Below are 288,358 nucleotides of genomic sequence, written 5' to 3' on the forward strand. Positions count from 1 at the left end.
TATCCTTACAGTTATACACTGTGAAGGTGTGTAATTTACTTTAAAAAGCACTGCAGTAGACATTTTATAAGAATCTTACCAAGGACATGGCTGCAGTCAGTAGTGGTGGTGAAGCTGAAAACTTCAGATAATCCTTGAGACGTGTACACACTGCCAGGATGAGGTTTCTGAGCCCAGGCGTTTAGATTTAGACTGAGACAAATGAAGACCAGGATGAGGTTTCTGAGACCTGGAGTTCAGATCCAGACTGAGACAAATGGAGACCAGGATGAGGGATCAAATGGAGACACAGGTGAAGGAAGACCCAGACTAGAAGAAGCGAAGAGTTCTCTGACACCTGGTGCTCAGAACTCTGCCTTTTATACCTGTTCACAGGTCAGCCACCTGATCTAAAGTGATGCATTTACTGCAGTATTCCAAAAACATTGAGGTTTATTGAAAAGCACCTCTTTAAATGAGCATACATAAATTATTATACATAAATGAGCATACATAAATGATTATACATAAATGAGCATACATAAATGATTATACATAAATGAGCATACATAAATGAGCATACATAAATGATTATACATAAATGAGCATACATAAATGAGCATACATAAATGATTATACATAAATGAGCATACATAAATTATTATACATAAATGAGCATACATAAATGATTATACATAAATGAGCATACATAAATGATTATACATAAATGAGCATACATAAATGATTATACATAAATGAGCATACATAAATGAGCATACATAAATGATTATACATAAATGAGCATACATAAATGATTATACATAAATGAGCATACATAAATGATTATACATAAATGAGCATACATAAATGATTATACATAAATGAGCATACATAAATGATTATACATAAATGAGCATACATAAATGATTATACATAAATGAGCATACATAAATGATTATACATAAATGAGCATACATAAATGATTATACATAAATGAGCATACATAAATGATTATACATAAATGAGCATACATAAATGATTATACATAAATGAGCATACATAAATGAGCATACATAAATGATTATACATAAATGAGCATACATAAATGATTATACATAAATGAGCATACATAAATGAGCATACATAAATGAGCATACATAAATGAGCATACATAAATGATTATACATAAATGAGCATACATAAATGATTATACATAAATGAGCATACATAAATGATTATACATAAATGAGCATACATAAATGAGCATACATAAATGATTATACATAAATGAGCATACATAAATGATTATACATAAATGATTATACATAAATGAGCATACATAAATGAGCATACATAAATGATTATACATAAATGAGCATACATAAATGAGCATACATAAATGAGCATACATAAATGATTATACATAAATGAGCATACATAAATGATTATACATAAATGAGCATACATAAATGAGCATACATAAATGAGCATACATAAATGATTATACATAAATGAGCATACATAAATGAGCATACATAAATGAGCATACATAAATGATTATACATAAATGAGCATACATAAATGATTATACATAAATGAGCATACATAAATGAGCATACATAAATGATTATACATAAATGAGCATACATAAATGATTATACATAAATGAGCATACATAAATGATTATACATAAATGATTATACATAAATGAGCATACATAAATGATTATACATAAATGAGCATACATAAATGAGCATACATAAATGAGCATACATAAATGATTATACATAAATGAGCATACATAAATGATTATACATAAATGAGCATACATAAATGATTATACATAAATGAGCATACATAAATGATTATACATAAATGATTATACATAAATGAGCATACATAAATGATTATACATAAATGAGCATACATAAATGAGCATACATAAATGAGCATACATAAATGATTATACATAAATGAGCATACATAAATGATTATACATAAATGAGCATACATAAATGATTATACATAAATGAGCATACATAAATGAGCATACATAAATGATTATACATAAATGAGCATACATAAATGATTATACATAAATGAGCATACATAAATGATTATACATAAATGAGCATACATAAATGATTATACATAAATGAGCATACATAAATGATTATACATAAATGAGCATACATAAATGATTATACATAAATGATTATACATAAATGAGCATACATAAATGAGCATACATAAATGATTATACATAAATGAGCATACATAAATGATTATACATAAATGAGCATACATAAATGATTATACATAAATGAGCATACATAAATGAGCATACATAAATGAGCATACATAAATGATTATACATAAATGATTATACATAAATGAGCATACATAAATGATTATACATAAATGAGCATACATAAATGAGCATACATAAATGATTATACATAAATGAGCATACATAAATGAGCATACATAAATGATTATACATAAATGATTATACATAAATGAGCATACATAAATGATTATACATAAATGAGCATACATAAATGAGCATACATAAATGAGCATACATAAATGAGCATACATAAATGATTATACATAAATGAGCATACATAAATGATTATACATAAATGAGCATACATAAATGATTATACATAAATGAGCATACATAAATGATTATACATAAATGATTATACATAAATGAGCATACATAAATGAGCATACATAAATTATTATACATAAATGAGCATACATAAATTATTATACATAAATGAGCATACATAAATTATTATACATAAATGAGCATACGTAAATGATTATACATAAATGATTATACATAAATGAGCATACATAAATGATTATACATAAATGAGCATACATAAATGAGCATACATAAATGATTATACATAAATGAGCATACATAAATGATTATACATAAATGAGCATACATAAATGATTATACATAAATTATTATACATAAATGAGCATACATAAATGATTATACATAAATGAGCATACATAAATGATTATACATAAATGAGCATACATAAATGATTATACATAAATGATTATACATAAATGAGCATACATAAATGATTATACATAAATGAGCATACATAAATGAGCATACATAAATGAGCATACATAAATGATTATACATAAATGAGCATACATAAATGAGCATACATAAATGATTATACATAAATGAGCATACATAAATGATTATACATAAATGAGCATACATAAATGAGCATACATAAATGAGCATACATAAATGATTATACATAAATGATTATACATAAATGAGCATACATAAATGATTATACATAAATGAGCATACATAAATGAGCATACATAAATGAGCATACATAAATGATTATACATAAATGAGCATACATAAATGATTATACATAAATGAGCATACATAAATGATTATACATAAATTATTATACATAAATGAGCATACATAAATGAGCATACATAAATGAGCATATATAAATGAGCATACATAAATGAGCATACATAAATGAGCATACATAAATGAGCATACATAAATGAGCATACATAAATGAGCATACATAAATGATTATACATAAATGATTATACATAAATGAGCATACATAAATGAGCATACATAAATGATTATACATAAATGATTATACATAAATGATTATACATAAATGAGCATACATAAATGAGCATACATAAATGATTATACATAAATGAGCATACATAAATTATTATACATAAATGAGCATACGTAAATGATTATACATAAATGATTATACATAAATGAGCATACATAAATGATTATACATAAATGAGCATACATAAATGAGCATACATAAATGATTATACATAAATGAGCATACATAAATGATTATACATAAATGAGCATACATAAATGATTATACATAAATTATTATACATAAATGAGCATACATAAATGATTATACATAAATGAGCATACATAAATGATTATACATAAATGAGCATACATAAATGATTATACATAAATGATTATACATAAATGAGCATACATAAATGATTATACATAAATGAGCATACATAAATGAGCATACATAAATGAGCATACATAAATGATTATACATAAATGAGCATACATAAATGATTATACATAAATGATTATACATAAATTATTATACATAAATGAGCATGCATAAATGAGCATACATAAATGAGCATACATAAATGAGCATATATAAATGAGCATACATAAATGAGCATGCATAAATGAGCATACATAAATGAGCATACATAAATGAGCATACATAAATGAGCATACATAAATGATTATACATAAATGATTATACATAAATGAGCATACATAAATGAGCATACATAAATGATTATACATAAATGATTATACATAAATGATTATACATAAATGATTATACATAAATGAGCATACATAAATGAGCATACATAAATGATTATACATAAATGAGCATACATAAATGAGCATACATAAATGATTATACATAAATGAGCATACATAAATGATTATACATAAATGAGCATACATAAATGAGCATACATAAATGAGCATACATAAATGAGCATACATAAATGATTATACATAAGTGAGCATACATAAATGATTATACATAAATGAGCATACATAAATGATTATACATAAATGAGCATACATAAATGAGCATACATAAATGAGCATACATAAATGATTATACATAAATGATTATACATAAATGAGCATACATAAATGATTATACATAAATGAGCATACATAACTGAGCATACATAAATGAGCATACATAAATGATTATACATAAATGATTATACATAAATGAGCATACATAAATGATTATACATAAATGATTATACATAAAAATGAGCATACATAAATGATTATATTATACATAAATGAGCATACATAAATGAGATTATACATAAATGAGCATACATAAATGATTATACATAAATGAGCATACATAAATGATTATACATAAATGAGCATACATAAATGATGATTATACATAAATGAGCATACATAAATGATTATACATAAATGATTATACATAAATGAGCATACATAAATGATTATACATAAATGAGCATACATAAATGATTATACATAAATGAGCATACATAAATGATTATACATAAATGAGCATACATAAATGATTATACATAAATGATTATACATAAATGAGCATACATAAATGATTATACATAAATGAGCATACATAAATGAGCATACATAAATGAGCATACATAAATGATTATACATAAATGAGCATACATAAATGATTATACATAAATGAGCATACATAAATGATTATACATAAATGAGCATACATAAATGATTATACATAAATGAGCATACATAAATGATTATACATAAATGATTATACATAAATGAGCATACATAAATGAGCATACATAAATGATTATACATAAATGATTATACATAAATGATTATACATAAATGAGCATACATAAATGAGCATACATAAATGATTATACATAAATGAGCATACATAAATGAGCATACATAAATGATTATACATAAAAATGAGCATACATAAATGATTATACATAAATGAGCATACATAAATGAGCATACATAAATGAGCATACATAAATGAGCATACATAAATGATTATACATAAGTGAGCATACATAAATGATTATACATAAATGAGCATACATAAATGATTATACATAAATGAGCATACATAAATGAGCATACATAAATGAGCATACATAAATGATTATACATAAATGATTATACATAAATGAGCATACATAAATGATTATACATAAATGAGCATACATAACTGAGCATACATAAATGAGCATACATAAATGATTATACATAAATGATTATACATAAATGAGCATACATAAATGATTATACATAAATGATTATACATAAATGAGCATACATAAATGATTATACATAAATGAGCATACATAAATGAGCATACATAAATGAGCATACATAAATGATTATACATAAATGAGCATACATAAATGATTATACATAAATGAGCATACATAAATGATTATACATAAATGAGCATACATAAATGATTATACATAAATGATTATACATAAATGAGCATACATAAATGATTATACATAAATGAGCATACATAAATGAGCATACATAAATGAGCATACATAAATGATTATACATAAATGAGCATACATAAATGATTATACATAAATGATTATACATAAATGAGCATACATAAATGATTATACATAAATGAGCATACATAAATGAGCATACATAAATGAGCATACATAAATGAGCATACATAAATGATTATACATAAGTGAGCATACATAAATGATTATACATAAATGAGCATACATAAATGATTATACATAAATGAGCATACATAAATGAGCATACATAAATGAGCATACATAAATGATTATACATAAATGATTATACATAAATGAGCATACATAAATTATTATACATAAATGAGCATACATAAATGAGCATACATAAATGAGCATACATAAATGATTATACATAAATTATTATACATAAATGAGCATACATAAATGATTATACATAAATGAGCATACATAAATGATTATACATAAATGAGCATACATAAATGAGCATACATAAATGATTATACATAAATGAGCATACATAAATGATTATACATAAATGAGCATACATAAATGATTATACATAAATGAGCATACATAAATGAGCATACATAAATGTTTATACATAAATGAGCATACATAAATGATTATACATAAATTATTATACATAAATGAGCATACATAAATGATTATACATAAATGAGCATACATAAATGAGCATACATAAATGAGCATACATAAATGATTATACATAAATGAGCATACATAAATGTTTATACATAAATGAGCATACATAAATGATTATACATAAATTATTATACATAAATGAGCATGCATAAATGAGCATACATAAATGAGCATACATAAATGAGCATATATAAATGAGCATACATAAATGAGCATACATAAATGAGCATACATAAATGAGCATACATAAATGAGCATACATAAATTATTATACATAAATGATTATACATAAATGAGCATACATAAATGAGCATACATAAATTATTATACATAAATGAGCATACATAAATGAGCATACATAAATGATTATACATAAATGAGCATACATAAATGATTATACATAAATGAGCATACATAAATGATTATACATAAATGAGCATACATAAATGAGCATACATAAATGATTATACATAAATGAGCATACATAAATGATTATACATAAATGAGCATACATAAATGATTATACATAAATGAGCATACATAAATGAGCATACATAAATGAGCATACATAAATGATTATACATAAATGATTATACATAAATGAGCATACATAAATGATTATACATAAATGAGCATACATAAATGAGCATACATAAATGATTATACATAAATGAGCATACATAAATGAGCATACATAAATGATTATACATAAATGATTATACATAAATGAGCATACATAAATGATTATACATAAATGAGCATACATAAATGAGCATACATAAATGATTATACATAAATGAGCATACATAAATGATTATACATAAATGAGCATACATAAATGATTATACATAAATGAGCATACATAAATGATTATACATAAATGATTATACATAAATGAGCATACATAAATGATTATACATAAATGAGCATACATAAATGAGCATACATAAATGAGCATACATAAATGATTATACATAAATGAGCATACATAAATGATTATACATAAATGAGCATACATAAATGATTATACATAAATGATTATACATAAATGAGCATGCATAAATGAGCATACATAAATGAGCATACATAAATGAGCATATATAAATGAGCATACATAAATGAGCATACATAAATGAGCATACATAAATGAGCATACATAAATGAGCATACATAAATGAGCATACATAAATGATTATACATAAATGAGCATACATAAATGAGCATACATAAATGATTATACATAAATGATTATACATAAATGATTATACATAAATGAGCATACATTAATGATTATACATAAATGAGCATACATAAATGAGCATACATAAATGATTATACATAAATGAGCATACATAAATGATTATACATAAATGAGCATACATAAATGATTATACATAAATGAGCATACATAAATGAGCATACATAAATGATTATACATAAATGAGCATACATAAATGATTATACATAAATGAGCATACATAAATGATTATACATAAATGAGCATACATAAATGATTATACATAAATGAGCATACATAAATGATTATACATAAATGAGCATACATAAATGAGCATACATAAATGATTATACATAAATGAGCATACATAAATGATTATACATAAATGAGCATACATAAATGATTATACATAAATGAGCATACATAAATGATTATACATAAATGAGCATACATAAATGATTATACATAAATGAGCATACATAAATGATTATACATAAATGAGCATACATAAATGATTATACATAAATGAGCATACATAAATGATTATACATAAATGAGCATACATAAATGATTATACATAAATGAGCATACATAAATTATTATACATAAATGAGCATACATAAATGAGCATACATAAATGATTATACATAAATGAGCATACATAAATGATTATACATAAATGAGCATACATAAATTATTATACATAAATGAGCATACATAAATGATTATACATAAATGAGCATACATAAATGATTATACATAAATGAGCATACATAAATGATTATACATAAATTATTATACATAAATGAGCATGCATAAATGAGCATACATAAATGAGCATACATAAATGAGCATATATAAATGAGCATACATAAATGAGCATACATAAATGAGCATACATAAATGAGCATACATAAATGAGCATACATAAATGAGCATACATAAATGAGCATACATAAATGATTATACATAAATGATTATACATAAATGAGCATACATAAATGAGCATACATAAATTATTATACATAAATGAGCATACATAAATGAGCATACATAAATTATTATACATAAATGAGCATACATAAATGATTATACATAAATGAGCATACATAAATGATTATACATAAATGAGCATACATAAATGATTATACATAAATGAGCATACATAAATGATTATACATAAATTATTATACATAAATGAGCATACATAAATGAGCATACATAAATGAGCATACATAAATGAGCATACATAAATGAGCATACATAAATGATTATACATAAATGAGCATACATAAATGAGCATACATAAATGATTATACATAAATGATTATACATAAATGATTATACATAAATGAGCATACATAAATGAGCATACATAAATGATTATACATAAATGAGCATACATAAATGAGCATACATAAATGATTATACATAAATGAGCATACATAAATGATTATACATAAATGAGCATACATAAATGATTATACATAAATGAGCATACATAAATGAGCATACATAAATGATTATACATAAATGAGCATACATAAATGATTATACATAAATGAGCATACATAAATGATTATACATAAATGAGCATACATAAATGATTATACATAAATGAGCATACATAAATGAGCATACATAAATGAGCATACATAAATGATTATACATAAATGAGCATACATAAATTATTATACATAAATGAGCATACATAAATTATTATACATAAATGAGCATACATAAATGAGCATACATAAATGATTATACATAAATGAGCATACATAAATGATTATACATAAATGAGCATACATAAATGATTATACATAAATGAGCATACATAAATGATTATACATAAATGAGCATACATAAATGATTATACATAAATGAGCATACATAAATGATTATACATAAATGAGCATACATAAATGATTATACATAAATGAGCATACATAAATGATTATACATAAATGAGCATACATAAATTATTATACATAAATGAGCATACATAAATGATTATACATAAATGAGCATACATAAATGATTATACATAAATGAGCATACATAAATTATTATACATAAATGAGCATACATAAATGAGCATACATAAATGATTATACATAAATGATTATACATAAATGAGCATACATAAATGATTATACATAAATTATTATACATAAATGAGCATGCATAAATGAGCATACATAAATGAGCATACATAAATGAGCATATATAAATGAGCATACATAAATGAGCATACATAAATGAGCATACATAAATGAGCATACATAAATGAGCATACATAAATGAGCATACATAAATGAGCATACATAAATGATTATACATAAATGATTATACATAAATGAGCATACATAAATGAGCATACATAAATTATTATACATAAATGAGCATACATAAATGAGCATACATAAATTATTATACATAAATTATTATACATAAATGAGCATAAATGAGCATAAAAATGATTATACATAAATGAGCATACATAAATGATTATACATAAATTATGAGCATACATAAATGATTATACATAAATGAGCATACATAAATGAGCATACATAAATGATTATACATAAATGAGCATATAAATATACATAAATGAGCATGCATAAATGATTATACATAAATGAGCATACATAAATGAGCATACATAAATGAGCATACATAAATGAGCATAAATGATTATACATAAATGAGCATACATAAATGATTATACATAAATGAGCATACATAAATGAGCATACATAAATGATTATACATAAATGATTATACATAAATGATTATACATAAATGAGCATACATAAATGAGCATACATAAATGATTATACATAAATGAGCATACATAAATGAGCATAAATGAGCATAAATGATTATACATAAATGAGCATACATAAATGATTATACATAAATGAGCATACATAAATGATTATACATAAATGAGCATACATAAATGATTATACATAAATGCATACATAAATGATTATACATAAATGAGCATACATAAATGATTATAAATGAAACATAAATGATTATACATAAATGAGCATACATAAATGATTATACATAAATACATAAATGATTATACATACATAAATGATTATACATAAATGAGCATACATAAATGATTATACATAAATGAGCATACATAAATGATTATACATAAATGAGCATACATAAATGATACATATTATATACATAAATGAGCATACATAAATTATTATACATAAATGAGCATACATAAATGAGCATACATAAATGATTATACATAAATGATTATACATAAATGAGCATACATAAATGAGCATACATAAATTATTATACATAAATGAGCATACATAAATGAGCATACATAAATTATTATACATAAATGAGCATACATAAATGATTATACATAAATGAGCATACATAAATGATTATACATAAATGAGCATACATAAATGATTATACATAAATGAGCATACATAAATGATTATACATAAATTATTATACATAAATGAGCATGCATAAATGAGCATACATAAATGAGCATACATAAATGAGCATACATAAATGAGCATACATAAATGAGCATACATAAATGAGCATACATAAATGAGCATACATAAATGATTATACATAAATGAGCATACATAAATGAGCATACATAAATGATTATACATAAATGATTATACATAAATGATTATACATAAATGAGCATACATAAATGAGCATACATAAATGATTATACATAAATGAGCATACATAAATGATTATACATAAATGAGCATACATAAATGATTATACATAAATGAGCATACATAAATGATTATACATAAATGAGCATACATAAATGATTATACATAAATGAGCATACATAAATGATTATACATAAATGAGCATACATAAATGAGCATACATAAATGAGCATACATAAATGATTATACATAAATGAGCATACATAAATTATTATACATAAATGAGCATACATAAATTATTATACATAAATGAGCATACATAAATGAGCATACATAAATGATTATACATAAATGAGCATACATAAATGAGCATACATAAATTATTATACATAAATGAGCATACATAAATGAGCATACATAAATTATTATACATAAATGAGCATACATAAATGATTATACATAAATGAGCATACATAAATGATTATACATAAATGAGCATACATAAATGATTATACATAAATGAGCATACATAAATGATTATACATAAATTATTATACATAAATGAGCATGCATAAATGAGCATACATAAATGAGCATACATAAATGAGCATATATAAATGAGCATACATAAATGAGCATACATAAATGAGCATACATAAATGAGCATACATAAATGATTATACATAAATGCATACATAAATGAGCATACATAAATGATTATACATAAATGATTATACATAAATGATTATACATAAATGAGCATATTAATAAATGAGCATTATACATAAATGATTATACATAAATGAGCATTAAATGATTATACATAAATGAGCATACATAAATGATTATACATAAATGCATACATAAATTATTATACATAAATGAGCATACATAAATGAGCATACATAAATTATTATACATAAATGAGCATACATAAATGATTATACATAAATGAGCATACATAAATGATTATACATAAATGAGCATACATAAATGATTATACATAAATGAGCATACATAAATGATTATACATAAATTATTAAATGATTATACATAAATTATAAATGAGCATGCATAAATGAGCATACATAAATGAGCATACATAAATGAGCATACATAAATGAGCATAAATGAGCATAAATGAGCATACATAAATGAGCATACATAAATGATTATACATAAATGAGCATAAATGAGCATACATAAATGATTATACATAAATGAGCATACATAAATAATTATACATAAATGATTATACATAAATGATTATACATAAAAATGAGCATACATAAATGAGCATACATAAATGATTATACATAAAAATGAGCATACATAAATGAGCATACATAAATGATTATACATAAATGAGCATACATAAATGATTATACATAAATGAGCATACATAAATGATTATACATAAATGAGCATAAATGATTATACATAAATGAGCATACATAAATGAGCATAAATGATTATACATAAATGAGCATGAGCATACATAAATGATTATACATAAATGAGCATACATAAATGATTATACATAAATGAGCATACATAAATGATTATACATAAATGAGCATACATAAATGAGCATACATAAATGATTATACATAAATGAGAGCATACATAAATGATTATACATAAATGAGCATACATAAATGATTATACATAAATGAGCATACATAAATGATTATATTATACATAAATGAGCATACATAAATGATTATACATAAATGAGCATACATAAATGATTATACATAAATGAGCATACATAAATGATTATACATAAATGAGCATACATAAATGATTATACATAAATGAGCATACATAAATGATTATACATAAATGAGCATACATAAATGATTATACATAAATGAGCATACATAAATGAGCATACATAAATGATTATACATAAATGAGCATACATAAATGAGCATATGAATACGATTATACATAAATGAGCATACATAAATGATTATACATAAATGAGCATACATAAATGATTATACATAAATGAGCATACATAAATGATTATACATAAATGAGCATACATAAATGATTATACATAAATTATTATACATAAATGAGCATGCATAAATGAGCATACATAAATGAGCATACATAAATGAGCATATATAAATGAGCATACATAAATGAGCATACATAAATGAGCATACATAAATGAGCATACATAAATGAGCATACATAAATGAGCATACATAAATGAGCATACATAAATGATTATACATAAATGATTATACATAAATGAGCATACATAAATGAGCATACATAAATTATTATACATAAATGAGCATACATAAATGAGCATACATAAATTATTATACATAAATGAGCATACATAAATGATTATACATAAATGAGCATACATAAATGATTATACATAAATGAGCATACATAAATGAGCATACATACGAAATTAAGATTGTAATTAAAGGGATAATTAGGAGCAAATGGTTACTTTTTTCTCTTCAAGTTAACAACAATTGCATGATTTAATTTGTCCTAGAAAAAAAAATATATGAAAGAAAAATCTAGATATCAAAGAAACACAGTAAAATATTTAGGCTACTTTTCTAAACTGTCTTGGAAAATAACTGAGCATTGAACATGATTTTTCATTGAGATAAAGTGGATTTAAAGGGCAATTCCACCCCTTTCAATCTCATATTCATGAGTGTATCGGTGAACACGGCACATTTCTACATTCTGTGCTTATTTTGAAAAGGAGAAAGATCCTAAAAAGTCATTATGTCATAAGATTAAAAGTAATTTAAAAAAAAAATGTTATTTCCAAAACCAGCAACAAGTTTTTAGGAAGGCATTTTCATGTTTCTCTCCTCAATGAGAATCGCAAAGTTTGTAAATCACTGTTTTGTCCTTTTTTACTACAAAACATAGGAATGTGTAGTTTTAACATAATATAGAAACTGGTACCATGCTGAAGATAATGAATATGAGGTTGAAAAGTGGTGGAACTGACCTTTAAGGAAGAGGTACAATTTAAAGTGATTACCTTAATCCTTATAGAAAGGTCATGTGTTTTAACACAAATTAATGTCTATGTGTGGATATTTCATTGTTGTAAGATCATCATTAGAAACCAAGGTGCATAGGGTAGACAGGTGTGGACGGACACTGTGAAAAAGTTCAAATCCAAAAGCAAGGACATTTTATGTAGCTTTTCTGGGTAGTGGATAACATCTTGGTTATACTGGGCATTATCTCTATCCTATAAGTATAGGGAAAAAATGACCGCACAGTGATATCTTACTCCTTACTGTCTGCTTTGTAGGTGGATGAAGCACTATTTTCCAAACGATTATTAGGTTTATTATGTATCTTTTATGTTATACAACAAACAGATGTAGTTGACCCACAATAAAAACTATGCCACTTTTACCTCAGTAAACATATAAATGATAAAACAGGAGTGAAAGTAGAATTCATTTCTTCCCGGTACGGGACCTCCTATATATGCACCACAGGGGTCCGGAGAACGGGCTTGTGGTAATGACTGGAGCGGAATCAGTGGAATGGATTCAAATACATCAAACACATGGTTTCCAGGTGTTTGACACCATTCCATTTGGTTTCCAGGTGTTTGACTCCATTCCATTTGGTTTCCAGGTGTTTGACACCATTCCATTTGGTTTCCAGGTGTTTGACACCATTCCATTTGGTTTCCAGGTGTTTGACACCATTCCATTTGGTTTCCAGGTGTTTGACACCATTCCATTTGGTTTCCAGGTGTTTGACACCATTCCATTTGGTTTCCAGGTGTTTGACACCATTCCATTTGGTTTGTTTGACCATTTGGTTTCCAGGTGTTTGACACCATTCCATTTGGTTTCCAGGTGTTTGACACCATTCCATTTGGTTTCCAGGTGTTTGACACCATTCCATTTGGTTTCCAGGTGTTTGACACCATTCCATTTGGTTTCCAGGTGTTTGACACCATTCCATTTGGTTTCCAGGTGTTTGACTCCATTCCATTTGGTTTCCAGGTGTTTGACTCCATTCCATTTGGTTTCCAGGTGTTTGACACCATTCCATTTGGTTTCCAGGTGTTTGACACCATTCCATTTGGTTTCCAGGTGTTTGACACCATTCCATTTGGTTTCCAGGTGTTTGACACCATTCCATTTGGTTTCCAGGTGTTTGACACCATTCCATTTGGTTTCCAGGTGTTTGACACCATTCCATTTGGTTTCCAGGTGTTTGACACCATTCCATTTGGTTTCCAGGTGTTTGACACCATTCCATTTGGTTTCCAGGTGTTTGACACCATTCCATTTGGTTTTTTTGAGGTGTTTGACACCATGCCATTTGGTTTCCAGGTGTTTGACACCATTCCATTTGGTTTCCAGGTGTTTGACACCATTCCATTTGGTTTCCAGGTGTTTGACACCATTCCATTTGTTTGACACCATTCCATGGTTTCCAGGTGTTTGACTCCATTCCATTTGGTTTCCAGGTGTTTGACACCATTCCATTTTTGGTTTCCAGGTGTTTGACACCATTCCATTTGGTTTCCAGGTGTTTGACACCATTCCATTTGGTTTCCAGGTGTTTGACACCATTCCATTTGGTTTCCAGGTGTTTGACACCATTCCATTTGGTTTCCAGGTGTTTGACACCATTCCATTTGGTTTCCAGGTGTTTGACACCATTCCATTTGGTTTCCAGGTGTTTGACTCCATTCCATTTGGTTTCCAGGTGTTTGACTCCATTCCATTTGGTTTCCAGGTGTTTGACACCATTCCATTTGGTTTCCAGGTGTTTGACTCCATTCCATTTGGTTTCCAGGTGTTTGACACCATTCCATTTGGTTTCCAGGTGTTTGACACCATTCCATTTGGTTTCCAGGTGTTTGACACCATTCCATTTGGTTTCCAGGTGTTTGACACCATTCCATTTGGTTTCCAGGTGTTTGACACCATTCCATTTGACACCATTCCATTTGGTTTCCAGGTGTTTGACACCATTCCATTTGTTTCCAGGTGTTTGACACCATTCCATTTGGTTTCCAGGTGTTTGACACCATTCCATTTGGTTTCCAGGTGTTTGACACCATTCCATTTGGTTTCCAGGTGTTTGACACCATTCCATTTGGTTTCCAGGTGTTTGACACCATTCCATTTGGTTTCCAGGTGTTTGACTCCATTCCATTTGGTTTCCAGGTGTTTGACACCATTCCATTTGGTTTCCAGGTGTTTGACACCATTCCATTTGGTTTCCAGGTGTTTGACACCATTCCATTTGGTTTCCAGGTGTTTGACACCATTCCATTTGGTTTCCAGGTGTTTGACACCATTCCATTTGGTTTCCAGGTGTTTGACACCATTCCATTTGGTTTCCAGGTGTTTGACACCATTCCATTTGGTTTCCAGGTGTTTGACACCATTCCATTTGGTTTCCAGGTGTTTGACACCATTCCATTTGGTTTCCAGGTGTTTGACACCATTCCATTTGGTTTCCAGGTGTTTGACACCATTCCATTTGGTTTCCAGGTGTTTGACACCATTCCATTTGGTTTCCAGGTGTTTGACACCATTCCATTTGGTTTCCAGGTGTTTGACACCATTCCATTTGGTTTCCAGGTGTTTGACACCATTCCATTTGGTTTCCAGGTGTTTGACACCATTCCATTTGGTTTCCAGGTGTTTGACACCATTCCATTTGGTTTCCAGGTGTTTGACACCATTCCATTTGGTTTCCAGGTGTTTGACACCATTCCATTTGGTTTCCAGGTGTTTGACTCCATTCCATTTGGTTTCCAGGTGTTTGACTCCATTCCATTTGGTTTCCAGGTGTTTGACACCATTCCATTTGGTTTCCAGGTGTTTGACACCATTCCATTTGGTTTCCAGGTGTTTGACACCATTCCATTTGGTTTCCAGGTGTTTGACACCATTCCATTTGGTTTCCAGGTGTTTGACTCCATTCCATTTGGTTTCCAGGTGTTTGACTCCATTCCATTTTGACTTCCATTCGGTTTCCAGGTGTTTGACACCATTCCATTTGGTTTCCAGGTGTTTGACACCATTCCATTTGGTTTCCAGGTGTTTGACTCCATTCCATTTGGTTTCCAGGTGTTTGACACCATTCCATTTGGTTTCCAGGTGTTTGACACCATTCCATTTGGTTTCCAGGTGTTTGACACCATTCCATTTGGTTTCCAGGTGTTTGACACCATTCCATTTGGTTTCCAGGTGTTTGACACCATTCCATTTGGTTTCCAGGTGTTTGACACCATTCCATTTGGTTTCCAGGTGTTTGACACCATTCCATTTGGTTTCCAGGTGTTTGACACCATTCCATTTGGTTTCCAGGTGTTTGACACCATTCCATTTGGTTTCCAGGTGTTTGACTCCATTCCATTTGGTTTCCAGGTGTTTGACTCCATTCCATTTGGTTTCCAGGTGTTTGACACCATTCCATTTGGTTTCCAGGTGTTTGACACCATTCCATTTGGTTTCCAGGTGTTTGACTCCATTCCATTTGGTTTCAAAGGTGTTTGACACCATTCCATTGGGTTTGACACCATTCCATTTGGTTTCAGGTGTTTGACACCATTCCATTTGGTTTCCAGGTGTTTGACACCATTCCATTTGGTTTCCAGGTGTTTGACACCATTCTATTTGGTTTCCAGGTGTTTGACACCATTCCATTTGGTTTACCGGTGTTTGACTCCATTCCATTTGGTTTCCAGGTGTTTGACTCCATTCCATTTGGTTTCCAGGTGTTTGACACCATTCCATTTGGTTTCCAGGTGTTTGACACCATTCCATTTGGTTTCCAGGTGTTTGACTCCATTCCATTTGGTTTCCAGGTGTTTGACTCCATTCCATTTGGTTTCCAGGTGTTTGACACCATTCCATTTGGTTTCCAGGTGTTTGACACCATTCCATTTGGTTTCCAGGTGTTTGACACCATTCCATTTGGTTTCCAGGTGTTTGACTCCATTCCATTTGGTTTCCAGGTGTTTGACACCATTCCATTTGGTTTCCAGGTGTTTGACACCATTCCATTTGGTTTCCAGGTGTTTGACACCATTCCATTTGGTTTCCAGGTGTTTGACACCATTCCATTTGGTTTCCAGGTGTTTGACACCATTCCATTTGGTTTCCAGGTGTTTGACTCCATTCCATTTGGTTTCCAGGTGTTTGACACCATTCCATTTGGTTTCCAGGTGTTTGACACCATTCCATTTGGTTTCCAGGTGTTTGACACCATTCCATTTGGTTTCCAGGTGTTTGACTCCATTCCATTTGGTTTCCAGGTGTTTGACACCATTCCATTTGGTTTCCAGGTGTTTGACACCATTCCATTTGGTTTCCAGGTGTTTGACACCATTCCATTTGGTTTCCAGGTGTTTGACATTCCATTTGGTTTCAGGTGTTTGACACCATTCCATTTGGTTTCCAGGTGTTTGACACCATTCCATTTGGTTTCCAGGTGTTTGACACCATTCCATTCCATTTGGTTTCCAGGTGTTTGACACCATTCCATTTGGTTTCCAGGTGTTTGACACCATTCCATGGTTGGTTTCCAGGTGTTTGACACCATTCCATTTGGTTTCCAGGTGTTTGACTCCATTCCATTTGGTTTCCAGGTGTTTGACACCATTCCATTTGGTTTCCAGGTGTTTGACTCCATTCCATTTGGTTTCCAGGTGTTTGACACCATTCCATTTGGTTTCCAGGTGTTTGACTCCATTCCATTTGGTTTCCAGGTGTTTGACACCATTCCATTTGGTTTCCAGGTGTTTGACTCCATTCCATTTGGTTTCCAGGTGTTTGACACCATTCCATTTGGTTTCCAGGTGTTTGACACCATTCCATTTGGTTTCCAGGTGTTTGACACCATTCCATTTGGTTTCCAGGTGTTTGACTCCATTCCATTTGGTTTCCAGGTGTTTGACACCATTCCATTTGGTTTCCAGGTGTTTGACACCATTCCATTTGGTTTCCAGGTGTTTGACTCCATTCCATTTGGTTTCCAGGTGTTTGACTCCATTCCATTTGGTTTCCAGGTGTTTGACACCATTCCATTTGGTTTCCAGGTGTTTGACTCCATTCCATTTGGTTTCCAGGTGTTTGACACCATTCCATTTGGTTTCCAGGTGTTTGACTCCATTCCATTTGGTTTCCAGGTGTTTGACACCATTCCATTTGGTTTCCAGGTGTTTGACTCCATTCCATTTGGTTTCCAGGTTTTTGACTCCATTCCATTTGGTTTCCAGGTGTTTGACTCCATTCCATTTGGTTTCCAGGTGTTTGACTCCATTCCATTTGGTTTCCAGGTGTTTGACACCATTCCATTTGGTTTCCAGGTGTTTGACTCCATTCCATTTGTTTTCCAGGTGTTTGACGACATTTATCAGCCGTTCTCCTCTCAACAGCCTCCACTGATGTGCATGCATTTGCACGTGCATCACTTTCTTTTATGGGACCGATCACATGTATAATCTCTATTAATTCAATAGGATCTCTGTGGACCAAGTCGTAAAGATTTGTGATTTAACATTTAAAATGTATTACCTTTTAAACACAACCAGTCTTGATGTTTTAATCTAATTGTCAAACAATCATTTCAAAGGGCTCCTTTACTAGGCAATACTCACACTTTCATCCACTCACAACTTATTACCAGCCTCCAAACAGGGGTGAATGGAAAGAGACAATTGTTACACAAAACACCAGAAAGTGTAAAGACATTTGTCATTAGGCCAGAATGTATGCGTCCACTGCTGTCCGCTCATGTCTCGGTTTCGGCCACTCATCTCTGCCTTGGCAAAATGTCTGTGTTTTCATCTAACCACATCACATTTTGGAGTGTAGGTTGTACCACCCGTTTTCAAGTCCATTCGCACATGTTTCATGCCTCTGACATACGTTAATGATAAAAAGTGGTGAAATAGCCTACAGTTTTCTTGACATTTCGTTTTAAATATTGTGATAGGCTCATGTTTTCTAATGTTGAGTTGCACCACCTTTTGCCATCAGAACAGCCTTAATTCGTCAGAGAATGGACTCTACAAGGTGTTGAAAGCGTTCCATAGGGATGCTGGCCCATGTTGACTCCAATGCTTCCCACAGTTGTATAACGTTGGCTGGATGTCCTTTGGGTGGTGGACCATTCTTGATACACACTGGAAACTGTTGAGAATGAAAAACCCAGCAGCGTTGCAGTTCTTGAAATACTCAAACCTGTGTGCCTGGCATATATACACACACACACACACGCACGCACGCACGCACGCACGCACGCACACACACACACACACACACACACACACACACTGTAGTAATACATTTGTGGTAAACTTGAAAAGCTATAACCCCTTATTTTTGGCACTAACACTCTTAGGTTGTGTTAGGCAAAAGGGAAATGTTCTAAAACAAATTATGAGCCTTTCTTAATCTACTGGAGAACCATTTTGGGTTTAAGTATACATTTTGTTTGAGTGAAGCTTTTAGTGAGAGGTTCAATGCTGAGGTCAAAGTCGGTGCCTCCGCTGAAATCACATTAACATAATACAAAAATATGGATCAAAATCTGTCCGTTTAAGCAAGAGAACTGTTATTTTTGCACCGCATCCACCTATGCTGCACCTCCGCATGTGTGGTGAAGGTGACAGAGGTCTTCTCACAAAATCACCTGTAGCATCCAAACGTCCAGACTTTTATGACCCATCTGTGGAAAGATGAGACTCTCACAAACACCTAGACATTGGTTGTTCAGCTCTAGGACGCCCACAGACCTCACAAAACTTGTCTGATGATCCCCTGGGACCAGTTGAAAAATTTATTAAAGTATACAGTACCAGTCAAAAATTTGGACACACCTACTCATTCAAGAGTTTTCTTTATTCTACATTGTAGAATAATATTGAAGACATAAACTATGAAATAACACATATGGAATCATGTAGTAACCAAAAAAGTGTTAAACAAATCAAAATATATTTTATATTTGAGATTCTTCAAAGTAGCCACCCTTTGCCTTGATGACAGCTTTGCACACTCTTGGCATTCTCTCAACCAGTTTCACCTGGAATGCTTTTCCAACAGTATTGAAGGAGTTCCCACATGTATGCTGAGCACTTGTTGACTGCTTTTCCTTCACTCTGCAGTCCAACTTATCCCAAACCATCTCAATTGGGTTGAGATCAGGTGATTGTGGAGGCCAAGTCATCTGATGCAGCACTCCATCAGTCTCCTTCTTGCTCAAATAGCCCTTACACAGACTGGAGGCGCGTTGGGTCATTATCATGCTGAAAAACAAATGATAGTCCCACTAAGTGCAAACCAGATATCATTGCAGAATGCTGTGGTAGCCATGCTGGTTAAGTGTGCCTTGAATTCTAAATAAATCACATACAGTGTCACCAGCAAAGCACACCCATACCATCACACCTCCTCCTCCATGCTTCACGGTGGGAACCACACATGTGGAGATTATTTTTTCAACTGGTACCGGGGGATCTGTGAGGCCTGTGGGCATCCTAGAGCAGAACAACCAATATCTAGGTATTCGTTAGAGTCCAATCTTTCCACAGAGGGGTCATATTAATGTGTATCCCAAACTATTCAGACACTACAGACAGAAGTTGGCAAAAAATACATTTGTGGGGGTCGTAGAGAAAAAATGTCTCATCAAGGGGTCAGAATAGTCTGGATGCTACAGACGATTTTGTGAGAAGACCGATTTTCGGGACGTTTCATGGTCTGACAAACACCGCTCTAGCTCTGTCACCGTTCACCTGAGGAAATGCAGCATAGGCAGATGCGGTGGATTGAGACGCATTCATTGCAACAAAAAACAGTACTATCTATCTTAAACTGACAGATTTATATGCATATTTTTGTATTATGCTAATTATATTTCCGCGGGGGCGGCGACATTGACCTCAGCATTGAACCCCTCACTAAAAGCTCCACACACACAAAATGTATACTTAAACCCAAAATGGTTCCCCAGTAGATTAAGAAAGGCTCACCTTTTGTTCAAAAATGACCTTTTTAGCTAAAACAACCTAACATTTAGTTAATTGAAAATGAAGCCTTTGTCAAAGTATCTCACTTTCTCCAACAAGCCATACAAAGTGGCTGATGAGTGAGGAAGTTAGACACACACACGTCATACCCCCCTAAAAACACGAACCTCTCCTGTTATTGTAATAGTGAGAAGTTAGTATGTCTTGGGGGTATGATATTTGTGCGTCTAACGTTGTCACTCATCATTATTCACGATTCTTTCAGGATTATCCCTAATCATGGTAGCATCCACATTAATGTAGAAGTGTTTAGAAACATGTTTTATTCTTATTTACAATAAAAGTGATCCCAAAATGACACAATACATTATTTACCATTCATTTCTATTGGACACAAAATAATCTGAAATACAACCAGCAAATCCATCCAACAATTTTGTAGAGTCACAAGCTCTATGTAATCATTGTGTACTAGGAATATGGGACCAAATACGAAACGTTTGACTACTTTAATACACAGTAGTGAATTTGTCCCAATAATTTTGGTCCCCTAAAATCTGGGGATTATGTACAAAAAGTGCTGTAATTTCTAAACGGTTCACCTGATATGGATTAAAATACCCTCCATTTGAACCTGACAGTCTGCACTAACCTCATAGTCGTTGTGTCATTTCAAATCCAAATTGCAGGAGTACAGAACCACAACAACAACAAATGTGTCACTGCCCCACTTTTGGAGCTCCCTGTGTATTTTTTCAGTCACAACATTTACAGATGAATAACTATTACAGATTAAATCCACCCATCAACTTCTCTCAGCCCATCCCACCTATCTACAAAGACCACCATTTCTTGATTTCCTTGTGCAGGATATTTTTCAACTGTGCTGTGATGACTAACAATCTGAATCTTTCTAATCGCATGTTATCAACAGGAACATTTTTGCTAAGAGTGTTATTATGTTGTTGATTGATTGACTACAGCCAACAGTCTGTAGGGTTCATTTTAGAACAAGGTTAGCACTTTTCTTTTGCCTCTCCTGAACCTGTGACCAGAAACCAGCTACAAGGGGTGCAATACCAAAATAAATGATTCACTAATTCTCTCTTTACAGCAAAATCTACACACTGTAGCTGACATGGTTGTATGCCCCACGTTTATTTACCCTTGATATAACTAGGCAAGGCTACCGGTATGCCATCAAGCCCCAGGGGTTTTCCAGACTGAAAGTGTTTAATTGGCTCAAGAAGTTCCTCCTCTGTAATTTGGCCTTCACACAGGTCTTTCTGTACAGTTGTCAATTTTACATTGTTATTATAAGGAAAAAGACCTTTACAGAAAGCATCCTTTAGCGAACATGGAGGAGACTAAAAATAAAACATACAGTAACTTTGGAAAGTATTCAGACCCCTTGACTTTTTCCACATTTTGTTACGTTACAGCCTTATTCTAAAATGTATTAAATTGTTTTGTTTTCCTTATCAGACTATGCACAATACCCCATAATGACGAAGCAAAAACAGTTTTTTTGACATTTTAGGTAATTTATTACAAATAAAAAACTGAAATATCACATTTCTGTAAGTATTCAGAACCTTTACTACTTTGCTTTGTTGAAGCACCTTTGGCAGCGATTACAGCATTGAGTCTTCTTGGGTCTGATGCTACAAGATTGGAACACCTGTATTTGGGGAGTTTCTCCCATTCTTTTCTGCAGATCCTCTCAAGCTCTGTCAGGTTGAATGGGGAGCGTTGCTGCACAGCTATTTTCAGGTCACTACAGAGATGTTCGATCGTGTTCAAGTCCGGGCTCTGGCTGGAACACTCATGGACATTCATAGACTTGTCCCAAAGCCACTCCTGCGTTGTCTTGGCTGTGTTCTTATGGTCGTTGTCCTGTGGGAAGGTGAACCTTCGCCCCAGCATGAGGTCCTGAGTGCTCTGGAGAAGGTTTTCATCAAGGATCTCTCTGTACTTTGCTCCGTTCATCTTTCCCTCAATCCTGACTAGTCATCCAGTCTCTGCCACTGAAAAACATCCCCAAAACATGATGCTGCCACCACCATGCTTCACAGTTGGGATGGTGCCAGGTTTCTTCCAAACATGGTGCTTGGCATTCAGGCCAAAGAGTTAAGTCTTGGTTTCATCAGACCAGAGAATCTTGTTTCTCATGGTCTGAGAGTCTTTATGTGCCTTTTGGCAATCTCCGAGCAGACTGTCATGTGCCTTTTACTTAGGAGTGGCTTCCGTCTGGCCACTCTACCATAAAGGCCTGATTGGTGGAGTGCTGCAGAGATGTTTGTCCTGGAAGGTTCCCCCATCTCGGGGCGGCAGGGTAGCCTAGTGGTTAGCCTAGTGGTTAGAGCGTTGGACTAGTAACCGGAAGGTTGGAAGTTCAAACCCCCGAGCTGACAAGGTCTGTCGTTCTGCGCCTGAACAGGCAGTTAACCCACTGTTCCTAAGCCGTCATTGAAAATAAGAATTTGTTCTTAACTGACTTGCCTGGTTAAATAAAGGTAAAATAAAAAAATAAAAATCTCCACAGAGGAACTCTAGAGCTCTTTCAGAGTGACCATCAGGTTCTTGGTCACCTCCCTCATGGCATACAAGTTTGGCCAGGTAGCCAGCTCTAGGAAGAGTCTTGGTGGTTCCAAACTTCTTCCATTTAGGAATGATGGAGGCCACTGTGTTCTTGTGGATCTTCAATGCTGCAGACATTTTTTGGTACCCTTCCCAAGATCTGTGCCTCGGCACAATCCTGTCTCGGAGCTCTACGGACAACTCCTTCGACCTCGTGGCTTGATTTTTGCTCTGACATGCTTTGTCAACCGTGGGACCTTATATAGACAGGTGTGTGCCTTTCCAAATAATTTCCAATCAATTGAATTGACCACAGGTGGACTCCAATCAACTTGTATTTTTAAGTAATTAATTTGCATTTTATTGCATGACATAAGTATTTGATCACCTACCAACCAGTAAGAATTCCGGCTCTCACAGACCTGTTAGTTTTTCTTTAAGACACCCTCCTGTTCTCCACTCATTACCTGTATTAACTGCACCTGTTTGAACTCGTGACCTGTATAAAAGACACCTGTCCACACACTCAATCAAATAGACTCCAACCTCTCCACAATGGCCAAGACCAGAGAGCTGTGTAAGGACATCAGGGATAAAATTGTAGACCTGCACAAGGCTGGGATGGGCTACAGGACACTAGGTGAGAAGGCAACAAAGGTTGGCGCAATTATTCAAAAATGGAAGAAGTTCAAGATGATGGTCAATCACCCTCGGTCTGGGGCTCCATGCAAGTTCTCACCTCGTGGGGCATCAATGATCATGAGGAAGGTGAGGGATCAGCCCAGAACTACACGGCAGAACCTGGTCAATGACCTGAAGAGAGCTGGGACCACAGGCTCAAAGAAAACCATTAGTAAAACACTACGCCATCATGGATTAAAATCCTGCAGCACACGCAAGGTCCCCCTGCTCAAGCCAGCGCATGTCCAGGCCCATCTGAAGTTTGCCAGTTACCATCTGGATGACCCAGAGGAGGAATGGGAGAAGGTTGTGTGGTCTGATGAGAAAAAAATAGAGCTTTTTGGTCTAAACTCCACTCGCCGTTTTTGGAGGAAGAAGAAGGATGAGTACAACTCCAAGAACACCATCCCAACCATGAAGCATGGAGGTGGAAACATCCTTCTTTGGGTATGCTTTTCTACAAAGGGGACAGGATGACTGCACCGTATTGAGAGGAGGATGGATGGGGCCATGTATCGCGAGATGTTGGCCAACAACCTCCTTCCCTCAGTAAGAGCATTGAAGATGGGTCGTGGCTGGGTCTTCCAGCATGACAACGACCCGAAACACACAGCCAATGCAACTAAGGAGTGTCTCCATAACAAGCATCTCAAGGTCCTGGAGTGGCCTAGCCAGTCTCCAGACCTAAACCTAATAGAAAATCTTTGGAGGGAGCTGAAAGTCCGTATTGCCCAGCGACAGCCCCGAAACCTGAAGGATCTGGAGAAGGTTTGTATGGAGGAGTGGGCCAAAATCCCTGCTGCAGTGTGTGCAAACCTGGTCAAGAACTACAGGAAACGTATGATCTCTGTAATTGCAAACAAAGGTTTCTGTACCAAATATTAAGTTCTGCTTTTCTGATGTATCAAATACTTATGTCATGCAATAAAATGCAATTTAATTACTTAAAAATCATACAATGTGATTTTCTGGATTTTTGTTTTAGATTCCGTCTCTCACAGTTGAAGTGTACCTATGATAAAATCACAAACCTCTACATGCTTTGTAAGTAGGAAAACCTGCAAAATTGGCAGTGTATCAAATACTTGTTCTCCCCACTGTATGTAAATAAGATTTTTCTGTTTTCGCATTCTCATTATTGGGTATTTTAGTAGCAGGCAGTTTACTCTGGGCACGTTATTCATCCAGGCTACTCAATACTGCTCCCAACCATAAGAAGATGTATTAAGTTAATTTCTGAAAATCGCTATTTAGCTAGTTTTTTCCCAGTCATATCCAATACCAGGTGCATCAAACTCCATTATTTGAATGATGCTGTGTCTGTCTGTATGTATTACAGGACAGCCTACTCCTTCCTCCCTGTTGGGGGATTGAACCCCGGTTTCCCGTCCGCACGACACAGGGATTCTCTAGCAAAATAGCCCAGTAGTGTACTGCCGACCGTCATGTTGTACAGCGCCATTTTTCCATTCCACTCTAACAGAAACCCATAGGGTTTTTCATGGAAGAGAAACACCATAATATTAATCAAATTAATTAAGCAAGTACCAGTCAAAATTTGGACACACCTACTCATTCCATGATTTTTCTTTATTTGTACCATTTTTTTACATTGTATAATAATAGTGAAGACATCAAAACTGTAGCAGGTGTAGCTCATCATGCAAATGTTTCCTATTAGCAGGACAATAGACTTTTTACAAACCGGCTACTGTAGTGAAAATTCCTCAACTTGAAATGTATTCAATGCTTAAGTACTCTAAAGTGTTACATTTCTAACTCAAAACAGCAGTACAGTATTTATTCAGCAACATCTTTATGCTTTCGTTAATAAAATAAAATAACGAGAAAAAATACATTCAAATGCGGATGTTTATATAAACTACATTTTAGTTGCACTTCCGCCCAGCTCCACGACCACAGGTAAAACCTTGCTGAGATGATCAATGTATTTGTTGCATCAATGTATCGTCAATTTCTCAAGACAAAACATCTTGATGGTCTTGACCAATTAATCTGTGCTTGTCGGCTTGGCAGAGTTACGGATGAATGTTTTCAATTGTTCCACACAAGTTTAAACAAGGAGACTAGTATATCAAAAAACATTTTTAGGTATACTGTAGGCCTGCCGAAGGTGTTGTAGTTCTTTTATTTATTTTCATTTAACCTTTATTTTACTACATGCCTTTTGCTTTGTAAATAGCCAAACTTACCATTAAAAATCAAATATGGGCCTGGTCCCTGGCGAGAAATTGCCCCCCACACATGGAGTTTGAGCGGATGCTTGAGACTAGGCTTGCTTGATCTTCTTCCTTTACTTCTGTGGCAATGTTGAGCAAATTGCTCAAGGGCCACGGTTGATTCGTCTGTGAAGATGACATTATTTAATGTCTCGCCAGCTTTGATCCATGCCTGGGCCTGCAGGACGCAAAGTTCTTTGTTTGTCAGACTAATCATTGGGTCAAATCTGCAGAACGCTACAAAACAAACGAACACACATGGTTAATGTTCTGATAATTAAAAAAGAATACTATACAGTTGAAGTCAGAGGTTTACATACCTTTGCCAAACACATTAAAACTCAGTTTTTTCACAATTCCTGACATGCAATCCTAGTAAAAATTCCCTGTCTTAGGTCAGTTAGGATCACCACTTTATTTATAGAATGTGAAATGTCAGAATAATAGTGGAGAGAATTATTTATTTCAGCTTTAATTTCTTTCATCACATTCCCAGTGGGTCAGAAGTTTACATACACTCAATTAGTATTTGGTAGCATTGCTTTAAATTGTTTAACTTGGGTCAAATGTTTTGGGTAGTCTTCCACAAGCTTCCCACAATAAGTTGGGTGAATTTTGGCCCACTCCCCCTGACATAGCTGGTGTAACTGAGTCAGGTTTGCAGGCCTCCTTGCTCGCACACACTTTTTCAGTTCTGCCCACAAATTTTCTATAGTATTGAGGTCAGGACTTTGGGATAGCCACTCCAATACCTTGTGAAATAATTATAAGTGAAATAATCTGTCTGTAAATAATTGTTGTAAAAATGACATGTGTCATGCACAAAGTAGATGTCCTAACCGACTTACAAAACTATAGTTTGTTAACAAGAAATGTGTGTAGTGGTTGAAAAACAAGTTTTAATGACTCCAACCTAAGTGTATGTAAACTTCCAACTTCAACTGTATGTATGCTCATTTATGTATGCTCATTTATGTATGCTCATTTATATATGCTCATTTATGTATGCTCATTTATGTATGCTCATTTATGTATGCTCATTTATATATGCTCATTTATGTATGTTCATTTATGTATGCTCATTTATGTATGCTCATTTATGTATAATCATTTATATATGCTCATTTATGTATAATCATTTATATATGCTCATTTATGTATGCTCATTTATGTATGCTCATTTATATATGCTCATTTATATATGCTCATTTATGTATGCTCATTTATGTATGCTCATTTATGTATGCTCATTTATGTATGCTCATTTATATATGCTCATTTATGTATGTTCATTTATGTATGCTCATTTATGTATGCTCATTTATGTATGCTCATTTATGTATGCTCATTTATGTATGCTCATTTATGTATGCTCATTTATGTATGCTCATTTAAAGAGGTGCTTTTCAATAAACCTCAATGTTTTTGGAATACTGCAGTAAATGCATCACTTTAGATCAGGTGGCTGACCTGTGAACAGGTATAAAAGGCAGAGTTCTGAGCACCAGGTGTCAGAGAACTCTTCGCTTCTTCTAGTCTGGGTCTTCCTTCACCTGTGTCTCCATTTGATCCCTCATCCTGGTCTCCATTTGTCTCAGTCTGGATCTGAACTCCAGGTCTCAGAAACCTCATCCTGGTCTCCATTTGTCTTAGTCTGAATCTGAACGCCTGGGCTCAGAAACCTTGTCCTTGCAGTGAGTACACGTCTCAGTGATGATCAATGATTATCTGAAAGACCCAAATCAATAATTATGAATTGAAAAGTTCGCGGAGACAAATCCTGAATTATTGATTGAATACTGTATGTTGTGTACCTTGTATGACAACTTTGAACTTTCCATGAACTGAATGTAATTGAACTTTCTGTTGACTTCTGATACGTTTTCAGCTTCACCACCACTACTGACTGCAGCCATGTCCTTGGTAAGATTCTTATAAAATGTCTACTGCAGTGCTTTTTAAAGTAAATTACACACCTTCACAGTGGATAACTGTAAGGATCATTTCTCTACAAAGCATAACAACTCAGAGATACTGAATATGTTATGAAACTATCTTAAAGGGGCAATCTGCAGTTGCTACATATATTTTTGGACATAAAAACGAATGATATGTACCAACTGATTCCTGAAAAATATAACTTAGAAATCAGAACCCAACATTTAAGCTTGTTCTACTACAATATTTCTAAACGAAAAATGTTTTAAAAAAACACCATATAGCCTCAAAACATGGTTAAAACTATAATTTTGATATCAAGGACAGTCAGCCCTTGCATCCAGAGCAATGTCTATGAATTTGAGTGGTTACATTTTTCCAGTCCCATTCCTCAGCTTTTAACTAAACATGGGCGGGGATGGGCTTTGTTATTGTTTGAATTAAGGATTGCCGCTTTATGAAACTCTTCCTCAGACTGCTAATAAAGGGTCTATAATGACCAATGGAAGGTTCACGTATGGCTCTCTTGAACAGAAAGTGCATTCCAGAAACTATGGGATGCATGGCAACGAGGCATGTCTTAACTATAACTTATTGGTCAGTGCAAAGCAAATGAAAAGGGCTACTTAATATATGCCATTTAGCAGACGCTTTTATCCAAAGCGACTTACAGTCATGTGTGCATACATTCTACGTATGGGTGGTCCCGGGGATCGAACCCACTACCCTGGCGTTACAAGCGCCATGCTCTACCAACTGAGCTACAGAAGGACCATACTTGTCAGCTCTAAAAATCCATTGGTTATTCATTTAACTTGAACATATATTTATATTGTAACAATGGTTTTATTGGCAAATCTAGTAGCTTCCAGGTCCAGGGTTGCTTAGAAAGCCGATAATTAATTTGCCTGGCTAACAATTTAAACTCTGCAGCCATATTGCTATCTTAGCCTGGTGTGCCAGACCATATGGTAAGACTAAATAGCTCTGAATTAGGTCTGGCACACCAGGCTAAAAATAAGCTTTTTGAGAATGTTTTCATCTTTCTAGAAGAGAATTTACCTCTTACTTGCTAAAAAGATCTGTAATCTCAATGAGACTAACCTGGTAAAATAAAGCTTACATTTTTTTTTACAGTGCTTATGGATGGCTAGAAATAACCTCAAAAGCAAACTGACTTTGAATGCAATGTATTTCTGACATAATAGCTTCGCCACTTGTAACATCCTCTCATGTCCAGGCCAGTACATGAGCACCTTCACTGAATTAGGCTGCCTACCTACTTCTCACCATGATGGTCCACGAAGCAGATGTACTGTAGTCAGGTCAGTGAAAACAAGTCACACCTACATTAGGTCTTATAAGCACTGATCTAGTATCAGCTTACCCTCCCCATATCATTACCTAACCATTTGAGGGGAAAACCCCAAAACTGATCTTAGATCAGTCTCTAGGTCAACTTCATCCCACTTCTCTATCAATGCGTGTAACCCTATACAGTATGTGGAGACTCAAACGTTAAAACTGGTGACTTTCATATAACTCTGTGTTACAGAACATTGTTGTACTGTTTGAAAGTATTGTGCAGATTGTTTTGTGTAATGTGTGATGGATTATTGTGAATTTGTCTATAGGAGCCACATGGAAAATAAACCCAGCCTGTTGAACATCCTCCTGGGCATCAAGGACCCGATGGACTTTGTCCCTCCTTTCTCCTGCAAGAGGAGACTGGAGAGGCAGGTGACTTCTTCAGTACACTACAGTCCCTGGCCAAGTAGCTTCAGTAACAAACACCAAGAGAGCGCTTCAAATCACTGATCACATCAGTGTCCATCTTGTCTACAGTCTGGCAGTGGCACTTGAGTTTTCTCCATATAAGTCTAAATAAAGTAGAGATGATTTTAAACTAAAGCGTTAGTGGATCAATGTGGGTTGTCGTGAGTTAACGCTACTATCCTAGCCTGGACCCGTTTACACAAAGTGTTTCAGTGTAGGAGAGCTAGGATCAGTTTTGCCTTTTAAATCATAATGAATAAGGGGGGGTGGGGGAACTCGTAGATCAGCACTCCTACTCAGGGACGCTTTGTGAATAATGGCCCTTATGTGTGTCCTTTGGTTGTCGTGGTCATCACATGCAGATCTGGAATAAGCTTACTGAAGTATATAGCAATAGATTTAAAAAATACACTGAACAAAAATATAAAACGCAACATGCAACAATTTCAAAGATTTTACTGAGTTACAGTTCATATGAGGAAATCAGTCAATTGAAATCAATTCATTGGGCACTATTCTATGGATTTCAAATGGCTAGGCAGTGCCATGGGTGGGCCTGGGAGGGCATAGGCCCACCCACTGGGGAGCCAGCCAATCGGATAAAAATGTTCCCCACAAAGGGGCTTTATTACAGACACCTGGTCTGAGGTTGTGAGGCCAGTTGGACATACTGCCAAATTCTCTAAAATTACATTGTAGGCAGTATATGGTAGAGCATTGAACATGAAATTCCCTGGCAGCAGCTCTGGTGGACATTCCGGCAGTCAGCATACCAATTGCACACTCTCTCAAAACTTGAGACAACTGTGGCATTTTGTTGCGTGACAAAACTGCATTTCAAAGTGGCCTTTTATTGTCCCCTGCACAAGGTGCACCTGTGTAATGATCATGCTGTTTCATCAGCTTCTTGATATGCCACACCTGTCAGGTGGATGGATAAGCTTGACAAAGGATAAAATGTAAAATGCTACTAACAGGGATGTAAACAAATTTGTATACAACATTTGAGAGAAATACACTTTTTTGTGCATATGGAACATTTCTGGGATCTTTTATTTCAGCTCACGAAACATGGGACCAACACTTCACGTGTTGTGTTTATATTTTTTGTTCAATATTGGTATTCATGTACGACTGGAAGTGGAGACAGGAGAGGAAAGGAGCATTCAGAGAGAATCTAATAAATATTACATTATTAGAATTAATTCTCACTGTATTTACTGTCACCCTTGTTTTTCATGCTCTTACACTGCCAATAAAATACAACTGGAAAGGATGAAATATAACTGGTCTTTTCACTTATTTCTTGCTCTCTTATGGAGCGGTCACATGCTGTCAGAGATATCGGACGTTTTGAACGACCCTCCAAGTGGGAAACTGATCCTTTTATTACCCGAGTTTCACCACTTACCTTTCACCTTTTCAACCAAATGACAACATAACCATTTTTTTTTTACAATCACAAATGTATCAATTTATGTTGATAACGTAGATAGTTTGACCAGAATGTCAATGTTAAGCAAGCTAGCTAACCTTATTATTAGCAACTTAAGCCATCTTATCAAGCTAGCTAAAACCTTATTGGTTGAAGAATTGGTCTGCCTTCAAAAGCACTTGAACACAATAATGTCAGACTTATCACATATGCCCCATTACTCACAATATCATTTTTCTCCCAGTCACCAAAGAGCTATTATAAACCCCCTTGGGTTCCCATTCAAACTATGATTTTGCCTGCGAGAGGAGCCACTTCCTGCGAGTGGAGCCACTTCTGTTGCCCTTTCAAAAGTTCACCAGTCCTTACTTGCGATACAGTTCTGCAAACTTTTGGAATGTTACTTTAATATTGATAAAGAATTTTGCAAAAAAGTTACAATACTTATTTTCCACCATAATTTGCAAGTAAATTCATTAAAAATCCTACAATGTGATTTTCTGGACTTTTTTCCCCTCACTTTTTCTTTCATAGTTGAAGTGTACATATGATGAAAAAAAGATGAGAGAGGCCTGTAATTAAGTGGGAGAACTTGCACAATTGGTGGCTGACTAAATACTTTTTTGCCCCACTGCATACTAAAAGAGAAACTTCCTTTAAACAGTTTTAAACACAGATTTCCCTGCAGGCAAAGTCATAGTTGAAATATGCTGTTCCTGGTATGTTCAAACTCAACACGCCATTGGGCTTTAACAAATATGTAAATTATTTGAGAAGAAAACAAATCCATTTTTTATTATTATTTTGACCAAACTACCAGAATTTTTTTCAGATTTTGTGTAAACACAGCCTCACTCTTTCTACCACCACTCAGGTTGCCCCAATCATGTAGATAAACCCAAACCCTAGATGACTGACAGGACGCTGTTTGGATGCCGCTACAGACATTTTCATACTCCTCCACCATTGTAAAGAGATTGGTCTACATTCCTACATTTTCGCAAGTATATTCCATTAGACACCTTAATGCATACTTTTGAAATATATTATGTGAGAAACATTAAAATACAAAATATATTAAAACATTTTCCTTAAAGTTGAATTTTTCATTGAGTACTAATGTTACGGTCCCCACTCTACAATAAATAAATAAATGTAACATTGCCCTTTTAATTGAAACACTAGAATTCATTCCTGTTGAGGGCTGTTCATTCTGAGGAGTACCAATATGGCAGCAGGTGGCTTCAAAGCCTCTCACTGGCCAATACATAGCATCAGTAATCCCGGTATTATATAGATCATTGGTTGGCAGTCAGGTCGGTAAGATGCATCAAAGTTAATTATTATATTTCTCTGTGACAAAGTCTATACCTACACATCCTTTTTAAACATGACAGATTTATTTACATATCATAATCATAAAGCACTACTTGTTTAGAACTGAACGCAGTCTTGACACTAGCATCAGTTTCTCAGAAATGACATTGTTGTTTACTAATGCTACGAGTGGAAAATCTTACACCTGAAAATCTCACATAAGGAACAGAATAGACAATGCAACATAACAAAATAATGATAGAGGATCCACTTCTGCTGGATTTTCTGTTCTATAATAGCTAGAAACACATTATAGAGAATAGCTAAGGCTTATGTGAAACGCATATACGACACTCGTAATGATCTTCCCACATTCACCGTCGAGTTACTTGGTGTTCAACGGTACCGCGAACAACAATTGCATCTGTCCCATTGTCAATGCACACTCTCCCTCCTCTCTACCCATTCTGAAAGGGTTTCCAATCACTTCGCTGACAAGTAGGAGAGCCATTTAGCAGACTGTAGTGTATTTCAAATCTACCTTCAGTGGTCCTGTGTGGATCAGTTGGTAGAGCATGGCGCTTGCAGGGTTGTGGGTTCGATTCCCGGGGCCACCCATATGTCAAATGTATGCACGGATGACAATAAGTCAAATTGGCATATATGCTAAACGGCATATATTATTATATAAAAAGTATGTCTGTTTAGAAACCATTGAACCATAACCACCTCATAGCAGTCTCTTATTACCAAACAGCAGCTTTCCTAATTCAGGTAATGTCTGTTGTCGTCATGACATGTAGTGGTCATATCCTTTTTATGGACCGAATCATTCTAAATGTCATGATTCTTTTCTAAGGAGTACGACGAGCCTGTCCTAATATGGACACTATAACAGGCTGACTACACCGCTTGCGCGAGCGTTGCAAAATTAATTTAGAAATCTATATTATTCAATTATCGTGCCAACGAGCGTCTGCGTTGCCAAGGGCTAAAATAGAAGTCAGTTCTATTTGTGACACAGATCGCGCTGCAAGTCCTGCCTCTCCCATCTCCTCATTGGTTTATAGAAGCAGGTACCCACTCACGTGCAGTCTCCTTATTGGTTATACCCACGTGGGTGACTGAAAGACGAACAAGGTCAGTGGCATTTGTGCATTTCAGGTAAAATAACTCAATGTTAATATCCCAGGACAAATGATCTATCAACAGTAAGCTAGCTAAATAGGACAAATTAGCTAGCAAGTGAAAGCTAGCTAGCTAAATTGCCATGAATGTTTAATGCTTTTCAACCTGTCCCCAAATAAATGTAATTGGTTCAGAGTTTGTTTTGATATTTTAACCTGCGTGTCACGATCGCGTTTGATGTGGGGGTACAAAATAATTTTGTGTGCACGATGGCGGACGCAGACGGTTTGGGTTCCGTGTTAAGGAGATTCGACGAAATCTTTCTTGTCCAGCCATGCAGCCCCAATTCTAATATGTAAACCGTAAAGGAGATTCAACTAAACCTTATTTGTTCAGCCATGCAGCCCAAATTCTAATATGTAAACCGTAAAGGAGATTCAACTAAACCTTATTTGTTCAGCCATGCAGCCCAAATTCTTTAAAAGAAACAGAAAGACATGCTCTCCCTGACTCGAACGCACGCATGCGCACACAATAAACATTTTTTTCTGGACAAGTGAGCCGTATGTTTTAATATGGAATGTATACCGTCTCTAGGCAACACAAACATTTCTGTACAACCGTCAAGATACAAGACAACATACACACACACATATATATCTATATATACACACATATATATATATAAATATATATATGTATCTATATATACACATATATATACACATACATACACACTCACAAATATATAAAGACAAGACAAGTAATGTTCATAAATTGACGTTGGCTTAATAAATAAGAGGTAAATGTAGATAGTGAAGAAAAGGAATGACCCTCGGAGTAGTGAGCAGTGACAGTAACACTTTTTAGCAGTAGAAGACCTGGACCCTTTTGACTAGGGTCCCCTGGATCTATACGTGTACACTAGATCTCACTCTTTCAAGTTTTACGTCCACTCATTTCAATGACCTGTTGCTGAGAATGAAGTTCCTTTGGGCAGCCGAAGCAGAGAACACATACAAAGTGCACATCATTAGCCAATTAACTGAACAATGATATATATATAATCAAGGTAAGAAGTTGACTAACTAGAAAAGAGCAACACTTCATACAGGGTCTTTGATTCTCAATCCATTTGATAATTCAATGATTATATAAAATTACAAGACAATCCTTGAGCTATCACCACTTCAGGTGGGATTTATAAAGTGGTCACAGGGCAATTAACAAACCATTATATCCCAGTATGGCCATGACTCTCTCATGTGTATTTTAGTGGTCAGGCCATGTGCAGTGAAAGTTAAGTCTAGTGCAGGGTGAGAGTTCAAGGAAAGATGGTAAAAACAGCAAATTATGCAATGCTCTCAAGTTTCAGACTCATTCCCTTAATTTTCTGGTCAGCATTTCCCCCGAAAACTATTGTCGTCAGACAATATCATATATTTCTGTGCTTTCCAGTAAACAGTAGTGCTGCTATGATGTTGAGGGGCTTTCATTTCATGTCAGAGACACAGTAGCCACTGGGCACAAACTGGTTGAATCAATGTTGTTTCCATATCATTTCAACAAAACAATTACATTTGAAGACATTGAATCAACATGGTCATTGACGTAAAGGAATTTAGGTAATTTGTCTTTTTTTCACCCAACTTTGAACCTAAATCCAATGATGGTGAAAATGTTTGTTGGTTTTACCTTGAATTTACGTTAGTTGACAAGTCAATCAAATGTAAATCAAAACTAGACGTTGAAGTGACATCTGTGCCCAGTGGGTAGCCACCCTAGAAAGAAAACGAAATACATTCCACTCCCTCAAAAATATTGCTCTCTTCAATTGTGCAATACAATTGCCTTATGATGGAACAACACAAGCTATACAAAAGGTGCTTTAGACCGACATCATTTCAGGATCAAGAGAGGGTTCTCTTGAGTATTGTACATAGATATTTAAACATTTCTATGCATCATTTGAGACAAAACAACTACATTTTCCCTGGGCTGTCACAATAACCGCTTCTATGTACACAGAAAGTTTGACAGCAAAGCTTAAACCATTAAATTGCAGTACAAGACTGACCAACACGCACACCGAATCCTAACTTGAGATCAACATACCTAACTTAAACCCCTTAGTTGATGAAAAATATGAACAGAATAAAAGGTTACTTAAAAAGTTTACTGGTGCTATTCACCTCAAGTTAAGGAATTTTTGTCTCAAGTTTTTCACCACGTTCTGTTGACTAGCATCTGTCTTTTTGACCAAGTTCATGGCAGTTTTCTGGGCATCTTCAAGCTTTTCATTTGAGGGTGAACCCTTGTCAAGTTCCTTGCCCCTCCCACTTAAGGGTACTGACTCTGCCTTAGCCCCGCCCTCCTCCCTTTGCCTATACTCATCTGACTCCTGATAGGCCCGGCAGCGGTCGATTACAGCCATGATGGAGATTTTCTCTCTAGTGGTCGGTGAACGGATCTGGACATAGCTATCATCTATGTCCTCTACCACCTCTACTCTCCTTGCCCTGAGTACCATCTCCAGTGGTTCTGCAGAGCTGGATTCTGTCTCAGGCTCCGGAACCTTCTCCACAACAACGACCCTGTGGTCATTGGGCATGGTGGCCTGTGCCGAGATGTAGTAACTGTCATTAGGGACTTCATCCTGGAGGTTCTGTAGCTCACTCAGATGCAGCCCACTCAGTCTCTGGTCCAATGACCCGGCCCTGTGGAGTCTAGCCAACCCCTCTCCAGGGCCAGGGTCCCTGCTGAGGTGGGGTCTGTAGGCCGGAGCCTCGACCGTACCAGAAGCAGTGACTAAGCTGGAGCAGAAGCTTGAGCGCCTTTTGGGGCCGCTGTCCATCCTCTCAGGAACTGAACGGCTTCGGTTAACTGGCGGCAGCTGGGACTGATCTTTGTCCGAGCTGGCATACTTGCAGCGAAGTGTCCGCACGTCGGGCCAGTTAAAAGCCTCGGTAGGCGTAGGATTGAGTGGGCTCTTGGCGGACATGCGGCCGGGTGAAAGGACTCGGGGACTGCCCAAAGAGCTAGGCATGTGAGCAGGGTTGGGAGATATGGGACTCAACTCCTGGAGATTGCTCACACGATCAAACGGGAGCAGGGGCAGCGTCAAGTTGGGTTTACCTGTAAAACACACCACATAAACAAGACTTAACAGGAAGTATCTGAGCGTCAGAGTATCAGAATAAGTTGAAAGTTCTGTTTTTATTTTGGGCATTCTCGTGTGGTATACTGTAATGCTCCGAAGGGACACTGCGGTCTATATTGCTTAGTAGTTTTGGTATCTTCAGGTATGTTTACATGCACACAATATTCACGATTATTGTGAATACTCTGAGTAAAACAATATTCTCAGTAATGACAAATCTACAATGCACTACAAAACATCACATTCGTGTTCTGTCAGCATAGTTTTTTGACTGCTACTCAGGCAGCATATTACGAAGGCAGCGCAATACATTTCTTCCAGTTTCCAGAAGCTCAGCGACTTGTGTCGGTTTCAGGAAAATAGAGTCAAAATGCGTGCTTTAAGTGCTGCTGTACTGCTCACGCTGCCAATGTAGTAGGCTGCATTGACAACAGTGGGAGCTTATCGTGAGCTCAGTCTCATGTCCGTCACGACCGCTAATATACCCACGACAACGACATACCAATGACACAATTTAGCAAACAAGCTAAATTGGCTGGAGAATACTAATTAGCATTGCTAAAACCAGCTACTCATCATCCTACCTTGACTCACCCAATGCCTTCTCTTCTGGAGTAAGTTGCTTTCCTGTGCGCTTGTTTGCCGAAAAGTTTTCAGAGAAAGAGTAATACTCCGATTAAGGCGATTACTTGTCCTAATAATCTTATAATAATGTGGAAAATAGCTCGATAGTCAACCTATTTTACTCAGAGTATGCTTACTCTAATTAAGACCTTACTCTGCCTTACTCAGAGTATTGCCATAGTCGAAGTAATACTGGTTTAGTGTGCATGTAAACTACATAGGCCGCATAAATAAAAACTGTATGATTTGCTAAGCAATCTATTAGTAAACCTTTCCATCAAATCTTCCCCCCCAATGTGGGCAGCCCTATCAGTCACTTGAAACCGATATTTGCCAGGCTAATAGGAGAGCACCTCCTAGCGAGGCTAAGACTAATTCAAACCCTACTTGGTAAAAAGAATAACACAGCACTTCTTGAGGCACAACACTTAGGGACAAACAAAGCTCTTCCCTACCCGAGTGCACATCATTTAGAAAAACACAACACTCTTCCATATCTTCCGTACCTGAGCTCTCTGGCTTCTCCTCGATCACACAGGGCAGATTCTTCTTTCCAAACAGGACATCTCGCTGTCTAGGAGCTGGTGTGGTGCACTTGATACGCTGGCTGTACTGCCGGGCCAACTGGAAAACTTTGTTCTTAGCCATCTCCGCATCGTCTGGCGACTGAGGCTCCTTGCTGGCCTCCTCCCCTTCCTCAGCCCTCAACTGGATGACCCTGGGCATAGGAGCTCTGGAAAGCCTACCCTCGTCAACCCTGGATCTGCGGGGATCCCTCACACTCGCTGTACGGCCAAGCCCCAACACCTTGCTCTTAATGGGCGAAGGGCTCATGGATTCTTCAGTGATGGTGCTCAGGTCAGCTTCCTCCAGTATCATAAAGGAATCGTCAGGCTCCGATTCAGAGTTCTTCTTTGGAGTCTGGCTCCTTCTGCTCAGGCTTGGACCAGCGACTCTAGAGGTCTTCTGTTGAGCCTCGGTGTCTTTCACAGGGCCTCTGGCCTCTCCCTGGGATCTACTCCCCTTTTTCTCCATGTCCTGCCAAACCTTGATCATCTCAGATGAAGGTCGGAACTCATCGTCCTGGATGTGCCTCTCCTGTAAACCCAGAGGCCGGTCCTTTCTCTCTGCCTCTGAACCCACCACCTCAGGCTTCTTACTTCTTTCCAACTCCAGTGAGTCAAATGATCCACCGGAGGTCATGCAGTCCCAGACGCCTGGAGCCTTGGATGAATCAGGTTCTGAAGTGGAAGGGTGGGGTGCAGAGGAAGTGGCCAAGGCTGATGTATCACTTTTCTCTGCGCCAGGGCTCTCGTCCGAACTGTTGAACCAGCTGACAGAGTTCTTGACAAGGCCAGTAGGGATGTAGGTCAGGCTCTCCCTGCGCCTGAGGCTGAAGTTGGCATCCTGGTGCTCGGCAGTCTCGTAGTAGCTTTTGATTTTGTCAATGAGCAACTGGTCCTGCTTGGATAGGGTAGAGTCTCTCCTCCTGTGGATCTCAAAGAGGCTGTCATCCCTCGGAGAAAGCATAGTCAGATCCGTTCCGCCAAAGTTGTCCTGGGTCGGTTCGAAGCAGGAGCTGTTCAGCCAGTGGGGGCGTTCATTGCCTTCGCCGCCAAGGCTGAGGGTGCTGCCAGTCCGGCTGGGAAGGCGTGGCGAGGGGCAGCCAAGGGAGCGGGCATCATCCGTGCTGCTTCGCCTGGCGCTGTTGGTGAAGTGCTCCGCGATGGCACTGGCTTGATTCAGTACGGAGGGAGGTAGAATGCTGCTGGGCCCGCTCTCCTGTGCTGCTGCTACTTCCTCTTCCTCCTCTTCTTCTGAAGATTCTGCACTGCTCAATGTTTTTATGTCATCTGACTGAGATGCTGACGACGCCCCGGTCTGTTCCTCCATTGCATCCTCCTTGTCACTCTGGGGCTCTGGTAACGTGATCCAGCGGGTAGTGGTGCAGACCTTGGGAGGAGTGGTGCAGACCTTGGGAGGAGTGGTGCAGACCTTGGGAGGAGTGGTGCAGACCTTGGGAGGAGTGGTGCAGACCTTGGGAGGAGTGGTGCAGACCTTGGGAGGAGTGGTGCAGACCTTGGGAGGAGTGGTGCAGACCTTGGGAGGAGTGGCAGAAGCCTTCTCTGGGTCCGAGGGGGCTGGCTTAAGCCTTTCAGTGGACTCTGAGGCAGAGGTCTTTGTCTGGAGCAGTGGCTTGTCCTGAGGAGCCTTGGAGAAAAAGTGTAATTCTGAGTAAGAGCACAAAAGCAACCTCCATCCTTAAATCTGCAATTTATAACTTTTTGGGGTGACCCTACCAAATTAACATAGAGATCAGAGTTATAGATCTGTCATTTCCATTGAAAGCCAGTGTAAGAAGGGGTAGAAGTGTTCTATGTGCGCCTGTGTCTATACTTTCCTTTCTTAAGTTTCGCTCTTGCGTCTTTTACTTTCGGATTTGTACAACAGATTCAAACAGATGAAAGTACTATATTTTTGGTCACTGAAAAAATATTTCACAGCGGTTTAGATGGTACAATGATTCTCTACACTATGCATTGCTTAGTTAGTCACAAACTGAAATTAGGCAAACTTTTCAATTTATTGCCACCAGGAAATGGCAGAGGGATTTCTGCATATTTCACCTTTAACATTCATCAATTCTCTAAACAAGTGAAGTCTTTTTCAACATACACTGAAAACAAACAATGCAAAATGTACATCTTTAAAAATGTGTCAGTACCTGGGTAGTTCGATGAAATTAGTGCTTGTGCAACTTTAATGGGGGTAGGGCCTAAAATGATATCTAGATTGTTTCAGATTTATGAGCGATTCACGATATACAGTCGTGGCCAAAAGTTTTGAGAATGACACAAATTAATTTCAACAAAGTCTGCTGCTTCAGTGTCTTCAGATATTTTTGTCAGATGTTACTATGGAATACTGAATTATAATTACAATAATTTCATAAATGTCAAATGCTTTTATTGACAATTACATGAAGTTGATGCAAAGAGTCAACATTTGCAGTGTTGACCCTTCTTTTTCAAGACCTCTGCAATCCACCCTGGCATACTGTCAATGAAATTCTGGGCCACATCCTGACTGATGGCAGCCCATTCTTGCATAATCAATGCTTGGAGTTTGTCAGAATTTGTGGGGTTCTGTTTGTCCACCCGCCTCTAGAGGATTGACCACAAGTTCTCAATAGGATTAAGGTCTGGGGAGTTTCCTGGCCATGGACCCAAAATAATCGATGTTTTGTACCCCAAGCCACTTCGTTATCACTTTTGCCTTATGGCAAGATGGTCCATCATGTTGGAAATGGCATTGTTCGTCACCAAACTGTTCCTGGATGGTTGGGAGAAGTTGCTCTCAGAGGATGTGTTGGGTCTTTATTCATGGCTGTGTTCTTAGGCAAAATTGTGAGTGAGCCCACTCCCTTGGCTGAGAAGCAACCCCACACATGAATGGTCTCGGGATGCTTTACTGTTGGCATGACACAGGACTGATGGTAGCGCTCACCTTGTCTTCTCCGGGCAAGCTTTTTTACGGATGCCCCAAACAATGGGAAAGGGGATTCATCAGAGAAAATGACTTTACCCCAGTCCCCAGCAGTCCAATCCCTGTACCTTTTGCAGAATATCAGTCTGTCCCTGATGTTTTTCCTGGAGAGAAGTGGCTTCTTTGCCGTCCTTCTTGACACCAGGCCATCCTCCAAAAGTCTTTGCCTCACTGTGCGTGCAGATGAACTCACACCTGCCTGCTGCCATTCCTGAGCAAGCTCTGTACAGGTGGTGCCCCGATCCCGCAGCTGAATCAAATTTGGGAGACGGTCCTGGCGTTTACCGTACTTTCTTGGGCGCCCTGAAGCCTTCACAACAATTGAACCGCTCTCCTTGAAGTTCTTGATGATCTGATAAATGGTTGATTTAGGTGCCATCTTACTGGCAAAAATATCCTTTCCTGTGAAGCCCTTTTTGTGCAAAGCAATGATGACGGCACGTGTTTCCTTGCAGGTAAACATGATTGACAGAGGAAGAACAATGATGCCAACCACAACCCTCCTTTTGAAGCTTCCAGTCTGTTATTCAAACTCAAATCAGCATGACAGAGTGATCTCCAGCCTTGTCCTTGTCAACACTCACACCTGTGTTAACCAGAGAATCACTGATGTCAGCTGGTCCTTTTGTGGCAGGGCTGAAATGCAGGGGAAATGTTTTTTGGGGGATTCAGTTCATTTGCATGGCAAAGAGGGACTTTGCAATTAATTGCAATTCATCTGATCATTCTCTTCATAACATTCTAGAGTATATGCAAATTGCCTTCATACAAACAGAGGAAAATGTATATTTGTGTCATTCTCAAAACTTTTGGCCACGACTGTACTGTACTGTATATACATGTAAAAAAAAAAAATTCTTTCAATTATTGTTGTTGTACAATTACAGGTCAAATACAATGCATTACAAACAGTCAGCCATAATCAAATTAATTCAGGGCTTGTGTAATTATACCGAGGCTAAATATAAGCCTTCCACAACCATAAGACCCATTCGTTATTTTATTTTATCAAAATAGTTTAACCTGATTTTTTTGCAATAAATCACTGATCTGGCTTTCAAGTCTGTCTATGAAAATGCCCTTTTTGTTACAAATTTTACTAGAACCATGCATAATGCACATTCACTAATAACTACTTGTAGCAGGCATTAGGCTGTAGAAAACTAACAGTCTCATCAACAACCTCTCAAGCCCAAGTGCTAGTGATTAGCCAGACCATATTTATATTAAAGTTTAGCAAAATAAAATCTATTTGCTAGCTAACAGAGTGGAACAGTTGAATTGTTATGAACACACCCTTATGTCCGCTTGAGAACAACATAAATGCGATACAGGCATTTGCGCAAAAACATTTATTTCTGAGCATTCTTTCATGGGCAGTAGAGAAAATGTTTGCTGCAATTCTACACATTTTGTCTTAGGCAAATGTTGCCATTTTTATAAAAATATTATAACGGATGAGCAAATGGGCCCTACCCTGGTCAGTAATTCAACAATACTTACCAAAAAAATGTGACTTCTGATGCACAACAACATTTTTACTGTTGACTATTACTGTTAAATAAGTTCAGACAGCAACAGTCCCCGCACCCCAATAAAAATACAAAAAATATATAAATAGTCAAATCATGGTGTAAAAGCAGCTGGTCCTACTCTTTTTGTAAATTTTATGGTGGAGAACTGAACCAGTCGAACATAACCCTTCATTTTGGTATATATAGTCGAAGTCGGAAGTTTACATACACCTTACCCGAATATATTTAAACTCAGTTTTTCACAATTCCTGACATTTAATTCTAGTAAAAATTCCCTGTCTTAGGTCAGTCTATTTTAAGAATGTGAAATGTCGGAAAAGTATGAGAGAGAATTATTTATTTCAGTTTATATTTCTTTCACATTCCCAGTGTGTCAGAAGTTTACATACACTCAATTAGTATTTGGTAGCATTGCCTTTCAATTGTTTAACTTGGGTCAAAAGTTGTGGGTAGCCTTCCACAAGCTTCCCACAATAAGTTGGGTGAATTTTGTCCCATTCCTCCTGACAGAGCTGGTGTAACTGAGTCAGGTTTTAAAGTATCCTTGCTCGCACACACTTTTTCAGTTCTGCCCACAAATGTTCTATAGGATTGAGGTCAGGGCTTTGTGATGGCCACTCCAATACCTTGACTTTGTTGTCCTTAAGCCATTTTGCCATAACTTTGGAAGTATGCTTGGGGTCGTTCTCCATTTGGAAGACACATTTGCGAGCAAGATTTAACTTGATGTCTTGAGATGTTGCTTCAATATATCCACTTACTTTTCTTCCTCATGATGCCATCTATTTTATGAAGTGCACCAGTCCCTCCTGCTGCAAAGCACCCCCACAGCATGGTGCTGCCACTCCCGTGCTTCACGGTTGGGATGGTGTTCTTCGGCTCGCAAGCCTCCCCCTTTTTCCTCCAAACATAACAAAGGCCATTATGGCCAAACAGTTCAATTTATTTTTCATCAGACCAGAAGTTATTTGTCCAAAAAGTATGATCTTTGTCCCCATGTGCTGTTGCAAACCACAGTCTGGCTTTTTTTATGGTGGTTTTGGAGCAGTGGCTTCTTCCTTGCTGAGAGGCCTTTCAGGTTATGTTGATATAGGACTCGTTTTACTGTGGATATACATACTTTTGTACCTGTTTCCTCCAGCATCTTCACACGGTCCTTTGCTGTTGTTCTGAGATTGATTTGTACTTTTTGCACCAAAGTATGTTCATCTCTAGGAGACCGAACGCGTCTCCTTCCTGAGCGGTATGATGGATGCGTGGTCCCATGGGGTTTATACTTGCATACTATTGTTTGTACAGATGAACGTGGTACCTTCAGTTATTTGGAAATTGCTCCCAAGGATGAACCAGACTTGTGGAGGTCTACAATTTGTTTTCTGATGTCTTGGCTGATTTCTTTTGATTTGCCCATGATGTCAAGCAAAGAGGCACTGAGTTTGAAGGTAGGCCTTGAAATACAACCACAGGTACACCTCAATTGACTCAAATGAGAAGCTTCTAAAGCCATGACATTTTCTGGAATTTTCCAAGCTGTTTAAAGGCACAGTCAACTTAGTGTTTGTAAACTTCTGACCCACTAGAATTGTGATACAGTGAATTATAAGTGAAATAATCTTTCTGGAAACAATTATTGGAAAAATGACTTGTCATGCAAAGTAGATGTGCTAACAGACTTGCCAAAACTATAGTTTGTTAACAAGAAATGTGGGGAGTGGTTGGAGTTTTAATGACTCCAACCGAAGTGTATGTAAACTTCCGACTTGAACTGTACATATGGACAGAACCAAAACAAATGAAATGTCTGCAGAGCTGGGATGGTTGTATCGCCCCTATATATTACATTCTGTTCCTAGGCCGTCATTAAAAATAAGTATTTGTTCTTAACTGACTTACCTAGTTAAATAAAGGTCAAATATATATATATATATATATATATTTTTTATTCTATTGGTTGCAAAAATAGAAAAACTAGTTTTAATGTCTCCAACATAAGTGTATGCAAACTTCTGACTTCAACTGAATACAGGGCATTTGAAAAGTATTCAGACTCCTTGACTTTTTCCACATTTTGTTACATTCCAGCCTTATTCTAAAATGCATAAAATATTTTTTCCCCACCTCAATCTACACACAATACCCCATAATGACAAAGCAAAACTTGACAAAAAAAAACCTGAAATATCACATTTAAGTAAGTATTCAGACACTTTACTCAGGACTTTGTTGAAGCACCTTGGCAGTGATCACAGCCTTGAGTATTCTTGTTAATGAAGAAACAAGCTTGGCACACCTGTATTTGGGGAGTTTCTCCAATTCTTCTCTGAGGATCCTCTCAACCTCTGTCAGGTTGGTCGGGAAGCGTCGCTGCTCAGCTATTTTCAGGTCTCGCCAGAGATGTTCGATCGAGTTCAAGTCCAGGCACTGGCTGAGCCACTCAAGAACATTCAGGGACTTGTCCCAAAGCCACTCCTGCATTGTCTTGGCTGTGTGCTTAGGATCGTTGTCCTGTTGGAAGGTGAACCTTCGCTCCAGTCTGAGGTCCTGAGCAGGTTTTCATCAAGGATCTCTTTGAACTTTGCTCCGTTCATATTTCCATCGATCCTGACTAGTCATCCAGTCTCTACCGCAGAAAAAAATAACCACAGCATGATGCTTTCACTATCATGCTTCACCGTAGGGATGTTGCCAGGTTTCCTCCAGACATGCTTGGTTTCATCAGACCAGAGAACCTTGCTTTAAGGTGCCTTTTAGTAAACTCCAAGCGGACTGTCATGTGCCTTTTACTGAGGAGTGGCTTCCGTCTGGCCACTCTACCATAAAGGCATAATTGATGGAGTGCTGCAGAGATGGGAGAACCTTCCAGAAGGACAACCATCTCCACAGAGGAACTCTGGAGCTCTGTCAGAGTGACCATCGGGTTCTTGGTCACCTCCCTGACCAAGGGCCTTCTCCCCCTATTGCTCAGTTTGGCAGGGGGCAGCTCTAGGAAGAGTCTTGGTGGTTCCAAACTTCTTCCATTTAAGAATGATGGAGGCTACTGTGTGGAACCTTTTAAAGCTACATAAATATTTTGGTACCCTTCCCCAGATCTGTGCCTTGACACAGTCCTGTCTCGGAGCTCTACAGACAATTCCTTCGACCTCATGGCTTGTTTTTTTTGCTCTGACATGCACTGTCAACTGTGAGACCTTATATAGACAGGTGTGTGCTTTTCCAAATCATGTCCAATCCATTGAATTTACCACAGGTGGACTCCAATCAAGTTGTAGAAACATCTCAAGGATGATCGATGGAAACAGGATGCACATGAGCTCAATTTCAAGTCTCATAACAAAGGGTCTGAATACTTATGTCAATAAGGTATTTCTGTTTTAAATGTGTCATTATGGGGTAGTGTGTAAACTGATGAGGAAAAATATTAATTTAATACATGTTTTAATAAAACTGATGTAATACAATGTGGAATAAGTCAAGGGGTCTGAATACTTTCCGAATGCACTATACTAACTAACTAACTAAATATATATATATAGGGGGGAATGGAAGCTTTTTGTGTGCAACAGGTAGGGGCAATTCAATGCTTTCCGAATGCACTCTATCTCTCTCTCTAATATATATATATATATATATATATATATATATATATATATATATATATATTAGAGTAGAGTGCATTCGGAAAGTATATATTTAGTTGAGCTTGCATTGAATTGCCCCTACCTGTTGCACACAAAAATGTTCCATTCCCCCTGTCGTCAAAAAGAGATTGATGGCTGATTTAAGATGAGGTTGTCAACCATGTTACTTTATTTGGCACTTAATAGGCAAATAGCATTTTTTATACTTAACCTCAAGATTGGAAGGAATGCGTTTTTTTTTTATTAGGTAGAAAATGTGTTCTTTATGACAGAAAGTACAAATTAAGTGACATTTCCACCCCCCCTCCCCCAGCCAAGTTAGGCTACTCAAAAAGCACCTAATTGGTGGAGTGACCCACCTATAAACCTCACATGACCTACAGTTCCATTTTATCTCCCAGATTCTGAAACATGTTCTGTTACTGTGACAGAATGAATCTGAAGCAGAAAGCTTGGTTGGACAGTGCTTCCAATCTGAGAGGCAAGGAGAAGTATTTTGGAAGAGACACATTGACCCAGACAGGCCACTTCCACGGCCATCATTTGATGGAGTACATCAGTCAAGACATATGGGCACAACGTTTCACTGAATAATGTCAGTGGCCCTGGCTGAAGCAGGGTAAGTGGTGAAGACCAAACCCAGAAACTTGAGACAGATGAAAGTGGAGTGGACAGAGGATGAGCAATGTTTTCCCTCCATCCCCAGGATGCTGTTTGATTTTTCACAGATTCCGATGGTACAGTGGGGAGGCACAAACACCAACCAGCTCTGGCACGTCTTTACCTTCTCCGCGATGGAGGTGCTTTGCTCCGTCTCCGACTGTAACACAGGACCAGATGAAATCCCATTCTCTTTGTAAGACCCATTCTCCTCAACTACATCGTCTCCCTCTTCATCCTTCAGGAAGAAAAATATAATTTTAGAACCAGGTTTAAAAATATTTAGAATTAGCTTCCTAACCTCAGCCAAGACAGGGCTAATACATCTTGATAAGCAATAATACAACATTTGTCTTCAAGATTGTTTTCATAAAATTGTATAAATTGCAAATAAATCTGTTATTTTTGACCCTATAGTCTCATATTACTTTAATTACAAGAGTGAAAGATGATACTGGTCTGTTCAAGATGTACATCGTAAGAATGGGACTGCGATGCATTTGCAAGGGGTTTAGAGCCAGGTAAAGCATGTGTTGTGAATCAGCAAACTTCATTATCAACAGCACACTCTATGCACACACCATTAGTTGATCAATCCCAGACGACATGCAAATCAGTGTTGTGTTAACAGACGACGCTAATGTCAGACTGACACTCAAGTAGCAGCAAACGCTTATTTTAGTTCAGCATAAATAAACAGACAAATGAGAAAATACCGGGGGGTTTGTTTTTATAGATTACATTTATAGATGAGCTGGTTTAAACAAGACACTATGCATGCATAACTTCTTCAGGACTGGTCAGTAGTTTAGAGCACAAACAGAAAAGGGTGACTCCGATTTTCTTAGTATGTACCTGTCCTGGGAGCAGTGTCAGAGTGAGACATTGGAGCCAAGGTTTGTGCTAAACTGAGAGATGAGGGCAGTTACCTACCCTTTTTCATTCCCTTTTTAATTGAGAGATTCACAAGAGGCAATGACAACGACATTGTAAATGGCAGCAAACCAACAAAAGGTCATTTTGTCAGTTAAATAGAAATTAATAAGGTTCCATTCATCCCCTTGTTTTTGCAGCACCGACAGTCACTCACACAAGCACAAAGCACAGTCACTCACACAAGCACAAAGCACAGTCACTCACACAAGCACAAAGCACAGTCACTCACACAAGCACAAAGCACAGTCACTCACACAAGCACAGTCAATCCACATAAGCAGCATTAGAGGTACTCCGGGAGTATGACGATCATGCATCTAGTAGTCTAACGCAGCTGAATGTAGAAAGCATTGAGACAAAGAGCATCCATGCTTAGACGGAGCACCATACATGAAAGTCAGTCGCTGTTTGCAGGATGCGAATAGCATTGACAAGGGGTTATCCAAGACATTAGTAGGTTATGGCTGACAAGACTCTGGGCTAGACTAGGGTGGACCAACGTGGCCAAGCTGGGGACTGGAGGGGGGTAGCTACAAAGCTTAGAAGAAGAAGGAAACCCGATGGTGGCACCTAGAGCCTCACCGTTGTGACCCCCATGGAAAGCAAAGCCCTGGCTCTATAGTGCCAGCAGGAGATGGCGGCCAGCATGGAACTGGCAAAGTCCTCTACCTGGTCTTCCTCCATCAGAATATCATCCGAGTCACATTCCTCCCCCAGAGTCGCCCTGCCCTTGTGGGATGATGACCCTGTCCTCGGCTCCTCAATGTCACTGGGGCTTAGCCTCTCAAGTGAGCCCTTCCTAAGGCCCATATCCTCCTCCTCTTCTTCTTCTTCCTCTTCCTCCTCCACACTAGGCCTCTCAGCCTCGGACTCGCCTAGGCTCGAGCCCAGGGTGCTGACGCTAGCGGCTGCCTGAATGGAGTGCGGGTCGTCTGGTAGGGCTCCTTCACTGTCTGCGTGCTGTAGCGTGAAGTCACACAGATCATACAATGCATTTTGTCTGACGAACCTCCTCACGACCTATTCAGTAAAGCCTGTTGGGTATCTCCACACACTCAGCAAATACTCTGGATTGTGTGAAAACATGAGCCCTATTACAAAAATCGTCTCATACCCACATGTGGTGACATTATAGAGCTACAGTAAATCCCAGACAGAGCAACAGGATGGTTCCTATTAAGACGGCAGGGTAGCCTAGTGGTTAGAGAGTTGGACTAGTAACCAGAAGGTTGCAAGTTCAAACCCCCGAGCTGACAAGGTACAAATCTGAGGTCCTGCCCCTGAACAGGCAGTTAACCCACTGTTCCTAGGCCATCATTGAAAATAAGAATTTGTTCTTAACTGACTTGCCTAGTTAAATAAAGGTTTAAAAAAAAGACCCCTAAAGTGCCTGGGAATAAGACACTGATTGCCAATTGACAAGACATGCATTTCACATCGAGTTCAGAGTTCCTCCCACCCTTGGATAAGACACTGCATGGGGTGAAAATTGAATAGCATTCTGTTCATTTGTTCTGAAATAATCATGGGAAAGCAACCACTGAGGGCAGTTCCAAAATATAAACTGTAATTTCCTGAATTTAAGGCCACTAAATTAAATGTCCATCTACAGATGTACGTTTCCTCTCACTTAGAAAAAAAAAAGCCTTCCTTTGTATGACGTTAGCTATCTTTGAACGGCATGTTAACCGACATTATTAACCGTAAATTCCCCTCGGCTGGGCTTTGAGAGCAGAGATAAGTGCAGCATAATAGAGCATGTGTTTGTTATCAAGTACAATTTCAAATGGATCACTCTGGGCTTACCTTGAGGACGGCTGTAGGATCCCCACCGGTAACAGGACAGGTGAACAAGAAGGGAAGAGAAATATTTTAAAAAATGTAATAAAAAAAAGGTACAAAAAGCTAAGTATTCAGTCAATTAAGCCAAATTAAAATGCACTCAATGATACCTCCCTGATGATGAAATTGAGTTTGCTTCTCCAATGAATTAGTCTAATATCTTTAGACGAAACCTTGCCAAAGTATCATATGACTGACAGTTCCATATTGAGTTTGGAAAATTAATTAGTCAGTCTGCAGTCTGACAACATTGTTTGCTTGGACTAAACCTAGCTCTCTGTCACACCACACAAGGCGCATGAGAAAATAAAATGAATAATGCTAATGTCACATTTTTCACTAAAAGTCTGAATCAATCGAATGGGCAAGAGACACTGATCGGCTCTCCAAACCACATTTGACTACTAGAAAAGAGCTGGAGAGACACTCGATGGAGCAACCAAGGGGCTTTTATGCTCTCATTTCAGAGGGAGAAGTAAAAGACCTTAGCTTTTGTTCTCCCCAAAATGAGGACAAAGGTGCTTTCCTTTTACTGCTACCCACAGTTTCTTTGAAGCACCTGCTATGTGATGGTCCCTCATCACACACTGGTGGAGCAGCGTCCATTTGTACAGTGCACGATGTCTATGTGACCTATTGTTTTATTAATGATGTAGACTATTGTTTTGATGTGTTGTTTTGTTTCAGTTTGGACCCCAGGAAGAGTAGTGGCTGCCTTGGCAGGAGGTAATGGGGATCCTAATAAAATACCAAATACTAGACATAGAATCCACCATTTGCACCAGCATCATAGGAGATGCGCATTTCCTCAAGCTAACCCTTTCATATTTGGTTACCAACTGTGACTATTACACAGAGGAAGTAGGTTCTGAACAGTCACAAAAAGGTTCTCAGAGGTGTTTGTCATAATGGCTGATGATGACATGAAATTGGTTGGGATGAAAGCCTTGTGTCCTTACCTTTGGTGTTCTTCAGGATCTGTTTGGTCGGTTCTGAGAGAGAAATAGACAATGAGCACGTCTCAAAAGAGAGCCACTTCAGACAGTCCCCGCCTCATCACAATTCAAAAAACTGCATAGATGGTCATTGTCAAATCCTTTTCAGTGAGACACAATATTTGAGTTATGTAAATGTGACACGTAAAGCCAAATCTGAATCCAGGCTAACAAAGCATGTAGAGTAACCGTTAGCTACGTGACTGACACACAATTTGAACATTGGCCAAATCAAATCAACATTTGAAAACACTAGAGTCATAATATGTCTCCCCATATAATTTCCCTGTACGTTCACATACACAGCAGTGAATGGTTTACACATCAATAATAGATATTTGAGTTTCAGGACTAAAGTTGGGTGCTTACCTGACTGCCGTCGCCCCTGACGACCTTCTCTGGGAAACTCGTCTGATTGGCAGGACATGGCCTTTTTCATTCTCTCTGGACTGTACCGGAACTTTGATGGGTCTTTTAGGCACAGAGACAAACATGCGTTAACAGACTTACACATCATGAATCACACCCGATGAACTTTTATAGTCGAATGACATCATGATCCAAGAACAATAAATACTAAAATATTGAAGAATGAAATTCAGCTGACGCATGATGGTCAATCCACTCACTTTCCAATATTATTACAGTGTGTGGCTTTTGTATATAATGAATACATATATTCTAGTCAAGTACTAATGAAGTCCTTTAAGAGGAAGCAGTCAGTCTGAAATAATCAATACACAACGACTGCCATTCCATAATTTCTATAACATTTATTAATAAATAACCTAATCTATACTGAACAAAAACATAAAACGCAACATCTGAAGTGTTTGTCCCATGTTTCATGAGCTGAAATAATAGATCCCAGAAATGTTCCACATGTACAAAAAGCTTCTCTCTCTAAAATGGGTACATCCCTGTTAGAGAGCATTTCTCCTTTGCCAAGATAATCTATCCACCAGACAGATGTGACATATGAGGAATCTGATTATTACACAGGTGCATCTTGTGCTGGGGACAATAAAAGACAGCTCTAAAATATGCTGTTTTGTCACACAACACAATGCCACAGAATGCAACAATGCAATGTCCACCAGAGCTGCTGCCAGATAATTGTATGCTAATGTCTTTACCATAAACTGCCTCCAACATTGTTTTCGAGAATTTGCCAGTCTATGAGCTCCATATCCTGCTTCTTCACCAGCGGGATCGTCTGAGACCAGCCACCCAGACAGCTGATGAAACTGAGGAGTACTTCTGTTTGTAATAAAGCCCTTTTGTGGAGAAAAACTAAGTCTGATTGGCTGGACCTGGCCAAGCCACTTGGGAGCCAGAACCACCCATGGCAGCACCCCTGCCCAGTCAAGTGAAATCCATAGATTAGGGCCCAATGAACTGATTTCAATTGACTGATTTCTTTATATGAACTGTAACTCCGTAAAATCTTTGAAATTGTTGCATGTAGCTTATTATATTTTTGGTCAGTATATTAAAAGCATCCCTCTCCGCCACTCTTAAATAAATTAACTTCATTCCGATGTTGCTTGGATATAAAAATATGTGGCTGGGCAGAAAAGTGCATTAATAATCACTACGAATACTCACAAATCGAGTCCATTTCTAAGATGGCCTCCTTTGCCTGATAAAAAGAAACACAAAAACAACCGTCAGCTATCCCCCCTTAGATTACCCCCTTCCCTCTTTAATATTAGCAATAGCACCTCATATGTACCTTCTGAGGGATGATGGCTTGATGGTTTTCTAGAATGATCCTTTTGATGTGATGGGCCCATAGTTTTCTCTCTTCCACAGTCTTGGCCTGAGGGTAAGGGGGTGAGAGAGGGGGCAGGTAAGTTCCTATGCATTCCCACAGAGAATTCACTACAGTAAAGAAAAAACAAACACCAAAAACAGAAGACAGTTTTATGGCTATGATAATGATGGCGTAATGATTATTTGTTTTGGCAAAAACCAAGCCAGTACATCAGTACACCTACATTCTACAGGTGCAGGTTCTTATGAACAGCAGGCCTTATTTCAATCTAGTCTACATTATTACACAACAGGAACAATGCCTGCAAGGTGAGAGTTGACCTACTTTAAATATTCATACAGTTGTATTATCAGAATCTGCCATGAACACACACACACACACACACACACACACACACACACACACACACACACACACACTTGTATTACTATCCTTGTGGGGACCAAACAAATGATTCCCATTCAAATTCCTATTTTCCCTAACCCAAAAGCTAACTCATAACCCTGACCCTTAAATCTAAAACTGCCTTTTGTCCTTGTGGGGACCAGCGAAATGTCCCCACTTGTTAGTTTTTCCCCCTTATTTTACTATCTTTGTGAGGACGTCTGGTCCCTTCGAGGTTATAAAAACCAACCTCCCCACACACAATACTGTAATCTGATTCACATGCTGAACTATGGCATTCATGATTCTAAAAGTCCACTACTAATGTGTCTTACTGTTCTCCTACTATGTCTGCATTCCCATTAATTAGCCACTGTGGTACTGTGCGGTTGGTTGAGAGGTCTCCCTCACTCACCTGCACTGTGTGGGGCTGCTTGGGGTGCTTGTAGTGAGTGACGCTGAAGCTTAGAGAGTCCTTGGCACTCTCGATTAGCATGAGGGTGGAACACTGTAGCCCAACAAACAGGAGAGACATGAAAACCGAATGAAATATAGTGAAGAGAAAAGATTGGTCCGCACTCAAATAGGGAAAATGAGATGTAATACTAAAGTATATTCATTAATTCAGTGTGTAGGGGACACTGATGAACACTGATCAAACCCAGTGTCACCAGAAAGATAGGAAAGACAAACGTGACATATCAGGAAGGTGGAAGAAAGTTTGGAAAAAAAAAAAAAAAAAAAAAAGAGAAAATATTCATAAACCACAGAAAATAATTGGGTCCGTCAATATCACTGACGCAGGAAAGGAGTAGATCAGTTCCAGTCCTACTACCTAATCTGTCATTCATCATCAGGAAAGGAGTAGATCAGTTCCAGTCCTACTACCTAATCTGTCATTCATCATCAGGAAAGGAGTAGATCAGTTCCAGTCCTACTACCTAATCTGTCATTCATCATCAGGAAAGGAGTAGATCAGTTCCAGTCCTACTACCTAATCTGTCATTCATCATCAGGAAAGGAGTAGATCAGTTCCAGTCCTACTACCTAATCTGTCATTCATCATCAGGAAAGGAGTAGATCAGTTCCAGTCCTACTACCTAATCTGTCATTCATCATCAGGAAAGAAAGGAAACGACGACAGGAAGTTAGTTTAGACCAATGGGACAAACCACAGATAAGCCAAAACACACTCAGCTGTTTTTAAAATTCAACTCATCAACTTCATTAATCCCCTTAGGGACCATTAATAAGACATTATCAGAGCACAAGTGCAAATTTACATAAATCCCCTAATAATGAATATACAATAAATGCAACACACAATACATTACTTTTCGCCATTCAAACTAAGTGATTGGAATATAATGGAGACTTTACAAAACTAAATCGGATTTCAAACAGGAAAAAAACGCAGGACAACAGGGTTGACAAATCCTGACCCCCTAACCCTCGACCCCAGCAAGCAGCACTCACCGAGATGAGGGTCTTGAAGACGTAGTGCTCTCCTCGGCGCCTGGTGATGAGGAGCATGCGGTCGAAGAGAAAGAGTGTGCGCTCGTTCTTGGCCCGGTGGACCTTGAAGGTGCCCTCCAGGACCAGTTCCCCGTACGTGGTCAGGTCCGGTCCTTTCCAGTTGATCAGCAAAGACTGGACCTCCTGGACAAGCCAACACAGATGAGGTGATGAAGGAGCACCTATTTATTAAACACCCAACAGCAATAGACATCATAGGGTGAAAAAGGTATAATTGTGGCACAAACAATGTTAAGCAATTCATTTCCCCAAAATGCTCAAGGGTGTTTCTTGAAGGTGTGTATTTATAGGGGTATTGAGTTTAGCCAGGTTGATGGGGGGTGTTTTTGTATCGTTGGGGGTGTTTTGGGGGTATTTTGTATCGTTGGGGGTATTTTGAGAGATTGTTGGGGGTATTTTTGGGGGATCGTTGGGGGTGTTTTGGGGGGGATCGTTGGGGGTGTTTTGGGGGGGATCGTTGGGGGTATATTAGAGGGTATTTTGAGCAGTGAAGTCTCGTCAGAGGAGGAAGGAAATGACAGGAAGGCCAAAAAGATAATCAAGGACAACAATCACATGAGCATCAAAGCTGGGACAGAGAGAATCAAAAACAGGCCATCAGACTTAAATAGCCATCACTAGCCGGCTTCCGCCTGGTTACGCAACCCTGCACCTTAGAGCTTCTAAGGTGAAAAAAAACCCAGCTTCTATCTCAAGGCCATCACTGTTAAACAGCCATCACTAACATAGAGAGGTTGCTGCCAACATAGACTCAAATCTCTGGCCACTTTAATAAATTGACTTATTAATAAAAGGTCACAAGTCACTAAAAAACACCACTTTAATAATGTTTACATATCTTACATTACTCATCTCATATGTATATACTGTATTCTATACCATCTACTGCATCTTGCCTATTCCGCGCAGCCATCGCTCATCCATATATTTGTATGTACATATTCTTATTCATCACTTTACATTTGTGTGTATAAGATAGTTTTGTGTATTTGTTAATTACTTGTTAGATATTACTGCATTGTCGGGAAATAGAAGCACATGAATTTCGCTACACTCACATTAACATCTGCATGTGACAAATAACATTTGACTTGATAGAGGCTATATATACATAGAATTGGAATCTTTGAACACTTAAATAATGTTTATATAATGCTTTACTCATCTCGTAGGTATGTACTGTATTCCATTCTACTGTATTGGGGCGGCAGGTAGCCTAGTGGTTAGAGCGTTGGGTCAGTAACCGAATGGGTTGCTGGATCAAATCCCCAAGCTGACAAGGTAAACATCTGTCATTCTGCTCCTGAACAAGGCAGTTGGCCACTGTGCCACGGTAGGCCGTTATTACAAGAATTTCTTCTGACTTGCCTAGTTAAATAAAGGTTAAAAAATAAAGAAAAATGTCAATGCCACTCTGACATTGCTCAACCTAATATTGATATATTTCTTAATTACATTATTTTGCTTTCAGATGTGTGTATTGTTGTGAATTACTACAGCACTGTAGGATCTAGGAACTCAAGCCTTTCACTGTACCCGCAGTAACGTCTGCTAAATATGTGTATGTGACCAATAACAATTGATTTTAAGCCGTTGTCCTGTTGGAATGTTTTCATCAAGGATCTCTTTGTACTTTGCTCTGTTCATCTTTTGCTCGATCCTGACTAGTCTCCCAGTCCCTGTCACTGAAAAACATCCCCACAGCATGATGCTGCCACCACCGTGCTTCACCGTAGGGATGGTGCCAGGTTTCCTCCAAACGTGACACTTGGCATTCAGGCCAAAGAGTTCAATCTTAGTTTCATCAGACCAGATAATCTTGTTTCTCATGGTCAGAGTCCTTTAGGTGCCTTTTGGCAATCTCCAAGCGGGCTGTCATGTGCCTTTTACTAACGTCTGGCCACTACCATAAAGGCCTTACTCATGGAGTGCTGCAGAGATGGTTGTCCATCTCCACAGAGGAGCTCTGACAGAGTGACCATTGGGTTCTTGGTCACCTCCCAGACCAAGGCCCTTCTCCCCCGATTGCTCAGTTTGGCAGGGGGCAGCTCTAGGAAGAGTCTTGGTGGTTCCAAACTTCTTCCATTTAATAATGATGGAGGCTACTGTGTTCTTGGGGACCTTCAATGCTGCAGAAATGTTTTGGTACCCTTCTCCAGATCTGTGCTCTGACATAATCCTGTCTCTGAGCTCTACGGACAATTCCTTCGACCTCATGGCTTGGTTTTTTGCTCTGACATGCACTGTCAACTGTGGGACCTTATATAGACAGGTGTGTGCCTTTCCAAATCATGTCCAATCAATTGAATTTACCACAGATGGACTCCAATCAAGTTGTAGAAACATCTCAAGGATGATCGATGGAACAAGGATGCACTGAGCTAAAAGTCGAGTCTCCTAGCAAAGGGTCTGAATACTTATGTAAATATGTTTATTTTTATGTTTAATACATTTGCAAAAATGTCTAAAAACCTGTTTTAAAATAATGCTTTGTCATTATGGGGTATTGTGTGTAGATTGTTGAAGACCTTAATTTATGGAATCCATTTTAGAATAAGGCTGTGACATAACAAAATGTGAAAAAAGTCAAGGTGTCTGAATACTTTCCAAAGGCACTATAGTTTACGGGTAATAGATCCTCCAAACAGAGTTAAATACATAATCAAGCCTAACTGCACATGATAAACAAATATATTCCAATGACCAGTAAATAACTGGCCCCATGAGAAATTAGTCCTAAGAACACAATGTAGTCGCTGTTTATTTTTACACGGCCTTTGACGACAAGCTCCCATGTATTTCCCTGCGACGGCTACTCTGTGAGGGTCTCCCGGGGTTGGCTGTGCCATGTTGTCTCTGGTCAGAAATGTTGTACACTCAATCTAGTTTAACAAGAGAGGAGAACCATGGAGGGTTTGTAATTGATGTTCAGAACATTGGGATGTGTTCCAAATGGCACCTTATTCCCTCTATAGTGCACTACTTTTGACCAGGACCCCTAGGGGCCTCTGGTGAAAAAGTAATGCACTATAGGATATGATGTGCCATTTGGGACAGAGCCTCTTCACATGCACGGACCTGACCTGCCTAAATGAAATGTAATAACAGCACAACATGAGACAGGATAGCTGCAGGTAACCTCGTGGTTAGAGCGTTGGACTAGTAAACGAAAGGTTTCAAGATCGAATCCCCGAGCTGACAAGGTAAAAATCTGTCGTTCTGCCCCTGAACAGGCAGTTAACCCACTGTGCCGTCATTGAAAATAAGAATGAGTTGTTAACTGATTTGCCTACTTAAATAAAGATAAAATAAAAAAAAAATGTAAAATCAGGATTAGACAGACGACCAGTGGGTTTAAATGTTTATTCATGTGTGAGGGGCTTATTCACATTGATTACACAGGGTGTTTGTGTTCAGCTCTGTATGGCAATCGTTTCGTAATTGTCTCAGAATATGTATATATGGTTGTTTGCATGTTTGTGTTAGGGTTTGCATGAAGGAGGCGTCTGTTCAGCTCTGTGTGGCAATCGTTTCGTAATTGTCTCAGAATATGTTTATATGGATGTTTGCGTGTTTGTTTGCATGAAGGAGGCGTCTGCTAACCTGCAGTCGAACGGCATGCTCGTGTTTCCTCTTCATGTCGTTGATGTACCAGGCCACGCCTGTCATGGTGTAGATGGCTTCTTCCACTACCTCATAGCCCTCCTCTTGTGGGTCAAAGTGCTTGGCTATCTCCTGCAGAAGGAACACAATAGTTATTTAAACTAGTGCACTTCCCACAGACATGGCTTTTTAGTGAGAGATGTTCTGTTTGTTCTAGTAAGAAGTTGAACCTACGCTGTCAATATATCTGAATAATTTCAAGCTGCTTTGGAGAACACGAGTTGGTTCCTTCAAAAATGCATCCTTTCTTCCTCCCATCCTCAAGAGTAATTACTGATCTGACATGGATGGATAAGGGAAATCTATGAAGTGGAAACCCATCTTTACACCTATCAATGTTTGTCAGATCAGTGATAACTTCAAGGGAGGGTAGGAAGGAAAGATGCATTCATGCATTTTAAAAGTATTTGAATCAGGATGCTATGGCAGGGCATTCCTTTGGTGGTTATTTGGAGCACCTGGATCAACTACCTGGAGCAACTACCTGGAGCAACTGTGATACTTGATGAGCCTCTCAACAGGCTGTAATCCAATAGTATTAGTGCTGATCTAGGACCTGTCGAAATAATTGTATTGATTGTGATCTAAAAAGGCTAAACTGATCCTAGATCAACACTCTTCTCTGAGACGCTTTGTGGACATTGGCCCTGATCTAGGATCAGGTCGCCCCCCTGTCCATATACATCTTATTCATTATGATCTAAAAAGGTAAAACTGATCCCATCTCTGTACCTGAAGCAATAGGTGGTACTTGAGGATCCTCTGTACAGGCTTGAGCAGGTAGGAGCCCAGGGGAAGGGAGCGTTTTAGTGAGGCCTGCCGCTCCCGGAACAACTTGGCCAAGGATTTGTTCCTCATGCAGTCTGTCAGAGCAGCCACAGAACTAGATGGAGAGAGGACCGGGTCAGTACTACAGAACTAGATGGAGAGAGGACCGGGTCAGTACTACAGAACTAGATGGAGAGAGGACCGGGTCAGTACTACAGAACTAGATGGAGAGAGGACCAGGTCAGTACTACAGCCACAGAACTAGATGGAGAGAGGACCGGGTCAGTACTACAGCCACAGAACTAGATGGAGAGAGGACCGGGTCAGTACTACAGAACTAGATGGAGAGAGGACCGGGTCAGTACTACAGAACTAGATGGAGAGAGGACCGGGTCAGTACTACAGCCACAGAACTAGATGGAGAGAGGACCGGGTCAGTACTACAGCCACAGAACTAGATGGAGAGAGGACCGGGTCAGTACTACAGAAACAGAACTAGATGGAGAGAGGACCGGGTCAGTACTACAGAAACAGAACTAGATGGAGAGAGGACCGGGTCAGTACTACAGAAACAGAACTAGATGGAGAGAGGACCAGGTCAGTACTACAGAAACAGAACTAGATGGAGAGAGGACCAGGTCAGTACTACAGAAACAGAACTAGATGGAGAGAGGACCAGGTCAGTACTACAGAAACAGAACTAGATGGAGAGAGGACCAGGTCAGTACTACAGAAACAGAACTAGATGGAGAGAGGACCAGGTCAGTACTACAGAACTAGATGGAGAGAGGACCGGGTCAGTACTACAGCCACAGAACTAGATGGAGAGAGGACCGGGTCAGTACTACAGAAACAGAACTAGATGGAGAGAGGACCAGGTCAGTACTACAGAATGAGAGTCTAGATGAAAGTATTGGACAATGATTGATTAATTGCACACAACACTTCGTTATGTGAACAGATGAAACTGGTGCACATCTCCACACTTAACTCTACAATTCAATATGTGTCATATGTTCCCCCAATTACCCATTTCAATATGATCATATTCATCCTTTTTGTTTCTCACCCATTTCATTTGAGAAAATGGACTACAATTTGTACATATCTCTGGAGTGGGTTGAAAACACAACTAGTAGGTGTGTAGGAAGCACAGGAGGTTGGTGGCACCTTAATAGGGGAGGACGGGCTCGTGGGGATGACTGGAGCAGAATGGTATCAATCACATGCTTTCCAGGGGTTTGATGTCATTCCATTTGCTCTGTTCCGGCAGTAATGAGGCGGTCAACCCAATTTTTCTGTAGAACTTTTTTGTGTGTAACAGCACAGCAAACAGAGTATACTTTCTACCACTAGGTGTCAGTAGCAGACATCCCCCCCCCCCATGGTTATCTTCACATGCTCAGTCTGTTTCTGTGAACAGTTGAGCCAGTAAAAGCTGCACATGCGCCAGGTACACTGGCCAGCTAAGAGAGTTCACTTACTTTGGGTAGTTGGTACAGTACTGTGTATAGATCTCAAAATACTCTCTCTGAAACAGAAAAAACCAGGTTATACAGAAACAGAACTAGTCTCAATACTGTTCTAGATGGAGAGGGAGTGTTTATCAACCAAAAGATGGAGAGAGGACCGGGTCAGTACTGGTTTGGAGCACTGGACCAGGTCAAACTCTAAACAGAACTAGATGGAGAGAGAGAATCATAGAGAATCATGCACAGCATAATAGGATTAGAATTGCACTAACCTTCATGACGAAGCACCTAGCGATGGCAACAGGGTCGTTGTCACACATATCTAAGGACTGCAACAGTTCACTGCAACACAGAGGTCAGAGATCAAAGATGAGGCCTGGTTACATCAAATGGCAAATTATACAGGTATGACTTTTGCAAATATATTGCAGATATCGTAGTGCTGTACATTTCAATCACACAAACCAAAGCAGCATTTACTTCAGGCTTTTGTTGACAACTCCCTGAAATGCTACATTTCATAATCAATACTAGAAAAAGAGATGTGGTTAAATATTGTTGTGTGTCCATCTGGTCTTCAGGCCCAAAGTTGTTTGCTTTGGAGCGTCGAGAGCCATGATCACAGGGAAATGGGTAGAGAGACAATCTTCCAGCGTTGGGAGTTCGAATCACACTGAACTAGATGGAGACACAGGACCGGTCAGTACCACAAACAGAACAGATGGAACCCAGACCGCAGCCATGTCCTACCACAAGACCGCACGCCATGTCCTTACCACACAGACCGCACGCCATGTCCAGATGAAACTGGACCGCACGCCATGTCCTACCACAACCGCACGCCATGTCCCCCAATTACCCATTTCAATATGATCATATTCGCCATGTTTCTCACCATTTCATTTGAGACCGGACGCCATGTCCTATCTCTGGACGGGTTGAAAACACAGCAAACCCAGAAGCACAGGAGGTTGGTGGCACACCAGGACGGGCTGTCCTGGTATCACATGCTTTCCAGGGGTTTGATGTCATTCCATTTGCTCTGTTCCGGCAGTAATGAGGCGGTCAACCATTTTTCCTACCACACAAGACACAGCAAACCCAGACCGCACGCCATGCCCACTACCACTTTGGGTAGTTGGTACAGTACTGACCTCACGCCATGTCCTACCACACAAGACACAGCAAACCCAGACCGCACGCCATGCCCTACCACACAGCATAATAGGAGACCGCACGCCATGTCCTACCACAAAGAGACACAGCAAATGGCAAATTATACAGACCTTTTGCAAATATATTGCGCCATGCCCTACCACACCCAAACCGCACGCCATGTCCTACCACACCCTGAGACACACAGCAAACCCAGACCGCACGCTTAAATGTCCTACCACACCCAGACCGCACGCCATGTCCTACCACACCCAGACCGCACACCATGCCCTACCACACCCAGACCGCACACCATGCCCTACCACACCCAGACCGCACGCCATGCCCTACCACACCCAGACCGCACGCCATGTCCTACCACACCCAGACCGCACGCCATGTCCTACCACACGAGAGACACAGCAAACCCAGACCGCACGCCATGTCCTACCACACCCAGACCGCACGCCATGTCCTACCACACCCAGACCGCACGCCATGCCCTACCACACCCAGACCGCACGCCATGTCCTACCAGACCCAGACCGCACGCCATGTCCTACCAGACCCAGACCGCACGCCATGTCCTAACACACACAGCAAACCCAGAGACACAGAAAACCCAGACCGCACGCCATGTCCTACCACACCCAGACCGCACGCCCTATGTCCTACCACACCCAGACCGCACGCCATGTCCTACCACACCCAGACCGCACGCCATGTCCTACCACACCCAGACCGCACGCCATGTCCTACCACACGAGAGACACAGCAAACCCAGACCGCACGCCATGTCCTACCACACCCAGACCGCACGCCATGTCCTACCACACCCAGACCGCACGCCATGCCCTACCACACCCAGACCGCACGCCATGCCCTACCACACCCAGACCGCACGCCATGCCCTACCACACCCAGACCGCACGCCATGCCCTACCACACCCAGACCGCACGCCATGTCCTACCACACCCAGACCGCACGCCATGTCCTACCACACGAGAGACACAGCAAACCCAGACCGCACGCCATGCCTACCACACCCAGACCGCACGCCATGTCCTACCACACCCAGACCGCACGCCATGTCCTACCACACCCAGACCGCACGCCATGTCCTACCACACCCAGACCGCACGCCATGTCCTACCACACCCAGACCGCACGCCATGTCCTACCACACGAGTGACACAGCAAACCCAGACCGCACGCCATGTCCTACCACACCCAGACCGCACGCCATGTCCTACCACACCCAGACCGCACGCCATGTCCTACCACACCCAGACCGCACGCCATGCCCTACCACACCCAGACCGCACGCCATGTCCTACCACACCCAGACCGCACGCCATGTCCTACCACACCCAGACCGACACAGCAAACCCAGACCGCACGCCATGTCCTTACCACACCCAGACCGCACGCCATGTCCTTACCACACCCAGACCGCACGCCATGTCCTACCACACCCAGACCGCACGCCATGTCCTACCACACCCAGACCGCACGCCATGTCCTACCACACCCAGACCGCACGCCATGCCCTACCACACCCAGACCGACACATGTCAAACCCAGACCGCACGCCATGCCCTACCACACGAGACACAGCAAACCCAGACCGCACGCCATGTCCTCACGCCATGCCCTACCATGTCCACCACACCCAGACCGCACGCCATGTCCTACCACACCCAGACACAGCAAACCCAGACCGCACGCCATGTCCCTACCACACAGCCAGACCGCACGCCATGTCAAACCACACGAGTGACACAGCAAACCCAGACCGCACGCCATGCCTGCCCTACCACACCCAGAAACCCAGACCTCACGCCATGCCCTACCACACCCAGACCAGCAAACGCCATGTCCTACCACACCCACACCACGCCATGTCCTACCACACCCAGACACAGCAAACCCAGACCTACCACGCCCAGATCGCACGCCATGCCCTACCACACGAGACACAGCAAACCCAGACCGCACGCCACATCACGCCATGCCCTACCACACGAGACACAGCAAACCCAGACCGCACGCCACATCACGCCATGCCCTACCACACGAGTGCTGCTGCCAACACACTGACACTGACTCAACTCCAGCCACTTTAATAATGAAGGGAAATGGTGTAAATATATCACTAGCCACTTTAAACAATGCTACCTAATATAATGTTACATACCCTACATTATTCATCTCATATGCATACGTATATACTGTACTCTACATCATCGACTGCATCCTTATGTAATACATGTATCACTAGCCACTTTAACTATGCCACTTTGTTTACATACTCATCTCATATGTATATACTGTACTCGATACCATCTACTGTATCTTGCCTATGCTGCTCTGTACCATCACTCATTCATATATCTTTATGTACATATTCTTTATCCCCTTACACTGTGTATAAGACAGTAGTTTTGGAATTGTTAGTTAGATTACTTGTTGGTTATTACTGCATTGTCGGAACTAGAAGCACAAGCATTTCGCTACACTCGCATTAACATCTGCTAACCATGTGTATGTGACAAATACAATTTGATTTGAGTGACACAGCAAACCCAGACCGCACGCCGCATCACGCCATGCCCTACCACACGAGAGACACAGCAAACCCAGACCGCACGCCACACCACAGAATGCCTTACCACACGAGACACACAGCAAACCCAGACCCCACATCACGCCATGCCTTACCACACGAGACACACAGCAAACCCAGACCTCACGCCACATCACGCCATGCCTTACCACACGAGACACACAGCAAACCCAGACCTCACGCCACAGAATGCCTTACCACACGAGACACACAGCAAACTCAGACCTCACGCCACAGAATGCACGCCATGCCCAACCACCTCACGAGACACACAGCAAAACCCAGACCTCACGCCACATCACGCCATGCCCTACCACACGAGACACACAGCAAACCCAGACCTCACGCCACAGAACGCCATGCCTTACCACACGAGACACACAGCAAACTCAGACCTCACGCCACAGAATGCCTTACCACACGAGACACACAGCAAACTCAGACCCCACATCACGCCATGCCTTACCACGAGAGACACACAGCAAACCCAGACCTCACGCCACATCACGCCATGCCTTACCACACGAGACACACAGCCACTTCAGATGGGCAAACCAAAACTTACCATCCACAACCACTGGAGTAGCAAAAACAGTCCCCCGATAAGACTAAACAATCAGGGGACAACAACAGACAGATGTCAGTTTGGTGCCCTAAACAGACACAGGCCTCTGTCTTCACATCACGCCTTTGCCCTATCACAGAGTTTAGCCATAAACCCAGACACATGAGTTATTTAGGACATGGGTTTTACCACAGTGACAGATTGGTAGAGGCAGTATGGGCAAACCAAAACTTACTCATCCACAACCACTGGTAAGCATGAACCATGATCTCCCTTTAGCAAACAATCAGGGGACAGCATGAACCATGATCTCCCTTTAGCATTGGAAGCATGATCTTCAACCTTTAGCATTGAGTTTGATCTCCCTTTAGCATTGGAAGCATGATCTCCCTTTAGCATTGGAAGCATGATCTCCCTTTAGCATTGGAAGCATGATCTCCCTTTAGCATTGGAAGCATGATCTCCCTTTAGCATGGGAAGCATGATCTCCCTTTAGCATGGGAAGCATGATCTCCCTTTAGCATGGGAAGCATGATCTCCCTTTAGCATGGGAAGCATGATCTCCCTTTAGCATGGGAAGCATGATCTCCCTTTAGCATGGGAAGCATGATCTCCCTTTAGCATGGGAAGCATGATCTCCCTTTAGCATGGGAAGCATGATCTCCCTTTAGCATGGGAAGCATGATCTCCCTTTAGCATGGGAAGCATGATCTCCCTTTAGCATGGGAAGCATGATCTCCCTTTAGCATGGGAAGCATGATCTCCCTTTAGCATGGGAAGCATGATCTCCCTTTAGCATGGGAAGCATGATCTCCCTTTAGCATGGGAAGCATGATCTCCCTTTAGCATGGGAAGCATGATCTCCCTTTAGCATGGGAAGCATGATCCATGATCTCCTTTAGCATGGGAAGCATGATGATCTCCCTTTAGCATGGGAAGCATGAACCATGATCTCCCTTTAGCATGGGAAGCATGAACCATGATCTCCCTTTAGAATGGGAAGCATGAACCATGATCTCCCTTTAGCATGGGAAGCATGATCTCCCTTTAGCATGGGAAGCATGATCTCCCTTTAGCATGGGAAGCATGAACCATGATCTCCCTTTAGCATGGGAAGCATGAACCATGATCTCCCTTTAGCATGGGAAGCATGCATGATCTCCCTTTAGCATGGGAAGCATGAACCATTATCTCTCCATTTAAGCATGAACCATTATCTCCCTTTAGCATGGGAAGCATGAACCATCTCCCTTTTGCATGGGAAGCATGAACCATGATCTCCCTTTTGCATGGGAAGCATGAACCATCTCCCTTTAGCATGGGAAGCATGAACCATGATCTCCCTTTAGCATGGGAAGCATGATCTCCCTTTAGCATGGGAAGCATGAACCATGATCTCCCTTTAGCATGGGAAGCATGATCTGATCTCCTTTAGCATGGGAAGCATGAACCATGATCTCCCTTTAGCATGGGAAGCATGATCTCCCTTTAGCATGGGAAGCATGATCTCCCTTTAGCATGGGAAGCATGATCTCCCTTTAGCATGGGAAGCATGATCTCCCTTTAGCATGGGAAGCATGATCTCCCTTTAGCATGGGAAGCATGAACCATGATCTCCCTTTAGCATGGGAAGCATGAACCATGATCTCCCTTTAGCATGGGAAGCATGAACCATGATCTCCCTTTTGCATGGGAAGCATGAACCATGATCTCCCTTTTGCATGGGAAGCATGAACCATGATCTCCCTTTTGCATGGGAAGCATGAACCATGATCTCCCTTTTGCATGGGAAGCATGAACCATGATCTCCCTTTTGCATGGGAAGCATGAACCATGATCTCCCTTTTGCATGGGAAGCATGAACCATGATCTCCCTTTTGCATGGGAAGCATGAACCATGATCTCCCTTTTGCATGGGAAGCATGAACCATGATCTCCCTTTTGCATGGGAAGCATGAACCATGATCTCCCTTTTGCATGGGAAGCATGAACCATGATCTCCCTTTAGCATGGGAAGCATGAACCATCTCCCTTTAGCATGGGAAGCATGAACCATCTCCCTTTTGCATGGGAAGCATGAACCATGATCTCCCTTTTGCATGGGAAGCATGAACCATGATCTCCCTTTTGCATGGGAAGCATGAACCATGATCTCCCTTTTGCATGGGAAGCATGAACCATGATCTCCCTTTTGCATGGGAAGCATGAACCATGATCTCCCTTTTGCATGGGAAGCATGAACCATGATCTCCCTTTTGCATGGGAAGCATGAACCATGATCTCCCTTTTGCATGGGAAGCATGAACCATGATCTCCCTTTTGCATGGGAAGCATGAACCATGATCTCCCTTTTGCATGGGAAGCATGAACCATGATCTCCCTTTTGCATGGGAAGCATGAACCATGATCTCCCTTTTGCATGGGAAGCATGAACCATGATCTCCCTTTTGCATGGGAAGCATGAACCATGATCTCCCTTTTGCATGGGAAGCATGAACCATGATCTCCCTTTAGCATGGGAAGCATGAACCATGATCTCCCTTTAGCATGGGAAGCATGAACCATGATCTCCCTTTAGCATGGGAAGCATGAACCATGATCTCCCTTTAAAATGGGAAGTATGAACCATGATCTCCCTTTAGCATGGGAAGCATGAACCATGATCTCCCTTTAAAATGGGAAGTATGAACCATTATCTCCCTTTAAAACGGGAAGCATGAACCATGATCTCCCTTTAAAATGGGATGCATGAACCTTAAATGTTACAGGGACAATTTGGGTAAAAGATGAAGATAAATTCCTGATGAGCACCAGTTACACTCTGAAGTACAGCTATTGGGCATCGATGGTGAAGAAGCAGACAGGTAAAGAGCTTCAGGCCAATCACACCTCAGAACAGAACAGCTCATATCTCTTTTCTCCCTGAGGGGGAAACACACCATCAGTACATAATTGAACAAACCAACCGTTATGGGGTTAAATAAGATTCACCCAGTAACCACGCCAACAGGACAAATGGCTTTTCTATCTCTAACCAGGAGTTAGAACAACACAGGAATCAACAGAGTTACTTTGTTCCAGACAGGATGCCCTTTGGTTGTAGGGTGAGATCCACAAAATAACATGACACTTCAAGTCATCAACCATCCCTTGACTGTCAGTTGGGAGAAGATGTGTAGGTATACTTCTATAACATAACCGTAGGGCCGGGACGATACCAGTATCGCAATACTCATTAGCATTAAGGCAAGGAAACAAAACATGAAGCGGATTTAACTTCTTTAGGAAAACAGCCCTAATGTTGGAAACAAACATCATCATGTCGTCATCCAGAGTCACATGTGTTTACTTTCCAAGCTACAGCATAACACAATATTTTACATACAGCGGGTTGTTAAAGGACCAAAGAGTTCGGTCTGCTTCGTTTACATTTTTGCCCTGGAAAAAACATGACGATACTGCTATCGAGAAACAGAGAAACAGAATGTAAGCTCGCCAGATCAGGATGGTGGTACGAGGCTAGTGAGCACCAATATTCCATGTGCAAGCCTCTCAATCCCTTTTCACACAAATTCCAGACACACACACTTTATTTCAGGTGCTTTCTTATGAGCCACCACTCTACAAAATAATAATTAGGTAGGAAGTGTCACTGTGCAATGAAATTCATAGAGTTTATCATCTATACCAGTCTGCCTAAAACGGAACAGATATCCATCTTGATTTGCTGGCTCGTTGCAATACTTATATACAGTACACAACCAAAGTTGTTAGAGGATGTACTCTACTGTGTACAAAGGCCTCTGAACAGTGACCCTGACTAAAGGTGCTACTGAATGATCCTACTTATTCTCCATAGGCAGGGCTTGAAAATGCTTATTTTGGTGCTACACCTCATTGAAATACTACAGCGTGGGTTTTGTGTTTTATTCCAGTGACCCTGGGGCGAACATGGATGACTTTCGTTAGAGGACATTGGGGAAAAAAACATGTCGTGTGGCCAATGAATATAAAGCACAAGGCCATTTTCATTGTGCTTACTTAATGTCAGACGTCATATGTGCTACTGCAGTAGTAGGGGAAAGGGGAGGCTACCGGTGTACCATCTTCGACTTCAGGGAGTATTGTATGTCATCGTAAATCAAAGTTAAAAAGGACAGGACCCACCACTAACAAACATTGTTGTGGATGCTGGAGCATAGATGGGACTCTCTAATCTCAGGCACTGTAGGATAGCATTGGGTAGCCTGGACACGACCCACCACTAACAAACAGTAGGAGTGTGGTGACGTTACTGGTCATGAGGCCAGCTATCTTTAGCACACAGCTTTTGGTGTTCAGATGCTTCAGTGAATAAGAGGACGAGAGAGTAGCTATTTGTATGTGTGTGTGCCCACAGACATTGTTTTGGGAGGCAGTGTGGTTAAATTATTTATTTTTCCTAAACACAGGACTTGGCCCCTGTTCACTTGCAACCCAAATCTCTCTCTTGCTCTGATAGGCCTCTGTGGGTCTCTGGCTCTAGATCTGACACACTAATACAATTGGGCCTTTCAGTGCACAAAGGACCACTGTCAACACAGGCGGGCCTTCTGTAAACTGCTCCCCGGCACCATGAACCAACTGTGGTGTACAAAACCATTGAAGACAAATGATGAGAGTGGTAGCCTGACACAAAAGTGTAACCGAGTAAATATGCTGTTTCATTGTCTACTGGAGCGAGACGTGCAAAGAACGTGTGTCTGTTGTAGGCATGCGTGTGTTAACATGTGTCTGTTGCAGGCATGCGTGTGTTAACATGTGTCTGTTGTAGGCATGCGTGTGTTAACATGTGTCTGTTGCAGGCATGCGTGTGTTAACGTGTCTGTTGCAGGCATGCGTGTGTTAACGTGTGTCTGTTGCAGGCATGCGTGTGTTAACGTGTGTCTGTTGCAGGCGCATGCGTGTGTTAACGTGTGTCTGTTGCAGGCGCATGCGTGTGTTAACGTGTGTCTGTTGCAGGCGCATGCGTGTGTTAACGTGTGTCTGTTGCAGGCGCATGCGTGTGTTAACGTGTGTCTGTTGCAGGCGCATGCGTGTGTTAACGTGTGTCTGTTGCAGGCGCATGCGTGTGTTAACGTGTGTCTGTTGCAGGCGCATGCGTGTGTTAACGTGTGTCTGTTGCAGGCGCATGCGTGTGTTAACGTGTGTCTGTTGCAGGCGCATGCGTGTGTTAACGTGTGTCTGTTGCAGGCGCATGCGTGTGTTAACGTGTGTCTGTCTGTTGCAGGCGCATGCGTGTGTTAACGTGTGTCTGTTGCAGGCATGCGTGTGTTAACGTGTGTCTGTTGCAGGCGCATGCGTGTGTTAACGTCTGTCTGTTGCAGGCGCATGCGTGTGTTAACGTCTGTCTGTTGCAGGCGCATGCGTGTGTTAACGTCTGTCTGTTGCAGGCGCATGCGTGTGTTAACGTCTGTCTGTTGCAGGCGCATGCGTGCGTTAACGTCTGTCTGTTGCAGGCGCATGCGTGCGTTAACGTCTGTCTGTTGCAGGCGCATGCGTGCGTTAACGTCTGTCTGTTGCAGGCGCATGCGTGCGTTAACGTCTGTCTGTTGCAGGCGCATGCGTGTGTTAACGTCTGTCTGTTGCAGGCGCATGCGTGTGTTAACGTGTGCCGTAAACGCCAACATCAAATCCATAATTGTAAATGTGGTCTTCCAAGCGCAGCAATCAACATTTTCATTAGAGCAATTTCACCCATCAAATCAGGCACATTAATTCTGAAATTCTCCTCTTGTAAATATTGAATGAACGTGACTGACTCTGAGAATCCTTACTTGTGTTGTGTTAAGGACACAATTGTTTCATCAATAGTTCAATAGAATTGCCGTGACAATGTAAATGGTGTTAATCCGTGTGTAACTGTACTGGGGAAAACAGTCACTCACTCATTCTTTCATTCATTCAGTCGTTCACTACTTCGTACAGTAATTCATTACATCCTCACAAGGATAAGAGAAATGAGTTAGTCAGTGGCTCACCTGTTGAACTCGTAAATGTCCTCGATGTTTCCAAACAGGGCACACACCTGTTCTGGTCTAATGGGTAGGTCTGCCTGGTCGATGATGTGGGCCAGGTAGTCCTGCAAGGCAGATAGTCACAATTCACCTGACTACATCATGACGCAAAAGTCTCAAACGAAAAAAAAAAGTGGATTCATTTACTTTTATGCCTACATTTTAGTATGGACTTTCCACTTTTCAGCAATGAGCATTTTAGGTCCACACACTATCTACTAAATAGAGTCTAACTAACTAGCACCTTGTTCATGAAACATGCTCACACCTAGTCTTAAAAACCCAGGTACGCTACATTTTCCCCCCGTATTTTCAAAGCGCTATGGACACCTATCAAATCACAACGCTTTGTTTTAAAGTCCAATCACCACAGGGATTTATTTGGTATAAATGACTTGGTAAGAATGGGTACTTCGGAGCCACATATAGATAGTACCTCAAGCATATGGGGCGGCAGGGTAGCCTAGTGGTTAGTGTTGGTCTAGTAACCTAAAGGTTGCAAGTTCGAATCCCTGAGCTGACAAGGTACAAATCTGTCATTCTGCCCCTGAACAAGGCAGTTAACCCACTGTTCCTAGGCAGTCATTGAAAATAAGAATGTGTTCTTAATTAACTGACTTGCCTAGTTAAATAAAATACATGATTTTGTTTTGTACTTTTGTCAGACTTTTCATCACGTATCTCTGTGGTGTTTGCATTCTGTTTCTATGAGAAACAAAAGGATGGGAATGTATCAGGGACATCTCACTGTCTTTGACATGTATATGCAGTCTGATAATACTGTAACACAAGAAATGAGGGAGGACAGAAATACAGGAAAACTGGATTGCAGAAAGAGACATTTGTGTAGGAGTATGGCTAACGGTGGAATGTTTCTCTTAACCTTTATTTAACCAGGTAGGCAAGTTGAGAACAAGTTCTCATTTACAACTGCGACCTGGCCAAGATGAGGCAAAGCAGTTCGACACATACAACAACAACACAGAGTTACACATGGAGTAAAACAAAACACACAGTCAATAATACAGTAGAAAAATAAGTCTATATACAATGTGAGGTGAGATAAGGGAGGTAAAGGCAACAAAAAAAGACCATGGTGGCAAAGTAAATACAATATAGCAAGTAAAACACTGGAATGGTAGATTTGCAGTGGAAGAAAGTGCAAAGTAGAGATAAAAATAATGGGGTGCAAAGGAGCAAAATAAATACATTAAAGAGGTAGTTTTTTGGGCTAAATTATAGGTGGGCTATGTACAGGTGCAGTAATCTGTAAGATGCTCTGACAGTTGGTGCTTAAAGCTAGTGAGGGAGATAAGTGTTTCCAGTTTCAGAGATTTTTGTAGTTCGTTCCAGTCATTGGCAGCAGAGAACTGGAAGGAGAGGCGGCCAAAGAAATAATTGGTTTTGGGGGTGACCTGAGAGATATACCTGCTGGAGCGCATGCTACAGGTGGGTGATGCTATGGTGACCAGGTCACAGTGGTGGGTATATATGGGGCTTTGGTGACAAAATGGATGGCACTGTGATAGACTGCATCCAATTTATTGAGTAGGGTATTGGAGGCTATTTTGCAAATTACATCGCCGAAGTCGATGATTGGTAGGATGGTCAGTTTTACAAGGGTATGTTTGGCTGCATGAGTGAAGGATGCTTTGTTGCGAAATAGGAAGCCAATTCTAGATTTAACTTTGGATTGGAGATGTTTGATGCGAGTCTGGAAGGAGAGTTTACAGTCTAACCAGACACGTAGGTATTTGTAGTTGTCCACATATTCTAAGTCAGAGCCGTCCAGAGTAGTGATGTTGGACGTGTGTGTCACTAAGCATGACATTATAGACATAGGCATGACATCACAATGCAGGAAAGGGTATAAAAGCCCAAATCCACCAGTACTGATTCAGTAGAGTGACAGAGGGCCGTTGGTACATAGAATTAGGATTCTTAAGAGCAATACAATCTGATCTCTATGCGTTGGTAAGTACCTTCATCTGACTTCAGTAATACCTTAACGCTGTGTCCCAAATGGCACCCTCTCTCCTAAATAGTGTACTACCTTTTATCCGGGACAGCCCACAGGGCTCTGGTCAAAGGTAGTGCACTATACAGTCTGGTAGTGCACAACCATAGTCTGTTTTATATGAGGATTTTTATTCACTCTTTATTGCAAATATTCAGATAACTGCCTATAACTTTCACCAGTGACTAAAATAAGAAAAAAGGTAGCTAGTGATTTAAAAACTACAAATATATATTTATAGTTTTTAAATCACTAGCTACCTTTTTTCTGTATATGTGTATACAGTACAGCAGGCAAGTGTTTGTCTCTGATTAGGCCTAACTGTTAAGGTGGCACTGGATACAAATCCTATGAAATGGTTTTCTATATAATTCAATGGGGCAGAATACAGGACTCTATTGTGATGCTCAGCTGGTCAGCGTAGGCATGACATTAGAATGACATCACAATGCGTCATGAGGTCAAACACAAAATCCCAAATCCATTACTGATTCAGTCACAGACAGTTAGCTGGAGTGACTGGATGGTGGTGAGTAGACATGTCTTCAATGTCTTACTAAAACTCCACTACTGGATAAATAGGAAACAGAGAGCATTGTGGTTACATTACATGTTTTAATAATTAAACTTCTTGTAAAGTAATATAGTTGGTTTAGGGGAACAATGGCTAGTGTAAAGAAACTGCATCTTAAAGCAAAGGATTCATATGAGGAATGAACCAATCAGAATATGTGGGTGTGGTCACAGATGTCAAAGTTTAGGTTAGTGGTGGGGCTCGTTATTCGTACATGCATACTGTAGAACTGCTCATAGGCTCTTGGTGATGATTGTGTTCTTTGCATCCTCTCTCTATGGAGATACATGGGATGTGTCTTGTGTGAATGGTGTATTAAGCCTATATGTTATGAGAGTGTTGTATTTACAGTACTAGTCAAAAGTTGACACACAAGCTTTTTTCTTTATTTTTACTATTTTCTTGTTAGCTGCTTTTCCTTCACTCATTCCAAACCATCCACCTTGGGTTGAGGTCGGGTGATTGTAGAGGCCAGGTCATCTACCATTATTCTACAATGTAGAAAATAACAAAAATAAAGGAAAACCCTTGAGTAAGCGTGTCCAAACTGTTGACTGGTACTGTACATGTTCTGTTACTCCTGCTAGAAGAATGGCAAATGAATCGAGCAGTCCTGACCTAAGGGTCAAAGGTCAGAGAGGACTCACGGATAAAAGAGAGGATGGGTCAAAGAGAGCAGAGAGCACCAAGGAGAGGTGCAATATCGTACTCCATAAAGAAATGGAGAGCAGGTGGGAGGAGAGAGAGACGGAGAATCAGCGTCTGAAAGATAAGCTCCGCCGGATGGAGGAGGAAGAAGCAGAGCAGGCTCAGGAGGCCGTGCAAAGCCTTCTGGAGAGGTGCAAAAATACGGTCAAGAAAGAGAGAGAGAAAAGGACTCAGCTGGTTGAGAGGGCCAGGACCATGATCCAGGAGGAGACCAACAGAAGGACAGAGTTGGAGGAAGAGCTACGGAAGATGAAAGAAGGACAGCTGGAGAAACTCCAACAAATCAAAAGGAAGATAGAGATGCACCTTAGAAAGAATATGGAAGAGGAGTTTGAAGGACGACTACAGGAAGCTATTCAAGAGATTGAGAGGAAGAAAAATGCTGAAATTGAGTGGTTCAAGGAGGAGCAAAACCTGAAAGACTATGATCTCCAGCTGAGACAGACGAGGATCATGAAAGCTGGAAGAGAGCATCAACAACCGTCTGAGATGCTAAGATGGCAGGCAAGGCAGACATTATGACCAAGATTATGATGATGTTATATGATGACAATAACAATGACTTTACATGAGTATTATGATGATTATTATTGAATAGCCGAATAGAGATCGTAATTGCAATTGTTGTTAATTTAGTATTAACATTTTGAATGACAGAAAGTGATTGAGAAAATGAGAGCCCAGAGCCTGACAGAGCAACAGGTGGAGGGTGATCAGGCTGCGGCAGAGCCCCAGGGACTCATCGTGTGCAAGCCCAGGCCCCGGGCCGACCTCACACCACAGTCCTGGCTCCAGACCCAGACTGACCAAGCTCCGGAGCCCAACCAGGATTTAGAGCCTGAGATGGCTGCCGAGGCTCAATGTATAGTGATGGACATTGAGCTTGATGACAACGAATGGATCGATGTAGATGTTGCCTACAAGGAGAGGATCGTCCATTCGTCGGAGATTGAAGATGCCAAGCAGAGGCTCCTCAAGGAGGCAGAGGAAGCTGAGCAGAAGGCTCAGGCCGAGGAAGCTGAGCAGAAGGCTCAGGCAGAGGAAGCTGAGCAGAAGGCTCAGGCCGAGGAAGCTGAGCGGAAGGCTCAGGCCGAGGAAGCTGAGCGGAAGGCTCAGGCCGAGGAAGCTGAGCGGAAGGCTCAGGCCGAGGAAGCTGAGCGGAAGGCTCAGGCCGAGGAAGCTGAGCAGAAGGCTCAGGCCGAGGAAGCTGAGCGGAAGGCTCAGGCCGAGGAAGCTGAGCGGAAGGCTCAGGCCGAGGAAGCTGAGCGGAAGGCTCAGGCCGAGGAAGCTGAGCAGAAGGCTCAGGCCGAGGAAGCTGAGCAGAAGGCTCAGGCCGAGGCCTTTGAGATCGAACGTCAGAAGATCATTGTGGAACTGAAGAAAAATCACAAACAGTTCCTGGTGGATGAAGATGAAGCGAGAGAGGAAGAAGAGAACCCAGAGGGCTCAGATTGCTCAAGCCTCCAGACCGAGACCAGTGACGAAGAGGACAAGGACTTCCAAGATGAGGCAGGAAAAAAAGCGTTCAAACACAGCAAGTGCAGAAGGGCGGTGTACTGGCTGAACAAAACAGTAAGACCAAACCACGAGACAAAGATCAAGAAGACCTTAGTAAATGAGGAAAAGAAAGGGGACCAGTTGGTCATCAAAGGCAATTTAGACCGAGGCATGACCTGTGCTATGTTTGAGCAGAAAAAAAGGGCCACGCTGCTGATGGCAATGGAAGAACGAAAGAAGGTAGAGGAGGAATGGTTGAGGAGCCAAAGGGAAAAGTCCCAGAAGAAGCAGGCCAAGAGGCAACAGAAGATGGAGCAGTCCAACACCCAACCCTATCCAAAACAGGTACGATTCTCAGGGTTCGACCTCCTGTTGAATACGTATGCGTCATTTGAGCATTTCATATATTATTACAAAGTAGATCCTCTTGAAGGGTGCAAATTAACTGCCAGAATCAGACAACATGAAGGTAAATGTAGCACTGATACTTCTGAGGTAGTGAAATGGGTTAAGGTTTATTTAAAACCAATGTAAAATAGTTTTTTTGTGCATTAGGGAGCCTCAAAACAGTTATGGGTTTTCTAGCTCAGAATTAGTCCCCGAAGTTAGCACTAATGACATTAATATCCTGAAAGAGCTAATAATACAGACAGCAAAGTTCCATCCTGATTAAACTAATGTCAATTTTTTTTCTCCTATTGTCCTCTATTGGGGGTGAAAGTCTGCCAGACAGAAACTTCTCCCCTAACTGCAGATGCCAGATCACTTCTCCCCTCCCGCCCCTCCTTCAAGCCTTTCTTTTTCCGTCCCTCCTCCTTTTTTCACATCACTGAACATTTGAACAGCCCGAGTGAGCGCCACACACACACGCACACACACACTAATTTCTTTACTTTTTCTACTTTGACTAATAAAGCCTATTTACCTAAATACTTTTTTTGATTCATTGCCTCTATTTTTATTTTTTATCTACCCTGATTGTCTCTATATTATTTGTTTGTATCTAACCAATACATGTCAAAGTTCAAACATAAATAACAAATTATTCTGAGAAACTGTGTGAAACGCCATTTAAGTATGTTTTGAAAATTCATACTGTAGTTACTGTACCATTCTCTGGATGATGATTGACAGGACCTGCCACGTTATGCTCAGGACCTGCCACGTTATGCTCAGGACCTGCCAAGTTATGCTCAGGACCTGCCACGTTATGCTCAGGACCTGCCACGTTATGCTCAGGACCTGCCACGTTATGCTCAGGACCTGCCACGTTATGCTCAGGACCTGCCACGTTATGCTCAGGACCTGCCACGTTATGCTCAGGACCTGCCACGTTATGCTCAGGACCTGCCACGTTATGCTCAGGACCTGCCACGTTATGCTCAGGACCTGCCACGTTATGCTCAGGACCTGCCACGTTATGCTCAGGACCTGCTACGTTATGCTCAGGACCTGCTACGTTATGCTCAGGACCTGCCACGTTATGCTCAGGACCTGCTACGTTATGCTCAGGACCTGCTACGTTATGCTCAGGACCTGCTACGTTATGCTCAGGACCTGCTACGTTATGCTCAGGACCTGCTACGTTATGCTCAGGACCTGCTACGTTATGGTCAGGACCTGCTACGTTATGGTCAGGACCTGCTACGTTATGGTCAGGACCTGCTACGTTATGGTCAGGACCTGCTACGTTATGGTCAGGACCTGCTATGTTATGGTCAGGCTTTTACATTCGTCCGTAGACTGAAATCTGTATATACACAAAGGAGCAAATAGACCCTTTTGCAAACTGCTTGACAAGTCGGCATTATTTTAGGTTCTGGGTTGATCTCATAACTAAAACCTCAACGATTATTTTGACATCTGAACTTGGTCATGAGACAATATAACATATGCAAGGGACAGCATAAGTGTGTGTGTTTGTGTATTGATATGCCACTTTGTGCTAAAATAAATACTCAGAGACCCTCCAGCTTCCAGTTGCAGCACTTCCATAGTCATTCCGGTTAGGTGGAGGTGCGCGTGTGCGTGTGCGTGTGTGTGTGTGTGTGTGTGACAGTTAGTCATCCATCCACTAGAGGGTGTGAGTGAACAGCATGGTGAAATCTGACATGTCTCGTTTTTGTCTAGCAGTTCAAAACGCACCGAACAAAAGACAGTAATCATCATGCAGGTTGACCAAAATAACGCTGTTAGCACCACGTAACAGTCAGCTTCCAATTTGGCGCAAGCGAACGCAAAAGGTATCCGCTTTACTCAGTGTAAGCAAGCGTCAGAGAGGGGCTTTGTACTAGATCTGTGATGTTATGCTTAACATGCTGCATTTTGTTAATCCTCCGGGGAATGGGATGCAGTCCAACCATCTGCAGACATTATAGCACACTCAACGAGGATAAATAACAGATCTACGTGCTTTAACCCAAGTGGTCAACTCAGGTCAAAGGGATCATACGAGGTGAACAGAGAACACCAGCGAGACGAGAGATGCTCCAACCACGCCGCACATCATGACGGTTGTCTAAACATTTGAGTTTCGTTGTACCATAATCTAGGCCCAAAACAGGTTTTTGAAGCACACAACATTGTTCAGTCTGGTGAATTGAGGTTAGATAAAACTAAACAAAAGCTTATTGTTTACAAGCGCACACACACAGGTCGGCGGGGGCATGTACATTCGTCTCGGTGTTCATCTTCGAATGCAAATCTTCATTGGAATAGTTCATTACACAATGACGTGTGCAAAATTCCCCCTTGTCCAAAAACACACCCACCTAATCCTTCTTAAATACACAAAACATGTTATCCAACAGATGCACATGATCAACTTTTATCTTATAGTATGTACTGTACCAATTTACTTACACAAACACACACACACAAAGGGCACACACACATTCGGGCAGGTACGTACAAACAAGTGTAAACTAGGCTGTGGTGGAGGCGTGTTAGATTCCAGTTGATCTGAAATGCAGTCAAGGTATAATCAGAAAAGCAGATCAGACCTCAGATGGAGGATTAGCTCAGAATGTTCAGCCGTCTATTTACACTTTCATTTCTAAATCCAACACACACCACTCCACACTGTTAGTATCTAAACAGCTACACCCCCACGAAATAAAGCAAGATACTAATATCAATATGTTTTAGTTCGATTTCCTTCTCGTTTGGTATGTGGAATTGGAGACAAATGGGAGGGGAGTTGCTGTGTGGGAGATAGAATGATGGTCAAAGATAAAAGGTTAAAAAATATATATTTAAAAAAAAGTCTAAATAAAACAGTGAAAAGTACATTTGAATGACACTAAGTGGCAGTGTTTTTACAGCTAAGGCCGGTTTGCCTGAGGCTGATGCCATGCAGGTGTTTGTACACATACAAGAACACACACATACATGTAATAGTGCCAGACATGCACACAAACATATACAATTGCTGTTACGATTTAAGTTGTCCTTGATGTCTGTTGTTTGAAATGTATTTAAATGTTATTTCTAGCATTATTGTTTGCCGTTTTCTTCTGTCTTTTTCTCTTTAGTTCATTCTCTTGGTTGCTGGTGCATTGGGGGGTTATTGGGGGTGGGGAATGGAATGAATTGTATTTGTTATTTTCCTGGGGGGACCTTGGAGGGTTCGGGTTCACGTTTTTTGTCCTGCTGGTAGATCGGTCAACATGCCCCTGAGCAGGGCATTGACCCTGGATGCTTCTGTGTGTCGCTCTGAATGGGAATCTGTTGGATGACTGGTGTGATGTAGTTGTTGGATGACTGGTGTGGTGTAGTTGTTGGATGACTGGTGTGATGTAGTTGTTGGATGACTGGTGTGATGTAGTTGTTGGATGACTGGTGTGATGTAGTTGTTGGATGACTGGTGTGATGTAGTTGTTGGATGACTGGTGTGATGTAGTTGTTGGATGACTGGTGTGGTGTAGTTGTTGGATGACTGGTGTGATGTAGTTGTTGGATGACTGGTGTGATGTAGTTGTTGGATGACTGGTGTGATGTAGTTGTTGGATGACTGGTATGGTGTAGTTGTTGGATGACTGGTGTGATGTAGTTGTTGGATGACTGGTGTGATGTAGTTGTTGGATGACTGTTGGATGACTGGTGTGATGTAGTTGTTGGATGACTGGTGTGGTGTAGTTGTTGGATGACTGGTGTGATGTAGTTGTTGGATGACTGGTGTGATGTAGTTGTTGGATGACTGGTGTGATGTCCTTCTGTAGCTCAGTTGGTAGAGCATGGCGCTTGTAACGCCAGGGTAGTGGGTTCGATTCCCGGGACCACCCATACGTAGAATGTATGCACACATGACTGTAAGTCGCTTTGGATAAAAGCGTCTGCTAAATGGCATATTATTATTTTTTTGGATGTAGTTGTTGGATGACTGGTGTGATGTAGTTTTTGAGCAGCTTCACTGCAAGTATATTGTTTGTTTAGAATATTCAATAAAATAAAAAAATAAAAAACACTTACCTAATCCTTCTTAAATACACAAAATGTGTTATTCAACAGATGCACATAATCTCAAGGTTTACCTTATAGTATGTACTGTACCAATTTACTTACACAAACATAGGTACCTACACACATGGGAACACACACACACAAACGGGCACAAACACACACATCCCCAAAAGAGGACACACACCTATACACAGTGGGGCAAAAAAGTATTTAGTCAGCCACCAATTGTGCAAGTTCTCCCACTTAAAAAGATGAGGCCTGTAATTTTCATCATAGGTACACTTCAACTATGACAGACAACACGAGGAAAAAAATCCAGAAAAATCATTGTAGGATTTTTAATGAATTTATTTGCAAATTATGGGTGGAAAATAAGTATTTGGTCACCTACAAACAAGCAAGATTTCTGGCTCTCACAGACCTGTAACTTCTACTTTAAGATGCTCCTCTGTCCTCCACTCGTTACCTGTATTAATGGCACCTGTTTGAACTTGCTATCAGTATAAAAGACACCTGTCCACAACCTCAAATAGGTTACACCCCCCCCCCAAGTAAAGCAAGATACTAATATCAATATGTTTTAGTTGGATTTCCTGCTTGATCACGGGTTATCGTTTAGTGCCCCCCTTCTGTTCAATGCCTGCAACGCTTCCCTGGTGGCTCACTGAGGGAGGTCTCCTGTTCCCTTACTCCCTGTAAATCAAGCCTTTCCTCAGTCTGACATCAGACAACCTGCTCCTTGGGGACTACTTTCTCTCATCTATTCAACACATGCTGGTGATGTAGACACACACAAACACACACACACACAAATATGAAAAGGAAAAAGAAAAAAGAAAGAGCGAGCGAGAGCGAGAGAAAGAAAGAAAAAGTGGAAGAGAAAGAGAAAGAAATACTTGTTTTCCTCACCTCTGGTCCTCATGGGAGGAAGCAAACTTTCTAGAGTGAAGTGTGTTAGTGTTTCCTTCTCTGTCATATTAATGCTCATGGGACAAGAGTATGCAGGCAACAATGGAAAGGATGCATATTGGGCTAAGTTAGCGTCGCTCACTGATGACACCTTCCCAGAAACCTAAAATACTGGCCGACCCCAGGCTAGTGCTAATGTCAGTGGATTCATGGGTATGCTGTATGGTTGGGAACACTGGTTTGAATCTCGAGTCGACCGTGGCAGACAAGGATCCTGTTACATATGGTTGAATGGATAATGGGGTGGGGTGGGGTAGTGGTTGGAGTCGTGCCTGAATACACTGACCTATTTGGTGCAAACGTAAACAAGTCAGCATATTTCAACAAAAACGTACATCACCAATTTTAACGAATGAATATACAGGCAATCCACACCCAAATGGAGTTATGGTATCCGCTCATCAAATACAGTGGAGAAATGGTGTCAGTGGAGATGTCATTTACAGCACCGTGGACTAAAGCCCACGGTGAAATCAGTTCTTTCTGCTTCGACGGAAAAGTCAACATTCCCCCGAATGTGGAACACCGCTTCGGATTGTGTGTTACACAGCTCATTTTCCAATCTTACGGATTTACCTCACCCAGGCATACTTTTGCTAAAACATTTCCAAGTTCACAGGGAAATTCCAGCTCATGCGAAACCCGCACACGTACAATGTATCGTTTTACATCTCTGAGCCAGTTAAAGAGGCTCGAATGAAAATCAAACCAGGCACCATGGCCAGCACCCAAAACCGTCAAAGAGGGAATTGTGATAAATACTGGAATAGTAAGTATGGGTTTTCTCCATTGGTGAATGGTCAGGTAAGATCCTGGACGATTGTGAAGTCATCTTTTTGTGGGTGGAGGGGGATAGTATAGGAGTGCCCAGGGTTGGCGCTGTGTGGTTAGTTAAATAGATTTAGGGACCCTGCTGCTGTTGTTTGATATCTATAGAGAGGCCCTACCTTACATCCTCCAACAACTCAAGCTTGAAGAGAATAAACCTTTGTCATTTCAGTGAGAAAGTAAAAAGGTGTCTTGTGCCTTTCACACATAAATCAACCCATGCACGTTACCACTGACAGCAGGTTCTTCAATTAAGTCAAACAAATGTTAAGTCAGAGATACTAGAACAGTCTGCAGCACCCGGCCTCACACTACTAGAATCTGAAGTCGAATGTCTACTGTTGGCTGATGATCTGGTGCTTCTGTCACCAACCAAGGAGGGCCGACAGCAGCACCTAGATCTTCTGCACAGATTCGGTCAGACCTACATCTCAGTAAGACAAAAAATAACGGTGTTCCGAAAAAGGTCCAGTCACCAAGACCACAAATACAAATTCCATCTAGACACCGTTGCCCTAGAGCAAACAAAAAAACACACATACCTCGGCCTAAACATCAGCGCCACAGGTAACTTCCACAAAGCTGTGAAGGAGCTGAGAGACAAGGCAAGAAGGACCTTCTATGCCATCAAAAGAAACATACAAGTCGACATACCAAATAGGATCTGGCTAAAAATACTTGAATCAGTCATAGAGCCCATTGGCCTTTATGGTTGTAAGGTCTGGGGTCTGCTCACTAACCAAGAATTCACAAAATGGGACAAACACCAAACTATGACTCTGCATGCAGAATTCTGCAAAAATATCCTCAGGGTACAACGTAAAACACCAAATAACGCATGCAGTGCAGAATTAGACCGATACCCACTAATTATCAAAATCCAGAAAAGAGAAGCTTAATTCCCTACAGAGAGATGAACTTGGAGAAGAGTCCCCTAAGTAAGCTGGACTTGGAGCTCTGTTCACAAACACACCCCACACAGACCCAGGACAGAAACACAATCAGACTCAACCAACTCATGGGAAAACAGAAAGATAAGTAAATACTTGACACACTGGAAAGAATTTACAAAAACAATGGAGCAAACGGTCACGCTATTTTGTCCTAAACAGAGAGTACACCGTGACAGAATACCTGACCACTGTGACTGACCCAAACTTAAGGAAAGCGTTGACTATGTACAGACTCAGTGAGCATAACCTTGCTATTGAGAAAGGCCGCTTTAGGCAGACCTGGCTCCCAAGAGGAGACAGGCTATGTGCACACTGTCCACAAAATGAGGTGGAAACTGTGCTGCACTTCCTAACCTCCTGCACAATGTATGACCATGTTAGAGAGACATATTTCCCTCAGATGACACAGATCCAAAGTATTTGAAAACAAACAAACAAACATTTTATGAACTCCCCTACCGACGGGGTAAAATACCAGTGTGCCATCACAGCAGCACGATTTGTAACCTGTTGCCACAAGAAAAGGGCAACCAGTGGCCAACGCCATTGTAAATACAACCCATATTTGTAGATTTATTTTCCCTTTTGTACATCGTTAAAACATTGTATATAGACAATGACATTTGAAATGTCTTTATTCTTGTGGAACTTCTGTGAGTGTGATGTTTACTGTTCATTTGTATTGTTTATTTCACTTTTGTTTATGATCTACTTCACCTGCTTTGGCAATGTTCACATATGTTTCCCATGCCAATATAGCTGTTCAATTGAATTGATACATTACAGTGATATAGTCTGAGCAGATGCTTCTGATCCTCTACTTGTGAGGTAGTCAAGTTCCAACTCCAGCCTAACAGGCTAACAAAGATTTTCATCCAGACTTGCAAAAACTGAGCTAGAGCATTGATGGTGGTGTGGGGTCAAGGTCATGAAGTAGGGGGAACTTTCCCCTAGAGACACTAATTGAAGGTCAGTTTAGCATTTTCCCACATAATGTATTGAGGGACGGTGCTCACCCTAGACTTGTGCCGACAGGCAACTTTTACCCCGTGCAGGAACTACAGTATGGGACATAGGACTACTTCTGAGGCAGACTTGGGTCATTGATACCGATTGGCTAATCTGGGGTTCTGAGCAATAATTTCATAGGTTTACCATGTTGATGGATCAGTTGCCACGCAAATGACATGGGAGATTGTATACAGAGTTCCTGAAGGTCGCTAATACCATGTCAAGTTAGCCGAGAGCTCTACAGACCGAAATCAGTTTCTTGAGTGGGATCTTGCTCTTTTAAAAAAATCAAGTACTCCAACCCTAGCCCAATCAAGTACTCCAACCCTAGCCCAATCAAGTACTCCAACCCTAGCCCAATCAAGTACTCCAACCCTAGCCCAATCAAGTACTCCAACCCTAGCCCAAATCAAGTACTCCAACCCTAGCCCAAATCAAGTACTCCAACCCTAACCCAAATCAAGTACTCCAACCCTAACCCAAATCAAGTACTCCAACCCTCAACTCCAACCTAGCCCAATCAAGTACCCTAGCCCAACCTCCAACCCAAAACCCTAACCCAAATCAAGTACTCCAACCCTAACCCAAATCAAGTACTCCAACCAAGTACTCCAACCCGAGCCCAATCAAGTACTCCAACCCTAGCCCAATCAAGTACTCCAACCCTAGCCCAATCAAGTACTCCAACCCTAGCCAATCAAGTACTCCAACCCTAACCCAATCAAGTAATCCAAGTACTCCAACCCTAGCCCAATCAAGTACTCCAACCCTAACCCAGCCCAATCAAGTACTCCAACCCTAACCCAACCAAGTGCTCCAACCCTAACCCAACCAAGTGCTCCAATCAAGTACTCCAACCCTAACCCAAGCCCAATCAAGTATTCAAACCCTAACCCTAGCCCAATCCCAATCAAGTACTCCAACCCTAACCCAATCAAGTATTCCAACCTAACCCAAGCCCAATCAAGTACTCCAACCCTAGCCCAATCAAGTACTCAACCCGAGCCCAATCAAGTACTCCAACCCTAACCCAATCAAGTATTCCAACCCTAACCCAAGCCCAATCAAGTACTCCAACCCTAGCCCAATCAAGTACTCCAACCCTAGCCCAATCAAGTACTCCAACCCTAACCCAATCAAGTACTCCAACCCTAACCCAATCAAGTACTCCAACCTAGCCCAATCAAGTACTCCATCCCTAGCCCAATCAAGTACTCCAACTCGAACCCAATCAAGTATTCCAACCCTAACCCAATCAAGTACTCCAACCCTAGCCCAATCAAGTGCTCCAACCCTAGCCCAATCAAGTGCTCCAACCCTAGCCCAATCAAGTACTCCAACCCTAGCCCAATCAAGTACTCCATCCCTAGCCCAATCAAGTACTCCAACTCGAACCCAATCAAGTATTCCAACCCAACCCTAGCCCAATCAAGTACTCCAACCCTAGCCCAATCAAGTGCTCCAACCCTAGCCCAATCAAGTGCTCCAACCCTAGCCCAATCAAGTACTCCAACCCTAGCCCAATCAAGTACCCAACCCTAACCCAAATCAAGTACTCCAACCCTAACCCTAGCCCAATCAAGTACTCCAACCCTAGCCCAATCAAGTGCTCCAACCCTAGCCCAATCAAGTGCTCCAACCCTAACCCAATCAAGTACTCCAACCCTAGCCCAATCAAGTACTCCAACCCTAACCCAAATCAAGTACTCCAACCCTATCCCAATCAAGTACTCCAACCCTAGCCCAATCAAGTACTCCAACCCTAGCCCAATCAAGTACTCCAACCCTAGCCCAATCAAGTACTCCAACCCTAGCCCAATCAAGTACTCCAACCCTAACCCTAGCCCAATCAAGTACTCCAACCCTAACCCTAGCCCAATCAAGTACTCCAACCCGAACCCAATCAAGTACTCCAACCCTAACCCAATCAAGTACTCCAACCCTAGCCCAATCAAGTACTCCAACCCTAGCCCAATCAAGTGCTCCAACCCTAGCCCAATCAAGTGCTCCAACCCTAGCCCAAATCAAGTACTCCAACCCCTAGCCCAATCAAGTACTCCAACCCTAGCCCAATCAAGTACTCCAACCCTAGCCCAATCAAGTACTCCAACCCTAGCCCAATCAAGTACTCCATCCCTAGCCCAATCAAGTACTCCAACCCTAGCCCAAATCAAGTACTCCAACCCTAGCCCAAATCAAGTACTCCAACCCTAGCCCAAATCAAGTACTCCAACCCTAGCCCAAATCAAGTACTCCAACCCTAACCCAAATCAAGTACTCCAACCCTAACCCAAATCAAGTACTCCAACCCGAGCCCAATCAAGTACTCCAACCCTAGCCCAATCAAGTACTCCAACCCTAGCCCAATCAAGTACTCCAACCCTAGCTCAATCAAGTACTCCAACCCTAACCCAATCAAGTAATCCAACCCTAACCCTAGCCCAATCAAGTACTCCAACCCTAACCCAACCAAGTGCTCCAACCCTAACCCAATCAAGTACTCCAACCCTAACCCAAGCCCAATCAAGTACTCCAACCCTAACCCAATCAAGTATTCAAACCCTAACCCTAGCCCAATCCCAATCAAGTACTCCAACCCTAACCCAATCAAGTATTCCAACCTTAACCCAAGCCCAATCAAGTACTCCAACCCTAGCCCAATCAAGTACTCCAACCCGGCCCAATCAAGTACTCCAACCCTAACCCAATCAAGTATTCCAACCCTAACCCAAGCCCAATCAAGTACTCCAACCCTAGCCCAATCAAGTACTCCAACCCGGCCCAATCAAGTACTCCAACCCTAACCCAATCAAGTACTCCAACCCTAACCCAATCAAGTACTCCAACCCTAGCCCAATCAAGTACTCCATCCCTAGCCCAATCAAGTACTCCAACTCCCCAATCAAGTATTCCAACCTAACCCTAGCCCAATCAAGTACTCCAACCCTAGCCCAATCAAGTGCTCCAACCCTAGCCCAATCAAGTGCTCCAACCCTAGCCCAATCAAGTACTCCAACCTAGCCCAATCAAGTACTCCATCCCTAGCCCAATCAAGTACTCCAACTCGAACCCAATCAAGTATTCCAACCTAACCCTAGCCCAATCAAGTGCTCCAACCCTAGCCCAATCAAGTGCTCCAACCCTAGCCCAATCAAGTGCTCCAACCCTAGCCCAATCAAGTACTCCAACCCTAGCCCAATCAAGTACTCCAACCCTAACCCAAATCAAGTACTCCAACCAAGTACTCCAACCCTAGCCCAATCAAGTACTCCAACCCTAGCCCAATCAAGTACTCCAACCCTAGCCCAATCAAGTACTCCAACCCTAGCCCAATCATGCACTCCAACCCTAACCCTAGCCCAATCAAGTACTCCAACCCTAACCCTAGCCCAATCAAGTACTCCAACCCTAACCCAATCAAGTACTCCAACCCTAACCCAATCAAGTACTCCAACCCTAGCCCAATCAAGTACTCCAACCCTAGCCCAATCAAGTACTCCAACCCTAGCCCAATCAAGTATCCAACCCTAGCCCAATCAAGTACTCCAACCCTAGCCCAAATCAAGTACTCTAACCCTAGCCCAATCAAGTACTCCAACCCTAGCCCAATCAAGTACTCCAACCCTAGCCCAATCAAGTACTCCAACCCTAGCCCAATCAAGTACTCCAACCCTAGCCCAATCAAGTACTCAACCCTAGCCCAATCAAGTGCTCCAACCCTAGCCCAATCAAGTACTCCAACCCTAGCCCAATCAAGTACTCCAACCCTAGCCCAATCAAGTACTCCAACCCTAGCCCAATCAAGTACTCCAACCCTAGCCCAATCAAGTACTCCAACCCTAGCCCAATCAAGTACTCCAACCCTAGCCCAATCAAGTACTCCAACCCTAGCCCAATCAAGTACTCCAACCCTAGCCCAATCAAGTACTCCAACCCTAGCCCAATCAAGTACTCCAACCCTAGCCCAATCAAGTACTCCAACCCTAGCCCAATCAAGTTACTCCAACCCTAGCCCAATCAAGTACTCCAACCCTAGCCCAATCAAGTACTCCAACCCTAGCCCAATCAAGTACTCCAACCCTAGCCCAAATCAAGTACTCCAACCCTAGCCCAAATCAAGTACTCCAACCTAGCCCAAATCAAGTACTCCAACCCTAGCCCAAATCAAGTACTCCAACCCTAGCCCAAATCAAGTACTCCAACCCTAGCCCAAATCAAGTACTCCAACCTAACCCAAATCAAGTACTCCAACCCTAGCCCAATCAAGTACTCCAACCCTAGCCCAATCAAGTACTCCAACCCTAGCCCAATCAAGTACTCCAACCCTAGCCCAATCAAGTACTCCAACCCTAGCCCAATCAAGTACTCCAACCCTAACCCAATCAAGTACTCCAACCCTAACCCAATCAAGTGTCAACCCTAACCCAATCAAGTACTCAACCCTAACCCTAGCCCAATCAAGTACTCCAACCCTAACCCAACCAAGTGCTCCAACCCTAACCCAATCAAGTACTCAACCCTAACCCAAGCCCAATCCCAATCAAGTACTCCAACCCCTAACCCAATCAAGTATTCCAACCCTAACCCAAGCCCAATCAAGTACTCCAACCCTAGCCCAATCAAGTACTCCAACCCCTAGCCCAATCAAGTACTCCAACCCTAGCCCAATCAAGTACTCCAACCCTAGCCCAATCAAGTACTCCAACCCTAGCCCAATCAAGTACTCCAACCCTAACCCAATCAAGTACTCCAACCTAACCCTAGCCCAATCAAGTACTCCATCCCTAGCCCAATCAAGTACTCCAACTCGAATCAAGTATTCCAACCCTAACCCTAGCCCAATCAAGTACTCCAACCCTAACCCAACCAAGTGCTCCAACCCTAACCCTAGCCCAATCAAGTGCTCCAACCCTAGCCCAATCAAGTGCTCCAACCCTAGCCCAATCAAGTGCTCCAACCCAAGCCCAATCAAGTACTCCAACCTAACCCAAATCAAGTACTCAACCAAGTACTCCAACCCGAGCCCAATCAAGTACTCCAACCCGTGCCCAATCAAGTACTCCAACCCTAGCCCAATCAAGTACTCCAACCCTAGCCCAATCAAGTACTCCAACCCTAGCCCAATCAAGTACTCCAACCCTAGCCCAATCAAGTACTCCAACCCTAGCCCAATCAAGTACTCCAACCCTAACCCAAGCCCAATCAAGTACTCCAACCCCTAACCCAAGCCCAATCAAGTATTCCAACCCTAACCCAAGCCCAATCAAGTATTCCAACCCTAACCCAAGCCCAATCAAGTACTCCAACCCGAGCCCAATCAAGTACTCCAACCCGAGGAAGTACTCCAACCCGAGCCCAATCAAGTGACTCCAACCCTAGCCCAATCAAGTACTCCAACTCAACCCAATCAAGTATTCCAACCCTAACCCTAGCCCAATCAAGTACTCCAACCCTAGCCCAATCAAGTGCTCCAACCTAACCCTAGCCCAATCAAGTGCTCCAACCCACCAATCAAGTACTCCAAGCCTAGCCCAATCAAGTACTCCAACCCTAGCCCAATCAAGTACTCCAACCCTAGCCCAATCAAGTACTCCAACCCTAGCCCAATCAAGTAAGTACTCAACCCTAACCCAATCAAGTACTCCAACCCTAACCCAATCAAGTACTCCAACCCTAACCCAATCAAGTACTCCAACCCTAACCCAATCAAGTACTCAACCCTAACCCAATCAAGTACTCCAACCCTAACCCAATCAAGTACTCCAACCAAGTACTCCAACCCTAGCCCAATCAAGTACTCCAACCCAACCTAATCAAGTACTCCAACCCTAACCCTAGCCCAATCAAGTATTCCAACCCTAACCCTAGCCCAATCAAGTACTCCAACCCTAACCCAACCAAGTGCTCCAACCCTAGCCCAATCAAGTACTCCAACCTAAACCTAGCCCAATGTACTCCAACCCTAACCCAACCAAGTAATCCAACCCTAACCCAATCAAGTACTCCAACCCTAACCCAATCAAGTGGCCAACCAAGTACTCCAACCCTAGCCCAATCATGCACTCCAACCCTAACCCTAGCCCAATCAAGTACTCCAACCCTAACCCTAGCCTAATCAAGTACTCCAACCCTAACCCTAGCCCAATCAAGTATTCCAACCCTAACCCAATCAAGTACTCCAACCCTAACCCAACCAAGTGCTCCAACCCTAAACCTAGCCCAATCAAGTACTCCAACCCTAACCCAACCAAGTAATCCAACCCTAACCCTAGCCCAATTAAGTACTCCAACCCCAACCCTATCAAGTAATCCAACCCTAGCCCTAGCCCAATCAAGTACTCCAACCCTAACCCAACCAAGTAATCCAACCCTAACCCTAGCCCAATCAAGTATTCCAACACTAACCCAACCAAGTAACCAATGGATTTCAGGACAAAAAAGACGAAGAAATGCAAAGCACTGACTCCACTACTTCAAATAAATGTGATGGTAACGAATGGTATGTTGTAGAGCTGGGCCATATGAACTGACTGATCTGTCATAGGACAACAACCACATTTAAAGTAGTGGTAATCATTGTCCCCTTATTTTACTTGAAACATCACTTTCCTCTTAGTAAAGGATACTATTCGTTATTACGGATATCAGTAAAATGTCCTTGATAATGGTCAGTATTGATCCTTTTCGGTTTGTCGTCCCAGCTCTAGTATGTTGTCAGCTACACAAGTCATTCCAGAGTATCATCCTGATCCTTTAAAATGAAACCGTGCTACAGTTTCAAGATGTCATTTATCATAAGATGAGAAAACATTCACTTTACTCATTTAGGTATTCATGGAATACATGTTTTTATGATTGCAATTTCTAAGAGTACTGTGTCTAGCTAAAAAAATGAAATAATACAATTATCGAGAGGAAGACATGCCTGAGAGAACGAGTCTGTGAGCAGCCATTGTACAATCGTTTTTTTTGCAGGATTTGCTTGACTGAGCTCTCGACTGATGAGTGTGAGTGTGTGGATGAGCATGTGCTAAAAGCATAACGTGTGTGTACAGTATGTAAGTGTTGTGCTTGAGCGTGGTGTGTGTGTGTGTGTGTGTGTGTGTGTGTGTGTAAACCACAGCTGGTCTGGAATAACAGAGCTCACTCCTTTGTAACAACACTATACCAGCATGGTGTGTGTGTGTGTGTGTGTATTAAATCACATTTTATTGGTCACGTACTCATATGTATATACTGTATTTTATACCATCTATTGCATCTTGCCTATGCCGCTCGGTCATTGCTCATCCATATATTTATATGTTTATATTCTTATTCCATCCCTTAGATGTGTGTATTAGGCAGTTGCTGTGCAATTGTTAAATATTAGCATCTGCTAACCAGGTGTATGTTAAATATTAGCATCTGCTAACCAGGTGTATGTGACCATTAGCATCTGCTAACCAGGTGTATGTGACCATTAGCATCTGCTAACCAGGTGTATGTGACCATTAGCATCTGCTAACCAGGTGTATGTGACCATTAGCATCTGCTAACCAGGTGTATGTGACCATTAGCATCTGCTAACCAGGTGTATGTGACCATCAGCATCCGCTAACCAGGTATGTGACCAATACAATTTGATTTGGCGGATGTCATTGTGGGTGTAGCAAAATGCTTGTGTTTCTAGCTCCAACAGTGCAGTAATATCTAAAGCAGTATGTAAACACTATTGTGTCTGTGTGTGTTCACCCACTAGTGTATGGCGTTTGCAAAGTTGTCATATTTGGATTATGTTTGATGAATCAGTCCGTGCAGTGCATAATGTACACAATCTCCACATGCAGCATCCTGTATGGAAGAAGAAAGACATTGACTTGTCTGCTTAAGCACCGGCATGATCCTCCAGTCAAGACCCATTGTTATGTAAGGAGATGATCCCACAGCATTAGCCTTAAAGGGTTAATAATAGTCAACCCAGTGACGTCACACCTGGTATCCGTGGATTCCCATCTCCACCCACTGATAATAAGTCATTGATAAAAGTCAAAATGTTCAAGTCAGTTCCACACAGTCGAGAGAACTGGCTGAAATGGGAGTGGCATGTGGCCGAAATGAGAGTGGCATGTGGCCGAAATGAGAGTGGCATGTGGCCGAAATGAGAGTGGCATGTGGCCGAAATGAGAGTGGCATGTGGCCGAAATGAGAGTGGCATGTGGCCGAAATGAGAGTGGCATGTGGCCGAAATGAGAGTGGCATGTGGCCGAAATGAGAGTGGCATGTGGCCGAAATGGGAGTGGCATGTGGCCGAAATGGGAGTGGCATGTGGCCGAAATGGGAGTGGCATGTGGCCGAAATGGGAGTGGCATGTGGCCGAAATGGGAGTGGCATGTGGCCGAAATGGGAGTGGCATGTGGCCGAAATGGGAGTGGCATGTGGCCGAAATGGGAGTGGCATGTGGCCGAAATGGGAGTGGCATGTGGCCGAAATGGGAGTGGCATGTGGCCGAAATGGCATATGGTCACAAGCCTTGACACACGAAGAAGAAAAACATGCTCGCGCTGCAGTCTCCTTCGCACACAAACAAACCTGCTAAGCCCCCTAACGCTGCACTGGTCTGACCACGCTAACTGGATTTGCCATTTAAGTGAATGACAGCTCTCCAGCGACGCTCTTTTGGAGTTACTCAAATTGCTTGAGATTGAAGGATTAGCATGAGGCCTTCCTACTGCCAACAACCAAATCCTCATAGCTATCTATGAATAGTCCAGCCAATCACCCGACTTGAGACCAGATGAAAGACCCTTGTTTACATTGTCAATCTCTTTGGTCCACACAATGCAATGGTTTACAAACATGCCTTAAAATGTGATTTTATAAGCATTGTCATCCCAGACACAACACACAGTAAATCTGAGACTGACCTCTCGTTGTCCTTTTTGTTTGCGCCTAGCCTTAAGTTTAGGCCAATCATGGGACTGGCTTGACAGATAGGACTTGCTAATGGGACCTTGGACCATCGTGTGACCTGTCTAAGGGGTTGTGAGGAGAAAGCCCACCTGTCACATTCAAACATCCTAGGCCTGCGACACCGTCTGCCCACCAGTGTCCCTCACTCTAGGGGTGCCTTTTCTACACTCACAAGTGCATAAGTCAGTTTACATTGTGATATTTCACATGAACAGCCTACTCACTATACACAGAACTGTTATGATTTGACTACCAGCAGTGTAGAGGGATAATGGCAAGTTCTGTATAGGCAAAACTTTGACTGAGCTCTTTTGCAATAAAGACATTTCACAGGCAAACCAACAAATACCAAGGTTAATTTGACTGTGTAATGCATGGGAGCTCTTTAAAAGCAGAGAGGATACTTTGTCACGTACCTCCACGATGCTGCGCAGATCCCTCACGTACATGCGCTCCGTCTCGATGATCTCCATGACCACCCGATCCAAGTAGGTGATCTTGGGGTTGGGCGCCATGGTTATGGCTGCGAAGGGCGATAACGGGGGCGTGTGGCGGGTGCTGCCAGCCCGCAAGGGCGTGTCAGTGTTGTTAAGCTGGTCGAACTTCCCGCCACGAGAGACCAGTCCTTCCCCAGAAGGGTCCGCCGTATCGGGGTGCTGGCGGTCCTGATCGCCAACCGGAGGATTCAGCTCCAAGTCGATGTCGTCTCCGGTAGGGGGCACGGTGCCGCCAGGTGGAGGCGGAGCGGGGCCGTCGTCCCGGGATGACCCTGACCCCGAGGACAAGGTGGAGACCAGGCTCACGGGGCGCTGGCCAGCGGAGGGGAAGTCGGAGCAGTCGGAGGGTGTGGCGGAGGGTGCCCGCTCATTACTACTGATGGAGGCAGTGGACAAACGGGGGGATTCTGGAAGGAGAAGAGGACAGGGAGTCAGGGAAAACATATGTACATTCTGACTGACATTGGTGGAATTCATTGTGATTGGTCATCCAAAGGTGGGAAAAGCTCATCCACCAAATCACATATTCAACTCGCCTGAGTTTTCTGAAGCAAAATCAAAGATGAGTAAAGAGCTAGGCATCACTTGGTCAATCAACTGAACAAGTCCCTCACTGAGAAATAGCAGAGCAAAGATGCCTTGTGATTGTTTCACCAGAAATGTACCATTAATGGACCCCTATTGACATTGTACAGCAACTGAAGTTTCCTATCAAGAAGAGAGATTTGGAGAGGTGTAAATCAGTGCAGCATCCCACTATTTATCAGATGGCTACTTGTCCAGGCATATTCTGCAAAATAAAAAGTATCCACTTGGTTAAATAGCACATGTAAGCAAGTTGGCTTCACTCAATTTGTTTTGACAGCTGCAATTATGATTCACTGGTCAGGAGAAGAACATCTTCTGCTTCAATGCAGTGCAGAAGCCATTGCTATAGTGCCTATCATAACTATTTAAAGTGGGATTACAATGGATTTGACATTTTTTTTGTCAACAATCTATACAAAAAAAATTGAACATTACATTTTGTTTTTAAGATGAATGAAAAATAAAACACTAATTTACCTCGATTAAATAAGTATTTGCCCCCTGAGTCAATACATGTTAGAAACACCTTTAGCAGCGATGACAGCTGACTCTTATTAGGTAAATCTCAAAGAATTTTGCACAACTGGATTGTGCGATATTTGCCCATTTTTCTTTAACATTTTTCAAGCTCTGTCAAGGTGTTGGGGATTATGGCTAGACAGCAATTATCTATTCTTGCCATAGATTTTCAAGCAGATTTAAGTCAAAACTGTAACTTGGCCACACTGGAACTTTCACAGTCTTCTTGGTAAGACACGCCAGTGTAGATTTGGCCTTGTGTTGTAGGTTTCTGTCCTGCTGAAAGGTTCCTCTCAGTGCATGGTGTCAAGCAGACTGAAGCAGGTTCTCCTAAAGGATTTTGCCTGTGCTTAGCTCCATACCATTTATTTTTATCCTGAAAAACTCACGTCTTTCCCGATGAAAAGCATACCCCTACCATGATGCAGCCACCCCAATGCTTGAAAACAAGGACACAGTTACTTAGTGATGTGTGGTGTTGGATTTAGCCCAATCATAAGGCTTTGCATTTAGGCCAAAAAAAAGTGTATTCCTATGGTGCATTTGTTTTTGCAGGATTACTTTAATGCCTTACAGGATTAATGTTTTGGAATATTTGTATTCTTTTCACTATAATTTACATCATTATTGTTGAGTCACTACGATGTTGTTGATCCATCCTCAGTTTTCACCCATTACAGCCCTTGAAGTCTGTGAATCATGGTGAAATCCCTGAGCAGTTTTTTTTCCCAGTCCTGCAGCTCAGATCAGAAGCAAGACCATCTTTGATGTGTCTGGATGGTTTATTATATATTCCAAAGAGCGTAATTATTAACTTGACCATGCTTAAAAATACATTACATTTCTGATTTGTTACCCATCTACCAATCCCTGCCCTTCTTTCAAAAAGCTCTTTGTAGTTTAATCTGTGCTTGAAATTCAATACTTTACTGAGGAACTTCACCAATGTTGTATCTATGGGGCACAGAGGAAGGGGAAGTCATTTTAAAAAATCATGTCAACCCCTATTATTTCACAGTCCATGTAACTTATTTTAATTGTTTCTCCTGAACTGATTTAGGCAGGGCCTATACAAAGGGGGTGAATAGTTATGCAGACAATATTTTAGTTCTATAATTTGTATTAGTTTGTATAAAATAAAAAATTAATTGTGTAGATCAATAACAAAAAGAAAATCACTATTGAGTCTATTTTAATCCCACTTTGTAATGCAACAAAATGTGAATACTTATGATGGGACACACACACACACACAAACAAAATAAAAGTATATATATGTATTGCTTTGTTATTATGGGGTATTGTGTGTAGATTGATGAGGAAAGAAACGACTCAATTTTAGAATAAGTCTGTAACGTAACAAAACGTGGAAAAAGTCAAGGGGTCTGAATACTTTCTGAATGCACTGTACATTACATTAGATATACACTAAATAAACTATGAGTATTAATACTTAAACTGTATATACTACATACAATACAAGTACTGAGATAGTACCAAAACTTTTCACGAAATGAAGACAACGGAATGTGACACCGTGTTCTGCTTTTGATGTACAGTCATGGCCAAAAGTTTTGAGAATGACACAAATATAACATTTTCAAAGTCTGCTGCCTCAGTTTGTATGATGGCAATTTGCATATACTCCAGAATGTTTTGGGTCCATGGCCAGGAAACTCCCCAGACCTTAATCCCATTGAGAACTTGTGCTCAATCAAAAACCCACAAATTCTGACAAACTCCAAGCATTGATTATGCAAGAATAGGCTGCCATCAGTCAGGATGTGGCCCAGAAGTTAATTGACAGCATGCCAGGGCGGATTGCAAAGGTCTTGAAAAAGAAGGGTCAACACTGCAAATATATATGCCATTTTTAGCAGACGCTTTTATCCAAAGCGACTTACAGTCATGTGTGCATACATTCTACGTATGGGTGGTCCCGGGAATCGAACCCACTACCCTGGCGTTACAAGCACCATGCTCTACCAACTGAGCTACAGAAGGACCACAAATATTGACTCTTTGCATGTAATTGTCAATAAAAGCCTTTGATACTTATGAAAATGCTTGTAATTATACTTCAGTATTCCATAGTAACATCTGACAAAAATATCTAAAGACACTGAAGCAGCAGACTTTGTGGAAATTAATATTTGTGTCATTCTCTAAACTTTTGGCCACGACTAATGTTGCTCATGAGGAAATGACAGTTATTTATGATCGATTACATTTGCAATGGTGGTTTCCTTTTCCTGGCTTCTCCCTGTAGACCGACTCATTCAACATCAATTCAGATGGTCTCATGTTGATTTTTCTCATTTCCAAAATTTGACCAACAGATTAGCTAAGCACGCTTTTTGAATAACAGATAGATTTTCTTTCAGCATTAAAGCCTGTGAATTCCATCAGATACATATATTTTTTTTAAAGGGAGTGAAATCTCCTGGGAACTGGAGAAGGGACATGTTTTAGGTGTGTACCAGAACAAAGGACCCCACATTTGAACAGCCTGGTCATGCTGAAGATGGCCTTAAAAAGGTAAGCGGAACCTAAAACTGTGGTGAAGGGCAACTCAGCCTCAAGTATTACAAAGGACCTCTGTTAGGTCATCCTAAAATGTGCCTGAATTAAAACACCACATCCTCTGGAAAATCCAGAAATCCAGTAATTTCCTTCTGGATCAGTGAGAGCTTTTCCATTCTCAACTAAGGAATTTTGTGTTAACATTAGGACAGAAACAGTTGGTGGAAAAGTCATGGTGGACTTGGGAGACTTGCCCAAGCTGCCCACTTCACTTGATGAGCTGAGAGTTTGAGCAGTGGTCATTTTACAGAATGGCCACGCTCTGAAGTCGATCTTGAGGCATCGGGTCCTCAGCACCCCATAAAGTCTACATATACTAACAAGGCCATAGTGGTAAAGACAGCACTGCTATGATAATACAGTGTACGACTTCAGCTTCCATTAGAAGGTTGAAGGAAACATACAACAGATCTCTCAACGATCATATTGGGCCGATCCATGTATGCACTGTATATCATATTTTGATTAAAACGTATAGTTCCAGTAGACAAGCACATAAATATACAAAGGCCAAAGCAAATAACGAAACATATAGGTAATGACTGCTTTGTTACTTTCAAAGGCAAATGCATATAACATTGCATGAGTTCATCACTGTGAACACCGCATCAGTTGGAAAGCACCTCAGGTTTTGTTTGTGTGACTAGTTGCTTGGTAACTATCATTTCATAACTGAACGGAAGGAAATGTATGCCACAGTTTTATAATATAAGCAAATCATTTACCATGACCCATTTTGTTCCCTGCACAGGATTTGAGCCCATGTCATCAAATAGTTACATAATTGATGTACGAGTATGGCATTGCAAAAACAAGAGTGCTTCCCGAGAAAAGAAATTAAGAGAAATTACAGAATTACTCCACACCCTGTGAGGTGTCATGCATTCCCAAAAGACATAAGCAACCTAAAATATCAACATTTGCAAACACATGTCAGAACCTCACAACATCAAAGCATTAGTGGCCTCTAAATAGGATTTGCAGAGATGATGCAATTAAGTAAAGTGCTGCCATTCCAAAGAGCCCAAAACATCGTCATAAACTAAAACATTAGAACAACATACTGTAAATCATGTCAGTTTGAACCGCTGGGAAATTCATTGAAGACAGCAGACCAAAATCAAAGACACTGTAGCTTACTCAAAACACCAACAGGCACAAGACATTCCACAGCTGTTAACGAGGGTTTCTGGTGGAAGACTGTTCTATAACATGTTTCTGCATGTTGACTACCTGATGAGCTAAGAGGAAACAGGATATGACTAAGGGGAAGATCATTCATTGACATAGTAAGCTTATCAATAAAGCTATGAGAGTAATATGATCCCTTAGTCACAAAACAAACAATATTTTTATTTATTTGATTTAGCTATTTAACTAGGCATGTCAGTTAAGAACAAATTCTTATTTACAATGACAGCCTATAATGTACACACTAGCATACCATTTAATAGCAAGGCATTGTGGGTATGTATTCCAAGTTGTGTGTCAGTACGGACATTGGAAAAGAGAATCATAAAATCAGCCTATAAGGAACATGACTGAGCAAATTATAACTTCATATTTGATCTGAAATGACCTGCCTACTTGGAGAACTGGCTATGAACAAATCAATCGTGGTCAGGAACATGGTCACAAACAGTCAACGTGTGACATATGATACCAAGTAGGGATGCATGATATATCGGTGAACATGTTAATGTTCCGATGTTAAAAATCGATGGCAATGCTACCATGCATACCTATAAAACGTGATGTAATGATGCCAAGTAAATTTGTCACGCTAAACGTGCAACACAGCATTCATAACCTAGCCCAAGATGGCGCCAGAGGAGATGGCCGCCGTTTTACTGTCTCCTTACTGTCTCCTACTGTCTCCTAACCAATTGTGCGATTATGTCTTTATTTTCACATAATGTTTCTGAAACAGTATCTTAAGGCAGAAAATAGCTTCTGGATATCAGCACATCGGGACTCTAACCCGGAAGCTTACAAGAAATCCTGCTATGCCCTGCGACGAACCATCAAACAGGAAAAGTGTCAATACAGGGCTAAGATTAAATCATACCACACTGTCCGACGCTCGTCGGATGTGGCAGGGCTGGCAAAGTATTACAGACTACAAAGGGAAGCACAGCCGCGAGCTTCCCAGTGACATGAGCCTACCAGACGAGCTAAATCACTTCTATGCTCGCTTCGAGGCAAATAACACTGAGGCATGCATGTGAGCATCAGCTGTTCCGGACGACTTTGTGATCACGCTCTCCGTAGCCAACGTGAGTAAGACCTTTAAACAGGTCAACATACACAAGGCTGCGGGGCCAGACAGATTAACAGGACGAGTGCTCCGGGCATGTGCTGACCAACTGGCCTGTGTCTTCACTGACATGTCCCTGATTGCAATATCAACATGTCTCAAGGAGACCACCACAGTCCCTGTGCCCAAGAACACTAAGGTAAGCTGCCTAAATGACTACAGACGCGTAGCACTCACGTCCGTAGCCATGAAGTGCTTTGAAAGGCTGGTATTGGCTCACATCAACACCACTATCCCAGAATCCCTAGACCCACTCCAATTTGCATACCACCCAAACAGATCCACAGATGATGCAATCTCTATAGCACTCCCCACCTAGACAAAAGGAACACCTATGTGAGAATGCTATTCATTGACTACAGCTCAGCGTTCAACACCATAGTATCCTCAAAGCTCATCACTAAGCTAAGGAACCTGGGACTAAACACCTCCCACTGCAACTGGATCCTGGACTTCCTGACGGGCCACCCCCAGGTGGTGAGGGTAGGTAGCAACACATCTGCCACGCTGATTCTCAACACTGGAGCTCCCTAGGGGTGCGTGCTCCCTGTTCACCCACAACTGCATGGCCAGGCACGACTCCAACACCATCATTAAGTTTGCAGACGACAACAGTGGTAGGCCTGATCACAGACAACAAGACAGCCTATAGTGATGAGGTCAGAGACCTGGCCGGGTGGTGCCAGAATAACAACTGAACGTAACCAAACACACCAAGACAGTCGAAGAGCACGACAACCTATTCCCCCTCAGGAAACTAAAAAGATTTGGCATGGGTCCCGAGATCCTCAAAAGGTTCTACAGCTGCAACATCGAGAGCATCCTGACCGGTTGCATCACTGCCTGGTACGGCAATTGCTCGTCCTCCGACCGCAACGCACTTCAGTGAGTAGTGCGTACGGCCCAGTACATCACTGGGGCAACGCTGCCTGCCATCCAGGACCTCTACACCAGGCGGTGTCAGAGGAAGGCTCTAAAAAATGTAAGAGACCCCAGCCACAGGCTGTTCTCTCTTACTACCGCATGGCAAGCGGTACCGGAGTGCCAAGTCTAGGACAAAAAGGCTTCAACAGTTTTTACCCCCAAGCCGCAAGACTCCTGAACAAGTTACCAAATGGTTACCCGGACTATTTGCACATTGTGCCTCCCCCCAACCCCTCTTTTACGCTGCTGCTAAGCTCTGTTCATCTTATATGCATAGTCACTTTAACTATACATTCATGTACATACTACCTCAATTGACCCGACCAACCGATGCTCCCACACATTGGCTAACCGGGCTATCTGAATTGTGTCCCACCACCCGCCAACCCCTCTTTTTACACTACTGCCGCTCTCTGTTCATCATATATGCATAGTAATTTAACCATACCTACATGTACATACTACCTCAAAAAGCCTGACTAAGCGGTGTCTGTATGTAGCCTTGCCACTCTTATTTTCAAATGTCTTTTTACTGTTATTTTATTTCTTTACTTACCTACACACACACACACATTTTTTTTTTTCAAACTATTGCTTAGAGCCTGTAAGTAAGCATTTCACTGTACACCTGTTGAATTCGGCGCACGTGACAAATAAAATGTTGTGTCTGCTGTGTGGATCGAACAGTCATTTGAAAGCGTAAGAACTTTCAGAGAGACAACCCAAAGGTGAAGTCCATTAAAGCCAACAGAAAGGAATTCATTGCCTTTGACAAGCAACCCTTCTCTGTCGTGGGTGATGTTGGCTTTCGCTGACTGGGCGAGCACACACTACCAAGTGCGCTATTTTGCAGATGTTGCCCTACCTCAGTTGCATAGTAATAGCATCACTGCTATTAGCTTCACGACATGCATACTATGGAACGCCGTTTGGGTATTAACATGTCAAAAAAGATACAGTAGCACTCTCAAAGCTGTACAAAAAAAAATTGTCTGCAAACATGCAAACACCGGCCACGAACAACGTATTTACGACGTAATAAAGCATCATTTGTTTGACTGCAACTTCTGGGGTACCTGGCTAGCATCAATTTAACCAGCCTGAAAACAAATGACCAGTAGAAACTGCAGTGATTTTCATTATTCTTAGCAATGATTTAGGAATCCTTGTGAGTGAGTATTAGCTAGGTTGCCACTTGTTGTTCACCTCTTGAAATAGAACTTCAGTTGATGAAAATAAATAGCTAGCCAGCTACTTAACCCTGTTGCCCAAAGCTATGATCCGAAACAGCCAGCTAGCTTCATCAGGTTAGTGAGGCTTGACCGGACCGGGTTATGTGTTGTGAAGCTAGCCACAATAAGGATTAGGCACAATAGTGGAATTTGCAGTTTGCCTTCAAAATACAAGTATGTCATTGACAGTGATGCAAATGAATACAAATAGTAGAATTATGCCACACTTTTATTTTGAAAAGTCCACTGTTGTGGCTAGCTTCACAAAGATGGGTCCGACCACCATTAATCAAATAAGAACGGTCTTCTGAATGAGGGTTATTTTAGATGACACCGAGCTATATAGTTAGCTAGTTTCATTAGCTATAGTTAGCTAGTTATGTTTTTTGGGGAAGAACATTGTTTGCATCCATGAGCAAGCTAGCTTTATTTATGACCAGCACTGTAGGTGTGCGAGACAACTTTACCAGCATCATAGCATACGTATCGATGAATCGTGACATATGAAATACGAGTGAGTGTAATCAATGTGTAATAATTACATAAAAAATGTATGAACACATTAAATTATTATCTGACGTGCAGTCATATTGAAGTCCTGATTGGTCAACAAACTTATTTGACATATCAAATAGCGTTATTTGACGTGAATCTTTTTTTGGGCACGCAAAGACCCAAACTGAGTTCCATAGAAATCCTGGTCGAGAATGAAACTGAACAACGAAACAGCACAGCAAGTAAGTGAAAGAAATACGTTTTCATTATGTTTTTCTGGTAATGGGAACACATGTAAATGACAAACAAATAACTTTTTGGTCAGTGTGGTGTGTGTGTGTATGTAACCTTTATTTAACTAGGCAAGTCAGTTAAGAACAAATTCTTATTTACAGTGACGGCCCGGACGATGCTGGGCCAATTGTGCGCCGCCCTATGGGACTCCCAATCACGGCTGGATGTGATACAGCCTGGATTCAAACCAGGGACTGTAGTGACACCTCATGCACTGAGATGCAGTGCCTTAGAAACCTACGTCCATGTGTGTGTTAACTATTTAACTGCACAAGAAGGCTTAAAAACGTTAAATATCGGTATTGTTTTGGCAAGGAAAATATCGGTATTGGCCAAAAATGTCATGTCAGTGCACCACTAACACCAAGACTTACTAAAAACATCTAGAGCCAGTTACCCAGACTCTGTCCAACTCCGCCTAGTCCTGAACTAAAAAGCATGAAAGTGCTTCTTAATCCAAGACTAGTCTGTGTTCGAGTGGAAGAAAATTTAGAGTATGAAATTGAGTAAACGGAAATCATATCTGTGATGAAGATGAGCCGACAGGAAGATCACAGGACAAACTCGAAAGAGACTGACTTTTCTGTTAGTATGAAGGACACAACGTTCCCACGGGAGTGTCAAGCATCAGGATCCATTCTCCTCATGGGTGTTTACCATTAACGCTCAATTAAATCATTGTAAAATCATCCATTCGTGACAAGAGTGCATGATTAGCATTAGCATGTTTTCCCCTATTAGACTGCTCTGCAATGCAGTAGATCAGCCTTTGTAGCTTTTACATCCAGTTTCCACAATAGAATAATAAGACTATGATCCATTCCTGTCTTGGGAGTCAATGGTTAGCGTCGTCACACTATAACCTCATTGTCAGATCACCATTGCACAATAATCATTCATGTACATTATAAGCGGGTATGTTATGTCATTAGCAAATCTTCTGCATGTCAAATCAGATGAATTGATTGTAATACGTGGAGACGGATCATACAGAAAACCAAAGATTGATTTGTTGGTATTTTTTCTAATTAAGTTTGATTTAAGTTTTCTTTCTTGCATGCAAAAAAATATATATACATGGACATACCCACTAACCAGTCCGGAGACTGTTCTGTAATACATTTGTACAGGACTGAGCCTGTGTTTCTACCTGGGGGGGAGGAATAGACAGAGACATTCAAACATAGAGTCATGCCAAAATATAAACTGTAGAGTTCATCAGCACTTAGCAAATCAGTAAGCCTAATGTACAAAAAGGGATATAGCATTACATTGGTACACATACCCCTATCAAACATGGAGCAACTTGTGACTATCGGTTAGCAGAGCAACACTTAATAAACTCTTACAGCAGCAGCAATAGCAGAGTGAAGAGATGAGTGTACAGAGAGGAAAAGGTGGGCCTCACTCCCTCTCCCTCGCTATGCTTAACTCTCCCATTGACTCGTTAAACCCCCTGGTCAAGGTCAGGCCTTATTGTAGGAGCGAAGTCCAGCACTGATACAATTCCCTTTTTCTGGTGCATTCTCCTAGTCCTAGGGCGCACACTTTGAAAGAAAACATTTTCAAACCGGTAACGTCCGTCTCCAGCCAGCCAGTCAGCCTTAAGAGGCAGTGGCTGGACTTTCACCTACACACAAACACAGCCGTTGGTTGAAGTACTACCAGTATGGAGCCACACAGACATTCAAATACACAGGGTTCACACACATTTAGGACCTGTCCCCACTACGAGAGGAAGAAGAGTGTGAGGAGCGGATTGGCGAAAGAGATTTCATATTACATCCTTAAGGCTGGCAAAGCCTCATTCTTGGTCTGCAGCTCAAATTGACCGTAAATATCACAGTAGTCACTAGCCAATAAGCACAAACTATTCAACAACATTTATTCTAAAACATAAATAATGCAACAAAACCATATTACACGATTGAATAATGCAACAATCCACAAGCATGTGCAGACAATTAAAAAGGTTCTCTTTTATCGTCCATACACATTCAATTAGCAAGCAAACAACATGCTTCACGATCAAGTAACGTTAGCATATGAATGAATGTTTTCACCTATACGAATATAACAGTACAAAAAAAGTTATCCAGCATCATTCAATACAGTATTATAATTTAGGCTACACAGCTAGGTAACGTTAGCTAGCTAAACAAAATCATTTCTGCGTCCTCACATAAACATGCTAGCTATAGCTGAATGCTGACGTTTATCTGAACCATAGCTATATAGGAGCTCCTATAGGCTTACACTAGCTACCATATTAAAGTGAGCCTGGAACAAACCAAGCATCATTTGATCAATATCATGGATGTCATTATAGGAGGTAAAATCAAATTGGGGGGGTGGCTTCTTGCCCAGACCTCAGTTGCTTAGTGCTATGGACGCTCATTCCCGCCACCGCAAACAACCAAAACGTTGATAATATCTAAAAATGTTGAGATAGTAACTCAAAATTGAGATCGTAGAACATACATATAGGATATGGTTCTTAATTTGTAACATTATGTGGAGATTTTGTTCTATTTATTGCAAAGATTAGCACAGTAGGGACGCCAGCAAACGTGTGGCAAGCTCGCATTTGTCCCCAAAAAATATTGACACAAAAGCGTTGAAAAGAGGGACAAAGTACTGTTGATTAGACTGATTTACCTCATGACTTGTTACCTCATGCACAATGAATCTGTCCTTCAGTCTGATCAATAATATATAATAATATAATATATGCCATTTAGCAGACGTTTTTATCCAAAGCGACTTACAGTCATGTGTGCATACATTCTACGTATGGGTGGTCCCGGGAATCGAACCCACTACCCTGGCGTTACAAGCGCCATGCTCTACCAACTGAGCTACAGAAGGACCACATCAACTGATCAACTGTAGCCTTCCGATAACCACAGCTGCAGGCAGCCTAAAGAAGCCTATGCCCTATTGTATATTCCCCCCTGGCCAGGGGAAACCAAGCGGTAACATGCATTTATGCCTAAGCTATGTATATGTAGCCTAAAATACATCTGTTTATTTGTGTTAAGAGAAAATGTGAATGTGATCGAATTTGGTTTATACTCAAACTTTGGGTGGCTAGGCTACCTAGACCTTTAAAATAAAAATTAACCAAAAGTGATGACATACTGTGGGAGTAACGTTTTAACTACAGATGCAAAGACCTACACAATGCAACCCTGCATAAAGCAAGCTAAATCCGGTTAGTTCTATTGTCTAATTGCAGTTGTTGTTTTAGTGGGTTTTGTAAACCCACATGACCTGATTAGAAAGAACGGGTCAAATCACAGCCTGTAATAAAACTGTTTTACCATGCCATACCCTACAACTAGGGTCCAGAGTTTTACCTGGTAAGGTTAGGTCACACTCTGTGCCCCAGGAAAACACTCCTTTGGAGGCAATGCTACAAATGAATAAACACGTCCAATAAGTATGATCTACTATCTCAACATTTTTGTATTTAAAAATTGCAAGATACTATATATTTGTTTTACTATATTACTGGTGGAAAAAGCTTCCTTCCATACAGTGCAGTCAAGAAAATAATCTAAATAAACACTTGAGATTTAAAGCTACGTCGACAATTTCAGCCTGTCGGACAATTTCAGAATGTAACAGGCTGTTACACAGTGACTTTCAATGATTAATAAGGAGTCAATCAATGTGTGCATACACGCAAAGGAGACATACTGTACATATAGTGTAGAATGAAACCGTAGAATGAAATACTAACGTGTACGAAGGCACTCAAACCTATCCAAACACTATGAATCAAAACGAAGTCATTTCTCCATGCACACAGACATACATCTCAAAGCAGACTCAGGCATGTGGTGACATCTTTGAACTAGCGTTTACAAATATAAATCACAGGCTAGTAGAAAAACAATTCTTACTCCTGTGAACCCTATTCATGTAGACAGGCATGGAGTGAGAATAAACCAACCCATGTTCAGCATGTTCATGGTGACTGATTCTTTCACCTGGAGGGGGGGGGTCCAGGCTTTCTAAGAGATCCAGCTACGACTCCACTAATACCAGTTGGGATACAACTGTAAACAATCATTATGATTCATATAAATCCTAAAATCAAATAACCTCTGCACCGTTGAAATATAAGTGCCTTCTTTGCGAAGTGGAGCACATCTGGAAAAGGTTCCCCGACCACCACTGTGCCGTGAACACACAAGTCAACCAGCAGGCGCTTATAAAGCCACGGGACTTAACCGCCACTCCGGAGACAGACTGCCATAGATACCGGCTTCGGTCCTATGGATACCGGCTTCGGTCCCATAGATACGGGCTTTGGCGTCTGAAAACAGCCAACTAGCTTTCTCCAAAGCATCCCAGAGGTCCTGTCTCTTGGGCTTCCTATAAGTAGGGCGAAGCTGCAATATCATGCTGACAAGAAATTATGCAGACTCCATTGATTGCAGCAATCTTAGTGTTGGTGCTGATTCTTTAAAAAATAAATTCCATTATAGTGGAAGTTTATGGCGATCAGAACGAGTGGTGGGTGAAGAAAGATGAAGGTAAAACAAAGGTTCCCAGATTTTACGATTCTTTGCAATATGTCAACAAGCAGTATCAGGTTTTAAAATCTTGACCTCATAGCTTCCCCCCTAAAACAAAGTCATCCTTGGGAGCGTTGTCAGGGAATTAAGACATAATGTGAACATGGTAAATATGAACAGAGAATACTACCATCCGACAATTTCCAGAGGTCGAGGACTCACCGAACCAACGGGTTAACTTGCGGTTGAATCCGTTCAGGAGCCTTCTCTCCTCCCAGGCGCTCCGGAGGGTGGCCATATCCATGCCCGGTCTGAGGGCGACCCCCCAGGTTTTGTCCTTGGACCGACCCAGAGTGCTCATGGCTCTCTCTTGCTTCCCACACACCGAGTGCACTGACCTGCTGGACTGACCCACTCCAGGCCACTTCATGGGGTACCAAACTTGAGTGCCAGGTCGTCTCAACAACACTTCTTACACAGTCTTACACAAACCCATGGAGGTAAAAGTAGTGAGCAGTGTTCCCGGTGGGAGCTTCAGACATACTCCTCTACAGCTCCACAAGTGGAAGGCAACTGAGGAAGCCACCTGGTCTTGCCGCTCCCACAACACTCATACACACACACACACGCCCATTTGAACCAGGGAGGGTGTTCGGTGTCAAACGCAAAGTATTGCCATAAGAGAAAGAGAGGAAGGGAGGTTGGAGGAAAGGGAGGGAGGGAGGTTGAAGAAAAGGAGGTTAGATTGTGATTGCAAGAATGCACAGCATGTAACGTTATCTCCCTTCCCAGCCTTGGCTTCCACAAGAGACTTGTCCCTCGCGCCCCCCTCTCTCTCTCTCTCGTTCCACTTCTCCGCGGAGAGGAGTGGTTGCCTAGGGAGGCAGTGCCTCGGCTCTCAGAACAATAACACCCAGTGTCTGAGGAATATTGCTGCACACAGAGAAACAGCATCGAATGAGAAACTTTTTTTTTAATTAAAAAATAAAATGGTGTAGAAGTAGCTACATAGAATGAAATGAATTATATTTCTTTCCTAATCAGCCAATGGGTGAGAAGAATTTGGCATCATAATACTATTCTCAAACCAGGAGCAGACAAGACCAGTGGTTGGTCTGAGCTCAGTCCCAGGTGAAATGACTGAGCCATGCCATATATAAAACATAGTGCATGACAACAATAAGATGAATGGAATGTAGAACATGAGAACCGTCCATTTACATTCTATACAGTGACAACTGCAACTTTCATATAGGCCCATTGATAGGCCACTGAAGGTGGGCTTTCCTAATGGTTGCCGTGGTATCACCCAGGTCTGTGTGTTAGGTGAGTTTTCACCATCCAGTGTAATGTAAAGCTCTGGAAAAGCGCTGGATATCCTAGTCAGTTGCACAACTGAACGCATTCAACTGGAATTTGTCTTCCGCTTTTAAAATGTCGTTCTGCCCTTGAGCAAGGTAGTTACACCGGAGAGCTTCAGTTGTGTGTTGTTACTGTGCCGACTCATATCCTCACCTACCCCGTGGTGTGGGGCGTCACGGCAGAGATGTGGGCAGTGCGGTGGTGCCCACCTCTGTTATGAGTAACACATCCTTTCCAACCCCTGTTCTTTTTCAACACTAAGTTTTAGAAGACCATTCCCTTTTCTGTGTGTTGGGTCAGAGGAATCCGTGGACTGAGTGCTCTTTCACTACTGAACCTGTCTGTTTGAAGTCCGTCCTTATTTCTCTCTGACCTATGAGCGGCTTTGAAGTGGCAGGGAATCCTTGGGAATGTCAAATGGCACAGGCTGAGCGTGGGCATGGGGGGGGGTTACTGCTTGATGTGTGCGAGTTTGACTCATTTGGTAAAGGCACACACACACACACACATAGCTTACTCACCCCCCCCCCCCCACACACACACCTCAAATACTGTCCTTCACTATCCACTCAGGCAGTTAATACCCAGTGTTTCCCCTATACGACTAAAACTAGCCACCTAACACCGTCCCTGTTGTGGGAGTCCATGTGGCTTCCGCCGCTGCTAATTTGATCATTTTCGGGAGGGTAAAATGTTTTCAGTGTAAACCTAAACGACGAAAACTAGATTTAAAGTATGTAGAAAACATTATGGACCAATAGCTTTTTAAATAAGATCCTCTTTGAGAAGTAACAAATCTCATAAATAAAAACTTGCCTGTCAGGGAGAATATACAATACCAAAAATGGCATGGTGCCCCGATGATTTTGTTATAACGTTTGAGTCACTCTGATAGCATAAGAACGCCGCATAAGAACGCCGCATAAGCCATGGCAAAAAGGGTAGAACTGCAGGAAATTGGCTTTAACCTTTTACTCTCATACCCGTATGTATACGGGTTGAAAATGGGCTAAACGGCTAAATTGGAAAGCCGAGGCGGTTCAGTAACATGTTATACAAGTCAGAGCTCTGGCTCTGCGATTCACAGCTCTGTTTTGACTGGAAGCCGTTCTGAACTTTAGCTCCTCCCACAACAAAAAGTTCCCCCATCACTCCAACTAATTGGGCAACTTTTGGAAATGTTTTGTTGTCCAAGCGAAGGGAAATGCTGTTAATTAAGAGGACTATGCATTATGAAAGATGAGACTTTGAGGGTTATAACAAATACCACTTTGATGTCATGCAAGCACGCCAAACAGTCCAAATGTGCACTTCACTTTTCCATATCATAAAACTCATATACATTGATGATCACTATGTTGATGTACAGTTACCTGGTGACAAGGTGTCATACCCTGGACAGAAGGAGTCAGTTTGCCTCGCACTCAAACCCTCGTCATTATTGTTGGTCTTAGGCTGCAACTACCCCACATTTCCAATTCATATTCTTATCATGCCCCTGAATGTATCCAAAGTATGTTCTGATTTTGTTTTCAACAAATGGAGAGAAAAGTACAGTAAATATAGAAAGGCACATAAAATCAACAGTGTAATGTTTGGATTCAGTCTCGTCAACTGTCCTTACCTTTATTAGACCAATTTCCCCATGCCACGGTTATGCATTTCATGTTTATTCTGTAAGAAACTCAAAATGTAGCCCTATTCATATAAGCCCATTCCCACAAGTATAAAGAGTTAAAACAGTCAAATGTTGTCTCTGGCCATGCCTTGCCAGTAATACTTAACCAGTGGGAGCATTTAGGATTATTCTTAGATGGCATTGCTGAGAAGGGTAGATGACGTAAGTGCCCGTTGAAAGCCTAATTCATTCAAAGTGAACTTTGGAAATCAGATAAGTGACTCAAGAGAGCCCAAATGGTTCATCTTTAAAGGGCAATTCCGCCAATGTTCAACATTATATTCATTATCTTCCGCACCATACAGATGTCTACACAGGTGAAACTAGGCGATTCTATGATCGGTGGTTAAAACGAGAAGGAAAGTCATAAAACAAAAATGCTTCTCTGACATCACATGGTAGGATTAAAATAAAGAAAAGTGATTTTCAAAACCTACAACTAGTTTCTAGCTCGAGGGAGGGTATTTTCTACATCAGCTCGAGGAGGGTAGGTTTCTAGCTAGGATTTTCTAAAATAAAGAAAAACTAGATGATTTTTCAAAACCTCGATCTTTTCTAACTAGTTTCTAGCTCGAGGGAGGGTATTTTCTACAACTAGTTTCTAGCTAGGGAGGGTATTTTCTTGCTCCCCACGTCCTCGCGACTCTCGTAGTGTTTGAACATCACTTTTTAAAATGTTTGCATTTTTGATGTTATCTGGTAGAACATTTTTTACTTCATTTATTTTTCTACAAGACAGAACTGCACCGTTTTCACATATGTAGAAACTGGTATTGTGCTGGAGATGATATTAAGATGGCTGCCATTTAGCAAGCTCCGACCCAAGTTTGCTATTATGTGATTATTTTCTTGTTTATTTTTACTCTATTTTCATGAAAAGTATCTGTTATTATTTCTTACAACTGACAAGAACTCTTGAACATCAGATAGGCAGTAATAAACCCCCAATTCCAGCTTCTACTTCGACCCCTCTGTCCTGGGCTCTCTGTAATTCCGGGCTACCAAAGAAGAAAAAAACACAGGCGTTACAGAGGCAAGAGAGGGGAGATCCTGTTGAGATTTAGGTAAAGGGAAAACCGGCCACCTCTTCCTTATATTTTACTGGCTAATAAACGTCACTTGAAAAGATGGATGACCTCTGATCGTGGATTTGCTACCGATGGGACTATCGGAACTTCAATATTCTTTGCTTTTCAGAAACATGGTTCTCGGACAAGATACCATAACCTCGATAGTTTATGTGTATGCATTGATATCTAGGCAACGCGTGCCATTATTATTTTTTTTTAATGTAGTTCTGTCCTTGAGCTGTTCTTGTCTAATGTAATCTTTATTTAACTAGGCAAGTCAGTTAACAACACATTCTTATTTTCAATGACGGCCTAGGAACGGTGGGTTAACTGCCTTGTTCAGGAGCAGAACGACAGATTTGTACCTTGTCAGCTCAGGGATTCGAACTTGCAACCTTTAGGTTACTAGACCAACGCTCTAACCACTAGGCTACCATATATATATATATATATAGCGAGATTCAATCTTGCAACCTTAAGGTTAACTAGTCCAACGCTCTAACCACCTGCCTCTCATTGCACTCCATGTGGAGCCTTCCTGTTAAGCGAATGCAGTAAGAAGCCAAGGTAAGTTGCTAGCTAACATTAAAAGTATCCTATAAAAAAAACAATCATAATGACTAGTTAACTACACATGGTTGATGATATTACTAGTTTATCTAGCATGTCTTGCGTTGCATAAAATCGATGAGGTGCGTATTCGCGAAAAAGGACTGTCCTTGCTCCAATGTGTACCTAACCATAAACATCAATGCCTTTCTTAAAATCAATACACAGAAGTATATATTTTTAAACCTGCATATTTAGCTAAAAGAAATCCAGGTTAGCAGTCAATATTAACCAGGTGAAATTGTGTCACTTCTCTTGCGTTCATTGCACGCAGAGTCAGTGTATATGCAACGGTTCGGGCCACCTAATTTGTCAGAATTTTACGTAATTATGACATAACATTGAAGGTTGTGCAATGTAACAGGAATATTTAGACTTATGGATGCCACCCGTCAGATAAAATACGGAACGGTTCCGTATTTTACTGAAAGAATAAACATCTTGTTTTAGAGATGATAGGTCATTAATATGGTTGAATCTGGAAACTAAGGCTCGTATTTCTGTGTGTTATTGTGTTACAACTAAGTCTATGATTTGATAGAGCAGTCTGACTGAGCGGTGGTAGGCACCAGCAGGCTCGTAAGCATTATTTAAACAGCAATCTTGTGCGTTTTGCCAGCAGCTCTTCGCAATGCATCAAGTATTGCACTGTTTATGCCTTCAATCCTATCAACTCCCGAGATTAGGTTGGTGTAACCGATGTGAAATGGCTACCTAGTTAGCGGGGTGCGCGCTAATAGCGTTTCAAACGTCACTCGCTCTGAGACTTGGAGTGGTTGTTCCCCTTGCTCTGCTTGGGTAACGCTGCTTCGAGGGTGGCTGTTGTCGATATGTTCCTTGTTCGAGCCCAGGTAGGAGCGAGGAGAGGGATGGAAGCTATACTGTTACACTGGCAATACTAAAGTGCCTATAAGAACATCCAATAGCCAAAGGTTAATGAAATACAAATGGTATAGAGAGAAATAGTCTTCTAATTCCTATAATAACTACAACCTAAAACGTCTTACCTGGGAATATTGAAGACTCATGTTAAAAGGAACCACCGGCTTTCATATGTTCTCATGTTCTGAGCAAGGAACTGAAACGTTAGCTTTCTTAAATGGCACATATTGCACTTTTACTTTCTTCTCCAACACTTTGTTTTTGCATTATTTAAACCAAATTGAACATGTTTCATTATTTATTTGAGGCTAAATTGATTTTATTGATTTATTATATTAAGTTAAAATAAGTTTTCATTCAGCATTGTTGTAATTGTCATTATTACAAATAAATAAAGTAAAAATTCTGCCGATTAATCGGTATCGGCTTTTTTTGGTCCTACAATAATCGGTATTGAAAAATAATAAAAATCGGTCGACCTCTACTGTATACATTCCACCTCAGGACAATAATAACAAGCTGGTGCTTAACAAACTGTACAAGCAGAAGCTGAAACAGGAAGTACCGCAATTTGCTCTGTTGAGAAATGGTCACCAGAATCAGAGGTTATGCTACAGGACTGCTTTGCTAGCTCTGATTGGAATATGTTTAGAGACTCCCCCAATAACATTGACGAGCTAACCACTTCCATCACCGGCTTCGTTAGAAAATGCATTGCGATGTTATACCCACGGTGAGGGTTCGCTGCATCCCCAATCAAAAGCCCTGGATCAACACAGAGAGCCGGGCTACGGCACAGAGCTATCGTCGACAACCCTGACGCTACAGTCCATTACAGATTAAAGGAAGACCCAACCCTCATCTGCCCAACGATGTGTCTCTACCAGATGAACTCAATACATTTTATGCACGCTTTGACAATATCGAGCCGGGTGTGAGGGCCGTCACCGACCATGAGGATTGGCTGAACTCGCTCTCCAAGGCTGACGTGAAAAGGGTCTTTAAAATCAGGTCAACACCTGCAAGGCCACGGGCCCCCCAACGGTATTCCAGGGTGTGTTCTCAGAGCATGCGCAAAACTGGTGGCAGGCATATTCAGTCATTTTCAACCTCTCCTTGTCCTCGTCTGTAATCCACAAATTAAGATTACCACAAGTATTTCTGTTCCCAAGAACTAAGGCTTCAGGCCACAATGACTACCGCCCTGTAGGACACGCTTCTGTAATCATGAAGTGATTTGAGAGGCTGGTTATGGCACACATCTCCATTATCCCAGACACCCTAGACCCACTCCAAATTACATACCGCCCCAACAGATCCATGGACGACTCAATCTCAATTGCTCTCCACACTTCCCTCATCCAACTTGATAAGGGGAATACCTATGTGAGAATGCTGTTCATTTACTACAGTTCAGCGTTCAACACCATTGTCCCCCCCAAGCTCGTCACCAACCTTAGGACTCTGGGTCTAAACATCTCCATCTGCAACTGCATCCTGGACTTCCTGCCGGGCCCGACCCCAGGTGGTGTACTCCTTGTTCACCCACGACTGTGTGGCCACGCACAAATTAAAACACAATTATCAAGTTCGCTGACGACACGACGGTTGTAGGCCTGATCACCAGCGACGACGAGTCAGCATACAGGGAGGTCAGTGTGGTGCCGGAACAGCAACCTCTCCCTCAACATCAGTAAGACCAAGGAGCTGACCGTAGACTACAAGAAAACGGGTGGTAAGCACGCTACCATCCACGTCGACTGGCTGGCAGCGGCAGGTGGACAGCTTCAAGTTCCTCAGTGTCCAAATCACTAAAGACATAAAATGGTCCAAACACACACAGTCGTGAAGCCATGATTGTCTCATCACCCTCAGGAGGTTGAAAAAGTTTGGCATGGGCCCTCAAATCCCCGACAGGTTCTACAGCTGTACCATTGAGTAGAGCATATTGGACTGGCTGCATCACTGCTTCGTATGGCAATAGCAACACCCTCAATCTAACAGAATAGCCACACAGACTCTCTGTGTTCACCTTGTCTCTTTATTGACCTTTTATTTCAATCTTTGCACTCTACATACACTGTCACTCAACACACACACACACACTCTCTCCATTTTCTCACACATAATATGCACATACATTTATACCGACTCCACACACACACACACAATCAAATACAAGCTGCTGCTACTCTGTTTTATCTTATATCCTGTTGCCTCGTCCCCACAGTGTCCCTGTACATGTAAATATCTGACTTAAATATTTCCTGCATGCTTATTTACTTAATATTTCCTATTCTTATTTTTCGTGTGTGTTTTTTTTCTATCAATACATTACTATTCATTATTGTATTGTTGGGGTTAGCAAGAAAGGCATTTCACTGTACTTGTGCATGTGATTTAAAACTTGGAACTTGATGATGAAAATTAAGTTGAAAAGTAGTGGAACCCTTTGGAGGCAACAGCGTTCGTTAGTATGTTTTTCCAACATGGGCAATGAATAGACCTACAAAATAGATGCAGTCGCAAATTAAAATAGATTAAAAAAAGACAGACAGCATAAGCTTGTGTGCATACACATCACGATTTTCTCATCATACTGACTGTGACACATAGGAATTCTGAGTAGAGGAGGAATCTGCGTTTAAACCGCACCTGAATTTCTTGTCAACACCTATAGCTAAATTTAAAACCAGTATTGCCTGTCAACACCTATAGCTAAATTTAAAACCCGTATTTCCTGTCAACACCTATAGATATAATAAAAATCTGTATTTCCGGTCAACACATATAGCTATAATTAAAACTTGACACGAAATGCATGAAAGGAAGCTAGGGTCGCAACATTCCTGGCAACTAACAAACTTCCCAGCTTCACCACCAATCCCATTTGGAGGACTCCCAGAATGAGGAGGGAATCCTCCAACTGAGGGATTTGGTGAAAGTCTCCAGAATTTGGCAACCCTGAAAAGGTAGCCATTATAAGCCTGAAATAAAATGTTCTGGGAATGGAGTGTTCGCTACAGGTGTTGTGACAGATGAGACCAGAGGGGTGATGGGAGCTGGTTGATAGAGGGGTGATGGGAGCTGGTTGATAGAGGGGTGATGGGAGCTGGTTGATAGAGGGGTGATGGGAGCTGGTTGATAGAGGGGTGATGGGAGCTGGTTGATAGAGGGGTGATGGGAGCTGGTTGATAGAGGGGTGATGGGAGCTGGTTGATAGAGGGGTGATGGGAGCTGGTTGATAGAGGGGTGATGGGAGCTGGTTGATAGAGGGGTGATGGGAGCTGGTTGATAGAGGGGTGATGGGAGGGGGGTGATGGGAGCTGGTTGATAGAGGGGTGATGGGAGCTGGTTGGGGTGATGGGAGAGGGGTGATGGGAGCTGGTTGATAGAGGGGTGATGGGAGCTGGTTGATAGAGGGGTGATGGGAGCTGGTTGATAGAGGGGTGATGGGAGCTGGTTGATAGAGGGGTGATGGGAGCTGGTTGATAGAGAGCTACTTTGGAAGCAGGGAAGACATGGATTCTGACAGATGTATGCATCTATTGAGAAACAGTACAACAGTGCTAGTCCATACTGTACAGCAGTGGTCCCCAACCAGTTCCAGTTACTGTACTACCAACTGAATTTTGCTCTACCCAGAACTCCTGAGTGGGCGCAGCAATCAAAGGATACTGCATCTCAGCGCTAGAGGCGTCACTACAGACCCTGGTTCGATTCCAGACTGTATCACAAACGGCCGTGATTGGGAACCCTATAGGGCAGCGCACAATTGGCCCAACGTCGTCCGGGTTTGACCGGGTAGGCCGTCATTGTAAATAAGAATTTGTTCTTAACTGACATGCCTAGTTAAAAGTTTAAATAAAATTAAAATTACCTCATGTACATTTTATCAGTAAGCCTATGGTCTCATGAGTCTTCTCATGTACCCCCTGTGGATAGGCCAAATACCCCCAGGGTCCTAGTACCCCTGGTTGGGAACCACTGCTGTACAGTATGGGATAAGGCCACACAATGGCATAATCACAATATATACAAGCTCTTGGACAATAACAATATACATTGTGGTATTTTTGCTGTTTAGTGAAGAGTACATAGACAACGATGGTAACAGTTATGTCATCACATTTTTTATATTGTTGTACCGCCTGCCCCCATACTAAAGAATAAGCAGCGCTGCCCTTTTGTGAGGGCGCTTGTTTATCCCATGGCTGGGTTTTCTGTCTTGGGCAGGAGCATAATGCACGTCTGTTTGGAAAACACAAGGGTTCTCTTGAGGGGGTTTGCCTGGTGCGCCATAACCAGAACAAAAGATAACCAAATCAGAGAATAGGACAACACAGTCCGTTCCACACAGCATTTCATCCACAGGAGCGCTTCCTCCCTAGCCTGGTCCCCGGTTATTCTGTAGAGCCAACTCTTATGATAATAATCACTGGCGTTGGTCAGACTGGGTAAACAGATCTGGGACCAGGCTACTTTCTCATTCCGCCCACCCTCTAATATGGCTATTGTTAACAAGCAAATGATAAGCAAAGTGGATTTGGATTAGCGTGCAGGGGATCAGACTCACGTGGTGTGGGGTTGGTTTTGTATCACCGTCAACACCTTTAATTGTGGTCATTCCTTTCTGAGAATGAGTCATTCGGCGTCAGCTTAATATCGGAAGCTGTATCCTAATTGGCATGTTTCACCCATAGCTCTCAGCTGATGTGTAGTGAAGTCTGTGGTGCAGACGAGCTGCCATGACATCACCAAGGTGGGTGCTAGCTAAACATCAGTGGTGGATGAGGTGAGTTACAGCCTAAAACACTGTTGTTATTATCACCCTACAAAACAGTTTCCACATTTCGGTATTCTATCATGCTGAGAGGGATTATGCAAGATTAACTACTCGTGTCCAGGGAGCGCACAAATATTTCATTAATTTGTGGGCTACGGACATGGCAGAATAACTGAGATTCCAGTCATTCTACACTCCTTATTGCAATTCTGCAAATTCCTGGTGAGTGTCTGTCTCTAGGGCTGTTAAGTAAAGTGGATGTCTGATGTGAAATAAGCAGTGGTGTAAAGTACTGAAGTAACAAAATATTTTAAAGTACTATTTAAGTAGTTTTTTTGGTATGTGTACTTTACTATTTATTTTTTTGACAGCTTTTACTTCACTACATTCCTAAATAAAATTGACTTTTTACATTTTCCTTGACACCCAAAAGTACTCTTTACATTGTGAATGCTTAGCAGGACAAGAAAATGGTCCAAATCACACACTTATCAAGAGAACATCGCTGGTCATCCCTACTATCTCTGATCTGGAGGACTCACTAAACAGAGCACATCCCTGGTCATCCCTACTGCCTCTGATCTGGAGGACTCACTAAACAGAGCACATCCCTGGTCATCCCTACTGCCTCTGATCTGGAGGACTCACTAAACAGAGCACATCCCTGGTCATCCCTACTGCCTCTGATCTGGAGGACTCACTAAACAGAGCACATCCCTGGTCATCCCTACTGCCTCTGATCTGGAGGACTCACTAAACAGAGCACATCCCTGGTCATCCCTACTGCCTCTGATCTGGAGGACTCACTAAACAGAGCACATCCCTACTGCCTCTGATCTGGAGGACTCCCTAAACAGAGCACATCCCTGGTCATCCCTACTGCCTCTGATCTGGAGGACTCACTAAACAGAGCACATCCCTGGTCATCCCTACTGCCTCTGATCTGGAGGACTCACTAAACAGAGCACATCCCTGGTCATCCCTACTGCCTCTGATCTGGAGGACTCACTAAACAGAGCACATCCCTACTGCCTCTGATCTGGAGGACTCACTAAACAGAGCACATCCCTGGTCATCCCTACTGCCTCTGATCTGGAGGACTCACTAAACAGAGCACATCCCTGGTCATCCCTACTGCCTCTGATCTGGAGGACTCACTAAACAGAGCACATCCCTGGTCATCCAGTGACTTTCACTTGAGTCATTTTCTAAAGTCTCTACTTTTAATCCAGACAATTGGGTACTTTTTCCACCACTGGAAACAAGCCAATTAGCCGGTCTCTCTTAGTGACTCCCTCCAGAAAACATGCCCTCATCAGGGAGGCAACGCACAGCAACTGGGGCTAAGCTATATCCCAGCCTCTCTGGGGCCTGTGTGGGCAACTAGAGATGTGCTTCGCTGGATTATTATGTTACACACTTAAAACAATACATGATTTGTGCAGAGTTTCATGGCAGACTGGGGTGTGTGTGTGTGTGTGTGTGTGTGCGTGCGCGTGTGCGTGTGCGTGCGCGTGTGCGTGTGCGTGTGTGTGTGTGTGTGTGTGTATAAACCAAGTTCAGTGATAAAGTTGATGAGGCAGGTGCCTCAGTCCAACATCTCTTATAGAAGAACCATCACGTGGTTGTTAAATCCTCACAACTTGCATTTATAGTTTGTTTTGAGGCAACCAAACATGGGACGTAAATGACCCAATGAGGATTGACACTGGGAATTATGGAATCCAGTATCATTTTGCATCTCGGGATTTATCAGGTTCTTAGCCCAAGTAACAAATTACGACAAAAGACGCAGTACAGTACTCAACCGATGCAACAAGTTCTTGATCATTGCCAGTAAAAGGAGGACAGTCTTTCTTTTCACTCAGTGGTTAGTAAACCTGCGCTGCCCTGTGAGTGGACTTCATTTCATGTGTAAAAAGCCCAATAATCTCCACCTCTAAATTATAATTATGACAATGACACACTTGGGAGTATTGTAGTCTAGATGCACTAGAATGGCCTGCTGGGTAATTTGACTACTTGGGGATTATAACTGAGTCATCCTTCTTTGCGTTCTTAATCCCAATCCGCCCTACCGCTACAACTACAACAGATAAAACCCAAATGTGCTTGAGTGGCCTTTAATTTTTTTTAAAGGTCACATGCAGCCGTTTTTATCTCAATTTCAAATCATTTCTGTGATAGTTTTCAATGGAAATGGTACAAATGTAACAAAAATAGCTTCTTAGCAAAGAGCAATTTCTCAAGCTAGAATTTAGCTAGGACTGTCTGGTAGTGGTCTAATTGCAGAGGTGAAAACTGAAAACTAGCTATTATTGGCAGAGAGTTGAACTCTTTCTTATTAGTCTATTAACCAATTTACTGCTTTGTGATGTCACTAAGCAGGCCAAAACCCAATCCCACCAAAACAGCCTGAAATATCAGGTAGTCTTTTCAAATAGCTCTTACACTAAAAGGACATTACCATAATTTTCACAATTTAACAGAATTACTCTCACCTCATAGTATGGAAGTATATATAAAACACAGGCAAATCACATTTTTGACTGCACTGGGCCTTTAAGGGAAATCTCCTGACCATCTGTGGTAATGGGCTTACAACTCTACCGTTCACAAAACAAGAGTGCAGCATCAATGCAAGTTTGTCCTCGCAGCCCAGCTAGATTATAAAGACATACTGTAGAACGAGGTTAATGCAATGTAGTAGACAAGAGTCCACTACGTTGTTCAGACCTTAACCGTTACCTCATTGAAAAATAATGGTTCTGATAAAGTCATTAACCGTTTCGGAACAGACCTACAAAATGAATAGTAAACCAGGGAGTCCTTTTTTCCACAAAAAAATAGAGACAACGTTGTTATTACACGTTTCCATTTGTCCTGCATCAAATGGATACAGGATTAGACAACCTATTACATAATGTACGGTTTTCAACTTTTAATGCATGTGTGTCAGACCACTGTGTGACCCAAAACAACTGATGACACACAAAATACGTAACCTGATTCCAGATCTGTTTGTGCAATCATGCCAACTCCGCATCACTCATTGTCATGCCAAACCGGTTTGTCTTGACAATGAGCAAGAGTTGTCAAGAGCACAAACAGACCTGGGATCAGGCTACAAAATAGGTGTTTTAAGTATATGACCTCAGCAGTAATGTTGATCTACCTGCATCCAGGATGGACGTAATGGGATGAACTTTGTTGAAATAGTTTTTGGCACTTGCAGAACAGTGTGGGGGCAGTGACAATTGGGTGAGGGCAACTGACCCTCATAGGACTGTCTCTCAGAAAGGGACATGTTTATCTCTTGGAATCATTCCCATTGTACTGACCCTATTCTTGCTCAATCCAATGGGGCCAGATTAACCTAATCCCTGCTGCTAGGTGAGGTCAAGAGACCGGCTCTTGATCCTGATGCAGTGGTGTCCCCTGGACAAGGGCCCACTAGTAGCTACTGAAAAAGCCATTGGCTTTCAAATAAACTGTAACCTTGGCACACTCCTAGGATCACAGCATTCCCTCACTTGGTTCAATTCACCGTGAGTGGTAACACATGAGACACAAAGTATAGGAGACGGGGGGACAGACAGAACTATAAAACGTCAATGAATGCAGACATCAAAGCCAAAGTATAGCATTTCAAAGAGAGGAGGAATGTGTAGGAGCTCTTTTTTGGGTCCCCACAAACCATGACACATTTCTCGAAGGAAGAGAGACGGATGATTGTGACTCGTAACTCTAGGCAAAGGGAAGGATCTCCAACTAGTGCTTCCTAATATGGTCAAAAGTAGCCCTGAAATGCCTACCGGGGGCCGTGAAACGCCTACCGTGGCCCTGAAACGCCTACCGTGGCCCTGAAACGCCTACCGTGGCCCTGAAACGCCTACCGTGGCCCTGAAACGCCTACCGTGGCCCTGAAACGCCTACCGTGGCCCTGAAACGCCTACCGTGGCCCTGAAACGCCTACCGTGGCCCTAAAACGCCTACCATGGCTGGAAATACATTTCAGCTGGGAATACCATTACTGCTTAAATGCTTATGGATCCCTGTGGCAAACACGCATTGGTTATACTACTTAATAGTTATGAAGTGCGTGATTATCTTGTTTCTTCTCGACCTTATTTCTAAAGTGTTGCCTTCCCCCGGCCTGCACCTCGCTAACTCAGGTGTGGGTTTTCCTATTCCAGGGGGGAAAAAACTCAAAAAGCTCTATTATGAGAGACTCCTGCCCTGAGGGCTGGCCTAGGAGCTGTATAACATAGGTGAACTCTCAAACTGCACTGTGTGTCCTGCGACTACTACCAGCTGACAGGAAAACAGATTATCACTAAATCTTATTTCCCCTCACAATGATTTAACGCGAGGTAAAAACACTGGCTTGGTCCTATTAAACTAAAAATGGAACTGGGCTCGTACATGAGTTATTCATGATCATCTGATGATACGGTTATGAAATAAGTGTTTTGTTCATACATTGCAAATGATAAGCGCTTCAATGTTCCAGGGCCAGTGTTTACAGACGAGATAGCCATCCCTGAGGCCGTGTAGGTAACTCTGGAAATCCCTCTGGTCTCCTCAGAGGTAAAACTGCTTTTCATTGATTTGCACCCCATATATAGAACAATCTACATACAGAGTTCCTTACAACAGGATCTTATGGTGCCTCTTAGGCAGTCCTACAGGTTGATTGGAGAGATCCTTGCTTATGAATGTGATTGTTTTTCTTTAATGTATTTGTATTCTATTGTATTTTGTAAATCAGGGTATGCAGGGCTCCCTTGGGAAAGAGACCCTGGCCTCAATGGGACTCCCTGTTAAACAAAGCAAAACAATTATAATTAAAAAATAAACTCTGTAAAGGGTCTGACAGGGATTTATTTTTACAACTATATATTTTTTTGTGAGACAAGGGCATCAATGAACTTAAACAGGTGATATTTTCACATACAAATTGTTCTTGCAGGATTAGGTTGTAGTCTTATAAACCAAATAGGTCGCACAATCACAATTCATTAAATAATGCTGAATACGACTAATGAATAATGGAAAGTTGATAAAACCCCACAACAACTTGGTGATTTGCTCACTATGAGGCTTGCCATCACAAACAAATACATTATTTAAAAGATAACTAGTTCCATATACATAACAGAAACATCCCATTATAGTGCAATCAAAAACGGTACATTCAATGTCCTTAAAAATGACTACAAACCTTAATATCTTTCCTCTGGAAAAACTCCAAGAAAAATCATTCAGAAATCCTGATTGACGTATTTAAAACATAATCAAATCCCTCTTTTATAAAAAATGTTCAACCCTCACAGCATTCCCATTCATCAAATCAGATTGTCTGTATCCTCGGCCAAAACACACCTGCCTCCCTTCGCTGGTGGAAAAACTTCTATCCAATTAGTGTTAGTTCAGAGGGAACTGACAGCATTAAGCCTGCGGACTGCACTGATCTGCAGCCAGGCTAGAGGTTCCACTCACACTGACTGCAGTCGTAGACAGCCCAGTGCAGCAGCAGCCAGCCTATCCCTACTCTGCTGAACATGTCTGGAAGGTTAGGGCGATATGCATCTTAAAGTGTGATGTGGGGGATATATGTCTAAGTGTTTATATATGTCTAAGGTCAAACTAGAAGGAATGTTGGTGGGGAGAAAAACAACATTTGACTCATTTATTTAGTCAAATTCTTAGTCTAACAATATACTGTAGTGTGGTTTGGCATTAAGAGACCGGGTTGTTAGCAGAGGCACTTACAGTAGCCTGCTGTAATCAGATAAGCAGGACACCAGTGAAGTGCAGACAGCAACCTCCCCCTGGTGCATTCCTCTAAAAGTACAGTGGAGCTTCTAAGTAACTTGGTATTCGTCCATAACACACTTCAGACCCAATATTACATTATTTATGTACAATTACCCAAATAGTACATCTGAGTGCGGTATCACATGAGTGTACTGCAGAACAAATATCTTCTTTCATGGCCAAATATTATCCACTTGACTCACCCAATCGGAGACAAATCACTAGTCAATCATTTTCCATATGAGATTATATATTCTATATAATATATTCTATATAAAATCACATCATAACAATTAATCCATGTTGGAGTGTAGAGGAATGAGGAAAACATTTGCCAAGAACAAAACATATGTCCCTGTACATCCTACCTAACGTTTCATTGGGTCTGTTAATGGCTCCGGTTTACACTCACAACATACAGTACTAGAAGGCTTGTATAGTACGGCCTGCCCACCAAAGCCACTTAAACCATTTACCTACTTTAAGTCTCTCTCTCTCTCTCTCTCTCTCTCTCTCTCAGCAGCATAAGTTCACTGCCACAGACACCATTGATTGGTCAAAACATTGAGTCTCCAAACTGTTCAAGCACACAGAGGGGGGCAAAATCTCCCTTCACCTTGTGTGCCAACAGTACACAATACACAGCGTTGTATGTTGCTAGTTGTTGTCAACTGCAGCTTCTCCCAATAACCACAGCAATCCTTGCTGACTTGATAAGTAGCAGTGTTGGCAACATAAACAGTGTGAACATGATTTACTATAATATACCATGCTAACAGTTCTCTGGGCATTCAAATCAGATGTCTGAGCTGAACAGTTTGGGGTTCAAAAACTCCTTTCCAACCATGTATCAAGTCATGTATGCTCAGCAACAAAAACTCCTTTCCAACCATGTATCAAGTCATGTATGCTCAGCAACAAAAACTCCTTTCCAACCATGTATCAAGTCATGTATGCTCAGCAACAAAAACTCCTTTCCAACCATGTATCAAGTCATGTATGCTCAGCAACCTAATAGTCTGGGCAGCAGTACACACTGTTTATTCCTGACTGAATATACAGAATATCTGCAAAGGGGTTTTAAATATGAGGTGCCATGAACTTTGGATTCTCAGAGCTGGTGAGCCTGTTTGGACAAGAAGCCTGGTTTCATTTATACGTCTGATTTATTAAAAACGATATCAGAGGTAATCCTCCCTGAAAGCATGTGTTCCACCGCGGTTGAGACTAAGATTTACAATCGATATGAACCTATGAATATTTGAGCTAGTGGGCTCTCAGACCTACTCCACAGCCAAACCGAATTTGGTCTATGTTCTTTCCATGTCTGGATGTAAGTGTGGAGCGTTCTCCTGCCAGGCAGAACACTGGATGGGTTCTGGAGACTGTAAAAACAAGCCATGGTACATACTGTACAGTATAGTGGTCAGATGTGTATCGAATTTCATGTCAGTCTGATTACAAATGAATTCCTTTTGCCGCCGTGATGACGTAGGAACATCGTCAGGGTGTCTAATTTTACTTTTTTTTCTTGATCTCTTACATTCTTCCTCGATACTATCCTGACCACCCACCCACCCACTCTTTGGAAACCTTGGTGTTGAGCTGATGATTGCTTGGAAGACGCTTGCTGGGTTTGTGTAATGAAAGAAAGCAGTCTGACAGGCATCGTGCTGGGCTACCGCTCAAACAAATCATCCCTCGGCCTGAGGTGGTATCTGTGGAATGCCCTCCTCCCTGTGTCTCATGGGCCAGGTGATGCTATGAGATGGATGGAGAACCAGAATTCAGTCTTTACTCCATGTTATCAGAGGAAACACACTGGGACTATCATACAAAACAGGTTAACACTGTAACCAAGACTGCCAAATTGATCAACAGAATGAAACACGGCGTAAGGAAATTGGTCTAGTTTCAAGGGTCTTTTGTCATAATTCAGGCCAACATTCAGTTTCAGTGAGGGGAAGACTTACCTCTGTCTCTTCTGTGGCATTTTTACACATTCTGCTTGACCCTGTATTGATTAAGCTCTCTGAATTCTGTAGAGTGGTTATAGTAGGCTAGCTAATCAGCTCCATTTCAGTGGAAAATGCAACGTCTGGCATAATGTCACCAAAACACTCTAGGTAAAAGGTGCTGATCTTTTAATCTCCTTTCAAATGTGCTGAGAAAACATTCCCGGAGCAGGCATTTTTAAACCAGCCAACAAAATGTTCTCAAACATAGTGTGCATTAATAATTCTCTTAATGCCATTTATCTAACCAAATCCCAATGTCAAGAAGAGACCTTGGACTGAGCTTGTCATTTTTCGCCCCTTCACAGCTTACAGACAATTCTTGACAGTTGTAGCCTTAAGTCTTACCTGGGTGCCTAGTCATCAACCTGGGTGCCTAGTCATCAACCTGGGTGCCTAGTCATCAACCTGGGTGCCTAGTCATCAACCTTGGGACCTAGTCATCAACCTGAGGACCTAGTCATCAACCTGAGGACCTAGTCATCAACCTGGGGACCTAGTCATCAACCTGGGGACCTAGTCATCAACCTGGGGACCTAGTCATCAACCTGGGGACCTAGTCATCAACCTGGGGACCTAGTCATCAACCTGAGGACCTAGTCATCAACCTGAGGACCTAGTCATCAACCTGGGGACCTAGTCATCAACCTGAGGACCTAGTCATCAACCTGGGGACCTAGTCATCAACCTGAGGACCTAGTCATCAACCTGAGGACCTAGTCATCAACCTGAGGACCTAGTCATCAACCTGAGGACCTAGTCATCAACCTGAGGACCTAGTCATCAACCTGGGGACCTAGTCATCAACCTGGGGACCTAGTCATCTACCATAAGAGGTTAAGAGGAAATATGGGGTGCTATAAACCATTTGATTCTACTCTACCATAAGGGCCGCTGACCTCTGTGTTTTGGATGTTTTTACAGCCATAAATCAGTCACAATGAATGTTTTTCAATATAGGCCTACTTTCAGGGTATTGAATAGGCCTACTGGCAACAATTCATACACCTCCTTAATGAAGTGAAGCAAATTTAAAATAAGCAAATGACTATTTTTAACTTCCCATCACTGCTGTTCTATGTTTCTGCAAGGCATTTGATTGAGACATTTAATTACTAAAAAAGCCCATTCAAACCAAATCAAAGCTTATTGGTCGTGTACACAGACTTGTCGATGTTATCGCAGGTGCAGTGAAAAGCTAGTTTCTCTAGCTCCAACAGTGCAGCAATAATAACTAGCAATAGACCTATATTCCAAAAAGTTTTTATATCAGAATGAGCAAAGTCATAGTCTGGAATATAAATACATACATAGATTATACAAAACATTAAGAACACCTTCCTAATATTGAGTCGCACAATCTCTTGCCCTCAGAACAGCATTAATTTGTCAGGGAATGGACTCTACAAGGTGTTGAAAGCGTTCCACAGGGATGCTGGTCCATGTTGACTCTAATGCTTCCCACAGTTGTGTCAAGTTGGCTGGATGTCCTTCGGGCGATGGACCATTCTTGATACACACGGGGAATCTGTGGGAAAACCCAGCAGCGTTGCAGTTCTTCGCACAAACCAGTGCACCTTGCACCTACTACCGTACCCTGTTCAAAGGCACTTAAAATAATTTTTCTTGCCCATTTACCCTCAATGGCAAACAACAAAAACAAACTTAATCTACACTGATGAAGGGGATCTAACAAGTGACATCAATAAGGGATCATAGCTTTCACCTGGTCAGTCTGTATTGGAAAGGGCAGGTGTTCTTAATGTTGTGTATACTCTGTGTGCATGTACGCACGGTGCACACACACACACAAAGTATGTGGACATCTGCCCGTCGAACATTAATATGGAGTTGTTCCCCCCCTATGGGAAGGCTTTCCACTAGATTTCGGAACATTACTGCAGGAACTTGCTTACATTCAGCCATAAGAGCATTAGTGAGGTCGGGCACTCATGTTGGGTGATTAGGCCTGGCTCGCAATCGACGTTCCAATTCATCCCAAAGTTGTTTGATGGGGTTGAGGTCAGGGTTCTGTGCAGGCCAGTCAAGTTCTTCCACACCGAGCTCAACAAACTATATCTGTATGGATCTCGCTTTGTACACACAGGCAATGTCATACGGAAATAGGAAAGGGCCTTCCCCACACCGTTGCCACAAAATTGGTAGGACAGAATGGTCTATAATGGAATGTTATGCTGTAGAGTTAAGATTTCCCTTCACTAGAACTAAGGGGCCAAGCCAGAACCATGTAAAACAGCCCCAGACCATTATTCCTTCTCCACCAAACTTTACAGCTGACACTGTGCATTGGGGCAGGTAGTGTCTCCTGGCATCAGCTAATCCCAAATTTGACTGTTGAACTTCCAGATGGTGAAGCGTGATTCATCACTCCTGAGAACGTGTTTCCACTGCTCCAGAGTCTAATGGCGGTGAGCTTTACACCACTCCAGCCGACGCTTGGCATTGAGCATTATGATCTTAGGCTTCTGTGCGGCCGCTCAGCCATGGAAACCCATTTCATGAAGCTTCCGACGGGTCTTGTGCTGACGTTACATCCAGAGACAGTTTGGAACTAGGTAGTGAGTGTTGCAACCGAGGACAGACATTTTTTTACGCTGTATTGACGTTGCCCTCTTTGGACATCGCGAGCACCATCCCCCTACCTCGGCACCATCTCTCTGTCTCCTACAACCAGGTCGTAAATTCAGAGAGGTCGTAAATTCTTGGAGGAGATTATCTCCTCATGGCCACAATATAGAGAGAGTGAGTTTCATAGAGAGAACTGGAGATCCGAACGACATTTATGTTCTGGAGAAGGTATAAAAGATCGGTGAAGAATCCAGCTACGAACTGGTCCGTTTGGTACAATTATGTGAAACTCATGGGAGGTAATACGGCCACATTACCCACCTGGGTTTTCTATCACCAGACCAAGCTTACCTCAATTACGAAATAGCTGAAGGTTGCAGACCAGTTTACCACGAGAGGGCCAAGGTTTGAGTAAATGGCTGAATCTTTTAACCATACCACGTGGTTAAACTCTGAAGGATTAGCATTTCAATCAACTCTGTAGTGTCTCCTCAGCTCCTCCACTCCCCTTTTGTCTAACAAGCCGCCATGCCGGTTTAGCCCACTAGGGCACATTCTTCTATCATTTCTTTGTAACCATATCTACTTTGTTTGTTATGCATTTCTGTGAATTACTTAGTAAATAAATTATTTTAAGACAATTGATGTATGGATGACTCATAGTGGAGACTGGGTTCTTGCAAATAACCAACTATTTACGATGTTTGGAATGAGACTAACGTGAGGTAAAGAATAATTAATTAATTCGAAGACTAATTGATAAGATATTTTAATATCTGAAAGTTATATTAGAAAAATTATAACTTTGTAATCTGAATAGTAATCTCCTAGTTAATTACAGTTCATGATTAATCAATTTGATCGCGTAATAATAATTACAGAGAGTTATTTGATAAATAAGTCTTCAGTTTTAATGATGCCAAAGACACGACAACGCGCTACTCATTTCAACACTCAGCGGTCCCGTTCTGTGAGCTTGAGTGGCCTACCACTTCGCGACTGAGCCGTTGTTGCTCCTAGACGTTTCCACTTCACATTAACAGCACTTACAGTTGACCTGGGCAGCTCTAGCAGGGCAGAAATGTTATGAACTGACTTGTTGGAAAGGTGGCATCCTGTGACGGTGCCACGTTGAAAGTCAACGAGCTCTTCGGTAAGGCCATCCTACTACCAATGTTTGTCTATGGAGATTGCATGGCTGCATTCCCGATTTTTATACGCCTGTCAGCAAAGGGTGTGGCTGAAATAGCCGAATCCACTAATTTGAAGGTATCCACATGCATTTGAATATATAGTGTAAGTCAGCAAGTCACACAAAGATAGAGGGGAACAGGATGGACAGACTCCTGAGGGATTCACAGACTGCAGAGTCACTACCAAAAGTCTTTATAGTGTACAACATTATGCAGCCAAAGAGTTAACCTAGTTATTAAACATGCTGCGTGCTGAGCAGACAGTTGGAAGACAATCACAGACTTATAATAAAATACTTTACAGGAGAAATACTAGGAAAATACAAATTACATTCATATTGGCCCTCTGCATTAGGTCTCTCTCTGCAATTACCAACGAGAAGAGGTAGATATAAAGACTCTAAACCAGCCTCAAGGCACCAACTATCATTCATGCAGACATCCACCGACATGAATAATAACACACAACCTTAAATGGATGTCATAAATTCACTTCGACAATAATCTCATCAGAACACGCTCTTCAGGCCTGGAGGTGAGCCAATGAGAATATTCTGTAGGTTGGAGCACTGTTCTGTACAATCTCCCTACAAAGATGTTATTGTATTGCACTTTTTTTTAATTCAAAAGTATGAGCTCACCTCACTTCACCTTTTAGCTAAGTGTATGTGATGACAGAACTAGAAGCATTCCAGTGCTCCAGACTCCCTGTCCGATAGGAACCATTACAATGCCCATGGCAGAAGGCCATACCTCCCCATGGCTGCATTAAAAACAGGACAGGTCACTAGGCTCTCTCCGTAAAGCAGGCAACAGGTCACTAGGCTCTCTCCGTAAAGCAAGCAACAGGACAGGTCACTAGGCTCTCTCCGTAAAGCAGGCAACAGGACAGGTCACTAGGCTCTCTCCGTAAAGCAGGCAACAGGTCACTAGGCTCTCTCCGTAAAGCAGACAACAGGTCACTAGGCTCTCTCCGTAAAGCAGACAACAGGTCACTAGGCTCTCTCCGTAAAGCAGGCAACAGGTCACTAGGCTCTCTCTGTAAAGCAGACAACAGGTCACTAGGCTCTCTCCGTAAAGGCAGGACAGGTCACTAGGCTCTCTCCGTAGCAGGCAACAGGTCACTAGGCTCTCTCCGTAAAGCAGGCAACAGGTCACTAGGCTCTCTCCGTAAAGCAGGCAACAGGTCACTAGGCTCTCTCCGTAAAGCAGGCAACAGGTCACTAGGCTCTCTCCGTAAAGCAGGCAACAGGTCACTAGGCTCTCTCCGTAAAGCCAACAGGTCAAAAAGCAGGCAACAGGTCACTAGGCTCTCTCCGTAAAGCAGGGCAACAGGTCACTAGGCTCTCTCCGTAAAGCAGACAACAGGTCACTAGGCTCTCTCCGTAAAGCAGGCAACAGGTCACTAGGCTCTCTCCGTAAAGCAGACAACAGGTCACTAGGCTCTCTCCGTAAAGCAGGCAACAGGTCACTAGGCTCTCTCCGTAAAGCAGGCAACAGGTCACTAGGCTCTCTCCGTAAAGCAGACAACAGGTCACTAGGCTCTCTCCGTAAAGCAGACAACAGGTCACTAGGCTCTCTCCGTAAAGCAGACAACAGGTCACTAGGCTCTCTCCGTAAAGCAGACAACAGGTCACTAGGCTCTCTCCGTAAAGCAGACAACAGGACACTAGGCTCTCTCCGTAAAGCAGGCAACAGGTCACTAGGCTGTGTTAGGAAAGGGAAACGGGATACCTAGTCAGTTGTAGAACTGAATGTATTCAACTGAAATGTGTCTTCTGCATTTAACCCAACCCCTCTGAATCAGAGCTATGCGGAGGACTCCAATCGACATCCATGTCTTCAGTGACAGGGGAAGTGGGTTAACTGCCTTGCTCAGGTGCAAAAACGACAGATTTTTACCTTGTCAGCTCGGAGATTCGATCCAGCAACCTTTCAGTTACTGTGGCCCAGCAACAGTTCAGAGTGCTGCACTTTTCACAAATACTCTAAGCTACAAAAAAACTAAAGTACGGAAGACAAGCTTCACTGATGGCAATCATTTTAGAACATGTAAAGATCAAACTACATGTAGTCCCACCTGTTGGGAAAAATAACATTAGGCCTCATGCTGAAAAATAAAATACATGGTCTCAATGAAGGAGGAGAAAGACACCAGTCGGTGTTGAAAAATTAGGCTTGGGAGGTATACCGTATATTCAGTATACTGTGGTATTTGGAAAATAGCCACAGGATGGTTTTTCCAATACTGTTGAAACTATTTATTTGAAGTTTTTCAGTACATTTTACTATTTGTAGCTACTTTTTAAACAAATCCCTGCAGTCAACTTGTGAAATAGGTTAGGAGATAAAGCAGATTGCGCTCTTAATTTCACCGGTCACATTATTTTACATTATAAAGCTCACCGTAGTTCCCCAGAACAGTTGAGTAAGTCACGTGTTTGTTTGAAAACATCACAACAGGAGAAAGCGGGAGCAGGTGAGTCCAGCTGTGTATTGACAGAGGTCGTGTTTTATATTGAAAGTCCGTGTGTTTTTGCTTCAATAGCGCGATCAGGGACGTGCAACTATAGTTTTCCTTCACAGAAAATACATTAGTGCAACACATTCGGCAGAAAATAGCTACCTTTTCATCAGATCACAACAGAAGTGCAACGCTATTTGCGAGCCGTTTCAGGGAGCTAGGCGTATGTCACCACCACAGGTAAAACAAAGACAGATATTTCACCGGATGTATAAAATGTCAAGCCACTGCTTGGCGTTTCCACTCACTACCAAATATGGTAATGAGAGGAAGCCCAGTGTCCAGAGAAGCCCGGTGTCCAGAGAAGACGGAATGAGATGGATTCTGGCCGACATTCTGCAAATGTTCTCGTCGATGAAACATTTGATCTAAATACAGTTATCTTTTCTCAAAAACTAGAATCTGTTACAAACAGAGTGGACACATTTTTGTAGACTTTACCCTTTGACAACGTTTTTTTTAAATTGCATTGTTTACAAGGAGTGCAAAGGCCAATTTTAGTTACAGTATTGCACACGCGCACTTCAGAGTAGGTGTTCCCTAACGGAAATATGCAAATATATGCTTGAACGTTCCAATACAATCTCACTAGCGCGTGCTTGGCTCTGCCCGCCTTGCATGTTCTGCCCACTAGGACCAATTTGATCCCATTGAAAATGACATGCTGAGGTCTATCTTGGGTTAGTTATAAAATAAAAAAATGTGCTCTGGTATTGTGCCTGGCAGACCATGCACAAGCTCCATCAGTCTGTAACTTCCCTTCATGATCACAGGCCTCACCAAGTTTGAACCTGACTGGTGCTACGGCCTCATCAAGCAGCGCTTCAGACAGACCAGAGTGAACACTGTCAGAGATTCCAGGTGTGGTGAAGGACAACACTGACAGGGGTCAACAACCCGCAGCTGGTTGGACTGGAAGACGGCACGGTGCTGGTGGAAACACATGGCTGTCAACAACACCCGACTCTGTACTTCAGGCCGCTGACACATATCAAGCTGTACCAGCACTTCAGGTGAATATCATTTTCATTGTATAAAAGGTTATCATTATCTAACCTTGGGAGGTGAATTGATGTTATGGCAAGGTTGTAAATGTCTTACATTTTTGTTGGGACTATTTTCTGTTTTACAGCATCACAGCTCTGGAGCCTGGTGTTGTTGTCGCCAAGGAGCGTTGGGACTCAATCAAGACCAGGTTTCAGCTGCTGCACAATGCTGACATCCTTCCTCCCATAGATGGTCTGCCTGTACAAGCACCACCTGGACTGGACACAACTAAACAAACGTATCATCTTTGAGAAGACCAGGGAGTTTTGTGACAGAGGCCATGGACATCACATGCCTCTCACCAAAGTCAAGGGCAGGACCGAGGCAGGCTCTCCGCATACAGATTCTGTTGTTCAGGCGTGGGGCAGACGGACCAGTTCATTACTGGGGGAGTTCCCACTCATCCAGACTATCTGCAGTGACTCTGCACATTCACATGACCTTTTCCTAACACACAATGGTTGCTGCTACTATTTTCACTGTGCTGTTCAGCCACTTTATCCCTGATTGTATGCGTATAACTACCTCATCTATCACCAGGATCTCTGATATGGTTATTGATATGGTTCTTGTATATTATTTTGTTCTTTCTCTACTGATGCGGTTTTTTGATCTGGACACTTTCTAGTTTTGATATCGTTACTATCAGTGTATCAGTGGTGGAAAAAGTACCTAATTCTCCTCCATCATTCTTGAAATGGGAAAAGTTTGGAAGCACCAAGAATTTTCCTAGAGATGGCCGCCCGGACAAACTGAGCAATCGGGGGAGAAGGGCCTTTGTCAGGGAAGTGGGCAACAACCCGATGGTCACTCTGACAGAGCTCTAGAGTTCCTCTGTGGAGATGGGAGAAACTTCCAGAAGGACAACCATCTCTGGTGAACTCCACCAATCAGGCCTTTATGGTAGATTCACCAAACGGAAGCCACTCATCAGTAAAAGGCACAACAGCCCACTTGGAGTTTGCCAAAAGGCACCAAAAGAATCTCAGACCATGAGAAACAAGATTCTCTGGTCTGATGAAAAAAAGATTGAACTCTGTGGCCTGAACGCCAAGCGTCACAACTGGAGGAAACCTAGCACCATCCCTACGGTGAAGCATGTTGGTGGCAGCACTGGGAGACTAGTCAGGATCGAGGCAAAGATGAATAGATCAAAGTACAGAGAGATCCTTGATAAAATCCTGCTCCAGAACGCTCAGGACCTCAGACTGGGATGAATGTTAACCTTCCAAACAGGACTACGGCCTTAAGCACACAGCAAAGACAACACAGGAGTGGCTTCGGGACAAGTCTCTGAAAGTCCTTGAGTGGCCCAGCCAGAGCCCGGACTTGAACCCGATCGAACATCTCTGGAGAGACCTGAAAACAGCTGTGCATCAACGCTCCCAATCCAACCTGACAGAGGTTGAGAGGATCTGCAGAGAAGAATGGGGTTAACTCCCCAAATACAGGTGTGCCAAGCTTGTAACGTCATACCCAAGAAGACTCGATGCTGTAATGGCTGTCAAAGGTGTTTCAACAAAGTACTGAGTAAAGGGTCTGAATACTTATGTAAATGTGATCATTTTATTTGTATAAATAAGCAAATATTTCAAAAAAACTGATTTTGCTATATCATTATAGGGTATTGTTTGTAGATTGATGAGGGGGGAAAACAATTAAATCAATTTTAGAATAAGGCTGTAAAGTAAACATTTAAAATTTAAAAAGGCTTGGGGTCTGAATACAGTCCCAAAACACTGTACATGTATAACTTTATGAACTGGATTGCCTGTCTTTGCAATTAGCCTATTTTGGTTTGGTTTAGTTAGCAGCCTCCATTGAAATTACTATTACTCTGGTAATAGATGCCCAATGGGCTTTGTTACTTTTGTTGGCTTCCCCTTGTGTACTAAACTGGTAATACCGTATATACCGCTATGAGAGAAGGACGGTATGACGATATGTAAATCTGGATACCACCCAACCCTACTAACAATATCACCAGGCTGTAATTCTGAAGGGATGTTCACCCCTATTCAACAATGTTGGTGTGGTCAGTGTGATAAATTATCTCTGGGAATGTACCATCTGAGTGGGGGGGGATATAGGTGTGACTTTATAGTGGTTTGTCCGACTGAGTTCAGATGAACTCCACTAAGAATTACATCTGTTAAACAGGCAACCCCCCTCTCCCCTGTAAAAATACATGAACTGCAGGCGCAAAAGTTCCCCACTTTGATCATGGCCTCATCCAATCCAGGGAACACAAAATCTGTGTTATCTAAAGCCGATGTTGTAACAACAAAAATATATAATATTCTGTGCTTTAAAATGTTTAAATCTAACCAGATTCCTTTATAGTGCATGGGACCAGGGCACAGAAAGAACACCATTGTGAGATACTCAGACCCTGGAAAAGGATTTGTGTGACTAATAATTGAGCCGGTTCCCTCCACTGCCACACAGCACCAGAGAGAGAGAGAGAGAGAGAGAGAGAGAGAGAGAGAGAGAGAGAGAGAAGAATGGAAGTACACAGTGCAGACACCACACAATCACCACTGTTGTACTGGGCACTTCATAAGGATTCAGATTCCCTACCCTTCTCCTTGAAGTTTCCTATTCAACCTGCCACAACTCTATGGTTGTATCCCAAACGGCACCCTATTCCCTATGGGTCCTGGTCAATATTCAAAATAGGGTGCTATTTAATTACTTCTTAGATAGATGGGAAAAGTGCTTATTGTTGCAGGTGTGTGGGAATAATGCAATAGCGTCATAGAAAAGACAAAACCTACACACTGGTCTTGCTTGTTTCATTTTGAATTAAAACAAGTGGCATGAGCAAGAGCAGAGTGCGGGTTTCTCTTTTCTTTGAAGGACATGGCATGCGTGAACAGAACAGATTAACTTCATTGCCAGGCCAGCTGTATGATGTAAAAAGAACATTCAAGAAGAGAGTGTGGGAGAGAAAATAGTCTCCCTGGCTTCCTGGTAAATGGCTGGCATCTATTTGGAGTTCAGGAACTGAAATGTCAGGAGGCAGACAAAGAAGAAGACACTCAGAATGCCCAGTTCAGCGGAAGAGTCTAAGCTCTTCAATATTCCATCATTGCTTTAAAACTGGACAGCAAACTTGGGCTTCCACATTTGCAAGCAAATGTGCTTGGTTGAACAAGAGTATTATAATAGTATAATTGTGTTCATACATTAACCTCTCTGGGAGATTTGTGATTCAATGAAGGTCCCCTCAATAAAACGGCCTATATTTTTAATCAGGACGAGACAAGTAGACACAGTATGAAAAAGAAACTGCTGGCTAGGCCCTCTACAGCAAATATATTTCCCTGTTGACAACTCATTTTAGAAATTCAGAAATTCTCACTTGATGTGATCTCCCAGAAAATTTGGTAAGCAGAGAAATCACAAACATCCCAATATAGTCTGGGTATATCTTTAAAACAACTATATCTTTAAGAAGCAGGAGAGCAGTGAGTCGTCTTACCTTCACCCATTGGGACTTCATAGGTGGTGTTGAGAGATCCCTCTGGCATGACACTGCGGCCTCGGGAACTGCAAGAACACATGACGATGCAGGATTAGGACAGCGAATGAAAGCCCACGTCAGATCCCCTTGTCAAGTGACTAGAGGACCACAGTTAAAAATCACCCATCTTGTGACATACTACTGCTGTGCACAGCTGCTGACCAGAGTCTTAACAGCTCATCAATCCCACAACGCACCATTACAGGAAGTGCCATAATCCTCCTTTCCCCCAAAAGAGGAAGTACAGGTCTGCTCACTAAGGTAATTATGCGTGGGAAAGTAGTCAGTTGTCATTTGAAACAAAATGTGCTTTTTTACAGTGTAGGTGTTATCTTAGCTGCTGTGGCCTGGAAAAGCACTAGAAACTGAGAGATCATGTTTTTCCAGCTGGACATTTTTAAACAGACGAAGAAAAATGGTACCTAGACTGATTTATGGAGAACTCTAGACAGAACTTGGATATATCATCGCCACTCAACATTGCAAATCATGCAGGTGTTTCAGCGAGTCGGTTTAACAGCTCCCCTAACTCTTAACCCTGCTGAACACAGCAGGAGAAATTCAACTTAACCTCAGTATGTATTATAAATAAAATAAGTTCAAGATCCTGTTAATAATTGCCTCAAGCTGCCGCAAAATTGTTATTTTTATTGCAAACTTTTAAAAGTTTATAAAATAGCTCTAATGATTTGTAACCTGGCAAACAATGCCCACTCATCAATATAATATATCAATTGACTCCCATTTAAAACAAATCCTAAGAATAAACTAAAAATGTAGATCCCACGGGCCCACGGCAGGCCAAACTTTCCTTGGACACTAAGGTGTTTGCCATCTTAATAAGTACATATTGAATAGTCAGTATATAATTAATGTGGTCCAACGTGACTCTTCGTGTGGTCTGAGAAAACAGATTCCACCAATGTGTTTATGGTTCTTCCTACATCTTGTATGTCCACCAGACTACTTAGAGGGCATTCAAAAGAATCCAAGAAGTGAATCCATCCCACATCTTCAAGGGTCTTTAAGCTGTTACTTCATACCACTAATGCCAGGCTTTCCAACCAACCAACCACAAACTCAAGTTTACTTTTCTAGCAGTCCCATCTTCCATGGTGTGACAGACCACATAGTAGAAAGATGATTGTTGTACAGTATTGTCCATGACTTCTGGCTTTGTCTGTCTGGGTGGCTGTCTCAGTCCACAGCTCTATTCACACTGTGCAAGTTTGGCAAAACACTACATTTTCCACACACAGGACTAACTTACTTGATTTTCCACAGGGCAAGAAAGCAATAAATTAGGGGCACTGACACAGCTACTTCTCCAATCCAAATTTCCTCTCACTCCTCCCTTCACAGTCATTTAAAAGGTTGAGGGCACAGTGGATTGACGCAGTCAGGCCCTCGGTGAGCTCAAAGCACCGTTGCCCTTGTATAAGGTGGGTCTGCAGGCAGCCTATTCATCTGTTATGCTTGGGGTGCAGCCAAGGCAATTACAGTGGGCAGATATGTATTTATCACACCATTTTATTACACCTTTAAGCACTTTCTGCTTGCTCTCACCTCAGACAACTCTGAGCAGCACTAAACCATTAACGTAAATTGTTACAGAAAGCAGTGCTTGACTTGGACTGGAATAGGTGCCAGTACTCATGTTGGGTGCCAGGGCTGTTTATATTTAGGTCCAGGGGCTCCAGTAAACTTTAGAGCTAATATTATATAAGAGGAACAGGAGCTCAAGCAGAACATTTGAGGTGCCGGTACTCTGCTCCGGTGAGCTCCTGCCCAAGTCCAGCACTGACAAAAAGTATATTGCTCATGAAGTCTGAACAATGTTGCAACATTTAAAGGACAGGGAAAATGTATTTTGTCTATAAGAATTGTGGACTGACAATTTCACACAATATGAGTAGTTACTACAACAAAAAAGTATTGTGCTAAAAATCTGTTTGAATTCATTAAGTAAAAAACAAAAGTCTTGCGAAACAAAAAAAATGGAACTCAAATGCCTATTAATTCACACATAATAGAACATTTTCAATGCACATCCTGGGATCTTGGTTAGTGGTTTTGGTTGAATGGGGGCTTGTAAAGCTCTATTGGTGTTGGTTGAATGGGGGCTTGTAAAGCTCTATTGGTTTTTGGTTGAATGAGGGCTTGTAAAGCTCTATTGGTTTTTGGTTGAATGAGGGCTTGTAAAGCTCTATTGGTTTGTGGTTGAATGAGGGCTTGTAAAGCTCTATTGGTTTTTGGTTGAATGAGGGCTTGTAAAGCTCTATTGGTGTTGGTTGAATGAGGGCTTGTAAAGCTCTATTGGTTTTTGGTTGAATGGGGGCTTGTAAAGCTCTATTGGTTTTGGTTGAATGAGGGCTTGTAAAGCTCTATTGGTTTGTGGTTGAATGAGGGCTTGTAAAGCTCTATTGGTTTTTGGTTGAATGAGGGCTTGTAAAGCTCTATTGGTGTTGGTTGAATGAGGGCTTGTAAAGCTCTATTGGTTTTTGGTTAAATGGGGGCTTGTAAAGCTCTATTGGTGTTGGTTGAATGAGGGCTTGTAAAGCTCTATTGGTGTTGGTTGAATGAGGGCTTGTAAAGCTCTATTGGTTTTTGGTTGAATGAGGGCTTGTAAAGCTCTATTGGTGTTGGTTGAATGAGGGCTTGTAAAGCTCTATTGGTTTTTGGTTGAATGAGGGCTTGTAAAGCTCTATTGGTTTTTGGTTGAATGAGGGCTTGTAAAGCTCTATTGGTGTTGGTTGAATGAGGGCTTGTAAAGCTCTATTGGTTTTTGGTTAAATGAGGGCTTGTAAAGCTCTATTGGTTTTTGGTTAAATGGGGGCTTGTAAAGCTCTATTGGTGTTGGTTGAATGAGGGCTTGTAAAGCTCTATTGGTGTTGGTTGAATGAGGGCTTGTAAAGCTCTATTGGTGTTGGTTGAATGAGGGCTTGTAAAGCTCTATTGGTGTTGGTTGAATGAGGGCTTGTAAAGCTCTATTGGTTTTTGGTTGAATGGGGGCTTGTAAAGCTCTATTGGTGTTGGTTGAATGAGGGCTTGTAATTGAATGGGGGCTTGTAAAGCTCTATTGGTGTTGGTTGAATGAGGGCTTGTAAAGCTCTATTGGTTTTTGGTTAAATGGGGGCTTGTAAAGCTCTATTGGTGTTGGTTGAATGAGGGCTTGTAAAGCTCTATTGGTTTTTGGTTGAATGGGGGCTTGTAAAGCTCTATTGGTGTTGGTTGAATGAGGGCTTGTAAAGCTCTATTGGTTTTTGATTGAATGGGGGCTTGTAAAGCTCTATTGGTGTTGGTTGAATGAGGGCTTGTAAAGCTCTATTGGTGTTGGTTAAATGGGGGCTTGTAAAGCTCTATTGGTGTTGGTTGAATGAGGGCTTGTAAAGCTCTATTGGTGTTGGTTAAATGAGGGCTTGTAAAGCTCTATTGGTGTTGGTTGAATGAGGGCTTGTAAAGCTCTATTGGTGTTGGTTGAATGAGGGCTTGTAAAGCTATTGGTTTTTGGTTAAATAAGTGCTTCTGTGAAGCTGTAATGATTTTGGTTGAATAAAGGCATTTAAATAGTCAGAAAACATGAACACAACATATTTGAGCAACTAAATAATTGGGTATGATATTGTAAATGTGTGTGATTACAAATGAGTAAAAGACTAATTAGAAATTGGGTGGGTCGAGCCCTGGATGCTGATTGGCTGACAGCTGTGGTATATCAGACCGTACACCACAGGTATGATGAAACATTTATTTTTTCTGCTCTAATTACATTGGTAACCAGTTTATAAACCGCAATAAGGCACCTCGGGATTTGTGGTATATGGCTAATATACCACGGCTAAGGGCTGTGTCCACGCACTCCGCATTGCGTCGTGGCTATGAACAGCCCTTAGCTGTGGTATATTGGACATATACACCACACTCCCACCAGGCCTTATTACTTACTTATTACTTATTACTAATTTTACCATAGCTGCAACAGTCAAATGTCTCAAAAACATTACAATGATCGCTTTTGTCATTATTGGTTAGTGTGTGTAGATTAAATGGGGGGTGATTAATTAAGCCATTTTAAAACCTGTACGAGTGTGAGGTGTGAAATGGAAATTGTTTTTGCATATCCTCAACTCCCTGGAAGAGTGGGGTCACAGCCATGGATCAGCCATTATTCACGGCGACCATGGAGCAAGTCCGTTTAAGGCGACACATTTTTCACCTTGTAACCTTTTGGTTACTAGCACAGCGTTCTAACCACTAGGCTTCCTGCAGTCGACATACTTAGGGCTTCAAATGATCCAAAATATTTATACGTTTGTTAGATGTTTTTATTGCGCTAAAACATAGGATTATTATTATTTTGACTATCCTTTTAACACCTAGTTATGTGGATGGTGCCTGAGAAAACATGAGGAAGCAGCTCTGTAACAGCAGTGTGTTCCACTCAGAACAAACAGCTGAAGGAATACAACAACTAGACGTGCAATTTTCCCATAATCCTCATGGTTCTCAACCATCCCCACTCAAGGCATATCATGCCATTCCACAATCATGAGTTCTGCTGGCACGAGAAACACATTGGCTGAGCTCATCCCCGGAGGCCAATCTTTTAGAGATAGTGAAACCTGGCTTTTATTTTGCTTAGAATGATTCCTGATAAAAAACAGTTGGTTTCTTCATTGATGCGTAATGAAAACAAAACAGAGAAGATGACATGATGGCGGCAGAAAGATTCCACCTTACGTGAGCACAACTGACTCAGTAGCCTTTACCAGAAGAATGTGACGTTTGAAATGGGACAATAGTAGCTGCAATATTCAAAGTAGTAGTTTTAAGGCTACTATAAAAAAAAGTAATTGGTGCACATTAATGTTAGAAACGTATCGTTCATTTTATCGTTATAATTCAGTCAATTTATAGTAATATGGATTTGTCCATATCGCCCAGTTCTAGTAAATTATTCCAAAAAGTACATTACTCCTGAACAGTCTGAACAACGTTGAAAGATTTTTTTTTTTAAACGTACTGAAAACTAAATTACCTGTATTATGTTGATAAGAATTGTGGATTGGAATTATTTCTGACAAGATTTCTTGTGTTGTAAGAAACAAGGCAAAACAGAAGTCAATTGCCAATTAATATAAAGTACTAGAACATTTTCAATACACTTCCTGGGAGCTTGGTTAGTGGGTTTGGTTCAATAAGGGTTGTGAGAAACTCATTTCAGTTACAGCCAGTAGATGTCCTTACTCAGTCACTGCACTCAATAATGAATTGCAGTAGTGAGTGATTCGTCTCCACAAAAAGGTATTTAAATCATCAGAAAACATGAACAACACATCAACATAATTGAGCAACTAAATAATGGAGTATGATATTGTTAACGTGTGTGATTACAAATGAGTCAGACTAAATATACCCAGGCTGCAACAGTGAAATGTCTCAAAAAAAACATTACGATGGATGAATGATGGAATATGTCTAGTCAGATTGTTGTCTGATTTCATGCTGTCTGCATCTTTCAAAGACCTGTGATAATAACTCATTATTTTCTTCCCATTTATAGCAACAGTGTTTTGCTAGAAGTAAATCAGAAATCACGAGGCCAAACCTGAACATCTTCCGCTAACTTTAGACACACGTATGACTAGTATAGTCAGGTGACCAGATTCTGTATCCCAGTAGAACAAATGCCCTTTGACGTTCTTGAACTGGGTCGAGTCTGTTTCACACACAGGAGGCTGCAGAGGGGAGAACGGCTCATAATAATGGATGGAATTCCGCTGCAGTCATTACCACAAGCCCGTTCTCCCCAATTAAGCAGACACCAACCTCCTGTGCATTCACACTATGTCTGGAGGCCAATGTTACTCGTGTATATTTTGACAGGGAAAATAAACCAAAAACCCCATCTCCCCTATAGCAATACCACATTGGTTTATACACCTGTTGATTTCCTGAGGGGACAGAGATGGGAAGAGGAGGAGGACCAAACAAGCCAGGGGGGACAGAGATGGGAAGAGGAGGAGGACCAAACAAGCCAGGGGGGACAGAGATGGGAAGAGGAGGAGGACCAAACAAGCCAGGGGGACAAACAAGCCAGGGGGACAGAGATGGGAAGAGGAGGAGGACAGAGATGGGAAGAGGAGGAGGACCAAACAAGCCAGAGGGGACAGAGATGGGAAGAGGAGGAGGACCAAACAAGCCAGAGGGGACAGAGATGGGAAGAGGAGGAGGACCAAACAAGCCAGGGGGGACAGAGATGGGAAGAGGAGGAGGACCAAACAAGCCAGAGGGGACAGAGATGGGAAGAGGAGGAGGACCAAACAAGCCAGAGGGGACAGAGATGGGAAGAGGAGGAGGACCAAACAAGCCAGGGGGGACAGAGATGGGAAGAGGAGGACCAAACAAGCCAGACAGAGATGGGAAGAGGAGGAGGACAAACAAGCCAGAGGGAACAGAGATGGGAAGAGGAGGAGGACCAAACAAGCCAGAGGGGACAGAGATGGGAAGAGGAGGAGGACCAAACAAGCCAGGGGGGACAGAGATGGGAAGAGGAGGAGGACCAAACAAGCCAGGGGAGACAGAGATGGGAAGAGGAGGAGGACCAAACAAGCCAGGGGGGACAGAGATGGGAAGAGGAGGAGGACCAAACAAGCCAGAGGGGACAGAGATGGGAAGAGGAGGAGGACCAAACAAGCCAGGGGGACAGAGATGGGAAGAGGAGGAGGACCAAACAAGCCAGGGGGGACAGAGATGGGAAGAGGAGGAGGACCAAACAAGCCAGAGGGGACAGAGATGGGAAGAGGAGGAGGACAAAGCAAGAAAAGAAGGTAGCAATGGCAGAGCTTCAACAAAAGATGCTGACTGGCTCACTTCCTGAATCCTGACAACATAACTGGTTGTAGGGTCTATGACCCATTCAATAAGTCTTTGGAATGGGTACTAACAATGAGGACCACTCTGGAAATGGCCCTCATGGTTGCAAGGAAGTCTCTTCTAAGCGCGTTTTCACACATAGTTCTGAGCAAATAACTTTGATTATGTGCTACATTGTATATATTTTGGTTGGTCAAGTTGCTTTCTTATTGCCAAACAAACTAAAATGCCTTGACAACCACGTGTTCAAGTCATTTGTTTTATTGGAGGAAAACATCTCACGCTAAATCCATTCTATGATTATCAAGAAGAATATCTTGTGTCCCAAAACATCATTAGTTTTGCTTTGGTCTTCCAACAACATGCGGGAGAAAACCATAGCTGTTGTAACTGCAAGTGAACAGGCTAGATTCTGTAGCCTATATCCCTGGCAGGTTATAACACCCTCTCCCCTAATCTGCATCAGATGCCTCAAAATGCACTGCTACTGACAAAATGTTTCAGAGATATTAAGTTAAGGAGGGCTACTGTGTGCATTTCATCAAACGCTCGCAGTCAAACAATCAATAATACTTCTCACCTGCTTTGAACCGCACCATGGCGAGAATGGAATCAGACCAAGACCATACTTTTTGAGCGAACCACAGTGCGTTGTTAAGTCCAAACTAAGCGGGGAAAAAAATAAATAAAAATATTTGTTGTGAAAGCCCCATAAGAAATAGCGAGGATAGCAATCATTAACTGTAATGACATACGTAAGAGCTGCAGCTAATACAGTTAGCATGTCCATGTCCCTCAATACTCAAAAACCTAAGACAAAGCAGAAATAACTTCAATCCTGAACTTCTTTGAAACAGCTGAAGCTTTGGGTGAGGTAAATGTGGTGTACTCTATGCTTTACCCATGTTTTAGACCAGGGTTGGACGTTTTGGTTTTTGCCCTAGCACTAAACAACGGACTCAAATAATCAAAGCTTGATGAAGAGTTGGTTATTTGAATCAGCTGTGTAGAGTAAGGGAGAAAAAAAAATGTACACCCAGGAAGGGCCCTAGGACAGAGTTTGGGAGAACTGTTTTAGAGAACTGTGATGTCAGAAAGCAACATTATTATGAGTTGTGCCACCCCATTGTGTTGCATATTTCTTGAGACACACTTTCAAAAGGCATTGTCTAACACGCTCAGTGGCATTTCTAGTTCACAAAATGTGTATGAAACACTGTAGACTATAAAAACCCTTACTGTAGGGCCTCCAGTCAACCCTTCAGATAAGGGCCAGCAGACAAAATGGGAAGACTCACTTTTGTCACTCAAACTGCCATACACGCTCGTCAAATTCCAGAAGCTTATCTTAGGGTTCCGAGTGGCACAGCGGTCTAAGGCACTGCATGTAAGTGCTAGAGGTGTCACTACAGACCCTGGTTCGATTCCAGGCTGCATCACAACCGGACGTGATTGGAAGTCCCGTAGGGCGGCGCACAATTACCCCGGCGTCGTCCGGGTTAGGCCGGGGTAAGCAGTCATTGTAAAATAAGAATGTGTTCTTAAGACTTGCCTAGTTAAATAAAGGTTAAATAAAATAATGAGTGGGACCATTTTTCTGGGTAGGAGGTAAACCCCGAAAGTGTTAAAAATGTACTAAAAATATGCCCATGTGGTGAATCCACCCCCTCAGTTTCAGATGCTTCCTGTGAGAGGAAATGTGAGGATTCATCCCTAAAACTCCACTCCAATGAGGCCCTAGAGGACTCTGGGAGTGACACATTCCCCTACTGGGAAAGATGTTAGTTGATAGGCTATATATGGAATATGGACCATCACGCATTAAGCTGGAATAGATTTGCCAGTTTGCCCAGGGAGAATATATATATATATATATATTTTTTTTTTTTTATGTGAAACCTCTTTCGTTATTATTTCAAACATGCCTTTACATTTTCACACTAACCAGGTTTCCATCCAACCTTTTTAGTCAAGTAAAGTATATGTCTGATAAAAAAAAAATTAAGCAAAGTCACAACAGGCCTGATGGAAACCTCAAATTTGTTTGTAAACTTTCCAAATGTAGGCAAAACGAAATACGCTAGGCAAGGTGGGATATCATTTTGTTTCTAAAATGATGGCAGTGGAAACACATTCATGTGCAAATGTCGATATAATAACCATATCAAAGTACACTTGAGTCACCAGATGACACGACTCAGGAAAACATGCAGTTTATTAGGCTACAGATGAAATAAGTTATGAACTTCACAGGGTGGTGAAAGTGCACAGTGATGAGCTTGATGCTCATTGTCAAAAAAAATAACCGAGGGTCTTATTCTGGTGACGTGATGATCGTTGATTGCCTGCCTTTTGACAAATAAAAATGACCTTGCCATTTTGTCCATAATCATTTCATCATGTAGGTACTGTAGCCTACCCGCACAGTATCCGCGAGCTGTTGGCTAGAGCGCAAGTACCAAAACCAGAGTGGCACATTCGCTATGTTGGGGGGAATAATCAGAAGTAAAACTTTAATTGAAAGACATTTAACTTGTATTTTTAAACCGCAAAACGTATGTTTATGTGAACTACATCATCAGGCAAACCTTTCCCACAACAATTCAATTTAATGGAAACATCTCTGCTGGGAAAATGCCATTTTAAAATATTTGCAATTTGTTGGATGGAAACTCAGACATGAAAATGGAGTATACAAATCAATTCTATGATAATACAGAATGTCATTGATTTTATTATTGGTATCAAATTGGTAGTTACGGTCTTGTCCATACGGGAGTTGCAGCAATGAGACTTGGGAGAGGCGAAGGTCGGGAGCCGCGAGTCCTCCGGAACACAACCCAACCACTGCTTCCTGAAACAACGCCCGCTGAACCCTTAAGCCAACCACACCAACATGTCAGAGGAAACACCATACACCTGGCGACCGCGCCCAGTTATGAGACAAGAGAATCTCCTGCCGGCCAAACCCTCCCCTAACCCGGACGACGCTGGGCCCATTGTGCGCCACCCATGGGTCTCCTGGTCGCGGCCAGCTGCGACTTGAACCAGGATCTCTAGTGGCACAGCTAGCACTGATACAAGTGCTTTAGACCACTGCGCCACTCAGGAGGCCCAGTCATTGATTTGATTTATATATCCAAACACCTGTTGGCTCAAAGACTCATCTACATTTTGAGAGCTTGTGCTTTGCCTCAAGATGGAGGCCATTCTATTTTTTGGTGTGTTTTTGGTTCATGTGTTGCTACATCTAAGACTGCTTCAAGTATGAACATGAGAAATGGAACTGGCCAACAAACGCCTTACACGTATAATCATGATACGAGGCAGATCATGGAATGGAACCATTTCATAATCATGAGTTCTGCTGGCAGGAGATACACATTGGCTGAGCTCATCCCTGGCGGAAAATCGTTTCGAGATTGTGAAACCTGTATTTTCTTCTGCTTAGAATGATTCTTGATAAGAACAGTTTGTTGTTTGTTTCAACATTTGGACAATTTGAGAGTCACTGACGTCATTGATGAGCAATGAAAACAGAAGACGACATGATGGAAGCAGCAAAAATTCCACACCTCAAATGAGCACAACTGACTCTTTGGAGGCAGGTCTTGTTGCTTGTTATTGTCCTTTGACAAGACAAGACAAGTACTAAGAAGCTTTCACAGTTGACAAGATGTGGGTGTCTTTTCACAAGTGCTGTGATCATTTTTAAAAGCAGTGCCACGTCATTCAAACAGTACTTCACCCCACACTTAAATATTTTCCCAAAAACTGTGAACTTACCCTATGCTTACGATGTAGTCTACTTGCTTTGCATCCCACGTTCTTAAAATAAACATTTTAAAAAGTCACCATACACATGCACCACCATTCATTCAATTACCAATAACATACCTAGCTCAGTGCAAACCTGATACACAACTCCAATCATTTAGAAGATACATCTAATTACCAAAGATTCACTTTGGAAAGTGCACTGATGGCTCCAGGAAGTATCTTGTGGGGTCCACTTAGGGCCCGTTTCCTGGACATAGTTCATTGCTGGACCTGGACTAAAAAGCACTTTGGGAGTCGCCATTCAACAAGTCCAGGACTACACTGAAGCTGTTCTGGGGAAACTGGCCCTTAAAAAAAGGTACTCCTATTTTCTGAAGGAAGACACCCTGACGGGGAGCTGCTTGCTCTCCTTTCCAAACAGGAAAGGCCTCATCCTGTACGGATTGAAGGGTGGGGGTCCCTTACTACAGCTTCCTGAACCAAGCTCTCCAGAGAGAGTGGGTCATTTGAAAACCATCCAAGGCAGCATTGTTGTGCCACTGCCATCAGCCAAACCTATTCTGCTATACCTTTTGTCTTCTTACTCAATGACCCGTTCAGACTTCCAGAATGGTGAAGCTTGTGCTAAGATATCATTTACAAATCCTGTGAGTGGTTAAGGCAAGACCTGTGTGTGTGATAAATATATATATTTTTAAAATCACACAGTACCAGTCAAGTTTGGACACAGCTACTCATCCAGGGGGTTCTTTATTTGAACTATTTTCTACATTATAGAATAATAGAAGACATCAAAACTATGAAATAATAATTGTAGTAACCAAAGAAAGTGTTAAACAAATCAAAATATATATTTTAGATACTGCAAAAACCATCAAGCGCTATGATGAAATTGGCTCTCATGAGGAACGCAACAGGAAAGGAAGTGTTTCCTTTACTTAACTAGGCAAGTCAGTTAATGAACAAATACTTATTTCCAATGACGAACTACCCTGGCCAAACCCTAACGTTGGACCAATTGTGCACCGCCCTATGGGACTCCCAATCACAGCCGTTTGTGATACAGCCTAGAATCGAACCCAGGGTCTGTAGTGAAGCCTCTAGTACCGAGAGGCAGTGCATTAGACCGCTGTGCCACTCGGGAGAGTTACCTCTGCTCCAGAGAATAAGTTCATTAGAGTTAACTGCACCTCAGATAGCAGCCCAAATAAATGCTTCAAGTAACAGACATCAACATCAGCTGTTCAGAGCGTGAATCAGACCTTCATGGTTGAATTGTTGCAAAGAAACCACTACTAAATGACACCAATAAGAAGAAGAGACTTGTTCGGGCCAAGAAACACGAGCTGTGGACATTAGACCGGTGGAAATCTGTCCTTTGGTCTGATGAGTCCAAATTTGAGATGTGGGAACTCCTTCAAGACTGTTGGGAAAGCATTCCAGGTGAAACTGGTTGAGAGAAAGCTGTCGTCAAGGCAAAGGGTGCCTACTTAGAAGAATAGTTTGATGTAACACTTTTTTGGTTACTACATGAATGTGTTTTATCTCATAGTGTTGTCTTCACTATTCTTTTACAATGTAGAAAATAATTTAAAAAATTAAGAAAAACCCTTGAGTAGGTGTCCAAACTTTTGACTAGTACTGCACACACACACACACACACACACACACACACTAGGGGGAGTAAAGTGTGTACTGTTATTGACAACAGATAGAAAATACTAATTTGATTAGAGCATCAGGAGTTACTGTCTACATAAAGCAGACTCTTCCTTGCGAGTGTATTCATACAGCATTCCTTCCCCAGTCCATTGTGTGATATCTGAGTTGGACCGCAGGCAGACTGTAGTAAAATGGAGAATTCATGGCATGTGGACTGGGCCCAGCAGAGCATTTCAAAGCCCTCCTTCCACAAATGCAGTAGGCTTCCTGCACCACCACCATTTACTGTCCTTGTTAGAGCAGGGTTTCCTTCATTTGTGTATATGTGCCCTTCATGGTTGTAGGGTTAGCAACACACATAAAAGAACCTTGGATAATTTACTGTCGTAAAAGAACCATGCCAGGGTAGGTCAGCAGTAACCATTAAGCATTGATAATTCTGTTCACATGTTCAGGGTCACGGCAACAGTTGAGATCATTGTAAGCATGCCCATCTGTTCAGGTAGGTCAGAGAGCAAAATACAGCCGTAGCTGCTAGATCTGCATTAGTCAGCCATCTGCTCAGGAGCATCAGCCATCTGCTCAGGGTAGCACTAGTCAGCCATTCCAGGGGTAGCACTAGTCAGCTCTGCTCAGGGTAGTCAGCCATCTGTTCAGGGTAGCACTAGTCAGCCATCTGTTCAGGGTAGCACTAGTCAGCCATCTGTTCAGGGTAGCACTAGTCAGCCATCTGTTCAGGGTAGCACTAGTCAGCCGTCTGTTCAGGGTAGCACTAGTCAGCCATCTGTTCAGGGTAGCACTAGTCAGCCATCTGTTCAGGGTAGCACTAGTCAGCCATCTGTTCAGGGTAGTACTAGTCAGCCATCTGTTCAGGGTAGTACTAGTCACTAGTATGTTCAGACCGAAGGTCCCAGAGGCATGAATAGCGATGGCATGTTGGACTGAGCATTATGTTCCAAACAAAGAAGGTAAAAACTATACCACATGGCTCAGTTGTCCAATGAACGACAGACTGTACCGCATTGTTTTCATATTTCCATCACAGACCTTTGCCACATGTCGACGGGGGCAGAAATTCATCGGGAGACAATCGCAGCAAAATGTCAAACATGCTTTCTTTCTCCAGGGCCAGTTGCACCAGATTCACGAAGCTGCCGCTGATCAACCAGCTCTCAGCAACAGACAATATAGGACAAATGTCTTGAGGATCATGGAGTTCTTGAGGCTTGGTGCCTTTGTAGGCCTACATGGCTCATATTTCCTTTTTTTGTGCTAACGGTTTCTTTTCTCACAGGGTGGCCTTTATCTGTCTGGGATCAGAAAAATGGTGAGTGGATTGGCACCCCAGCGCTGCGAGCCACAGGCCAGACTCAGTCATCCCAGAGAGGAACTGGGTGTGCCTACCACTGCCCCTGCCTTGACACTGCTTAGCCCTTACACATGGGACCTATTGTTGCATACTTTCCACATGTTCCACCACTCAGAAATGGCTTCACAATGCTAGTCCCAGCATGAGGGCGTGATTAATGATGATGGAGGATGGAGAGGACAACTTTTTTTAAATATATATTTTTTTTTTTATGTAACAAAATGTGGAATAAGTCAAGGGGTCGGAATCCTTTCCGAATGCGCTGTGTGTGATATATATATATATCACACACAGCGCATTCGGAAAGGATTCCACCCCTTGACTTATTCCACATTTTGTTACATTACAGCCTTACTATAAAATTGATCAAATTGTTTTCCCTCAATCTACACACAATACCCCATCATGACAAAGCAAGAACACGGTTAGACATTGTTGCAAATGTATTAAAAAAAAAAAACAGATATCACATTTACATAAGTATTCAGACCCTTTACTCAGTACTTTGTTGAAACACCTTTGGCAGCGATTACAGCATTGAGTCTTCTTGGGTATGATGCTACAAGCTTGGCACACCTGTATTTGGAGAATTTCTCCCATTCTTCTCTGCAGATCGTCTCAAGCTCTGTCAGGTTGGAGGAGCGTCGCTGCACAGCTATTTTCTGTTTTCTCCAGAGATGTTTGATCGGGTTAAAGTCTGGGCTCTGCATGGGCCACTCAAGGACATGGAGACTTTTTCCAAAGCCACTCCTGTGTTGTCTTGGATGTGTGCCTATGTTCGTTGTCCTGTTGGAAGGGGAACCTTCACCCCAGTCGGAGGTCCTGAGTGCTCTGGAGCATGTTTTTAATCAAGGATCTCTCTGTACTTTGCGCTGTTCATCTTTCCCTTGATCCTGACTTGTCTCCCAGTCCCTGCCACTGAAAAACATCCCCACAGCATCATGCTGCCACCACTATGCTTCAGCGTAGGGATGGTGCCAGGTTTCCTCCAGATTGATCTGCCAAGTGTCACATCTTGGTTATCAGACCAGATTATTTTGTTTCTCATGGTCTGAGAGTCTTTAGGTGCCTTTTGGCAAGCCTCAGTAAAAGGCTGTCATGTGCCTTTTACTGAGGAGTGGCTTCCGTCTTGCCACTATCATAAAGGCCTGATTGGTGGAGTGTTGTAGAGATGGTTGTCCTTCTGAAAATGGTCTCCCATCTCCACAAAGGAACTCTGGAGCTCTTTCAGAGTGATCATCGGGTTCTTGGTCACCTCCCTGACCAAGGCCCTTCTCCCCCATGATTGCTCAGTTTGGCCAGGCAGCTAGCACTAGGGAGAGTCTTGGTGGTTCCAAACTTCTTCCATTTTTTTAAATATGTAACTTTCCCACATGAACAAGTCCAATAAACAAGATGTTTATCTTTCATTTGATGTATCTACCCAGGGTGTCCGATTTAAAAAAATAAATTTAAAAAAATAAAAATAATAATATATAATATGCTTTACTGCGAAAGCACAACATATGATTATGTTGGGTTATAGCCAAGTCAAAAAACCACAGCCATTTTTCCAGCCAAAGATAGGAGTCACAAAAAGCAGAAATATATAGATACAATTAATCACTAATCTTTGATCTTCATCAGATAACACTCATAGGACATCATGTTAAGCAATACATGTATGTTTTGTTCGATAATGTGCATATTTACATCCAAAAATCTGTTTACATTGGTGCGTTACGTGCAGTAATGTTTTGATTGCAAAACATCTGGTGAGTTTGCAAAAATACTCATAATAAACATTGATAAAAGATACTAGTGTTATTCACAGAATTAAGGAGACTTCTCCTTAATGCAACCGCTGTGTCAGATTTCAAAAAAACTTTACGGAAAAAGCATAATCTGAGAACGGCGCTCAGAGCCCAATCCAGCCAGAGAAATATCTGCCATTTTGGAGTCAACAGAAGTTAGAAACAACACCATAAATATTCACTTACCTTTTTGATCTTCATCAGAAGGCACTCCCAGGAATCCCAGTTTGACACTAAATGACTGATTTGTTACATAATTTATGTCCAAATAGCCACTTGTTGTTAGCGTGTTCAGCCCAGTAATCCATCTTCATGTGGCGCAGGCACTTCGTCCAGACAACTTGAAATGTTCCGTTACAGTCCTTTAGAAACATGTGAAATGATGTATGGAATCAATCGTTAGGATGTTTTTAATATAAAACATCAATAATGTTCCAACCGGAGAATTCCTTTGTCTTCAGATACGCACTGGAACGAGAGAACTGTCGGGAGCGTGCATCATGAGACCAAGGCTCTCTGCCAGACCACTGACTCAAAGAGGTCTCATGAGCACCTCCTTTAAAGTAGAATCTATATATTTCTGCTTTTTGTGACTCCTATCTTTGGCTGGAAAAATGGCTGTGGTTTTTTGACTTGGCTATAACCTAACATAATCATATGTTGTGCTTTCGCAGTAAAGCATATTATATATTATTATTATTAATTTTTTTTTAATTTTTTTTTTTTATTATTTTTTTATTTTTTTATATATTTTTTTAAAATCGGACACCATGGGTAGATACATCAAATGAAAGATAAACATCTTGTTTATTGGACTTGTCCATGTGGGAAAGTTACATATTAAAAAAATAAAAAAGAATTTCACGTGCTACCTTTTCAGCGGAATGTTGGGGAGGGGTTCCGCTAGCGGAACGCCTGCCCTAGAAAGGTTAAAGGACACGTGTAGTTTCGCGTCCATATCCAATGAGAATGTCTGCTCGAAAAACAGCTTACGGGAGGAAGGATTAACACTGCTGATAAAGAGCTAACATTCTGCAAATGCGGTGTAACTTTATCTGTAACTGATTCCTTCAGCATTTCCATGTATCGTTCCACACATTTAAATGTTGATGGAAGTCTCTCCATCTGAATAAAGAAAGATACCGTGCTCTGTCATATGCATGATGCCCAGTGTGGCAGTGGAAAGAGTGACTAGCCTGCTGGCAACCACATTTGTGTTGGCAAGGGCTGCATTATTTCAATGTGAACATTGCTTATAACTTAGGCCATTGATTCAACATATCTTACAATGACTCATTGACATAAAAAAACATACAAATTATCCCCTAACATTTTACATGTTCTCAATGCACAACAGCAAATATCTATTTGCTCAGTGGGGACAGTGTACAAAGCCCAAATAACAACCACAAGGTTGTTTCTGTTGACCAAGACACTGATAACGAGGTTTGTGATGAGATAACCTGTTTCATTGGTCCACAAAGATATTCACAGGTCGGCTCGGGCGATATATTCTTTACACCGTATATACAGGTGTGTTTCAAAATACCGACTGTATGATTTTCCGTACCGGGGAGGGGGTCATCCCCACCTCACGGGAGGCTGCATGCTACGCCACTGCTTGTGACTAACTAGAAGTATAACTAGAAGAAATTTGATACATCTTAGATAAAGTGTCATCCAGCTCAGGGTTCCAGCTATACATTTGCTTAGTTGCTAGCTAAGTGGCTAGACATCAAGATTCATTTGTTGGTTACAGCAGAGACATACAATCCTCTCCTGGATCAAGATCCCGGTTGCATAAATAGGTGTGTAAAGATTTTGAATAGTGTCCCTTGTGCGCACTTCTGGTATTACCATATATCTCATTATGGTACAGAAACTGTATGAAAATCTGGATACCGCCCAGGCACTACTGCGCTATGCAAGAAAGATATGAACATGGATGGTAATGCAGAAGGTGACTGAGGCTTGACACTGGAGGTGACAGGGCGATGATACCTGGTTATTAACTGTAGAATCCTTAGCAGTGTGAAAGGAACAGAAATTCACAACAAATGCAGAGATGTCTCGAATATGTCTGCAGGCTGTGCTGTCTGAAAGGGCATTAACCTAAGGAATGGAATGCAAGGCCTTTGGCCCATCGAAACTCATTCAGAAAGAGATACCAGACGTTGAACTATCGACAACACATTTCTGATTCCACTGGCCTTGTGGCCAGTGTGGTTTCACAAGTGGGCCCTGGGCAGCACGTGATGGTCATTTTTTCAGGTGACCATGCTCAGGTGCAGCAGCAGGCTTATCGGTGTTTAGAAAAGGGTGGAGCAAACCCATCTCTAGGCCAACAGAGCAATTATCCCACAGGCTGTTGTAATACAATCAGCTGATGTAAATGGACAAATTGCGGGGTTGAGAATGACGCACATACTCAAGGTGCAGGCAATGATGTATTAAATAACTTACCTTGGAGTAATCAGAGGCTGAAAATATAGGCTAGTGAAATACTATATGGGCGTATGGTAGAATAGCTGAAAATTAGATTTTTTTTGCAAAGAAATTAACTATTCCAACTGAGAGATTTGGCCATTAAACAGGATTGATAGCACTTAGATGCGTACATGAGTCGGGCTCACAGTTCGTCATGTAGCCCTGTCTGCAACCTCAAGATCGGTGTCACCATCAGTCCACGAGAAGATTCCCTCAAGGACAGGGGTCAAACACAAGCCGGAGGGTGGGTTTAGTAAAAACGTTTATTCTTTCAAATGACTACAACCAAATCAAAACTGGGTAGAAATGATAATGGACTTAGATTTATACAGTTTCTTGACCGTGTCCAGTTCGGTAATAAATCACTGAAACTAAAGCTCGACGGTCAGGGAGTATTGAAAGGAGGACTATTGTTTGCAAATTTTGCCTGCGAAGAACCAGCTCATTTTCAGAGCGGTCCTCCGTTGAACACTGAATGCAGCCCCCGGGGCAAAATTTGTTCGACACCCCTGGTCTAGGCGAACCGTTAAGACGCTGGTTTCTCCTGTGGGTCCAGGTTTCAGACCCTGCTCATGGACACATTGCATCCTATGATAAATACATTTATATAATTTGTCCTGTTCCACATATGTACAAGTGTGTAACCTGTACAAGTGAGGTGAAAAAAACCAAATCACATTTCTTTCTTCATATCCCACTCCCCCTCCTGAGAGTGGGGTCACGGAATGGGATCAGACATGATTGATGGTGGGTAGGGTTTAGTGCCCTGCTCGTGGACAGGTCGACATATTTGTTTTACCATGGTTTGCTCAGGGATTTGAACTAGCAACCAACGCTCTAACCCTTAAGACTACCTGCCATCCACTTGTAGTCTCTCTTTTGCATTGACAGTATGACAAGTTGTCAGTGATTAGGCTTTTTGTAAGCTGTCCCAACATTGGATCATCGATATACTCCTCACAACCATAGAACAACTTCACCAGAATGTTTCAAAACTATGAGAGCTGCTTTTATCTCAGGCATCTGAACGTGTTACTTTTAAAATGGGTCACAATGTTACCATAAAGGCGTTGTTCAACAATGGTCTGTCAGTGTTGTCAGCTGATGACCACAAAATTGCATATTATTTGCGTTAAGCTGCCAGTTTGCTCATATACACAACATTAGGCTGTTTGCCCTCCATGTTGTCAGAAAGACAGATAAATAACTTTTCTAAGGAATCAGATTTTTTTTAACAACCGATGAAGGAATTCGACGAAAGGCACATTTCCGACACATCATCATACTGTATCAGCTGTAACCTTTCACATCTCATCAATTGACAGGGTTTAAAATGAACTTTTGCAACTTACCGCAGTGCTGAAAGTTTCTAAAACTTTACTGAGAACTCCTTTGTGGCACGACAATGTTGCGGTTACATTCGCAGTATTATTTGACAGTTGTTCAATGACCCTAAAAGTTGAAAACGTTCTTATAATTCCGAGGAGTTTGACTGCGCCTGGACGAGCCGATGTAGGCCAAATGTAGTGTTTGATTCTGTCCGTACAGTGGTTTTCATTCCACTGACTGGTGAACGCCGCCCCCTTTCCCCTGCGTCCCTCGTTGAACTTATTTTAATATATATATATATATTTGCATCGTCTTTTTGTCAGCATGAAAAAGACGATGCAAATAAAGAAAACACAGTTATTTAAATGTTTAACAGCAAGCGTTGGATTAGAATGCACCACGATTATTCACGGCATAATGAAATGTAAAACATGCGTCAGCAGGAAGTCATCCTTTGCTTGAGATGCACGAGGCATTTTTTAAAAAGTGGGCTGGCGTGACGAGCAATACTGTAGGCTAGTGTTCCTATTGTCTCAGTCCCTAAATATGCGATGATTGTCATGTTTACTGAAGGTGTAGGCTACATAGGTGTGACAACACGTGTCATGTTCCCCTCAGTCAACGAAATGGTGAATGCACCCAACAAATATCTATATAAATGCAGTCTGACCCCATTTTTGTTGCTTGTTTCTCTAGTAATCTAGCTTGTTTATCTCACAATCTCTAAAAGCAATATGGTGTCGTGCCACATTACATTTTATAGCATATCTATCACTATCAAATGTGTGAGAATAAAATTGAACACTGTGTTGGAATTGTTACACCTGCAAGAACTACTACTGTCTATAGTGGGCATCTATCCCCGCTCCACCAGTAAAAAAGACATAGATAATCTATGATAACAGCATCGCAATGTCAGACAAATAGCTGCGAGAAATAGCCTACATTAAAGCATGTCTGACTTCCTGCCGGCTGAGTGTGTGAGAGTGATGGATCTTGCAGTCATTCCCTCTCCCCGAGGGATTACAATGTATTGAACAGGTGTGAGAATGGTGTTGAGCCCGTTTCCATTAATCCACACCCACCGCTTGTTAAATTGTCCCAACTAGTGGTTTTTCAACTGGGGCCGTAGTCTGTCTTTTCCAGGAAGGGGAAAGATATTATCTGAACTGTCTATGATATCTCTCAATCACCTCAAACAGTTTCTGTTGGAAGGTTGGTTGATTGGCAGCTGCTGTGGGAGAATTGTGATACATCAAATCTGTTAACATGGCCTTGCGTTGACCCCTGACAGAACATCACACGACAACACAATATTTTGAACACATCATAAGAGTGTGATTTGTGGAAAAGGGGACACTAAAAAAGAGCATTCTATAAAGTGTTGTCCTATCCCAAAGACTGTTTTTACTTCACAATCACAGATATGAAAGGACTGGAAAGATTAGCCAATATGTCAGAAACGTAACCTGGCTAAATTGTTTATACCCACACAATAATTTCATATCGGAAATGGGGGAGTCAATAGATTATCTGCATGTGACCCTTGTGGATGGGAAATTGATGTAAACACTACACACTCCCCCTCCTGAATAAAGCATATACTGTTTAGCATATCATGCATACTGCGGCTATTATTATCAGGCAAGAAGGCCTACAGTACCGTCATGTCACTTGAAGCAAGGTAAAAGCTGCCCCTTACCACAGATCTATAGCAATGATGTATATAAACCCTGGATTGCATATGCTATGTATTGGCCAATGAGAGGCTTAATAGACATCGGCCACCAAATTGGCACTCCCCAGAAGGGGCAGTATTTCAATAAAATGTTTCAAGGACCTAAAATCACATGTACAGTACCAGATGAAAAGTTTTGACACATCCACTCATTCAAGGATTTTGCTTTATTTTTTGCATATGTTCTACATTGTAGAATAATAGTGAAGACATCAAAACTATGAAATAACACATATGGAATCATGTAGTAACCAAAAAAGTGTTCAACAAATCCAAATATATTTCATATTTTAGATTTTTCAAAGTAGCCACCCTTTGCCCCAGATGACAGCTTGGCACACTCTCGCCATTCTCTCAACCAGCTTCATGAGTTAGTCACCTGGAATGCATTTCAATTAACAGGTGTGCCTTGTTAAAAGTTTATTTGTGGAATTTCTTTCCTTAATGCGTTTATTCCAATCAGTTGTGTTGTGACGAGCCAATCAGTTGTGTTGTGACGAGCCAATCAGTTGTGTTGTGACGAGCCAATCAGTTGTGTTGTGACGAGCCAATCAGTTGTGTTGTGACGAGCCAATCAGTTGTGTTGTGACGAGCCAATCAGTTGTGTGGTGACGAGCAAATCAGTTGTGTTGTGACGAGCCAATCAGTTGTGTTGTGACGAGCCAATCAGTTGTGTTGTGACGAGCCAATCAGTTGTGTTGTGACGAGCCAATCAGTTGTGTTGTGACGAGCCAATCAGTTGTGTTGTGACGAGCCAATCAGTTGTGTTGTGACGAGCCAATCATTTGTGTTGTGACGAGCCAATTATTTGTGTTGTGACGAGCCAATCAGTTGTGTTGTGACGAGCCAATCAGTTGTGTTGTGACGAGCCAATCAGTTGTGTTGTGACAAGCTAATCAGTTGTGTTGTGACAGTGTAGGGGTGATATACAGGACATAGCCCTATTTAGTAAAAGACCAAGTCCATATTATGGCAAGAACAGCTTAAATAAGCACAGAAAAATGACAGTCCATCATTACTTTAAGACATGAAGGTCAGTCAATAAAGAACATTTCAAGAACTTTGAACGTTTCTTCAAGTGCAGTCACAAAAACCATTAAGCGATATGATGAAACTGGCTCTCATGAGGACCGCCACAGGACAGGAAGACCCAGACTTACCTCTGCTGCAGAGGATACGTTCATTAGAGTTACCAGCCTCAGAAATTGCAGCCCAAATAAATGCTTCACAGAATTCAAGTAACAGACAGTATCTCAACATCAACTGTTCAGAGGAGACTGTGTGAATCAGGCCTTCATAGTCAAATTGCTGCAAAGAAACCACTACTAAAGGACAGCAACAAGAAGAAGAGACTTGCTTGGGCCAAAAACACGAGCAATGGATATTAGGCTGGTGGAAATCTGTCCTTTGGTCTGATGAGTCCAAATTTGAGATTTGTAGTTCCAACCGCCATGTCTTTGTGTGACGCAGAGTAGGTGAACGGATGATCTCTGCATGTGAGGTTCCCACCCTCAAGCATGGAGGAGAGGTGTGATGGTGCTTTGCTGGTGACACTGTCAGTGATTTATTTAGAATTCAAGGCACACTTAACCAGCATGGCTACCACAGCATTCTGCAGCGATACGCCATCCCACCTGGTTTGCGTTTAGTGGGACTATTGTTTGTTTTTCAACAGGACAATGACCCTATGCGCCTCCAGGCTACGTAAGGGCTATTTGACCAAGGAGAGTGACGGAGTACTGCATCAGATGACCTGGACTCCACAATCACCCAAACTCAGCCCAATTGAGATGGTTTGGGGGTGATTTGGACCTCAGAGTGAAGGAAAAGCAGCCAACAAGTGCTCAGCATATGTGGGAACTCCTTCAAGACTGCTGGAAAAGCATTCCAGGTGAAGCTGGTTGAGAGAATGGCAAGTGTGCAAAGCTATCATCAAGGCAAAGGGTGGCTACTTTTTGAAGAATCTAAAATATAGTTTGGTTTAACATTTGTAGCTACTACATGACTCCATGTGTTATTTCATAGTAGTGATGTCTTCACTATTAATTCTACAATGTAGAAAATAGTAAAATTAAAGAAAAACCCTTGAATGAGTAGGTGTGTCAACTTTCGACTGGTACTGTAAGTATTTATTTATTTTAGTGGGGACAGTACAACATTTTTTAAATAGAAAATATTAGTCAAAAAATAATTTATACATGAATGAATGCATATCTATAGCTTCCAGAATTTTTATTGAGTACCAAAATGGCTAAGTGGATTCAAAACAGCGCCCCTGTTTGTCATCTACGGTTAAAACATATATCATTGATCTACAGTACGATCAGATTACCTTTGCCCCTTACTCCAACCTTAGAGTGCCTTTAAAAAGTAACAAGAGTGTTCGCAAATGGCCTATGTGGCATCAATGTGAGACAGAAACAGTCATTCTAGTGCGAAAATACACTAGAAATTGTTAACAGTATAATGTTGGTCATAAAGTCACTCTCGTCTAAATGGAGTTTGGAACATCCACGCTAAATGAAGGTTGGGTTTTAATTTGAATATGTACATTTGCCCACTAACATGGGGTGGACAGCTGTGTTGATTGCTCTCTATCCAATAGCATAGACAGGTACACAGACCTGCCCAGCAGTCTGACTTTGTTCCCCAAAGACATGTCGCACATTTCTTTACTTGAAAAATACTGCACCAAACACCTTAATTAATATAAAATTATGCAACTAAAACATCCTCTGCATTGTTTTGTAAGGTAATTACAGATTTATTGAGTTCTAATATTCATTCTGGGGATTTTGAGGAAGTGAAAAGGGCTAGATAGGCTAAAGTGTCTCAAGAGGGACAAACATTAACCAAACAGGGAACCAGTCAAGAAACACACCCCCCAAGACTGAAATCAACATGTTCTGATAAGCAAAAGAAAAACACTTGCCAATCGGCTTGTTCAGTGGCTCTTTAATAAAAACCATTGGGAGGAAAAAAATATATCTGAGCCTGGCCATCTGACCCTAACTGGATGTCTGCTCTAATTGGTTGAGCCCACTCGTCAGGAAGTCCACATCCATTATCAAATCAAGACACACTTTTCCATTTAAATCCGGGATTGTGTAATGGATTGCAACAAGCTCAGATTGCATTACCAAGCAGGAAGTCTAACATCTACAGGTGACCCTATTCTGGAGGTAAACAAACTAAGGGCAGGTCCACGCAAGTCAGGAATCTTCAAATTGCTTGGGGAAAGTATTCACTTGGAAGGAGAAAGCATACACAAGCTTAAGTCAAAAGCAATCATGAAGGTAAAATAATTTCGGCTTGTTATGCATTTGATTATGAAATTTGGGGAGGATTCCAAACGGTGTTTGCCTATTCAGAACAAGTAGGTGATTGTGTTACAATTCAATTTAAATTCTATATTGACAATTTTGGATTGCCCTCACTCTAATAAATCGGCACGCAGAACCAAATATGTCTAAGGAGAGATTACTTTGAGGATATATCCTCGGAGGATATTGACCAACCATATACCTCTATATACCGTAAATATAAGACAGCATGTGACTGGAACAAGCTACGTTTAGCTACGTAGGCTACTCATATTCCACAGGCATGTAAATTCCGAATCAAACTCAAATAATTTTACATACTAATGGATAGTGGTTTGTGTCTATTGATTTGGAGTTGACAAATGATGCACAAGGCATATTGTGCATGCATTGGTGAAATATCGCCATCTAGTGACTAAACTAAAACATGTAATGCCCTGTACATATTATATAGAAACACCACAACGTTCAATTATGGAATTACGATTTTATTACAGTTAAAAAGGAAACATGAAACAAAAACATAGAACATAAAAAAAGACACCTACCTTACGATCTAGGTCATGGTTGTTACTTAAAGAAACGATTACAGTATGATAACAATTGAGTATACAGACACCCTGGTACATAATATTAGTAACAGAATCATTTCAGTAAGTAAAAATGTACATAGATCACTTATTGGTACCTACATTTAAATCTGGTATTCCTTATGAATTTATGACAAAACAAACGGCTAATGCAAACATCAACCCCAGCACCAATCACATTTTATAAATAAAAGTTTCAAAAAAAATCTTAAGAAAATCTGTAAGAAAAACCTAGTACAGAATTCTTCCCCCCTGAGAATGTGTTCCATACAAAACACACTTATAAAAGCCCACACAGTTATAGTATTTGGATTTGTGCCCATGTCTCATACTTTTCGTTCACTCAAGCTCCGCAGAATGGTTGTGACAGAGCATGCTAATATATCATCAACTCCTTAATGCAAAATTCTGTGAAAGCAAAAACCGGTTGTCCAAGGAGGAGCCCAAGCAAGAGCCAAAGCTCTATTCAAATGAAATGTTGCTTAAATTCCTCACTTACTGACTGCATCTGGAGTTTGTAGACCTGTGTGGGAGATGTGTGTATATATTGGTCTGGTCTTGCTCTGGTTAGGTCAGTGTGTGTATTTATTGGTCTGGTCTTGCTCTGGTTAGGTCAGTGTGTGTATATATTGGTCTGGTCTTGCTCTGGTTAGGTCAGTGTATACGCAAGAACACAATAAACCAAGGTCCTGAAAGCCAGGCAGGTTCTAATTGTTTCAGACAGGCTTAGTGGTGGTGTTGTAGACCAGGGTGTCGCGTTCTTCGAAAGCCACATGGGGGACGTTGGTGGCCACGGGCTGGTGCTGAGAACGGTCCTTCCTGTGCTTCAGGAAGCAGTAACCCAGGGCAGCCAGCACCGCCATGATGGCTACCGATAACACTATAGCTATAGCGATGGAGCCTGGAGGAACAGAAGCATTTAAACAAAATGGTGAAGGTTTAGACCAGCGTTTAATCCGTTTAGTCGTCTAAACCAGTGTTTCACACAGGATTTTTGTTCCATACCTGCAATAACACACCTGATTCAACTTTTCAAGCCAATAATTGAATGAGATGTATTGGTGCATGCAGGCGAGAAGAATCATGTGAGAACCACTGGTTTCGGCAACTAAACAGAGACCAGGGGAAGATTCTGGGCTTTCCTCTGGAAAAGTGAAGTTGCCCAAATGTCCCCACTGTATATGGAATATAATCTGGCTATGTACACTAGAGAATGCTGGGAAAGCATAACATAGCAGACCAACTGACAAACTTTCAGCATGTTTTTCCACAACAAGAGATGACAGTGCTCAACTTGGACTGAAATAGGTTCCAGTACTGTTTATGTTAGGTGTAGAAGCTCCACAATACTCAGCTCCAGTGACCTCCCACCCAAGTCAAGCACTGTGTATAGACAGGTTCTAACTCACGGGGGAGGGAGGTATAGACAGGTTCTAACTCCCGGAGGAGGGAGGTATAGACAGGTTCTAACTCCCGGAGGAGGGAGGTATAGACAGGTTCTAACTCCCGGAGGAGAGAGGTATAGACAGGTTCTAACTCCCGGAGGAGAGAGGTATAGACAGGTTCTAACTCCCGGAGGAGAGAGGTATAGACAGGTTCTAACTCCCGGAGGAGAGAGGTATAGACAGGTTCTAACTCCCGGAGGAGAGAGGTATAGACAGGTTCTAACTCCCGGAGGAGAGAGGTATAGACAGGTTTTAACTCCCGGAGGAGGTATAGACAGGTTCTTACCGGACTCACTTTCCTCTTCCTCGTAGCGTTCAAACATTCCCCTTGCAAACACATCATGTTCTATAGAGAAAAAGACACCCAGGCATTAAGAATAAATGCTTCATGCTGCGTGACCTCAAAGCCTTTGAAAACTTTTGCTTGACCACACAGAGACTTAAAGGAGACAGACCTGCAATAAATACAGCAGATCAAAATAGCACTACGTGAACAACACAGTTGCAGGTAGAACTACCATAAATAGAACTGACATGATTCCTTCCTCTACATGTCGAGGAAGCGGTTCAGTTGAAAATAATATTTTAACATCTGAACATTCCATAACATTTTGCTGAACGCAGCCCTAAACTGTAGCTCAGTTGTTCAAAGAGTGTCTCAAAGTAGGAGTACTGATTTTTTATTTTATCTTTATTTAACTAGACAAGTCAGTTAAGAACAAATTATTATTTTCAATGATGGCCTAGGAACAGTGGGTTAACTGCCTTGTTCAGGGGCAGAACGACAGATTTTTAACTTGTCAGCTCGGGGATTCGATCTTGCAACCTTTCGGTTACTAGACGAACACTAACTCCTAGGCTACCTGCCGCCCAGGATCTAGGATCAGGTCCTGCTAATCTTAAATCATTATGATCTAAAAGGCTAAACTGATCCTAGTCCAGCACTCTTACTCGGAGACTGAATACAGGCCTAGAGTTCTGTACCAGTCACGCCCTTGCAGGTCTCTTTGCAGCTCTCCTCCACGTCAAAGTTGTTGTCGTTGCCGTCACAGCCACCGTATGTGAAGCGATTGCACTTCCTGTTGAGCGGGTCATAGTACCAGTGGGAGTGGCTGGCGCGGCATGGCCCCGTCCTGGGGGGCTCGGTGCAGCGGGCTGAGAGAGAGCAGCAGACAGAGATGTGATAAAGGTATTGTCCACTACAGGACAGTGTGGACTGGATACTTGTGTTGTGACTGTAGTAAGGGAACTAGGATTGGGCAAGACATCTAGGGCTGGGACTATAGTAAGCACACTAGCGTTGTCACTGGTAAATAGGCTCGAGGTATAGGTACTAGGGCTGTAGTAGGATAAATGGTATTGCTTTGGTAAGGGTTTATAAGGGGCTTGGGTGTGAAAATCAAAATCAACTCACCCCTGCTTTTGTCCACATGAATGTTCAGCAGACGAGTGAAGGTCTGGTTCACTGCCAAAACAAGTGTCATGTTATGTTGCTGTACATACACAGCATGGGAACATTTAGGAGTCTGTTGTATCCATGAAGCGTACCTCAATCTTTTAAGAGTCATTCTTTAAAAACTAAGATGTTTTTGATCACGTGTGAGGTAAAGTGACTTGAGACTAGCAGACTTCCTTGTTTTCATTGCAGTTGATAAGTTTCAAGTAAATGTCATGTGCACAAGTACAGAGAAATGGCTTTCTTGCAAACTCTAAACCCAACAACACTGCAGTAATCAATATTAATGTAGCACTAAAAATAACACAAGGTAGAACAAAAACACACAACAAGTAAGTAAGAAGCTATAGAGTATACTGGGTAAGTCAGCTCCAATACCATATTTACAATGTGCAGGGATACTGGAGTGTTATAGGTAGATGTGTATAGATATTGGCATCAGGATACGATAAACAGAGTATCAGCACCGTATGTGATTGTGTGTGAGTGTGTGTGTATAGAGTCAGTATAAATGTGTGTGCATGTTGTGAGTGAGAGTGTGAGAGAGAGATCAGTGTGTAGAGTCAGTATAAATGTGTGTGCATGTTGTGTGTGAGAGAGAGATCAGTGTGCGTGTTTGTGTAGAGTCAGTATAAATGTGTGTGCATGTTGTGTGTGAGAGAGAGATCAGTGTGCGTGTTTGTGTAGAGTCAGTATAAATGTGTGTGCATGTTGTGTGTGAGAGAGAGATCAGTGTGCGTGTTTGTGTAGAGTCAGTATAAATGTGTGTGCATGTTGTGTGTGAGAGAGAGAGATCAGTGTGCGTGAGTGTGTAGAGTCCTGTGAGTTTGCATAGAGACAATGCAAGAAAATTAAAATACAAAAAAGGTAAACTCAGATGGTCCGTGTAGCCATTTAAGTAAAAACTGCTGTGTGTATGTTTGTGTGTGGACTCACGTTTGTCGCAGGAAGCCTCGTCAGAGCCGTCGCTGCACTGAGTCACCGTGTCGCACTCCAGGTCTTCATCCAGACAGCAGCCGTTGTCACAAGTAAACTGACCGGAGTTACAGGGGGAGCCACAAACCTCCACTAAACCACACACACACACACACTTACTTAACGGCGATGTGGTGGATAGTATGTACGAATGCAAGTAAACACAGTTCATTCACCTTTTTTTAATATGGTGAATAGTGTTTATATTGTGTTTATAGTGTTTATGTGCCCATAAATGTGCATGTTAGCATTACTCACCTTCAGGCACGACAATACTTCTTCCTGACGCAGCTGTAGGATGAAAACGAGAGACAATAGATTCAACTTGCAAGACAGAATATGAAAAGACAGCTGGCAGACATGCAGACAGACAGACCGCTGCAGACAGACAGACAGACCGCTGCAGACAGACAGACAGACCGCTGCAGACAGACAGACAGACCGCTGCAGACAGACAGACCGCTGCAGACAGACAGACAGACAAGACAGTCCGCTGCAGACAGACAGCTCCATCTCATTGTACCTGACACGCCGTGGCAGGCGTCAGAGCACTCCTGCAGGGAGAGGTAGTTGTTGCGGTTCCCCTTGCAGCCCCCGAAGATGAACTCCTCGCACTTCTCTGACGCACCATTGTAGTGCCACCTAGGGAAGGCTCCTCGACAGTGACCCACCTTTTTGGGAACCAGACAGTGACCTGGGCAAGCAGACAGACAAGTCAGAGATGATTATGGAGGGTTAATATTGGTTTGATTAAATATATATATATATATATATATTTTTTTTTTTACAACTTTACATGAGATATATAGGTAAATTATCTATGCTTTACATAGCATGGCTGTAATGTGAATGTATTGCACCTGCCATTTATATAAGCTATTCGTGATAATGGATCCCTCTGTTTTACAATAATGCAAAACAGTCTAAGCCCTCGGTCAGTCGACAACAGCCAAGGTAAGAAGAAATTCATGCCAATGTGTATTTTGAGTGTACTATCCCTTTAACTGGGGCGGCGGGGTAGCCTAGTGGTTAGAGTGTTGGACGAGTAACCGGAAGTTTCCAAGTTCAAACCCCCGAGCTGACAAGGTACAAATCTGTCGTTCTGCCCCTGAACAGGCAGTTAACCCACTGTTCCTAGACCGTCATTGAAAATAAGAATTTCTTCTTAACTGACTTGTCTGGTTAAATAAAATGTAAAATAAAAATGACACACTTCCCCATGTCAACAAAGTTGTTTTTATCCAAAGTCCAGCAACCTGAGCAGCTAAACAGTTTAACATTATACTGTAGGTCACAACCATAAAATGCTTATTGCAGCCGACAGGACACCAATGCCACCATTAGAGGAGGTCTGTGACCGTACCCTTACATTTACCCATACACACCGTTTCGGCTCATGGTGGAATGTCAACAAGGGTGTGTTCAGGAGAGTCATCTTTCGAGAACGTTGAGATTGTATGTTCTATACATTTCTGTGGGGGTTCCAAAATGTTTTAGATCCTTGATAACAGATAGAGGGGCAAAGATCATAGGTCCCAACTCATGCGAACCTCTCACCATTACCAATAACAGGGAAGGTTAGCATGTCTTGGGGGTATCATCCCTGTAACTCACTCATTATTCATAATCATGGTAGCATCGAACATTAATGTAGACATCTTTATTGACAATAAAAGTGTCTAAAATTAAACAATACATTATTTCCCCATTTCTATTAGGCACAAAATAATCTGAAACACAACCAAAACAAACAGCAAATGCATCCAACAAGTTTGTAGAGTCACAATCATTGCATGCTAGGAATATGGGACCAAATACTAAAGACTTGACTACTCTATTTATAAGAATCTTTAGGAGTGTCAATCATTTTGACCCCTACCTTTGAGAAAAAAAATATATTAGTTGTTAAACAATCTTAAAATATAAAATAGAATTTCTCCCAAAGAAATTCAGACCATGTAATATAGCCCAGTATTTGAATAATTTATTATATAAAAGATCATTATTGCTCATCTTTAAATCAAGGGTTTCAATCATTTCAGACCAGGTGTGTCAGCTGTGCCCCTCCAGGTGTGCCCCTCCCACTCAATAAAGACACACACCATTGTCTGGCCCTCATGAGTGGGAGGGATATATTAGACAACAAAGGACACAAGGGGAGAGTGTGACAACCAACAAGGCACTAGCTTACAGGCCTGGGAATCTCCAGTCCTCGGGGGACTGATTTTATTTCAATCATTTTTAAAATGTATTTAGCTAGACATGTCAGTTAAGAACACATTCTTATTTACAATGACGGCCTAGGAACAGTAGGTTAACTGCCTTGTTCAGGTGCAGAACGACAGATGTTTACCTTGTCAGCTCGAGGATTCGATCAAGCAACCTTTCGGTTACTGGCCCAACGCTCTAACCACTAGGCTACCTGCCCAGGCCTGGGCAATTCCAGTCCTTGGGGGCCTGATTGGTGTCACACTTTTGCCCCAGCTAACACACCCGACTCCAATAATCAACTAACCATGATCTTCAGTTAAAAATACAATTAGTTTAAATCAGGTGTTTTCACTAGGGATGGGGGAAAGTGTAACACCAATCAGGCCACCGAGGACTGGAATTGCCCAGGCCTGCGACTAGCACGTGACAGAAGCCAGGCGTAATAGCTTTACGAATTCCAAATCAGGCCCTCGTGGCCTAGCCCCTATTCCTAGGCACTCTGGGGAAATACAAAGGAATCGGATCGGTTTAAAAAGATAGTCATTGCTTTACCCTTCATTTTGATAGGCTTGGTGGAATTGTCATATACATCTCATACCCATTTAAACATTTCAGATTTCTAGGGGTACTAAGGAAGGGAACTGTTCCAATTACCAAAGGCATTCAACAAAACTGACTTAAATAGGGGCTAACACTGAGCATGAATTAATCCTCCATTTCCACTTGTTACCATATTGGACCGGTCACTCAGCATAGCTATGATGGAGTGATATGAACGCATTAATCTATACTATCAAACCTTATAATAGCAACCAACCAAGTGTTGGCCCAACCCATCACATGGACATAGGTTGCATTCAGTCGGCATCATACAGAAGAAAAAAAGGACTGAAAGAGGGAGGGACTACCTGGACTTGTCCAATAAGAAGCCTTAAATCTTCATAAGACTTTGCAAAACATTTATGTGTGTGCCCTTACTGACTCAACCCAGATGACAATGTGTGGAAGAACAGTTTGTCAACAATTGAAAGAGGCTATGGACCCTCATCAAGTCAGTGCATCAGCAGTGAGAGATAAAGAGGAGCTTCCTACCCAGTAAGCCTGCTGACAGTTACTGTTTACCTCAGATAAACCGCTAAGTGATAGCACATATACACATGACTTTTAGTTGACACAGATAAGGTGATAGGGGCCATTGATCGGAGGACAAAGCGATACACTTGGGATATTGCAGTGTGTGTATATATAGTGGGTTACTATATTCAATAGAATTCCTTACATTTATGGCCGAGAAATTAGGACTTCAAGGTTCCATTGACTGTCTTATTCCGTTCAATGTTCTCCAACTATAATAGTACTCTAAATACCACAATTCACGTTAAGTTCAAAAGAATACAAAACTTAAATTGCTGACACTAATCAAACCAATGAGGGTTCAGAACGTGAAAGATAATTCTCTCAGAATCATCTTTTTGCAGATAGAAACGTAGTCCCAAGCTCTGGAGAAAGTCTCTCCACTACAGGGAAATGTTATCCAAAAGGGCCGGATAGGTTGTAGTAGTTGCTATGACTAACGGTTTTGTATTTGTAACATTTATTTCACTGGAACCCCTGCATGGCCATATTTGCTCTTCCTGCTGTGGCATCTACTGTGTAGTTCTACTATCTGTTGGCACTCCGTTTTGGGGGCTTCCCGCTTTTCCTTTGCTGTACTCAGTAAAGTTTACAGATTTTTTTTCTTTCTTTCTACCGAGATACAAAAATTCACAATCTGTAAACAATTTCATGTTCCAAAACTCGCAGGAATCTCTCTCCCGGTCTGTGACATAACCTTTTCATTGGTATTAGCAACACAACATTCTGTGGAACTTTCAAGGAGGGCTGGGCCAATAAACTTTTCCACTCCTATCGGTAGTAAATTAGAGGGTTGTGTAAGGGCACCCAATGTCAACCTTTGTCTGTCTCGGTCTGTGTGAGCCTGTCTGTGTGAATGCCTGTCTGTCTGTTTGTGGTCTCACCTGGGAAACTGGCTGATATGACTCAACTGTGAATCACGCCAGACCTGTTCTCATCCTAGCTTGGCAGGGGAGTGGTCACACGGTTATCTCCTTGTGTTGGGTGTCAAGTACACGCTTTTAAAGCTACGGGCTTAACTTAAAAATGGTCAATGGTCGAAAATAAACCATTTTATTCACAAACCATTGAGCGCACCTAATGATGTTGATTGCAATTGAAGTACTGTATCGAAGTTGTTTGGCCCACGCGTCAATAAAATTAACATTTTTCTTTAACTAAAACCCAAGCCCATGTTAACCAGTAACAAAATAAGGCCCTGCCTTCATGTAAACGTTTGCTTACACATGGTGTGTGTGTGGCACCAATCTTAACCTCCTGCAGGGTAGAGGACTATACTTAGCTAACTGGAAACCAAAGACCAGGTTTGTCTAGGAGTAGTTCAAAGGATGACATTCATTTATACTGAACAACAATATTAACAACAATATTAACACAACAACAATTTTACTGAGTTACAGTTCATAAGAAAACCAGTCAAATCAAATAAAAAGAACTATGCCCTAATCTATGGATTTCACATGACTGGGCAGGGACGCAGCCATGGGAGGGCCTAGGCCCAGCCAATCAGAATGATTTTAACCCCCCAAAAAGGCTTTATTGCAGACAGAAATATTCCAGTTTCGTCAGCTCTCCGGGTGGCTGATTTCAGACAATCCCGTAGGTGAAGGAGCCAGATGTGGAGGCCCGGTGCTGGCGTGGTTACACGTGGTCTGCGTCTGTGAGGCCAGTTGGACGTACTGCCAAATTCTCTAAAACATCGTTGGAGGCGGCTTATGGTTAAGCAATTAAAATTAAATTATCTGGCAACAACCCTGGTGGACATTCCAGCAGTCAGCATGCCAATTGCATGCTCCCTCAAAACTAAAGACATCTGTGGCATTGTGTAGTGACAAAATCGCACATTTTAGAGCGGCCTTTTGACCCCAGTACAAGGTGAACCTGTGTAATGATCATGATGTTTAATCAGCTTCTTGATATGCCACACCTGTCAGGTAGATGGAATATCTTGGCAAAGGAGAAATGCTCACTAACAGGAATATAAAGACATTTGTTCAATTATTTTAGGATAAATAAGCTTTTTCTGTGTACGGAAAATTTCTGGGATATTTTTTTTCAACTTATGAAACACTTTGCATGTTGAGTTTATATTTTTGTTCAGTATAGATATCATTGGTGCATCAATCCACAAGGCTAGTGTGCTGGAATAGTGTTCCGCAACCTTTTGTACAGACTGGCAAGCTATATGATCATTCTTGTGTAATACATACAATTTAGCAGACTCTTTTATCCAAAGCTACTTACTGTCATGCGTGCATAGATTTTTTTATAGCTGGTCCCGGGTATCAAACCCACTATCATGGGGTTGCAAGCACCATGCTACATACCAACTGAGCTATCGTGTGTCAGTGACAGGCATGCTATGGTCCATCCTCCTTGCGGGACAGCTTACATTTAAACTAGCTAAAACCATTACATTTTGGGGTCTATAGCTAGGATTCCATCTAATTGGCGAAAGATTTATGGGAATATTCTAACATTTTTAAAAATGCATTTTCCCTAGAGACAAGTTTCAATCAAATTTACTTGTGGCATATAAAAAGGCTGTGCATGATGACAGTGCACATAAAAATGACTTTAAGTTAAATTCCCATGTTCCTACTAAAAAAATATAAGTTAAATGGGTTTCCATCACATTTTCAACTCTACTGATGGTTCTCATACAAAAAGAAAATTGCATTACATAGCGAGTGTTCCCACTCAGGTATTAGCAGGTGCGCTCCAGCCAACAGATTACAGCTACAGTGTAGGCTATACCCACATGAGATTATGGACAAAAGAGAGAGATTATTTTAAAATTTGTCAAATGGCAGCCAAGCATCGATCATCATGTCACCAGAATAAGACCCTTGATATTTATTGGAAAGGAGCATTAAGCTCATCACCTTGCACTTTCAAACCCCTGTGAAGTTCATCATAAATTAGGTTACAGAGGAAATAAGTTATTTTTATTTAACTAGGCCACTCAGTTAAGAACAAACTATTATTTACAATGAGGGTCTACCCCGGCCAAACCCGGACTGCAGTGACACCTATTGCACTGTGTTGCAGTGTCTTAGACCACTCGGGAGCCTAATAAACTGCATGCTTTCCCGAGTCGTAGTGGACTGGAGGACTGGACCACACAACATATCGTGTGACTCCAAGTTCACTTCCATATGATGGTTATTATAGCAATATTTGCACATAGAAGCGTTTCCACTGACATTTCTCACATAATACATTTTACCGACATGCCTCGTCTAATGTTCTTTGTTTTGTCGACATTTGGAAAGTTTACCGATAAAGTGTCTGTTTCCATCAGGCCTGTTTTTTTTGTGGTTTTTTTTTGTGGTTTTTTTTTTTAAATCGGACGTAAAAAGGTTGGCTGGAAACCTAGTTATTGACAGCTTTGAAACACATACTCAGTGTTTAATAACATGGACATTTCACATGGCCACAATTCAGTACTCACCCTCAGACTGTTCTGGAGTGAGGACGAGGACAGAGACCTTATCCATGGCTGATTGGTTGCTGGAGTCGGTGACCTTTAGCTGGAAGACGTACATCCCAGGTTTCAGGTTGCTCAGCATCACCTGATCCTTCAGGTCAGTTTTCTGGAAGAAAAAGTATTAGAGAAGAATACAACTGTGCCCATACCTGACTTTTACATTTCTATCTATCCATCCATCTATCTGAAAACAAGCATTTAAGCTGGACCAATGCTTGATCAGTGTTTTTATTCAGATTATTAAACTCACAAAGACATTTGATGGCAGATTTGCATATATATTCTGTATTTTTACCATGCAGCAAGACCACACCATTAAAACATGAAGCACTGTTCTGAATAACAACAATAGATTATACATTGGCTAATGAAGAAAATGAGAGTATGATGATGAAGAGTATGTGTTGAGCGTGTAATGTATAGTACTCATTTTTTTATCCAGCGATACTATGTTCACAAGACTATTTCCCCTCTGGGACAATAACGAGTAGCATTGTTATTATTATGAGGATGACGGTTGATGTCCTCACCGTAATTTCCACCGTGCTGTCCCCCTTCACAAGGCTCCACTTGTAGCTAGTTATCACTTTGTCATCCCAGCTCTCAATGCCATTCAATGTCACCGTGTCTTTGGGTTGGACCACGATATCCCGGCCCGCTTTGGCAGTGGGGAACTTATCCTCATCACCTGAGAGCAGCCATACCAATCAGCAAAATAATTACCATCAAAACAATCATAATAATAATAATAATAATAATAATAATATATTTGCACTGAGATTCTTAATTTTTTCCTGTCCCAGCACCAAACACACACAAAATAAATCACAGTAGGAGACAAGCAGGAAATGGGGTGGATAACATTTAGGTTGTGGGGGTTAGTATTAGTAATTATCAGTAAGAATGGGCTTTGATGGGCTGGTTTCTAGATTTATCCTTAGGTACTGGAAGAAAAATCTCTTTAAAATGGGAAATCTGCAATAGATATAGATTTTTGGACATATAAATTAACAATATGAATTGACTCTTGAAGAACAACTTAATAGCTCATGCTTAGGTCAACTGTTGTACCCCATCAGAACCCAAAATATAAGCATGTTTTACTCCAATGTTTGTATACAAAGTAAATGCAAACCAACCCTGTATAGCCTCAAAACATGATACAAACTATAATGTTGATATCATGGCTGGTCAGTCCTTGCATCCATAGCTCTGTCAATGAATTTGAGAGTGGCTCCTTTTCTCCAGCTTGTTAGTGGAACAGAGGTGGGGACTATACTTTATTGTTTCAATTCCTGATTGACGATTTAAATCGCCATTAAATATGCTTGGTCCAAGACTATGCTTATTCATGTGTGTCTGGGAAACTGGTTCGTAGGCCTACAAGACTATAAAACAATGACTACCTGTAACTGGAGTGAGTCGAGTCTTGATCTTACCACGGGTACTTTCGGGTCCTCCCAGGTAATCTTCATAGACGGAGTCCAAAATGTAATTTGTGAATCCCACTTTGTTCACAAACCTGCAGACATACTCTCTCTTGTACAGGCAGTTAAACAGAAAACATGTTTTAACCGAGCCTTTCTCTGCACCATTCTCAATCAGAGCCAAGTTGCAATTGGGGTCTTGGCAACAATAGTCAACACAGTCTTCAGCTTGGGTTACAGTTGGGGACGAGATGAAACTGGTTCCTACTTTGACAGAGTCTTCAGTGTCTAGCACAAAGTTTACATTGCCCACATTGAAATTCCCGGCGCAGCCTTCTCCATTTGTAACCTGTGCGTTGTCTTGGCAGACTATTGACAAGAGCAACAGCGCGGATCCTAATATTGACCCAATACACGGAGCCGTCATTATTGCCGTTACTTGAAAGACGTAGCCTACCGAACAATAGCCTACGACACAACGAAGGTAAATGCAGTCAAGTGTCGTTTTATGTTTCCTCTCGGTTTCCGTGTGAATTACTCCTATAAACACTATTTGGACAAAGGTTCAACGCCCATTCCGGCTCCAAAATGTCTTATTTAATTTCAAACAAACCGATATTCCATGAATTTCCCCAACACAGAACATGCGACATGAAATTAGTTCAATAGTCGACAAAACAACACGGGTTATAACAATACGTATATATTTAGCTGAAAAACAAACAAGATAGGCTATAATCTTATTTATGTGTTCTTTGTTTAAAATCCAAGTAAAGAGAGTACCTCACGCGATTAAATCACTCAGCAATGTTGGGTGTTTTCATTCGCAAGAAAGGCCAACAATTTAACTTAAACACAATTCTCAGGTGTGTCCATAGAGATAGATGGAGGACTCATCTATATCTGTGCTATTATATCGTCGGTGAACGCATGAGCAGCGCCATTGAGGTTTTACAACCCATAGGAATCCCCACCCAGTTGACTAGGTTACTTTGAAATGGCGTAAACATGGTGGAATCCCTCAGTGGTAATGTCCATTATGAATACTCTATCTATCTCTATGGGTGTGTCATACCTGTGAAATCCAGGAAGTGAAATGTTGTACTGACGTTGATGTGGGCGGTAGAGTTTCGGTGGACTGTTGCTTCTGTCACATTTTTATTTATTTATTTTATTTTATTTTACCTTTATTTTACTAGGCAAGTCAGTTAAGAACAAATTCTTATTTTCAATGACGGACATCAGGCTGGGTGCCATTTGTATTTCCTGACTTCAACCTCCCTTCTCTATTGTCAATATATAATGTCATTTTTCAATAAACCATTTGTAATTTTCTTGTCAATAAATAATGTGTCCTGTGTATTTATTTTGTGCACAATCATTTCCAACAAAACTTGGAATAACACTTTTAGAGGTGAAAATGATTTTTACTTCAATAATACACCCCAGCCTCTACTCCTTTCACGTCCCTTATTCCAATAAATATTCACATGAAAATATTCATCATGTAGCATATATTAGAAAAAAAATGCATGTTTGGTTCCAGGTAGAACCCTTTTGGGTTCCACGTAGAATAGTCATTTTCACGGAGGGTTCTACATGGAACCCAAAAGGGTTCTCCAATGGGGACAGCTGAAGAACTCTTTTGGACCCATTTTTTCAAAGATGGTATTTAAAAAAAATATATATATATATTTATCCTTTATTTAACTAGGCATGACGACACAGCCTGTATGAAAACTCTTGTTCATTGTTACCTTTTCTTATGAAAGTGGTTAATGGTTTAGATGCCATAGAATGATTGACGTCCTAAAACAGTTGGTCTTTGATTCCACAGGCAGACATGTCTAGTAACACTGCACATTGTATTGTCAAGAGACAAAGAGACATTGTGTGGTCTTTTTTTCATCTTCTTTTGTATGCATGACACTGAGTGTACAAAACATTAACGACACCGGCTCTTTCCATGATATAGACTGGCCAGGTGAATCCAGGGGAACGAAATGATATCTTATTGATGTCACTTCAGTCAGTGTAGATTAGGTATTCCCAAACTGGGGTACGCGCAATGCCATCCGGGGTACGCCAAATAAACATGTGATTCACATTTTTCTTTAAATAAAAAATGTCTTCACATTTTCGAACAGTCCATCTATATTTTCCAACAGGGCTATACATTTGGGTGAGTTTTTTTCTTTGCCTGAGTAGCATTGTTTCACTGCCAAAAACAGCGAATTATCAACACAATGTCAAATAGAGGTAGCCTAGTCAAATAAATAACATCAACAATCACATTAACCGTTACTCTCTTGGGGGAATTCCACTAACGGTCTGTTTGTAGCCAAACGTAGCTGCTGCTCATGTTGGTATCTGTGCTAATGGCGCAAAAGCCATGACAGGGAGACATAGTGGAGTGGTAACGCCCGTGCAAGCAGTTGCTCCCGACACCACTTGGGTAAACTGCAGCATCCACCGAGAGGCTCCTGGGTACACTGCAGCATCCACCGAGAGGCTCTTGGGTACACTGCAGCATCCACCGAGAGGCTCTTGGGTACACTGCAGCATCCACCGGGAGGCTCTTGCTGCCAAGGGAATGCCTGACAGCTTGAAAGACGTTTTGGACACTACAATGAAAATGGTTAACTTTGTTAAAGCAAGGCCCCTGAACTCTTGTGTATTTTCTGCACTATGCAATGATATAGGCAGCGAGAGTTATTCACAATTTTTGATGAACAAATAAGGTTTTATATGTAAGATGGCAAAATGATTGATTATTATTATATTATTTTTGGCAGACCAGGGGGTTTGATCAAGACGTTTACACAGATCAGACATGGACAGAGTAGGATTAGCGCTGTTTCAAGGGTGTTTATTTAAATAATAAATCAAAAGAAAAGGATAGGTCTCCCCCATGACACCCTCTCCGGGATACCGTCTTCTGGGCTCCGGGTCTTGTTGTATCCTGTCGGACACAAAAACTGAACTCCCTCCTTTTAGCTCGGGCACCGTCTCCAATTATAAGGAAGTCACCTTTCTTCCCCCAGTCCCTTCCCTTGTGTGCTGCCCTTCTGGCAGCTTTATTGGACTCGTACAGCTGGTGAGCAATCAGTCATTGATTTATCACCAACCACAATCAGCCCCAGTTAGTCCTGTCCGGAGAGCATGTCGAGACCTGGCACGTCCAGGAGAGGGAGCCATCACCTCGTAATGTAGACTGTCTGCCACCAGGCCTCTACGAGTCTCCCCCTGGTGGCTGACCTGCTGTATGCCACCCTCCCACCTAAGCTCTGTCGGGGAGGGGGCTGTCTTCAGTGCGACGTATGTTTCTCTTCTCGATAGGGTATCTGCGTTTCCATGCTTCGCCCCTGACCTGTGCACAACAGAAAAAGAGAAGCGTTGAAGGGACAAGAACCACCTGGTGTCCAGATCATTTGTGTACCTTCCCCTGGACATCTAGACCAGGGGAGCATGGTCAGTGACCAGGGGGAAGTGGGTACTTAACAGTCTTGCGCCCACTTCACCGCTAGACACTCTTTCTCAACAATCAAGTACTTTTTCTCTCTGGGTATTAGCTTTCAGTTTATGTATATGATGGGGAGCTCCTCGTGTATCTGGGACAGAACAGCACCGTAGTCCCGTGTCACATGCATCCGTCTGGACCAACATTGGCACCTGGAAATCGGGCGTTACAAGAATTAGATGGGAGCACAGTGCTTCCTTCAGGCGCCTGAGCGCCGCTTGTCTCGTCCGTCCATTTCACTGTTTTCGGGAGGCGGGCCCTGGTTAGATCGGTGAGGGGGGAAGCTATAGCCGCAAAGTTGGGGATAAACAGGCTATAGTGTCCTGCAAGTTCCAAGAAGGACTCCGATACGGACGTTTTCGTACCGTTTCCCCGGGCCGGGTACGGATGTGGTGTTCAATGAGGGTCGTGAGGCCTGGCTTCTCAGAGAACAGAGCCATGTTTCGATCGACGAGCTCCCCAAGCTCTTGCTTCTGGGCGGGGTCGAGGTCCTCATTGCTCGGGACCACCACTGGTACCGTTGGCGTCCTGGGTCCCGACTGAAACACGGCCAAGGCTGTCCTCTCGGTATTTGACGGGTCCCAGCTTCTCTATCACCTCGTATGGCCCGTGACATGTCTCCAGGAATTTACTTTCGGCCGTGGGGATTAATACCATTTACATTACATTTAAGTCATTTAGCAGACGCTCTTATCCAGAGCGACTTACAAATTGGTGCATTCACCTTTTGACATCACCAACACCAACACAATACCAACACCATCCTAATCCTGGGCCAGTGGAACCGGGCGGCGATCCATTCTTCTCCATTCCCAGGTGCTCCCCCAACACTTGGGTGTGGGCCAGCTGAAGAAAGGTTCCCACGTACCGTCAGGGCAGCAACAATACCTCTTGACGTTCCCCCTGTTGGCGTGACATCTGATACAAAAGGTTATTCTTGATTTGGAAATTGGGGTATCACCAGTCACTCACCCCCTGGCCCCCAGCGGGGGTCTCGACTGGCCCCTCGAAATCGAGGAGGGGGAGGCTGGGCTACTCCAGTGGTCCCCCAGGGGGGGGGGGTTCGGGTTCCGGCGCCCCCTCCGACTCCAGACCTCTTTACCGGGACCATGGGTGCAGTTGATTCGTGGTGCGCCCAACAGGAGGTGACATAGTTCACGGCGTGACCCACCTCGCCTCCGGGGCTTGCTGATGGCATCGACTACTCTCGAGCTGGGCAATTCCAGGCAATGTGCCCCCCGGGCGCCACAATCAAAACACCTCCTTTGATCTCCATTTACCTGGGAACTTGTGGCAGACCAGGGGGTTTGGTCAAGACGTTTACACAGATCAGACATGGCCAGAGTAGGATTAGCTTCAAGGGTGTTTATTTAAATAATACATCAAAAGAAAAGGATAGGTCTCCCCCATGTATCCTGTCGGGCACAAAAACTGAACCCCCTCCTTTTAGCTCGGGCACCGTCTCCAACTATACAGACGTCACCTTTCTTCCCCCAGTCCCTTCCCTTGTGTGCTGCCCTTCTGGCAGCTTTATTGGACTCGTACAGCTGGTGAGCAATCAGTCATTGATTTATCACCAACCACAATCAGCCCCAGTTAGTCCTGTCCGGAGAGCATGTCGAGACCTGGCACGTCCAGGAGAGGGAGCCATCACCTCGTGGTGTAGACTCTGTCTGCCACCAGGCCTCAACGAGTCTCCCCCTCGTGGCTGACCTGCTGTACGCCACATATTATTTGTGCCCTGGTTCTATAAGAAACTCACACTCATTCTTTCTTATGATTAATAAATGTATTGTATAGTGTGTGTGTGGCAGGCTTACAATGATGGCAAAAAACAACATTTGTGTCATGCCCTGACCATAGAGAGTCATTGTTTCTCTATGGTATAGTAGGTCAGGGCGTGACTAGGGGGTGATCTAGTATATCTATGTCTATGTTGTGTTCTAGTTTGTTTTTCTATGTTGGTGTTTTGTATGATTCCCAATTAGAGGCAGCTGCTAACCATTGTCTCTAATTGGGTATCATATTTAAGTAGTTATTTTTCCCACCTGTGTTTTTGGGATCTTGTTTATGTGTAGTTGTCTGTTAGCACTCCATTTTCGTGAAGTTTTGTTCATTCTTTATTGTTTTTGTGTGTTTCTGTAAATAAACATGTGGAAACCATATCACACTGCACCTTGGTCCGATAATTCTTACAACGAACGTGTCAATTTGAGAGTGTGCTGACCCTGGTGCCAGAGGGGGTATGCAGCTGGAGGTTGAAGGTTTGAAGGGGTACAGGACTATACAACGTTTGGGACCACTGGTGTAGATGAAGGGGAGGAGACAGGTTAAAGAAGGATTTTTAAGCCTTGAAATATTTGAGACATGGATTGTGTATGTGTGCAATTTCAGAGGGTGAATGGGCAAGACAAAATATTTAATTGCCTTTGAACAGGGTGCCAGGCGCACTGGTTTGAGTATGTGAAGAACTGCACCGCTGCTAGGTTTTTCACACAGTTTTCCCTGTGCATTAACAATGGTCCACCACCGAAAGGACATCCAGCCAACTTGACACAACTGTGGGAAGCACTGTAGTCAACATGGGCCAGAATGTAGGCTGTTCTGGGGGCAAAAGGAGGCGCAATGCAATATTAGGAAGATGTTCCTAATGCTTTGTCCACTCAGTGTATTTTGTGTTCTTTCACTTCCCGTTTGAATTTGTCAATTTCATGTTGGAATTTCAAATGATCAGGAAAATAATGACCATTGAAACATTTGGATGGAATCCAACAATTACAGTAAGAAACTAGGAATGGTTGAGCCGAGTGTATGAAAGTACTGTTTGGCACACAAACCAAATGAACTGAAGAGACATTCATTATTCTACTGTACATTAGAGTGTAATGAAATGTATGAAAATAAGTCTTACCGTACTAGCTTCCATGGACTGGTTTACACAGAAATGATCGTATCTCTCAAGAAAGCTCAAGCATTTTCTGGTGATTTCCACAGGCAGACACTAATGTCATGGGCTAAGGTACATCGAAGAAGTCAGACTCGTTTGACAAGCTAGTGAAATTATTATTATTATTTATTTTTTGTATATATATTTTTTTTACCTCAGTTAAGAACAAATTCTTATTTTCAATGACGGCCTTGGAACAGATTTGCACCATGTCACCTCGGGGATTTGAACTTGCAACCTTCCGGTTACTTGTCCAATGCTCTAACCAATAGGTAGAATAAAAGTGCATATCCTATTATCTTCAAGGCCTAAACCAGCACTGTTGAGGGACAAAACCAACGTTCCATTGTGTCACATTAAATAATGAAGTCTGAGTTTGATGTAAACCTTAGAGTGATTTTGAATTGTGTGTAGTATTTTGATTGCTGGAAACAGTGGCTGCATTTGCACACATTTCTCTTCACTTTGGATGAAAACAGTTGATGATATCGCCATGAGGCCACATGTTGTTGGGAGAGTTACCGTTGTGCCAGACTCCGGCACATGTGAGTTTGGGTTTGTGAATGTGTCGATTTGTATGGTTACGCATGCAGCTAAATTCTGATCGCTTATTGGTCTTTGGAAAGAAAGCTGATGTGAAATGATCAGATGGTGCCATCAGGCTACTACTCTACTACCACATACAGTTGAAGTCGGAAGTTTACACTACACTTAGCTTGTGTTTTTCAACTACTCCACAAATTTCTTGTTAACAAACTATAGTTTTGGCAAGACGGTTAGGACACAAGTCATTTTTCCAACAATTGTTTACAGACAGATTATTTCACTGCATCACAATTCCAGTGGGCCAGAAGTTTACATACTAAGTTGCCTATGCCATTAAACAGCTTTGGAAATTCCAGAAAATTATGTCATTAGCCTTCTGATTTTTTATTTTTTTTTACCTTTATTTAACCAGGCAAGTCAGTTAAGAACATAATCTTATTTTCAATGACGGCCTGGGAACAGTGGGTTAACTGCCTGTTCAGGGGCAGAATGACAGATTTGTACCTTGTCAGCTCGGGGGTTTGAACTCACAACCTTCCGGTTACTAGTCCAACACTCTAACCACTAGGCTACGCTGCCGCCCCAGGCTAATTGACATAATTTGAGTCATTTGGAGGTGTCTATCTATTTCAAGGCTATTGTATTTCAAGTCCAATCCGTGCCTCTTTATTTGACATCATGGGAAAATCAAAAGAAATCAGCCAAGACCTCAGAAAAATAATTGTAGACCTCCACAGGTCTGGTTCATCCTTGGGAGAAATTTCCAAATGCCTGAAGGTACCACGCTTATCTGTACAAACAATAGTACGCAATTATAAACACCATGGGACTACGCAGCCGTCATACCGCTCAGGAAGGAGACGCGTTCTGTCTCCTAGAGATGAACGTACTTTGATGCAAAAAGTGCAAATCAATCCCAGAACAGCAAAGGACCTTGTGAAGATGCTGGAGGAAACAGGTTTAAAAGTATCTATATCCACAGTAAAATGAGTCCTATATCAACATAACCTGAAAGGCCGCTCTGCAAGTTCGAAGCCACTGTTCCAGAACCATCATAAAAAGCCAGACTACGGTTTGCAACTGCACATGGGGACAAAGATAATACTTTTTGGAGAAATGTCCTCTGGTCTGATGAAACAAAAATAGAACTGTTTGGCCATAATGACCATTGTTATGTTTGGAGGAAAAAGGGGGAGGCTTGCAAGCCGAAGAATATCATCCCATCCATGAAGCACTGGGGTGGCAGCATCATGTTGTGGGGTGCTTTACTGCAGGAGGGACTGGTGCACTTCACAAAATAGATGGCATCATGAGGGAGGAAAAGTATGTGGAAATATTGAAGCAACATCTCAAGACATCAGTCCGGAAGTTAAAGCTTGGTCGCAAATGGGTCTTCCAAATGGACAATGACCCCAAGCATACTTCCAAAGTTGTGGCAAAATGGCTTAAGGACAACAAAGTCCAGGCATTGGAGTGGCCATCACAAAGCCCTGACCTCAATCCTATAGAACATTTGTTGGCAGAACTGAAAAAGCTTGTGCGAGCAAGGAGACCTTACAAACCTGACTCAGTTACACCAGCTCTGGCAGGAGGAACGGGCCAAAATTCACCCAACTTCTTGTGGGAAGCTTGTGGAACGCTACCCAAAACTTTTGACCCAAGTTAAACCATTTAAAGGCAATGCTACCAAATACTAATTGAATGTCTTAATTTCTGACCCACTGGGAATGTGATGAAAGAAATAAAAGCTGAAATAAATAATTCTCTCTACTATTATTTTGACATTTCACATTCTATAAATAAAGTGGTGATCCTAACTGGAATTTTTACTTGGATTAAATATCAGGAATTGTGAAAAACTGCATTTAAATGTATTTGGCTAAGGTGTATGTAAACTTCAGACTTCAACTGTATCTACAGTACAAAATCAATGTGTACGTGTGTATAGAGCATATGGTATTGTGTGTGTGTGTGTGTGTGTGTGTGTGTGTGTGTGTGTGTGTGTGTGTGTGTGTGTGTGTGTGTGTGTGTGTGTGTGTGTGTGTGTGTGTGTGTGTGTGTGTGTGTGTGTGTGTGTGTGTGTGTGTGTGTGTGTGTGTGCCTTTGTGTGTGTCTCTTCACAGTCCCCGCTATTCCATAAGGTGTATTTTCATCAGTTTTTTTAATCTGATTCTACTGCTTGCATCAGATACTTGATATGGAATAGAGTTCCATGTAGTCATGTCTCTATGTAGTACTGTGCGCCTCCCATAGTCTGTTCTGGACTTGGGGACTGTAAAGAGACCTCTTGTGGCATGTCTTGTGGGGCGTGCATGGGTGTCTGAGCTGTGTGCTAGTAGTTTAAACAGACAGCTCGGTGCATTCAACATGTCAATACCTTTCACAAATACAAGAACGGATTAAGTCAATCTCTCCTTTACTTTGAGCCAGGAGAGATTGACATGCATATTGTTAAAGTCAGCTCCGTATACATTTAAGGGCCAGCCATACTGCCCTCATCTGTGCCAATTTACATTTTCATAAGTCCCTCTTTGTGACACCTGACCAATCGACTGGACAGTAGTTCAGGTGCAACAAAGAAGGCAGAACATATTTTATTATGGACAGACCTCTCCCCATCTTAGCTGCTGTTGCATTAATATGTTTTGACCATGACAGTTTACAATCAAGGGTTACTCCTAGCAGTTTATTCTCCTCAACTTTATCATTACAATATTTAGTTGAGGTTTAGGGTTTATTTTCCCAAATGCAGTGCTTGTAGTTTTGGGAATATTTAGGACTAACCTATTTCTTACCACCCATTCTGAAACTGACTGCAGCTCTTTGTTAAATGATGCAGTGATTTCACTTGCTGTGATAGCTGACATATATAGTGTTGAGTCATCAGCATACATAGACACATAGCCTTTACTCAGAGCCAGTGTCAGGTCATTAGTGAAGATTGAAAAAAGTAAGGGGCCTAGACAGCTGCCCTGGGGAATTCCTGACTATACCTGGATTATGTTGGAGAGGCTTCCATTAAAGAACACCCTCTGTGTTCTGTTAGACTGGTACCTCTCAATTCACAATATAGCAGGGCAGGGGATTTAAAGCCGTAACACTTACGTTTTTCCAGCAACAGATAGTTGATTGACAATGTTAAAAGCTGCACTAACAAAACAGCTCCCACAATTGTTTTATTATACATTTCTTTCAGCCAATCATCAGTCATTTGTGTACGTGCCTTCCATACTTGTTGAATCCCCATCCGTATATGCGTGCTGAAAATCAGTTTTTAATTTGTTTACTGTGAAATGGCATTGGATCTGGCAAAACACAATTTTTTCCAAAAGTTTACTAAGGGTTGGTAACAGGCTGATTGGTCAATTGTTTGAGCCAGTAAAGGGTAATTAGCTGTTCTTGGGTAGCGGAATGACTTGTGCTTCCCCCCAGGCCTGAGGGCACACACTTTCTTGTGGGCTTAGATTAAAGAGATGGCAAATAAGACTGGCAAAATCATCCACTATCATCCTCAGTAATTTTCCATCCAAGTTGTCAGACCCAGGTAGCTTGTCATTATTGGTAGAAACCAATATGTTTTTCACATGTTCCACACTCACTACGGAATTCAACATTCCAATGTTTGTATTTCATTATTTGGTCAGTTATGCATTGATGTGGGTTCAGAATTTGTTGTTGGCTTTTCATTGCTGTTGTTCTCCTTCCCCTTCAAATGATTTCACTGTGGGGGAAAGAGTCGTGGATTCCATTCACAGTGAAGATATGGAAAAAGGAAGGTAAATTATCATTTACAATGCAAATGTTTTCTTTCTCAAGCAGATAGATGACTTGCAAAAAGTACTCTGCAATAGTGTATATTTTTAAATGTATTTTCGAAATAAGGGCAGCAAGCCATCTGTCAAAATCTCCTCGTGTTGTGGCGTTGACACACACACAAACACACACACACAAAGGAAAGGAAAGCATTTGCACTCTTACCATGTACAGAGCAAAGGCAAGAGACAGTCAGACAGAGTCAGAAAATAAACAAGTAAATCGACAGGAATAAAGAGAGGAGAGAGGAAGATGGGAGACGAAGAGGAGAGTGTAAGAGGAGCGAGGAAGAGGATAGGAAATTAAAGAAGAAGAGGGCACGCAAGGCAAAGGAGGAGGAGACTGAGAGGGGAGAGTGGAGAGAGAGAGAGAGAGAGAGAGAGAGAGAGAGAGAGAGGGAGAGAGAGAGAGGGAGAGAGAGAGGGGGGGGGGGTGGAGTCAAAGAGGGAGCCCCGGAGAAAGTAGGAGGAAATGACAGAGAGAAGGGAAAGCAGGGCAGAGGGAGAAAGAGAGGAGGCCATAGAGATAGAGAGAGATACAGAGGGCGTTTGGAAGTAGGAATACACAGATGAGAGAGCATAAGAGAAAGCCAGACAGACAGCAGTGCAGACAGACAGACAGACAGACATCATTACAGACAGACAGACACAGGCAGGCAGACAGACAGAGGCATGTCCACCCAACCGGGTCCCCAGCACAGGGTCTTGTTCCAAACCCCAGGTGAGGAGAAGGCGGAAGAGGAGCCTCCTCAACGCAGACTGGGAAAACTCACGGTCAAGTACAACCGCAAGGACCTGCAAAAGAGGCTGGACATCGAGGAGTGGATCGACGGGCAGCTGCATCTCCTGTTCGACTGCGAGGTGAGTTTAAGCTATCTTCTGATTTAAGGTCAGCTCCTTTTACACCAGTGTTGATCTTCACCATTGTGGTGTAATATATCAAAAACTAGTCCTGGACTAGTATCTTATTAGGGCATGATGTAAATATAATGGTAAAGTAAGCAAGCTTTAGTTTAGACAAGGGAGCTCCCATAGCGACAGTCGCCTGCTAGAGAAGGGGAGAAACAGAGTTTAGGAGAGGTGAGGGAAGAGGGGATAGTGCTCCCTTGTTAGAGAGGATAGAGAGAAGGAGATAAAGTTCAGTACTTTGGTTATTTCATGTTGTGACAGAATCTAGCTATGTTGGGATATTTCTCTATGCGTTTCCAGAGCAGACAAACTGAATTGGGAACCTGAATGAGGCTGGGTGAGGCTAAGTATGAAGACTTGATTGACTCAAATAATTAGTCCCGGAACCAGAGGGAGCTCGGTCCAATTATAACCTCAGCTGTGGCAATTTGATTACCGGGCCCCTAGGAAATGCAATGGAAACTAACATTTGGGCTCCAGTTTTGGCTCCTTGTCAGCGAACCGTAAACCTTTTGTTTTGGGAGATAGAAGATAGTCGATAGATAGACGATAGATAGATGATATATAGAAGATATATAGATGATACAAGATACTGTAGATGCCTGTGGAAACATATCCAGGATCAGTTTATCCTCAATCAATCCTAACATTAGGATCATTTTGATTTGATTTGATTAACACATATCAGTATACACATATTCATATTATGTGACCCATTAAACCAACTTCCGTTATAAATAGTCTAAAATCACATGTACTGTAAGTGAAGTACTAAAGTTCTTTAGAATTCTATTATTTCTACTTTGCCCTCCTGGAGGTCATTGTCAGGAACACTGTCTTTTTTCACATGACCTTGGGACACAGTTGTCCCTGAGCCAGTGAAGCCTATATGGAAGTAAATAACTGGTGGCTAAAGAACCCAGTGTTTGAGAGAGAAAGGGGCCTAGTCAGGGTTCAACTAAGGCGTCATATGACCAGCAGCGTGGGTGACAATAGAGTTGGTGTGCTGGCCCCCATCCAATGTCCCCTTTGCCCCCATCCAATGTCCCCTTTGCCCCCATTGTAAGAAAGTCCATGATAAAAGTTGGCCTGAAACAATTTATTTTATTTAACCAGGTAAGTTGACTGAGAATTTACAGCAACGACCTGGGGAATAGTTACAGGGGAGAGGAATGAGCCAATTGTAAGCTGGGGATGATTAGATGACAGCTTGGGAATTTAGCCAGGACACCAGGGTAAACACCCCTACTCTTATGATAAGTACCATGGGATCTTTAATGACCTCAGAGAGTCAGGACACCCGTTTAACGTCCCATCCGAAAGACGGCACCCTACACAGGGCAGCGTCCCCAATCACTGCCCTGGGGTATTGGGATATTTTTTTAGACCTGAGCATCTGGTGTCCCATCCAAGGACTAACCCTGCTTAGCTTCAGAAGCAAGCCAGCAGTGGGATGCAGGGTGGTATGCTGCTATACAATGCACTGTATAGTACAGTGGTGGCCAAAAATATTTTACATAATCAATAATTGAATCAATGAAATACATCTTACATTTGCATCTTTAGTACTAATACCATGTCCAGTAGCTCTGATTGAAAGATAAAAGTTGATTATTAAAAATGAAGCTGCTTTCACAGTGGAAGGCCTCACATTTGTATGGGTGGAGAAGTACAGTGAACTGGCCTGGGAAACCACCACCAGCTTATTATCATATTCCTTCAAAAGAATATTGTTAATTGTCCAGAAAGTTTCCTTGATATTTCGTCCCTGGTAGGCACTCATTGTTGTCTCTGAATAGTTGTTTCTTTGTTTCTATATTAATGGAAATACCAAAGTAGTGTACAACAGACTGTGTTGTGGGTTCAAATCAAGACAAAGCCATTTAATCTTGACATTCTCCAGGATGACCTAGCCAGATCTGAGGGATTGGACCCTCACTGCATTCATGATAAATGATCAGATAGCATTATTATTTTCCAAGACACTGAGGTTAGAAATAGTTCATACATGATTGAGAAAGGATGGAAAGATCAAAAGACAATAACAATCTACTTTTTACTCAATGAGTAAATACTGTAGCATTTTCCCAAGTAGCAGTCAGTACGTGTGTTCTATTTGATTTATGCCAGTGGAAAGAAAGTAGGAATTGAGTAAAGGAGCTTGCCAAGTGATACAAGGAAGGTCTGAAGTGGTTTGCTATGGGGGGAAAAACTAAAGTCATCTGGACTTTATTAATATTCACTAAACTAAAAGGAAAACATTGTAGAAGCAGAAACATATCCATTACCCTCCAGTATGCCACAAAGGTGGTTTAAGCTGCCACTAACACACAGGTCAGAGGTCACATTCTTTTTTTGTGTGTGGGGTTCATTCCAAAAAACAAAATGGCTGACTTATTGACTTCCCCCTGCAGAGAAAATCCTCTCTGCATGCTATGGCAGGTAAGTGATTACCTTCATCAGTTAGCCTACCAAGATTTAACATGTTTGCCCACAGTGTAGATAAAGGCACTGAACATTTCTTGCTCAAAGATTCTTGACTTGATTAATATTCTGGGGATCAGCTTAATTTCTCAGCTATTTGTGCTTAAACCTTCTCTTAGCTTCACACGGTGAATGACATTGGCTTCCCAATACCTAAACTAATTTCCCCCTAAATTATAGAACCTGAGCTTTAATGGTTTAGTAATAGTTGGTTTCAGATTATAGAGTACCGATGATGAGTGTATGGTGTTGAATGCAGGCAGGGATGGTACATACTGGCCGCATAAACACAATCTATGAAACTAATCCTAGCTGTTGTTAAATTCCACAGGGTTTGTAATACAATGTGTGTTTTTAAAGAGAAAAATGGCAAAAAAAAGATATCAAGCTACCGATAAAGTCTACCCCTGGAACCACACGTGAATTCAGGAATAACCTTCAATAATTCAACACATGACCCTAGGCATCTGTGTCGAAATACCCCACAGCGTAACCTTAAGCATCAGCTGCCAAAATTCCTTAATTGGAACCCCTGTACTATACCTATAAAGAGGTGTCATTGTGTGGATTTGAATGGAGTTTAATGGACAACTACAGATGTAGGATCTTAATTTGATCACTCTCACACTGAGAATGTTCCTGCCAATCAGGCCTTGCAAACTTGTTGTGTATTTGAGTTTTAAAAAGGTTTCTAACATGTGTCATTTTCACTTAGACATTTGACTTGATTTGCCCTAATGAAAAATGTATTAACCCCTACAAAAATGTCCAAAAATTATAATCCACATTATTATTCACATGTCCTGTTGCAGCAAGATTATTTTCCTGCTCTAACAAATTGGTTCAAAATAAGATCCTACATCTGAAGTTTACCACAGGAGGGGTGAACATAACTTTTAAAGCTCCAAGGTCATACAATACAAAACATTAGCTAATGTATTGCATTTAAGGGATAATGGCCCATTTAGCTCGCAGGGTTAGCCTTATCTAGCTTTATAGCCTAATGATTTTCCTTGTCCTCGTTTTATGATCATTACTTCTAAGAGTCTGACTGTTGCTGACAAGCTCGTTCTGGCTTTCCAGAGTTGTGATGCTAAAGGCTGCCGTGTCAGCGGAATGGGCTGTCTTGTGGATTTAGATGAGCCAGAGGGACTGCATTTAGTTCCAGTTCCAAAGGGGACAAAAAGTACACCCATTCATCAAATAAAACATTATTTGTCACATGCGGTGTAGACCTTACTGTGAAATGCTTCCTTACAATCCCTTAACCAACCATTTTTTTTTAAAGTAAGAATATATTTACTAAAAAAAAGTAGAAACGATAATAAACCAAAGTAAAAAAAATACAAATAAAAAAAGGTACACAATAAATGAACAACAACGAAGCTATATACAGGGGGTACCGAGTCAATGTGCGGGGATAGATGTTAGTCAAAGTATTTGAGGTAATATGTACAGTGCATTTGGAAATGATTCAAACCCCTTCACTTTTTCCACATGTTGTTACATCCTCATCAATCCACACACATCTACACCCAATGACAAAGCAAAACCTGGTTTTTAGACATTTTTGCAAATGTATTAAAATTGAAAAACAGATACATTATTTAAAAAAGGATTCAGACCCTTTGCTATGAGACTCGAAATTGAACTCATGTGTATCCTGTTTCCATTGATCATTCTTGAGATGTTTCTACAACCTGCGGTAAATTCAACTGATTTAGAAATTATTTGGAAAGGCACACACCTGTCTATATAAGGTCAAACAGTTGACAGTGCATGTCAGAGCAAAAACCAAGCCATGAGTTCGAAGGAATTCGAGCCACAGATCTGGGGAAGGGTGTCAAAAAAATTCTGCTGCATTGAAGGTCCCCAAGAACACAGTGGCCTCCATCATTCTTAAATGGAAGAAGTAGACAGGCCCTGGATGGCAGGAAGTACTACCCTCTGATTGATTGAAGCACTATCCTCTGTAGCGTACTAACCTCATTGGTCTATAACTATATTTTCTATTGGGCAGAATGTGTTTGCTCCTTGATGCCTTCTCAGTTAGTGGAACTAACTAAGAGAAAAAATAAAGGAAGTTAAAGTTGATTAAAAAAATGTCACTACAATAAGCTAGAATGTATTTTGTAAAGCATCCCTGTTTTATCTCAACCTAACAGAAAACAAACAGGGCAAGGCCAAACTTCCTTCTTGCCCACAATTTCCTGTTCTGGAATGGTACAACAAAAAGGTACCATAATGCAGGAGATGACAACTGTAAATTACGAGCTTTATAATTAGCCTGTTTGTCAGTTGAAATGCAGCTCTAAATAAGTTGCAAAGTCATTTTGAGGTTTGAAAAATGTATGCACTGTATTCATGATTGCGGTTCTTGAAAACCATTTCAGTGCCCAACCCATTTTCTCCATTATCCTCCCTTATTCTGTTGAAAAGCAACATCTCAACACAAATGACAAATGATCTTCATGCATTAATTAGACACAAAAATGATGCTGTGTGGAATAAGAACCTTTTTGTCTTTGCGTAAGTGTGCAGGGAACATTAGGTGCACTTGTGTTTTGTTTTCCTGGCTGTTTCCCCACTCATTAATGATGTCAACAGTCATTTCCCATCTTCTACTGTCAGGATCAGCAGCCATTTTGTCTCATTAGACAAATTGTAGGTACAATAGGGAACAGATTTACTAGTATAGGCCAACATACTCATGAAATGATCGTTGAAAACTAAGGATCATTTCAATGGAAGCTAATTTGCAAGGGAAAGTGTTCTCTGGGTAAATCTTGTGATCTAATAGCCCTCTCTATGCCTAAACCTCTTCCTGGAGATCTACCATCCACATTATGTCAGAAGTTTGCAATAGTTCATTGATATTAAAATGGAAAAACAGTGTGAATGGGAATTGTAGAGTTATAGGTGCACAATATGTTCTCGTTATTGTGGTTGTTTACTTTTAAAGTATGTCATTGGCTCTTTGGTAGCTGTGGCTGCATGATTAGTGGGACAACTGTGGTCCACCAAAGCTCAGTGTATGCCAGGGAATGTTGTGCTTGTTGGCCGTCAACACAAAAGGCTAAGTGTCTGAACTATTATCTGTGCGTGACTGTGTGGGTCACAAAAATGCTATCACTTCCTATCAACATGGAAATCTGCTGGTAACCAACAACAAAAAGGAGGGAAAAAAAGGGAATGTTTTTATTTGCTTTGTTAATTTCACAGTGATCGTTGTGTGTGTGTGTGTGTCATCCATCAACAATCAGGTTCATGAAAATTGTTGAGTGAGAAAGCAACGGATGCCCTTTCTCAGAATGTATATTCTGGATGAAGAAATACATTAGTGTACAGTTGACAGAGAGGACATTAAGACTCAGAATAGCCTTTTTTTTCATTGGTTAAATGTAGAATAAATGGAGAGTTATCTTGTTGACATTTGGGTTCTTGTTTTATTCCAGTTCTCTCTATGTTTGTGTTTTGCCTTTCTTTCAGGAGGAGGATATTCCAGAGTTAGAAATTGACATGGATGAGTTGCTGGATCTATCAGACGCAGAACAGAGAGCAAAGCTACATGTGAGCTCAAAATCTTTGGTCTATTCAGACCTGGGTACAAATACTATTTATCTTCCTGCAAATATTGTAGCTGTGCTTAATTGAATTTGGCTGGCATTGGAACAGTCCCCAAAGTGCAAAACTCAGCCCATCTGGCATTGACAGGCTCAACCAAACGCTCAAACTATTTGAACGAAAACTAAAGCTATTTCAACCCTGTTCTAAATCTGTCAAAAGCACCTTGTGTTTTTTGAATAAAGAGTCAGAGTGAAAGGGTTCATGGTTTCCCATTTCTATTTCTACAGGACCTTCTTCAAGACTGTGACAAGCCCAAAGAGGTAAGGAAGCACCAAACAAATTGCATTGAGAGGCAAGGCCCTTTTGATTTGATAATGTTAGCAGTGGGGGCTGCTGATGGGAGGACGGCTCATAATAATGTCCGGAATGGAATAGTATCAAACATGTGTTTGGTACTATTCCATTACACTCCATTCATAGCCATTACACTCCATTCATAACCATTACACTCCATTCCAGTCATTTTATGAGCCATCCACCCCTTAACAGCTTCACTCTGAGCCCCATGCACATTCAGCTGAGAGAAAGGAAAAGCCTGACATAGTAACTACCACGGTATTGGCTATTTCAAAGTTAGCTACTTGATTCATTTAGGATGTGGAAACTGTTATTGACACGCTAATGATGGGTGAGGCACTGTTTAATGAATAATGCAATGATACAGGCAATCTTTCTAACGGGAGGCATATAGCCTTCGAGGTTAGAGCGTTGGACCAGCGTTGGACCAGTAACCTGGTGGTTTGAATTCCAGAGCCGACAAGGTGAAAACCCAACTGCTCCAGGGGCGCTGGACAATGGTCACCCTGGCCCTGACCCCACTCCCTGTGGGTGTCTCAGGGAGAGTTGGGATATGGTGACCCTGGCCCTGACCCCACTCCCTGTGGGTGTCTCAGGGAGAGTTGGGATATGGTGACCATGGCCCTGACCCCACTCCCTGTGGGTGTCTCAGGGAGAGTTGGGATATGGTGACCCTGGCCCTGACCCCACTCCCTGTGGGTGTCTCAGGGAGAGTTGGGATATGGTGACCCTGGCCCTGACCCCACTCCCTGTGGGTGTCTCAGGGAGAGTTGGGATATGGTGACCCTGGCCCTGACCCCACTCCCTGTGGGTGTCTCAGGGAGAGTTGGGATATGGTGACCCTGGCCCTGACCCCACTCCCTGTGGGTGTCTCAGGGAGAGTTGGGATATGGTGACCCTGGCCCTGACCCCACTCCCTGTGGGTGTCTCAGGGAGAGTTGGGATATGGTGACCCTGGCCCTGACCCCACTCCCTGTGGGTGTCTCAGGGAGAGTTGGGATATGGTGACCCTGGCCCTGACCCCACTCCCTGTGGGTGTCTCAGGGAGAGTTGGGATATGGTGGCCCTGACCCCACTCCCTGTGGGTGTCTCAGGGAGAGTTGAGATATGCAAGAAACACATTTCCATGACACACTGATGCTTGTACAAGTGTGTAACAGGACAAATATAAGCAGCCCCTAAATGTTTGATTATTATCTTGTGATGTGCGGTAAAAACCGGTGAATCTTCCGTTGACCCATATGTGACTGCTACTTGTTTACCTGGGCCCTCATACAGACGACCCCAGGACCTGACCCCACCACACAACCCCTTACCCCAGTGAGACTGCTCTCTAGTGGTGAGAAGTGACAGCCCAAAACAAACCCAAACATACACCCTATCAAAATGACTCTTACAACCACAACATGTGAGATATACTTCCACTAAGTTTCCATAAACACACCTAAAACTGTGTTGTGCCTGCACGTATTGACTGGTTAACCTGTAAACAGGATAACCACCTCTCGCTCACATCTTCTCTACTGTTTCCTGACAGGACTTCATCGACGGCTTGCTGTATCGTATGAAGGGACTTCGCAAGATGTCCCTGAAAAAATGAGCCGGAGACCATGTGAAATGAGACACCATTCTCTCTCACCTGTAGCTGTGGATGTGTGTACAGTGACAGTCCTCATGTATCTAGATATATCCTATATGTATCCACAATCTGCACTATCAGTGTCTATATTAGTGGTTGGCAGCACTTGTCAAAGAGGGTCCCCATGGCCAGTCTGTCCTGGCCTTATATTATTAGGACCAATTGATACCATATATGTCTTACTCACATAAGCCTGGTGGGTCTTCCAATGGGGCATCTGTGTAAAACTGAGATTAAATATGACATGATATAGCATAGAGATGTCCTACTAGATTCAAACACCTCTTGGGATCAGTTGCCTCTGAAGTAGAATGAGAGATCATCCAGTCTAGTGTTGATGGATTATCCAGTCTATCGTTTATGTCAATGTTTTTCCACTGTTATGTTACAGAATGGTTCACCAATTCACCATGGCCTGGTTTATGTTCTTCGGTGTTAATGGACACTTCTGGCATTTTGAATAATCAGATCACAGCTTATTGTTATGTTGACATTCTTTTTTATTTATTTTGTATTTTTTATGAAATGTTTTCTCTGATGAATGCCCTACTATGACTAGCCCAAGAATGTACTGTCGTGTCTTTGGCTATGCCGGATTAAGTAATATGACATGCTATTCTATATTAATATCACCTGATTGAGCTAATCATGTAAATGTAATTAACTAGAGAGTCAGGCACCACAAAATAATATTTATAGAGCTGTTATCTTCCGAATAAACTCTTAAAGACGTAGTAATATTTTACATCAATAGCAGTCAACATTAATCATCACCTTAATTCAGTCTCATCTGAAAGTTGTAGATTCTTAGTTATCTGCACGAACCCTGGCTAACAATTTGAATCAGCAATACGAAATTGGGTTTAATTATTTATTTACTAAATACCTAACTAATCACACAGAATTACACATACACACAATTAATCATAACTTGATTACAAATTACGTCATAAAGGAAAACGTCCCTAGCGGGCAGAACAGATATGACAGCTTGTTACACAAAGGAAAAGGGCTGGGTTTGAGCGAAAGAGCCGGAAGACTGAGGAACAAAGGGAAGAAGCTGTGCTATCGGAAATACAGTATCTTATGCATTCTAAATTACCGCCCATTTGGAAAAGGAAAATGCAATAAATATTTACTCTGAGCTGCGCTTTAGTAGGTTGGTGGTAGATTGAAGAGCGTGTTGCCAAACCGAGTCCTCTATCCTTTGAAGAATGTCTCTGGTGGTCAATTGGATAAGTTGTAGTAACCTCGTTGTGTGATAGACGGGATACTCAGTCTGTTCCTTCCTAACCCTCGTTTGCAGCAGATGTTGCTAACTCAACGGCTAGGAGGTATCACTTCTGTAGTGAATAAGAGTTCAAAGTTCATACCATTCGTAACAAGCTCACGCTGATGTTTGCTTCGTTCTGTAGTTATTATCTGAACCATTCTGACATAGGACCATCATCAGAACAGAAAGTTATGTTGTCGTCAAGGCTTTATATAGGAAGGGAGAAAAGGGGTGTGTTTCATAGTTTACAACCTCTGTCTCTTCACGTGGGCGGGCCACTGAGTGAGCAGCCCTATCTTATGTAAAGCCACATCTCACATTTTTGAAGCTAAAATCACATTTCATCCCATCACAAATAATTTAATATTCAAACATTTAAATTGAACAACAATTCCATGTAAATCTGATAACTCTGATGTGTAGTCTTTCCATTGTAGAGTTTATGTCATCTTATCATTGATGAGAATATCTCAGATGACAACCGAACTGACATCATATTCATTAATTACCACCGCATATGTTCCATTGGATTACCAGAATATAGTTAATTTCCCCCCACCTTCTGACGTTCCCAGAATCTCTATGTTAACCATGGGTTTTGCAAATGTAAGCTCAGTAGGGTAGAGAGAGGAAAAAGGGGGGACTGTCATAAACCTATCCCCCAGGCCAATGTCATGACAGTACTGTAAATATGGTTACTAATATTTTTGTTTAGCTTAAAGTATTGTTTTAAAAGAGGCAGTGCTCTCATTAACTGTTACATCGGAATTTCAAATGTGATCTCCAATAGAAAATATGTGTACTGTGATTTTACCTATGATATTCTGGAAAATATCACCTAAAACAAATTCACTTCAATCCATAAAAGGGCAGTTAGGCATCACAAAATGTCGACGAGCCTTGGAACCGCTATGGATCCCAATGGGGGGGGGGATCTAAACTTTTTCTCTTTGTGAATTTCAATAAATCAGTGGAAGCATATCAGAGTTTTGACATTCTTCAGGGCAGAAGGTAGCAGAGCGTTAAGCCAGTAAACAAAAGGAGGCTGGTTCGAGTATCCAAGCCGGCGAGGTGAAAAATGTGTCGATGTGTACTTGAGCAAGGCACTTAACCTTAAATTGATCCAGGGACGCTGTACTACTATGGCTGACCCTGTTAAACAACACATTGCACTGCACCTATCTGTTAAACAACACATTTCACTGCACCTATCTGTAAAACAACATTTTGCACATTTCAAAACAACATCTGTAAAACAAAACAACATTTCAATGCACCTGCAACCTATCTTTTACTGCACCTATCTGTAAAACAACATTTTGTAAAACAACACATTTCACTGCACCTACCTGTAAAACAACACATTTCACTGCAACTATCTGTAAACAACATTTTTCAGTTTCACCTATCTGTAAAACAACACATTTCACTTCACCTATTCAAACAACACATTTCAATGCACCTATCTGTAAAACAACATTTTTCAATGCACCTATCTGTAAAACAGCACATTTTACTGCACCTATCTGTAAAACAACACATTTTGCAGTTTCACATATCTGTAAAAAAACAACACATTTCACTGCACCTATCTGTAAAACAACAAATTTCACTGCACCTATCTGTAAAACAACACATTTCACTGCACCTATCTGTAAAACAACACATTTCACTGCACCTATCTGTAAAACAACACATTTCACTGCATCTATCTGTAAAACAACACATTTCACTGCATTTCTATCTGTAAAACAACACATTTCACTGCACCTATCTGTATAACAGCACATTTTACTGCACCTATCTGTAAAACATCTGTAAAACAGCACATTTTACTGCACCTATCTGTAAAACAACATTTTTCACTTTCACCTATCTGTAAAACAACACATTTCACTGCACTTATCTGTAAAACAACATTTTTCACTTTCACCTATCTGTAAAACAACACATTTCACTGCACTTATCTGTAAAACAACATTTTTCAGTTTCACCTATCTGTAAAAAAAAACACATTTCACTGCACCTATCTGTAAAACAACACATTTCACTGCACCTATTTGTAAAACTACACATTTCACTGCACTTATCTGTAAAACAACATTTTTCAGTTTCACCTATGTGTAAAACAACACATTTTACTGCACCTATCTGTAAAACAACATTTTTCACTGCACCTATCTGTAAAACAACATATTTCACTGAACCTGACTGTATAACATATTTCACTGCACCTATCTGTAAAACAGCACATTTTACTGCACCTATCTGTAAAACAACATATTTCACTGAACCTGACTGTATAACATATTTCACTGCACCTATCCAGTGTTTGTGACAATACAAATATTTAATTAAACGTCATTTATTTAATTTGAGGCAGGTTCAAACTACTCCCAAATGTTCTTACCATTGAATTAGTTTATATATTATATTGCATTTTCTGACACTTTTTTTTCTTCTTTTCTACTGCCCTTTTTAAAATCTATTTATACTGAATACAAATAAAACGTAAGGGAATGTGGTTTATCGCTCATAATTCGACACCTTACAGCAGTTGACAGACAATTGTAATCCAGGGATAACAAGTTAGCCAACAACCACCTCAACAACCACCAACTGATACAAATGAGCTTGTTTTGTTGTCTGTTTTATAATATCACATACAGTATATAAAATGGTATATACTGTATCATATTACAGTAAAGAGCATACCTTCACAAAATGATATAGCCTATATAGACTGTTTCCCTAACTGGATAAGAGTGTAATATCTTTTTTCTTAGTGTATTTTTCTCCTAACCATACTGTATCTTTCTCCTTACTGTAGTTACTGTACATGACTGTCTATCTTTGCCAGATACATTTCATCGGCTCTTATCTAACCATGGAGGAGTGATCGGGAGTTACACTTCAGGGAAAGATGGATGCAGTTGGATACAGGGGTGGCAAATTGTCACGGATCCCCCGGTACTGCTGCTCATTCCTTGCACCAGTACCGGAGGTCTATGACACCGGCCTCTAGGTGTCATTGAACTGTTTCTTTATGCACACCTGGTTCCCATTTCTCTTGATTAGTAATTGTATAATTGTTCCCTTTGTTCACCATTGTCCTTGTCAGTTATTGTTCCTATGTCTGTTGGTCTTGTGAATACCTGTGCTTTGTTGTTTCGGCTTTCGTGCTGCGCATTTGTTATTATGGGTCAGTTGGATACAGGGGTGGCAAATACCGTTTTTTAAGGTTGTTGCGTAGAAAACAGTCAAATTAAAGAAAAATAAAGTGTTTTCCCGGCAGGTAGCATAGTGGTTAGAGCATTGGGCTAGTAACCAAAAGGTTGCTGGATCAAATCCCTGAGCTGACAAAGTAAAAATCTGTTGTTCTGCCCCTGAACAAGGCAGTTAACCCACTGTTCCCCAGTAGGCTGTCATTGTAAATAAGAATTTGTTCTTAACAACCTCTTAAGGATCCACCCCTTTTCTTTTTTTTACATACCCAAATCTAACTTCCTGTAGCTCAGTCCCTGAAGCAAGGATATGCATATTCTTGGTATTCTTGGTACAGGAAACACTTTGAAGTTTGTGGAAATGTGAAAAGAATGTACGAAAATATGACACATTAGATCTGATAAAAGATAATACAAAGGATTTTTTAATATATTTTTTTACCATCATCTTTGAAATTAAAGGCAATCATGTAGAAAGGCCATAAATGCCTAGTTGCAATTTAGATTTTGTCCACTAGACATTGATCCAATGAACCATCGCATTTCTGTTCAAAATTTTGTCATGACTGCCCAAATGTGCCTAATTTGTTTATTAATAACTTTTCATGTTCAAAACTGTGCACTTTCTACAAACAATGGCATGGTATCATTTCACTGTAACAACTACTGTAAATTGGACAGTGCAGTTAGATGAACAAGAATTTCAGCTTTCTGGCAATATCAGATATGTCTATGTCCTGGGAAATTTACTTGTTACTTTTATCCTTATGCTAATCACATTAGCCTACGTTAGCTCAACCGTCCCACAGGGGACCCACCCACCCTGAAGAAGTTTTTTAACTGACTTAACTTAAGGTAAAATATATATATATAATATTTAAATATTATATATATATTAAAATATTTAAATATATTGAACAAAACTATAAACACATCATGTAAAGTGTTGGTCTTATGTACTGAAATAAAAGATCCCAGAAAGTTTCCATATGCACAAAAAACATATTTCTCTCAAATTGTATGCACAAAGTTGTTTTGTCCCTGTAAGTGAGCATTTCTTATTTGCCAAGATAATCCATCCACCTGACAGGTGTGGCATATCAAGAAGCTGATTAAACAGCATGATCATTACACAGGTGCACCTTGTGTTGGGGACAGTAAAAGGCCACTCTAAAATGTGCAGTTTTTTGACACAACACAATGCCACAAACGTCTTAAGTTTTGAGGGATCGTGCAATTGGCATGATGATTGCAGGAATGTCCACTAGAGCGTTTGCCAGATAATTAAATGTCTACCATAAGCCACCTCCAATGTAGTTTTAGAGAACTTGGCAGTACGTCCAACCGGCCTCACAGCTGCAGACTACGTGTAACCGCACCAGCCCAGGACCTCCACATCCAGCTTCTTCACCTGTTGGATAGTCTGAGACCAGCCACCTGGACAGCTGATAAAACAGAGGATTATTTCTGGAAGTAATAAAGTCCCTTTTAGGGGAAAAACTAATTCTGATTGGCTGGGCCTGGCCCACCCACTTGGGAGCCAGAACCACCCATGGCAGCACCCCTGCCCAGTCATGTGAAATCCATAGATTAGGGCCTAATGAACTGATTTCAAATGACTGATTTCCTGATATGAACTGTAACTCAGAAAAATCATTGAAATTGTTGCATGTTGCGTTTATATTTTTGTTCAGTATTACAGGCTGCACTGCATTATTAGTGAACTGTGTGCTGGCTTCAGAAGTTTAGAATATCTCTCCTCTTTCTCTTAATGTTTTCACATTCCAATCCAGTAGAGCCCCAACTGTATTTTGACCTGCATGTTACGCCTGCCAAGAAAGAGTAGAAGGATAGTGTGAATCTAGAAAGCTTGAGGGTATTCGATGAATCTGGCTCGGGTGCCATGAGGGTATTCGATGAATCTGGCTCGGGTGCCATGAGGGTATTCGATGAATATGGCTCGGGTGCCATGAGGGTATTTGATGAATCTGGCTCGGGTGCCATGAGGGTATTCAATGAATCTGGCTCGGGTGCCATGAGGGTATTTGATGAATATGGCTTGGGTGCTATGAGGGTATTCGATGAATCTGGCTCGGGTGCCATGAGGGTATTCAATGAATCTGGCTCGGGTGCCATGAGGGTATTTGATGAATCTGGCTCGGGTGCCATGAGGGTATTCGATGAATCTGGCTCGGGTGCCATGAGGGTATTCGATGAATATGGCTCAGGTGCCATGAGGGTATTCAATTAATCTGGCTCGGGTGCCATGAGGGTATTCGATGAATCTGGCTCAGGTGCCATGAGGGTATTCAATGAATCTGGCTCGGGTGCTATGAGGGTATTCGATTAATTTGGCTCAGGCGCCCGGGTAATTGTGTTTTGCATCGGGCAAAAGTTAATTGCATTAGTTTTGGAACCGTTCGGGTCACATGCCCGGTTTAAAGCCCTTGGGAGGTCGCCTTAAAACAAAAGTAACATAATTAAGCACAAGGTACGCTTCTTTGTTATCACGTGCAAAAGGGTTTGCTTCTGGTAAAAATCTGCCTTCCCAATGACAACTATTTTGAAAAGAGATGTTTCTGGATGATGCACCATGCTGCCTGGTTGACAACATGACAGAGTAGCTCAGATTACTGTTCCATTTGAAAAGGGTGCTCCTCCAATAGCCCTTTTGCCTGGTCATGTCACAGGCCTTTGGCCGGTGCCCAGTGGCTCAGAATAATCTAATCTACCCATTTCTACGGAAGTGCAGTGACATTATCCACTCAGAGAGGAGAAAAAGATGGCGGAAGGGGAATGATGAAGTGGTTTCGGAATCTCATGGATGTAAAAATCAAGGAAAATTGGATAATTGTCCAAAAGAATGGAAAACGTAGCAAACTAGACTACAGTGATGAGAATGTCACTTCTTATCTTGTAGGAGTATGGTTTATAAATGAGGAGCAGATGATTGGATTACCAATCTTGAAGAATCCATTTGAGATATCCAGACTGGTGAAGAGAGTGCTGGGTAAAGTGAAGGCTGTGAGGATCATGAGACGCGGCCTGGTTTAGATGTTTTGTGCTTCTGAGGATCAGAAGAAACGTGTGTTGCGTCTCACCCGATTTGATACGTTTGAAGTGTTGTGTGTGTGTCTCTTAGGAACAGGGCACCCCTCAAGGGGGTTATATCTGGAGTCACGTGGGAAGTAGATGTTGAAAAATATTCCTGGAGTGATTGATGCACTTCGGATTAATTGTGTGGTGAAGGGTGAAAAAGTGAAGACGGCTTAAGGGCCTGAAAAATCTGTTTTTTTTCTTATTTTTTTTCCTCCCTACTCCAGTGCATTTAGAGTAAATTAACTACAGAGTTAGAGCCTTTATCCCAAGACCAATGCAAGACCAATGAAGTGGGATCATTGTAAAGCTTTTGGTCATGTTTTGAGCGTTTGCAGAAGGGAGAAACCGAGATGTCCAAGTTGTGGAAAGCCGTACCACCCTCTCAGGCCCTAGAGCCGTACTGCCCTCTCAGGTCCTAGAGCCGTACCGCCCTCTCAGGCCCTAGATCCGTACCACCCTCCCAGGCCCTAGAGCCGTACCACCCTCTCAGGTCCTAGAGCCGTACCACCTTCTCAGGCCCAAGAGCCGTACCACCCTCTCAGGCCCTAGAGCCGTACCACCCTCTCAGGCCCTAGAGCCGTACCACCCTCTCAGGTCCTAGAGCCGTACCACCCTCTCAGGCCCTAGAGCCGTACCACCCTCTCAGGCCCTAGAGCCGTACCACCCTCTCACCACCCTCTCAGGCCCTAGAGCCGTACCACCCTCTCAGGCCCTAGAGCCGTACCACCCTCTCAGGTCCTAGAGCCGTACCACCCTCTCAGGCCCTAGAGCCGTACCACCCTCTCAGGCCCTAGAGCCGTACCACCCTCTCAGGCCCTAGAGCCGTACCACCCTCTCAGGCCCTAGAGCCGTACCACCCTCTCAGGTCCTAGAGCCGTACCACCCTCTCAGGCCCTAGAGCCGTACCACCCTCTCAGGTCCTAGAGCCGTACCACCCTCTCAGGTCCTAGAGCCTTACCACCCTCTCAGGCCCTAGAGCCGTACCACCCTCTCAGGTCCTAGAGCCGGCCCTAGAGCTGTACCACCCTCTCAGGCCCTAGAGCCGTACCACCCTCTCAGGCCCAAGAGCCGTACCACCCTCGCAGGTCCTAGAGCCATACCAGCCTCTCAGGCCCTAGAGCCGTACCACCCTCTCAGGCCCTAGAGCCGTACCACCCTCTCAGGCCCTAGAGCCGTACCACCCTCTCAGGCCCTAGAGCCGTATCACCCTCTCAGGTCCTAGAGCTGTACCACCCTCTCAGGTCCTAGAGCTGTACCACCCTCTCAGGTCCTAGAGCCGTACCACCCTCTCAGGTCCTAGAGCTGTACCACCCTCTCAGGTCCTAGAGCCGTACCACCCTCTCAGGTCCCTAGAGCTGTACCACCCTCTCAGGTCCTAGAGCCGTACCACCCTCTCAGGCCCTAGAGCCGTACCACCCTCTCAGGCCCTAGAGCCGTACCACCCTCTCAGGCCCTAGAGCCGTACCACCCTCTCAGGCCCTAGAGCCGTACCACCCTCTCAGGCCCTAGAGCCTTACCACCCTCTCAGGCCCTAGATCCGTACCACCCTCTCAGGCCCTAGAGCCGTACCACCCTCTCAGGCCCTAGAGCCTGAGAAGGGAGATATAGATAATTGAAAGTAGGAAGAAGTGGGAGTTTTGTTTTGCTTTGTCAATGTACTATTTTTATTTTGGTGGATTAAGTTAGTTTCCCTATAACATATGGCTTTTCTTTTTACCTTGTTTTGGCTTCAACCCGTCCAGTTGGTGGCGGCAACACACATTTTTGGGGTTGTAAGTCCGCCATAAACCCACAGAAGAAGAACACGAATAGGCGGATCAAAAAATAAATAATCCAATCGCGTTCGTTCTTTGCTGGCGGTTCATTTTAAATGTGTGGAAAACACAGGCGTAACCAGCTGTAGCCAACTTTTGCATTTTAAGATTTGAGAAGAGAAACGGTGAATATATTTTGTATAATTACAGAAACTGTAAGTTGTCTTTAGCTAGCTAAGTCTGAGTTGTACATTACATAATGTATGTAACGTTAGCTACCACTAACTCGACCGGTCCCTTTCATTAAGCTAGCTAACGTTAGCTATAAAATAACTGTTGTTGCCAAACTAACTTTAGCTTAGTGGCGCTTCAGCATTACTAAAATAACAAGATGCAAACCAAGAAAGTTAGCTAGCTAGTGTGTCATGAACAGCAGATTGCTGGCTAGTTAAATCAGCAAATGAGTCGTTTTATATAAAATCTAAGTTGGCCTAAAGTCTGTCGATAAAGGCACTTAAACCTAATTTCTCCTGTCAATGGATATGAGTGTCTGCTAATTGACTAAACTGTAAATGTTACTTCAGCCACATACTAACTGTTAGCTAGCTTGCGTTACTATTACCAAGTGTAAGTGTTTTTGTTTAGTATTCTAGTCGTAAACTAATATACGTTAGCGTTAGTAATGTCGAAGGAACACTGACAAATTCAGTACAATACAGTCCAATATAACTTAGTGAAGTGTGAATGTATGGTGTCATGTACACTGGTGTCATCATGTAATCTAGATTGTAGGCTACTTTTTATTTATTTTTATATTAGCATTTTAAAGTAATTAGCTAGTGAACATCCCCTTTTCTTTCAAAGTTGTGGTTATGGCCCAGGTGGAGGCAGAACGGGAGCTGTGTACAGAGAACACCCAGCCATTGAGAGAGGGATTGGCTGTGACTGGTCTGCACCTCAGCCACCAAGAGGGATCCTGTCATGCAGCCATCCAGCAACAGAGACAGTATGTCAACGCTGTCTTCACAATGTTACTAGCTAGCTATATTCAACCATTTTAGGTTTGGTGTTAAGAATCACTGTCCGGGCTATTCTGTTTTGTGTAGAGATATATTATCATATATGTTCTAGAGTTTGGTGTTGTGTGGATTTGGTGAGTTTCTACATGGGACATATCTTTAAAAGTTCACGTAGGCTCAGTCTATAAAATTGAAAGCTCCGTTTTGTGCCCCACAGAGCGTTTGAATTGGAACTCCGTATGTACACTGGAGATGATCCACTCGATATCTGGGATAGGTGAGATGTGCAGCAGTATATGAAATTCACCTCCCTCTGTACCCCACACACACACACACACACACACAGAGGTTTAGACATACACTTCCCCATGCTCCCTAACTTCACCTGCCATAATGGTATTTCTGTGTTTTTGTGTGATCTGTTTTTAACTTTTGTATAGGTACATTTTTTTAAAATCTGGTTAAACTTGCTTCCAGTCCAAAATGTCCCTCGGGACAATAGTTTGACCACACAGACACACACGCACACTCTGGGACCATACACAACTTTGGCTTCTGTGTTGTGCAGGTACCTAAAATGGACACTCAAGACCTACCCCCAGGGTAGTAAAGAGAGCAGTCTTACGGCCATGCTGGAGAGGGCTGTGCAGCTCTTTGCTCATGACAAGAAATACTACGATGACCCCCGTTACATCAACCTCTGGATCAATTTGGTGAGTGGCTAGTCCAGGTCGTTAGTGCGTGATCCTCCACTACTGTCCTGTATTGAAAGATGACCTCCATAGACAAACTCCGCTAGCGCCCTGGACCAGAGCTAGTGAGCGGCAACATGACATGGATTGCCAAAAGATTAAGGAATACCGATAGCCTCGTGTGCCACGCTTCTATGCTCACACTAGTGGTCAATGAGAATATCTACATTTTATGCGTGATCTTGTTCATATCCAATTTGTTTATTGAGCTAAGCCAGTTTATTGCCCACTCATACAATATCACACTTGCAAATGCATGCTTTACTAAGTATAGCCTGGAATATTGTAATCCAAATGAAATATTGCTCAGTTTCACTCAGTTTCAATAGTGAAATGGAGCAATATTCTCTGCATTCCCCAAGCTAATACTAGGTGTAGTAATGCATGTTTACAGCCATGTTTAGATGCTCGTATCAATTTGTATGAAAATGTGAACGGTTTGGAACATACATTTTCTAATCATTCTGAAAATAATCCCCATTTATTTGCTTCTGTTCCAGTGTTCTGACTGGAAGAATAAACTTCTGAACCAGTTAGAACCCCAAAGAGTATCAGTTTAGTTACTGTATATAAAAAAAATGTGCCTAGTGAAATCAATCGTTTTTACATTTGGCAATTTAATTTACTCTACCAATTAGCATGGATAGTGCAGCTGGCTATGGAATGGGTAAGCTAGTTTGATGGACAGATACTGTAAGTGCAAGTGCTAGAGGCAACGGACAGTTCACGGGTGAGGAGAGAGGGTGGACATGGAGGGAGCTTGGCTTAAAATGCAGAACATCATGATGTGGCTTGGAATGTGTTTAGGCTATTACTAGCGTCATAATTCAACTGAATTATAGACTAGACATTAGGAATATATTTGGAGCAAAAATAACATTAACCGGTTCTCAAGATTTGAAAATGTTTGTTTCAGTTCCTCAATGTGTTTTTTTTGGGGGGTTCTGTTCCTCGAACCTGTTCCAACCCCTGCCGTTCAATATACTGTACATTACTACTGGGTAAAGCACAGGCATTGGCTTGCATGCTATCACTACCCACCTGTTTGCATCGATACAGAACTCTGAACAATTGACCCAACTTGGGTTGTGTTCATTAGGGTACACAACGGAAAAGTTCCAAGTCATTTTGCAACATTAAACAATGAGATTTTCTTATTGGACATATCCAGGTAGTTCCTCCCTATTTGAGTTTGGTGCCTAATGGACACTGCTGTTTTGTAGGCCCAGAACAGCATGGAGCCCCTGGAAATGTTCAGCTACATGCAGGCCAACGGCATCGGACTCACTCGGGCTGACCTTTACATTACCTGGGCGGAGGAGTTTGAGAAGCACGGCAACTTCCAGAAGGCAGACGCCATCTTCCATGAGGGACTTAAGTGCAGAGCCCAGCCCATGGATAAACTTCAGCAATATCACAAGTGTGTGCTCCTTGTCTCTGTCCATTCCTTTGTTAGCTGTCCTATGTCTGCCTCTGTCTACGTCATATACAGAAGGGAGTAGGCTGTAAACAATATGCCCCATTACAAATAAGTCATAGTATTTAGATTTTAATTTGTACTGAACAGAATGTACTATTAGTTCATAGTAATTACTTTAGTGTGATTTAATGAGGATTTAGGCACAGCCCTTGTCCTTGCTTGTCTGTGGTTTGGTGATTATTATTTGTTCCTTTTAGTGGTTTCCAGGCCAGGGTGGCCCATCAGGCTTTGTCTGCAACTGAGGAGGAACCCGAACCAGCAAGAACCAGTATGGTAGACCTGAGACCACGGGGGAGAAAGAAGGCCGTCGCACCAGTCAATCGGACAGAGGCTGCAGGTTAGCCCTTTGTGGTCGTTACTAGGGGTTTAGCTGCAAAGTTGTTGCTCTACGAATGGGTGTGTAGATGGGGCTTTCTCAGCCAATCGGCACTGTTCTGAATTTAATGCTGTCTTTGAGGAAAGTGGATCCAGAGTCGATCTTGGTTGATGTTTAGAAAATGTTCTAAAATGTATTATTTTCAGATGAAATGCTGTACTTTGACGTAAGAAAAGGACACTGAGCCTTTGATTAAAAGTAAAGTAGGGATGTAGCGGTTGAGAACTGTTTTGTTATTTTTGGTAGGACACTCTCGAAGGCTGAACTTAGAGTTGCCCAGGCGGTCCGCTCGCCACATCCAGAAAAACCAGATCCTGGGGTGTAACGAGAACCAGGCGGATTCCCTTCAAGCTGCACAACTGAAGCTGGAACCTTGGATGGCACCACCCAGCAGCAGGGCCAACGAGAACCAAGTCATGCCTGAGCAATTGGCCGACATCAAGGTTTGACCACCGATGCCGATCTACATAGATAACTTGACCTGTCATTTAAATTGCATCAATGTGCACAGTTTCTAATCTTTGAGACTTTGTCGAGATAGCTTGCCAGTAGTGAATAGAATAGAGTTGGTAGTCTTTGGTTTGTGTTTTAATATGGAACTAATACCATTTTCTGTGGAACCTTTTTGTATTTGACTGTTTATAACTGTTATTATTAAGCCATTTTAAGGGGGTGTTCTTTGTCTTGGCAGATTCCCCAGAAGTCATGGTGTTCTGCCTCCAGTGTAACGGTCCCTGCCAGCAGGCTCAACTTCCAGCCTTTTGTGGAGGAAGGTGACCAGACCCCTTCTGTGTGAGTAGTGGAGGAGGGTGACCAGACCCTTCTGTGTGAGTAGTGGAGGAGGGTGACCAGACCCTTCTGTGTGAGTAGTGGAGGAGGGTGACCAGACCCCTTCTGTGTGAGTAGTGGAGGAGGGCGACCAGACCCTTCTGTGTGAGTAGTGGAGGAGGGTGACCAGACCCTTCTGTGTGAGTAGTGGAGGAGGGTGACCAGACCCCTTCTGTGTGAGTAGTGGAGGAGGGTGACCAGACACCTTCTGTGAGTAGTGGAGGAGGGTGACCAGACACCTTCTGTGTGAGTAGTGGAGGAGGGCGACCAGACACCTTCTGTGTGAGTAGTGGAGGAGGGTGACCAGACCCTTCTGTGTGAGTAGTGGAGGAGGGTGACCAGACACCTTCTGTGTGAGTAGTGGAAGAGGGCGACCAGACACCTTCTGTGTGAGTAGTGGAAGAGGGCGACCAGACAACTTCTGTGTGAGTAGCGGAGGAGGGCGACCAGACACCTTCTGTGTGAGTAGTGGAGGAGGGCGACCAGACACCTTCTGTGTGAGTAGTGGAGGAGGGCGACCAGACACCTTCTGTGTGAGTAGTGGAGGAGGGCGACCAGACACCTTCTGTGTGAGTAGTGGAGGAGGGCGACCAGACACCTTCTGTGTGAGTAGTGGAGGAGGGCGACCAGACACCTTCTGTGTGAGTAGTGGAGGAGGGCGACCAGACACCTTCTGTGAGTAGTGGAGGAGGGCGACCAGACACCTTCTGTGTGAGTAGTGGAGGAGGGTGACCAGACCCTTCTGTGTGAGTAGTGGAGGAGGGTGACCAGACCCCTTCTGTGTGAGTAGTGGAGGAGGGCGACCAGACCCCTTCTGTGTGAGTAGTGGAGGAGGGCGACCAGACACCTTCTGTGTGAGTAGTGGAGGAGGGCGACCAGACACCTTCTGTGTGAGTAGTGGAGGAGGGCGACCAGACACCTTCTGTGTGAGTAGTGGAGGAGGGCGACCAGACACCTTCTGTGTGAGTAGTGGAGGACCAAATTACATGACAATTACAACAAAACTCAATGAATAATGAACACTTATTTTTACTTAATAAAATACATATAATAATTTAGTCTCATAAATAAACATGTTCAATTTAGTTTGGTTTAAATCATTCAAAAACAATGTTGGAGAAGGTGACAATGCAGTATGTGCCATGTAAAAAAAGCTACCGTTTAAGTTCCTTGCTCAGAACATATGAAAGCTGGTGGTTCCTTTTTTTTCTGGTAAGAAGTTTGAGGTTATTATAGGACTCTCTCTATACCATTTGTATTTCATAGACCTTTGACTATTGGATGTTCTTTTTGGCACTATAGTATTGCCAGCCTAATCTCGGGAGTTGATAGGCTTGAAGTCATAAATAGCGCTGTGCTTCAAGCATTGTGAAAATCTGCTGGCAAACAGAGGAAAGTGCGGTTTGAATGAATGCTTACGAGCCTGCTGCTGCCTACCACTGCTCAGACTGCTCTATCAAATATCAAATCATAGACTTAATTATAATATAATAAACACACAGAAATACGACCCGTAGGTCATTAATATGGTCAAGTCCAGAAACTATCATTTCGAAAACAAAACGTTTATTCTTTTAGTGAAATACGGAACCGTTTTGTATTTTATCGAACAGGTGGCAACCTTAAGTTTAAGTATTGCTGTTACATTGCACAACCTTCAATGTTATGTCATAATTATGTAAAATTCTGGTAAATGAATTACGGTCTTTGTTAGGAAGATATGGTCTTCACACAGTTCGCAATGAGCCAGGCGACACAAACTGCTTCATATACCCTGACTCTGCTTACACTGAACGCAAGAGAAGTGACACAATTTCAGGCACCGCATTGATTATATGATTATATTACTCCGATTAATTGGTTGACCTCTAGACCAGACCCCTTCTTTGTGAGTTGTGGAGGAGGACTAAAGTTGACTCAAGCAGCTGATCTAGGGCCAGGTTAGAATAACTCCCCTCATGGTTAAAGATGGAATCTGCAAACTAATTTTCTTGTTACAAATGTCTCAAGTGTAAAGAGTAAGGTTCATACATGCATATAAAGAACACTCGCATGAATTTTCTACCTGTTCAGAATTTATTTTGGTGCATATTCTGGTCAAAAAATGTGTTTTTAGTAAAAGGAGTAAATTATGCTCTTAGAAACCATGGAAATTCTTGTTTGCAGTAGCTAACTAACCAAGTAGGCTAGCTAATGTCTAATCTCTGACCTAAATGCAGCAAAAATAATCTCCTCAACTTTCTCCACGGCTACAGGTCTGCGTGTAAGATTGACCCGGCAGTGAACACTGTCCTCTCTGATCGCCCGCCCCCCTCCAAAGAGGAGTCTGCGCTGGAGGAGGGAGGAGGAGGAGGCGGCGTGAAGGAACAGAGCATGTACCTCAAAGAGCTGCTGCTGAATGGCGCTGTGGAGCTGAGCATCGAAGAGCTGCGTGCCGAACACTACTTCGCACGCAAGCGGCAAGAAATCGAAGGTTACCATTGGACAGTAACTGTCACATTATACCTGGGATGTTCCATGACATTTGACATATTTCCTGTTTTCAAATACATCTTTTAATGTATAGACATACAACCGATATTGATTTGGACAAAATACTTGGGTAAAGCTGTGTGTGTATCCCATGTTCATGTACATTGTCGGGGAATAAAATGGGCTACTGTGCTTTCGACTGCTGTTTCACACGGTCACTCGGGGCCCTCCCTTTTTGTCTTCCCACTTTTTTTCATTTTTTATCACTGATCTTCTCTCCTCATATTGGCATATTCCCTCAAGGTCAACCACCAATGACCATTTATTCATTCTTTATTCCCACCCTTTCCTTTTGATAGAGACGATTCAACAGCAGAGACAAGCCAAAGAGAGGCTGAGGCAACAGATTGATGAGAAGCAACGACTGCTTCAGTTGCATCAATCCCAGCAACGACCACAACTATCACAACAGGCAAGTGGCAAAGACTCTTAATACACGGTTGTGTTCATTAGGGCACATCGTAGCGACGCGTTTTGTAACAAAGTGTCTCTTATTGGACAAATTCCGCTATCTACCCCTTTCGTTGCGTTTCTTGCCTACTGAACACTACCCTGGTTTGAGATATCTGAGCTTGCATTGCAAATGTCCAATGTGTTTCGCAATTGTGATTTGCCGTCCCTTATTTCTTTTCAGTTGGAGGTCTGTTTAGGAAACCCAGCTAGAAAGTGTTTAGACAAACTGCAGAGTTCATTGACGTCGACTGTGAGAGCAACTTGTTTGGGATAGTTAATATGGTTATCTGCTACTAGACTATCTGGGTCATGTTCAGTAGAGTGCACCGTAGCCAATATTTCCCCAGTTTTTTAAATGTTTTTATTTAGTATAGATGTATACCCCAGGAAGACTCTACTCTGCCAGTGCTTCTGAAAAATATCTTAGGGGTTGCAACAGGAAAATGAGTTTCTTATTGGACAAGTTAGTTCCTAAACATTTTCTCCTGCTGTCTAAAAGTGTTTTCATGCCAAATAAACAATTTCCTAACTTTTTGCTCCTAGGAGGTCACTGGGACTGATTCCATGCAAATAACAGAGTGTAGGTCTGGAACTGTCCTACCTAGCCGCCAACCGAATGCAATGGCCTTCCAGATCTTTGATGAAGGATCCCAGTCTGGCTCTGCACATGGGTCTGGGTAAGCCATTGAGACTCCTGTCGTATATCACTGCATTAATAAACATTATAAACTGGGTGGTTCGAGCCCTGAATTCTGATTGGCAGACAGCCGTGGTATATCAGACCGTATACCAAGGGTATGACAAAACATTTATTTTTACTGCACTAATTACATTGGTAACCAGTTTATAATAGCAATAAGGCACCTCTAGGGTTAGTGCTAGATAGATGTATGTATGGCCAATATACCACGGCTAAGGACTGCATCCAGGCACTCCTCGTTGTGTCGCGCATAAGAACAGCCGTTAGCCGTGGTATATTGTCCTTATACCCCACCTCGGGCCTGATTGCTTAAGTCTAGTTTACATTGTCATAGACAGTCAAACAAGTCATACTTTCACATGAATGAATTAGGCTAAATGACAATCAAATGTCTCCCCCATTTTACTTTACAGAAACCCTATTCCCTGTGAAAAGGACATGTGTCCAGGTTTGTGTTCATTAGTCTGCATCTATGCTATACACGCAACATACAAAACAAATGTGAGGTAAAAAAAAATATATATAGGTATTTGATAGTCAATTATCAACATTGACCTGTACTTGGCCTTTATCTGACATTTGACCTGTACTTGAGGTCTTTTTCTGACTTGATTGCTATTTTAGATGATGTTTTCCTGCCTGCTGGAGACAGAGGTCTTTGTTTTAAGACTCCATACCTGTTTCCAGGTAATTCTGAATGTACACAAGTCCTCTAAATGCCAACCTGCTTCAAAACCGTGTTAAGGTTAAGTTTTGTAACATGTGTTAAAACATGTTATTTTAACACAGTATTATTTGGAGGACTAATAATTATGCGGGAACAATGACACTAATCAAACTATTTCAGACTTTTCCATGCACTCCAACGGTGATCCTGTTTTTTTTGTGTGTGTTTTTTGACAGGTGGCAGTATCCCCAACTCTGAACGAACTCAATTATCTAAGGTTTGGACAGTTTTTGGAACAAGATCATTTGTGCTACAAAGTGATCTCTCTAATCTAGTACAGTTCAGACAAGACCATCAATGATCCTCTGCCTTTGAATGTAAAGCCTGTTCCCAGATCTGTTTGTGCGGTCTTGCTAACTCAGACCTGAGCTCAGTTTAGTGTACGTATGTTATCTGTTGGAAATTCCTGGTTGCACAAAAAAAAATCATATCAATAGGTAGATTGATTGACTTGTACCATCCAGAACTTCCCAGAGCGAACAGAGTCCCTGAACGAGGAGGTGGTCAGCGGCCACAAGAACAAGACTCTGTGCTCCAGCCCAGAGGACACGCAGGACTTTGTAAAGGCCGCCAAGATGGCCTCCTCTCCTTATCACGCCATGGGACAGAGGGTGGTCTCGCCCAACGCTGGGATTCTGACCAAGGAGCCCAGCATTACCACTCAACTTGACGCTGACTCGGACGGAAGGAAGAAGCTCAGGTATAGTTTGTCCACCCAATGACTTGACCGACAAGGGTCCACTAGCCTTATTGACGGTTTGATGGCAGCGAGCTCTGTAGCTTGTCCCCTTTCCCTCCCGGAGTCATTCTAAACCATCTCTGCCTGTGCAAGTCATGATGATAAGCCCAGGGCTGTGTTCATTGATGTGGGCACACCGTTGTAAAATGTTTGAAGGTATCTGAAAATGACCCTTTTCTTATTGGACAAGTTCAGGTAGTACCTCCCCTTTTCTTCAGTTTTATGCCTAATGAACACAACCCCGCTCAAATGGAAAATAAAGGGAAAAGTCACAACTTGCAGCTCTAATGTGTTACCAACATTCTAAAACCCATTGTATTGCTTTCACCAATTATGTCAGGACAGTAATTACATCAAGAATACTATCCATCTCCTTGACGTTTGCTCTGCAGCCCTATCCAAGAAGCCAGTCTGGAGGCTTGGGGCTCCATGGCTTCAGGCCCCACCTCCGCCTCCTCCGTGTGCACGAACTCTGGAGGCAAGGCCGTCCACCACCTCGGCAGACTGAAGGAGAGCCACTCAGAACCCCACCCCGAAGCCATGGACCAGAATTCACCATGCAGTGAGTATCTGGATGGTAGAGCATGGCGGTTTCAACTCCAGGGTTGTGGGTTTGATTCCCACGGGGGACCAGGACCGAGAAGGGGGGGGTGAAGTGTATGCACTACTGTACGTCGCTCTGCATAAGAGCCTGCTAGATGACGTAAATGTAAAAAAATAATAATAAACAGACTTTGCCACTGCTGAATTACACACAATCCTATTTCCAGTATAAGTTCTTACCTGCCTTTTCTTTGGCTGTCCAAGAAAGCTGCATTTCACCTCAAATCAATGTAAAAGTCCAGGCATTGTGTTGCACATGGCAGTTTAGTGGACCAACAAAAATAAGCGTTCTATTAATTTTTTATTAAAATACCTTTTCATTTGGATTGTTATCTTATGTTGCAGTAGAAGCATTGGTGCATAGTAGGTAACTGTTAACTCCATGTGGTCCATAAGAAACTATTAGTTATGAATTCATGTGCTCAATTGCACACTGACATTTAATTTCACCTATTTAACACTGCTGAATCTGACTTTGGAGGTTCAATCCAGTGCCCATTCATTTTGTATGACTAGTATATTTAAGACTCTTGGCTTCACTAGGAGCTGTAAGGAATAAGTCAAGTCTATTTGATGTTGGAATGCCTTGTTCTTCATTCTTGGTATTGCAGTACAACCTGTGATTGAGGACCCTTGCAGTGTGAGGGTGAGACAACGGCTGCTGGATCAAGTGGACCTGAGCTCCTTTCCAAACTTCTACTCAGAGGATTGTCCCCTTCCCATGGCTGAGGAAGATGGTGTACTGATTCTAGGTAGTTGAACTAATAATGATGGGTGGACGGTTTGGTTTTAATGAAGGGTGGACGGTTTGGTTTTAATGCCGGATTATAATACTATGCTTGTTTGTTTATTTAATTTTTTACCGTCTTGCTTAAAGGGAACGACACCTTTGCTACATATTCCAAGATGGACTATGAGAACTTTTCCATCTATGCAGGCCAAGGTGGAGGTGACGTTGCCATAAAGGTAAGGCAGTGAATGACTGAATTCAAAGTAGATTTAAATAACTGTCCTTCATGTGAGTTGATGAGTTGAATGATTTCCTTCATGTACACTCCACCTCAAACTGTATATGTATGCAGACTCCACCTCAAACTGTATATGTATGCAGACTCCACCTCAAACTGTATATGTATGCAGACTCCACCTCAAACTGTTTATGTATGCAGACTCCACCTCAAACTGTTTATGTATGCAGACTCCACCTCAAACTGTTTATGTATGCAGACTCCACCTCAAACTGTTTATGCAGACTATGCAGACTCCACCTCAAACTGTTTATGTATGCAGACTCCACCTCAAACTGTTTATGTATGCAGACTCCACCTCAAACTGTTTATGTATGCAGACTCCACCTCAAACTGTTTATGTATGCAGACTCCACCTCAAACTGTTTATGTATGCAGACTCCACCTCAAACTGTATATGTATGCAGACTCCACCTCAAACTGTATATGTATGCAGACTCCACCTCAAACTGTTTATGTATGCAGACTCCACCTCAAACTGTTTATGTATGCAGACTCCACCTCAAACTGTTTATGTATGCAGACTCCACCTCAAACTGTTTATGTATGCAGACTCCACCTCAAACTGTTTATGTATGCAGACTCTACCTCAAACTGTTTATGTATGCAGACTCCACCTCTATCGATCTAGAATTGCAGATTAAGCAAAATTGCACTGCTGGTTCGTTCGGAACGTTGAGGTTTTCCCCTCCTTGTTTTGCTATAAAGCTGAAGGATGGAGCTGGAGAAATCAAGTCCATATATGGTGCTATGGATGCAATGACTGACATTCCATGAGATCAACATGATGATTTTGACATTTACTTTACACGGTGTTCTCCAGGGATTTGATATCTAACACGTCACTTTTGCCTTGTGCAGCTGGAGCGCACCGCGGTGCCGTGGGACTTCTACATCGGCTCACAACTGAGGGAGCGACTAGCCCGGGACTCCCAGGCACCCGTCCACGACGCGGGGCGCTGCTTCCTGTTCCAGGATGGCTGCGTCACGGTCCACAAGGCCTCCCAGCAGAGCACACTGCGCGTGGGTAGTTCCACCCCTGTCCTCCATGCATTATTGTGCCCTTATAGAATCTGCTTTTAAATGTATTTATTTTGTTACCTTTTATTTAACTAGGCAAGTCAGAATAAATTATTATTTTCAATGACAGCCCAGGAACAGTTGATTAACTGACTTGTTCAGGGGCAGAATAACATATTTTTACTTTGTCTGCTCGGGGATTCAATCTTGCAACGTTTCCCCACCCCTAAAATAACAATAGCTCTGCGTATAAACCCTTTGCAAGATGTAATTTTATAGTCTACCTTGGGTCGTGTTCAGTAGGCATCAAACGGAAGAAAGTGATCTGAAACTAAGAGGTTCTATTTGAACTTGTCCATTAAGAACTGCTAGTTGAGTGTTCTTTTTGCAAAAAAAAACAATAGTTATGATGTGAAGAACAGGATCCTGATAGGAAAGAACCGTTAAAGTCTGTGGTTCCTCTCCTTCTGGCATACACAGGAGGTGGCAGAGGAGTCCTTTGAGGAAATCGTGGCCTCCCTGGCCATGCAGACAGTGGAGCTGGTGAGACTCATGCACTCCTGCCACCTGATCCACGGAGCTCTCAGTCCAGACACACTGGTCATGAATCGGTATGCACACACACACACACACAGTCCAGCCACGCATGCATATGAGTTTCCGAACGCAGACTTCTGACATCCAGGCATATCACTTACTCCCTGTAGTCCTTGCATGCTTTGCATACACTCACTGTGGGAGATCAACAGTAGGGCTGTTTTCCTACATGTCTATTTGATCTTTAAATCCAGTCATATTATCTACTAGTCAAGTCTTATATTTCTCCCCCCTCAGTCGTTATGATGAACCAATGGATGAGATCGGTGCTGCCGTGGCGCTGGACTTCTCCTGCTCCGTGGACCTGGAGCTTCAGCCGGAGGTGACAGCGGCACACATCCTCCCAGCAGCCCAGAACTTCATCACACAGGATCTACTAGCCCCCTCTGCCAGCCCCTATCAGGTACGGTACACACCTGTCTACAGCCTCTTGTTGGCACCGTCACATCGCTACATGCTTTCCGGAGGAAAGCTTAAGAAGACCTCAAGAATAAAGTCAATGTTTCACTATATATGCATACCCCAAAAACCCAAAATCGGCATCTTTATATTTTATTTACATTATGTAGGATGTATTTGATTTATTCATGTATTTATTGCATGGCGCCAATGCTCTTCTGTACCTCACCTGCATGTTTCTCTTTTTAATCATGTTCTTCCCTTATGTAAGATGCACTGCAATTAGGTTTTCTTAGGTAGCCTAGTGGTTAGAGCGTTGGACTAGTAACCGGAAGGTTGCAAGTTCAAACCCCCGAGCTGACAAGGTACAAATCTGTCGTTCTGCCCCTGAACAGTTAACCCATCTAGGCAGTCATTGAAAATAATATTTTTTTCTTAACTGACTTGCCTAGTTAAATAAAGGTAAAATAAATCAAATTTTCGATTCAGAGAGTTGCTCTCCCCTAGTCCAGTAGCTGTTGCTCTCCCTGATTACAGGTGGATCTCCTGGGCATTGCAGAGACTGTCCATACTCTGCTGAAGAAGAGAACCATGCGCCTGGTTAAGGAAGACTCCGTGTGGACACTGGAGGAATATCAGGAAGCACATCCCAGGTATAGTACAGTTTCCTTTTGTCATGTCCTGCCGCTGGGTCCTCACCATTTGCCACAGTCAGAAGGCCTGTCCTACTCGACCAATCGGATGAGGGGGTGATGACGTGTACCCCGGCTTACGGTTAGTGGGGAACGACCAATCAGATGAGGGAGTATGTGTATGCAGACGAGAGACTTGCGTTGCTTGAATCTAGTGTTCATTAATGATTAGCTTATTTATTATCTAATAAACCAACCGTTTTAAATGAGTCCTACTTGGATGTCTTACTCAAACTCTCCTAGCGAGCATGTTTGCCCTTACTACTTGTGTAAAACCAAAATAGGTTTAATATCTGCATTGTTTTTAAAATGGCATGTTGACAAATTGACACCTTGATTTTTAAATAAAAATCCACAAGTAAAATGTGGTTTCACATATTTCATAATTTTTTTAATATGACAACTTCAAACTTTTTTGCTTTGCGAGGTGTTAAAGTTCAGTTGGCCATTGTTATGTTAATGAAATCTGAAAAGCTCCAGTGGCCTGGCTGTGGCCCCAACTGAGAGATGGGTGCCAGTCCGCATAGATGGAAACTAAGTCTGAGCCTTTTGGGTAAAACACTGGAGTGAAACCCATCTGGTAATGTTCTATTAGCCCATCCACCCTCTTCTTAGGAAGACAAATGTAACCTTGTTTTACATTTTTTGTTTTTTACTGATATTTTGTTACATTTATTCCTGCACTTTACATACGGTACTTTTAATACACAGTTATGTTTTGATATACACATTATATATCAAACTTGAACTCTAAGAGATGCTATTTCAAAAATGAGACAGTTCCCACCAACCGGAATATGCCTCATCACACACCCTCATCTGATTGGTCCAGTAAGCGGGCCTTCTGACTTCGTGCCTGTGGTAACTAGTGATGACCCTGCTGATAAGTGGTCATGGAGAGAAAAGGATGAGGTTAGGAAGCCATTTAGGTATGTTGGAACACAACTGACTCCTGTCTTCCAATCCTCTTGTTTTTAACCATATTATCAAACACATTTATGTCACATGCGCCGAATACAACCGGTGTAGACTTCACTGTGAAAGGCTTACTTACGAGCCCTTACCCAACAATGCAGAGTTTACATTTATTTCATTTATTTTTTACAGATTTGCCAAAAAATCAATGTTAACCCAATAAAATGACAGGGGCTATATACAAGGAGTATGTGCAGGGATACGAGGTAGAGGTAATATCTACATTTAGGTAGGAGTAAAGGTGAATAGGCAATCGGGATAGATAATACACAGGGTCTGTAAATAGTCGGGTTGGCCACTTGATTAACTGTTCAGCAGTCTTATGGCTTGGGGGTAGATGCTGTTCCGGAGCCTTTTGGTTCCAGACTTGGTGCTCCTGTACTAGAGGTCAACCGATTTAATGATTTTTTTTTTTTTTTTCCCGATGCAAAGTTTTGTTTATTATTCATTTTGATTTATATATTTTTTTCATAATGACAATTACAACAATACTGGACCAACACTTTTATTTTAACTTAATATAATACATAAAATCTATTTCGTCTCAAATAATGAAACATGCTCAATTTGGTTTAAATAATGCAAAAATGGTGTTTAAGAAAGTAAATGTGCAATATGTGCCATGTAAACTATTTTTTTTTACAGCTAACGTGTAAGTTCCTTGCTCAGAACATGTGAAAGCTGGTGGTTCAATATTCCCAGTTAAGTTTTAGGTTGAAGTTATTATAGGAATTATGACACGTTGACTATTTCTATACCATTTGTATTTCATATACCTTTGACTATTGGATGTTCTAATAGTCACTTTAGTATTGCCAGCTGAATCTCGGGAGTTGATAGGCTTGAAGTCATAAACAGATGTGAAGCAAGCATTGCTTAGAGCTGCTGGCAAAAGCAGTAAAGTTTGAATGAATGCTTACGAGCCTGCTGCTGCCTAAGTCAGACTGCTCTATCAAATATGAAATCATAGACTTAATTATAATAAACACAAATATATCAGCGTTAGTTTCTGGATTTGACCATATTAATGACCTATCATTTTGAAGACAAAACGTTTATTCTTTCAGTGAAATACGGAACCTATCAGTATTTTATCGAACGGGCAGCAACCCTAAGTTTAAATATTGCTGTTACGTTGCACAACCTTCAATGTTATGTCATAATTATGTAACATTCTGGTAAATTAGTTTGCAATGAGCCAATTGGCCCAAACTGTTGTAAATACCCTGACTCTGTGTGCAATGAATGCAGGAGAAGTGACACAATCTCCTTAGTTAATATTGCCTGCTAACATTAATTTCTTAACTAAATATGCAGGTTTTAAAAATGAATAAATAAAAACTTGTGTAATTAAGGCAGGCATTGATGTTCATTCGTGCAACGGTTGTGCTTCTTTTTTTTGTTGCAAATATGCTTTTGTTAATTAAATCATCCACCGTTTGGCGAAGTAGGCTGTGATTCGATGATAAATTAACCGCATTGATTATATGCAACACAGGACAAGCTAGGTAACGCATGTGTAGTTAGTTTTTTTTACAAGGTTAATGCTAGCTAGCAACTTACCTTGGCTCCTTGCTGCACTCGCGTAACAGGTGGTCAGCCTGACAATTAATCGGTTGCCCTCTATCCTGTACCGCTTGCCGTGTGGGAGCAGAGAACAGTCTATGACCTGGGTGGCTGGAGTCTTTGACCATTTTTAGGACTTTCCTCTGACAGTAGTTTCCATACCAAGTGGTGATGCAGCCAGTCAAGATGCATTCAATGGTGCAGCTGTAGAACTTTGAGGAACTTGAAGCTCTCGACCAGCTCCACGACAGCCCTGTTGATGTGAATGGGGTTGTGCTCGGCCCTCTGTTTACTGCAGTCCATGATCAGCTCCTGTGTTTAGCTCGCGTTAAGGGAGAGGTTGTCCTGGCACCAAACTGCTAGGTCATGTTGTCGGTCATAAGACTTAACACCATTGCGTCGTCAGCAAACTTAATGATGGCGTCTTGAGTCGTGCATGGCCACTTGTGGGTGAATGGAGTACAGGAGGGACCAAGCACGCGCCCCTGGGGGGCTCCCGTGTTGATGGTCAGTGTGGCTGGTGTGTTGCCTACCCTCCACCTGTAGACTGCCCGTCAGGAAGTCCAGGATCCAGTTGCAGAGGGAGTATTTCGGTCCCTTGGTCATTAGCTTGGAGGACACTAGTGTTGAACGCTGCTGAGCTGTAGTCAATGAACAACATTCTCACGTAGGTGTTTCTTTTGTCCAGATTGAAGAGGGCAGTATGAAGTACCATAGCAATTGTGACATGTGTTGGGGCGAATTGGAGTGGATCCAGGGTTTCTGTGATAATTGTGTTGTGAGCCATGACCAGCATTTCATGGTGACAGATGTGAGTGCTACGGGTCGGTAGTCATTCAGGCAGTTTACCTTAGTGTTCTTGAGCACAGGGACAATGGTAGTCTGCTTGAAACGTGTTGGTATTACAGACTCGGACAGGTTGAAAATGTCAGTGAAGACGCTGGTCAGCGCATGCTCTGAGTATGCGTCCTAGTAATCCTGCGGCCTTGTACCAAATCCATGAAGTGAACGAGTGCACAATTTGGGAGAAAGGACACATTATTAGATTATTGGGATGCAGATATTGTCTTTCATCCCCTGTCCCTCTTCTTATTTACAGTGACCGGAGCGATGCGTTTTGGAGCAAGTTCTTCCGGACCGTTCTGAATCCCGGAGACAGGCCTTCTGTATCAGTTCTCACAGACCTACTTGAAGACATGAAGAAGTCTACATTTGCTTGCTATGGCGCCTAGTTTTCTTTCCTAGCACTACCTTCCTAGTGATTTATCCGTGTGGCTATTTAGATTTTATTTGTCTCATAGATGTTGCCGTTATTGTTTTGCTAGTCCCTTAGTTTTTTCCTCATTTCAATGTAATCGTTTTTCTGTTAAATGCGATTGTTCATAATAAAGTATACGTCTTATTCATTATGACTGTTTTGTTTGTTTTTTAATGGTTGTATTCATTTTTAGGATGTACCGCCTATATATGGCCTGTAGAGGGTGTTGTCCTGGTGGTATTGATCATAGACAAGTCACCTCTGAACTGTTTTATGGTACATGAACAGAGAGAGTTATAATCTGAGTTATGTCTTAAGTTGGAGCATGGCATACACTTGCAGTTAACCAGCCAGACTTGCGTTGTGTGTTTTCGGGGGGGGTAGATGTAACATAGTAAATGTAAATCCAGAACATTCCAATTAGTGTAAGTTACATTTGGTCTGACATGCAGTGCCTTCAGAAGGTATTCACAGCCCTTGACTTCTTGCACATTTTTGTTTCAGCCTGAATTGAAAATGGAATAAATGTATACATTTGATTTTGTCACCTAAACACTACCCCAAAATTTAAATGAAATTGTTTTGGGAAATTTGTACAACTGAAAAGCTGAAAAGTCAGAAGTATACATTTGCTTAAGTCACTGGTTTCATGGACTTTTTATTACTATGTAATCTCTGTACCCCACACACACTTGATCTGTAAGGTCCCTCAGTCAAACACCGGGGGGTGGGGGGGGTGAATATCCCTTTGCGCATGAAGTTATTAATTACGCTTTGGATGGTGTATCAATACATCCAGTTACTGAAAACATACAGGCGTCTTTCCTAACTGTTGCTGAAGAGGAAGGAAACCACTCAGATTTCACCATGAGGGCAATGGTGATTTAAAAAATAAAAATTACGTAGCTTAATGGCTGTGATAACTGAGGATGTGTTATCAACATTGTAGTTACTCCACAATACTAACCTAATTGACAGAGTGAAAAGTAGCCTGTAAAGAATACAAATATTTCAAAATATGCATCCTGTTTGCAACAAGGCACTAAAGTAATACTGCAAAAAAAAATGTGAAGCAATTCAACAAATTGTCCTGTTTTGGGGGCAAATCCAATACAACACATACTGAACACCACTCCATATTTTTAACCATAGTGGTGGCTGCATCATGTTATGGGTATGCGTGTAATCGTTAACGCAGTTATCCAATCTCAGTCCTTGTGACCCCAAGGGGTGCATATTTGTTTTTTTTGCCCTAATACTACACAGCTGATTTAATATCAAAGCTTGATTAGTTTATTTGAATCTGCTTTGTAATGCTAGGACAAAACAAACGGTTAAACAATAAATGGAATGGAGCTAAGCACAAGCAAATTCCTCTGGAAAACTGGGTTGTCTACTTTCCACCAGACACTGGGAGGTGACTTCACCTTTCAGCAGAACAATAACCTAAAACACAAGGCCAACTCCACACAAGTTAATTACCAAGAACACTGAATGTTCCTGAGTGGCTGAAATATTTTTTTTAAGTTAAATTTACTTGAACATCTATGGCAAGACCTGAAAATGGTTGTCTAGCAATGATCAACAACCAATTTGACAGAACTTAAATCATTTTGGAAGAGAAATTGGCAAATGTTGCACAATCCAGGTGTGGAAAGCTCTTAGACTTTCCCAGAAAGACTCACCACTGTAATCATTGCCAAATGTGACTAACGTGTTGAATACTTCTCATCAAGATATTAGTGTTTTACTTTACATACATTTTTAACAAATGTTAGGTTTCTTCCACTTGGACAGAGTATTTTGTGTAGATCACTAACAAATGACAAATACAATTTTAATCCCACTTTGTAACAACAAAATGTGGAAAAAGTGCAGGGGTGTGAATACTTTGAAGGCACTGTATCTATTAATTTGTGGATGCCCATCCATTTCTTTAAATGTTATGAATTACAATTCGTGTGTGCAAAACAAACTCGGCAACAACAACAAAAAACTCACTGTCAACTGCGTTAATTTTCAGCAAACTTAACGTGTAAATATTTGTATGATCATCAGATTCAACAACTGAGACATAAACTGAACAAGTTCCACAGACGTGACTCACAGAAATGGAATAATGTGTCCCTGAACAAAGGGGGGGTCAAAAGTAACAGTCAGTATCTGGTGTGGCCACCAGCTGCATTAAGTACTGCAGTGCATCTCCTCATGGACTGCACCAGATTTGCCACTTCTTGCTGTGAGATGTTACCCCGCTCTTCCACCAAGGCGCCTGTAAGTTCCCGGACATTTCTGGGGGGGAATGGCCCTAGCCCTCACCCTCCGATCCAACAGGTCCCAGACGTGCTCAATGGGATTGAGATCCGGGCTCCTCGCTGGCCATGGCAGAACACTGGCATTCCTGTCTTGCAGAAAGTCACGCACAGAACGAGCAGTATGGCTGGTGGCATTGTCATGCTGGAGGGTCATGTCAGGATGAGCCTGCAGGAAGGGTACCACATGAGGGAGGAGGATGTCTTCCCTGTAATGCATAGTGTTGAGATTGCCGGCAATGACAAGCTCAGTCCGATAATGCTGTGACACACCTCCCCAGACCATGACGGACCCTCCACCTCCAAATCAGTCCCGCTCCAGAGTACAGGCCTCAGTGTAACGCTCATTCCTTCGACAGATAAACGCGAATCCGACCATCACCCCTGGTGAGACAAAACCGCTACTCTTCAGTGAAGAGCACTTTTTGCCAGTCCTGTCTGGTCCAGCAACGGTGGGTTTGTGCCCATAGACGATGTTGTTGCCGGGGATGTCTGGTGAGGACCTGCCTTACTACAGGCCTACAAGCCCTCAGTCCAGGCTCTCTCAGCCGGACAGTCTGAGCACTGATGGAGGGATTGTGTGTTCCTGGTGTAACTTGGGCAGTTGTTGTTGCCATCCTGTGCCTGTCCCGCAGGTGTGATGTTCGGATGTCCGTCCTGTCTCCCTGTAGCGCTGTCTTAGGCGTCTCACAGTATGAACATTGCAATTTATTGCCCTGGCCACATCTGCAGTCGCCATGCCTTCTTGCAGCATGCCTAAAACACAATCACGCAGATGAGGAGGGACCCTGGGCATCTTTCTTTTGGTGTTTTTCAGAGTCAGTAGAAAGGCCTCTTTAGTGTTCTAAGTTTTCATAACTGTGACCGTAAATGCCTACCGTCTGTAAGCTGTTAGTGTCTTTACAACCGTTAATTGTTTATCGTTCATTGAACAAGCATGGGAAACAGTTTTTAAACCCTTTACTGTGAAGTTATTTTGATTTTTACGAGTTATCTTTCAAAGACGGTCCTTCTTTTTTTGCTGAGTTTATTGTTAGCTAGGTGGCGAATTTTACCTATGCTAGGGGTGAAGGTTAGGGGAAAGGTTAGCTAACATGCAAAGTAGTGGCGAAGTAGCTAAGAAGCAGTTGCTAATTAGCTAAAATGCTAAAGTTGTCTTAGATTCAAACACGTAACCTTTCGGTTGCTAGACATTTGCATAATATGCCCACCCATCCACCCTGACCAACAACCCTATGTTTAGTTTCTGTTAAGTCTAGTCTGAGACCAGGCTGTTTGAGATTGTATTAAGTCTGGGAAACTGCAGTGGGGCTGCCTATATATATTAATTAATTAAGACTGTACTGTCTAAGGACACACACACTGCTATCAAAACATATCAGGAGAAAGCATGGACATTTTATAGGAAAAAAATGAAACATGAATGTGGCTGCACAAGACATTGAGATACAACCTAAATTGTAGCATTGTTTGATCATTTCCTTTCAGATGCATTTCTACTAGGCCACTGAACTGAATATATATATATATATATATATATATTATTTATTTATTTATTTGAGGGGGGGGGGCAATATATAAACATTTTTTAGATCATTTGAAAGATGTAAATGTATTAATTGTTTTATTTTCATTTTGATAAGAGAAAACAAAACAATTCACTTATTTGTTGATGTGAAAATGAAAATTGACCTATTTTTTTTAAATTAAGTTTGTGTCATTAGATTTCTGGCAGAAAAATGGGGTAGCTGCTGAAAAAGTTTGAATACCACTGTATCGCAAGTGGACTAATGACCATGAAATGGAACTAGCTCTTTAACTGTAAATAATAACACGAGAACTCTCTGCCTTTAGGCCAGAGGCTCAAGGAAATCTCTCTCTCCCAAGGACGCCTGCCTGCCTGCCTGCCTGCCTGCCTGCCTGCCTGCCTGCCTGCCTGCCTGCCTGCACAGGTGGTGAGGCGTACAAGCTTATCCCACGGTGAAGTTAATATTTGATAGGAGAGGAGTGGCGCCTAGTTTGCAAGTAAAATCCTCCATAATCAGAATATTGCTAGAGAGAGAGGAGGAACCCGCTTGGTCGCTCATGGATTGGTGTCTTGATGGTACAGACGGTCCTTTCCCTCCCTCTACCCTACCTAGTGCCTCCACTGAGAAAAGTCACACACTTGTCCAGTCCAAGGGCAAACTAAGTTGGAAGAATGAAAAGCAATTCAATTCAGAGATGGAGTATTGGTGTCTGAAGCACAGTAGTTCAACTGTGGTAAGTTTTTTTGATTTTTAAATGTGCCATTGGTATAAAGATAAAATGATGAGAATTTGGATAAAGTGCATATAGACTGCCGAAAAAGGAAGTTGGTCTGGCTAGCATATTACTCATTAGCCTTAATTTGTAATATTAGTCATTGAAATGTACAGTATTGGTATTTCATGGCTTTTCAATATAGAGCAGCTCTGCTTGGCATAATTGAATTAGAAATGGTTTAATGCAGCTGTCGGACCAGCTATTGCTCATGCTTTGTGGGTAGTCAGTTTGTTCACCGATACCATGTCTGGCTCTGCTTCTTCCTCTGAGTCAGCCAACCACTTCTCTCACTCTTAATCAGCCAACGACTCTGCACTTGCCTGGACTCATCCTTCTCTTGCTGTTTTACATACAGAAGTTTTACCAGTAGGCCTGTAACAGAGGAGCTTGATGTTAGTTTTTAAGGCCCACTGACCGTGACCGTGCTTTGTTGTCTGTCCTTTCAAGATAGACATATCGTTTGTCTGCAGAATTTACTAAGCTTTCCTGCAGTGCAAGTTTGCTCTCATTTTTTCAGAATGATAGAGAACCTAAAGGTAAAAATAAGAGTTAAACGGTTTCTATTTGATGTTCTACCCTGTTGTTCCTGGTTTAGAGGTTTTTCCATCCTAAAAGGTTAGAAATGAAACCAGCAAACACTGAAACCCTTGAAGACAGGCATTCCTCCTATCACTGTACTGTGCAGAAAGTTGTCTTTGTGAGTCACAGCTCCCTCTCCTATCCTACACCTGCATGACTTCAATGTATCACAGCCGCTAATGACAACCAGGTGTTGTTGAGACATCTGTCATGTTAATTAGGCACCAAACAGAAGAAGACTGTCTGAAGTGGAGTGTGAGGTACTCAATCTCCAACTTGTCCTATAAGAAATACTCGTTTTTATTTTACATCGGAAATAGTTTAGACTTGGATTTGGCTCTGTGCCTGTTGACACGTGCGTTTTGATTTTCTTTGCATATATTAAGTACACTGAGTTCATTCGCACTTCTCATTATATATGGCAGTGAACCAGGGAGATTTCGCTGTTTGTGGGCCAGTGAAGGTGCCCGGGACGACACTTTGACCTTTTAAAGTATCACTAACTGGTTATACTGTAACTTAACAGTAATCATGTGACTACACTGTCTGGACTTGCCCTGTGGTAGCTTACAAGAGTGAATGATTGTCATCCCAAGGACCTGGCTTATCTGTGATTCATGAAAATAAAAGAGAGCCGCACACTCCAGGAGCTCAGATGCAAAAATTTAATTACCAACGTTTCGACAGCCAAGCTTTCTTCATCAGGGTATAATCACAAACACTGCGGGATGACTCGTTTATATAGTGTCAAAAGACACAGGTGTCTGTAATCATGGCCAAGAGTGGCCTAATATCATTGGTTAATTATCAAATATTAAAATGTCATACAAAGAACAGCATACAAACAACAAATGGATAGCATACGATCATAGATTCATTTGACTACACAAGTTTACAAACAATTACAATGGCAAAGTCACAATAATCACAAGAATGGCTTCAGATCAAAGTCTACGTTGAGACTGAAGGAAGCGAGGGTCTTTAAGTTAAAGATCCAGGCAGCCTCTCGTTTTAACAATAAATGATCAAGGTCACCCCCTCTCCTAGGGAGGGTGACATGTTCGACGCCAATATAACGCAGAGACGAAATCGAGTGTCCTGCCTCCAAGAAGTGGGCCGCAACTGGATATGTAAAGTTTTTACACCTAATGGTGCTACGATGCTCTGAGATACGTACTTTTAATTCGCGCTTTGTTTTACCCACATCATTTTTACCACAAGGACAAGTTATAAGATAAATAACTGCCTTAGTGGAACACGTAATAACACCTTTTATTGGGATCGATTTCCCTGTTTGTGGGTGTTTGAAGGATCTACATTTATAAGTACCATTGCATTGAGCACAGCCATTACATTTGTAGTTTCCATCCAGTAGGGGCGCAAATAGACGTTGTTCAGGAATATCTTGGGATGGTAAATCAGAGTTTACCAATTGGTCTCTGAGATTTCTGCCCCACGAGAACACGACCAAGGGAAGGTCCTAAAACCCATTACAGGAGACTATCATCGGATTTTAGGATGTGCCAATGTTTGAACAATTCCCTTAATTTGTTCAGAGCACTTTGAATAGCGGGTAGTTAGAACACAAAGAATGCGTCTTTTTGCGAGACTGACCTTTCTTCTAGATTATCTGTGATTCAACCACTAAAGGGAAACCCCAGTGTGCATTCCAAAGGGCAACCTATATATTGCACTACTTTTCACTGTTGCCCATCGGGCTCTGGTCAAAGATAGTGCACTACGTACTTAATAGGGTACCATATGGGATGCAGTCCCAGTCTTGTGACCAGTTATGTAAATTCTGTCACGGTTGCTCAGGTGGTTTGGAAATGCAATGACCCAAATAACACTTTTCTGTCATTTTTGCGTCTTCAGAAGCAGCACTGCCTTGACCTCTGTGTGGCACGTGAGGGGAATAGGGGGAAGTTGTCCCTTGATGGTGATCTTGGGTTCGTTTTGTATTTTACCCACTAATGGTTTTAAGGTTAGGATTGGAGTAGGGGAAGTTGATCCTAGATCTGTACCTAGGGGAAACTTCATTGGGGAACCATGTGTGAATTTAGGGGATCGGCTAGTGAATAGCCAATCAGCTGTCAGAGTGGGCGGATGAGAACAAATGGGGGAAAGGGGTTGTTAAAAGTAACTGACATCCCTGTCATTTTTTCTAGAGGCTCAGGTGTTTGAGACCATAAACTGTGTGTCACTCACTCACTCACTCACTCACTCACTCACTCACTCACTCACTCACTCACTCACTCACTCACTCACTCCATCCTGTTCACAATTCTCATTCTATGCTTCTCATTAAAGGTAAATTTAGTTTGAAAATCCTACAGCTCTTTCTTCCTCACTCATACAAAAACACATTGGTCAATATTTATTGTTCAGTAATAGTTAGGTAGTAATAACCGTATTAAGGACCGTAAAATCTCCCTTTCTAACCTCTCTGGCGTGGATCTGTAACCGTGGCTGTCCATCCGTTACCAAGGGGAGTTGTCCCAAGCTGGGTGACTCCACACGAACACTAATTCAGCCGTGGCGTGTTGGATGAGTCACCAGCCATAGAGAGAGGCTTAAAGCAGCTATGTGCTTCAGGGCCTGAAGGCAGGAACGCACCCGGCTCTCAAAGACAAGCCTGAGCCTGCACTGTGTAGGAGAGCAGCCCTTTCAAGCTCTTTGTGTGTGTAATGTGCCACATAGACGGTTCACTCTGCTACCATCCGGCAAATGGTACCAGAGTGGACCAACAGGCTCAGAAACAGCTTCCACCCCCAAGCCATAAAACTGCTAAATAGCCAGATTGCTAAATAGTCAATTAATGGTACCAGAAACTATCTGCACTGACTCTATCTTGCACTGATCCTACATACACCCACTGGATTATATATACACACCATATACACACTTACTAGACTATATATACACAGACCAAATACACACTTACTAGACTATATATACACAGACCATATACACACTTACTAGACTATATATACACAGACCATATACACAGACTATTACACAGACCATATATACACACTAGACTATATATACACACTTATACACACTACTAGACTATATATACACAGACCATATACACACTTACTAGACTATATATACACAGACCAAATACACACTTACTAGACTATATATACACAGACCATATACACACTTACTAGACTATATATACACAGACCATATACACACTTACTAGACTATATATACACAGACCATATACACACTTACTAGACTATATATACACAGACCAAATACACACTTACTAGACTATATATACACAGACCATATACACACTTACTAGACTATATATACACAGACCATATACACACTTACTAGACTATATATACACAGACCATATACACACTTACTAGACTATATATACACAAACCATTACACACTCACTAGACTATATATACACACACCATATACACACTCACTAGACTACATATATGCACACCATATACTGTACACACCCACTAGACGATACATACACACCATATACACGCTCACTAGACTATATACATACAGTTGAAGTCGGAAGTTTACATACACTTAGCTTGGAGTCATTAAAACTTGTTTTTAAACCAATCCACAAATTTCTTGTTAACAAACTATAGTTTTGGCAAGTCGGTTAGGACATCTACTTTGTGCATGGCACAAGTCATTTTTCCAACAATTGTTGACGGACAGATTATTTCACTTATAATTCACTTTATCACAATTCCAGTGGGTCAGAAGTTTACAAACACTAAGTTGACTGTGCCATTAAACAGCTTGGAAAATTCCAGAAAATAATGTCATAGCTTTAGAAGCTTCTGATAGGCTAATTGACCTCATTTGAGTCGATTGGAGATGTACCTGTGGATGTATTTCAAGGCCTACCTTCAAACTCAGTGCCTCTTTGCTTGACATCATGGGAAAATCTAAAGATATCGGCCAAGACATCAGCAAATAAATTGTAGACCTCCACAAGTCTGGTTCATCCTTGGGAGCAATTTCCAAACACCTGAAGGTACCACCTTCATCTGTACAAACAATAGTACGGAAGTATAAACACCATGGAACCTGAGTTTAAATGTACTTGGCTAAGGTCTATGTAAACTTCCAACTTCAACTGTATATAGTCTAGTGAGTGTGTGTATGGTGTGTATATATAGTCTACTGAGTGTGTATATAGTCTAGTGTGTGGGTATATACAGTTGAAGTTGGAAGTTTACATACACCTTAGCCAATTACATTTAAAATCAGTTTTTCACAATTTCTGACATTTAATCCTCGTAAACATTCCCTATCTTAGGTCAGTTAGGATCACCACGTTATTATAAGAATCTGAAATGTCAGAATAATACAGTGAATTATTTATTTCAGCTTTTGTTTCTTTCATCACATTCTCAGTGGGTTAGAAGGTTACATACACTCAATTAGTATTTGGTAGCATTGCCTTTAAATTGTTTAACATTGGTCAAACATTTTGAGTAGCCTTCCACAAGCTTCCCACAATAAGTTGGGTGAATTTTGGCCCATTCCTCCTGACAGAGCTGGTGTAGTCAGGTTTATAGGCCTCCTTGCTCGCACACACTTTTGCAGTTCTGCCCACACATTTTCTATAGGATTGAGGTCAGGGCTTTGTAATGACCACTCCAATACCTTGACTTTATTGTCCTTAAGCCATTTTGACTCACCACTTTGGAAGTATGCTTGGGGTCATTGTCAATTTGGAGTGCACCAGTCCCTCCTGCAGCAAAGCACCCCCACAACATGATGCTGCCACCCCCGTGCTTCACGTGTTGGGATGGTTTTCTCCGGCTTGCAAGCCGCCCCCCTTTTTCCTCCAAATATAACAATGGTCATTATGGCCAAACAGTTCTATTTATGTTTCATCAGACCAGAGGACATTTCTCCAGAAAGTACGTTCTTTGTCCCCATGTGCAGTTACAACCCGTAATCTGGCTTTTTTATGGCGGTTTTGGAGTAGTGGCTTCTTCCATGCTGAGCGGCCTTTCAGGTTATGTTGATATAGGATTCGTTTTACTGTGGATATAGATACTTTTGTACCTGTTTCCTCCAGCATCTTCACAAGGTTGTTTGCTGCTGTTCTGGGATTGATTTGCACTTTTCGCACCAAATGATTTGCACTTTTTGCATCAAAGTACATTCATCTCTAGGAGACAGAACGCTTCTCCTTCCTGAGTGTTTATGACAGTTACGTGGTACCTTCAGGTGTTTGGAATTTTTTCCCAAGGATGAACCAGACTTGTGAACATCTACAATTTATTTTCTGAGGTCTTGGCTGATTTCTTTTAATTTTCCCATGATGTCAAGCAAAGAGGCACTGAGTTTGAAGGTAGGCCTTCAAATACATCCACACGTACACCTCCAATTGACTCAAATGATGTAAATTATCCTATCGGAAGCTTCTAAAGCCATGACATCATGTCCTAACCGACTTGCCAAAACTATAGTTTGTTAATAAGATATTTGTGGAGTGGTTGAAAAACGTGTTTTAATGACTCCAACCTAAGTGTATGTAAACTTCTGACTTCAACTGTACATACACACCATATACACACTCACTAGACTATATATACACAATCATTCACACACACACTACACTTGCACTCCCACACACATTCCAACACTTCGTAAGCGGACACCCACACATCTACATACATACACGCACGCACGCACGCACGCACGCACGCACGCACGCACGCACACACACACCACACACACACACACACACACACACATACATACATACATGCATACACAACATACATACATACATACATACATACATACATACATACATACATACATACATACATACATACATACATACATACATACATACATACATACATACATACATACACACTTCTACACTCATCATTTGCTGCTGCTACTCTGTTCTTCATTTTACTGTTATTGTTATCTATCGTGATGCCTGGTCATTTTACCCTGCCTTTATGTACATACTTTTGTATATATAGTGTATGTGGATTCGGCTATTTCAGCCGTACCCATTGCTGACAGGTGTATTAAACTGAGCACACAGCCATGCAGTCCCCATAGACAAACATTGACATTAGAATGGCCTTACTGAAGAGCTCAGTGACATTTAACGTGGCACCGTCATAGGATGCCACCTGTCCAACAAGTCAGTTCGTAAAATTTCTGCCCTGCTAGAGCTGCCCCGGTCAACTGTTAGTGCTGTTATTGTGAAGTGGAAACATCTAGGAGCAACAACGGCTCAGCTGCAAAGTGGTAGGCCACACAAGCTCACAGGACGGGACCGCCGAGGGCTGAACGAGTAGAAATATTCTGTCCTCTGTTGCAACACTCAGTACCGAGTTCCAAACTGCCTCTGGAAACAACATCAGCACAATAACTGTTCGTTGGGAGCTTCATGAAATGGGTTTCCATGGCCGAGCAGCCACATACAAGCCTCAAATCAACATGCGCAATATTCAGTGTCGGATGGAGTGGCGTCAAGCTCGCCGTCATTGGACTCTGGAGCAGTGGAAACTCATTCTCTGGAGTGGTGAGTGACGCTTCACCATCTGGCAGTCCGACGGACGAATCTGGGTTTGGCGGATGCCAGGCAAACGCCACCTGCCCCAATGCATAGTGCCAACTGTTGGAGGAGGAATAGTGGTCTGGGGCTGTTTTTCATAGTTCAGGCTAGACCCCTTAGTGAAGGTAAATCTTAACACTACAGCATACAACAACATTCTAGATGTTCTCTGTGCTTCCAACTTTGGGGCAACAGTTTCAGCATGACAATGCACCCGTGCACAAAGCGAGGTCCATACAGAAAGGATTTGTTCAGCGCCAGCTGTGCCACCAGAGATTCTGGGTTCGCGCCCAGGCTCTGCCGTAACCGGCCGCGACCGGGAGGTCCGTGGGGCGACGCACAATTGGCCTAGGTTCGTCCGGGTTAGGGAGGGTTTGGCCGGTAGGGAAATCCTTGTCTCATCGCGCACCAGCGACTCCTGTGGCGGGCCGGGCCGGGCCGGGCGCAGTGCGCACTAACCAAGGTTGCCAGGTGCATAGTGTTTCCTCCGACACTTTGGTGCGGCTGGCTTCCGGGTTGGATGGCGCTGTGTTAAGAAGCAATGCGGCTTGGTTGGGTTGTGTATCGGAGGACGCATGACTCTCAACCTTTGTCTCTCCCGAGCCCGTACGAGAGTTGTAGCGATGAGACAAGATAGTAGCTACTAAACAATTGGATACCACGAAATTGGGGAGTAAAAGGGGTAAAATAAAATTAAAATAAAGGATTTGTTTAGATAGGTGTCGAAGAACTCGACTGCTCTGGAACACAGCCCTGACCTCAACCCCATCAGACACCTTTGGGATGAATTGGAACGCCGATTGCGAGCCAGGCCTTATCGCCCAACATCAGTGCCCGACCTCACTAATGCTCTTATGGCTGAATGGAAGCAAGTCCCCGCAGCAACGTTCCAACATCTAGTGGAAAGCCTTCCCAGAAGAGTGGAGGCTGTTATAGCAGCAACGTTCCAACATCTAGTGGAAAACCTTCCCAGAAGACTGGAGGCTGTGGAAAGCCTTCCCAGAAGAGTGAGGCTGTTATAGCAGCAACGTTCCAACATCTAGTGGAAAACCTTCCCAGAAGACTGGAGGCTGTTATAGCAGCAACGTTCCAACATCTAGTGGAAAGCCTTCCCAGAAGAGTGGAGGCTGTTATAGCAGCAATGTGGGGACCAACTCCATATTAATGCCCATGATTTTGGAATGAGATGTTCGATAAGCGTCTCCACATACTTTTGGTCATATAGTGTACCTGAAATACCTCTACACATTGATCTGGTACTGTTACTCCCTGTATTTATAGCAACATTCTTGTGTATTTTATTTTATTCCTCTTGTGTTAGTTACTATTTTCTATTATTTTTTAAAACTCTGCATCACTGGAAAAGGTTTGTAAGCAAGCACTTCACTATAAAGTCTTCACCAGTTGTATTCGGTGTGTGTGATAAATACAATTTGAATTGTGACAGAGAGAAAGACCACATTCCCACTCCAACCTCCCTCACAGAGGAGCCACATTCATTAGACGGTGATGGTAATGATGTAAGAGCTGTTTTCTGTCTCAGATTCCTCTTCTTCTCATCCTCTCTCTTACCTGTAGGAAAGAGGTGAGACAGGGGTTTGGCGGGGGAAGGGAGGAGGCGCTGTGAGGTAGAAGCGAGCGAGTTGGACAAAGAAAAAAAAAGCTACGCTCCATTGGCTAGGTGAAGAGGGGGAGGAGAGAGAGGAGATTACAGACCATGTGGCAAAACGGACAGCGCTAGAATAGAGTAAACTAAGGAGGAGCAGATAGGTCATAGTCATGTCACAGAGGAACCAGCTTTATCCACCGATCCGGTCCAATCCCTCTCCCCCTCTCCCCTCACCTTCCCCGCAAAGAAGCTAAACCCCTTCCCACCAGGTGAGTGAACAAATGGAACTGAAATTGCTGCTTCTGCTCACCACCCCTCTTGTCTCTCTTAGAACCCGCTCTAGCAAGTACCTCTGTTCATTTGACAGAATTTGAGAGCAGAGCATTGAACCATGCAGTTTTCCAACAACAGTGCCAGGCCAGAATAGAGAGAGAGAGATTCAACAGGGTACTACTGACTGAAGGGACTGTCCCTGAGCTGGTAGTGGGAATGACTTCTGGTCTTCTGAGTCTCTGAGTCTCTCTTTGGTGTGTTTTCAAAAGGGTTGCTTCTGATACGCTACGATACAGACAAGGCATCATGCTGCTACAATGAACACTGTTGGAAGGCATACAGTAGCTCATTATGTAGCTCTGCCAGTCATTGTACAGAGATTGGAGTACTGCAACTCTATCTGGTGCTTGAGCTGACATTTGAATCAGGGTAAATTGCGGTCAATTCAGGAAGTAAAACATCCCAAATTATGTCTAATCTGATTCATGTTCAAATCAATGTTGGGGTCCATTCAAAAAGTACATTTGGTTTACTTTTTTTATTGACCCCAACGCTGAATTGAACATAGATCAGATGGAACAAAACGTGGGATGTTTGGCTTCAGAAATTAAGATCAAACAAACAGAACCAACACTTCAATTGATATTGAATATAATTTTTGTCTTAGAGGACAGTGCATGTCTTCGGTGGAGGACAGTGCATGTCTTAGGTAGAGGACAGTGCATGTCTTGGGTAGAGAACAGTGCATGTTTTGGGTGGATGACAGAGCATGTTTTGGGTGGATGACAGAGCATGTCTTGGGTGGAGGACAGTGTACAATGGAAAATGGATACATTTCAATAGAGGGTTTATCCTCTATTTTCACTTCAGGATTCACAAAAGCAAGAAACAGGTGGTTACTGGGGCACTGATACTGTGCTTGGGTACTGTTACTTATCTGTTACCTACCTGGGGTGTATTCATTAGTCCAAACCATAGCAAAACGTTTTGCAACTGAAAACTTCTTGTAACAAAAACAAGCATTTCATATGGAACAAGTTCATCTTAGTCCCTCATTTCAACATTTTGCTTCCGTTCGGTTCCGTTTGGTTCTTAGTGAATATACCCTGTTTAAATTGGCACTCTTCTTTTGGCTTTTCACCAATGCTGTAATCAACACACCAGTTAACCCATTTGAGATGCATTGATATTTAGTCAGGTTGATATCTGTGCGGTACCACCAATACCACCATTGGACAGGATGTGACTTAATACAATAACTACAGCTGACTACTGATCAGTGCCAAACTCCGAAAGCACATTGTAGTTCACCAGTCCCAATTTAACTACATTCTTTTTTAAATATCTGCATTCTTCATGACAAGCCTAGGCTGCTGCACATTTCAACAGTCAACTTGTTAGTTGAACACTGGGTGTTGGCAGTTGAGTTGTTGGCAGTTCAACTGGCTGTTGGCAGTTCAGTTGAGTTGGATATGCGTTGTTTTGAATAGTGAGGCATCTCAGAGATGTCTGGTCATGCAGCCTGTAAGGAGCATGGACTCCTCAGGTATTTAGTCCTACAGCAATCGTATAAAGGAAAACCTCACAAATCTCACATAGCGGTGGTGTCAAAGGCATAGATCCTAAATCCTTCAAGTTAGCATCAAACATACGTTTTTCTACTGGTTACTATACCACATCTTAGGGGGTTTGTCCGTACAATATGAATGATGGGTTTCAATGATAATAATATAATACATATTTTTAAGCACCTTTCAAAACATCCAGGACTCTGTACAGCAAAAAAAGAGAGAGGGGAAAAGATGAAACAATTTCAAATTGAAGTTCAAATTAAAAGCTACTTAGGTGTTCTGTATGGTTAACATGACTCTGTCAGTGGTAACAAGGACATGACAGAGGAACGACAGGTGACCTATCTCAAACTCTGTCAGTGGTAACAAGGACATGACAGAGGAACGACAGGTGACCTATCTCAAACTCTGTCAGTTGTGACAAGGACATGACAGAGGAACGACAGGTGACCTATCTTAAACTCTGTCAGTGGTAACAAGGACATGACAGAGGAACGACAGGTGACCTATCTCAAACTCTGTCAGTTGTAACAAGGACATGACAGAGGAAAGACAGGTGACCTATCTCAAACTCTGTCAGTGGTAACAAGGACATGACAGAGGAACGACAGGTGACCTATCTCAAACTCTGTCAGTGGTAACAAGGACATGACAGAGGAACGACAGGTGACCTATCTCAAACTTGCCGTAAGGCTTGTGTTAACAACAAAACCATGAGAACAGTAGGCCGAGATCTTGTTGTATCATCAGAAAACGTAAAGTTAGATGCTGGTGTGACGCTACAAAGAACAACAGTTAATGTATGTACTGTATCTAAATGCTCAGACTGACACTATTCACAATGTGTGTGGGAACGGAACAAGGCGTGTTTCTCGTGGTACGAGACACAAGTCTGATTTTGTTTTGAAAATGAAATTATTGGATGTGGATAAACTCACCCCAGTGTTTAAAAAATAAAAAAAAGTTAACAACTTTAACCTTTAAACGTCAATACAGACACGAGTTTGATCCCGGGCTGTGTCACAGCCGGCCGTGACCGGGAGACCCATGAGGTGGTGCACAATTGGCCCAGCATCGTCCAGGTTAGGATGTGGCCGGCAGGGATTTACTTGTCCCAGTGCGCTCTAGCGACTCCTTGTGGCTGGCCGTGCGCTGGCAAGCTGACTCTGGTCGCCAGTTGGACGCTGTTTCCCCAGACACATTGGTGTGGCTGGCTTCCGGGTTAAACGAGCAGTGTGTCAAGAAGCAGTGCGGCTTGTCAGGGTCGTGTTTCGGAGGACACATGGCTCTCGACCTTCGCCTCTCCCGAGTCCGTAAGGGAGTTGCAGCGATTGGACAAGAATGTAACTACCAATTGGATATTATGATATTGGGGAGAAAAAGGGGTAAAAGTTTGTTTTAACCTTTGAAATTGCACACTCTGGATGCTACATTTGCATTAAGCCATTTGCCAGACCTGATGGTTGATGGTAATGATGATATAATTTGAGGTATGTTAATAGCTTGAAATATTATTACTAGTTCATTGCTAATGATATGGTGGGGGGTCCTTTCCTCTTGTAGAAATAATACTCCAAGCTATGAGAGTCGCTATGAAGATATTTCCTACATGAATAGTTAGAAGCAGACTCAAACTCGGTCTCAGATTCCGTCTTAGTCTGCACCCCCTAGGTGCATGTTTTGGTTTTTGCCTTAGCATTACACAGCTAATTCAAATATTCAACTCAGGACCGAGTTTGGGAAACCCTGACTTAGATTACTGACTGTGACATGAACACAAAGACCAAGAGATGTCCCAGATCCCCTTGAACCTGTTTGGTCTGTGGAACGCCTGGGTCATGTTCATTAAGCACCAAACAGAGGAAAACCCACTAAACAGGAAGGGACTACCTGAACTTGTCCAGTAAGAAACAGTCTTCTTTTTTTTTCATTTTCCATCGCAAGACGTTTGTCTAAGGTGTGTGCTCTAATGAATGCTACCCTGGTATCCTCCAACCAAAATAACTGTGGATGACCTTTCCTGGTGAAATGCCATCACCCCCCCCCCCACCCCCACCAGTGAGTGGAGACATTACTCAAAACGTCAACAACCATCCCAGGAGCACCTGGCTCACTGTATGTTGTCATGTCACAGGAAGTAGCTGTGACATTTTTAGCCTATTCATTGTCTGAAACTGGAATTATTTGCTGTTTTACTCTTTTGAAGGAGTTGTTCTCTCTCTCTCTCTCTCTCTCTCTCTCTCTCTCTCTCTCTCTCTCTCTCTCTCATGTGTGCACCGTATCCTGCAGGCTCCAGTCTGTCTCCAGGATCATCTACCCTGTAGGTTTATGGTCAATTCATTTATTTTGGTGTTTGGGTTCATCCACTGAAGTGTACTTCCTGTACTATCTGTATTTGTCTACATGATGAGATATTGGCCCAATAAGTCTTATCTTCTACAGTGTGACAATGACTCACCATGAGCGCATACCCAATAGAATTGTATTCCCTATATATTGCACGACTTAGTAGTGCACTTTGTAGGGAATATGGTGTCATTTGGGCATTGGTGGGAAAAAGTACTAAATTGTCATACTTGAGTAAAGGCATTAGATTCATTAATAGAAAAGTCACCCAGTAAAATATTATATATATCTAAAACTATTTGGTTTAAAATGTACTTAAGTATCAAAAGTAAAAAGTATAAATCATCTCAAATTGCTTATATTGGGGCGGCAGGGTAGCCTAGTGGTTAGAGCGTCGGACTAGTAACCGAAAGGTTGCAAGTTCAAACCCCCGAGCTGACAAGGTACAAATCTGTCGTTCTGCCCCTGAACAGGCAGTTAACCCACTGTTCCCAGGCAGTCATTGAAAATAAGAATTTGTTCTTAACTGACTTGCCTGGTTTAATAAAGGTAAAATAGAAAATAAAAAAAAATAGAAAAAATATTAAGCAAACCAGGCGGCACAATATTAATTTTAAATATACGGATAGCCTGGGGCACACTCCAACACTCAGACAGCATTACAGATAGCCTGGGGCACACTCCAACACTCAGACAGCATTACAGATAGCCTGGGGCACACTCCAACACTCAGACATCATTACAGATAGCCTGGGGCACACTCCAACACTCAGACATCATTACAGATAGCCAGGAGCACACTCCAACACTCAGACATCATTACAGATAGCCTGGGGCACACTCCAACACTCAGACATCATTACAGATAGCCAGGAGCACACTCCAACACTCAGACATCATTACAGATAGCCTGGGGCACACTCCAACACTCAGACATCATTACAGATAGCCTGGGGCACACTCCAACACTCAGACATCATTACAGATAGCCTGGGGCACACTCCAACACTCAGACATCATTACAGATAGCCTGGGGCACACTCCAACACTCAGACATCATTACAGATAGCCTGGGGCACACTCCAACACTCAGACATCATTACAGATAGCCTGGGGCACACTCCAACACTCAGACATCATTACAGATAGCCTGGGGCACACTCCAACACTCAGACATCATTACAGATAGCCTGGGGCACACTCCAACACTCAGACATCATTACAGATAGCCAGGGACACACTCCAACACTCAGACATCATTTACAAACAAAGCATTTGTGTTTAGTGAGTCCGCCAGATCAGAGGCAGTGGGGATGACCAGAGATGTTCTCTTGATAAGTGTGTGAATTGGACCATTTTCCTGTCCTGCTAAGCTTTCAAAATGTAACTTTTGGGTGTCGGGAGAAAATGTATAGAGTAAAAAGTACATTATTTTCTATAGGAATGTAGTGAAGTAAAAGTAGAAGTTGTCAAAAAATATAAATAGGTTAAGTACAGGTACCCCACAAAAAAACTTTTGGTACTTTAAAGTACCACTTAAGTACTTTACACCACTGCATTTGAGACTCATACCATGGCCACTTGGAGAAACAGATGTGTTTTTGCTGTATGCACATTGAAGTACATCTCCTGAATACTCATAATTGCACATCTTTCTAATAACAATGAAATAGTCAACATATTGTTCATGCAACGAACAGTATGGCATATGTTGTAGGAGATGTATTTATCCTGTTGTCATGTGTTGTCTGCATGCCATGCCTGTTAAATCCCAGAAATAATTGGCCCTTGGGGATAAATCAAGTGTAATAAATCAACTTGAACAGGGATCCCACGACACATTATTATCCATTAGCCTCCACTATCTACACTCTGGATCAAGCCAGTTAGAGGAGTGGAAGAGATCCTCCGTAGCGGCAGATGAGCGACACTATTTTAGATCTAATTTCTTGTCTCTCTGTATCCTCCACCACACCCGCAGATCAAACAGTAGGAGGGATATAAAGCGAGGGAGAGGGAAAGAAAATAACATTCGTTTCATCTAAGCAATTCTTTCCCTTCCAGGTCGAGAATCATTAAGACCCCAGTGGTGGGTTAAGGGTAGACGGACAGACGGACGTTGGACAGAAAGCCCTCGCTCGTCCGGGATTAAAAAGGGACTAAGAGAGGCAGAAGACCCAAGACTTCGGTAAAGACAGGTAAGACTCAACACAGCTTCCTCTCTTCTCTAGCCTCCAGAAGACTCTTGTTTCTTGACAATATTTATACTTCAACATGTCCCGAGATCTGTGGCTCATCTGTTTATTATGTGATGTTTGACACCAGATATGGAAACTGTACATTATAATCAATATATTTTATATGAAACATGGAGAATGAGTACATGATAAAATAAGTATTTGTGCTATGAAGTCCTTATGTAGGTAGCTTTGAAATAAAGTTAAGCCATTCATCTCAATTCAAGAATTGAACATTCCACCATTGGAGATAAATTAATGAACCTCCCCTTTTAATTAATATAATCAATTTAGTTGAAAGGTTGTCAGTTTCATTCTCAGATGTCCCGCACAGAACTTTTATTCAGAACACTTTGCTCATGAGGGTAGCAGAATCAGTTATGTATAGTGTCATAACATGTTACCGTGACGACGCCTCTGATCTTGTGAATAGTGTGCTTTTAATGAGAAGCAACTATGAGAGAGGGCTGAGTGAAGGGACATTAGTGCAGTACGGCCAGTTTAGAGAAAGATTCATGTTGGTAGGAGTACTGAAATACTATTAGAATAAACTCCTGGTTCAGTGGCATGACTGAACCATGACAAAAAATTGAATAATAAATGTTTTGTTGACCATGGTTAGTTGTTGTAACTGTAACCTTGACCTTCGTTCAAAATGTAACCTCTTCTGGACATTCAGTACAGTGCAGTAAGTGAGACTGATACAACCGTTTAGCTCAGAGTGAATGTGTCATTTCAATATCCCACTTCTCGGGACAGCTCCCTTAGTTTACTTTCCGACCTTAGATAAATATTGACTTACCTACTTTAGTGAGATGTTATGTTGCATCTGCCAACCCTACCTGGACTTGGAGACACACCAACCAGCACTTCTAAGTCATGGCCTGTACCACTAAACAACAAAAGAGGGGTGAGGTGACCATTCTAGCCCATGGCAGAGTAATGACAATGTGGGCCTTGAACAGTTGATCAAAGTGACACATTTTGGCATTTATAAATGCCATTCTTGTCTGCAATTATCAGGTGCAGGGAGCAAACTACATCCCTTATTTTTGTCAAATCAAATTGTATTTATCACATGCGTGGAATACAGGTGTAGACCTTACTGTGAAATGCTGACTTACAAGCCCTTAACCAACAATGCAGTTCAATAAATGGAGTTAAGAAAATATTTACTAAATAACCTAAAGCAAAAAATTATAATAAAATCAAAAAGTAACAAGAAAAAAGTAACAAAAAAATTACATTACAATATACAGGGGGTACCGGTACCGAGTCAATGTGCATGGGTACAGGTTACTTTTGGTCATTTTTAAAATGACTATGCATAGATAATGAACAGCGGGCAGCAGCAGTGTAAAAACAAAAGTGGGGGGTCAATTTAAAATAGTCTGGGTGGCCATTTGATTAATTGTTTAGCAGTCTTATGGCTTGGGAGTAGAAGCTGTTGAGTCTTTTGGTCCTAGACTTGGAGCTTCCGTAATGCTTGCCGTGCGGTAGCAGAGAGAACAGTCTATGACTTGGGTGACTGGAGTCATTGACAATTTGTTGGGCCTTCCTCTGACACCACCTGGTATAGAGGTCCTGGATGTCAGGAAGCTTGGCCCCAGTGATGTACTGGGCCGTCACACTACCCTCAGTAACGCCTTACGGTCAAATGTCGAGCTGTTGCAATACCAGGCAGTGATGCAACTGGTCAGGATGCTCTCGATGGTGCAGCTGTAGAACTTTTTGAGGTTCTGGCCTGTTTGAGTCATATAGGTATTATAGACTCGGTTGAAAATGTCAGTAAAGACACTTGCCAGTTTGTCCAAGCATGTAATCCGTCTGGCCCTGCGACCTTGTGAATGTTTATACCCCAGGAGCCGCTAGTGCGCGATAGGAGAAGATCATGCCTGCGGGCCAAACCCTCCCGTGATCCGGACAACGCTGGGCCAATTGTGCGCCGCCCAATGGGTCTCCCGGTCGAGGCCGGCTACGACATAGTCTGGACTAGAACCAGGATCTCTAGTGGCACAGCTAGCACTGCTGCGGGAGGCCGCTTTGTGAATGTTGAACTGTTTATAGGTCTTGCTCACATCGGCTACAGAGAGCGTGATCACACAGTCGTATGGAACAGCTGGGGCTCTCATGCATGCTCGAAACGGGAATAAAAGGCATTTAGCTCGTCTGATTGGCTAGCATCACTGGGCAGCTTGTGGCTGTGTTTCCCTTTTGTAGTCTGTAATAGTTTTCAAGCCCTGCCACATCTGATGAGCATCAGAGCCAGTGTAGTAGGGCATAGCGGGATTTCTTATAAGCGTCCGAATTAGTGTCCCGCTCCTTGAAAGCAGCAGCTCTAGCCTTTCGCTCGGTGCGAATGTTGCCTGTAATCCGTGTCGATGCACTTATTGATGAATCCGGTGACTGAGGTGTTAAACTCCTCAATGCCATTGGATGAATCCCGGGAACATATTCCAGTCTGTGCTGCAAAACAGTCTTGAAGCGTAGCATCCGCGTCATCTGACCACTTCCGTATTGAGCGAGTCACTGGTACTTCCTGCTTTAGTTGTTGCTTGAAAGCAGGAATCAGGAGGATAGAATTATAGTCAGATTTGCCAAATGGAGGGCGATGGAGAGTTTTGTATTTGTGTATGTGTGTGGAGTAAAGGTGGTCTAGAGTTTTTTTTCTCCTCTGGTTGCACATGTGAAATGCTGGTAGAAATGAGATAAAACGGATTTAAGTTTGCCAGCATTAAAGTCCCCGGCCACTAGGAGCGCAATGTCAGGATGAGCATTTTCTTGTTTGCTTATGGCCTTATACAGCTCGTTGAGTGCGGTCTTAGTGCTGGCATCGGTTTGTGGTGGTAAATAGATGGCTATGAATAATATAGATATGAACTCTCTTGGTAGATAGTGTGGTCTACAGCTTATCATGAGGTATTCTACCTCAGGTGAGCAATACCTTGGGACTTCTTTAATATTAGACATACACCTTCGCCCCTCGTCTTCTCAGAAGTAGCTGCTCTATCCTGCCGATGCATGGAGAAGCCAGCCAGCTCTATATAATCTGTGTCGTCGTTTAGCCACGTCTCGGTGAAACATAAGATATTACAGTTTTTACTGTCCCGTTGGTAGGATAGTCTTAATCGTAGAATGTCCCGTTTGTTTACCAATGCTTGCACGTTGGCCAATTATATGGACGGTAGTGGTGGTTTAACCCACTGGTTGGCAAATTATTACAAGGCACCCCGCCCTCCCTCTTTTTCTCTGGCTTTTCTTCATGCAAATGACAGGGATTTGGGCCTTGTCACGACGAAGCAGTACATCCTTCGCGTCGGACTCATAATGGTGGAACAAACTCCCTCACGACGCCAGGACAGCGGAGTCAATCACCACCTTCCGGAGACACCTGAAACCCCACCTCTTTAAGGAATACCTAGGATAGGATAAAGTAATCCTTCTCACCCCCCCCCCTTAAAAGATTTAGATGCACTATTGTAAAGTGGCTGTTCCACTGGATGTCATAAGGTGAATGCACCAATTTGTAAGTCGCTCTGGATAAGAGCGTCTGCAAAATGACTTAAATGTAATGTAAATGTAAAAAAAATCTTAGCCCAGTTTGAGGTGAGTAATCGCTGTTCTGATGTCCAGAAGCTCTTTTCGGTCACAAGAAACAGTAGCAGCAACATGTACAAAATAAGCTACAAACAATGCGAAAAAATAAACAAAATAGGGCAGTTGGTTAGGAGACTGTAAAACGACAGCCATCCCCTCCAGAGCCATTATCACACCGTCATTTGGGGAAGTAACAATGCCCCAATGATCAACAATCAATCAAATACATTAATGAAGCCCTTTTTACATCTGCCGATGTCACAAAGTGCTGTACAGAAATCCCGCCTATAACCCCAAACAGCAAGTAATGCAGATGTAGAAGCACGGTGGCTAGGAAAAACTCATTCAGAGTTAGCGACAGCAGGCACGGTAGAGAGAGAGTCGAAAACAGCAGGTCCGGGACAAGGTAGCATGTCCGGTGAACAGGTCAGGGTTCTAAAACCGCTGGCAGAACAGCTGAAACTGGAGCAGCAGCACGACCAGCTGGACTTGGGACAGCGAGGAGTCATCAGGCCAGGTAGTCCTGTGGCATGGTCCCAGGTCTCAGGTCCTCCGGGAGAGAGAGAATTAGAGGGAGCATCCTTAAATTCATACAGGACACCAGATAAGACAGGAGAATTACTCCAGATATAACAGACTGACCCTAGCCCCCCCAGCACAAACTATTCCAGCATAGATACTGGAGGCTGAGACAGGAGGAGTCAGGAGACACTGGCCCCGTCCAACGATATCCCTAGACTGGGCCAACTCCGCAAACCACCAACTTACTACCCTGAGACGAGGCTGAGTATAGCCCACGAAGATCTCCCCCACGGCACGAACCCGAGGGGGCACCAACCTGGACAGGAAGATCACGTTCGTGCCTCAACCCACTCAAGTGACACACCCCTCCCTAAAGACAGCATGGAAGAGCACCAGTAAGCCAGTGACTCAGCCCCTGTAATAGGGTTCGAGGCAGAGAATCCCAGTGGAGAGAGGGGAACCGGCCAGGCAGAGACAGCAAGGGCGGTTCATTGCTCCAGAGCTTTTCCGTTCACTTTCACACTCCTGGGTCAGAATACACTCAATCATATGACCTACTGAAGACATGAGTCTTCAATAAAGTCTGTGTCTCTCACATGGATACATTTTCTTTCTAAAGTATATATTTTTTGTCATGTTTCTACAGGTATCTAGATGATATTTGTCTATGTGGATTGGCAAACGGTAAATTCTGGTACTTACAGAAAGTACAACACTGGTAACAGTTTTGGTTGCTTTTTTCAGTGGAGGTGAAGTTATGCATTGCCAAGCTGGACATAGAAAGGAAAAGTGACAGTGAAATATTGTTTTGGATTCACAGTGATGAATCAGATATAACAGCAAATCGGCATCTGGGTAATGTCAGATATGCTAATAATCTTGATAATTCATGTCACATGAATGATCACTGTAGATCTGGAGTGTATTCATTAAGAGCTCACAGTAGCAAAAACTTTTTGCAACAGAAAAACAAGTGTTTCTCATTTCCATTTCGTCTGTTAGCTTCCGTTTGATTTCTAATGAATACACCCCTGATGGGCTTATGTCTGTCTACTGTACACTTAACATCTTCAGAAAGGTTTTGTTATGTCACACATACTGTTACCATAACAACTTACTGTTTCCGTCCTTTTGAAAAGGAAGATATTTATGTTACATGTTGTAATCCAGGGATTTGTTTCACCATTTATTGAGAAGTGGAGCAACCAGGACCGGACCTCCCGGTCATATAATATGATGTAGAAATAATTAGCTTGATCGTGGTTTCAGAGCCTTTTCAACATTTAGTGAGAAACTGTTGATAGTTAGTTTTTTGGTGTGAAGTGGGACATGTAAGTTTCAAAGAGACTTATCGTAGTTTGTTACACAAGCGTTTAAGAAAAACATAGCCAGGAAAGTAGGGCCTGTGGTTTGTACAGGTTACAAGACATACCATTGACTAGTCCTGCGTGCATGCACATGTAAGCTCAACCTTGTGCATACACACGTGGTCAAAACCTTAAAGGCTTCCTGGAGGTGCTAAAGTCATGTCTGTCATTTGAAGAAGCAGTAAACAACTACCAAATGCACATCCTCTCTATACTCTCTGGAGATCAGTCCATCTCCACTGGTTAAGACAGCACAGCGTCTTCCCATCCGTCTTTTTCTAGGTTATGACAGCCTATTGTGTCATTGATGCTGAAATCTTTTCAAACCCTAACTCCTAGGCTAAAAAACACACTCAGTGGGGAATATCCTATGGAAGTGCTTTTTAGTCCAGGAACCAGCTTAATCTGGGTCTGGGGAAAACGGCCTTGAAACCCTAACAGAACAATCATGCTCAGGTGCCCGTCTGAGCAGTGCCTCTTAGTGCAGAAAGTGACAGACAGCTAACAATAGCATGTGTAGTAATGCTGTGGTGGGTGACTGATTATGTAGTGTACTAATGGCTTAAAGGGGACCATTATCGTTGCGCTAACAGAAGGAGATAGAGTTGGGAAGTTGACCCTATAAACTGATCTAAGGTCAGTTTATATTTTCCCTCCTAATCCTTAGTTTTTACATACAGTTTTGGACTACAATATGGAAGAACCCAACATTTAAACTTATTTTACTCCATTATTTGTAACCAATGTAAATGTAAACAAACACTGTATAGCCTCGAAATCTTTTTCAAATTAACAAGGGGAGGTGTGGCCCGACAGAGCGAGGGAGAAAATGGTGTGCTGCAGCACCCTCTGAAAAATTGGAATACATTTTTTTTTTAATGTAATGTTATGTATTTATGTTTTTATCACAAAGGTATTGTACTGAGCCTTTACTAGCTGTGTTTCAATGGAACGATATAGCCCTCTGTACACAGACACCTTTCACACTCCTCACACATGCTGCTTCTACTCTGTTTATTATCTACCCTGATTACCTAGTCACTTTTACCCCTACCTACATGTACATATATCAATTACCTCAACTGCCTTGTACCCCTGCATATTGACTCAGTACTGGTACTCCTTGTATATTTTTATTTTATTTTATTGTGTTACTATTTCCTTAACATTTTCTGGGCACATTTTTGTTACTTTTTAACTCTGCATTGTTTGGATGGGGCTCCTAAGTAAGCATTTCCCTGTAAATCAAATGTATTTATATAGCACTTCTTACATCAGTTGATGTCTCAAAGTGCTGTACAGAAACCCAGCCTAAAACCTCTAACAGCAAGCAATGCAGGTGTAGAAGCCCGGTGGCTAGGAAAAACTCCCTAGAAAGGCCATAACCTAGGAAGAAACCTAGAGAGGAACCAGTCCTCTTCTGGCTGTGCCGGGTGGAGATTATAACAGTACATGGCCAAAATGTTCAAATGTTCATAAATTACCTGCATAGTCAAATAATAGTAATCACAGTAGTTGTCGAGGGTGCAACAGGTCAGCACCTCAGGAGTAAATGTCAGTTGTCTTTTCATAGACGATCATTAACTCTCTCTAGAGAGTTGAAAACAGCACGTCCGGTGAACAGGTCAGGGTCCCATAGCCGCAGGCAGTACAGTTGAAACTGGATCAGCAGCGGCAATGTGCCGGAGGAAGCACTGTGAACCTGGCAACCTTGGTTAGTGTGCACTGCCCCGTCCCGCCACAGGAGTCGCTGGTGCGCGATGAGACAAGGACATCCCTACCGACCAAGCCCTCCCTAACCCGGACGACGCTAGGCCAATTGTGCGTCGCCCCACGGACCTCCCGGTCACGGCAGGTTACGACAGAGCCTGGGCACGAACCCAGAGTCTCTGATGCCACAGCTGGCGCTGCAGTACAGCGCCCTTAACCACTGCACCACCCGGAGGCCCACATTTTTTTAGATTGACTTGAAACTTGAATCTGTCTGTCTGCCTGCCTGTCAAAAACGCTTTTGGGTCGATTGAATTTACATTTTATATACCGAGTCCCCCAATCCCAAATATGTAAAATATTTGACCCCTATGACCCCCAATTAAGTCACTTCCTGTAATCGCAGGAAGCTGAAATTCAATGTACAGCCTACTGGGGACACTCTTTAACGGTCCCCTTTCAAGTCTGTACGTGCTTCAGAATTGACCATTCTATAGAGCACATATGTCAGAGTCAAGGCCCGCGGGCCACATCCGGCCCGCGAGAAGGTTTTTTACGGCCCCTGGGATGATCTTGATTTATTATTAGAACCGGCCCGCAGACCGCAGCAAGCCGGCAGCCCGCAGATCTTTTACACGCACCAATACTACATTTCCCACAATGCAACGGTGACGCACCGAGCAGTAGGCTGCTTCATTTCAATATTTATTGGCACAGCAGTTGTCAGCATCACAGTAAAATTAACTTTCAGATACCCATCAAAAATGGCAAAACGGAAGGTGGACACTGAGAACCGGGGTTTCAAACAAGGTGGGAGTCGGAGTATTTGTTCACGGAGGTAGCTGGAAAACCTGTGTGTCTTCTGTGTGGAGAAAGTGTGGCGGTACTGAAAGAGTATAATCTGAGACGACATTATGAAACGAAACACGCGGACAAAAACAAGAATATGGACATGGAACAAAGGCTACAAAAGGCAGAGGAATTAAAACGAGGCCTCAAATCTCGACAGGCTCTGTTCAAAAAAGCCAAATCACAAGGCCAGGCTGCTGTCAAGGCCAGTTTTATTTTGGCAGAAGAGATCGCTAAATCAGCCCGGCCATTTACGGAGGGGGATTTCATCAAAAACTGCATGATTAAAGTTTGTGACGAAGTTTGCCCAGAAAAAAGGCAAATCTTTTTAAATGTGAGTCTGAGCAGAAACACCATTGCCGAGAGAGTAGACCAGTTGTCCATCAATCTAAAAGAGCAGCTTGTGAAAAAGGGAAAAGATTTCATTGCATATTCCTTGGCTGTGGATGAGAGCACCGACATTTCTGACATTGCCCAGTTGTCAATTTTCATCCGCGGAGTGGACTCCAGCCTAAGCGTGACAGAGGAGTTTTTGGCTTTACGTCCTATGCATGGCACAACTACGGGGCATGATTTGTATGAAGAGGTGTCAAGATGTGTAAATGAGATGGAGCTGCCTTGGGAAAAACTCGTGGGTTTGACAACCGACGGAGCACCTGCGATGTGTGGACACAGGAGCGGACTGGTGGCGAAGATACGGGAAAAGATGCAAGAGGAAAACGCGACAGGTGAGCTGACAGCTTATCATTGTATCATACACCAGGAAGTGTTGTGCGGTAAAGCCTTGAAAATGGAGCATGTAATGAGCATCATCACGCGCACAGTTAACTTTATCAGAGCCAAAGGTTTGAATCACCGCCAGTTCAAGGCATTTCTGACGGAGTTAGAAACGGAGCATGGTGATTTGCCTTATCACACAGAGGTGCGATGGCTAAGCCAGGGAAAGGTGCTTCAAAGATGTTTCGAGCTTCGTGAGGAGATTTGTCTGTTCTTGGACAGCAAAGGGAAAGACACAACACAACTCCGAGACGAAATGTTTCTGTGTGAAATGGCTTTTCTGTGTGACATTACGAGTCATCTGAATGCAATGAACTTGCAGCTGCAGGGTCGGGATCGTGTCATCTCTGATATGTACAGTACAGTGAAGGCATTTAAAACCAAACTGACTCTGTGGGAGACGCAGATGCGGAAAGAAAATTTGAGCCACTTTCCCAGCTGCCAGACCATGAAAGAGAAGCTCTCTACCAGTGCGTTCCCGAGCGCACAGTTGGCTGATAAAATAGGTATGCTTGCCGCTGACTTTCGACGCCGATTTGCTGACTTTGAAGTACAAAAAGCAGGTTGGAACTGCTCGGTAACCCATTTGCTGTTGACGTGGAAAGCTCACCACCAAACCTCCAAATGGAGTTGATTGACCTCCAATGCAATGATGCACTGAGGGCAAAATATGCGGCAGTGGGTGCTGCGGAGTTCGCCCGTTTCCTCCCCGACACAATGCCCCAGCTGCGCATCCAGGCTGCTCAAACGTTGTCTATGTTTGGCAGCACATACCTGTGTGAACAACTGTTTTCTTTGATGAACTTGAACAAAACATCACACAGAAGTCGACTTACTGCTGAACACCTCCACTCAATTCTGAGGATTTCCTCAGCTCAGAGCCTTACCCCGAACATTGATGAACTTGTGGAAAAGATGGGACACCACCAAGTATCACCCTCAACCTCAAACAAGTGAACATTACTGTGCAATCACATATTTAGAGTTTTTACTCAGTTCAAGTTTAAAAGTTAAAGTTTAATATTTGTTTTCACTGCATGTTACTTCTCCTTAAACAAAGTGTTGTTTTTGATTAATAGATTTTTGCACTTTATTTTATTGTATTTCAATCCAATTATATTTTTAAAATATTTCAGTTGAGTGGATGATAGAAAATTGCTATTATTGTTTTTTTCTTTGAAGTAAATTTAGCCCACTTTTGCTAAAATAGAAAATATAGGCTACTGATGGTGCCTTGAATACCGGTTTCTTTCATTTAATGTTCATGTTATGGGGATTTTTATATAAAGGAAATTTGTCTTTTGTGTCTGTTGAAAATTAAAGATTACTGACAGAGCCATAAGAAAATATTGCTTTATTTATCTGATCATATTGGAATATATTTGTTAGGTTTTCAGTAGGTTCAATTAGGTTCACTAGACTATATGCGTCATTTAAAAATTTTTCAATGAACATTCGAACAGTCCGGCCCTCGGCTTGTAGCTAAATTTTTTATTTGGCCCTCCGTCCATTTGACTTTGACACCCCTGCTATAGAGGATGGAAGACAGTGTTTTTGTGTAACTGCAGGGAAAGAATGAAGGACCATGTTGAAGATGAAGTAAGACACTTTCTGTTTGCCACAGGAAGCTGAACCTCAATACAGGGCATCCCTATATGGTCACAATTTGTTTTCTGCAAGGACGGTTCAATCACGGTCAACAGGGGCTTCATGCTTATGTGAGGGCTGTAGGTAATGCTTTTCTATGGAAGAAAAGCCTTGTTCTCTGTGAAGAGTTCATTTCACATGGTCAGATGTAGGCTTGCGTTCATCGGAAGCTTCTGTTGAACGATCCCGTGTGAATTTTGTTTCTAGCCTCAACTGTTCTACCGATGTCACTCAAAAGCACATTAACTCTAGGCCAAGCTTCAAGTGAGGCCTACCTTTCTACCATGTAGTGGGAGAGTGGAAAATCAACCCTAACCCTAACCCTCGCTTCATCTCCACATCTTTACTCAGAGAGAGAGGTGGGAGAGAGAGAGAGAGAGATAGAGAGGAGCAAAATCCCAGCAAAATCGCAGTCTACTTGAACAGAGCAATACTCAATCATGAGGCATCAAATCCAAAGGAACTGAATACTATTAAGAAATGCTATATTTAAGGAAAGTATTGTGTAAACGTACCAAAAAAACTAAACCTCCTGAACAAAACGTTTCACTTTAATAGTGAAGGTGTAAACTTGGCAGTAGAAAACATAAACAGTATATTTGACCTCTCAGCTTTCCTATCAAATCTAAAAATGAAAAAAAAAAAATGAAAATGAACAACAATGACAAATGGTTTGATAAAGAATACAAAAACCTATGAAATAAATTGAGAAACCTATCCAACCAAAACCCAGAGACCCAGAAAACTTGAGCCTTCACTATGGTGAATCACTAAAACAATACAGAAATATACTACAGAAATAGAAGGAACAGCACGTCAGAAATCAGCTCAATGTAATTGAAGAATCCTTAGACTCTAACAAACAACAACACGAAGGATTATCTATCCAACATGGAGATTTATGGATAAACCACTTCTCCCATCTTGTAAACCCTATAACAAAGAACAAACAGCAAAAACATTTACATGATCAAATACAAATATTAGAATCAACTATTAAAGACGAACAGAACCCACTGGATTCTCGAGGTACGTTGAATAAACTACAGAACAAAATACAAACCCTCCAACCCAAAAAGGCCTGTGGAGTTGATGGTGTCCAAAATGAAATGATAATGATTATACAGACCACAAATTCCAATTGGCTATACTTAAACTTTTTAACATCATCCTTAGCTCTGGCATCTTCCCCAATATTTGGAACCAAGGACTGATCACCCCAATCTACAACGAATTGGCGAGGGTACTGGAACTGTCTGCAGCACCTGGCCTCACCCTACTAGAATCTGAATTCAAATGTCTGCTGTTTGCTGATGAGCTGGTGCTTCTGTCCCTAACCAAGGAAGGCCTACATCGCCTAGATCTTCTGCACAGATTGTGTCAGACCAGGGCCCTGACAGTAATTCTCAGTAAGACAATAATAATGGTGTTCCAAAAGAGGGCCAGTTGCCAGGACCACAAATATAAATTCCATCTAGACACCGTTGCACTAGAGCACACAAAAAACTATACATACCCTTGCCTAAACTTCAGCGCCACAGGTAACTTCCACAAAGCTGTGAGTGATCTGAGAGACAAGGCAAGAAGGGCCTTCTATGCCATCAAAAGGAACATAACATTCGACATACCATTTAGGAGCTGGTTACTTGAATCAGTTATAGAACCCATTGCCCTTTATGGTTGTGAGGTTTGGGGTCCGCTCACCAACCAAGAATTCACAAAATAAACACCATATTTATTGGGATAAATACCAAATTGAGACTATGCATGCAGAATTATGCACAAATATCCTCTATGTACAATGCAAAACACTAAATAATGCATGCAGAGGAGAATTAGGCCGGTACCTGCTAATTATCAAAATCCAGAAAAGAGACGTTAAATTCTACAACCACCTTAAAGGACGTGATTCCCAAACCTGCCAATAACATAGCCATCACCTACAGAGAGATGAACCTGGAGAAGGGTCCCCTAACAAGCTGGTCCTGGGGCTCTGTTTACAAACACAAACAGACCCCAAAGGACAGCAACACAATTCCACCCAACCAAATCAAGAGAAATCAAAAAGATAATTACTTGAAACATTGAAAATAATCAACCAAAAACAGAGCCAACTAGAATGCTATTTGGCCCTATTTATGTTTATTTTGTACTTTAACTATTTGCACATTATATGACATTTGAAATGTCTTTATTATTTTGGAACTTTTGTGAGTGTAATGTTTCATGTACATTTTTTTCTTGTTTATTTCACTTTTGTTTATTATCTATTTCACTTGATTTGCCAATGTTAACACGTTTACCATACCAATAAGAGGTGGGTGAGAGAGAAGAGCGAGTGAGGTGGGCAAGCGAGGTGGGAGTGAGAGAGGGTGAGAGGTGGGAGTGAGAGAAGGGCGAGAGAGGTGGGAGTGAGAGAGGGGAGAGAGATGTGGGAGAAAGAGAAGGGCGAGTGAGGTGGGAGTGAGAGAGGGGCGAGAGAGGTGGGAGAGAGAGAGAAAAATACATAGATTAGAGGGAGGGGGAAAGAAGGAGAGAGAGAATGGAAGGAGAGAGAGAGAGAGAGAGAGAAAGAAATATAGAGAGAGGAGGGAGAAAGAGATGGAGAGGGAGGGAGGCTGTCATTTCTGTGATGGCTTTGTCTATGCGTCCATATTGTGATTACCTTACCTCATTGAATGCAATGTATTCACTTAAGCATCAACCCTGTGACACGCGTCTTTTCCCATTGACTGCAACGTACCAGAAGGTATCTTACCCTGCATGTCTGCTTGAGCGTGTCACTACCGAAAGAGAGAGTGTGCGTCAGTGTGTGTGTGTTCTTGATATACTGCCCCAATGGCTTTGGCTGAGAAGCTGTTGACGTTGTGTGGTAACAGGGTTCCCTTTGCTTTCCCCAGCCCTCCTCCTTCCCGCCCCTCACCGGCTGTCTCGTCATGTTCCGGCGGAAAAAGAAGCGGAGGCCGGAGATCTCGGCACCACAGGACTTTGAGCATCGGGTCCACACGTCATTCGACGCAGTGCAGGGGTGCTTCGTGGGCCTGCCGCCCCAGTGGCAGAGCGTCATTGACATCCTGAGGAGGCCAAAACCAGTGGTGGACCCGTCCCGGATCACCAATGTGGAGCTCAGGCCCAAGAAGGTACAGTGGGGTGTCTCAGGTCCAAGAAGGTACAGTGGGGTGTCTCAGGCCCAAGAAGGTACAGTGGGGTGTCTCAGGCCCAAGAAGGTACAGTGGGGTGTCTCAGGCCCAAGAAGGTACAGTGGGGTGTCTCAGGCCCAAGAAGGTACAGTGGGGTGTCTCAGGCCCAAGAAGGTACAGTGGGGTGTCTCAGGCCCAAGAAGGTACAGTGGGGTGTCTCAGGCCCAAGAAGGTACAGTGGGGTGTCTCAGGCCCAAGAAGGTACAGTGGGGTGTCTCAGGCCCAAGAAGGTACAGTGGGGTGTCTCAGGCCCAAGAAGGTACAGTGGGGTGTCTCAGGCCCAAGAAGGTACAGTGGGGTGTCTCAGGCCCAAGAAGGTACAGTGGGGTGTCTCAGGCCCAGAAGGTACAGTGGGGTGTCTCAGGCCCAGAAGGTACAGTGGGGTGTCTCAGGCCCAAGAAGGTACAGTGGGGTGTCTCAGGCCCAAGAAGGTACAGTGGGGTGTCTCAGGTCAAGAAGGTACAGTGGGGTGTCTCAGGCCCAAGAAGGTACAGTGGGGTGTCTCAGGCCCAAGAAGGTACAGTGGGGTGTCTCAGGCCCAAGAAGGTACAGTGGGGTGTCTCAGGCCCAAGAAGGTACAGTGGGGTGTCTCAGGCCCAAGAAGGTACAGTGGGGTGTCTCAGGCCCAAGAAGGTACAGTGGGGTGTCTCAGGCCCAAGAAGGTACAGTGGGGTGTCTCAGGCCCAAGAAGGTACAGTGGGGTGTCTCAGGCCCAAGAAGGTACAGTGGGGTGTCTCAGGCCCAAGAAGGTACAGTGGGGTGTCTCAGGCCCAAGAAGGTACAGTGGGGTGTCTCAGGCCCAAGAAGGTACAGTGGGGTGTCTCAGGCCCAAGAAGGTACAGTGGGGTGTCTCAGGCCCAAGAAGGTACAGTGGGGTGTCTCAGGTCCTGTCATTGTGATCATTGTTGTTATTAGCATTGTCATAATTATTATCATCATCATTATTATTATTGGTATCATTATTATTATTTTCATTATCGTAATTATCATTATCATTATTGTCAAATCAAATCAAATGTTATTTGTCACATACACATGGTTAGCAGATGTTAATGCGAGTGTAGCGAAATGCTTATCTGCACGCTTCTGTGTATTCAGTGTGTTTCACCTGACTCAATTCAAGTAAATAACAATCATGATATCTGCATGCTTGTTACGGTTTTCTTCCGTCCAAGGAGAGGAGGACCAAAATGCAGCGTGGTTATTTCTATTCATGTTTAATAAAATAATAAACACAAACAATACAAAACAAGAAACGTGAAAACCTAAACAGCCTTATCTGGTGCAAACAAACACTGAGACAGGAACAATCACCCATGAAACACTCAAAGAATATGGCTGCCTAAATATGGTTCCCAATCAGAGACAACGATAAACACCTGCCTCTGATTGAGAACCACTCCAGACAGCCATAGACTATGCTAGACAACCCCACTATACCACAATCCCAATTCCTACAACAACAAAAAACAAGACAAAACACACCACATAATAAACCCATGTCACACCCTGGCCTGACCAAAATAATAAAGAAAACACAAAATACTAAGACCAGGGCGTGACAATGCTTCTGTGTATTCAGTGTGTTTCATGCAAATACTTTATTATACAGGATTCAGATAAACACCCGTGTGTCTTTATACGTGCTGTATATGAAAGTGTTGGTAAAAATACACACCTGTTTTAGTGACACCAGGACATGAATAGGACATACTGAATGACGGGTTTATTTGTTTTTTTAGTACACAGTTAGAGGAAGTGTTTGGTAAAGCGCTTTAATGAACCAACTTTTTTGTGATACTCTTTCGAGGCAACATTCTCCCTATGTCAGTATGTTGATCTTTTAGGTCATATTTAATCCTGTGACAAAAAGAGAATCTTATCTTAGTTTACACCTTGCATGACATGACGTAAATTGCAACAACAACAGAAACCTGCGAGAAAAACCCTGAGGATACACAAACATGCTTTAGGGGGATATTGGTATTGAACAGATTGAATATAGCAAATAATGTAATGAGATGAAATTAAGTTAATAGATAGTAGGTATGTACCAATACTTGCAGCATGTAAATTAATCAAGGTGCCCTTTTAACTCAACAACACACACACTGATTTTGTGTCAGTCCTACACTTAACGTAACTCACCAATGAACGTATTCTTGCAACAAAAAAATAATCTGTGCATTCAAACTAAGTGAAACTTGTTTGTGACTAACTAAACCAATATACTGTCAAAACTCAAAAACTTGATTCATTGTGTAATACTGCACAGAGATGTTTAACTTTTATTTTTTTTTACTATCAAGACCACACACACATCATTGACCAGTAGAGCATAGTTTAGGCCTACCATAACCAACCTTTGTTCTTACCTTCTATTTGCCCTCATTTGTTTATGGAACCATTCCCAGCAATCTCAAGGCACTTTTATCAAGCTTTGTGTTGGGTGCAACTGTTTACACACAGGGCTCTATTTTCACACACCATTTAGGCCTGACCTGGTTTCAAGGTACACAAGAGGAGCAATGAAAATAGTTTCCGAGATACAGTGTCACACTCTTAGACCGCCTATATATTGTTCGTTTATAAAACACTCCATTTCAGACTGGAATTCTTCCTTTTAAATATATACTTAGGGTATTTTCACACGTTTTATTTAGCGAGGGAGTAAATCAGAGGGGATACAGGAGGGTGGGGGAAAATAGATTGAAGGGTTAAAGGTGGGAATTGAACCCCGGTCTCCATTAGGGAGAGGATTATACATGTGTCTACGCCAGGAGAGTTACCACTAGACCACGGGCTCTGCCAACTGGGTTTGTATGTGCAGACTGGATGTCTATTGATATACTTGACGAGGGGATTCAAAGAAGAGATAATGGTGATACTCTTGAAGTTAATTTTGTACTAAACTGTCGCACAGACTTTTAACACGAGCAGTGTTCAGTCATGCCTAGTAATTCATTAGCCGAGAGGCTGTCAAGAACATGCTCCTGACCCTGATAGCGAACCCATCATCATCATCATCTCTCTCCCTCTTTATTTTTCTCTCCTACTTTCTCGCTCTCTCGGCTGTTCATTAGAAAGATAATTAGGGGCTCCTGTCATTGACTAAGGGACTGTACGTTATTTATAATGAGGGATACCTAAAGAAAAATGGGCTTCTGTTAAATGAAAATGGATGCCCCCCCCCCCTTCAGTGAAATATATTTTTTACCCGACCCTCCCTGAACGCTTAAAAAAAACAAGTGAATCTCCCCTATACCCCAAATAATAATAAAATTATTACAATTCGAGCCCTGGTTTTAACTTAACACACCAAGCCCTTCACTGACACTGAGATATGCACAGTGACTGAAGGAATTGCCTGACAAAATCTATGGATAGTAGACTATAATTTAGTCTGTCAATCAGGTAGGCATACCTCTTATTTCTGGAATAGTAAGAAATAGGCTCTGACACAAAGCCCTCGTTGTTAGTAGCCTAAAGTAAAATTGAAATGAAAAGTGTTTAAATGAATTAGGCCTTCTCGAATTAGCCTACTTTCAGCACCCGTGCTCTGTGCATCTTTGCGGTTGCCGCTTCATAGTAATGTAAGTTAAGTAAATTACTGAAATATGGCTTATTGTGAGGCCAATAACTCTGATAAATAGCTTCATTATGGGCAATGAAACATAATGATTTCATTTAAATCAATTATAGCAGTAGCAAGCTTACCTCCGGTCCTCCTTCCCATCTTCACACTCTCCCTCTCAAACTTAAAAGGACATCAGTAGGGTTAGTCCGCATGCAGAGATATTGCTTTTTTTTGGGACAAAATAAGACAATCATTTTTGGAAGAAGCCTTTGACTTGCCTCCTGAAGTGCCACTGTACACAGCACAGTCATTGATTAGGCAGCACAATAGGGTATACATCAGCAAGAGCAGGGCAGGCCAGGGCCCATGGTTGGGAATGCCTATCCATGGCAGTGTGTAATGCAGTGTAGCCTAGTTTCATGTACACCATCTCAGCAGCGCAAAAACGTGGTAAGGAAGTTCATTTTCTTAGAAACGTAGCTTTGCCCTGTGCTTCTCCCAGCATGCTCTTCATATAGCCTATAGTATAGGTTATGAATCATTTAATTAAGACCACACTAGGCACACTTGATATTGAGCGCCCAGCAGCGAATCAGGGATGAGGGGCAGCATCAGGCATACATCGAGATATTATAATTGAGATATTATGATTGAAATAAAAAAAGCATGACCCTCCCCCATTTTCCTCCGGGTAACAATTGCATAAATTTAGACCGCTCCCTAAGTGGTCTGTCTTTGCAGTTAGTTAGTATTTTGACATCTGGGGCCTGAGAGTTGAACTATGACCTCTGGGCGAGACCAGTGGTAAGAACACTTTGTGTACTGTAGGAGAGGTTGAAATATCCCTGACCTCTGACCTGAGGCAAGTCTGTTTTGCACAGAGAGGGATAGGAATGGATAAAATTAGTGTAGGTCGCTTTTTTACACAGCGCTTCTAAAGAGATTATTAACAATTTATATCATTTCTAATTATCAGCCAGACCATAAAATAGGGCCCTGGTTGTGCCTACCATGTTCCAGAACCAATATTGACTGTTTTTGTTCATGTCCAATTTCTCCCTTTCAGACCATTTGTAGGGGGAGTTTCATAGGACACGGAGACTACATCTCCCACGTCATCTCAGAGATGACTCGTCTTACCGTCACCAGTTCCAACTCGCTCCGGAAGAGCAGTCCTTCAGCGCGGCAACGGGCACGCTCCATGGGGCGTCTGGGCGAGCTCGTCGAAGGGGACACGTATCAGTATGAGGAGCTGGACCAAGAGAAGCGTCATAACGGCGGTAACAGCTACTGGCAGGTACAAAGCGAGAGCGGCAGCCCCAAACTGGCTCTTAGGAAAACATCCACCCTCCAGCCCAATGGGGTACTGCCTCGGGCAAAGTCGACGCATGAGATGAGCATGGCAGCTGGGGATAAACCTGCACCTCTGCCGAAGGGGCCAGTCCCCACGCCCCCTAGAGGAGGCGGCACAGGTCATTATACACTTAGCGAATGGTCCGGACTTATAAATCGGCCGGGACAACAGATGGGGATGCCGCAAAAGGGCAAGGTAGCCAATCAGAGGCCGGCATCCTGCTATAACCTGCAGACCCTGCAGACGCAGCAGCAGGTCAACATGAGGGTCAAGCCTGGGGTCAGTCACCTGCCGGACCTTCTGACTTCCTCCAAGGATACTTCTCCTCAGAGACCCCACTCGTCCTGTGACCTGAAGGTAAGCCTCTTCCGTTTCCATTTAGCATTGATATGTTGAAGCTGTGTCTTGTTGGAAGGAAACATTGTGGTCACCTCAAGACTGGAGTTGCCTACACCTGTCATTGCAGATCACCTGTATTTCTATTTTGTCGAAGGCCTATGCTAAAATATCTTTCCTGTCATCTCCCAGATGAATTCATTAGGGCCCTCGGCCATGTCCTTACCCAATGGCACCAGCAGCCTGATCGCAGGCCGAGGGCGAACCCACAGACCCTCACGCTCCTCCTCCAGCTACACCATTGGATCGTTATCACCCATAGTTCAGGGGGCTACCATGCTCCTACTCCCCAAACAGGACAGCCCATCCCAGCCCCGGCCTTCTCCCACGGGCTCCCCGGCCACCAGCTCAACAGGAACGGCCCAGCAGCAACAGCCCAAGCTCAGGCCAGAGCCTGAGCCGGCCAAAGTGACCCATGAGCAGTTCAAGGCGGCCCTGCAGATGGTAGTTGACAAGGGAGATCCGCGCACCTCCCTGGAGAACTTTGTGAAGATCGGGGAGGGCTCCACGGGGGTCGTGTGCATTGCCCGCGAGAGGCATAGCGGTCGGCAGGTGGCGGTGAAGATGATGGATCTCCGTAAGCAGCAGCGCAGAGAGCTGCTCTTTAACGAGGTATGCAGTATGTTAATGGGAGGTAAACGGTCAGAATTGGACTGTAAGAAAGGCTGAACTGTGTTAGTATATCATTAGGTTGTGGGTTCCTATCTGGCCTGAAGGACTAAAACAAGATATGAAACAGCATGCCTCCATTAATCGTTTAGGACAGAACAGAGGACTTTATTGTATAGTGAGTTGCACTTAATGAAATGTAAACCTCACTACACAACAGTTTCTTGGAATTTGAGCATTCTGTTCAATTAATAAATGCATGTCTAGTCTGAAAGGTAGATAGACATGGACTTTCTCCCAATGAGCTTGAAAAGCTACCTTTTGATATTATCTGTCTGTCAAGATTGCTTATCTACATGGATAGATTGCCTATCTAAATGGATAGATTACTTACAGTTGAAGTCGGAAGTTTATATACACCTTAGGCAAATACATTTAAACTCAGTTTTTCACAATTCCTGACATTTAATCCTTGTAAAAATGCACTGTCTTAGGTTATTTAGGATCACCACTTTGTTTTAAGAATGTGAAATGTCAGAATAGAGAGAATGATTTATTTCAGCTTTTATTTCTCTCATCACATTCCCAGTGAGTCAGAAGTTTACATACACTCAATTAGTATTTGGTAGCATTGCCTTTAAATTGTTTAACTTGGGTCAAACGTTTCGGGTAGCCTTCCACAAGCTTGCCACAATAAGTTGGGTGAATTTTGGCCCATTCCTCCTGAGTCAGGTTTGTAGGCCTCCTTGCTTGCGCAAGCTTTTTCAGTTCTGCCAACAAATTTTCTACAGGATTGAGGTCAGGGCTTTGTGATGGCCACTCCAATACCTTGACTTTGTTGTCCTTAAGCCATTTTGCCACAACTTTGGAAGTCTGCTTGGGGCCATTGTCCATTTGGAAGACCCATTTGCGACTAAGCTTTAACTTCCTGACTGACGTCTTCAGATTTTGCTTCAATATATCCACGTAATTTTACTCCCTCATGATGCCATCTATTTTGTGAAGTGCACCAGTCCCTCATTCAGCAAAGCTGCCCCACGACATGATGCTGCCACCCCACAACATGATGCTGCCACCCCACAACATGATGCTGCCACCCCAGTGCTTCACGACTGGGATGGTGTTCTTCGGCTTGCAAGCCTCATTTTTCAACCACTCCACAAATTTCTTCTTAACAAACAATAGTTTTGGCAAGTCAGTTAGGACATCCACTTTGTGCATGATACAAGTCATTTTTCCAACAATTGTTTACAGACAGATTATTTCACTTATAATTCACTGTATCACAATTCCAGTGGGTCAGAAGTTTACCTACACTAAGTTGACTGTGCCTTTAAAGCTAATTGACATAATTTGAGTCAATTGGAGTGGATGTATTTCAAGGCCTACCTTTAAACTCAGTGCCTCTTTGCTTGACATCATGGGAAAATCAAGAGAAATCAGCCAAGACCTCAGAAAAAAATGTAGACCTCCACAAGTCTGGTTCAGCATTTTCCAAACGCCTGAAGGTACCACGTTCATCTGTACAAACAATAGTATGCAAGTATAAACACCATGGGACCACGCAGCTGTCATACAACTCAAGAAATAGACGCGTTCTGTCTCCTAGAGATTAATGTACTTTGATGCGAAAAGTGCAAATCAATCCCAGAACTACAGCAAAGGACCTTGGGAAGATGCTAGAGGAAACAGGTACAAAATTATCTATATCCACAGTAAAGCTCAGCAAGGAAGAAGCCACTGCCGCAAAACTGCCATAAAAAAGCCAGACTACGGTTTGCAACAGCACATGGGGACAAAGATCATATTTTTGGAGAAATGTTTTCTGGTCTGATGAAACAAAAATAGAACATTTTGGCCATAATGACCATTGTTATGTTTGGAGGAAAAAGGGGGAGGCTTGCAAGCCAAAGAACATCATCCCAACCATGAAGCACGGGGGTGGCAGCATCATGTTGTGAGGGTGCTTTGCTGCAGGAGGGACTGGTGCACCTCACAAAATAGATGCCATCATGAGGGAGTAAAATTACGTGGAAATATTGAAGCAACATCTCAAGACATCAGTCAGGAAGTTAAAGCTTAGTCACAAATGGGTCTTCCAAATGGATGACACCAAGCATACTTCCAAAGTTTCGGCAAAATGGCATAAGGACAACAAAGTCAAGGTATTGGAGTGGCCATCACAAAGGCCTGACCTCAATCCTGTAGAAAATTTATTGGCAGAACTGAAAAAGTGTGTGCGAGCAAGGAGGCCTACAAACCTGACTCAGTTACACCAGCTCTGTCAGGAGGAATGGGCCAAAATTCACCCAACTTATTGTGTGAAGGTTGTGGAAGGATACCTGAAACGTTTGACCCAAGTTAAACAATTTAAAGGCAATGCTACCAAATACTAACTGAGTGTATGTAAACTTCTAACCCACTGGGAATGCGATGAAAGAAATAAAAGCTGAAATAAATCATTATCTCATCTATTGTTCTGACATTTCACATTCTTAAAATAAAGTGGTGATCCTAACTGACCTAATACAGGGAATTTTTACTAGTATTAAATGTCAGGAATTGTGAAAAACTGAGTTTAAATGTATTTGGCTAAGGTGTATGTAAAGTTCTGATTTCAACTGTATGGACAAAATAGCCCTCTAAGCACCTCTTCTCATGTACATTTGTAACCATAGGTGGTGATCATGAGGGACTACCGGCACAACAACGTTGTGGAGATGTACAGGAGTGCCCTGGTGGAAGAGGAGCTGTGGGTTATCATGGAGTACCTGCAGGGCGGCGCTCTAACCAACGTCGTGTCTGAAACCAGGTAAAGGGTCTGTCAATAAGAGGAGCAATGTTGTGAAGCTTAAAACACAGAATACTTCCTAGCAACAGTGATGTTCATTAATCATATTATATATATTAATAATAATTTTCAGAATGCCATGACAATGTACACAAACCAACCCCTTTGGGTAGATTGAGATGAGTAATAGTTTGCTTTGGGAAAATCCCATTTGAAGTTATGTCAAGTAACTGTATTGCCACCCACTCCTGCATACCTTCTTTTGTGTTAAAGGAGAAATGTAATTGTTATAATTGCCAAAATAAAGGAGGGTCTAACAATAACACAAGTTGGCACGTGTTGCAACAAGATTCCTCTGTAATTCCCTACTACGTTTTGGTCCACTGGAGAACAGTACAATGTTGATCTGACATAACGAAAGAAGAGAACGATTCACATGATGCTAATGCTAACATGATTAACCTGATGGATGTTGTGTCAAAGACAAAACACTACAATTTTATATCAAAGGCTGACTAGAATGTTGGATAACAAGTTTAAGTTGCATGTCATTTCATACCAGGCTGAATGAAGAGCAGATAGCCACCGTGTGTGAGGCTGTGCTACAGGCGTTAGCCTATCTCCATTCCCAGGGAGTTATCCACCGTGACATCAAGAGTGACTCTATACTGCTCACGCTGGATGGGAGGGTAAGTCCGGCCACATCCAGAAATAATTTATACCCGGTCTCTATCCTCAGAACACCTTACAAAATATTGCGCTAGCTAACTGTATGCACTCCTGGGGGCAGGAGTGGCCGGGTTTGAACTAACAAAATTAGGGCAGAAACCGTCTCCAAAAGACCTTACCCAGCACCTCTACCTATCCATCCCCTAATTACCAACCCACCCCTACAGATAAACCTCTAGAACTCTCAATCACTGAAGACCAAATCTTAAATTTTGATAATGCAAATTGTATTGATATCAATGGCATAAAGTTCAAGCTAAAGCTAAATTTAAAGCTAAGATGAGCATGTTGGAATTTGGCCCTTTCAGTAATTTGTAATGTATCCAATAATTTTGATGGCCTTTTATTCATTTATTTTGTATTTTTTTATTGTATTATTTTCCTAGATCAAGCTGTCAGACTTTGGATTCTGTGCTCAGATCAGCAAAGACATCCCCAAAAGGAAGTCCTTGGTTGGAACACCGTACTGGATGGCTCCAGAGGTTGTGTCAAAGACGCCATATGGAACTCAGGTAACAGAACAACCAACCAAAACTGTGTTTGTTTGACTGCTAGAAGGTTGTCTCATTCTACAATATGAACAGAGTATCCGAAACACTGATGTGTCCCTCAAACACATCCAGTGACCTCCACAAGTTTAGGGACAGTGACAATTGTGTTGTTGTTTTGGCAGCTTTAATTGAAGGATATTGTGATCCATATCGGGTGAACCGTTTAGAAATTACAGCACCTTTTTGTACATAATCCCCCCATTTTAGGGGACCAAATGTTTTGGTACAAATTCACTACTGTGTATTAAAGTAGTCAAACGTTTCGTATTTGGTCCCATATTCCTAGTACACAATGATTACATAGAGCTTGTGACTCTACAAACTTGTTGGATGTATTTGCTGTTTTTTTAGGTTGTGTTTCAGATTATTTTTTGCACAATAGAAATGAATGGTGCAGCGGTCTAATGCACTACAGACCCTGCTTTGATTCCAGGCTGTATCACAACCGGCCGTGATTGGGAGTCCCATAGGGCGGCGCACAATTGGCCCAGCGTCGTTAGGGTTTGGCCGGGGTAGGCTGTCATTGTAAATAACAATTTGTTCTTAACTGACTTGCCTAATTAAATAAAGGTTACATTTAAAAAATGTAAAAACATAAGTGAATTTGTTCCGATACTTTTGGGGGACTGTATACAACAACAACAAAAAATCTAAACTGTTCACCCGAAATGGGTAAAAATAGCCTCATATTAAATATGACAGTCTGCACTGTAACCTCATAGTCATTGTATAATTTAAAATCTAAAGTGCTGCGGTACAGGGCCAAAACAACCAAAAATGTGTCACTGTCCCAATATTTTTGGAGCTCACTGTATGTTTTGACCTTATTGTTTTGCACATTGTGTTTCATTCACACACACACACACACACACACACACACACACACACACACACACACACACACACACACACACACACACACACACAAAAAACACACAAAAACAACAAACACACACACACACACACACACACACACACACACACACACACACACACACACACACACACACACACACACACACACACACACACAGCACACACATGATCCTGTTACTGTTGCCTACACCTCTCCTTCACCACTTCAGGCCGGATACTCCTTGCACTAGATAATACTGCCTAAAACAGACAGGCAGGATTATCTGTTACCCACCGAGGTATTTTCTTATCGGGATTCAACAGAGATGGAGGGACCTTTTTCCATCCTTAAGTGTGTGTTTGATGTGAGAGAAAGACAGTGTGTGTACTGTCACTGAATATTGTGTGATAGTGTGTGATGTTCAATGAATGCTTGTACAGGATATGACATGGATGAACGTGCCGTTTCTATGGGTGTGTGTGTCAGTGGCGATGAGTGCCGTTTAAAATGAGTGAGGAGGATTTTTTTTCCATGAGCATGGCCTATTACAGCATATTGGATGACTGTCATTCACATTCCATTAACCCAGTTCAATGTAACATCGATAGGTTTAGGCTACTACATGATACTCTAATGTTCTCTGTACCCATCATGAGGTTGATACAACATAGCCTATGAAGGAAATTTACAACGTAGGTGCACACAGGTCGAGAGACGCATCTAGCTGATATAGGATGTAATCATTAGTCCAACAGTCGCAAATAAGAGTTTCTATTGGACAAATTCAAGTATGTTTATCCCCGTTTTGTTCCATTTGTTTCCGTTTAAGAAACGTTTTTCAACAGAATCCGCGGAATGAATACACCCCTGACCACTCGTAAACACAGCCACTTTGTATTCCTTCTCGCATCCATGCGGTCACCTCTCACCGCTCCCCTTCGCTTGAGGACTTCAATGCACAACACATCAGCTATATGTGACCAGGCAACAAAAAAAACTTTCCAAGCCAAACCACTACACACAGCCTACATCGTTGTCACCATATTAGATAAAGTAACGTCATAATCAGCATAGCTAATAGAACTAATGCGTTAGTAAACCCTTCTACAATCCTGCAGTAACCTTACAGTGTACAGTCAGTAAGCAGTTTAGCAGTTACACCGGTGGGCCACGGTGGCAATAGATTAATAAAACCAAAAGCTTAACTTGACTTGGAAGAGTTCCAGTGTTGTGTTGACTAGTCATAGCCAGATAGCTAACATAGCATCCCTGTGTTTTAGCAGGGTGTTTCAGTCAGCTACACTAGCTAGCTGCATTTGCTAGCTAAGAAAGTGTATTTTTTTCAGTTTCAATCTGTTTCTATATATATATTTCTGTCTTGCATCTCCTTCATTTTGGAAGAAATTAATTTGTTCAAAATGGTTCAACTATTGTCTTTCTCTCTCTGAGTCAACTACTCACCACATGAGAACCATGAGTCTCCTAGGTTTTGTATTGAAGTCAATATACCCAGAGGAGGACAGATGCTAGATGTCCTTTGGCTACACCATGGTGCTACTCTACAGAGTGCTGTTGAGGCTACTGTAGACCTTCTTTGCAAAATATAATAATTTTATCAATCATTTGATGACTTGATAATATTTAGTATAGTTTTTATCTAGAAATGATTACTTTTTAAATGTTTTACCATTTTTATTTTTATTAAATTAACTGAGGAGGATGGTCCTCCCCTTCCTCCTCTGAGGAGCCTCCACTGGTGTGTGTTTATGTTCCTGTGTCAGTCAAGTGGATGGAAGGTCTCTGGATATGCTGTTAGAGGGTACGTGAGGCTCTGTGTGTGTTAATTGTGTAAATGTCTCTGATGTCTGGCAGGTGGATGTGTGGTCCCTGGGTATCATGGTGGTAGAGATGGTGGATGGAGAGCCTCCTTACTTCAGCGACACACCAGTGGCAGCTATGAAGAAACTGAGGGACGAGCCGCCACCCACAGTCAGGAACACACAGAAGGTGAAATAGATATAGATACATACCACACACACACACTCACACTAACACACTACTCACACCCCATCTCTCTCTCTGTAGATCTCCCCTGTGTTGAAGGACTTCCTGGATCGTATGCTAACACGGGATCCCCAGGAGCGGGCTACCGCTAGCGACCTGCTGGAGCACCCCTTCCTGCTGCAGTGTGGCTCGCGGCAGTGCCTGGTGCCCCTAGTGGAACGATACCGTAAACGCATGTCCCGCTGCTGACTCGCACAAACACACAGGATCCATGGTGGCCGAAGAATGGGCTGATCCCCTGACGTCTGACCCTGGGTTAACAGGCAAACTTTCGCTCCATCCACCGCATTTGTATTGAGTCTCAATGCCCACTACAGGAAGTGGATTTACTGTCACTCGGTGTGTGGATGGATAGATATGGAGTCGATCAGAAACGCCTCTCTCTCTCTTTATCTTGTCCCTTTTTATTTGCTCCTTTTCTCTGGAATCCCTTCAGATCCACAGGAGCGCCCTTGCTCCCTTGTTGGGCAGTGTAGGGCAGGATGGAATTGGATATCTGAGTTTAAGGATTTGTTCATTAATTCTATGCAAAAAGAGTGCAACAAGCCCCAATGCAGAATTGCAGTGACCTGAACCTTCTGTACTGATCATCTCCACCATCGCTGTCCAATTTGTCCGACTGACTTTGAAATGTAACAATTACGACTGACTTTGGTACTATACTTGTTTGGTAATTCGTTCTGTAAAACAAATGAATGACCAGACCCTTTCTACCAGATCACATAGTGGTACCCCTGGACTTGATCAGGGGATGATCTACAAAGTTGTCCCAAGCAGAAGCTTTGTTTTGGTATTGCTGGAGAAACATGTTTTTATAGAATTTCAAAATGGATAAAGTATTTCGGGATATTGCAGATATGAATGTGAGTAGTATAGTAAAGAGTAAGACTATACTGAGTATAGTCAATGTTCTATTGTAGGACAGGTATCCCTGGGAAAACACTATTTTAATCAGAACCGATCACCTGTATTTAAAGTATAAAAAGGGATCTTCCATACTTTGGTTAAACATGTTTTTGACAAAATAGGCATGCAATATATTGAAATGAAATAAAATGCGGACATGAGGTAGTTCAAAATCTCAAGACCGGATTGTTTTGTAGCCTACTGCTGTACCCCTGTTAGCTGACTAGCCTACTGATGTACCCCTGTTAGCTGACTAGCCTACTGATGTACCCCTGTTAGCTGACTAGCCTACTGATGTACCCCTGTTAGCTGACTAGGCCACTGATGTACCCCTGTTAGCTGACTAGGCTACTGTACTGTTTGCCAACACTGGATATCTATGTACTGTAGCTTTCTTATGTCAACACCCATTTTCACATGCATTTTTGTCCTTCTCAGAATGTTCTGTATCTGACCCTGTACAGCAGTTTATATTTTTCATACACTTCAAAAATGTGACTTCACTTTGCACGTAAGTACTTGGTAAGTACTGGTAAAGGACAAAACCTATGAAGGTACTTCTTTACATTTTTTAAAATAAATATCTGTGAACAAATGCTGTACTTTTGTTGCAAATATGATATTGATTATGATTTAAATACAGTTTATTGGCCTACAACATTATATAAGTATGCTGTTGAATCTGTATAAGAGCCTCTGTTAAATGATCAAATACGTATACAAGTCATTGCCATTCAGGTGAGATCATCGATGTCCTAACTATTCACAGGATACCCAGGATTTCTTTCATTCTGAAAAAAATGGATCATGTGTTTTGTGACCAAGCTTTCTGTGACCGTCATTACACCTTATCATGGCATCTTTTAATGTGATGAAAAGCACAAAATGATGGTATGAGTGACAAAGTGTTTCACAGAGTTTAAATAATTGCGGTAATTTCTACAACACACACTATACCAATGTATAATAAGTGACTGAAAGGCTTCCCAGGGGGATCTGTGTGAACCTGCCTTATTTTTAATGAGTAAGAAATATGGAAATCTTGTTGAAAAAAAGGATGACAAACAAAGTTTCCGGTAGCAAACAACCCTGTGAATTTCAGCGTGACTCAGTTTTCACCTACATAATGTGCGATGACGTTTGCAATGAAAACCCTTTTCGGTAATTTCGAAAAGATTTTCATCACTTATAAAAGCATGAAAAATTGGGTGAATAAATCAAATAGATGGATACAGATAAAGATATTCAATATGTTTCCTTAACAATAGTTTTCGTAATTACAAATGAAATAGCATGTCAGTTGTATACAGCACAAAACTGGAACACAGTAATGTAACACGTGATTGTGTTAGAGCAGTTAAACTGGCACTGCAGCTTTTCATAGCACTTTTAACACAGCCATGTTTTTTCCCCCTCATTTTAAGAATGTTCAACTTGAAGAATGAAGGAGAATGATCATTTCTTTGTCAGTGGGCAAATGTACAAAATCAGCAGGGGATCAAATACTTTTTTCCCTCACTGTAAACCATCAACTTAGTGAACACTGTTACTCTTTAATGAGGGTTTCAGCATGCAATATCCTTTATATTTTGGGGTTTTATTTACTTTACAATGCCAATATATCTTTGTTGTAAATGTTTTGGGGACAAATTGGTGGCAGTTGTGAAAAAAGGTAAATGGAAGAGTTGCAGCAATAATTGGAAATGACATCATTGTTCATTAGACATGTTTTACATGATTAGGCTATTTTCTCCTGAACCACATGGCCTATCTACTAGAAACGGATGGACATCGTGGAAACAGATATGAAGAAAATATGAATACATTTAGATTTCCAAAATTACCTTTAAATTACAATCATTTTTTTTTTAAATCCAAAATAACTTGGGTAAATTAACGGGTATTTTACAAACCTACACTACTGTTAATAGATCTGGCAAATGGCAGGCAATGCTTTTTTTATGTCCCTGACAGCCACTAAAGAATAGAAGTTGTTCAACATTTTCTAAAGTCAGAAACAGTGGAACAGTTTGTCCATGTCCTGAAAAATCATAATTTCATTTGAATCAATTCAACTGTGAAATATGAACTTAGGCTCTACATGGACACTTAGATTATATCAAATGCACAGGACTTCTTAATGCAGTCTTAAGAAGAGAAATGCTATAGCGAAGCGGTTTCAAAAGCCCTGTGTGTGACGCTCTGTAAAACTTATACGGACGGAGAGTGCTTGAAAGTGTGCTGGAGTGACGCATGGCAGGCTAGTGTGGCACTTTGTGATGATAGGCCTTGTTATCAACATACTCTTCAAGAGTCATTGAGAATCTAAGGCAATGCATGTTCTCAGTTTCTATAAATAGGCATAGCAACATAGCTCAACTCCAATTGTGGCAGCAAGAATATAGTGTTAATCTGTTCAGAGTTGTGGATTATATAGTAAACATCTATGTTCAGAGTTGTGGTTTATATAGTAAACATCTATGTTCAGAATTGTGGAGTATATGCATAATACTGAAGAAAGATATAAACGCAACATGCAAGAATTTCATTTTTACTAAGTTACAGTTCATATAAGGAAATCAGTCAATGGAAATACATTCATTAGGATTTCACATGACTAGGAATACAGACATGCATCTGTTGGTCACAGATACCTTAAAAAAAAAGTAGGGGCTTGGATCAGAATTGCCAGTAGGTTGGACCTGGAACACGCTGTCTGTAATACACGTAGATCCAGAGCATCTCACACATGCTCAATGGGTGATACATCTGTGAGGCCGATTGGACGTACTGACAAATTCTCCAAAACGACATTGGAGGAGGCTTATGGTAGAGAAATTAACATTAAATTATCTGGAAACAGCTCTGGTGGACATTCCTGTAGTCAGCATAGCAATTGCACGCTACCTCCAAACTTGAGACATCTGTGGCATTGTTTTGTGTGACAAAACTGCACATTTTAGAGTGGCCTTTTATTATCCCCAGCACAAGCTGCATCTGTGTAATGATCATGATGTTCAGCTTCTTGATATGCCACACCTGTCAAGTGGATGGATTATCTTGGCAAAGGATAAATGCTCACTAACAGGAATGTAAACAAGTTTGTGCACAACATTTGAGAGAAATCAGCTTTTTGTGCGTATGGAACATTTCTAGGATTTTTTTATTTCAGCTCTTGAAACATGGGACCAACACTTTACATGTTGCATGTATATATTTTTGTTCAGTGTTGTTCAATCCCATTACTTTTCAAAATACATACACTTTAGCATAGTTGTTTTAGAGAGGCAGTGGTATGTATCGTCATCTAAAATGTGACATCTGTAAAGAAAAATACAAAAAAATGTATTAAAAAGACCTCAACATAATTTGTGGCTGTACCAAGTCCTGTGTAATGGTGCTTGTTTTAAAGGTCCAAGGCAGCCATTTTTATCTGAATATCAAATCCTTTCTGTGTAACAATTAAGTACCCGTTTTAAATTAAAATGGTCAAAAATGAATAAAAATATCTTCTTAGCAAAGAGCAATTTCTTAAGCAAGAGTTTTGCTATGACTGTCTGGGAGTGGTCTGAGTGGGGAGGGGAAAACTAGCTGTTATTGGCAGAGAGGTTAGGGAACTATTTCATCGCCTGTTGATGACACCAGGCAGGCCAGAACTCCATCCCACCAAAACAGGCTGAAATTTCACGCTGTCTTTTCAAACAGCTCTTACACTAAAAGGGCATTATCATAATTTTCACAATATCACTATTATTCCAACCTCATAGAGTGGAAATATACATAAAACACAGAACAATCAAGTTTTTGACTGCACTGGGCCTTTAATTCATCACAAACAAACAAAATATCAATAATTTGGTTGTTATGATGCAATTACCTTTTACCATGTAATTGTCCAGTAGATCCTAGGTAACTACCAGACAGCCATATACAGTAGAATGTAACTAAATAACCTCTACACATTTTGAGAATCCACATACGACTTATGTGCAGACCTGAATCAGTGAAACACCCCATTAAAAAGGCCAGAGTGCCTTTGTGTGCTGTACTATTTGAAGGGCATTGTTGAGTGGAGATGAGCCGAGACAGCTTGTTTTGTGAGAGCTGTGAGAGGTGTCTATGTCATCTCTTAGATAGGGACCGTGGCAAGCAGCCGACTGCAGATAAGGAACCAATTCAGCCAAACCACCATGTCACGACTATTCAGCTGAACACAGCAATATCTACTGTCAGTTCTGATCTCTCAAATTTGTCCAATTGTGTGTACTTCTCTTGCATAATACGGTTCATAATAACAAATATGAATGGACACCCAATGCTAAAGAGCTACAGTAAACATTCAGGGTAGGTCTATTAGGCAGAGCTGTGTGGAATGTATTTCAAGGAGGGTGAAAGCAGGAGATAAGCAGAGACATGTCACTTTCCCTAAAATGGATACTAACAGCTAAAGGTCTTGGAAACTGCCCCCAAGGCACTTCTCAGTCTTGGGATAAAATTGGGTTCTTTTTTTTGTCATGCCACCAGCTACATCCTAATTTGGCCTTCGGTTCCCCTTTATAAAGATCAGACAGCAGAGATGAGCTCGCAGTTACCCACAGAGTCAACAGCAACAAGATCTTTGCTCTGTGTTCACCCCAACTGATTATCTCTTTGTCTGTGGACCTCCAACAGCAACAATGGGTGATGCTCTCATGGCTGAGTTTGGGAAGGCTGCTCACTTTCTGAGGAAGTCAGACAAGGAGCGCCTGGAAGCCCAGACCAGGGCTTTTGACATCAAGACTGAGTGCTTTGTGGTTGATGACAAAGTGGAATATGTCAAGGGGCAGATCCAAAGCAAAGAGGGGGGAAAGGTGATCGTAAAGAGGGAGGACCAGACTATCGTGACCGTCAAGGAGGTGGACGTCCATCCCCAGAACCCGCCAAAATACGATAAAATCGAAGACATGGCCATGTTCACCTTCCTCCATGAGCCAGCTGTTCTGTTTAACCTCAAAGAGCGTTACGCAGCCTGGATGATCTACACCTACTCAGGGCTGTTCTGTGTGACAGTGAACCCATACAAGTGGCTTCCTGTCTATGACTCTGAGGTGGTGTCTGCCTACAGGGGGAAGAAGAGGACTGAAGCCCCCCCTCACATCTTCTCCATCTCAGATAACGCCTACCAGTATATGCTTACTGATCGGGAGAACCAGTCTGTTCTTATCACCGGAGAATCCGGTGCGGGAAAGACTGTCAACACCAAGAGAGTCATCCAGTACTTTGCCAGCATTGCAGCAGTTAGTGGGGTTAAGAGGGATCCAAGCAAGGGCACCCTGGAAGATCAAATCATCCAGGCTAACCCTGCACTGGAGGCTTTCGGTAATGCCAAAACACTGAGAAATGACAACTCATCACGTTTCGGCAAATTCATCCGTATTCACTTTGGGACCAGTGGGAAACTGTCCTCTGCCGACATAGAGACTTACCTTCTTGAGAAGTCCCGTATCACCTTTCAGCTCAAAGCTGAGAGGAACTACCATATTTTCTTCCAGATATTGTCCAATCAAAAGCCAGAGCTCTTGGACTTGCTGTTAATCACCAACAATCCATATGACTACTCCTACATCTCCCAAGGAGAAGTAACAGTAGCATCCATCAATGATTCTGAGGAACTGATGGCCACTGATAGTGCCTTCGATGTGCTCGGCTTTACTGCAGAGGAAAAACAGGGGGTCTACAAGTTGACAGGTGCCATAATGCACTACGGCAACATGAGGTTCAAACAGAAGCAGCGGGAGGAGCAGGCAGAGCCTGACGGTACAGAGGCTGCTGACAAGTCAGCTTACCTAATGGGGATCAACTCTGCAGATCTGATTAAAGGACTTTGCCATCCCAGAGTCAAGGTTGGCAATGAGTATGTCACCAAAGGTCAAGGTGTAGATCAGGTCTACTATTCCCTCGGTGCATTGGCTAAGTCGGTGTATGAAAAGATGTTCAACTGGATGGTGGTGAGAATCAACCACTCCCTTGACACAAAACAGGCACGCCAGCATTTCATAGGCGTACTGGACATTGCTGGATTTGAGATTTTTGATTTCAACACCTTTGAACAGCTCTGCATCAACTTCACAAATGAGAGACTGCAACAGTTTTTCAATCATCACATGTTTGTGCTCGAGCAAGAGGAGTACAAAAAGGAGGGCATTGACTGGGAGTTCATCGACTTTGGGATGGACTTGCAAGCTTGCATTGACCTCATTGAAAAGCCACTTGGGATCATGTCAATTCTAGAGGAAGAGTGCATGTTCCCCAAGGCCAGTGACCAGACCTTTAAGGCTAAGCTATATGACAACCATTTGGGCAAGAATAGAATGTTTCAGAAGCCAATTCCAGGTAAGGGCAAGGCAGAGGCACACTTTGCCCTGCTCCACTATGCTGGCACTGTTGATTACAATATTTCTGGCTGGCTGGTGAAGAACAAAGATCCATTGAATGAAACAGTGTGTGGTCTTTATGCAAAATCCTCCCTCAAGCTGTTGAGTCATCTTTTTGTCATCATAGCAACGGAGGGAGGTGACAAAGCTGGTGGAAAAGGAGGCAAAAAGAAAGGGTCTGCTTTCCAGACTGTATCTGCACTTCACAGGGAAAACCTAAACAAGCTGATGAGCACCCTGAAAACCACCCATCCCCACTTTGTCCGCTGCTTGATCCCAAATGAGAGCAAAACGCCAGGGACCATGGACAACTGCCTTGTGATGCACCAGCTTCGCTGTAACGGTGTGCTGGAGGGCATTCGAATCTGCAGAAAGGGGTTCCCAAACAGAGTCCTCTATGGTGACTTCAAACAGAGATATAGAATCCTGAATGCATCCGTCATTCCTGAGGGCCAGTTTATTGACTCCAAGAAAGCCGCTGAAAAGCTGCTGGGATCATTGGACATTGACCACACTCAGTACCGGTTTGGCAACACCAAGGTCTTCTTCAAAGCAGGCTTGCTGGGTACGTTGGAGGAGATGCGAGATGAACAACTCTCCCGCATCATTACAATGATCCAGGCCAACGCAAGAGCCATACTCATGAGAGCAGAGTACCAGAAGCTTGTGGAACGCAGGGATGCTCTAATGGTCATCCAGTGGAACCTTCGCGCCTTTTTAGGGGTTAAGAACTGGCCCTGGATGAAGATGTTCTTCAAAATCAAGCCACTGCTGAAGAGTGCTGAGTCTGACAAGGAGATGGCAAACATAAAGGACGAGTTCACTAAGCTCAAAGAGGCCTTTGAGAAATCAGAAGCAAGACGGAAGGAGCTTGAGGAGAAAGTGGTGAGTATTCTCCAAGAGAAGAACGACCTGCTCCTACAATGCCAGTCTGAGCAGGACACACTAACAGATGCTGAAGAGCGCTGTGAGCAGCTCATAAAAAGTAAGATCCAAATGGAAGCAAAAGTGAAAGAACTGACAGAACGTATGGAGGATGAAGAGGAGATGAATGCAGATCTCACAGCAAAGAAACGCAAGCTGGAGGATGAATGCTCTGAGTTGAAGAAAGATATAGATGACCTTGAGCTGACATTAGCCAAGGTTGAGAAAGAGAAACATGCCACAGAGAACAAGGTGAAGAACCTCACAGAGGAGATGGCTTCCCAGGATGAAAACATTATGAAGCTGACCAAAGAGAAGAAGGCACTGCAGGAGGCTCATCAGCAGACACTCGATGACCTACAGAGTGAGGAGGATAAAGCCAACACCTTGACCAAAGCTAAAGCTAAGCTGGAGCAACAGGTGGATGACCTTGAGGGCTCCCTGGAACACGAAAAGAAAGTCAGAATGGAGCTTGAGCGCTCCAAGAGAAAGCTTGAAGGAGACCTAAAACTGAACCAAGAGAATTTGATGGATTTGGAGAATGACAAACAACAGCTAGATGACAAACTCAAGAAGAAAGACTTTGAGATGAGCAGCCTGACTGTAAAGATTGAGGATGAGCAGGTGGCTGGAGTTCAGCTCCAGAAGAAACTGAAGGAAAGCCAAGCACGAATCGAAGAGCTTGAAGAGGAGTTGGACGCTGAGCGAGCAGCCCGAGCCAAAGTGGAGAAGCAGCGATCTGATCTCTCCCGTGAACTAGAGGACATAAGTGAGCGTTTGGAGGAAGCAGGAGGGGCCACATCTGCCCAGGTGGAGCTCAACAAGAAGAGGGAGAACGAATTTCTAAAACTTCGTAGGGACCTGGAGGAATCCACGCTTCAACATGAGGCTACTGCTGCATCCTTGAGGAAGAAGCATGCGGACAGTGTGGCCGAACTGGGTGAGCAAATCGACAACCTCCAGCGTGTGAAGCAGAAGCTAGAGAAAGAGAAGAGTGAGCTGAAGCTGGAGCTAGACGACCTGTCCTCAAATATGGAGAGTGTGGTGAAGGCCAAATCCAACATGGAGAAGATGTGCCGATCAATGGAAGACAATATGAATGAGAACAAGACCAAGTATGAGGAGGCCCAGAGGTCCCTCAATGACTTCTCCTCACAGAGGGCCAGGCTGCTCACTGAAAATGGAGAGTTGGGACGTCAGTTGGAGGAGAAAGAGTGCCTGATTTCACAACTCACCAGGGGCAAGAGCTCCTACACCCAGCAGGTGGAGGATATGCGCAGGCAGCTCGAGGAGGAGGTCAAGGCAAAGAATTCACTGGCCCATGCCGTGCAGTCTTCCCGTCATGACTGTGACCTGCTCAGAGAACAGTTTGAGGAGGAGCAGGAGGCCAAGGCAGAGCTGCAGAGGGCACTATCCAAGGCCAACACTGAAGTGTCCACATGGAGGGCAAGGTATGAGACTGATGGAATCCAGAAAACCGAGGAGCTGGAGGAAGCTAAAAAGAAGTTAGTCCAAAGACTGCAAGAAGCAGAGGAGGCTGTGGAGGCTGTGAACGCAAAGTGTTCCTCTCTCGAAAAGACCAAGAGTCGCCTACAAAATGAAATTGAGGACCTGATGTTGGATCTTGAAAGATCTAATGCAGCATCTGCAGCTCTGGACAAGAAGCAGAGAACCTTTGACAAAGTCATGGCTGAGTGGAAGCAGAAGTATGAGGAGTCACAGTGTGAGCTCGAGGGTTCCCAGAAGGAGGCTCGGTCTCTCAGCACTGAGCTCTTCAAATTGAAGAATGCCTATGAGGAGTCCTTGGATCACCTGGAGACCATTCAAAGGGAGAACAAGAACCTGCAGGAGGAGATCTCTGACCTTACTGATCAACTTGGTGAGGGAGGGAAAAGCGCCCATGAATTGGAGAAACTTCGGAAGCAGCTGGAGCAAGAGAAAGCAGAGCTCCAGTCAGCACTTGAGGAGGCAGAAGGTTCCCTGGAGCACGAAGAGGGCAAAATCCTTCGGGCACAGCTGGAGTTCAACCAGGTGAAGGCGGATATTGAGCGCAAGCTGTCCGAGAAAGATGAGGAAATGGAACAGGTCAAGAGGAATTACCAGCGCATGGTGGAGTCACTGCAGACCTCCCTCGAGTCTGAGACCAGGAGCCGCAACGAGGCCCTGAGAGTCAAGAAGAAGATGGAGGGCGACCTCAACGAGATGGAGATCCAGCTTAGCCAAGCCAACAGACAGGCGGCTGATGCCCAAAAGCAGCTTAAGATTAGCCAGTCATATCTGAAGGATACCCAGCTGCAGCTGGATGACTCTACACACGGGAATGAAGACCTGAAGGAGAACATTGCTCTCTTGGAGCGCAGGAACAATCTGTTCCAAGCAGAGCTGGAGGAACTTCGGGGTGTTCTTGAGCAGACAGAGCGTTGCCGCAAGCTGGCCGAACAGGAGCTCACTGAAGCCACGGAGCGCATGCAGCTCCTGCACTCTCAAAACACAGGCCTTATCAACCAGAAGAAGAAACAAGAGGCTGATCTGCTCCAACTGCAGACCGAGGTGGAGGAAGCTGTACAGGAAAACCGCAATGCTGAAGAGAAGGCCAAGAAGGCCATCACCGATGCAGCCATGATGGCCGAGGAGCTGAAGAAGGAGCAAGACACTAGCGCCCACCTGGAGCGTATGAAGAAGAATATGGAGCAGACCATTAAGGACCTGCAGCACCGTTTGGATGAGGCAGAACAAATCGCAATGAAGGGTGGGAAGAAGCAGCTCCAAAAGCTGGAGTTACGCATCAAGGAGTTGGAGAGCGAGCTGGAGGCGGAGCAGAAGAGGGGCACAGAGTCAATCAAGGGGGTGCGCAAGTACGAGCGGCGCATCAAGGAGCTCACCTACCAGACGACGGAGGATCGCAAGAACATGGCTCGCATCCAGGACCTGGTGGACAAGCTGCAGCTGAAGGTGAAGTCCTACAAGCGCGCCTCCGAGGAGGCAGAGGAACAGGCCAATGCCAACCTGGCCAAGTTCCGCAAGCTGCAGCATGAGCTGGAGGAGGCTGAAGAGCGAGCAGACATCGCTGAGTCCCAGGTGAACAAACTCCGGGCCAAGACCCGGGACGGGTCCGGCAAGAAGGGCTTGGATGAGTGAGGAGGTCCCAAAAGAGAAATGTTACAGGTGTGTTGATTAGAACAATTACACCTTTTTCTCACAATTGCATTATAGAACAGAATGTAGGATATGAAGAATATAACCCATATTCTAGACAATGAGTATGTTTTACATGCATACTTGTAATTCAATAATTACGTTCTTACTTACTCTGATTATCTTAATCGCTGTAAGGTCATAAGCGACGTAAGCATAAACCGATTAAAACACTGAGATGTTGTTTTTGCAATCTTTTGAATAATTAGGACACCTTCATCGGAGTTCCTGCTGTGTATTTGATCTGCTCTCACCAGCAGTGCGATCCTCCCTCTTCGGCACGAGTGAAGTGAGTTTGGAAAGTATGCATTATAGAAATTATTTTCAGATGCAAACCTTATATGTCTAAACTCAGAATCAAATAGGCTTCCCAAAAAGTATATGATCACTGTGATAAAACGTTTAAGGGTATTTTCTGCATTTTTCAAAGCCTCATCAGGTAGCCTGATTAACAGCTGTCCATGTTAACGGGATTATAAGGGAAATCGATCTTCTTGCAAAGCATGTAAATGTTTTAATCAAGCTATTATAGTAATGAGAGTAATCACAATAATCATATTATTGAATGCATGTACCTAATTATTTAAGAGGAATAGGCTTCATTGGTTTAAGAATACACACCTAATTATTTAAGAGGAATAGGCTTCATTGGTTTAAGAATACACACCTAATTATTTAAGAGGAATTAGGCTTCATTGGTTTAAGAATACACACCTAATTATTTAAGAGGAATAGGCTTCATTGGTTTAAGAATACACACCTAATTCTAATGTCCTAAATAATTTCCCTGTGCAACATAAATCACATTGTATTGTAATTCCACAGTTAAAGTGAAATGTGAATACCGTGGTTGGTTGTCTTGCTTAGGGCCTGTGCATGTCTTCCCCGCATCATACACACATGTTTAAACTATACAGCAGAAAGATGCATTGGTGGATGTGTAAGCGTGGCTTCATGTCTAGTAAGTGTTGTTTTTGAGGACAGTCTGTAAACCGTAGCGGGGACATGCTGTGTAATATTGTTGATCTAAAGCAGAGAAAAAAGGATGGGAAATGTTTTGATGTCAACAAAGATGTTTCCTTAAATGATATATAACTCCCAAAACATGAGTTAATGTCAGCCTTTCATTTGAATCTGTTTCAACAGTGTGTCCATTGTCAATGTAACAATACCAAATTGTCTCCACCTTTGTAAAGTACATTGGAAATGAATGCTGCCAACTGTGCACCATAACATCTCAAATCCTTAAAACATCTTAAACTAACAACATTGTATTACAACTAGGAAAATAAAGCACTGCTCTGCACTAAACACTGCCTCCAAGACATTGCTTAATGTATACATACTCTGGTTTTTCTAAGGATGATGTCATTTGATGAATAAAGTTTGAGGAATGTAAAATACTTGGCAGGTGTATCATACATCAGAATACAGGGAAAACAGGGTAACAGGCCTGTACTCGATCCCAACCCCGCAGCTTCTCATCAAACAAGGGGGAGAGGATCTTCCCTCGACCAGACTGAAACTGTCACTGCAACTGTGCTGGGTTTGGTTTAAAAGCATTCATTTTTATTAAGTAAAATCATACACTAGTTCTACTAAGCTCCCATTTTTAGAAAATGGATTACTTCGATCTTGTAGTGTCAAAACAGAAGGGTTCAAATGCACCATAAGCATGATCGCTGAGGCCTGCTTATCTACATAGCCAAAGGCTACACATGCCAAATACAGGTACACTCAGTCACACACCGATCCGATCAGAGGAACAAATGTATTCCTCTTGTTTTGGCAGTGTCAGAGGGGGAAATGCATTATATCCCGCCCTTTTTCTATTAGAGTCATATATCTGTCTCTTTTAAAATGAGCTAGTTCATTCCCTACATGTAAATAGATCTATCGTTTTACTGAAACAACCATGAATCAGGGATTCCACAGTATTTGAAATTGTGTAAATTGTATTCTCGCTGATCAATGACAGCATATCTTGACCAATACTGACCTCTAGAGGTGTTTACGGGGAATGTTTGTGATTCGTTAAAGCTACTTTACAAATCAAATGAATAACATTAACAACAGAATGTGAAACACATTTGTAGTACTCACAGTAAAGACAAACTAACAAAAATATTTAATATAAATATAATTCTCCTTTAATTCTGACTCTGACTCTGACTAACCGGTGTCTGTATATAGCCTTGCTATTCTTATTTTCAAATATTTTTTTACTGTTTCATTTCTTTACACACACACACACACACACACACACACACACACACACACACACACACACACACACACACACACACACACACACACACACACACACACACTTTTTTGCACTATTGGTTAGAGCCTGTAAGTAAGCATTTCACTGTATTCAGCGTACGTGACCAACTTTGATTTGATTCGATTTGTGTCATACAACCTACACACACAGCCTCTTTCTTCTTCTTTTTGAAACTATTTTCTACATTGCACAATAATAGTGAAAACTATGAAATTAGTAACCACAAAAAAGTATCCACTGTTTGCCTTGATGACAGCTTTGCATACTCTTGGACATTATCTCAACCAGCTTCATGAGGTAGTCACCTGGAATGCATTGATTAATTAACAGGTGTGTCTTGTTAAAAGTTAATTTGTGGAATTTCTTTCCTTCTTAATGCGTTTGAGTCAATCAGTTGTGTTGTGTTGTGTTACAAGTCCCTATTATGGCAAGAAAAGCTTAAATAAGCAAAGAGAAACAACAGTCCATCATTACTTTAAGACATGAAGGTCAGTCAATCCGGAAAAGTCAAGAACTTTGAAAGTTTCTTCAAATGCAGTCGCAAAAACCATCAAGCGCTATGATGAAACTCACTCTCACGAGGACCGCCACAGGAAAGGAAGACTCAGAGTTACCTCTGCTGCAGAGGATAAGTTCATTACAGTTACCAGCCTCAGAAATTGCAGCCCAAATGCTTCACAGAATTCAAGTTTCAGACACATCTTAACATCAACTGTTCAGAGGAGACTGTGTGAATCAGGCCTTTATGATCGAAATTGCTGCAAAGAAATCACTACTAAAGGACACCAGTAAGAAGAAGAGACTTACTTGGGCCAAGAAACACAATGGACATTAGACTGGTGGAAATTTGTCCTTTGGTCTGATGAGTTCAAATTTGAGATTTTTGGTTCCAGCTGATGTGTCTTTGTGACGCAGAGTAGGTGCTCTGTAAGGGCTATTTGACCTGGCCTCCACAATCACCCGACCTCAACCTAATTGAGAATGTTTGGGATGAGTTGGACCGCAGAGGGAAGGAAAAGCAGCCAACAAGTACTCAGCACGTGTGTGATATATCCTTCAAGACCGTTGGAAAAACATTCCAGATGAAGCTGGTTGAGAGAATGCCAGAGTGTGTAAAGTTATCATCAAGGCAAAGGGTGGCTACTTTGAAGAAAAAACAATATATTTTGATTTGTTGAACACTTTTTTGTTAACTACATGATTCATGTACATGTTATTTCATAGATGATGTATTCACTATTATTCTAAAATATAGAAAATTGTAAAAATTAAGAATAACACTTGAATGAGTATGTGTCCAAGCTTTTGACTGGTACTGTATATACTCAGTACCTTCGGAAAGTATTTAGACCCCTTTACTTTTTCCATATTTTGTTACATTGCAGCCTTATTCTAAAATGGATTAAAATAAATAAAAATCCTCAGCAATCTACACACTATACCCCATAATTATTTTAGCAAATGTATAAAAAAATATAAAAACAGGCATACCTTATTTACATAAGTATTCAGACCCTTTCCTATGAGACTCGAAATTGAGCTCAGGTGCATTCTGTTTCCATTGATCATCCTTGAGATTGATCATCCAGGAGTCCACCTGCGGTAAATTCAATTGACTAGACATGATTTGGAGAGGCAAACATCTGTCTATATAAGGTCCCAATGTTGACAGTGCATGTCAGAGCAAAAAACAAGCCATGAGGTCCAAAACATTTTCCATAGAGCTCAGAGACAGGATGTGTCGAGGCACAGATCTTGGGAAGGGTACAAAAACATTTCTGCAACATTGAAGGAAGTCCCCAACAACACAGTGGCCTCCATCAAATTTGGAACCACCAAGACTCTTCCTAGAGCTGGCTGCCTGGCCAAACTGAGCAATCGGGGGAGAATGGCCTTTGTCAGGGAATTGACCAAGAACCCGATGGTCATTCTGACAGAGTTCTAGAGTTCCTCTGTGGAGATGGGAGAAACTTCCAGAAGGACAACCATCTCTGGTGCACTCCACCAATCAGACCTTTATGGTAGAGTAGCCAGAAGGAAGCCACTCGTCAGTAAAATGGACATGACAGCCCGCTTGGAGTTTCCCAAAGACATCTTAAGATTCTCTGGTCTGATGAAACCAAGATTGAACTATTTGGTCTGAATGCCAAGCATTACGTCTGGAGGAAACCTGGCATCATCCCTAGGGTGAAGAATGGTGGTGGCAGCATCATGCTGTGGGGATGTTTTTTTTAGTGGCAGGGACTAGGAGACTAGTCAGGATCGAGGCAAAGAAGAACGGAGCAAAGTACAGAGAGATACTTGATAAAAACCTGCTTCAGAGAGCTCAGGACCTCAGACTGAGGCGAAGGTTCACCTTCCAACAGGACAACGACCTTAAGCACACAGCCAAGACAACGCAGGAGTGGCTTCGGGAAAAGTCTCTGAATGTCCTGGAGTGGCCCAGCAAGAACCCAGACTTGAACCCAATCGATCTCTGGAGAGACCTGAAAATAGCTGTGCAGCAATTCTCCACATCCTACCTGATAGAGCATGTGAGGTTCTGCAGAGAAGAATGGGAGTAACTCCCCAAATACAGGTGTGCCAAGCTTGTAGCGTCATACCCAAGAAGACTCGATGCTGTAATCGCTGCCAAAGTTGCTTCAACAAAGTACTAAGTGAAGGGTCAGAAAACTTATGTAAATGTGATATTTCCGTTTTTATTTGTCATTTAAAAAAAGTTTTTGCTTTGTCATTACGTGGTATTGTGTGTAGATTGATGAGGGACAAAAACAATTTAATACATTTTAGAATAAGGCTGTAACGTAACAAAATGTGTAAAAGGTCAAGGGATCTGAATACTTTCTGAAGGCACTGTATATTCAGTGTATATATGTATGTATGTGTGTGCGTGCGTGCGTACAGTGTATCATCCAAATAGGATTCATATTTTTATGATTCGTATGAGATATACTTCTATTTGTGCTCTTGTGTAGGACAAAAACAGGGCAGTGTTAAGAAGATTTTCTCAAATGTCATTTCGTACATAATAAATAACAAGATGTATACACGGGATGAGGAAACCACATTTATATGAATAAGGGATTTAATTGAAAACTACTAGATATATCAGGGGGGGTTACCAGGGCACGTGCTAAACCTGACAGTGACCACGGTGTGTCACATTTTACGTGGAGCAGTACCTGCCCCCTTTCAGGGCTGTGTTGGTGTCTGTCTCATGTCCCACTCTCCCCCAGATACAGGTATACACACACATTTGTGCACGCACACACATTGACAGATAAAGGTGCATGCACACGCATTGACAGATAAAGGTGCATGCACACGCATTGACAGATAAAGGTGCACGCACACGCATTGACAGATAAAGGTGCATGCACACGCATTGACAGATAAAGGTGCATGCACACGCATTGACAGATAAAGGTGCACGCACACGCATTGACAGATAAAGGTGCATGCACACGCATTGACAGATAAAGGTGCACACACACGCATTGACAGATAAAGGTGCATGCACACGCATTGACAGATAAAGTTGCATGCACACTCACTCATTGACAGATAAAGGTGCATGCACGCACACACATTGACAGATAAAGGTGCATGCACACACATTGACAGATAAAGGTGCATGCACACGCATTGACAGATAAAGGTGCATGCACACGCGTTGACAGATAAAGGTGCATGCACACGCATTGACAGATAAATGTGCATGCACACGCATTGACAGATAAAGGTGCACGCACACGCATTGACAGATAAAGGTGCATGCACACTCACTCATTGACAGATAAAGGTGCATGCACACTCATTGACAGATAAAGGTGCATGCACACACATTGACAGATAAAGGTGCATGCACACTCACTCATTGACAGATAAAGGTGCATGCACACACATTGACAGATAAAGGTGCATGCACACTCACTCATTGACAGATAAAGGTGCATGCACACTCACTCATTGACAGATAAAGGTGCATGCACACTCACTCATTGACAGATAAAGGTGCATGCACACACATTGACAGATAAAGGTGCATGCACACTAACTCATTGACAGATAAATGTGCATGCACACTCACTCATTGCGTTTCAAAACTATTATGCCTCTCTTTCTCTCTCTCTGATCTCCTCTAGTTGAGGTGGCTGGGGGTGAAAAGAGAGAGAGAGGCCTGTTTGATGTGCAGACGGTGGCCAATTAGAATCAGGCACCAAGACCCTTTATCTCAGGCTGTACCTCATTCTGTTTGGTTGTGGGCAAATCAGAAGGGATGAATCACAGCACAGCTTGCAGACCCAGCTTGCAGACCCATAAGGTGAAGATAGTTTGGGTATTGGTTTGTATGACAAAGACAAAGAAAGGCATCTTTGGAGGTGTTGTGAATATCAAGACTCATTTTTCAGAGCATTCACCTAGGTTATTATAATAAACTGAAATTAAAATGAAAACAAATAATGAAAAAATGATTTAGTAAACTGAAGTAAAAATAATTAACAAACCTATAACTTAAACAACAATGAAACTATTATCTTCGACTCCAAAATTAACTAACTCAAATATATTAAAAAAACTATCATGAATTATGTTGTTTTAGTTTTTATCTACATTTTGGGCAAAAATCCAATTGGGTTTCCAATGCGTTATTCAATATTTTTCGGGACGTTTTCAAGCTACTGAATCTGGAGGGTAAATGCTGGCAGGAGATGGCGATGTCACTATTAGCCTCTAGACAGATGAGTTGCTTGCCTAGCTTACAATGCTCCAAGGTCTGGGATATGTGAGACGACATCACTATCACAAGCTAACAGGGAAAAAACAGGCTATGTAGCTAACTTGTCCTACTAAGGTGAAAAGCATTGGATTGGTGTGAACATGGGTGAGAAAGAGTTGCCTTCCGCCATATATTTTTACACCAGTGTTAGCGCTATTGCTTTTAAATCCAAGTCACATTGCACTTGACCTCATCATTTAAAGGACCAATCAGCAGGTTAAACAATAACAAAGCCACTCTGCGACTGTTTTGGTAAAAAGCTGAAGGATGGGGATGGAGAATTGCAACCACTCTAACATTAACAGACAGATCTGCAAGGATTATAGTTTTAACCATGTTTTGAGGCTGCAGTGTTTGTTCACATTTACAAACATTGGAGTAAAACAAGCTTATATTTTGGATTCTGATGGGGACCGACAATCAAACTAAGCTAATGAGGCATTTATAAGTTATATTGTTCAAGAATCAATGTGTACACATAATTTATATGTAAAACAATGGATGCAGCAACTGCTGATTGCCCTATTAAACCTGACCTATGACCTGACCCATCCCATTATGCACTGCTGTCCCCCAGACATAGACAACATAATGTCTCCAAGCCACACATGTTTTCTCTCCCTAACACTAAAACTAAAACTGAAACTTAATAATATAAAAACAAAATAGAAATATTTCTACACATTTGAAATGAAGTAAATACTAGCCAATCAGGTCTGACAATTGAAACTAATCTGAATTCCAAATAAACAACTAATAGAAATAAAAAAGTAAAAATAACAAAACTATAATAACTTTGGGACACACGCACACTCGTGCGCACACGCTCACGCACACGCAGAGAGACACAAACAGACAGACAGACACACACACCCATCCTTGCTAAAATCGGACATTCTTGTCAAACACCTCAAACCTGTCAAACACGACACTTCTTTATGTAAGATATGAAACATAGATTGTGTAGCCATACAAAAGTGCTGAAATAATATGAATGAAAAACAAATGTAAAACATACTGAACAAAAATATAAATGTCAATTAAAATAAATTCATTAGGCCTTAATCTCTGGATTTCACATAACTGGGAATACTGTTGATAACAGATACCTTAAGAAAATAGTTCAGGGCTTGGATCAGAAAACCAGTCAGTATCTCGTGTGACCATTTACTTCATGCAGCGCGACACATCTCCTTCGCATAGCGTTGATCAAGCTGTTGATTGTGGCCTGTGGAATGTTGTCCCACTCCTCTTCAATGGCTGTGCGAAGTTGCTGGATATTGGCGGGAACTGGAACACGCTGTCGTACACGTCGATCCAGGAACTGGGACATTTTCAGCTTCCAGGAATTGTGTACAGATCCTTGCGACATGGGGCTGTGCATTATCATGCTGAAACATGAGGTGATGGCAGCTGATGAATGGCACAACAATGGGCCTCAGGATCTCGTCGTCACGGCATCTCTGTGCATTGAAATTGACATCGATAAAATGCAATTAAGTTTGTTGTCCGTAGCTTACGCGTGCCCATACCATAACCCCACCGTCACCGTAGGGCAACAACATTGACATCAGCAAACCCCTTGCCCACACAACGCCATACACGTGGTCTGCTGTTGTGAAGCCGGTTGGACCTACTGACAAA

The 288,358-nt window shown here is 41.9% G+C and overlaps 6 protein-coding genes and 2 long non-coding RNA genes across 21 annotated transcripts; 5 read left to right on the top strand and 3 right to left on the bottom strand.

Annotated features, from left to right (window-relative positions):
- Positions 1 to 32,999: 32,999 nt before the first annotated feature.
- LOC118398858 (pleckstrin homology domain-containing family G member 3) lies at positions 33,000 to 157,577 on the bottom strand. 4 transcript variants are annotated; one of them, XM_052471313.1, is made up of 19 exons: positions 157,150 to 157,577; positions 137,789 to 137,856; positions 95,171 to 95,658; positions 72,749 to 72,849; positions 62,654 to 62,723; positions 62,394 to 62,440; positions 60,874 to 61,024; positions 60,082 to 60,213; positions 56,419 to 56,601; positions 55,358 to 55,450; positions 54,517 to 54,603; positions 54,390 to 54,423; positions 53,151 to 53,252; positions 52,746 to 52,778; positions 51,751 to 51,761; positions 50,527 to 50,904; positions 49,133 to 49,246; positions 40,136 to 41,840; positions 33,000 to 38,980 (listed from the first exon to the last, which is right to left on the bottom strand). In XM_052471313.1, the coding sequence occupies exons 2-19, from the start codon at positions 137,835 to 137,837 to the stop codon at positions 38,034 to 38,036; spliced, it is 4,725 nt and encodes a 1,574-aa protein (XP_052327273.1). In that variant the 5' UTR covers positions 137,838 to 137,856; positions 157,150 to 157,577; the 3' UTR covers positions 33,000 to 38,033. The 4 variants fall into 4 exon arrangements, with proteins under 4 accessions (XP_052327273.1, XP_052327271.1, XP_052327272.1 ...); XM_052471311.1 differs by lacking the exons at positions 137,789 to 137,856; positions 157,150 to 157,577 and adding an exon at positions 108,952 to 109,289 and having other exon boundaries at positions 40,136 to 41,582; positions 41,625 to 41,840; XM_052471312.1 differs by lacking the exons at positions 137,789 to 137,856; positions 157,150 to 157,577 and adding an exon at positions 108,952 to 109,288 and having other exon boundaries at positions 50,614 to 50,904.
- LOC127909485 (uncharacterized) lies at positions 131,699 to 132,364 on the top strand. 2 transcript variants are annotated; one of them, XR_008071422.1, is made up of 4 exons: positions 131,699 to 131,757; positions 131,854 to 131,985; positions 132,102 to 132,167; positions 132,234 to 132,364. It is a non-coding gene; the product is annotated as an uncharacterized LOC127909485 (long non-coding RNA). The 2 variants fall into 2 exon arrangements; XR_008071421.1 differs by lacking the exon at positions 132,102 to 132,167 and having other exon boundaries at positions 132,168 to 132,364.
- A 5,082-nt stretch (positions 157,578 to 162,659) lies between the features above and the next one.
- LOC118398864 (kunitz-type protease inhibitor 1-like) lies at positions 162,660 to 175,919 on the bottom strand. Of its 2 annotated transcripts, none has more exons than XM_052471314.1 (10): positions 174,895 to 175,919; positions 174,019 to 174,176; positions 173,453 to 173,594; positions 167,177 to 167,347; positions 166,912 to 166,944; positions 166,615 to 166,746; positions 165,637 to 165,687; positions 165,207 to 165,377; positions 164,509 to 164,568; positions 162,660 to 163,678 (listed from the first exon to the last, which is right to left on the bottom strand). In XM_052471314.1, exons 1-10 carry the CDS (start codon positions 175,340 to 175,342, stop codon positions 163,494 to 163,496), a joined length of 1,551 nt encoding a protein of 516 aa, XP_052327274.1. In that variant the 5' UTR covers positions 175,343 to 175,919; the 3' UTR covers positions 162,660 to 163,493. The 2 variants fall into 2 exon arrangements, with proteins under 2 accessions (XP_052327274.1, XP_052327275.1); XM_052471315.1 differs by having other exon boundaries at positions 174,928 to 175,916.
- Positions 175,920 to 186,175: 10,256 nt separating this feature from the next.
- On the top strand, positions 186,176 to 196,950 carry LOC118398865 (protein phosphatase 1 regulatory subunit 14B-like). 3 transcript variants are annotated; one of them, XM_035794638.2, is made up of 5 exons: positions 186,176 to 186,601; positions 192,623 to 192,703; positions 192,988 to 193,020; positions 194,336 to 194,396; positions 194,595 to 196,950. In XM_035794638.2, exons 1-5 carry the CDS (start codon positions 186,413 to 186,415, stop codon positions 194,885 to 194,887), a joined length of 657 nt encoding a protein of 218 aa, XP_035650531.1. In that variant the 5' UTR covers positions 186,176 to 186,412; the 3' UTR covers positions 194,888 to 196,950. The 3 variants fall into 3 exon arrangements, 2 of the variants coding, with proteins under 2 accessions (XP_035650531.1, XP_035650533.1); XR_004828706.2 differs by having other exon boundaries at positions 186,177 to 186,601; positions 194,336 to 194,465; XM_035794640.2 differs by lacking the exon at positions 194,336 to 194,396 and having other exon boundaries at positions 186,182 to 186,601.
- A 7,115-nt stretch (positions 196,951 to 204,065) lies between these two features.
- On the top strand, positions 204,066 to 221,941 carry LOC118398866 (mitotic checkpoint serine/threonine-protein kinase BUB1 beta-like). Of its 4 annotated transcripts, none has more exons than XM_035794641.2 (23): positions 204,066 to 204,231; positions 204,911 to 205,052; positions 205,283 to 205,342; positions 205,634 to 205,778; positions 207,041 to 207,237; positions 207,495 to 207,634; positions 207,920 to 208,116; positions 208,365 to 208,465; positions 210,757 to 210,974; positions 211,333 to 211,445; positions 212,030 to 212,163; positions 212,600 to 212,634; positions 212,811 to 212,873; positions 213,090 to 213,130; positions 213,378 to 213,613; positions 214,045 to 214,214; positions 214,858 to 215,007; positions 215,133 to 215,221; positions 216,145 to 216,306; positions 216,784 to 216,914; positions 217,138 to 217,303; positions 217,837 to 217,952; positions 221,632 to 221,941. In XM_035794641.2, the coding sequence occupies exons 2-23, from the start codon at positions 204,919 to 204,921 to the stop codon at positions 221,762 to 221,764; spliced, it is 2,931 nt and encodes a 976-aa protein (XP_035650534.1). In that variant the 5' UTR covers positions 204,066 to 204,231; positions 204,911 to 204,918; the 3' UTR covers positions 221,765 to 221,941. The 4 variants fall into 4 exon arrangements, with proteins under 4 accessions (XP_035650534.1, XP_035650538.1, XP_035650537.1 ...); XM_035794644.2 differs by having other exon boundaries at positions 204,067 to 204,231; positions 214,867 to 215,007; XM_035794643.1 differs by having other exon boundaries at positions 204,118 to 204,261.
- On the bottom strand, positions 208,446 to 210,743 carry LOC127909487 (uncharacterized). 3 transcript variants are annotated; one of them, XR_008071424.1, is made up of 3 exons: positions 209,349 to 210,743; positions 208,777 to 209,171; positions 208,446 to 208,528 (listed from the first exon to the last, which is right to left on the bottom strand). It is a non-coding gene; the product is annotated as an uncharacterized LOC127909487 (long non-coding RNA). The 3 variants fall into 3 exon arrangements; XR_008071425.1 differs by lacking the exon at positions 208,446 to 208,528 and adding an exon at positions 208,604 to 208,634; XR_008071426.1 differs by lacking the exon at positions 208,446 to 208,528 and adding an exon at positions 208,731 to 208,776 and having other exon boundaries at positions 208,956 to 209,171.
- Positions 221,942 to 226,061: 4,120 nt separating the features above from the next.
- On the top strand, positions 226,062 to 269,717 carry LOC118398868 (serine/threonine-protein kinase PAK 6-like). Of its 2 annotated transcripts, none has more exons than XM_035794648.2 (10): positions 226,062 to 226,364; positions 241,441 to 241,574; positions 254,983 to 255,222; positions 259,926 to 260,570; positions 260,742 to 261,221; positions 263,897 to 264,030; positions 264,572 to 264,698; positions 265,125 to 265,250; positions 268,018 to 268,152; positions 268,231 to 269,717. In XM_035794648.2, the coding sequence occupies exons 3-10, from the start codon at positions 255,019 to 255,021 to the stop codon at positions 268,396 to 268,398; spliced, it is 2,019 nt and encodes a 672-aa protein (XP_035650541.1). In that variant the 5' UTR covers positions 226,062 to 226,364; positions 241,441 to 241,574; positions 254,983 to 255,018; the 3' UTR covers positions 268,399 to 269,717. The 2 variants fall into 2 exon arrangements, with proteins under 2 accessions (XP_035650541.1, XP_035650540.1); XM_035794647.2 differs by lacking the exon at positions 226,062 to 226,364 and adding an exon at positions 235,282 to 235,455.
- Positions 269,718 to 273,691: 3,974 nt separating this feature from the next.
- On the top strand, positions 273,692 to 280,958 carry myh6 (myosin, heavy chain 6, cardiac muscle, alpha). The gene is made up of 2 exons (XM_035794646.2): positions 273,692 to 279,617; positions 279,857 to 280,958. Exon 1 carries the CDS (start codon positions 273,792 to 273,794, stop codon positions 279,588 to 279,590), a length of 5,799 nt encoding a protein of 1,932 aa, XP_035650539.1. The 5' UTR covers positions 273,692 to 273,791; the 3' UTR covers positions 279,591 to 279,617; positions 279,857 to 280,958.
- Positions 280,959 to 288,358: the final 7,400 nt, after the last annotated feature.

This window comes from Oncorhynchus keta, chromosome 19 (genome assembly GCF_023373465.1).
Source record: "Oncorhynchus keta strain PuntledgeMale-10-30-2019 chromosome 19, Oket_V2, whole genome shotgun sequence".
NCBI lineage: Eukaryota > Metazoa > Chordata > Actinopteri > Salmoniformes > Salmonidae > Oncorhynchus > Oncorhynchus keta.

What these genes read in the sequence shown, in the direction of transcription:
- LOC118398858 (XM_052471310.1), bottom strand. Translation starts at nt 109,159, where the DNA reads ATGAAGTGGCCTGGAGTGGGTCAGTCCAGCAGGTCAGTGCACTCGGTG. An exon ending in AAGCCATCATCCCTCAGAAG is followed by an intron (nt 54,424 to 54,516) that starts GTACATATGAGG and finishes TCTTTTTATCAG; the next exon opens with GCAAAGGAGGCCATCTTAGA. An exon ending in GGAGAAGCCAGAGAGCTCAG is followed by an intron (nt 38,981 to 40,135) that starts GTACGGAAGATA and finishes TGTGTTTTACAG; the next exon opens with GTAAACCCAACTTGACGCTG.
- LOC118398864 (XM_052471314.1), bottom strand. Translation starts at nt 175,342, where the DNA reads ATGACGGCTCCGTGTATTGGGTCAATATTAGGATCCGCGCTGTTGCTC. An exon ending in ACAGCACGGTGGAAATTACG is followed by an intron (nt 173,595 to 174,018) that starts GTGAGGACATCA and finishes TTTTTCTTCCAG; the next exon opens with AAAACTGACCTGAAGGATCA. An exon ending in GACCTGCAAGGGCGTGACTG is followed by an intron (nt 164,569 to 165,206) that starts GTACAGAACTCT and finishes TTTTCTCTATAG; the next exon opens with AACATGATGTGTTTGCAAGG.
- LOC118398865 (XM_035794638.2), top strand. Translation starts at nt 186,413, where the DNA reads ATGTCCACCCAACCGGGTCCCCAGCACAGGGTCTTGTTCCAAACCCCA. An exon ending in AACAGAGAGCAAAGCTACAT is followed by an intron (nt 192,704 to 192,987) that starts GTGAGCTCAAAA and finishes CTATTTCTACAG; the next exon opens with GACCTTCTTCAAGACTGTGA. An exon ending in AGTGAGACTGCTCTCTAGTG is followed by an intron (nt 194,397 to 194,594) that starts GTGAGAAGTGAC and finishes GTTTCCTGACAG; the next exon opens with GACTTCATCGACGGCTTGCT.
- LOC118398866 (XM_035794641.2), top strand. Translation starts at nt 204,919, where the DNA reads ATGGCCCAGGTGGAGGCAGAACGGGAGCTGTGTACAGAGAACACCCAG. An exon ending in CAATCGGACAGAGGCTGCAG is followed by an intron (nt 207,635 to 207,919) that starts GTTAGCCCTTTG and finishes TATTTTTGGTAG; the next exon opens with GACACTCTCGAAGGCTGAAC. An exon ending in TGAAAAGGACATGTGTCCAG is followed by an intron (nt 212,635 to 212,810) that starts GTTTGTGTTCAT and finishes TTGCTATTTTAG; the next exon opens with ATGATGTTTTCCTGCCTGCT.
- LOC118398868 (XM_035794648.2), top strand. Translation starts at nt 255,019, where the DNA reads ATGTTCCGGCGGAAAAAGAAGCGGAGGCCGGAGATCTCGGCACCACAG. An exon ending in ACTCGTCCTGTGACCTGAAG is followed by an intron (nt 260,571 to 260,741) that starts GTAAGCCTCTTC and finishes GTCATCTCCCAG; the next exon opens with ATGAATTCATTAGGGCCCTC. An exon ending in GAGAGCTGCTCTTTAACGAG is followed by an intron (nt 261,222 to 263,896) that starts GTATGCAGTATG and finishes TTGTAACCATAG; the next exon opens with GTGGTGATCATGAGGGACTA.
- myh6 (XM_035794646.2), top strand. Translation starts at nt 273,792, where the DNA reads ATGGGTGATGCTCTCATGGCTGAGTTTGGGAAGGCTGCTCACTTTCTG.